Here is a 288,358-nt window from a genome sequence, read left to right as displayed (position 1 = left end):
TAACTCTCAACTGTGAGTTTTTCACCCAGTTCTGAGAAAAAAAAGTCAGGATTGCGTAAAAAAAGTCAGAACTGCGTGATATAAACTCGAGTTTTTACCTCGCAATTCTGACTTTATTTCTTACAATTGTGAATTTATATCATGCAATTCTTTAAAAAAAAAAGTGAGAATAGTGAGTTTATACCTCGCAATTCTGATTTTATAATTCGCAGTTGCAAGTTTATATCTCACAGTTTTGATTTTATAACTCACAATTGTGAGTCTGTCACCCAATTCTGACAAAAAAGTCAGAATTGCAAGATTTATACCTCACAATTCTGACTTTTTTTTCTCTGAACTGTGAAACAAACTCACAATTCTGACTTTTTTTCTCAGTTTATATCATGATTCTGAGCAAAAAAAGTCAGAATTACAGTTCTGAGAAAAAAGTTCAAATTGTGAGATAAAAAGTCACATTTTTTTTAAAGATATTTTTTATTCAGTGGTGGAAACAGGCTTCCGTATACAGATTTATACAAGAGCTACATTTTAATTTGCTAAATTTAACTATTATTTTTTTTTTAAAAAAGGTATTTTTTTACTTACCGGATCATGCTGTCCGAAAGGATCCTGAATTACAGAGACATTTACGTTCACCATGCCAATCTCTTCTCCATAGTATGTTGTGGGAGTTCCAGGCAGTGTTAACAACAGCATGTTTATAACACGTACATATTCCTTTCCAGCACTTGTGCCTATACGTGGCTTGTCATGGTTTCCCACCTGTACACGTACATGAACATATTTTATGCATGTGACAAACTCAACAAAATGTATTTTAAAGTTTAGATTTAAAGCTAAAGTGTGCAATCATTTACATTTTAAAATCAGTTTGACCATCTAAAAACAAACAAACAAACTTTGTTTGTCCATTTAGCAGTGCTAGTCTTGCTGAACTTCAGCTTTAAACGGATAGTTCACCCAAAAAAAAATTATGTCCACTGATGTCACATGGACTATTTTACTACCTTTCTGGGCTTTGAACATGTCAGTTGTGTTGCTGTCTATGCAGGGTCAGAAAGCTCTCAGATTTCATCAAAAATATTTTCATTTGTGTTCTGAAGATAAACAAAGGTCTTACGGGTTTGGAGCAACTTGAGCATGAGTAAATAATGACAGAATTTTCATTTTCGAGTGAACTATCCCTTTAAATATTTGAAGTGGTCTGATTCTTAACAAACTTACTCACCACCCAGTTTGGCCATTTTCCCTTTGGCATTTTCGACATCCATAAATTAACCAAGCGTTTCGCTTGATTTCCTGACAGATTGTCAGGAAGGTACAGGAGATAGAAGTTAAAGGGGAAGTCACTTTCAATGACATAGTTTGTGCCATAGTACCTCATGGTTTTTTCTATTTCTTCGTAGTCATAACACTCAATCACCATGAACCTGATTGGTAAGAGTAAAAAAAACACAAAAGCGCCATTTACAAGAGAGAAAACAAACGTATATTGAATAAGAAGTGGAAGAACTGAGGATACCTGTAGCGGCCAGGCTCTCTGCTGTAGATGTCCAGCTCTTTCCTCCACTGTGTCAGGATCTCATGTAAGCCCTGTTGTGTGTAGGTGTAGTCATGGTACAGCTCAAACTCTGTGTCCACAGTCGACTAAAGAACAAAAACAGAGAAAATAAAGAGAAGTTGTTACAAACTGAGGGATGAATGACAATGATTTTCAATGATATGTCAAAAATGATAGATTTTGACTTGTGTTGAACCCTAAACATTCCTCTAAGTTAATTCCAGTAAGTCCATGAGGACCAGAAAGCCAAATTACTGGAAAAAGAGGGCCATGACTATTGAGTCATTCAGCGACCTTCCCTAAATCTTCAATGGCTTTGAAATCATCTGGAATTAGGATAATGGGAATGACTTGCCAGTAAATCCTGAGAAATATGCACTAGTAATCCTTAAATGACATTGTGAGATCAGAGAACAGTAAAACAACTCCTGAATGAATTTAAAGAACATTTTTGACTCTGGCAAATAAAGTGCTTCGATAAATAATGTGTAAACTGAATGTGTGCATTTTCATATGGTTATATAAAATAGGTCAACGTTGGGCTTACTGGATCTTGGTTAGGGTCGACCTGGGGTTCATTTCTTAAATGTGTGGCCTCAAGCATGTGTTTCACAGCGTCCATGCGGAAGCCATCCACCCCCTTCTTCAGCCAGAAGTGGATTATGTCCTATTAGACAGAGGTGGAACAAAAATCAAAGAGAGTCTGTGTTTGTAGTGAAACATGATATGGTATGGTGAATCATAGATCTGCATAAAGAGCCTTTTTGTTAAAGTGTCTGAAGGTGAATATTACTCCTCCGCATTATTTAACAATATGAGGCCCTGATATAAATCTGAGCACAATTTACTTTTTCTAAAATGCATATATGCAGTTTTACTTATAACTGTGTAAATGCTGCTAACATTTACTGTGTAAATGAAATATAAAACAGTCTGTTACTTTCTGTAAACGCATAACTTGCTAGTTTTAGAGAGGTTACTCAATTACCAATTGTAGATTAAGACACTTTAACCAGCCAAGACACTTTGGACAGAGTTTTTTGTAGTGTTTAAATAGATGGTAATTTCATGCTTAGGTGGGCTAAAGCCCCCTTTCATAAGACATTCATTCAGACAAGGTCGCCTATTTCCTTAATACTTTTTTGCCTCACAATAAAAAATAAAAGGCAATTGCAAATTTTTATCTCACAATTCTGACTTTTTTTCTCACAATTGTGAGTTTACATCTCACATTTTTTTTCACTCTTTTTTTTATCAAAATTGTGCGATACAAACTTTTTTCTCAGAATTTAGATCTTAAATTTTAAATCTCACAATTGCGTGTTTATGTTTTACAATTCTCACTTTTTTTCCTCAGAACAGCGGGATATAAACTTGCGAGTAGATCAGAACTGCAAGATAAAAACTTGCAATTCTGACTTTTATCTTCTCAGAACAGCATGATATAAACACAATTGCGAGAAATAAGTCAGGATTGCAAGATAAAAATGTGCAATTCTGACTTTTTCTTGCAAATGCGAGTTTGTATCTTGCAATTCTGACTTTTGTTCTCGCAGTTGCGGATTTATGCCACGCAATACTGACTTTATAACTCGCAATTGTGAGTTTATATCAAAATTCTGATGGGAAAAAAGTCTGAGTTGTAGGGAAAAAGTCAGAATTGCATAATATTATAAAAACTCTCAATTGTGAAAAAAAAACTCTGAACTGCGTGATTTAAACCAGCATTTGTGAGATAAAAGTCAGAATTGTGAAAAAAAAACAAAAAAAAAAAAAACAGAATTTTGAGATATAAACCCGCAATTCTGTGAAAAAGTCGGTATTGAGAGATACAAACTTGCAATTGTGAGAAAAAAAAGTCAGAATTGCACATTTTAAACTTTCACATAATTGCAAGTTTACTTCCCACTATTCTGAGAAAATAAAATAATTGTGAATTTATATATTGCAATTCTGACTTCATAACTTTTGCGAGTTTTGTGATATAAACTCACAATTGCGAGAAAAACTCTGGATTGCAAGATTTAAACTCGCAATTCTGAGGAAATAAGGAATTTAGAGCTAAAAAGTAAGAATTGAGATATAAACCTGCAACTGTGAGAAAAAAGGTTGCAATTCTTACTTTATTTTTTGCAATTGGGACTTTATATCCCGCTATTCTGAGAAAAAAGAATTTATATCATGCAATTCTGACATTTTTTTTCTTGCAATTTGGACTTTTTTTCTTGCAATTCCTACTTTTTTCTTAGAATTGTAATATAAACTCAAAATTGCGAGTTATAAAGTCAGTATTACGTGATATAAACTCGTAATTGTGAGAAAAACTCTGGATTTCAAGATTTAAACTCAATTCTGAGGAAATAAAGTCAGAATTGAGATATAAACCCACAACTGTGAGAAAAAAGTTGCAGTTCTGACTTTATTTTTTGCAGTTGCGACTTTATATCCCGCTATTCTGAAAAAAAAGTCTGAATTCTGAGTTTATATCATGCAATTCTCACTTTTTTTCTTGCAATTTGGACCTTTTTTCTTGCAATTCCCTCTTTTTTTCAGAATTGTAAACTTTTCAGAAAACTCTGAATTGCAAAATTTAAACTGGCAATTCTGAGGAAATAAAGTCAGAATTGAGATAAAAACTCGCAACTGTAAGAAAAAAGTCAGAATTGTGTCTGTATCTGCAATTCTGACTTTATTTTTCGCAATTGCGACTTTATGTCCCGCTATTCTGAGAAAAAAAGTCTGAATTGCGAATTTACATCTTTACATCTTTTACAAGTTTATATCATGCAATTCTGACATTTTTTTCTTGCAATTCTGACTTTTTTTCTCAGAATTGTGATATAAACTCACAACTGTGAGTTACAAAGTCAATATTGCGTGATAAAAACTCGCAACTGCGAGAAAAAACTGAACTGCGAGATTTAAACTCACAATTCTAAGGAAATGAGAAAAAATTTTTATATGCAAACTCGCATTTGCAAGAAAATGGTTCTTGCAGTTCTGACTTATTTTTTCACAATTGTGAGTTTATATCCCGCTATTCTGAGAAAAAAAAGTGAGAATTGCAAATTATACCTTAAAATTCTGACTTTATAACTCGCAATTGCAAGTTTATATCTTGCAGATCCGAAAAAAAAAGTCAGAATACAAAGGAATTTAAAAATTTTGATTTCTAGGCCTGGAAAAGTCACGTAAATGAACAAAATCCTGATAGCATCACTTCGAAACCCCCTTTTGAATCCTGTAAGTTCGAGTCCTTTCCAGGACCAGTTTTCTGTGACACATTTTCTCATTGTGTTTACAGCAATGTCACAACACAATCACATCTAATCAAGCGAGCTTGCTTTGTCTTGTCGCACCGGTTAACACACAGTGTACATATCTGCATAACGCTTCTACAAGCTTCATAAGCTCCGTCTTACCGTCATCTCCTCTACGACTCGGGGGTTACGGTAGTTCAGGTCAGGCTGTTCCTTTAAGAACTGATGGAAATAGCACTGTTGTCGCATCTCGTCATACTCCCAGGTGGAATTCCCAAAGACACTCACCTGACAAATCAAACAATGTGACACTATAGTCAACCACATCTTACATGCAGCTGAGTTTCATTCAATCCCAATAGTAACAAATAAATAAAGCAGTGTATAACATACAGTATGGTATGGAATAGAACAGATGAGCATAGCACTTGTTGTTTAGGTTGAGCTATAAAATCGAAATGCAGCAGCTGTCACTATCCACTGATTTGTTTGCAGTGTGAGGATGGACATTCATACCCAGTTGTTAGGAGGTTTGTCTCGTGTGCAGTTAGTCCAGATGTAGTAGTCTTTATAGGGCTCTGTACCATTACGGCTAAGCTGGAACCAGATGTGTTTGTCGCTGGTGTGGTTCGGGATGTAGTCCATGATCAGCTTTAGACCTGGTGTAATCAAACACAGCATTTTATAGTGTATGTAATAATAGTGTTATACCATTGTAAGTTTAAAACCATTTAATAATTAACCATCATGTTACCTATCAGCTCATAACATGCCAAAAGGCAAACTACAGTCATAAACATGGCAAAAAATGATGACGGTACAGTCAATGTGTTACGTGTTGCTGGTTGACGACAGTGTTTAGTCACACATCACTGATCATTTATTAGAAAGCAGCAGGTCTACCTTTGTCATGCATGCTTGCCAGAAGGTCTTCAAATTCCTCCATGGTACCGAAAAGGGGATCGATCTGCCTGAAGTCCTCCACATCATATCCAAAGTCTCTCATGGGAGACTTGTAGAAAGGGCTGATCCAGACTGCTTTAATGTTCAGGTACGCAAAATGGCTCAGCTTTTCTTTGATTCCTGAAGTCAAAGAGTGATATAAAACTCTTATCTGCAAAGTTTGCACCTTTGATCTGTACTACAACATTCAACATACAGGTTTTTTTTTATCTTGATCAAACCACAACCTTTATAATCACTTCAGTCTTTTAATATCTAAACGTGAACACTTTGGAGGGTCAGTAAAGTTATATGTTTCTCATAGAAGATAAGCTGGTGTTTTGTCTTGTCCACAGTGTTTGCTCTGTGTGCACGTTTCAAAGTAAAATACTAATCACCCCCTAATGTACAGTCGTAAAATCCATTTTATGTACTTTATGGCATGTGTAAACGCAATTTTGCCCATTACATAAGAGCAATTAAATGACCTCTTCTTGCTTGAAACAGAATATGCTGCAATACAGAACCATTATGAAGGAAAAACATGGCTTTTGTGTGTCTGTCCAAGCCATCGATACACTCACTTCTCAAATGACGCTACAGCTGGAGGGAACTCTCAGCTACTGAAAAGGGAATTGTTTTCAAGGCAGCTTGATACGCTACTACTAACTTTTTCCTGTCTTTTTTGTTTTGTTTTCTGTTTAAGGCCAATGTTCTTACATAATGTCTCTAAATTATTAAAAAAAGTATCCAGATGAGCACATTATGCTCACTGGGATGTGTGTAGGTACATTAGAATCTCTCAAAATGACAAATATTCCGTAAGATTTATAGTTTACAGAGCAATTCACTTTCATTTTTACATAGATTGTATGCCAACATGAACAAATGAATGGCTAGTCCCAAATGTACATAGTGTTTTGAAATATGCAACAGGAAAAGGATATTTAATTAATTTAAAATTAAATGAAAAGAAAATGTATACATTTAATGTCTAATAATACATTTTTTGTCTAATAAAAGTTGATACCGAACGCATTAAAAATGGTTTTGGGCAACTTCTAATACAAAATAAATAACAAAAATATTGTAATAATCAGCATTATCAATAATAATTAAAACTCAAAAAATATTACATTTGTTTTTGGTCATTGAGGTAATTAAAATAAAGCTTGAATAAAATAAAATATTAACAAAAACTTGAAATGTAATGAAAATTAGTAATGTTAAATAACTGAAGTGAATAATTATGACAAATAACTACTAAATTGACTAAAAATAAAATAGAAAAAATACAATTTAAAATTTATTAGAAATATTAATACACTGATTAAAAATTTCAGAAGCAATAACTGAATGAAAGTTTAACTACAAAAATTACTAAAACAGAAATAAAAATAAATTAAAAAAGAAAAATAGAAATGATTTAAAAATTAATAGAAATATAAAAAAGATAATTACAAAAGCAATAAGTGAATAAATGTTTAAGTATTAAAATTACAAAAACAGAAACCAAAATAAATTCAAATAAAAAAAATACAAATAAATTTAATAGAAATATATTTTTTTAAAAATTATAAAAATTACAAAAGCAATAACTGAAAGTTTAACTACTAACATTACTAAAACAGAAATAAAAATAAATTAAAAATCAAAAAATTCTTTAATATTCTTTTAAAAGATTTGCTGCTCAAAAAAAATAGATTTTTCATTTATTATTATGTTCAAAACAGCTGTTTGAATTTATTTTATGTTCAAAACAGCTGTTGAATTTTTTTCAGGATTCTTTGATGAATAGAAAGTTCAGAAGAACAGCACTTATCTGAAATAGAAAACTTTAGTAACATTATAAATGTCTTTATCATCACTTTTGATACTTTTGATCAATTTAAAGCATCCTTGCTAAATAGACATTGTTTTCTTTCTATTCATCAAAGAATCCAGAAAAAACTGTTTTAAATATTAATAATAACAGTAATAATAATAAACGTTTCTTGAAAAGCAAATCAGCATATTAGAAATGACTTGTGAAAGATCATGTGACACTGAAGACTGGAGTAATGATGCTGAAAATTCAGATTTAATCACAGGAATTAATTAGATTTTAAAATATATTCAAATAGAAAACAGTTATTTTAAATAGTAAAAATATTTCACAATATTTTGCTGTATTTTTTAATTATTTATGTACCCTTTTAACCTCTAGTGTTTTACCTTAAGGATCAAAAATTACCTTTGAGGTCTCCAACGCCGTCACCGTTTGAGTCTTTGAATGACCGTGGATAAACCTGATAGACCGGAGACAGCTGCCACCAGCTCATGCATCGAGGTGACAGCGCCACAACCGTAATGGTCACGGCAATAAGCGCCAGGGTGCATGCGATGATCAGCCAGAAAAGAATCTCTCGAGGTATGCGGTAGCAGGCTTTGCTGGAGTACCTCATCAGGACCTCTTTTGGCATCCCAGCGTACGGCTTGATCTGAGTGTACTCGTTCTCCTCCGGCTCGTTGGCGGACATGCTGATGGCCTGTTGCTCTCGAAAGCTCGAGGCATCAGACGTATCATCACCGTTGTCTTGAAAGGCGGAATTCTGGATGCCTTCTTGCAGCTCCACCGCATCGATGTTGGTGATTTTGGTCAAACTCATCTTTCTTGCTTCATTCGGTCCCAAGGAACGACGCTTGTGAGAGCCGGCCCAGCAGGAGTCCTGTTAAATAGAGGCATTCACAAGTCCATAGTGCACAACGCTCATTCAGTCTCCATCCCTCTCAACACACAATAAAACCCCTCCCAGAGGAATGTGGTGGAGATTAGCAAGACCAATCACACGCTGCCTTAGCTACATATTATTGAAAAGTCAGGTAACTTGTCTTGGCACTGACTGTGCGACAGTGACACTTTACAATGTTTTAGTGTTGCTGACAACTGTCTACACAGGTTTCTCACACCCCTCTGAATAGAACCGCAATGTCCTAAACACTAACATAAAACACTTTAATTAGCAAACCAAAGTCGGGCAGTTAGCCAGCTATAGCTTTTTTTTTACTTAATGACAGATTGGCTGGCAAACCCTTTAGTTTCCCAGCTGACAGATTTCTCCTGTAATCAGATCTCTACAAGAATGAACAACCTGTAATCTAACGAGTATAAACTGCAACTGAAGTGTATAATTTCATTGATGTTTACGCATAATGTTGAGGCCAAATCACAAAATACATTTTAAGTCTAACAGTCATTACCAAAAATGTAAATTGTTTGCCTAGTTTGTATCGTTTTTTGGGCATATTTAAAAAAACAATAATCAGCACTTATCCAAAAAAAAATGAAAATATGTTTTAAAAATTGTAATTAAAAATAGTGTTGATTCCTGGAAATAATAAAATTAATTTAATTTAAAAAATAAAATAAATTTTAAAAACTCATAAATGTACTAAAATTTGTATATAATTATACAAATAAATAAAATCATATATAAAAACTACTATTTAAATTGAAAAGAAAACTGAAAATATAAAAATAAAAGCTACTTCAAAATAAGCATATATGAATAATAGCTAAATAAGACTGGTAATTAAAATAATAATAATAATAATCAAGGACACCTAGCTTTTTCACTACATGGCAAATTACCAAAAAATAAATAAATAAAAATATAAATTTTATATATATATATATATATATATATATATATATATATATAGATAGATAGATAGATAGATAGATAGATAGATAGATACATACATACATACATACATACATACATGTACACTTTGAGGTATTTATATGTGCCATTTAAAATAAGTAACAATATTTGCACACTACCAGTCAAAAGTTTTTGAACAGTAAGATTTTAATGTTTTTCTAAAGAAGTCTCTTTTGCTCACCAAGCCTGCTTTTATTTGATCCAAAGTACAGCAAAAACAGTAAAAATATTAAATATTTTTACAATTTAAAATAACTGTTTTCTATTTAATATATTTTTTTAAATGTTTTTATTCCTGTTATTTCATAGCTGAATTTGTAGTATTTTTTAGTCACATGATCCTTCAGGAATCATTCTAATATTCTGAGTTGCTGCTCAAAAATCATTTATTATTGCTGAAAACAGCCGAGTAGAATTTTTTTTCAGGTTTCTGTGATAAATATAGAAAGTTCAGAAGAACAGCATTTATCTGAAATAGAAATCTTTTGATCAATTTAAAGCATCCTTGCTAAATGAAAGTATTAATTTCTATAATTTCTTTTTATTATAAAATTCTTCCTATTATTATAATAATGTTATTACAATTTACTCCTGTTATTGCTGCTTGTCCAAACATAAATAGTCAACTATCAGAATATGAACTGCAACTTGATTATATAATTTTATTGATGTTTATGCAGACTGCCAAGGCATGATAACACCAAGAATGAACGGCTGTAAATGCAAATGATTTTTAAATTACACAATGCCTTCCTTATTGCAGGTACAGAACTTATATCTTCACCATACATCTGGAACGAAATAAAATCCAAAATACAACAAATAAACCAAAACTTGCTCTGTGATATTTAAAACAGGATTTCTTGATACCCTGTGGGCCATTCTACAGAAATGGTTCAAAGTCTAAGTTGGAAGCATCCTGAAAAAAAGTTTAGTTAATTCTCATATAAAGAATATTTGTCCTCTCCCCAAATTCGTCACTACCAAAACACAGTAATAATAATTTAATAAAAAGGGCTATATCGACCGGTTAAGATTTTGTTTACATAAACTTTGTAAATATATCTTTTGCTGTTTTATTAAAAAAAAAAACTTTCAGAGGTAAATTAATAACAATTACAATTTAAACAATATTTCAAGTGTGATTTATGACATTTGTTATATTCTTAATCCAATCTTTCTTTGTAAAAGACAAAAAAAAACTGATCATACTGATTTCAAACTTAAGGATTCATTAGTTTGAGCATACATTGAACCAAACACTATCATAACATCTTAGTTGATAATTCAATATTTTATTTTTGACAAAACATCTCATGTTGGTTGTAACAGTAATGCTTTGGTAGCGACACATCACATTACAGAATTTTAACTTGCAAACTAAAACACTACTATAACATACTAAAAATTTGCCTAACTGTACCAAAATTTAGTTTTTTCCTCCAAATTTAGGATTTGTTGTTGACAAGTTTCAGTTGTGAATGTTACGGTAATGACAGTTTTATATACTTTTAAGCTCAGCTCAAATATGTTAATCAGCACATGGTTAGCTAGCACAGTTCTGAATAGTTGTACACATATAAAAACTAAATGTTATGGAATAACTCCCAACAAAGTATGCTTAATTGCAGAAAAAAGGTGTTCGGTGGTGACGTTCCATAACCTCTGAACTGTCACCCATCCCCTCAGCGGGACACCTAAGTTTACTTATTTTACTAATCTAAGTTTACTAATCAAATCATGACAAACTACATACTGTCATGGTCAAAAATATCGGCACCCTTGCAATTCTGTCAGAAAATGAGAAAATGCAACACTTGTCTCAGAAAATTGCTCCAATTGCAAATGTTTGCACTGCAACAACACAAAAAAAAAAAAAAAAAAAAAAAAAAAACAGAAGAAAAGTCAAACTTGATAAAATTTCACACAGACCTCAAAAATGGACCGGACAAAATTGGCACCTTGTCAAAATTGTAAGAAAAAATTGCTTTTCAAGCATGTGATGCTCCTGTAATTTGTATTTAGACACACCTGTGGCAAGTAACAGGTGTGGGCAATACAGTAATCACACTTGCAAGTAATGCTGCACAATATACCGATACTTAAAAAGCATTGCGATACCCTGCTTTTTAACAGTACAATTTCACATTTTACTAGTACAGGTACTTTAAGAATGAATTTTAATAAGAGCCAAATTTCTGCGTGTCTGTGTTAGTGAATGGCACAGACGCGCAGTTTTGTTTACTACACACATACGCGTGACGCTCGCTGTATTTTCAGTCTTTACCACATGAACAATCTCTAGAACTGCTCTGAGATTCACTTAATGAGCATTTTATAGTCATATAATGTAGACCCTAAAGGTCATCACAGCAACCCGTCAAAATAAAAGTTTGGCTTAACAGTCAGAAATAAATTAATATATTACTGAATGTAAAGATACTACTACTACTACTAACAATAAAAATATTATTAAAAGAATGTTGAAGGAATATTTACCAAAAAAATATTTACCAGAATTTATTTATCAAAAAATTGTAAATACACAACACTAAACACTACACAACACTATTTTCTGAAAAAATAAATAAATAGCCTATAACATTAATTCTTTATCTAATCTAATTATCCTTTATAAATTTATTAAACATGCTTCTGACTATTAAAATGTAATGAAACGATAAAAAGAAAGTATCCAGAAAATTAATGGAAAAAAGCAGAGATTCACAAACAAAACTGAATTTGAGAAAGAAAATGTATTTCATAGGGCCTTAAAAACATATTTTTGTTCAGCTTTTAATAAATTGCTGTTAAATTCTGCAAGTTTCATGATTTCAATTAATTGGACATGCTTTTTGATAAATATTTTTAAACAGATTTCATAGGGCCCTCTTTATTTCATTTGTCTGTTTTATTGTAGTTGTCCTTTAGTTTGTTACTTGCATCTAAGTTATTATTATTAATAACAGATAAAATAAGAAAACATGACTATGTCATGATATAAATTGTAGTTGTGAAATAAAATAACTATATCATGAAATAAGATTTGGCTTTATCCTTTAAGCTAACTTACCAATAAAGCAAAGATCTCTACATACCTGTAGGCTCGGTAGTTGTTCACCATAATCCTGTGTAGTGGCACTGGCATGTGATTATTCTTTTATTATTATTATTATTTAAAGCATTTTATCCCCCTTTGTTTTAATAGATAAAATAACTATGATCTCCAATATGGATAATCTATTATTCAATTACTTTTCCTGTTGTTCTATGTTTCTTTCAGAGTATCGGTTCAGTAGTAGTATCGTGATATGTTAGTCAGGTTTCATATCGAAGTCAAAACTTTGGTATCGTGACACTACTTGCAACCAGTTAAAATGGCGAAAAACTGACTCATCTTTTGTGTTGTGTCTCACTGAGCATGGAGAAAAGAAAGAAGTGTAAAGAGTTGTCTGTGGATTTGAGAGAAAAAAATTGTGGAAAAACATGGACAATCTCAAGGCTACAAGTCCATCAAGAGCTTTACAGGCCATGGCACTGTAGCTAACCAAAATTAATGAAAAATTACAATTAAGGATTGTTCGAATGGTGGATAAAGAACCCTGATTAACTTCCAAACAAATTCAAGCTGATCTGCAGACACGGGGTTCAACAGTGTCAGCTCGAACCATCCGTCGCCATCTGAATGAAAAGGGACGCTGTGGTAGGACACCCAGGAGGACACCATTGCTGACACAAAGGCATAAAAAAGCAAGACTGGAGTTTGCCAAAACTTAAGTGACAAAACCACAATCCTTCTGGGAGAACGTACTATGGACAGATGAGACAAAAGTAGAGCTTTTTGGTAAAGGACATCATGGCACTGTTTACAGAAAAAGAAATGAGGCCTTCAAAGAAAAGAACACAGTCCCTACAGTCAAACATGGTGAAGGTTCAAAGATGTTTTGGGGTTGCTTCTGGCACTGGATGCCTTGACTGTGTGAAAACGTAAAATAATAAACAATGATATTGTTAAAAAAAGAAAGAAAAAAACAATGCTATTTTTAAAAACAACAATGGGATAAAATGCAAAAATTATTTTAATTTAATTTTCATAAGTTGAAATTTAGGAGTTAGGGTTTGGGACAGCCACCTCCGAATTAAAAGTACCAAATAAATGATGATTTTATATATATATTAAGCTTACTGATATTTTAAACATTATTGTTTCAATAGATAACAGAAGGATCTTAGTAAACATCTAAGATTTGAATAACTTTTTTAAAATGCTATTGCATTTTAAATTCTATAGAATGGTCCATATACTGTATGGCATAGCACTCGTTATTTGCCATACTGCATTTCAACCCTCGGCCTGTGGTGGCATTGCCACATACCGCACACAATCTGCTTACTGATCATCCAATGCCTATCGCACACAAAACTTGATAGCTTTCTCAATCTGATAAGCTCTAATCTAACCTTTTCAACACTTTTTTTTTATAATCGCTTGGCAAAAGTCATGTTTACAAGGTCTAAGGTTGATACAGTGAATGATTAAATAATCACTACATATGCCAACTTTTCATAGCACTAAATTATACATAAGTATATCACCACTGTATATTCAACTTTGTTTACTCAGATCTCAACATTTATTCATATTTGTTGTGTTTAATGGGCAAACTTTCACTGAGAATACCATTATTTGAAATCACTTTAGTCTATTATTGCACTGTCATCCCCTAAATTGCAAGCAAAAACAGTCAACCTGCAGCTGGTTGCTTTACATTCCGGTCAGAGAGTGTCTTCCTGTCCAAATGGGTGTCTCTTGGCAAGAACAAGCTATAATGTGTATACAATACACAAAACTCCTGCGGTCTCAAAATGTGTTTTCTTTCAGCAATTAGGCTTTTTCCAGTGCGATTAAAGATTGAACAGCAAGACTGCTTTTTTCTGTATCTTTATTGTTCTGCTCAATATCACCTTTCAGGTTCTGAGGCCATTGAGTACTGTAGTTCATGGACTGCTGAAAATATATCTGAGCAAAACCAACATTACACTTGCATGATGAATCAGAAAATAATCTGTGAATTCATCACAAAGCTAGTATTTTCATGATCAGCTAACCAAAACAAAAAAACACCACTTTACAATATACTCTGAAGGGAAAAAAGAAAAAAAGAAGAAGAAAGGCAGGTTGCTGCAAGTTCACATCTGCATTGTGAAAGTGAGGGCCGATAGGGAGAGAAGACCGAGAGATATAATACAAAGAGGAAGCTGAGAAAAGCTGCGTGGCTTTGGTGGGTACTTACAATCCCTTTTAGCCAACATCACCCACAGTTCTCAGGTGGCTGGGTTACACAAGTACATGAACAATCTCAGTGTGTCTAAAGGAATTCACACAACGTGGCACGCTCGTCGCTCGCCACCAACACAACTCTATTGCTTCACACGTTAAGCCACAAAGAACGTCAAACTTGGGAAAAATAAAAAATATATATATATGAATTTATATATATTTCTCTCTATATATTCTATATTCTCTGAAACAGCAGGATTAAAAAGCTTTTGACAACCAATCAAGTGATAACCTGCAAAACGAAGCCGAGTCGAGTCCGAGGTTCTACCTAAAGGTCAGTCAGCGCACATGAAGAGGGAGGGAAGGTGCAAAAAGCCAACAAGCTTCAATCCTTTCCACGCAGGTTATGTAGTAACGAAGCAATTCTTTAAAACATGATCCACACGCATTCGTCAGTCAAATATATCCTCGATTAAACCCAGTGATGATCCGTAACCCCGTACCGGGGCAGCAGTGGTCTCACTTATAGCCAGGTTTATCAACTTTATCCTGGGCTCAGGGCATCCGCCATTAGCAAACCTCACTCGAATTCGCAGCCGACTTGAAAAGGCACCACAGCACGTACATGGGTCCATCCCGCAAAACATCCTCGGGTTCAAAATGAACGACCACAGCCACCACAAAAAAAAAGTGAGAAAAACAGTTTTTTTTTTTTTTTTATTGTAAGATGTGTATTTTGTTATTTTTGTGTTTGAGTTTGTTTTTAAAACTGGAACTCTGTTCTTTCCCTCATATATATTAGAAAAAAAAGTGTTTGTAATGCTTTTGGTTGTACTGTGTTTCCACTGTGTTGTGACTCTTGAAAGACTGTCCGTTGAATCTCTTGGTTTCACTGGAACAAAAGAAACATGACTGATGTCTTGTGTAGATAAGGGTGCTCCTTCCTCTGGTGGGACGACTACCACGGGTCTTCCAGGTCAGCACCGCTCTGCAGAGAAAGACCACACAGAGACCATCAGCTGGCAAAGGCATAAATCCTTGAAACAAATTAAATCATTATATACACTACCAGTCAAATGTTTGTAGTTAGATGCATTTCTTTCTTCTTTTACCTATCTATCTATCTTAAAATTTAAAAGTCAAAAGTTTATGAACAGTAAAAGTACAGCAAAAACAGTAACACTTTGAAATTGTTTTACTGTTTAAAATAACTTATATTTGAAATACATTTTAAAATGTAATTTATTCCTGTGATTTCGAACTGAATTACCATCATTATTCCAGTCACATGATCCTTCAGAAATCATTCTAATATTCTGATTGAAACTTTTATTATAATGATGTTGAAAACAGCCAAGTAGATTTTTTTTTAGGTTTCTTTGATGAATAGAAAGTTCAGAAGAACAGCATTACCTGAAACACAAATCTTTTGTACCACTATAAATGTCTTTATCATCTTTTGATCAGTGTAAAGCATTCCTGCTAAATAAAAGTATTAATTTCTAATTTCTTTCTCAAACAAAAAAAAAAATTGAATGGTATAATGTTACAAAAGCTTTTTATTTCAGATAAATGCTTCATGTGACACTGAAGACTGGGGTAATGATGCTGAAAATTTAGATTTGATCACAGTAATAAATTACACTTTAAAATATATTCAAATAGAAATGTAAAAATATTTCATAATTTTACTGTTTTGCTGCACATTGAAATAAATGCAGGAGAAGAGAAAAATAAAATAAACATCTTAAAACTTTTGACTGGTAATCTGTATTTACTTATAAATGTATTTATTTATTAAGATGCACAATTGTTTTCTTTCCTGATAATAAATGTTTCTTGACCTGCAAATCAGCATATTAACATGATTTCTGAAGAATCATTGCATAAAGATGCACATTACACAAGAATCTAATTTAAATGTTAAATTAAAAATTCCCCCAACCTCCTGCATCCAAAGATCTGTAGACTAGCTACCAGTGACAGTTTAAGCTAAAATCTCTTAAGCTAAATTAACTTAAAAAAGGGGTAAAAAGTATAACAAAAAGCACTTGGACAGTGAGAAAACTTAATACAATTGCCCCTGGTCTCCCAAACTCCATTACAGCTAACTCTTACAGTGATTAGTGAACCTTAAAACCAGAATTGTGAAGTTCTTGTTTCTTTGTCTAATATTTTATTTGCAGAAGTAAAACTGTGATTTAATCATTTCTTCACCTTAGATCAAAAAATTAATTATTGTGTAAAGCATAGACACAATTCAGAGAAGGCAATGGAATAATCACATTCTGCATTTTTGATTTGATGTTTTTTCTTCTACCATTACATAATTTCCTACTCTTACTTCCCAGCAGCCAAAGTTACACATCTGCATCACAGAGGAAAAAAAAATGCATGTGCAAAGCATCAACATGAAATATTGTGGAAAAATTGATCCAGACCCTTGTAAAATGGCTGATTAGAGGTTAGCGAGTAATGTTTTTGGTCTCTGATATGATTACTTTTCAAGGACGCATCTAGCCATTTCTTGACACAGAACATCCAAGTGCAGGATTTGAAATGAAATACAAGTTAAACAAGTCATCTGAATTCATTGACAGGAACACTGTTGCTTTGGTAATGTAAAACACAAATAAAGAAGTGAATAATCTACAGTGCTTGAATGTTTAACAGGTATAGTATAATATAACTATACTTTGACAGTTTGGTCACAATGCAAACCGCATAAAGCAAACATGGAAAGCCACAAACCAGCAGTTAATAACAGAAAATTCCCTACTGACGCATCAGTGCATATGGGGTAGATTATGAGAGCTTCTGCTACAAATGTTTAAACAAACTTAAGCCACTCTTTCTGCAGAAAACATTAGTATCAATTATTAATCAACTTACCAAATAAAACAGCTGGGCTGCATTAATCAAAGGGTGAACACATACATCATTAGTTCTGTGAATGTGTAATATCCTCTTATTGTGCCTTTGTATGTTTGTTCTTGATATTGGTTTATACATTTTAATCAAGAATACTGTAGTCAATCAGAGCAGCTATATAACTGTTCCAGTAGTGAAAAACAGGTTATGGTACTTTAAAATGGAACTATTGACAAAAGGAGGAATGGATGGAGTATAAAGCTTACTACACATAATCACTAGCTATCACTGAGAAACAAGGATCTAGTCTACTCCTCACAACAAGCCAACAAAACACCACTCTCTGATGAGGGCTAGGGGTGTCAAAAGTACCAAGCTGATGTTTAAATGTATATAAATAATATAATAAATATAAATACATTTAAATAAAGCAAATCAAATTATTTGAAGTCAGTGCAAAGACATGAATAGACATGAACCGGGTGGCGCGTCTGCCGCAAATGCACGGTAATTGCATCAATCGCGTCTTCCACGCAAATTAAAAAAAATATTCAACTCGATCAGAAAACTCGCATGGCGCGGAAGTGTATCCAAAAATGTTTTTCGTTGTTTTATGAATTTATTTGTGCGAGTAATGCAACAAAACTTCCAAAGAGTATTCTAGAGCAAGTAACACAATACAAATATTCACTTCGCTTTTGGTGTCCACACACTAGGGGTCAACCAATGTTAAGTACACCGTTAACCGATATGTTGAGCTGATATGTATGCCTGGTGTAAAAAGTGAAAATGACGACAAAATAAACAATAACAAAGCTTTTAAATTTTATCAGCAAATCCGTTTTGAAAATGACCAATAACTAAAAAAAGCTTAATATTGGCGCCAATAATCGGTTGACCTTTACCACACACCATAACAGACTGGTATTAGGGTAATGAAACAGATCAAACCACAATACTGACAGGGAAAAAAGTTTTTTATTAGTTAAATTATGTTAACTTGAATAATTACTTGGAAAATCTAGACTTTCTTTGAGCTATACTTGAAAGTGACGATACTACTTAAAAGTTTGGGGTTGGTAAGACATCGTAATGTCTCATACTCACCAAAGCTGCAATTATTTGATGGAATTTTTTTTTTTTTTACAATTTAAATAAACTATTATAAAATATGATGTACTGCTGTGATGCAAACTCAATTTTTTCCAGCCAGAATTATTATGACTCCAGTCATATGATCCTTTAGAAATCAAACTAATATGCTGATTTTCCGCTCAATAAATGTTTTTAATGATTATCATTATTGCAAGTTTAATATTTTTGTGGAAACTATGATATATTTTCTCTGGATTTTTTGGAGAAAGCTCACATTTAAATGTACTTGAAAACTCTGAAAATTGTACTTTGTTGTAACATTGTAAATACACTACCAGTCAAAAGTTTTTGAACAGTACGATATTTAATGTTTTTTTTTTTTTTAAAGAAGTCTCTTCTGCTTACCAAGCCTGCGTTTATTTGATCTAAAGTACAGCAAAAACAATAAAATATAAAATATGTATAAAATATAAAATATATTTAATATTTAAAATAGCTGTTTTCTATTTGAATACATTTTAAAATGTAATTTATTCCTGTGATTTCAAAGCTGAATTTTTAGCATCATTACTCCAGTCTCATGATCCTTCAGAAATCATTCTAATATTTTTCAGGTTTCTTTGATGAATAGAAAGTTCAGAAGAACAGCATTTATCTGAAAGAGAAATATTTTGAAACATTATAAATGTCTTTATCATCACTTTTGATCAATTTAGAGCATCTTTGCTAAATAAAAATATTAATTTCTATAATGCCTTTAGCTAAATTTTGAGAATTTAGCTTTGATCACAGGAACACATTTAATTGTAAAATATATTCCTATAGAAAGCAGTTATAAAGCTTAAATAGTAAAAATATATAGATATTATAAATATAAAGACATTTTAAAGATATTTTCAAATTACAAAAGTACCATACAAGTAATGAAAGCACAAAAATAATTCTTACTGAGCTTTAAAAGCTAGTGCACTTTGTTTCAATTTAATCTGTTAATATATTAACTCAATATATTAAGTATTTTACTTAAATTAGTTTATGCTTTGGTATCAAAGTGGCATCAAGAATCCTAAAATGTCTCTGGCATTGTATCGATTACTGAGATTTTGGTATCGTGACAACCCTAATGACTAAAGAACACCATCTCTCTCTCCGAAGCACAAACACACACACAGACACACCAAGTATCTCTTGAACATCCAGTAGGGAAAAAGGGAACACTTGGATCAAAACTCCAGCTTTGTCCAACTGTTGTCCAGTCCAACACTTGAGAATGTGTCACACTAACTAAACATACAAAACTAACTGACACATTCTTCTGGGGTGTTTGCCTCACACACACACAAACATTTGTTTTCACAGGTACGATGACAGGACAGGTAACCAAATGCAGAATTTACATCATGCAAACCCTAATGCAGTTTCACCAGATTACATGTTGAGTACTGATATCATCATCATCATCATGAGACATGGCTGAAGAGTTCATAAAAAGCTAATGAAATAACATACTTGTGTGCTTACTAATCAAGTCTGATTGGGTCATGCTTACAGGCTGAGAGATCTCAGCTCATCTCGCTGATGGGATGTATTAGGAGTGTTTGTGATGTGGTGATCTCAACCGCTGTGCTTTGGAGCAAAGGATCATTTGAATGAGCTCATTACAGCTGTGATTTGAGCAGGATGTTTTACTCTCAGCAGTAAATAAATGAGCGAAGTAGGCGAGTGAGATGGAGAGAGCTAACACTCGGACTGAGAAAGTTGATGGATGTTAATACCAGGTATGGGTCAAGTGAGTGAGGTCCAGAACAAGGCAACGTCTCATGATGAGATGAGTCCAATAGGTCAAGGGGAAGTTAACATTTCTACATTTTCATGGAAAGACCAGGGGCTAAATCATACCAGAAGGTTCTAAACCTTTAAAAAAACAGACTCTATTCATACTCACACCATCCTCTTCTCTTTGGGGGTTCAATCGGTTGTACACTGCTTCAATAACACTGTGCCTGCGGAAAAAGACAACAACTGGAAAATTTGGAAAAAACAAATTCTGGGTGAACTGGTGTGTAGAGGTTATACATCAAGCTTCAAAGTCAAGATGGATTCTGGGTCAAGCGTAGTTGGGACTAAACCTGTAAACTTTGTGTTAGCATTCCAGATCTTTAAATATTACGTATGTTAACGTGTCTGTGCAGGTGTGAACCTCTGTGTGGTTTTTAACCATGATGTTTACGTACTTGCTGGCAAGGCCGCCCCCTGGTGGGAGATTGGGGATGCTTTCTTGGGACAGGCTGCTCATGACATGTGCCAGCTCAGGCACACCTTCTTCCCCTGCTTTCTCAATGAGCTCTGATTAGGAAACAAAAAGGATAAACCACAAGTTAAAGCCTGTTTGATTTCTCCATTTAATGGAACACTACAGAGTATGCAGGACAACTTGGTGTATACGTTAACTACTGTACATGTGTATGAAGAAATGAGCAATGCATTGCTGGTACTAGTGTACAGCATTGGTGTTAAATGGTAAGATATGAAATGGGAGATAAAGACAAAGAAAAAGACAACAGAGACACAGAGGCAAGAGTGAGACTCTAGAAGGAAAGCCTGTGGCCCAGTTGGGCTGCTCTGGGCCGCTCTGGGCCTGTTGCCAGTTAGATGTTCAGCCAGCACATTCCTCAACAGAGCAGCAGTGCCGACGACTCCCTCAGGCCCTCTCAGCACCCAGCCAAACATTACAACAACGTTAACCCAACCTTTGCCCAAAGCTCAAGGCCAAGAGTTTACATAACCCCCAAAACCCCACAAAACCAACAACCACTTGCCAGAATACGTCCAATGTACAATACAGCAAGGAAAGGCCAATAAAAAAAACTAGAAAGAAACAGTGTCAGGCTATCGGGAGATATTAAACTAGGAAAAGAAAAAGATTAAAAGGGGGTGGAGACAGGATAGCATGTTCAGAAGAAAAGAGGTGTGGGGGAAGGGGACATTTCTCTTGAACAAAATGACTATTTTTTGAAATGGATTCAATAATTCTTTTTAAATTACTTGTTTTTGAAACTGACTACACTGGTTGAACTATATGTTTGTTTCTTCCACAAACGCATGCAGCAAATCAAAAGAAAAGGGGTGTCATCGCTTAGATATGGATTGAGCACTGCTGCAGAAAAGTGGTGCAGGAAACATTGTTATAGGGCATCTTTTGATGATTTTTTTTTTAAAGAAAGGGCCCAAATTATGCAGCTGGGAGCACAATCAACTTCATTTTGTTGATTAAAGGGATAGTTCATCCAAAAATTAAAAATTACCCATGAGTTACCCACCCTCAAGCCATCCTAGATGTATATGACTTACTACTTTGAGACGAATACAATCAGAGTAAAAAATGTCCTGGTTCTTCCAAGCTATATAATGGCTGTTGAGATTATGAAGTCCAAAAAAAGTATGTCCATCCATCATTAAAAAAAAAGTGCTCCACATGGCTCTGGGGGGTCAATAAAGCTCTTCTGAAGTGAAATGACGTGTGTGTGTATGAAAAATCTCTCAATTATCATATTTAAAACTTTGTAATCTCTAGTTTCTGCTAACTGTTGTGTGTACGTTCGATGTAGTGTTGCACGATATACCAGTTTTAAAAAGTTATCGCGATACCCTGCTTTTAAAATTGGTACGATTTTGCATTTTACTAGTACAGACCACTTTAAGAATGTATTTTGATAAGAGACATAATTCCTCAGTAAATACACGGATAGAATCATGGGATCCAGTCATAAAAATGGAATTTTATAATGCAGAATATCACAGAATCCTGCAGGTTTTGCGTGTCTCTGTATGAATGAGTGTAGTTTTGTTTACTACACACACACTGAAGCGTGTTACACTGACTGTGTTTTCAGCCTCTGCCGCCTCAATATAGGAGTACAATAACACACGAAGATAATATTAAGGAATATTTACCAGAATAATTATTTACGAGAATTTATTTACCAGAAAATTGTAAACACACAACAGTGTTTCTAAATAAAATAAAAATAAATAAAATAATATATTAATTCTTTATAAAATCAAATTAATCTTCATAAAATAATTAGATATGCTTTTGATTATTAAAACTAATGAAATTATTTAAAAAGAATCCCCCACAAAAAAAGAATGGAAAACAGATTCATAGAATTTGATAAAAAATAAAAACTGAATTTGAGAAAAAAAATAAAACATTTCACAGGGCCTTAAAAATGTCATTTTTGTTCAACTTTTAATCCATTGCTGTTAAATTATGCAAGTTTCATGATTTCAATTAATTATAGATGCTTTCTGATTAATATATATATTTATTATAAACAAATAGAGTCTAGAAAAATTAAAACGGAAAAAAAAGAATTTGGAAAAATAAAACAGAATTTGGGAAGAAATAAAAAAAATAATAATAATTTGTGTCTTTGTTTTATTGTATTTGTCCTTTAGTTTGTTACTTGTATCTGTGTTCTTGTTATTAATAACAAAAATAAAACTTTTCCTGTTGTTCTGTTTTTGTTATACTATCGGTTCAGTAGTAGTGTCAAGATATTTCAGTCAGGTGTCGTATCGAAGTCAAAATTTTGGTATTGTGGCAACAGTAGTTCGATGACGTAGGAAGTAGGTGTAGCGTAAGCTCCGGTGAGGTGCAAAGAGACAAACGCAAAAGCGCAAAGAAAAAAAGCAAAACAAAACAACAGTCACGAATTAGAAGTACAATACAAGGATTTGTACAGAAAAATGTCTGTGGATTTCAAAATAGGCCAAGACTGGTAAACAAAACTTGGTTCTCGCAAGACTTTGTCATTATTTACCCCCCTGGAGCAATGTGAAGTACTTTTTCTGATGGATGGATGTGCTTTATTGGACTTCAAAATCTCAACACCCATTCCCTGTGATTAGCAAGGTTGGAAGAGCCAGGACATTTTTTAATTTAACTCTGATTGTATTCGTCTGAAAGAAGAAAGTCAAATACACCCAGGATGGCTTGAGGGTGAGTAAGTCATGGGGTAATTTACTATTTAATATAATAGAAACTAAAACAACTTTGAACACCATTTACTTTGTGTCTTCATTCAATTGTTTATTTGTTCTTTTGCATGCAAGAATGTTGAAATAATTTCGTCAGATGAATGAATGCTACCAAACCCGCGGTGCACAAACTAGGCATCATGTGGTGGGCCAGCAAGCTCTTCTATTTCTCACCTTCCACACGTGACTCAAGGAAATTGTCCAACTCAGCATCTCTCTTTACCGCCTCTTCTGACACCTGAGGTGCATTTGGCAAACAGACTAATACAATACTCATATTATCTCGACTTCCCTAAAGGAAAAAGAAAGAAGAAAAAAAGGAAATAATCTCATCCGAAGACAAAACATTCATTCTAGCATGTAAAAACCTGTGACAGAAGTGAGAATAAGGAACTGTACCTTATGTAGACAGGTATCCACAACCTCATTGCACACTCTCTCCAGGTCATCAGTCACCTCCAGCCTCGATCGCACAAAGGCACACAGCTCCTCGTTGCTCATCACATCCCAAATACCGTCACACGCCAGCACCACGAATTCATCCTCTGCATCTGACCGAGCGATTTCGAACACTTCAGGTTCCGGTGACACGAGCTGCTCTGTGGGCCCCTTGCCCTCTACACACTTGTAGTCATAGTCACCCAGCGCTCGGGACACAGCCAGCGATCCGTTAACCCTCTGGATCATCACAGAGCCACCTGCATTCTGTATGCGCTCCCTCTCCCGTGGGTCACAGGGCTTATGGTCCATCGTGGAGAAGCAGACGTGCGCGTTGCGGCACAGAAGGGCCCGCGAGTCCCCGCAGTTAATGAAGTACAGATGTTCTGGAGAGAGCAGCACAGCCACCGCGGTGGAGCCGCTGCGGTCCATGCCGTTTCGCAGGTCTGTGAAGCTGCGCATGTGCTCGTCGATCCTCAGGAATCCGGCGCGGATGCCCCTCTTCACAGCTTCTATGGCTGGCGTCTCAGGTGCCGGAGCTCCAGCCTTCCGCAGTTCATCTGCCGATCCCGCGGCGACGATATGTTCCAACAGGTGTTTGGAGCAGTAGTTTGCGACACGAGAGCCGGCGTGCCCGTCGTAGACGGCGAAGAAGGACCAGTCGTCCAGGCCGTGCGGCAGGCCTACGGCTGCAGTGTGCGCATCCTCCATCTCCACCCTCCATCCCTGCATGCTGCTGAGGCCAAAACGCAGGCCATTCCCTTCTCCGTGCGCATTGTATTTTTCCGTTTTGGGCTTATCTAAAAATGCGCCCATGGCTCAGCCCACAGTCTGCAGAGACAGAGAAACAACCATAGTTAATAGACAAGAAACATTAGACATGGAAAGTGGGTTTGCAACACAACACTGAAAAATCATTAAAAAGCTTCATTAAACCTAAAAATATATGATCTGCAGCTTAAATGCATAAGCTAACATTAAGCATCCCCTCACACTCCATCAACACTGTAAAGGCACACAAAGAGCAGCTTTAGACATGAAGTTTAAAATTCGAGGGGAAAAAACCCAGCACATACAGTCCAAAAACGCCCTCTCTGGAGTGAACACAAATGTGGAAGGTTTAGTCTTAGTGCTCAAAAGACGGATTTCTATTAACAACAAACTTAGAGTGAAATAAACAAGAAGAGATTCTTGGCCCTTAAGCCACAGAGTGGGCGTAGCTTCTGAAAATCAACAAACTGCAGCCTAGATAATCCAATTGCCTGTGTAGGGCTGCTTTACTGCTATAGCAGCATATCCTGCACTGCTATTCAAGTGTTAGCCACTGAAAAATAGATATTACATGGCTCTATGAGAGCAGTGTAGTGCTGCTTCATTGCTGAGGTGAATCAAAATATTTTTGTATATTGTGTTCTGTGCACGCCTCAAATGCTCCGCTCTCTACCCAAATTTAAAATGAATGATGATTTGATGGATAAACTCGTGGCTCGATTGGACTCGTCGTGTCAGAACAAGACATTTCGAGACTCACACCTGTAAGTAACTACGGTTGTCAATCCCAAAAGTGTGAACGTAGCCTATGGTCGGTTTTCCTTGGTCACTATTTACAAAGTCGGTAAGTGTATGATGCCTAGTGTTTTAAAAATCTGTTCAGATTTTAAAAGTCGTGTAGGCTTTAGGAAATGTGACCGATGTGATAAGCATGAGTTCTGGGACACCACGAGGCTGGTATAGAACTAAATATCAAAATCATGTTGAAAAGGTGAACTTCAGTGTTGTCCTCTTAATAAGTATAACAACTTTTTCGAAATAACCAAAAGTACATCAGCGCCGACGGCCTTGTGGGCAGCCTGCTGATGTGAGCCACAGTTGCACTTCCCGTGTCCCGTGTTTGATTCCCACCTCGTGGGCCTTTCCCGTTCCCACCTCCCTCTCCTCCCTCTCTCTCTCCCACTAGCTTCCTGTCAATCTTCACTGTGCTGTCTAGAAAAAAAAAAATGCAGAAAAATAATGAAATGTATCAAGAAAACAAATGTTTCTCATTAAATGATTAAAGAAAGTAAATTTGAACCAGTTGACAGAAAGAAGCTAAACAATTCAGATAATAAAATATCTAGAAATTTACAGTTATATTATTATACTATTTTTTTTTTTTTTGCCCTCATAGTTATAGATGTGAACCTGACTCATGATCACGGTTACATGTGATCTTCATCTCACCCATCTTTTCCTGTCTCTCTACGCGCAGGTATTTACTCTAGGTTTTTACTGGCCAATCACACAGAACATGTATTTGCATCTAAAATGCGAGACGCAACACTCAAGAATGGTTTTAAAAAAAGTGCAGCGCAGAATGCCTACTCCATGTTGCCACCAAATACAAAAGTTGCCAACCTGCTACTGTAAACAAAAGCTCACAACGCTTGCCCCGCCTCCGTGGTCTTCTGATTGGGCCACTGTTTTGAAACAGAGTAGCGCTGCATAAAAAAGGTTCTATTTATATTAACCTGACTCTGCTTATTACAACATACCACTCACATGCAAGGTCCTGCAGAAGATGCGAGCACAACGGTCATACAATTCCCATAGTACTGCAGTGTTAATTTCACTAAAACTAAGCTAAAATTAATATCGGATAATAAAAAGTATGACGAAATTTATGCCGCCTCTTCGTTAACAAGACGAGACGAGACGAGAATGTTATTTGAGGACTACCGGACATTGAAAATACATCCTATAGGCTAACTGTCCTCTTTCAAAATGTGCGCTTCCATCATTAGGTTGCAATTGGATAAGGGGCATTTGCATGTCTAGTTTCAGTATAGCAGCCGCAATGGAAAAATGGAAAGGCTACCAAAATGTGAACTTGCGATCTGAAACAATGGCCTCAGCACCTGAAGGGCTAGGGATAGAGTCACCAGATATCCAGTTTTCCCCGGTAGTCACAATTCACTGTCGATTAACTTAAAGTTAGCGAAGGCGGAATAGCACTGACAGACCAACACCAGAATTGTCCTTTCTTGTACAGGCTCCACTTCTTCTCAGTGCTCAGATGCATACACTGTAGTCCAAATGTCTATTATGTTGAGTATCTCACGTAAACTATGTAAGTTATGGCTTAAGTGAATGTAAACAGGTGGGTAAAAACTGAATGTGTCAATTTTACATGCATGTAAAATATATATATATTCGTTTATATATATATATTCGGCGCGTTTAGTCAATGAAGCCGGTACTTTGATTAGTAGTAAAGCTCCATCACATGCGTTCAGCTGGAGCGGCAAGTAATACACAAAGCCGTACATCACTGACAAGCTACGCCAAAAATCACGCTCAAAATCGAATTCGATTTAGCTTTACTACTAATCAAAGTACTGGCTTCATTGACTAAACGCGCCTCACGACATCGTGCGATTAATCGTTGCAGCCCTATATATATATATTAGGGCTGCAACGATTAATCGCACAATGTCGCACGATATATATATATATATATATAAAATTTATTCAAGTTTTCCCAAATTCAATCCTCGATTCAAATTTATCATAAGTATCTTTAATTTTTGTCTAAAGAATTAATTATTATTTTTGTTTGAAGATTAAAATAGCTATCAAAATAAATGCTGGTAACTTCAGTTTGACTAAAAGTAATGACTAAAAGCTGACAAAAATGTAATGACTTAAATGACTAAAATGTGACTAAGACTATTAAGCATTTTAGTCTCAAGATAAAGACTAAGACTAAATCCCTAGTGCTGTCATTCTTCTGTGACCGCTTATTCATTCACCACATTAGTAGTGTAACTGCAACTGAAGTGATTGCAGAGATTAAACTTCTCACCCAGCAGGAAGACAGGATTTGCTCTCCTCAGATGAACTGCCTGTTAAGACTCAAAGTCAAGCTGTGACATGTAGCTGTCTGGACTATTTCTACTTGCCAGATGAATCACACTAGACAGTGGACACACAAATCTAATCATATTTTTTAAATCAAAACAGAATTCTGTTTGGCTGTTGCTGAGATGAGGCACTCGGTTTCCGTGGTGAGAGTAACCGATACACGGAAGCTCCATTCACAACCTATGCAGCCATGCAAAAAACCACACACACGCTAAGAAACACGCCTGATTCAGTGAGGAAGAGATGCACCCAAGGATCTATTTACAGGATAGAGTGAAAGTGACCCTATTTACTCATGCTGTGGTGACCTCAGCATCACAGGTTTAATCCAACAGCGTTTGCAGAGTTCTGGAACTCGGAGCTCAGTCAGCCAACAGTGAAAGAAGGTCAGCCACGCTGCCAGAGCAGTCACACGACAGCTCTTTTTGTCCACAGGTTACAGCTTTGAGTCTCAGCAAACATTACATGAGTACACGAATGAATGTATAACAATTCGAGGTCCATTTGAAATGAGGACAGATAGCTTACTTGCACTGTGAAAATTTGACTACTGTTCTGCAAAGTAAGCAATTCAAGTACAAACTGAGCAAACTAACATGCAAGTATTGTTATTGCAGCAGAGCAAACAACCTTTTACAGTTTAAAACTTAAACAACATGCTGTTCTATGAATAAACACTCACTAATTTCATTGTTTTAAGCCTCACAAGCTTTTTAAACATTACACGGTAACAGCTCAAGCAAGCGTTCATTCAGTTCATGGAATTCAATCACTGATGCATAAGACTGATTCAGGCCAGTAATCCCCAAATATATGAGTTTTTTTTTTTATCAGTTCATTTAAAGAATCAGTCCTATTTTGTAATCAGACTACACTGGTGGCACTGCACGTTTGTATACAAGTAGTACTTCTCGCATTCAACTGAGTCTTTGGGCTTACAGCTAAAATATTTTATTTAGTTATGTAAAAATGTACATATGTGCACGGAACACCATCTGTATACATAGTAAACTGGCTACCCTGGTGAACTCTCACGGATTACAACTATCAGAGTAGATGTAAGCTGCTTTGGCCCCAGTAAGAACACTGCAAACACACATGAATAGATGCTGTTGTACAGTACAGCTCCATGTTAAAAATTAAAGTGTCAGTTGAAGTTAGGGATGATGTTTTGTTTTAAAGATTGCAATGTTAATGTGTCAATACAAAACATCAGGCAAAAGAGATTAACAATTACTACAACATTCAGATCTGTTAACTTTATTACCTTTTCTTTGGAGTAAGTGAAGTTAAATTTCAAGCTTAAGTTAAGCATTTAAGAAATGTCACAGGGGTTACGCAGAGATTAACAAAATAAGAAAAAAAAAAAAAATGGAACTTTATGTTGGAAAGGTTGCTGATCCCTGAAGCCTAAAGTATACTTCAGGTGTCTGTTTTACGATGATCCGCACAAGGTGAATGTTAAGATACAGAAGAGTTTCCTTGTGGTGGTAATGCATATATGTCGAACACGGTTGAATATACGTTGAAAGCTGTGCGGACATGAGCGTAAGATGGAGCATGGAAAATTAAGCATACCTGGACCTTGACAGACCACAAACTGAAAAAGTGCAGGTGCAAGGGCAAGTTTACAGTAGCAGAGCTCCAGAATGCGACCAAACCGGCATTTTTTCTGCCGGTGCAACTAAATTTTGTGAGCGGTCATACTGGTGTGACCACTGCATTGTTCAACTGATAAGCACTGCCATTTCTGTTGCGCATGAGAAACATCAAATGGCAAACAAAACAAAAGTGTAACAAAATGTATCATCTCGGACCGCAAAGCAATTTGTCTCAGCTCAGTTGATTTCGCGACACTGTTACTGTACAGTACTGCAAGACCCAGTGAGAAGCTTTTGAATTTGCCACAGAATGAATAAGGCTGCTGTGAGACCTAGTGAGAATCATTCAAATCCTGGCCAGAATTCTGTTATAAACAGCACTGACAGAAGACCAGTAGTAACTCCAACTGTAACCATGGTGTTTTGGCAGAAATAAGCTGTGTCCGAAATCGTTCACTCGTTCACTCATTCAATAATCCCTATATAGTGTATGCCAGTTAAGTAGACTATGTGAACGAAATGAAGTGAACGAATTCGGACTTGCAAAAAAACACATGCTTTTATATTACATGAACCTTATTTTAGAAAATAATATTAATAGCAATAACACTTAAAATGACTTTATATTGTAATTATACATACCTCTGCATATATTATTATTTTGTTTTGTAATGCTCATATGTTAATAATCATTTAATACTATTAAAATATTAACAAAAATAAATACACAGTAACACGTTCATGTGTATTTATTGTTTGTAGTATCTTGAAATTCTCCCGTGCAGCGTTTTGCACTCAGAAGATGCAAATGGTCAGAGCGCCCTCAGACAACCGTTAATTTTACATCAGAATGAAAACGCTACCAACTAACATTTTTAAATATCACCAAATTATCATCATTTTTGTAAATTAACAAAGATGCCACCTCAAATTAATTAGTAAAATATTAAACTCTTCGAGCTCGTCGGTTCTCCGCATTGTATTGTGGGAAGCAGTGCTTCACTTGAAATCAGAATGCATTGTGGGTAAAAAGTAGTGAATGACAGAATTCGGACAGCACTACAAAACGGCTGACACCCGATATAGTGCACTATATAGTGGATAGTGAGCAGTTTCAGACACAGCTATAGTCTAGAATGTTATTACATTATTTATTTCAGGATTTGTACAACCTTTTGAAAGAGAAATTGTAACTATTTCCAGCACTTTAAAGCCCCAAAATGATCCAATTTGTATGGTTTTTTTAATAGGATGACCAAAATATACTTTGTGGTAAACAAACGGCAACAGAAGAGCACTCATTGGCTTCTTAGTCATTCATTTCTATCTTTCCATTACATTATGAAATCATTATAAAAAAAATACCAAATGATCAAGAAAACATTTTGTCGGAGTTCTATAGTTTGTGTATGAAGTAAGAAAAGTCACAATGTGCCTTGAAAAACACAAACTTTTCTTAAGTTTGTGACTAAATCACAATCACTTAAGTTGTTGGTCAGTTCCATATAATGCCATAGAAGAATAATGGTACATTTAATAAGAGTAGAATAAATAAATTATCTATATAAAAATTGAATTTTGCACGTTACTGTTGTTAATAAAAGTACATTTTGTATGCTTCCCAACTGAAGCTTAGTGCTTAACTGTCAAATCTGTATAAACAAGAAATGAACATGTAATATTATTAGTAACTGCACTTACTAATGCAAAACAGTAGTTATTTTAGGATTAAATTATATTTTTAATACTCCCACACACCACCCCACGGCTGTACCAATTCTGCTCCTGGTGCACCATCTGTAGAACTTGGTCACACTGGTGCCACCACTCTCAAATGTCAGACTGGAGGGCTGAGTAATAAACTTTTACATGGTTTCTCTGTTGTACTGGGAGAATAGCAAATTTAGAAAAAAAAAATATATTAAAAAGTTTATAAGTTTGATCGGCTATCAGATGTTATTCTGTCAATTTTTAAAATGTAAAATCAGAAAACCAGTGAATTTGCCATCAACCCAGGCACAATTAAAAAAGACCTGCAAAAGTCCTACAGGTGCTAAAACAGACTTAAGTTAACTAACCACAAAAACACTTCTCACAGTTTCTGCCAAATATGTTCCGGGGAAATTTTCATATAACTACTGCTGTTGGTGATTCAAGGAAAATCCACTGAGTGATAGCAAAGTTGGAGAGTGTGTCCATGATTTTACATTTAAGGTGCTCGTGGGAACATTTTAATGACAAATTCTGCTATTCACCTTAATTTCTCAGTCTTGTGAAGTTAAACTATGGATCCGATCAGGAGTTTTATTACATGGTCTAGTTGACCTGACAAAAAGCAAAAGCGTCTGGATGACACATATATGGGATCCTGGTTTGTACCAGAGACCCCGCTATTGCTCAGCAAGCTGCAATCCAGTCATGTGGTATGCAATGATGTCACAGAACAGCATGTCTAAGCGTCTGAGCTGGCCACACCTCACGCCTACTGCACTATAAATAAACCCAGATAGGATTGCATGCAAACCCCCATCCACTTACCCAGATCCTGAGCCTTCAGCTAAGGCTCAACCTCTCAAGTTTTCATCAATGGGAAGCCAGGACCATGTTTACCATAAGAGCTCATATGTGTCTGAAGTATATACAGGTCATTCCATCCCAAAAAAAGGGAACTAAAAAGGGATGTTCTCACCCCCACTGAAATAAAAAAATATGAAGTGTTCTGCATACGCACTATACTTATAATACCTATATATTTATACCCCCTTAAAAAAAATAATCAGGGCTTAGACCTGAATCCTTCCCACTGTAAAATGTTTTTAACCCTTAAAGAATTAGTTCACTTCCAGAATAAAAATTTCCTGATAATTTACTCACCCCCATGCCATTCAAGACATTCATGTCTTTCTTTCTTCAGTCATAAAGAAATTAAGGTTTTTGAGGGAAAACAATCCAGGATTTTTCTCCATATAGTGGACTTCAATGGGAGCCAATGAGTTAAACGTCAAAATTGCATTTTCAATGCAGCATCAAAGGGCTCTACATGATTCCAGCTGAGGAATAAGGGTCTTATCTAGCGAAATGATCAGTCATTTTCTTAAAAGAATAAAAATGTATATATTTTTTTAACCCCAAATAGTCACTTGCACTAGTTAGACCTCACACGTTACATGGAAAGGTCATGTGTAATGTAGGTGAAAGTACTGACCAAGTGTTTACAAAGCGAATGCGCAAAGAAAGTCACACGCCCTTTACAAAAAGGGGTAAAACAACGATGTGGGACAAAGAACTAACCACACGTGACTTTTTTAATGTGATTGCGTGATGCATGAAGTCATAGACGCGCATTGCAGAGCTAGTGCAAGACAAGCATTAAAAAGGTTAAAAAGTACATACATTTGTATTTTTTTAAATAAAAAGATTGTTTTGCTAGCTAAGACCCTTATTCCTTGGCTGGGATCGTGTAGAGCCTTTTGAAGCTGCACTGAAACTGCAATTTGGACCTTCAACCTGCTGATCCCCACTGAAGGGCTCTATATGGAGAAGATCCTGGAATGTTTTCCTCAAAAGCTGTCATTTCTTTTCAACTGGAGAAAAAAAAAGACATGAACATCTTGGATTAAATTATCAGGAATTTTTTATTCTGGAAGTGAACTAAAGTACATACAAGAACATACAAAATGTTGTCTAAAGATCCGTTTTTGTTCCAAGGAGCCATGGATTTTCCTAAACTGAGATATTGAGGTTTTTGGACATTCCTGTATAGCCAAATTTGTTGTGGACCTTGAAACAAAGACAGCAGTTGTGGTTAAACCAAGTGAAATAAAACTACACTTGTAGTTTTGCAATACCAAAACATAAAAGTAATCACTCACAAAACAGGAAAATTAAAAACGGTCAAGTAACTTCTATTGGACCACTTGAGACAGATTAACCCATATAAAAGTACATTATAACTATATAATATACTTTCTTGAGCACTCTTATATAAACGATAGTGTTTCATTGGAAGCAGCTTGCAGCACCTGTGCCTTGACTCCAGATTAGCCATGCTTTGATCATGCGCTCTGTTTAGCATCACAGTAAATGAAAAAAGCCCAGATGATAATAACTCATTGCCTATGAATGTGCATTGAACCAGAGGGAACACTGTGCCAAAGCACTAAAACAAACAAATAAAACGCATCCTGTAGAGACAGGAAGTGGGCAAGACCTTTGAAGAGTGTTTCAATGTTGGGACCCAACAAAAGGAAAAGCAGCCTGGTCCTCATCAACTCTCCATTTCACACCACCTGCGCCCAACGGTGACTTTCATCCAACATCACCCACGTTCCTCATCATCATGAATCATGATATCTTCATTACAAACAGTAAAAAGGCATTGTGGCCAATGAATTTTAAAAGGTCAGCACTGACCAGGCCGTCACCCAGACAAGAGTGCATTTTCATAACAACTACCTCTTATCAAACAGGAATGAATCTAAAGCCTGACAACAGTCCTAGGCTGACTCCAGGAATTCTATTAATATCCCACATTAGCAGCTCGGTTCGCTAACATGGTGAGTCAGTTTGAGACCATAAAAATGATCCTTACCTGACCTAACGTTGGCCTGCATTCAAGAGTTACACATCCAGACGACAGGTTGCTCATACAAGATTTCCACATTCCAATGAAGTGAAGAGAGCAGTTCAACACACTCCTGAGATCTATGGCACTGCAATGATGTAACCATTGGACCACTGTCATATGTTCCGTTTCCATGCCTACAGTGCCTGGAGTGGCAGCTAAGAGTGGTTTCTATGGTAACAGAGAGCTTCAACAGGGCACTTCAGTGCATCTTTCCTGCGACCAGTCCCTTGGAATTGCAAGTACAGCGAGATACCTGACAAACAAAACTAACAGTGAATTTCATTCATTGAACTGAAACCAGGAGCAGCTGGCAAAGTGCAGCTTGGAGACGAAGAACATTGTGAGAGCATTACAATAACATGTGAACATATGCATTGCACGGCCCCATGCACACCATGTGCTTCTTGCATGTGAAATTTTAAAGGCTGGTGTATCAAATGTCACAGCCCCTAAACGGCCTGTGAGTTTTAAACTGCTGAACTGGCCTTGTGTTGTCTTGTTTATGGAGCCCTAAGGACAAACAAACTTATTACATCAATAAAAGAGCAGCTGCATCATTACCGCTGATTCACAGCTGAGCAAAACTTTGGATGTATTTTAAGACTCTGACAAGACCAGTGCCTCTAAACAATGACAAAATCTATTACCTAATAACAACAGAGAAGAACAGACCATTTCATGTACTTGGGTATCCTTAATTCGGTGGACAAAAGTAAAGAATGTTCCCCCAAAGATGTCCAAATGTAAAAAAAAACATTGTCAACTCCACAGAAACTTTAAAGGTCAAAGATTCTGTCAGTTGTCTATAAAAGTAAAGGCACTCCTCTGCTACCCGAAACACTCATTCACATTAAGGATGAGTACTATAAATAACCGTTCTAATTCCATGAGAATCGGGAAGTGCACTTCACATCTATGACAATAACGTCACAGAGGAATGATATAGCTGGAATCACTTTCAGAGCATTTTTTCCAGCTTATGAACAATAACAGCCAATCAGAATCCACTCAACTTCAAAAAGCTTGAGTATTTCAAGTGGCAGACAACACAACTGCATCACATGATCATAATAAAACATTATTGTATGTTGGTGTGTATGCTAATATAGTTATCGCTGCAGTTATCTTTATAGTAATTTTTTTTTTTGTGAACAGGCCTTAAAGGGATAGTTCACCCAAAAATAAAAATTCCCCAATGATTTACTTTTTTCAGACGAATACAGTCAGAGTTATATTAAAAAAAATATCCTGGCTTTTCCCAGCTTTATAATGGCAGTGAACGGTGGAGACTTTAAAGACCAAAAAAAGTGCCCATATTCATCGTAAAAAGTACTCCACATGGTGGGTTAATAAAGGCCTCCTGAAGAGAATCGATGCATTTGTCTAAGATAAATGGCTCTAGGAAAACAGCGAACAGTGAGCAATATGCATATTCAATATGAATATTGGCATGTAGATGTCTTCAAGCTAGGACTTCTATCAAACATATTAAGTTTGATGCAGATTGAACATGGTATGTTTGAGTTAGTGTAAAACATGAGATATCCTGTCTCCAAAAGATTATAACTGAATATTAGCCTTTAGATGTGTTTAGGACAGGACTCAAACGTGTTAAGTTTGGGGCAGATCGGACATTGTACAGCTGAGTTACAACAACAACTTTTCCCATGGCAAAACACTGAACTTTAACGAAAACTCAAGATCTTCACAATTTAATGTCACAAAGGGCTTTACATTACACTGATCAAATTTGGTGTTGATCTGACTAAATCTCTAGAAGGAGTTTGTTTAAATACAACGCATGAAAATGGCAAAAGCGGCACAAAACTTCACAAAACATGAGTTTTCAGACTTCCTACCAGGGTACTTTTTTTGTAGGTATTGGTGTGTTACGTGTGTCTACCAAATTTTGTACATGCATTTCAACATAGCTTGAGGGGCACTTAGTTGAAATTGTACAGGTGGCACTATCGAGCCATTTTGTCACACCCACTTCTGAACCCTATATTAGATGTAAATATTCACCACTTTCATGAGTTTCACGAGATTTCAAGCATGTTTAGGCCCTCAAAAATGTGATTAATTTTGTAGAAGAAGAAACTAAGCAATTCCAATAGGGTCCTCCCACCACCGGTGCTCAGGCCCTAAGTAGGATGGGCTTGAGGGTGAGTAAATCATGGAGTAACTTTCATTTTTGGGTGAACTATACCTTTAACTCACCATTTCAAAGAGAGTTTTCAATGCACCATGAGAATGCACTCACTTGTTCCACTGATTTTGATATTAACAAGCATGTTTTAAAAAAAGAAGAATTTTGACAAATATAGCATTTCTACAAAATACTATTCTAGGCTAACTTGATACTACAAATAAACACATCCAAAAATTTGTTCACAGACCTATAAATGTGATCCCACACTTAATTGAGGAGTCTTAGGTGAGGAATTAAAATTGATTAGGCAGCTCAGTTACCTACTGCCTTTCATTACCCAGCCAGGTCCCATCTCTCAAGCCTACAGGACTGCAACATTTCTACGGAGACCTTTTGCATTGGAATCAAAAAAGTAAATCAATTTGGCTTTTTGGTACAAGGTCATGTTAGATATGGATCCAAGAAGTACAACATGACTTTTAATGTAATCTTACTATCATTAATCAAAGAGTTTGCAAACATCAGCAGGTTCAGAGGGATTCAAGATAGTGGGGTTAACAAGTTAACTCAATTTGTTAATCCACTCATGAGACACATGCAGTACTTGATTAGCTACTGAGCAAAGGCTTTCAAGACAGATGGATCCAGCAAACAATGGTACTCCATCAAAGTCCATCTGATACAAGGTAAACCACAATCAAAGCTTAGCAACATTATATCTGTTGTTTTAAACACCTATAAAAGTTGAGTTCTCAAGTTTTATGAAGGAGTGCTCACATGTCAGTAGATGTGAATGAATTTTATCACATTCTGGGGGTGTGGCTTTAGGGTGGGGGGGAAACATATCCTGGTTACCACAGTCATTCACTGATTTCTATGACAAAATGAAAACAAACATTCCTATTAAAAAAAAAAAAATCTGAATGTTCATTTTGCGCTACATAAACATCTATTCGCTTTCAATATAGAATCACAAGGAAACATCATCAGTGGTAGTTATGTTCATACCCATTACTAGAAAAAAAGCAGACCAACTAAAGCCTCCCAATGACCAGCAAACCGCTCATAAACCATCCCTATTATCAGTGGCCAAGCACTCTATAAACTTTCCGGGTTATTTTAGGTCCTCACATCATCTGTGCCCTTGCCAATGTCTGTGTAAGGTGCTATTAGGGAATGAGGCAAGTGAAGACCTTTGCGTGATACATGGGTGGCAAGCTGCATAGCCTATTAACTAACGTGGAACACAAAGACCTACTCTAAAAGCCTTTTTGATGAAACCATCAGTTCACAGCAGGCAAAAGTCCAAAATCCTAGTGAAAAACAAACTTTACTGCTTGGGCAAACATGAAAGGAATTTTACTTTGACAAACATGGAGTGGCACTCATCAGTGGAAGTTTTATTCTACTACAGTTACGTGCAAAGACGACTGGCTAGAATCGCACTAGAAATTAAATCCCACTTATATTTTTTTTTTTTTCACTCAAACGGATAAAATTAAGCAAGACAATGTATTCAAAATCCTCCCAGAAAATGTCTGCTGGTTTCTATTTTGAGGCTGTGCATTCTTGATGACTGCAGCTCTGGCTAGAAGCTTGACAGTATTGCAATTATTAAGATATTAACCAGGTGTTGCACATCTTTAACATGCTTGAAGCCAAATAAAACACTGGCAATATTTAAATACTAGACTAATTTAATAAATCTAAAGGAGCTAATTTATCTTTATCTCTGAGATCAATCATTTATATCAAACTACACTGTTAGATTTGTTTTCCAGTTGCAGCCTACAACTGTTGGGGAGCCATGAAATGGAAAAATCCAGTAACTAAAAAAAGTAATTAATACAACCTCTTATTATTAAGCTATTGTTGGTGCTGTAGCCTGTTGACCTATTTAGCTTTTCCTATTATTTTGCAGACAGGTTATACTCCCCTTTTTGCCAACGTATACAGTCTTTCTCCCATACCACCAAATAAATTTATATCAGTTTTCAGTTTTTGCCAAAGTTGGCAAAAGTGCTGCATTTTTCAACTCCAACAGACCCTCATCCAGTGATCCTCTGACTGACAGATGGTCTATTAACTTCCACTGAGGAGAAACTTTATCATCATGCAGTCGCTGATCTCTGGAAGTCCATGTACAGTAGCTTCTGACTGTTTTTCACAAGTCAGCACTTGCTTACTAACATTCAGGCCCAAACAAATCAATCTAAGACTTAACAGTTAACAACACTATTCGTATATTTTCTAAATAACAAATGTCTCTATTTTATGTAAATGCATTTCCAAAAGTAAATGCAAACACTTAAATGAACTACTATTTAGGGTTGGACAATGTCTATCAAATTGGCATCGGACAATGTCTACAGTGAAACATCACGATGGACGACGACATCGTCGGGGGGGTTGGGTGTTTGGTGCCCGAAGCGTCAACCTATATTCAGAAAGGCATGGAAAATGCATTCTAACAAATAACGTGAGGTAATAAAGGAGGGTAAGCCACTAAAGATTGTCTGTTACATTACAGTAGCCTACATTAAATTTCACTTACTACATAAATAGAGTAAGAAGAGATGATGAGGATGATGGCGAATGATTTGCAGATCCTGAGCACCACTGACAAGCATCTAATCTTGTAAAATGTGTGGTAATAACTAACTGACGCTCTAGTTAACACAGAGCACGTTTGATCACGAATCTGGAAAGTGAAAGTAAAAAGCAATTGTGCATTTAGAAGCAGTTTCAATGCCCGCATATAAATAGCAGCTCCCAGATGCCCGCAATTGATAGTGCATTTACCCAACGATATAACTGCGAGAGAAAGTACAGAAATTACTCCCAGCTCGTATTTATTGTCTTTAGGGGTTTTCTTTCATTTTCTTTCTGAACACGTTGTTGGGATGCGGCGGGTCACGAGGGAGTTGGAATCACGATGCCGTCTCAACATCATGATGTCTATCAGCCATCGGCGACGGACGATAACATTGTCTATCGGCCCAACCCTACTACTACTGCTTGCTTATATATGTGATCAAGCCTTTGGTGATCTAAATTCATTCTATTTCAGTTGTATCATCACTTGCATAGCCAACTTTATATAGAGAGCTGTGTGAAAATTACGTTTACATTTTGTTACATCTTGTTACAATATAAACAATCAAGAACTTGAGATTTGCCATATAGTATACATTGCCTTATGTGTGTAAAATTTACACTACTAGTCAAAAGTCTTTTCTGCTCACCAAGCCTCCATTTATTTGATGCAAAGCACAGGCAACAGTATGATAAATATTTTTACTATTTAAAATAACTGTTTTCTATTTGCATATATTTTAAAATATAATTTATTCCTGTGATTATAAAACTGAATTTTTAGAAAATTTAAATTATATTATTATATTATTATTATCATTATGTTGAAAACACCCGAGTAGAATTTTTTCAGGTCTCTTTGATGAATGTAATGTTCAGAAAAAGAGCATTTATCTGAAATAGAAATCTTTTGCAACATTATAAATGATTAAGTTAAGGCACTCTTGCTAAATAAAAGTATTACTTTCTATAATTTCTTCGCAAAAAAAAAAAAAAAAAAAAAAAACAATTTACTGACCCCAAGCTTTTAAAACGTTTTTTTTATTCCAGATAAATGCTGATCTTTGGATCTTTCTATTCATCAAAGAATGTACTCAACCGTTTTAAAAATTGATAATAATGATAATAATAATAATAATAAAAATGCTGTTGTGGAACAACAAATCTGCATTTTAGAATGATTTCTTAAGGATCATATGACAGTGAAGACTGGAGTAATGATGAAAACTTAGCTTTGAACATAGGAAAAAATTAAACTTGAATATATATTTAAATAGAAAACAGTTATTTTAAATAGTAAAAATATTTCACAATATTACTGCTTTTGCTGTATTTTGGACCAAATAAATGCATGCTTAATGAACAGAAGAGAATTCTTTAAAAAACATTAAAAATCTTTACTACTCTGACTAGTAGTGTAAGTATGTGAGTAAAGTTGGATACTGAGAGCTGTGCGATAATAAAGTTTAAATTAACCCTTCGCCATAAGTAAAATCCACCGCTACAAACACACAGCACAAGAACAAGCACAGAACAAGCAGCTGGCTGTGTAATGTGAAAGTCTTATTCATTTTTATTTATCTGTTAATTCTTTGTACAGTAAATTACAACTACATAATGCTTAAAATGCACAACTTTGTCCAAATAATTTAGACATTTTAAAGTACCACAATTTCTAAATCCTGCTTTAACTAAAAAGGCTGACCTGGCAAATGTTGTTGATCTATATTTATTATAACAATCACCTCTAGATGCCTACACAGTCATCATAGTAACAGAAAGGGTTCTTTTTTTTTTTTTTTTTTATTTGTGCCATGAAGTTACCATCAGCTAATTTTAATCGCATTTATAACCACCAGGGTCAGAAATGAACCAGGGTTTGAAGCAAAAATCATAACAGCAACAAAAATGTCATTAAGAATCCAAGGCTTCAGTGGCTATTAATAATAATAACAACAACATGCACATTTTGCATGTGATATCTAATAATATATCCCATATATTAGGAGAAAATGTTCATTCAATTTATAATAACTAAATATTTGACCTGACATTATGTATATGTTTAGGATAAACGCTTCATTAAATTAAAAAGTTAATTTCTGACATTGATGACCAGCTAACATGGGCTTGTTTTATGCACTGACTGGGGGTAAACTGATTTATAGATCTGTATTTACATTTTATAAAAATAAAAACAACCAATATTACTCCCGAGTAATTAAATGTCAGGACTGTTGTTGTCTTTGGAAAGAGTGTTTACTGCAGGAATTAATGTGATTGGTATCAAAACCAATTAAGCTACCAACGTAGTCAGCATTAAAGGCACATCATAACGTTCAAATTCAACACCTATTATAGTCAAAATGCTACACAGACTGGCAGCTCGTTAGGTTTGGAGATACATCTATTAACAGGTCTGTTTCCTAGGGCAGGCAGTAGTACAGGCAAGCGGTACTGGCCCTGAGTGCAGCAGTTACAAAACACGTCCAGCCCGGTACACAACGCTAGCCTGCTAGTTAGTCTGACAAATGTGGTGTAACTTACATTTTTTAAGTCGAAATTTCCCTTCCAGTAGACGCCACGTTCCAGGCGGCCGTCAAATGTGCCTTTCTGACGAGAACCCACTCGCTAAACATCTAAATATTTGGACCGTTGGTGATATTAGCTCGTTTCGACTAGCGCAGCTAAAGGTAAGACCAGCTAGCTGGCTAGCTAATGCGGTTAAATTCACACGGTCAGGTCTGCCCTCAACGGCTCTCGTCTGGGATTACGAGCTGTAACAAACATCTTTGACATGCTGTTTCACTTCGGCTCAACGAAAAAATAAGTGCGACCTGACTGTTGGTCATCTGAGTTGAATTCCGAGCCGTGTTAGCGTTTCTAGCTACATGTTAGAGACAGGTGACGTGCACTACTCAGTGCCATTGACGGCCGCGCGCTTGGCTTCTGTGTGATGGGAGGGGCCATCGCCTCTATGATTGACATCATTGGCCGAGAACTGCGTGTGCTGAATAGCGGCTGAGAATAAAACTCATTTTTTATCCATCTATCCATCTATCTCGGTTATTAATATTTAAAATAAATCTAGTAAAGTCTCAAAAATAAAGTTACCCTACAATTTTGTGAAAAAGAATAAGCATACTCTTAAAAACAGTATTTATTTCGAAAATAATACACTTTAGAAGAATATACTTAAGTGTGAACAGAATATGACGTTCTCAGACACTTAATTGTATGTTATTTTAGTGAAATGAAAATGTATTATAGTTATACATATAAAGAGTGTTTTAATGAGTGTTTTAAGTGCATATTTATATGTTAATGCTATATGTCATTCTTTTATTGTCTTTGAAATATGGTTCAAGTTTAGAGCCAAATGTACTGACAAGCGTTTATGGTAAAATAAAATTATTAAGTTAAAGTTAAATTTTTACTGAAGCTTGCATGAGTTGCAATTTAACAAAAAGGTTAAATATTAGGGCTTTTAATCTAATTAATTACATGATGTTTTGATTATTTAATCTAATTAACTGCAAAATAAATTTGACTGAAAATACCCACAAGAGATTATTTAAAGCTATTTTTGTGTTAAATGAGAAAGTATCAAGTAGACATTACAAACTGTAGCTTTAGAAAGAAATATTTTATTTGATTCAACATAGAATTTATTACACATAAACATTTAGGCTGCAACAGCCTAACGTAAACTATGAAACATAAAAGAAGATCATTTGAGAAACATTTCAGAAGTTTATGTTCATATGATGAAAGTCAGTGATAACCAAAACAGCTTTGTCACCAACAGTCTTCAAAATACCTTCTTTTATGTTCCACAAAAGAAAGGTTTGAAACAGCATGAGAGTGAGTAAAAACAGAATTTTTGGTGAACTATCCCTTTATTTACTTATTTATTTATTTATTTTAATGAAGTTATACTCTAAATAAGACACTAAATCTGCCAACAGGTGGCGGGAAATGTCTTTATGAGTCATTGAATTAATTCGATTCATTCAAAAGAACTGATTCATTCACAAATTAAGTAAATGGCTTACTTTATGAATGGGCCTTTGAATCATTGATTCACACAATTCTTTCAAAATGGGGATTCATTCAGAAACTAAGCACTGTTGTGTTGCTCGGAAACGCGCAACAACTCTGCTATGGCTTCAAAGGTAATATGTTCTCTGCGAAATTGAGCAAAAACACATAATATTGTGTTGAAAAAATATAACACATTTAAGCTTTTGATAGATCGGGGAAAAATCAGCACTCGTGTCATATTGCTCTTGCTGCCAGTGTGATATCATGTGATATGTGATGTATATAAATATACAAAACATATACAGGGGCATTTTTTGCACCAATATCTTGAATTTTAGGGCATAACTGCATTTAGGGAGCTGTTGCCCTGCATCATATTTGTCAACAGTCAACTATATGAAATATAAGATGACGTACAGGTCTGGGGGCGGAGCCAGTGTGTTAACTGCGTTAAAATATTTAAATTTGCGTTATTTTTCATAACTATTTAATTAGGTTAACACCTTAAACTGACAGCCCTATTAAATATATAATCAGGTATTTCACATGTGTTTTGGTATGTTAGAAGGAGACATATTATGCCCCTTTTTTACAATATATAAGTCTCAGGTGTCCCCAGAATGTGTCTGTGAAGTTTCAGCTCAAAATACCCCACAAATCATTTATATCATTTTAAAAATGCTCAATTTGAGTGAAAGCAGAAACATGCCGATTTTGTGCATGCCTCTTTAAATGCAAAGGAACTGCTGCTCCCTGCCCCCCTGAGCTTGTACTCTGCCAAAATACATCTGTTTGGTTTTGATTATCATGTCTATTGTGCTGAAATCATGCGTTTTAAACCATACTAGTTTAAACTTCTGAGCACACACATCCGAAGAATGCACACAGAAAGTGGCTGTCACACGGCAGTCTTAAACAAATTAGTTCTCTTTCATGTCTTATTGCGCTTAAACTGCCAAACACACACAAGTTTATGTTAAAAACACAAATGAGTTACAAAAACAGTGGGTTATGTCTGTGAAGGTAAACAGCTGGGAAAGTAATTGCATGTTTATATTAGATCTGTGTAGCAGCAGCGTAATTTACAGTAAATAAATCAATAAATCCACTGCTCTCTTGTCTCCTCTGAGGCTGGGACTCTAAATTGTGTTCTGTGCTCGTCTGTGCAGCCAAAGACAAAACAGTTAGCATGATTTGCTCGAACTTTTGCCATGGCATTAGAACTGGTACAGTTGTGAAAACAAAATGACAGTGCAGTGGGGGGAAATGTGCAGATTAAGGGGTGGTAATATTCTTTAATATATAATATATTTGTAAAAAAAAATCTACGTCTAAGTCTACGTCATGGGGGGAGCGAAATCTGACGCACTTTTTTTACATGCTTACGTTAAAAGGCTTACCAAAACAAAGTTACTGGGTTGTCTTTTTCACGTTTTCTGGGTTGGTAGATGCACTGGGGACCTGATTATAGCATTTAAACACAGATTTAAACACAGTCAGATTTTCATGATTTCAAGATTCACCATTAAAGGAGAAGTCCACTTCCAGAACAACAGTTTACAAATAATTTACTCACCCCCTTGTCATCCAAGATGTTCATGTCTTTCTGTCTTCAGTTGTAAAGAAATTGTTTTTTGAGGAAAGCATTTCAAGATTTTTTTGCATATAATGGACATTGGTTCCCCGATTTTGAACTTCCAAAATGCAGTTTAAATACAGCTTCAAAGGGCTCTAAACGATCCCAGCCGACGAGGAAGGGTCTCATCTAGCGAAACGATCGGTCACTGTTTTCAAAAAATAAAACTTTGTATACTTTTTAAGCACAAAAGCTTGTGTAGCACAGGCTCTGGGATGCGCGTCCACGGGTCGTTCTTGAATGATTCGTTCATTCTGAATGAATCTTTAATGTGACTCAGGAAGAAAGAGTCGTGTCGGGGAGTGATTCGTTTAGTCGCACATGCGCAACATACTGTTAGGTTCTGTACTGGAATTAGTTCACCTGTTTCGAGTCTTCGGGTTTTTCGAGTCGTTCGTTCATCTTATGGGGCTGTCACGTGATGCTGATTTTGCTAAAATGAACGAAATGACTCAAAAAAAGATTTGTTCATTTTGCTGAACGAGACTCAAAGGTCAGAGTCGGTAAAATGATACAAACTTCCCATCACTACTACGAATCACGTCTTCGAATCAACACAGGTTCATCGTCTGTGTACTCCGGGTCAAAAAGGTAGAGTATGTCAAAAAGCTCCATGTTATTTTCTCCAACAACTTCTGAATCGTCCGACATCGTTGTACCTTTTTGTTTGTAAACAGTGTTTGACTTACTTGCACTTTCTTAGTTTTTGCACGTTCACTTTGTAAACACTGGGTCTGTAGTTCCGCCTACGTTCCGCGTGACCTTTCGACGTGATTCAACAGTATGTGAACGCGCATCCCAGAGCCTGTGCTACACGAGCTTTTGTGCTTAAAAAGTATTTTTATTTTCCGAAAAAATGACCGATCATTTCGCTAGATAAGACCCTTCTTCCTGGGCTGGGATCGTTTAGAGCCATTTGAAGCTGCATTTAAACTGCATTTTGGACGTTCAAAATTGGGGCACCAATGAAGTCCATTATATGGAAAAAACTCCTGAAATGCTTTCCTCAAAAAACTATTTCTTTACGACTGAAGACAGAAAGACATAAACATTTTGGATGACAAGGGGGTGAGTAAATTATTTGTAAACTGTTGTTCTGGAAGTGGAGTTCTCCTTTAAAGCATAACAAAATATTATTAAAGCATAATAATTTAAAATGTACTTTAAAATATTATTATTAAAAAGTGCACTTCAAAGTCAAAAAGCTGTAATAAAAGTTTACTGTCTTTAAAGACACATATTACAATACCTGCAAGTTTGGTTTTTAAGTACTTTTAAGATTAAAGTAACATTCAATATAATTAAGCACACTTCTTCACAAGGGTATTGGATGTATTTGAATCACTGATTTGTAGTTTTTGGAAAAATGTGTTTAAGCACTGTAAAGGGCATTTATAGACCGCTAATTCTGTTATTGGTTATGCTTTATTCTATAGATGAAAATGTAATGTAAAACTCATAGTTTACTTATAGCTGCAAAATCGATCTTTTACATAACTATTGACCTGTGGATTGCGTCACATTTCTACATCCTGCAGCTCTTCCCCAGCCGCTCCTGCAGATAATCTTTGCACCTCTTCTGTGAGCTTGTCAATTACCTCACAGGTATCTTCATCAATTATTGATTAGCGTTGGTAACGGAATCTGATTCCCACGGGTAATCTTACCTGGAAGATAGCTGGATACCTCTATGACAACTTTAGAATGGGTTAATCAGCATTTACATTTATAAAACGGTTTGTGCATTTTCACTACAGTAGCTAAACCTGTTTTTGGCACACTTGGCTTGAAGTTGAGTGAAAGATGTGTTGTGTGCTGGATAATACCTCTTCAGTGCACATACTTATTGCTCTTAGATGACATCACTGATTAGATCATAGCAGCACCATAGCAGACTGATTATTGGAGAGCCAGCTGATGAACTCCACATAAATGATCTCATCATGAGTTTATATATAGGATAGGCAGTGTGGTCAGATAGGCCTAACCCACTGACTTAACTAAAGTAAACAGTAGGCCAAGTACCAAACCTGCACCTAGTAAGTGCTGATGAAGCATCGCTATGGAGACTGCAGAGTGGTTTTTATCACCATGGAGACTAGGACTGTCTGAACATTACAATCTTGTTATTCAGAAATAGGATAAATGGTAGCTGTAGCCTAGTGGTTATTAAGGAAAACAGAAGATACAGCTTTAGTCTTTAATTTTAACCAAGTACACCTAGATGCCCAACCGCAGATGTGACTTTTAGGGAAGAAAAGTAACATCATAGATATTAATTTATGTTTTTATTAAGTTACTGTTACTGCTTTAGTTTATTCATTTGAAGAAATAGTGCAAAAGATTACAATTCTTGTATTACAGAAAAAATAAATTCATATTTTTTTTTGGAAAACACAATGGTGAGTAAATTATTATATACTGTAAATAAATAAAATGTGTGTTGGCACCGATAGCCTTGTGGGCAGCGGCGACATGTAGCGTCATTGCGCTCGGGACGTCCTGAGTTCGAGTCCTGGCTTGTGGACCTTTCCAATCCCACCCCCCTTTCTCTCTCCCACTTTGTTTCCTGTCATTGCTATACTGTCCTATCAAAAATAAATGTGAAAATGCCAAAAATAGATCTGTAAAGAAAATGACTTACATTTGGAAAATTAAGTACATTAAAACTAAATATATTATTTATTATACATTCTGGTTAACACCTCAAGACATTATCTTAATTATTTTGAAAAAAGTAAGACCACTCAAGCACAAATAAAGAATGATTCTATTTTATTTCACCTAATAGGTGACCACACTTGTATTGACTGTTTCATTTTCTCATACTAGTTGGTGCAAGTGCAGAATGTATTTTTTTTATTATTATTATATTGTTTTATTTATTTTATTTTTGTGTGTGTGTGTGTGTGGGGTGCTGGGGGGTCATTTGTGTATCTTTTTAGGGATAACTAATTGTGTTTTACTACTTAGAGATAACTGATTGTATCTTTGATTTTGATAGTTTCCTTTTTTCCTATTTTCCTCCCTTTTCTTTATATAAAGTCACATCTTAAAATGTTATTTAAACTGTATTTTTGACATTTTGAAAACGTTTGTAATATTTAAAAATTTACTAAATAAATAAATAATGCTAAAGGAATCAACCGGTCTTTAGGATATTTAAAATAACATTTTTCATTCTCTAAAGAATCATTGTGTGAATGAGCTATTTAAGATTTCTCTGAAAAACGCATTTAAATGTCATGACCTGAAGATCAAGAGGGGTAGATTGTAGGAAATTATCACAGAGTACCAGTAAAAGGTCGAGAAGCAAAAGCGGCAGGTGACTTGAGCACCTATACAAATTATGTCAGAGGTAAGTGCTCTTTTTGACAATTATTGTATAGAACTTGGATATATGGTAAATACTAAAATGTATGTGCAGTTTAACCTCTACAAGCTTAATTATATTTAACTCAAGACAACAGAATGGCAGAAGTGAGGTTTTTAACAAGAGGTAATTGTCCAGCAGGATGACAAAATACAAATATAAATGCTACAAATAACATAAAAAAATAAAAGAGGGACAGAGAGAGAAAATAAAACTCCACAGAATTTATTAATTATATTTAATGAATTTTGATGAATATATTATTATTGTCATTACCATTGCTGTTGTTGTTTTATATTTTAACAATTTGTATTTTTTTTACATTTATAAATGTCTCACCAATGGATCCAGTGAATGGGTGCCATCAGAATGAGAGTCCAAACATCTGATAAAAACATCACAATAATCCACATGCAAGTAATGTACACCACTCCAGTCCATCAATTAATGTCTTGTGAAGCTATTACTTGTCGATTTTTGTGATGTTTTTATCAGCTGTTTGGACTCTGATTCCGACGGCACCCATGCACTGCAGCGGATCCATTGGTGAGCAAGTAATGTAATGCTAAATTTCTCCAAACTTCCAAAATTTAAGCAAATTTTCATTATTGAAACTATTCCTTTAATGTTATTAATGAACGTTATTATGAAATGTTGCATTTTATAATAGGGGGTTGTGATTGAGAGGCTGCACAGATTGACTCGAAGGGAAATTTCTTAATTGTTTAACAATTAACTATACATTGTAGGCTTGCTGACTGCAAAAACACAAAATATGTATATCAAGAGTGTCACAAAAAGTTTTTAACACACTCATCACCTGGCCATTTGTGCCCAGCTATAAAGTTTTTTTTTAATTAACAAGTCTCACCATCTGCATCAGAAGAAAATGATTTTTTTACGAATCAAAATTCAGAAATTAACGCCTCCCTCAGTGCATCAGGCCAACACATCCTTCTTGCTTTTTCTGTATCCTGAAGGAATGAACTCATGTCTGTCTGGACATCCATTCTAATTCTAATACATTTACAAACCACAACAATAATTAAGGAACATATTTTTCTCTGTGCACTCATATGCAAATGCAAAACATGCCACACTGTCGCCCTCTGTAATTCTCTGTAATACTCTCATTAAACAGCTGTCTCTCAGAGGTCTGTTATTCTCTCACTGTCATTTAGGAATGTTAAGACCATTTCTGATCTGTGACAAACAGCACAGGATAAGAGCCAGGTGGGGAAGAGATAGTGGGAACCACCCCAGCTGCACAGAGACTGCCTGCCTGATCAAGACCAAACCACATATGGCCCTTCAAAACTCCACATATTACAATGCATGGCTTATAATCACATAAAAACAAGCACATTTTTGTATATTTATTTCATCATTACATTGCTATTGAAATTTATAATAGGTGACAGAACCGCAAAATGGGATTTATTTACAAATAAAACAACAATAATAACCTAGGACATTCTAAATGAATTTGCTGTACTTATTGTTCATGTTTTTGTACTTTATAATTGAAAGATACCGATAAACTAAACAGACAAAAACAACTGTAAAGATCTACACTGTTGTTGTTGGGGTTTTTCACATACAGTTGAAGTAAAAAGTTTATATACACCTTGCAGAATCTGCAAAATGTTAATTATTTTACCAAAACAAAAGGGATCATACAAAATGCATGTTAGTTATTATTTAGTACTGACCCAAATAAGATATTTCACATAACATAAGTTTGCATATAGTCCACAGGAGAAAATAATAGTTGAATTTATAAAAATGACCCTGTTCAAAAGTTTACGTACACTTGATTCTTAATACTGTGTTGTTAATTGAACGATCCATAGCCGTATGTTTTTTTTGCTTAGTGATAGTTGTTCATGAGTCTTAACTGTTGTTCAGAAAAATCCTTCAGGTCCCACAAATTCTTTGGTTTTTCAGCATTTTTGTTTATTTGAACCCTTTCCAACAATGACTGTATGATTCTGATGTCCATCTTTTCACATTGAGTCATAGGCAACTACTAGCTACAAAAGGTTCAAATGCTCACTGATGCTCCAGAGGAAAAAAGCGATGCATTAAGATCCAGGGGTGTAAACTTTTGAACAGAATGAAGATGTGTACATTTTTTTGCCTAAATATCATATTTTTTTTCCATTTAGTACTCCCCTTCAGAAGCAGCAGATACTTACATGTTTCCCAGAAGACAAAATAAGTTCAATTTAACCCGGTCTTAAAATTTTCAAAAGTTTTCACCCCCTGGCACTAAATGCATCATATTTTCTTCTGAAACATCAGTAAGCATTTGAACCTTCTGTAATAGTTGCATATGAGCTCCTCAGTTGTCCTCAGTGTGAAAAGATGGATGTCAGAATCATACAGTCATTGTTGGAAAGGGTTCAAATACACAAAAATACTGAAAAACCAAAGAATTTGTGGGACCTGAAGGATTTTTCTGAACAACAGCGGGCAGTTTAACAGTTCAGGATGAATGAGGGACTCATGAACAACTATCACTAAACAAAAAAAACACAGCTGTGGATCATTCAGGTAACAACACAGTATTAAAAATCAAGCGTATGTTCGAGAGGGGTCATTTTTATAAATTCAGCTATTACCTTCTCTTGTGGACTATATTAAATGTATTTATGTGAAATGTCTTACTTAGGTCAGTACTAAATAAAAAATAGCATGCATTTTGTATGATCCCTCTTATTTTGGTAAAATAATGAACATATTGCAGATTCTACAAAGTGTATGTAAACTTCTGACTTCAACTGTAGTTGATGGGAACTTCCTGAAAATATAGCCACTTGACAAAAACTGTTCACAGTGTCTTACTGAAAGTGACTCATCTTACCCAATTCTCTCCAGACATCATCAGGTATGTTGCTGTGGCTGCTGTTGTTTATTTCAGATCAGAAGCTTATAGCACCATCTAGTGGTTCTTAATAATCTAACCGGTATGAGACTCCTATACCTGCATAACACATTGTCTCAAATATCATTTTTTTGTTATGAAAACTGCCAGACAACTTAGATAAAATACTTTCTAACATAAAATTAGCCTGACATGAAATGTGACTACTTTAAAAACATCATATGTCTCACATCTCAACATCAAATTCCACAATTCAATTAATATAACGTTTAATTGATATTTAATAAACCGTAATTAGCTAAGTAGTTTATTAAAAAAAAAAAAACACTTTACACAAGCAACATCATTTTGATAAAATAAACTCATTCTGTTTTCTCTTCTCTTCTATACAACCCTATTTTGTATCTAAAGTGCCACTCAATTGTTCCTGAGGCATCTTTTTGTTTATAGATTTTCTAAGAGAAAGGTTAAACAAGCATTCTTCAGAAATAGCATTCCATGTGCGCAGTGAGTCATTGTTGTTCTTGGTTGATAACAAAAGTTTAGCAGTACAATATGCACTAGAGTGAGCTATGGTATGCTGCTACTTTCAAATCTCCAAACGAATGTATGTGCGCAACTCCATCAAAGTGACCCCCAGAAGAACATCATGAACCCTTCATCCTTGTATCACATTCCTCCGAGTGTTTCTCAGGAGCAGTTCATCCAGAAGAAATCATTTAATGATTGAATGCTGGCTCTTTCAGGAGCATCCACTAGGCTACTTCTGCCTCTGCTTGCCATTTAATGCTCATTGATTTCCAGAGGAGAACAAGCCAGATTTGTTTGCCGAATAAACACAGTTTTATTTGGAACTGCAGTGGGGAGTGTTGAGACTAGACTTTTTTTTAGTTTATACTGAATTTTTATTGTCATTGAACTGTGGTTTGTGTTCAGGAAGACTAGACCATGATTATTAAGATACAAATGAACTTATTTTTTAGTTGTCAGTTAAGTAGTTTAGCTTTATTTTGAGAGGGGGAAAAAAGGTCATGCTAATCCCCAGTCTTTTTGCATAGAATAAAATTTGTATAGTAAACATTTAGCTAATGAGGCAAACTAGGTTAACGAGGCTTAGCTTTAAATTAGTGATGCAAATCGCAGAATGACCTGCAAAATGTGTGTGTGAGCCTATATCGGTGTAGCACGGGACATAGCCTAGTTAAGATGTTCCCTCTTGTCCGTGCGGAGCTGTCACTGATATTTAGCGTTCATTATTGATAATGTCATTTAAATATGTAGCAGGACAAAAGAGCCTACCATGAATTATAAGAAGAGTGTCATTTTATCTCATTTATTGTTTCATTATGAAATTCTAACGTTAAAGTAGATCGGGATAATGCAAATTCTAAGTATTATGATAACTTCTTTAGAGTGCAGTCTAAAATTTGTCATACAGAGCAGTGATGGATGGTTGCTGTAATGGATAATGTAAATGTGGATAAATACAGTTGAGGTCAAAAGTTTATATACACCTTGCAGAATCTGCAAAATGTTAATTATTTGACCAAAATAAGAAGGATCATATAAAATGTGTGTTATTTTTTATTTAGTACTGACCTGAATAAGATACTTCACATAAAAGAAGATAACATATAGTCCACAAGAGAAAATAATAGTTGATAGTCCCTTGTTTGTCCCTGAACAGTTAAACTGCCCACTGTTCTTCAGGAAAATCCCTCAGGTCCCACAAATTCTGTTTTTTCAGCATTTTTGTTTATTTGAATCCTTTCCAACAATGACTGTATCATTCTGATGTCCATCTTTTCACACTGAGGACAACTGAGGGACTCATATGCAACTATTACAGAAGGTTCAAACGCTCACCGATGCTCCAGAAGGAAACATGATGCATTTAGTGCCAGGGGGTGAAAACTTTTGGAATTTGAAGACCAGGTTAAATTGTACATATTTTGTCTTCTGGGAAACATGTAAGTATCTTCTCTTGCTTCTGAAGTGGAGTACTAAATGGAAAAAAATATGATATTTAGGCAAAAAATGTACACATTTGTTAAAAAGTTTACACCCCTGGATCTTAATGCATCACTTTTTCCCTCTGGAGCAGCAGTGAGCATTTGAACCTTCTGTAGCTAGTAGTTGCCAATGAGTCCCTCAGTTGTCCTCAGTGTGAAAAGATGGACCTCAAAATCATACAGCCATTGTTGGAACCACTGTGGATCATTCAGGTAACAACACAGTATTAAGAATCAAGTGTATCTAAACTTTTGAATGGTGAATTTTTACAAATTCAACTATTATTAAATTCAATAGTTGAATTTATTTTTATAAATCCCCTCAGTCTCAACTTGTCAGCAAAACAACTGACAAGTTCAAGGACCAGAAAGGGGGAAAAAAAGGATTAAAAAAAGCCTGTGTGACATCACTGCTTCAAACATAATGTTATGAAGCCACAGGAATACTTTGTGTGTGCAAAGAAAACAAAAACAATGACTTTATTCAACAATTTCTTCTCTTCCATGTCAGTCTCACTGCGTGTTTAGGAGAGTACAACAAGGAAGGTCTTATCGGTTTGGAATGACATGAGGGTGACTAATTAATGACAGAATTTTTATTTTTGGGTGAACTATCCCTTTAAGTTTGCATATGTCATATAAAAAAATAAAAATAATAATATAATAATAAAAAAATAATAAAAAACATTGTTAGAATTACAGTGTTAACAATTGAGGAACACATCAGATAGCAGTGTGTGTGTGTGTTAGTGAGTGTGTGTGTTTGGGTTAGTGTGTGCACACTGTCTCAGTCTGTGACCATGGATGTGTGATCTAACAGTAGCTGACAGGGAGGTTGGAGGGCACTCTCTAGGGTCCTTAGTCTGGGAGCACTCTAGACCGCATACAGCAGAACTGTTCCCTGTCCCACTGAGCTAACAATTAGCACACACACCATAATGCAGGGCCCAAGCGGGCAAGTGTTTCATACAACCTTCATTCCTAAGTACATTTAATTGTGTATGCTGCTTTTGTCCTTGATCCATTTTGATTAGTGTTTAATAGAATTTAGTCATATATGTGGTGTATTTCAAACTATTCCTCTACCCATGTGTACACACACCTAAATGACTGAACCAGAGGCACACTGGTGAACCGGTGGCTCGATCTGTTAGCCCTTTTACATTTAACATGAGGCCGGTCTGCTTCTTCTTGACTTATTCATCTAGTTAGGAGCTCACTAGCACTAACGTGAGTGGACAGCTGTGCGTCTGGTGAAGACCTCTCCATCTCCCCTCAGTCTCGGAGGAATCCACCCCAGAATTCACAGCTTGCAGCCCACACACTTCACAACATGATCCACAAGCCTTTGCAAGTGTAATGCTTGTGAAAAACTGCCCATTTAAGTAGTATATTACTGCACACATTAAGCTGCAACACTGGATGGTGTCTGTGAAGTTTGAGGGGGGAAGAAGGAAGGTACGCAGGATGTAGAGTGTGTGTTTTTAAAGCCAAGGTCAAAGGGTGGTTGAGCGAGATCGATGCCATGATTGCTGGTGTGTGAGATGGATATTCACCAGTGACCCTCTGTCCCCAGACGTCTCATGCAAGGAAGTTGTCCGTCCCCGGAGACACTCAAACTGTCTGTATTGTGAGCATGACATGCTTTACTCAATCACTGTGTGTGTGTGTGTGTGTGTGTGTGTGTGTGTGTGCTTATGTGTAGTTTTAGTCAAAGCAGGTGAAAGACTATTCAGCAAACTCATTAGGGTTGGCAGGAATTCAGCTAAGCAGTATAAAGTTAAAAGTAAGCTGCCTTTTAAACATGCACTGTATACATTCTGAGTGTCATAATATGATAACAATGAAATATAATTTCATTATAAAATTGCAGTTTACAAATGCAAACTTACATACTCATTTTGTGTTTAAAGTCTTAACTAAGTTGGTTCAAGGAATCTTCTTTTTTAATCCAAAAATTTAAATTCTCTGAAACAAAATGATAGGTGGGTATGAGAAAAATACTAATATATGACCCTGGACCACAAAACCAGTCATAAGGGTCTATTTTTTGAATAAATAATTTTCTGAATAAAAAGTTTTCCATTTATGTATGGTTTGTTAGGCTAGGACAATGTTTGGTCAAGACACAACTATTTGAAAAACTGCAATCTGAAGGTGCAAAAAAATCTAAATATTGAGAAAATCGCCTTTAAAGTTGTCCAAATGAAGTTTTTAGCCATGCATGTTACTAATCAAAAATAGAGTTTTGATATATTTACGGTAGGACATTTACAAAATATCTTCATAGAACATGAGATGTAATTAACATCATAATGATTTTTGGCATAAAAGAAAAATCGATCATTGATCATTGTATTGTTGGCTACAACATTTGAAGTGGATCAAAAAAGTTTAAATTGTCCTAAGACAAGAACGGGTATTGTTTTTCATTTTAGGACAACTTTGATGAAATGTTTTGATCCACTTCAAATGTTGACGTGACTGGTTTTGTTGTCCAGGGTCACGGCCAAAAAAAAAAAAAAAAAAAAAAAAAGAAAGTGACAGTCCACATTACTTTTTGCACAAGTTTAAGTAAATTATTATAGTTACATAGAAACAATATATTTAAGTTCATTGCAAAATATTAATATATATATACATATAAAAGTATATATAAAAAATAAAGTATTTTTTCCTACATTGCTACACTATTGACAATAGATGATGGTACCGAGCCCCTATGGGGACATGCTGGTGGAAAAAAAAATATGGGAGATGATAGGAGAAAAAAAAAAGTACTTCAGTGTTCTCTTGCAAAATATTTGTGTTTCCATGAGAATCTTTCCATACACTTGCAAAAGCACTGAAATATTGTTTTTCCTCCCATTTCATATTATTTCCATCACAAAAGTTTTGTGAGCAAACATTGTATCATGTTGACACTGTATTATGTTGAACATCAATATTTTTAGTGAGGGATTTGTGGACAAATCAGTGTTTTTGTTGATTTGTGATTTGTTCTAGTTTTTAAAAAATGATAGTTTTTATGTTTTTAATAAAAAGATAAAAATGACATGTTGTTAGTGTATTGTATAATTAATAGGGTTATTATTTAATATTTCCCTGAATTAAATGTACATTTCCAACATCATCACTTTCGTTAAAATATACAGGTTAACTGAATGAAATCATTAAATTGGCATTCATAGTGTTGCTATTATGACATACTGTATGTTCGATTAAAATATTAATTAAAGATGTAAATATTCATATGAATGTTTATGAGCTGCAGAATAATAATCTTTTATTGAGATTTTGCTTTTGGAAGAAATTATGGAAATTAGTACTTTTATTTAGCAAGGATGCTTTAAATTGATCAAAAGTGATGATAAAGACATTTATAATGTTACTAAAGTTTTCTATTTTAAATAAATGCTGTTTTTCTGAATTTTTCTATTCTTCAAAGGAACCAGAAAAAAATCTACTCAGCTGTTTTCAACATAATAATAATAACACATTTCTGAGCAGCAAATCAGAATATTAAAATGATTTCTAAAGAATCATGTGCCTGGAGTAATGATTCTAAAAATTCAGCTTTGAAATCAAGAAATAAATTACATTTTAAAATACATTCAAATAGAAATCAGTTATTTCAAAAAATTACATTTTTGCTGTACTTTGGATCAAATAAATGCAGGCTTGGTGAGCAGAAGAGACTTCTTTAAAAAACATTACAATTTAAAAAAGTTTGACTGGTAGTGTATGTACATTTTATGTTTTGTACCTTTAAGGTACTTATATGCACTATTTAGGGGTATAATAAGGTATAAATGTATACCTTTTAAAAGTGTACTGCCCCAGTGGCAGGTTTTGTACCTTTTTTCTGAAAGTGAAGAAATTAAAATGGGTTTGGATCACCATAAGGCCACCACCACTTGGTTTTCTAAAGAGCTAGAGAATGAAAAGTTCTTTCATGTGGCCTCAGTCTGTGAAACCTTTTTTGATTTCAGCTGGAACTTTGAAGCATGTGCACATGTCAATGAGTAAAATCTCTCGAGCTGTCTGACAGAGCTGAAGATGCTCTTTAAAGAGTACTTGTATGTTTGGGAGCGTGTGACTGAAGGTTTTGCGTTGCTCAAGGGCAACGAGAAGGTGACACCCAGCATATGATCCTGAAAGCCCGTGACGGCTTCCGCATCACCCCTCCCTCCCCTGACTGACAACTGCCCGTCATAAACCCCGGCCCCACTCCTGCAAGTAGCCAGAGGCTACACAAACAGAGAATCCCGGCAACGGATGGATGGATGAGCGGACGGATGAACTGGAGGCCAGTGCACAGACAGATACAGAGACAGACAGAGCACCAAAGGGCAGGTGGCTTAGCAGACAGCTGTCCACTGTCGTGGCCAAGTCACTCAACTCAGGGGTCAAGAGATCTTTGTGACAAATATAAGAGTACGGATGGAAGGAATGAAAAAGATGAGGGCTGATAAGGTTTGAGACCTCCCTTAGGAGAGGTTGATGGAGTGTGGGGAGGCCGTGACAGATGAGCGAGGCAGTTTGGATCAACAAAGCCAGTCCAGGCCCTCAATCTAATGTGATTCTTGCCACGAGAGCGATATGAGGATGTGGAAACGAAGGGCTAAGGGAGAGATATAGTAGAGAGAGGGGGGGACAGGAAATGGGAGAGATGAGAAACTGAAGATGAGTACATGACTTCTGACATACAGGAGCAGACAGGAGTCAAGATGCCGAGATGAAAGCATCTGGAGAAACCGACCGTGACCTTGTTCACACTGCGCACAAGTATAATTTGGTTTTCAAATACCATATTTAGGACTGACTCATTTTACAAGTGATGAAATCAGATCCATTTGTTCTGACACCATAATATCTTTTGTATCTACATTCAGAGCTGAAATAGTGATGTAGATGTGCTGTATGTGAGTTTATATGAAGGATATCACTGAGTTAGATTTTCTGAAATATCAGATCTTTCGTGACTGCATTCTGTAAGGTTGTTTATTTAGCCAATCAGAAAACTTGGTGCTTTCTGTCTGACAATCATATTGTGACAACACAGTGGAGTTTGAGAGTTAATTAAAATTAAAGGAGAAGTCCACTTCCAGAACAAAAATTTACAGATAATGTACTCACCCCCTTGTCATCCAAGATGTTCATGTCTTTCTTTCTTCAGTTGTAAAGAAATTATGTTTTTTGAGGAAAACATTTCAGCATTTTTCTCCATATAATGTACTGATATGGTGCCCCGAGTTAACTTCCAAAATGCAGTTTAAATGCAGCTTTAAATGATCCCAAATGCGGTTATAAACGATCCCAACTGAGGAAGAAGTGTCTTATTTAGCGAAATGATCAGTTTTTTTTGTTTTTTTTTTAAATATAGTTTAAATACTTTTTAATGTCAAACGCTTGTCTTGTCTACTCTGCCTGAACTCTGTGTATTCTGGTTCAAGACAGTTAGGGTATGTCGAAAAACTCCAATCGTATTGTCAACTTCAAAAATAATTTCAGAATCATCCTACATCACTACAGAAGAACCGACCCAGTCTTTGCAAAAATGAACATGCAAAGAAGAAACAAAACATGTAAAACAGCGATATAGGATGATTTTGAAATTGAGGGAGAACATGAGATGGGAATTTTTCGACATACCCTAACTGTCATGAACCGGAAAAAAACATAATTCAGGCAGAGTAAGACAAGACAAGCCTTTGACATTAAAAAGTATATAAATTGTATTATCTTTATGAAAATAACCGATCGTTTTGCTAGATAAGACCCTTCTTCCTTGGCTGGGATCGTTTACAGCCACATTTGGGATCGTTTGAAGCTGCATTTAAACTACATTTTGGAAGTTCTCAGAGCACCATATCAGTCCATTATATGGAGAAAAATGCTGAAATGTTTTCATCAAAAAACACAATTTCTTTACAACTGAAGAAAGAAAGACATGAACATCTTGGATGACAAGGGGATGAGTACATTATCTGTAAATTTTTGTTCTGGAAGTGGACTTCTCCTTTAAGCACAAAAACTTGTGTAGCACTACCTCTGGGATGTGCATCCACGAGGCTACATACTATTGAATCACGTCGAAAGGTCACATGGAACGTAGGTGGAACTACAAGACCCAGTGTTTACTAAGTGAATACACAAAGACTATGGAAGTGCAAGTAAGTCAAACACTGTTTACAAACAAAAAGATACAACGCTGTCGGGCGATTCTGAAGTTGTAGAAGAAAATAAGATGGAGTTTGTCGCCATACTCTACCTTTTTGAGCCAGAGTACACAGACGATGAACCACGTTATTCGTAGTGTCGTGGACGTGCATCCCAGAGCTAGCGCTACACAAGCTTTTACCAAAATTACTGATCGTTTCACTAGATAAGACCCTTCTTCCTGGGCTGGGATTGTTTAGAGTCCTTTGAAGCTGCATTTAAACTGCACTTTAGAAGTTCAAAATCAGGGCACCAATGAAGTCCATTATATGGAGAAAAATCCTGAAATACTTTCCTCAAAAACCATAATTTCTTCACGACTGAAGAAAGAAAGACATGAACATCTTGGATGAAAAGGGGGTGAGTACATTATATGTAAATTGTTGTTCTAAAAAATTGGAGATCTCTACAGTTGTAAGTAAATTATACAAACACCAATATGTCATGCTGTAATAGATTTTTACAGTGAATTTCTGGCAATGACAAGTGCTGGTTTTGAACGTTTGAATTTAACATTTTTTTTGATAGCAAATGCCGTATAATTATGATTACAAATAATTTTAAATAAATATAATTTAATACTTATTTTAAATATTCATTGTGAAACCTGATCAGAAAATTCAATCTGAATAACACTTTAAAACTGATAAAAATGTTTTTGATTTTCAAGGTTTAGCAAGATACCATGTCTCCATTAAACCCTGCTGTTAGATGTATTCTCCAATACATGTACTGTATTCTGACCTTTCTTCCATCATATCCATCACTAATATTTAACTTTTGACAGCTTTTAAAAACATAGACCTATATTTTTCATGTTAACTTTCTGTCAATCACAGTTTTGTTTCAGTCAAGCAGTGATGTCATGATATCATTGAAATGAATGGGAAAAGGATAGCTTTCTCCAGGTATTATAGACCTCCTTTGTTCAAAGCATAAAAAACTGAACAGATCTGAGTTGGAAACACACACAACAACATATCAAACAAACAAAAGTTACTATCACTCATAGTTTCTAAGTTTCTAAGATGAATGAAGGTCTTAGGGGTTTGGAACAACATGAGGATGAATAATTTTTGGATGAACTAACTCTTTAAAATACCATTAAATAATGCAAGTTAAGAAATAAAAATCACAACAACAACAAAAAAAAAACAGATTCTCTCACACCCCAGTCAAAAGGCCCAGGGGATTGTGTTGGTGATGTGCAGGAAGGTAGCAGCATCATGACAGTAATCTCTCTCCCTCAGGACACACAGACTCTAACTGATAAGTGCCAGGGAGCAGGGGGAACCTATTCCGTTAGGGGTGTCTTCAGCAGAGCATGAGGCCATCCGGCATCCCCTCAGAGCTCAGCCCGGTAATCTGACACGACACAGCTGACATTACACACTGATGCCAGTGATGGAGAGCCTCTCAAACTAACTGCAAAAGAGGATGAGGAGGAGTTTTTTGGGTGCCCTGGCATCCTGCGATGAATTATAGTGTTTGGATTATGAAACTGAGATAGGAAAAGTTTCAACGACTTAAGCAGACAGCAGTAAGAAACATGAAACGTAGAACTGTTATAGCATTAACATTAACTGACAATGAGCAATTATTATTATCACAGTCTTGGATATGTCAATGATTAGCAACAATATTAATTCTGATGCTTTTTTTGGTACAGTGTCAGATTAAGATCCCTAAGATCCTGAGTGTAACTTTTTTTTTGAATGAGCACAAAAATCAATAATATCCCTTAATCTATCCCTTCAGTTTGTGTGAAATTACTTGCACTTGGGTAAATTGTAATTGACTATTCCGTGTAGCCTGCATTTATCTCATGAAAGGTGCGGACAGCAGACGAGGAAGTGATTAAATTGGAAAGGGCATCATTTTTAATGATTGAGGACAGAAGACATGTTACTTCAGGCTGTAAAGTAGAGAGGAAAAGGTCAGGTCAGATTGAAGTCTCCTCACCTACTCCTGGTGTTGTCATTACTGAGATGGAGGCAAGACGGATTTTCTAACCCCCCAACCCCCCTAAACACCATGCAAAAAAAGAGAGAGGAAATACAATGAGACATTTCCAAAATGTCATGTGGCTTAAGGCTGCTTGAGTCAAAAGGCAGAAGAGTTGGGCTAAACCTCTCAGGAACAGGCTTTGACGAGGTGGACAAGAAAAGAAGCATAGGTGATGAAGACCACGCAGCCACATGAAGAAGGTCAACACGTCTGTCTCAGTTTTCAGCACCTGGTGTCTAGTTCTTGGCAGCCAATGTCACCAGCGTGCAAGTCTGGTAACGCCACAGGGCACATGAGTGATTCAGCACAGACTCTTTCAAAGCACATAAATCGATGTCAATAACAACAGTTAGTGTTGCTAATTAAACATCTTGAAATGTATCTCAGATATATGTTCCTTAAACTTCTGTGGCTTTAAAAGGCAAAAAGTTTTGATAAGTCAGAAGCTGAGCCCAGCTGAGCCCAAACCTCCTTTACTATTTTGAAAACATCAGTTTAGAACTAGTAACTGAGGAATGTTGAGTTGCTTCATTGAAAGCTTATTGTAGTACTGTATTAAAAGCTCACTGTATTGTATAAAGTAGAGTCAGGGGTGTTTGCATGTTAGGATATGCAAACATCTGGGGCTAGTGGCAAAACATCAGGGGCTAGAAGTGGTGGACGGGAGCTCACATCATAATTACTTAAGAGTATTATCACAAAATTATAACTTTACAAAAATATATTGCACAAATAAAATAATACATTTAAAAATATATATATTTGCATGCAAAAATAGGGCCCCATTTTCATTTTTTTTTTTTTTTTTTTCTAAATTCAGTTTTTTCTGTTTTCATTTTTCTGGACTAAAATTTAATTTTATTAATCAAAAAACATGTCTAATTAATTAAAACGAGTCATATCACGATTTGATTAAAGTGTAATGACCGGCTTTTGATGAATTAATTCAAACTTTGACAAATTCAGTGAATTCCTCGGAAAGCATAGGGCGATAAAAAACATTCGGGGCTGGAGAAAAATCTTTCGGGGCTCGAGTCCCGAATGATTAGCCCTAACGACACCCCTGAATTAAGTATTATGATGGACTAAAGCGTGTGATTACCTGCATCTGACACAGCATTCATTCTTTAGCTCATCTCAATCTCATATTCACAATAAAACACTAGTTTAATACCTGCTGAGGAAAGCGATATCTTTGTCGCGCTATCCTTTTATCTGTTAAAGGAGAAGTCCACCTCCAGAACAAAAATTTACAGATAATGTACTCACCCCCTTGTCATCCAAGATGTTTGTGTCTTTCTTCGGTCGTATAGAAATTATGTTTTTCAAAGGAAAACATTTCAGGATTTTTCTCCATATAATGGACTGCTCTGGTGCCCCGAGTTTGAACTTCCAAAATGCAGCTTAAATGCAGCTTCAAATGATCCCAAATGCAATTGTAAACTATCCCAACCAAGGAAGAAGGGTCTTATCTAGCGAAATGATTGGTTATTTTCATTAAAAAAAAACAATTTAAATACTTTTTAATTTCAAGGGCTTGTCTTGTCTTACTCTGCCTGAACTCCGTGTATTCTGGTTCAAGACAGTTATGTCAAAAAACTCCAATTGTATTTTCTCCCTTAACTTCAAAAATCATTTTAAAATCATCCTACATCGCTGCAGAAGTACCGACCCAGTATTTGCTAAAGTGAACATGCAAAGAAGATCAAACACCCTTAATAAAAAAAGTAAAAATCGATATAGGACGATTTCGAAGTTGAGGGAGAACATGAGATGTCTTTCTCTGCCTAAACTCAAGCAGTTTCAAGACAGTTAGGGTATGTCAAAAAACTCCAATCGTATTTTCTCCATCATCTTAAAAAATCATTTTAAAATCTTCCTACATCCTTTCATGTTACTGAAAATGTAACCTTTTTATTAAAAAAAAAATACAATGGAACATGAATGTCCATCCCTAAACCTCACCCTCAATGGGCCATAACTAGATCACATATGAAAATGTGCAAAAGACGCACCGATTTGTTAAAACATAAAATAATTTCCATTAGAGTGTGTTGCATTTCTTCAAATGTTTGAATTCAGGATTTACAGTCCAAGTCAGTTAATTCTTATAATAGACATCTGCTGAAATCCCTTTTGAGGTGTTGCAGGTTGAAATGTCGATGTGACAATCGCATGATGACGACTCCATGAAGACATGCTAAAGGGCAGTTTAACATTTTGGGGAGGCGTCTTCTTCCTCTCTGCTTCATGTCGCTCTCAGGGTTTGCCTGGCTGTTGACACGCTGTTGCATATGCTTGACTGAGCACTTGCATCCTCCAATGCCTCGCTCATAATTGCTTCTTAGTAATCAACTCCATTACAGCATTATGTTAATTCAGGGTGTGAAATGTGAGGTGCTATGAGGACAGCTGAGGGATGTGATGGAGCTGAATGTTTGTTAAAATGCCTGGGAATTTGCCTCCACATTACATAAGATGCTGATAAATACACAGTAAAGGAGAGTGGGGTAAGATGTGTCATCTAATTTTCTAATTTTCCATTTTTATTTTAGTTTATAAAATAAATTTATATATGTTTTAGTTTATATATGTCTATATAGTTTGTTTCAGTTTTAGTTTTAATTAAATATTAGATATCATTTTCATAATATTTTACTTTATATTTTATCTAAATATTTAAAATTATTTTGAATAGTTCCTTAGAATAGCCACACATAAAAAGAGCTGTCTGTCAGTTTTTCACAAAAAACAAGAGTAAACTCTATATGTAACGCAACAAGCGTCATTTATTATCTTACAGTCTGCTTTTCTCAAAGCCATGTGCATCTCATTTAGAGTGACAGCCTGAAGTAAGGTCTGCACACTTCACTGCATCACATGGGATAGAGGTAAACACTAGGTATATGTACAGTATGTGTGTGTGTGCTGTCAAGTCGCCTACCCAATCAGAGGCCAAACACAGGAAACGCAGCAGAAATAGTCACTGATCACAGAGGCATGTGTAATTCTCAGGTGATTATTCTTCAGCCCGAGGCATCATTACAGTAGTGTATCACATCATTCCTGCTTGGCTCAGGCGCAGTTCTCCTACACCAAAGTCACAGGATCCCGGCCTGTCATGAGATCAGCCAGGCAGTCTCATGTGAGAGTGTGCAAATATATGATTTCTCCTTTACTGTCACGCTTGAACAGGTCAGTGGAGAGATGGAGCTGGCCGCCGCACGCTGAAACGGAGATGGAATCGGACAGGAATGGAGTCATGAGGAGCGGAGAGGGAAGTGATGATGCATGAAAGGCCCTGGATGACAATAACAACATAATGATATAAGTAATGATACATGGATGATGGCAAATGCCACAGTGCAGTCTTATCAGACAGATTACTATCACTGTTCTGTACACATAAGTACACTTGCACACAGAAAATAAAAGATGATGCAAGCTTATGAGTAATTTCCATTTGGAAGAATGCGAAGACAAAAATATTGCTGTAGTAGGCTCAAAAGGGGGCTTTTTTACAACATATTTATTATTTTATATGATTTATTTTTATATTCCTTACTAGGACAAATATGCTGTTATATATACAGAGATTAGGTGTGTGTGAATTAAGTTACCTGAATCTGTGTTTCTCTCAAGTGTTCGGCAGCAGTGTTTCTACTAATAGTGAAATTGCAAGTTCATCATCTTGAAGAACAGAGCCGTTATTAGTGAGAAATGATGTAGCTGATGTAGCTTTTAGGCCGTTTTTATCTTATTGTTTACTACATTTATTTGCTTGGACAGTGTTGTTGTGGGTTTCAGTTCTTTTGCTGTTGAAGGCTGGTAGGACCTTTGAAATAACCAAAATCATATGGCGAAGTGATATGGACATGTAATGCGGTCAAGATCTGCTGGAACTACATTTGCAGTGCAATCCAATCAGATTCAAGGATTCAACGGCGCCGTAGTATAATGTTAAAATAAAATGTATTTCAAATAAATGTTGTTCTGCATTTTCTATTCTGTTCATAAAGAATCCTGAATTTCATTTCCACAAAACATTAAGCAGCACAATTGTTTATAATACTGACAACAGAAATGTTTCTTGAGCGCCAAATCAGCATATTTAAAATGATTTCTAAAGGATCATGTGACCCCGAAGACTGGAGTAATGATGCTGAAAATTCAGCTTTGCATCACAGGAATAAATTATATTTTATATGTCAAAAATATATATATAATTTCTTTACAATATTATTTTTTACTGTATTTTGATCAAATAATTGCAGTCTTGATTAGAGACATCTTTCAAAATCGTTAAAAAAGCTTACCAATCCCACACTTTCGAATATGTGTACAGAATGTGAGACATGAAATTACATTAAAGGGATAAATTCTGTCATTAATTACTCATCGTTATATCGTTCCAAACCTGTAAGACCTTCGTTCATCTTCAGAACACAAATTAAGATTTTTTTTATTAACTTCAAGAGCTCTCTGACCCTTCATATACAGCAAGGGTCCTACCATGTTCAAGGTCCAGAAAGGTACCAAGAACATCAACAAAATAGGCCATGTGGCATCAGTGGTTCAGTCGTAATTTTATGAAGCTACGAGAATACTTTTGGTTGTGTAAAAAAACTGCTTTTTTGCTGTTGTGCAAAAAAGCTTGCTGTCTATGGAGGGTCAGAGAGCTCTCGGATTTCATTAAAAATATCTTAATTTGTACTGCAGACAAACAAAGGTCTTACAGGTTTGGAATGATATGAGGGTGAGTAATTAATAAGAGAATTTTCATTTTTGGGTGAACTATCTCTTTAAACTAAACAAATTTCCTTATGTCAGCAAATGTTATAGGACTTACTGCATTCTTTTTATTGAAACAGAGATGACTAAAAGCCATGACTGAGATTTTGGGTCAGCACTTACAATGTGAGAAAACATCAGCTCTGTGAGGCTGTGTGCTCATGTTCTACTGCCTGTACGTCTCTCAGCCCCTCGAGATTTCCATGTGTTTGCGGTGTCGTTTCCTGCCCACGGTTCTGCCTTCTATCCTCATGTGTGACATTCAAGTTCACGAGGATCTCAGAGAAACAGCACTCTTCACACCAGAGAGCCCTGCAACTGCCATCACATTCACACTCTCTGATCCACACAGAAATGGACAAATCCTCAGGGACGGCCTGTTTTCTCTCTTTCCTCAACACTTCAGCTTTCTCTCTGTTCTCTGTAGCTCAGCACAGTAGCACAGTCGAGTCTCTGAGGCTTTGAATTGCTAATTATTTACATTATTTTCACTTAATTTTTTTCAAAATAATATACTCTGAGATGTCCACAGTAATGGGAAATATTCTAGAGGCACTTTAATTTATGCTGTCATGAATATGGGTAAAGATTTTTGCATTTTTAAGGTAAAAAAAAACAAAAAGGTCAAAAGCCCATTAATATGTGCCCTTTTTATAAATTAACTGGTGAACTGATGATCTCGGGCTGCTTAATAGGTAAGTCAGGCAATGTGAAGTTACCTACATTCCTTTTGACAACATGTCTTCCTGTCATATTGAGAAATAAGAAATGGCAGAGGCCTCTGGATATAACCTACAGGTGACAAGATGCTGGTGCCCTGCCTTGTTAGGCCACCTGACAGACATTATTAAGTCATAAACAATCCAGTATTCTCTATTCCATGGTTTAAACTTCTCTCGATGGATCGAGAAGGATTTTGAAAAGGAAAATGAGAATGATATGTGGGGCATTGTTTTCAATTATGAGTAAGAAGAAGAAAGATCAGCAAAAATCTTTTGTAAAAGAGGGAAAATAATCAGTTAATAATTCATTGTTTTGATGAATAATAAATCACTAACACAGATGCATTCATGCTGCAGAAAAACAGAACAGACCCTTCTTGAGTTCATTCAGCAAACAGAAAGGGGGGAAGGAGCAGGCCTTTCCTCTCAGCTCACCTCATCTCTCCTCGTCTATAATTCAGTGACCTTGAGATATTTCTTCCCCTGAGCTCACCACTTTTAGCTCTCATGCCAACGAAAAGCAAGGGCTCCCTTTGGAATAAGAAGTAAACTGACGGTACGAGTCTTAGGGAGTGGCACGTGCTCGCTGACATTGCAGGTGAGGGTTGGCAATTAATAACAACTCAGTGACACAACAAACTTTAAGTTACATGGTCTTTGTGTTGTGCTTACCAGTTCACTAAAGAAGTTAAGTAATTTACTTTTTAGGCACAACTCTGACAGCTAATTTGTGTGTATTTGCTTAAAAATGAATAGAGTTCCTTCCAAATGAGTCCAAAAGCTGGACAGACTGAGTTGACCCTCAGTTGAGTTCTTGCGACCCTTAAAAATAATCATAGGAAACTCATAAGTCAGTAGTTTTGTTCCTGAGTGAATTAGTGGCTGCGTCAGAAAGCTTAAGCTGCTGACTTTTTGCCTCGTGCCTCAGGCAATGACTTTTCAGACAGTGTTTGTGCATGAAGGCACCTCATGACATTTAATAATATATATCACAAAAGAGAGTAAGCTTAGGCGATAACCAAGCAAATAATGAATTAATGCAATAGTAATTTCTTGTTAGAAATATCATCAAAAGTGGTTAATCAAAAATATATATTTACACAAACTTAACACCAATCAAGACTTTCAGATACCATTTATTTTTTTATAGCTCAACTGTCACGGAATGGAATGCACAGGATTGTGGGATATCAAAGGCAGCGAAGGATTCATCTGTGCTGCCTTCAAAAAACAACCAGATGAAGGTATCTTTGAAGACAGGAAGTAAAGCTGTCATTGGATTCGGATGTGCCTTGATGCTTTCCTACCTTGGAATGCATTCTCCAAAGGCAGTATTTTTTAGCTTTTGGATCTAGCCAGTGTTTTTGGATGAACTGGTTGAGTGAATAATTCAGTGACTTGCTCATTTGTTTACTCATCAGTTTTATGCTATATGTCACTTGGATTGTTTCTGAATTAATCTTTTGAGTGAATAATTCACTGGCCTCACTCATAAGTCATTTGTTTTGTTCCAGAATTAATTTGTGATTTTGGACAAATTGGTTATAATTTAATAACAGCCATAAATCACTTGGATTATTCCTGAATGAATCTGTTGAGTGAATGATTCAGTGGTCTCAATCATAAGTTACTTGTTTTGCTCCTGAATTAATCTGTTAAATGAATTATTCAGTTGCCTCACTCATGCGTCACTTGTTTTGTTCAAGTATGAATCACTGAATCAATGATTCAGTGGCCTCACTCTTACATAACTTGTTTTGTTTCAGAATGAATCTGTTGAGTGAATTATTCAGTGGCCTCACTCATACGTCACTTGTTTTGTTCAAGAATGAAATAGTTGAGTTAATGATTCAGTGGACTCACTCATAAGTCACTTATTTTGTTACTGAATGAATCTGTTGAGTGAATTATTCAGTGGCCTCACTTATAAGTCACTTGTTTTGTTCCAGAATAATTCTGTTGAGTAAATAATTCAGTGGCCTCACTCATAAGCCATGTGTTTTGTTCCTAAATGAATCTGTGATTTTAAATATATATTGGTTAAGTGAACAATTCAATGACTCATTCATAAGTCACCCATTTTGTTCCAGAATAAATCTGTTGAGTGAATGATTCAATGGCCTCACTTATAAATCACTTGTTTTGTTCCTAATTGAATCTGTGATTTTAAATATGCTGGTTAAGTGTACAATTAAATGACGCAGTCATAAGCCACTGGGTGTATTCCTGAATGAATCTGTTGAGAAAATTATTCAATAGCCTCGCTCATAAGCCACTTGTTTTGTTCCTACATGAATCTTTGCTTTTAAATATATTGGTTAAGTGAACAATTCAATGACTCAGCCATAAGTCTCTTGTTTTGTTCCTAAGTGAATCTGTTGAGTGAATGATTCAGTGGCCTCATTCATAAGTCACTTGTTTTGTTCCTAAATGAATCTGTGCTTTTAAATATATTGGTTAGTTAAACAATTCAATGACTCAGCCATAAGTCACTTGGTTTGGTGCTGAATGAATCTGTTGAATGAATGATTCAGTAGCCTCACTCATAAGTCACTTGTTTTGTTCCTGAATGAATCTGTGATTTTGAACAAATTGGTTAAGTGAATAATTCAATGACTCAGTAATAAGTTACTTGTTTTGTTCCTGAATGAATTAGTGTCCTAAAAACTTCAGTTGAGTAATTGATTCATTGACTTTTTTCAGAATGAATCGATTGACTCATTAACTCATATATTGATAGATTCATATGGGCAGTCACTCATCAACAGCTACTAGTGTATCAGTGTAGAATCCCCACCACTTATGCACAGACTGACAGTCTGTCTGGAACATGCAATCACAGACAAGTGGGGTGATACAAACAGTGAGAAGTCCCAGTGCTGTCAACTGCATTTTAGCATTGTAAGGGGCTTATTTAATAAATGATGAACACATTTATTCAAGGTATAGTGGAAATGTGTGTGTGCAAAAGCATGGGGAGGTTCAGAGTTGCTCTAACAGATAATAAGCAAGCTCTGCTCTTTAGTTTTTAACACACATTAATGCTATTCCTGCTGCTCACCATGCCTTGCCAAAGCAGCTCAGCATCCTCCCTACCCCAACATCACCCCACTGTGGGGGACTCGGCAGACAGGGACGGACTCTCAAATGGGTGAAACAACATGCCTGGCAGGCAATGCCTGTTCACTGTCACCTGTCAGCTGTGTAGTGTGTACTGCTGTGCGGGTGGCTTGCAGTGTGTGTCAGCCATGGAAATGAGTTTGGCCTGCCACACGTCTGACAAATTGGGGCCCCCTGGCCCCTGATGCCTGGCACGAGACAGAGTGGCCCAGTGGGCATTAGTCTGTGCTTGACAACACCCCACCTAGCTGACCTTTTCCAAAACTGACCTCAAGCTGCCACCAATCAGCTTCCAGCTCAAGTATGCTGGTAAACAGTGTGTCTCTCATCAAGCCAAAAACACAAGGCAAGATTAATCTAACACATACAGCTCTGAAGTTAAATTTTGATTTCTAGTGAAGACAATATAATTAGTGCAGCCATTACAGTCATTAAACAAGATCAGGAATATATTGAAAAAATGTGTTAAAATGACTATTGTGTTTATATGTGACACTTTTGGTTGTCACATATAAAATAATTTTCTGTCATGTTTACGTCGATATGTTGTTTAAGCAGGGTTGTTATTTTAAACTAAAACTGATGAAAATCATTTTCAGTATTTAAAATAAAGCTGAAATAAAATGTAAAAACTAGATGAAAAACTTTTTACTTTTTTTTATATGTTGCCTTATAAGTTGAAGTAATAAAATTAATAAAAATTAAAAAATAAAAATAAAATTAAAATGATATAGAGTTATATAGATATATATAGTTATATAATAAAAATCACAAAAGCATGTAACAAAATTACTAAAACTAAAAAATAAAGGTTGAAATATAAAAAATGCTATACATATATATAATAAATACTACTATAATATATAAATAATACTAAAATAGCACTGTTCAACATCCCCTCGACATAAAAAACAAACGAATTCATTATTTAGAATAATAAAATTAAATAATAATTCAAAAAGAGTAACATTTAAGTTTTATATCCAGTTAAAGTGTGCTAGAATATTTTGTGTATTTTGTATATGTTAATTTGTCATTATTTTAAATAGTGTTTTTTGATATATACTATTTTATTACAAGGTAAACTGATATTATTTTTGTTCAGATTATTTTAAGAATTATTTAGGGATATATTCATAAGACAAATACCAATTGTTTATACTTGCTTATTTGCGTATAGCCTACCGCTGTATATTTTTGCGTAAAATATAACGGACCGCATCCTGAGCAATTTGAAGAACATTGCACACGAGGGCACCGAACCCCCCTATGAATACAATGGTCTCGTCCGTTGCTCTCTGGCCTGTCACGTGGTGCGGATGTCCTTCGCTCTTCTCTTTCTGCAGGCTAAACATGGCTGCGCTCTTAAGATCAGCCCGGCTCCTTAAATGTTCACCGGCTTCGTTGCTTCAGGTCGTAGGAAAAAGCAGACATGCACCGGCAGCCGGTCGTCTTTACAGCGGAGCGGTCGGGACTACACGTGCAGGGTTATGTGTCCGCCAGACAGTCCCGGGACGGTTAAATGTAAACAGGTATAACGCAGCATGACTCTGTGCCATGCGTGTGTAGATCATGCAGTTGTCATTGAGAGGTGATCAACTCCTATAACAATACTGAGCGGTTACAACACATTGATCATGTGGTGTATGCAGGTTATTTAACCAAATATTAACAAACAGACCTAAATCTGTTCCTCTGGTTATATAATGGTGTTTTATGAGAGAGATATGGCTTTATTAGCTTATAACCTGCAGTATGTGTGACCCATGAACATCAAATGCTAAATATATGAATGTAACCATAACACTTTTCTTTCAGCTTCTTTGTAATACTTATAACATTTTTCAGTCAGATTATTTATCAGTCAGCCTTTTGGAAACAAAGTAGTAGTATTAAAGCCTTAGTCTAAATACATAGACATTTGTCCAACTAAAAAGTCTATGAGGATGAGAATAGATATATCCATATAATACAATAGTGCTTTATTGTATGTAGGTGTTTAGGCTAATATTAGTCAGTAAACTGTATGGTAACGTGCCAAAAGTCAAAGGTCAACATGCCAAGGTCATTTTGAGCCATCTCAGAATACTGAACATCCTGTTGGCCAACATTTAGTTTGTTTCTTGCATGCTGGTTACTCCGTGTTTTCCTCATATTTGTCATATTCTATGTGATGGTTAGTTCACAGCAGTGACAAAAACATGCGTTTTCATTAATAATGCTTGTCCCCCTTAAATTAATTTCCAGAGGCATTTTTACTATTATAAGGCCTTTTTTACTTAAATATGTGTCATCATGTCAAGTTCTTGTGTTTTGTGCTATAATGAAACACTGTAGGACTGTTACCAATCAAATGAAACAGTATCAACAAAATCCATTTTTGCAGATGTCCCACAGAAGCTGCATTTAAAGTGGCATTTAGGTACATTTAAATAGACTAGTTATTGCAGCTCAGAGGCAGCATGAATGTATTCACACTGTAATTACTATTGCATAAATAATACTGTTTCAAACTAACATTTTAAATATAGAAAAATTAACCTGTCAGAAGTTTTTGGACGGTAAGATTTTTTATGTTTTTTGAAGATCTCTTCTGTTCGCCAAGCCTTTTTTTGCTTTTATTTGATCCAAAATACAGCAAAAGCAGTAATATGGTTGCTAAAATAACTGCTTTTTGTTTGAATATATTTTAAAATGTAATTTATTCTTGTGATCAAAGCAACATTTTCAGCATCATTACTCCAGTCTTCAGTGTCACATCATCCTTCAGAAATCATACTAATATGCTGATTTGCAGCTCAAGAAACATTTATTATTATTATTATTATTATTATTATTAATATTTAAAACATCAGTGAGTATCAATTTAAAACATCACTTTTTTTTCAGGATTCTTTGATAAATAGAAAGATGAAATAAAAAAGCTTGTACATGTAACATTTTGTAGCAAATAATAATAATAATAATGTTTTTTTTTTTTTTTTTTTTTTAGAATATTAGAATGATTTATGAAGGATCATGTGACTGGAGTAATAATGCTAAAAATTCAGGTTTGAATTCACAGGAATAAATTACATTTCAAAACTTATTTAAATAGAAAGCAGTTATTTTAAATAGTAAAAATATTTAACAATTTTACTGTTTTTGCTGTTCTTTGGATCAAATAAATGCAGGCTTGGTGAGCAGAAGAGACTTCTTTAAAAACATTAAAAATCTCGAAAACTTTTGACCGGTAGTGTATAAAACTACAATCTCTAGTTGGCAGCAAGTCATTGAATCATTCATTTAAATTATTTGTTAAAAATCAGCCAGGAACAAAGCACTGTCTGTCTTGGACTCTCAAGGTGTGTTTTTGTTTTGCTTTTGCAAAGTGAAGAAATTAATGCAGTCATCTTGCACATTATTAAAACAATTATGATATTATCTTTGATGATACTGTAACACTTTAACACCAATTTTCACTATTAACTAGTTGCTTATTACCATGCATATTAGCTGTTCATTAGCACTTATAAAGCACATATTAATGTCTTATTTTGCATAGCCATATTTTAGATCCTGTAATCTTACCCCATACCTAAACTACCTTACTAACTATTAATAAGCAGGAAATTAAAAGTCTATTGAGGCAAAAGTCATAGTTAATGGTTAGTTAATAGTGAGAATTGGGCTCCAAAGTATGACCGACAGTTTACATACAAGAACCTAGGGGTCTACTGATTATCGGCCTGCCTGATTATTGGTGCTAATAAGCATTTTTATGGTTATCAGTATCAGTCATTTTTGATAAAAATAATTTAAAAGCATTTAAAGAAAGCTTTTGTCAGAGCCCTTATTATTCTTAATTTTGACATAAATTGTCATTTTCACACCAGACATATATATTGGTTCAAAATATTGGTTATCGGTCTACTTGATCTGTAATAATTGGCATCGTCATCGGCCCTGAAAAACTAAAAAGTCGACCCCTACAATAACCCATACTTATACATGAAACATGGGCATTTTATGTTCGATTTGATCCGTTTTTGTAAATGAGGCTTATTAATTTCGGAATTAGTTTTGAGGTGACCACATTGATATTGATACACTTTTGTTTTGCAGCCTGTCCTCATATAGATCGGCCCTGCCCTGTGTGAGTTGTCGTCAGTATGGTGTTGTCCCAGAGCAGAGGGGCCTGGTGAAGGATGAGCCCAATGTGGCGGTCCGCTCCAAGCAGGCTCAGCAGTTTGACTGGGCTCTGGCCAAACTAGACAGCTCAGTCCGAAGGACAGGCAGGGTCACCAAAACACTGCTGCTCCGTATCTTCCATGATATTTGCAGAACAGGTAGTTGTCTGTTTGTTTAAAGATCTTTTTTCCATCCATTTTCATAAATAAATCTCACACGTCATCTCTTTTCTGAAATCACTTCCAATAGGATATCCAAGTGGAAATCAAGCCCTGTTGTTGCTGAGAAGCTGTGGCTCTCTGCTTCCTGAGGTTCCCCTGACTGAGCGCATAGAGCTGTCACAACGGATCTGGGATAAACTTCAAGAACTTGGTATGCGTAGGGACCATTGAACAGTTACTCGTTGTACTTCTAAATCTGGTTTTAACTTTCATATTGCTGTTTGCTGCAGGCGCCACTTATGACGTGAGCCATTACAATGCCCTGCTCAAGACGTACCTGCAGAATGAGTTCAGATTCTCTCCAACCGACTTCCTTGCTAAAATGGAAGCTGCTAATGTTCAGCCAAACAGGGTGAGTATAATTGGGCCCTATGATTTCCGCAATGCAAAAAAAAAAACGGTGATGGCATTACGGAATTCAGTCATAAAAATTGAATGAATGCGGAATGTCACGGAATTAGCCAAATTTTGGATAAATAAATCAAAAGTAGGTGGGTACGCTTAAATCAGAATGCGATATGGACTAATGTTTGTGAACAGTAAGAGACAATAATACTTTTTATATAGAAATCCTCCATGTTCTGCATCTCTTTGTGAATAAATGACGCAGACATGTGGTTTCTAAAAGCACGTATTAAAGCACACTCAATGCTCGCAGTGTTTCCAGCCTCTGCCAATTCAATATAAGAGTACATGAACACATAAACATCATCTCTAGAACTGCTCTGAGAGTCATTTCAAACTTACAGCAGCCCTTCAAAATAAAAGTCCGCTTTAACTTGAACAAACTGTGACATAAATAGGAATGTTTTAAGGAATATTTACCAGAAAAATTATTTACCATAATTTGTTTACTAGAAAAATGTAAATGCTCAACACAATATTTCTGAAAAAAAATCATATTTTTTTATTAAATCAATTAATTAGAGAATTTAATTAAAATTTAATGAAACCATTCAAATAGAATCCAGAAAATTAATTGAAAACACAGAATTTGGTGAAATTAAAACTGATTTCATAGGCCTTAATTTTTCTTTTTAAATAAATTGCTGTTAAATTGTGTAAGTTTCATAATTTCAATTAATTAGACATGCTTTTTGATTAATATTTTTTAATTTAACAAATAAACAGAGTCTAGATAAATTAAAATGCAAATAAAAAAATGGAATCCAGGAAAATTAAAACTGGAAAAATGAAATTTAGAAAAAGGTAAACAGAACATAAGGTAATTGGTAATCAGAAATGTTAGAAGGGAATATGTATTTTCAACAACAGAAAAAAGGGAATATATATTTCAACAACAGAAAAAAAAAATGCTGAAAAAATGTTACTACAAAAAACTATCGATACCTTTTTAGTCTCTAAAACCGACACAAGGTGCAATAAACAATGAATGATGTTGTATAGATATTATGTCTTATCACTGATGATAGCTAGGAATTGGTATCATGTTTATTTACATTTATAATATATTGTGACCGTTTAGGTGACCTATCAGAGACTTATTGCAGCCTACTGTGAAGTTGGCGACATTGAAGGTGCAAGGTGAGTTCTGATTTTTGCCAAAAGTGTGAATTAAGTAAAAAAAGTTTTGCTTGGCTGTCACAAGAATAAAAATTCACAATTTTTGCAGTACAATCCTGGGCTTTATGAAGAGCAAAGACCTGCCCATCACAGAAGCTGTGTTCAACTCCCTAGTGACAGGCCATGCCCGCGCAGGGTAAGTGGACAGTGCTGTTGATCTGGTGCTGCTGCTTTGTGTTTGGTACCCATGTGTTGAGTAACTATGTGTGTTTGTGCAGAGACATGGACAGCTCTGAAGGCATCCTGTCAGTCATGAAAGGTGCAGGGATTGAGCCGGGCCCAGACACGTACCTGTCTCTCCTCAATGTGTATGCTGAGAAAGGAGATATTGCCAAAATTAAACAGGTCTGTGATTATGGGGGATAAAATGAACTGATTAAGAGAATGCTGTGTATAATGGTGCATTTTTTTTTATATTTCTGTACCAATTTTTGAATGGTTGTGTATACATCTTTTATTTTTATTTAAGAACCTTTTTATTTAACATAGTAGAGTTAAAAAATATCTCATTCGTATCTCATATTTTATTTTTTTTCCTCTAGACTCTAGAGACAGTGGAGAATGCGGATATCCATCTGATGGACCGAGATTTGATGCAGGTGGTTTTCAGTCTGACTAAGGCCGGCCATCAGCAGTATGTGCCTGAGATTGTGGAGCGTATGCGTCACGAGAGGGGATATGTGCCAGGTGTGTCATGTCATGGAAGATGAAGGAATATGGAACCATTAGCTTCGAATTTTGCCCTAAGCACTTACCACAGTGGTCCATACTGAGCCATAATGGTCCCATATGTATTCATAGCAGTGTTCTATTTTAAGTGTTTTAAATATGAACCCAGGCCAATTAGAGAAATGGTATACATACAATATTGATGCAGTGAGAAGTTGTTATGGGATTTTGGGAAAGTTATCAATAATTGATCTAGTTTTTTATTTTGATACTGACCCATCCATTTGTTTCTATTTCCTCAGATGCTATGAACCTCTGCTTGAGTCTGATTACTCACGGACATGAAGAGACTGCGTTTTCTGTGCTGAAGAGCTTCACCGGCCTGCTGGTAGAGTCGCAGACCAGTGACTCCCCAGACTTGGGCAACTTCTTTCTTCGCCACTGCGTCAATATGGACAAGGTAAAGAAAATCTAAACATTTTTACAAGTGATATTAAGTGTACATGTTTTCATATACATGAGTTCTTTTACGTTTACACTAGTGTTTTTTTTTTTTTTTTTTTTTTAAACGCATATTTTTTTGCTATGGTTATGCCTGTCATTTACACTACTTTGGTGTTTTCAGCCCTCGAAAACTAAGACTTTTGAAAATGCTGCAGAAAACGTTTTATTTGGAAAACTCTGGGGTTGTGTTTCAGTGTAAACAAACAAAAATGGAGACTTTTGAAACAGTGGCATGAAAACAGTAACATCATGCTCATTTGTTGGGTCTCATTTCGGAGGCTCATTAAAGAAAAGTAACCATTGAATTGCAAAGTAGTAAAATAAATGATAGTATTTTACAGTCAATTTTATTACATATGCAGCCTGAATGGTCATGTGACATGCGTTTTTGGTTGTGTGGTGTAGATGGAGATAGTTTCTGAAACACAGTGAAAACGCCAGTGTATATACGATGATAGTTTTCATTTTAAAACACCATTTTTAAAATTAAAATGCAGTAGTGTAAATGTGGCCTTAATGTTATTAGTGCTGTGTTAATTTGGATGTTTATGCCTTATAGTCTGTGGAGAACATAGTTGGGTTTTGCAGAGATCTAAAAGATTCAGGTCTGCACTCATCGCCACTGCAGTTCACCCTTCAGTGCGCCCTGGAAGCCAAAAAGACCGGTGAGTACAATGATGAAATCTTCAGTTTAATGTTATTGCTGTTAAAATAGCAATAACATTAAAATAGCCATGTTATAACAATACAATACATAATTCAAAGATAATAAGGGGATAATTCATCCAAAAATGAAAATTACGGCATGATTTACTTAACCACAAGCCATCCTAGGTGTATATAACTTTCTTCTTTCAGACAAATACAATCAAAGTTGTATTAAAAAATGTCCTTGCTCTTCCAAGCTTTATAAGGGTAGTATGGCTGTTTATATTCAATAGTCAAATAAAGTGCATCCATCATAAAAAGTACTCCACACTGCTCCGGGGGAGTTAATAAAGAACTTCTGAAGCAAATTGATGCATTTGTGTAAGAAAAATATCCATATTTAAAACTTCCGCTAACTGTTGTACACACATTTATGAGAGCGTGGCATAGGCAAATGCGAAAAAAAAAAACCAAGAGGAGACTGGTTTTCCTTTGCTGTGAACAAAACTTGGTTCTCACGAGAGTTAGCGGAAGCTTTAGATTATGGTTAGATGTATGGCTTTAAATATGTATATTTTTCTTACACAAATGCATTGATTCACTTCAGAAGGCCTATATTAACCCCCTGGAGCCTTGTGGAGTACTTTCTATGATGGATGGATGCACTTTATTGGACTTCAAAATCTCAACAGCCATTCACTGACATTATAAATCTTGGAAGAGCCAGGACTTTTTTTTTTTATGTAACTCCCAATTGTTTACGACTGAAAGTCATATACACCTAGGACCTTGAGACTGAGTAAATCATGGGGTATTTTCATTTTTTTTTTGTCCTTTTAGCCTAATAAGAAACATAACAAGTTTTTTTACATTTTTGAAAAATATTATAACTCAGGATTATTTTAACAGAATTAAAATGATCCTGTGTTAAACATTTCTGGGCCCAGTTTCAAGATCTTTTTCTTTTTTTTTTTGTTTTTTTTTGAGTTAATTTAATAATCATACAGCTCAGTTCTCAGTTTGTGTAAATATGCTGCATTATTTTAAGGTATGGCTGTTGAGCTTATGAGAAGGATGAAGGAGGACGGCTTGCCCCTCAGGCCTCACTACTTCTGGCCCCTGTTTACACATTACCTGAAAGAAAAGAACATTCCTGGTGAGTCCTGATCTTCCAGCTGAAACACTCATCTAAACAGTCATTATTGTGCATCTTGCAACCACTTTTAGTTCTATAATCTGATGTTTTTCCTATTGATATTCAGTCAATTTGATTTGATTCAATCAGTCAATTTGGTGTTGTCCATCTGGATTAAATTGACTGTGAAAAGTTAGAGTAGGTTATTCAGACTAACATTTAAGAGCAGTAGCAGCAGCGCCACTAAGTGCTACAGATGGTGGAGCAGATTTGGTAGAGCTGGGGAGTGTTGTGTGGGAGTATAAAAATATAGATAATTTAATTATAAAACTGCTATTGTTTTGCATTAATAAGTGCAGTTACTAATAATATTACATGTTCATTTGTTGTTTATTAAGTTTACAGATTGAGCAGTAAAGCACCAAGCTTGAGTTGGGAAACATACCATATTTACTTTTCACAGTAACTTGCAAAATCTAAGTTTTATATAGAAAATTAATATTCTGCTCAAATGATATATTCTATATTCTATTGATATATTCTACTCCAAATTTAAATGTACCATTATTCTTCTATAGTATACAGAAATGATTGACAACTTCAGTGATTGTGTGATTTAGTTGCAAATTGAAGAAAAGTTTGTTTTTTAAGGCACTTTTCTTCTTACACAAATGAAGTGTAAAACTGACAAAATCTGATTTCTTGATGATTTGATTTTTTTTTTATAATACTGATTTTATAATTTCAAAATATGAAGCAAAAAGTAGAAATGAATAACTAAGACAATAAGTACTCCTCGGCTGCCATTTACTGTTTTGATGTATTTTTTTAATTTTACAAGAATGTTTGAATAACATTCAAATTGGATCATTTTAGAGCTTTAAAGTGCTGGGAATAGTTGTATGAAATGCATTAAAATAAAAAATGTAGTAACATTCGGCTATTTCTGCCACACCATGGTTAAGTTGGCATTACTCCTGGTTTTCTGACATGCGCTGTTTATAACATTTTGGGCAGAATTTGAATGATTCTCAATCTTGCAGTAACCTTATTCATTCTGCGGCAAGTTCAAAAGCGTCTTACTGGATCTTGCAGTATTGTGCACTAACAGTGTCACGAAATCAACTTTGGTTCCTGAGTAAAGCTGTTCTGAGCTCTGACAAGTGTGTTTGCATTGCGATCCGAACTGATAAACGGTCCACACTGCGCAGCTCAAACATAGTATGCTTTTGTTACGTTTGCCGAATTTATTTATTTTTTATTTTTTTCCATATGAAACAGAAAAGGCAGCACTTAGGAGTTGAACAGCGTAATTGTTGTGCCAGTGAGACAGTTTACAAAATTTAGTCGCACCGTCTGGAGCTCTGTTATTTATTTAGTTTTGGAATAGGAAAAACTTACTCTCTCTTTGACGACTTAATACAGTTCTGTCAATTTAGATGTTGAATATACATTTTTCCTCCATAGTTCTTTGTTTGTCTATTCCAGACTAACAAATAAATGTTCTGACAAAAGAGCACGTCCAGATAAATCCTGCTGAAACTGCAACAGCGAGTATAAAAACATTTCATATTTAACCAATAACCTTCATGAAACATGCAGGATCGCTCTCACCTTTCTGTTCCTGTACGTTTTTTTTTCTGTTTGCTCAGTGTTGAAGTCTGCGCTACGTGAAGGTTACATGACAGAATTTGTAGTGACTGGGTCTCATGTAAATGCGAGCGCTCTGAGGGAATTCACTTTCAATTACGTGCGCCGCTGTGCACGGCCATGAAATATTTAGCGCCATGTCACATTCTGTCCACAGGTGTCACCAGCGGGCAGACGCCCATCCCCCCCTTCCACCCACCGCTCTTCCGTCCACCCGTTCACGAGTGCGGAGAGGGGGAAAAGTTTGCATTTTGATGAGGTGTGGATTTGGGCAGGCGAGTTTGAGAAAGCATATGCTAGCTTTGTCTCGGCAGCCGCGAGCGAGCGGCGCTTGTCAGATTCAAGAAGCAATGCAGCTCATTCCTTGTGACATGGCGCGAGAAGAATGCCTTAGTCCCTCACGTAGCACACAACAGGCTTCTGCATCTTAAACACTCTTCGCACTAGTCGCAATTTTTTTTTTTTCTCTTTTTGTCATCCACTTGCGATTATGGGTTCTTTTGAATCTCAGTAGCTGCAGAAAGCCACTTTAGGGCTTCCATCAACTTTAATATCCTTCTGAGAGGAAGCATCTCAAGGACTAAAGGTGGGAAGTGATCTTGCCGTTTAGTTCCTCTGTATTTGTTTACATCATCTTGTTTCTGGAGCATACTTGAACTTAAACTGGCATGTTTTTCTGACTCGTTTTGAACATTCATGTACAGTATATGTGCTTTCTTGTTTCAACAGACCCAAGTTTTGCTTGAAGCAAGATATACCTTTTGGCTTTTTAAAATTTTAAAATCCATTTCAATTTAAAATTGAGCTTGCTTGGAGATACAGTTTGAACTCTGACCTCTCTCCTTTAGTGCCCCTCTAGTAAGAGAGACCAGAGTTTTGCTTACTTCCCACACTTACGGTTCAATCATCAAACCCGGTGATGTAGCAAACAGAAACTTGGAGGTCGCCCGAGAATTCATTGAACCGGATTTGTTCCATAAAAGCCCTCTCACACACTTTCTGAATTGAGAAGTTTTGAATCGGTGGGTGATGTGACTGGATATCCATTTTCCTTTCCCCATTCACATGCTACCTATCAGCCAGCGCTGTCTGAGCCAACTTTTATGGCTGACAAATGGATCAATGGATTATTTAAGAGCAAAACAGGTGTGTTCCTCTCATAAAAATGAAAGAATGAATAGCCAGACGGCTCTCAGGCTCCATTGAGAAGAGTGTCTGGACGACTGTTTACGTTGCATGAAAGCAAAGAGCTACTGAGTTGCAAGAAAGGATGAATGGAGAAAGATGCACAGATGAGAATGAAATGGAGAGATGGGATGGATGGATGGAGACTTCAGGTGCTTTACCTGGCTAATGCTCTCGCGCACCGGTTGCCAGTCGCTCGTGGTGCCAGATGCAGGTTTAATGGCAGATAAAAGCCGCTCTTATCTTTTATTCAGGTGTGTAGGTGTCCCCTGAGCATTGCGATACTGAGTGCTAAGCACCAAGGTGAAGAGTAAACAGAACACAAATCGCTGGTTCACGTGTTCCCACACACAAACGTTTGCCCGAGTAGGTCGAGAGACTGTTCCATATGCATGTGGTGCTTTAGGCGGGAGTGAAGGGCCCTGCTGGAGAGCCGGGTACAGGCCTGAATCCTCAGCCTGAAGGAGGGGTTCCTCCAGGTCATGCCACTGGATGACTGATGTGATAATTCTAATTATCCGAGTATTTTATTTCGTTTGTTTATTAATGCTTTTGATTTAAGACCTGGTTCAGTGAATTGTAAATACCCTTGGGCTTTAGGCCTAAATCATGTTGCTCAGAAAAGAAAAAAAAATCTCAGAATCAGTACAGCATTAGTCTTGTGCTTGTGAAACCAAGTTGTGTTGTGTGTGTGTTTTTTTTTTTTTTTTTCTTTTTTTTTTTTCTTTTTTTTTAATATTTAAGTTATTGCTTGAATTGGGTACTTTGAATGAACTGGTATGATGGTGGGATGTTGTTTTTTATTTATTTTTTAATTTATTTATTGTTTTTACATCTACATTTTCCAACCTGAGGTTTTAAAGGAAATGCTGAATTTGCCAAATCTGAGACAAAACATGCTCATATCGTCTTCCCAGATTTATACTAAGAATCGTTCTTGAAACACTTGTCAGCAAAAGAGAAACTTTAAGTTTTTCATGTGGTTATTAAATGCTACTGTTTTTTTATTTTTTTTCCTTTTATTTTATGTATTTATTATTATTATTATTATTATTTTTTTTTTTTTTTTTTTTTTTTTTTACAATACAATAGTATTAGTGATAGTAATATTTGTTTATTTACATTTAATTTTTTTTACCTTTTAATTTTATATTGATGCAGTTTTTTCAAATTTAAATGGGTGAATTGAATCAACAAGCGTGATGGTGGGGTGTGTTTTTTTTATTTTTTATTTTTTTTATTTTTTTTTTCCATTTGTTGTTTTTGCATCTACATTTTTCAAACTGAGAAATATGACCATCATGTTTTGAAAAAATGCTGATTTTGCTGTATCTGGGACAATACACATTTAAATCATCTTCCCAAATTTAAACTAAGAATCGTTCTTGAAACTGTTGAAACAGTATTAGTAATAGTAATTTTTAATTTTTAATTTTATTTAAATTGTATTTGTCTTACTTTTTAGTTTTATATTGATTTTAATTTTTATATTCATTTAAATGTTAAAATATAAATTAGAAAATTTAATTTTATATTTATAAAATATGATTGCTATTATTATTACTACTACTACTACTACTAATAATAATAATAATAATAATTATTATTATTATAAATATATTCTTATTGTTGTTGTTGTTGTTGTTGTTGTTATTATTATAGCCATATTGAATAGGGTAAAAAGCAGGTTTTCCTCTTTTTATACTTTGCTTATCACATGTATGACAAGACCATAGAGTATCCTATTTGTCACATTTAAGGTTTCTTGAGAACTTGAAGGCCTTGTTTGGCTCCATAGACATCCAGTCCTCCATCTTTGAATTTTGGTGCAGCAGATGCAACTTTTGTATGTTATGAATTACATTTTAAGATGAACATATTTGAATAAAACATTTTTTGTTTCCTTTAGGTACTCTGCAAGCTCTGAAAGCCATGCAAGAACTGGGTGTCGCGTCAGATGTTGATACTTTTAGTATCTATATCCTGCCGTCTTTCCCATCAGTGGACAGTGCCCGCACTTCTCTTAAGGTAATTGTACTGGTTATGTGTGTGGCTTGTTGGTTTATGTGACCGTTCTGAAACACTGTCTAACTTGGGTTGATAATTGCAGGAGGCAGGTATTGACGTGGACGCCAATGTTTTGATTGCGGCGGAATTACGAACAGAAGCATCACGTGGAAACCTCGCAGAGCTGTTCTCTCTGAGTAAGCATTAGCTTTCATGAAAATTGACCTCTTTTCCTTTATCACAACCACTCTTTGCCCATATTTCTCATGTGTATATGTTATATATTATCACAGACACAACTCTGTGGATAGATTTTTTTTTTTTTTAGATGTACCCTGTATGATAGCGCTCATCACTTGGAGACTAATTGCCGTCCATCAGGACTTCACATACGTAGCACTCAAACATCCACTCTACCAAGCAGCTACATGCCCATTAGGCCTTTTAAGTGATTAGCAAGTGAATATCTATACATCTGTCTGTCTGTCTGTCTGTCTGTCTATATTTCTCTCTCTCTCTCTCTATAGGTTTATATATATATAGGCTTCCTATTTTATTATACTTTAAAATATAATTTATTTCTGTGATGCAGTGCTGAATTTTCAGCATAATTACTCCCGTCTTCAGTGTCACATGATTCTTAAGAAATCAACATAATATGCTGATTTATTATCAATGTTTATTTTTATGGAAGCTGTGATGAATATCTTTAATGAATAAAAAGTTGAAAAGAACAACATTTGTTTAAAATTGTAATCTTTTAAAACAATATAAGTCTGTACTATCACTTTTTTTTGCCATTTAACACAGTCTTGCTGACTAAAAGTATTAATTAAAAAAAAAAAAAAAAGAAAAGATTTACTAACCCCAAACTTTTAATTAGTAGTGTATATTATAACACAAAATTTATATTTGGAATAAACACTTTTCTTTTAAACATTTTATCAAAGAATCATGAAAAAAAGTATTACAGGTCCCAAAAATTAAGATGTTTTCAACATTGCTAATAAATCAGCATATTAAAATTATTTCTAAAGGATCATGTGACACTGAGAGTGACTACAGTAATGTGCGGACAGTTCAGCTTTACTTCACAGGAGTAAATTGTATTTAAAAGTATATGAAAGTAGAACATGTTATTTTTGTTATTTTCAATTGCAATAACATTTCACAACATTATTTTTTTTCTGTATTTTTGATCTAATAGATACAGCCTTGATGAGCATAAAAAATGTATTTAAAGGGGTCATCGGATGCTAAGTTGACTTTTACATGTTGTGTGAACGTTAATGTGTGTTGGCAGTGTAAATACAAATCTGCCCTATAATGATAAAAATCCATGCAGTGGTTTTTAATTAATCTGTAAAAATAATATTCCCTTCTTCAAATCGAGTCATTCTCAGATGAGTTGTGGTGTCACACCGACAGAGGCCGCTCCCACGATAGTTGACTGACATGAGCGTTTTACCTCAGATCAGCTGTAACAGTCCGCCCTGTTTGTTTTGATGCCGGAGCAGGGATGTAAGTTAGACAAGAATATCTCTGATTGAGCGATTGAGGTGTTGTGTTGCTGGATGTAATAATGAACATAGTGGTCGTCATTTACTCCCGACATCTGAGCCGCTGAAGATGCAGTGGATTACGTTTGTTTGTGAAGGGAATGCACCTCCTGATCTACATATATCCGTCTTTGTTCGCGCAAATCATTCATGATCCAGCTTCACTTACAGCAGAAGTGAGTATAAGGGTTTTTTAATGAATCTTTGCGATCGCCTTTACTAATAATGTGCTAGTTAGAAAGTTTAGTGGCTAAACGCGGCTAAATGCGGCTAAAGTAAACAGGCTCGTCACTCCACAGAGAGAAGAGAGGGGTGGGGTGAGCAGAGCTCATTTGCATTTAAAGCAACCTCGACCAGAATGAGATGATTTTTGCAGAGCTTATTTTGGCAACGTTGTTGTTGTTTTACACAACCATTGAGAATTTTTAACCAAAGTATATTATAGATTTTTCATTAAGACCCTAAAGAATCAAATCAACTTGTGGAAAATGGGCATCCAATGACCTCTTTAAAAAAACAATAACATTATATACTTGTATACATTTCTTTCTTGCTTTCTTGCTTTCTTTCATAATTTGTTTTTCAAAAACACTTTTCATTGATAAGAAGAACCGTTATTAATAATTGATGATTGAAGTGTTTTCTGAAAGATCATGTACTAAAAACATACACTGAGGAATGACTGTGGAAAATTCAGCTTTCAAATATAAAAAAAAGACATTTTAAAACATAAAATAGAATAGAAATTGTACGAATATGTAAAACTATTATTGTTTTTCTGTATTTTTGATCAAATAAATGCAGCCTTAGTCAGCATGTAGGAATTCAAAATGGGTTTTAAAACTGGAATTCTTTTTGTTTTAACCCAGAAAGTTGGCCAAAAGATCTAACGAGTCAACATGAGCTTTAGTAACAATGTTCAAAAAAGATAATAAATCAGCTGAAATGTTTGTTTTCATGACATTCATCACATTCGCACTCTTGCAGTGTCTTCACCTGCTCTTCCAAGCATTGACCTGAGTGCTTTCAGAGCCAGTCTGATCTCTGGATTCAGAGGGTAAGTAATGAAACAAACTATGTGTGTGTGCACTAGTAGAATTTTCTGCCTTTTGGCTAGACAGCCACTCATTCGTCACCTCATGCATATGGACGCAGTCATCTCTAGCCCAATTACAGCATGGGAAGAATGCAAATAGAGTTTGTCCTCTTTGTTGCTTTGCTTCTGACGCCTCGCTGTCCGATGCTGAAAGACTACTAACAATCCCGACTGCCACTGATGGTGAGATGCAAGGACTGGCATGGCCATTTGAGCCATCAGCTTGGCTGTCAGTGTTTATTTTGTGCCTAATTCCCCCCAGACGATCACCTCATTTCTCACACATACTCATAAACCTGTCATGGTATTTCATTTATCACATCATTTTCTTATGGTATCACTTAGTGCACTCAGTCAGCTTGGATCTCAAATCAATCCCATCATGCGCAATAGTTAAGGACCAGCTCTGTTTTTAACTCTGATTTGAGCGCAGAGGCCGTAGGGCAGCAGATGCTGCTGTCCTCTGTATTTAGCAAAGCATTTAGATGTGAAAGCCGAGCAGGGAGGTTGCCGGCAGCGATGGATGTCAGGTTTGTAATTGGGGTTGTCAGAAGGGTAGAGGGGGTTGTCGGGGCCCTGTCTCCTTAGCGACCTGCTCTTGTAATAATCAAGGTCAGGAGATAATTTAATCATTAAACAATGTTGAATCTTTTTTCCTTCCTCGTCTCCCTGCTGTCCGCCGTCAACACTCCCTACCAGCGCTGCATCTTGATTTCTCAGTGTGTTGTTGGACTGAAAATTTTTGTGTATATCTGTAACCACTGAGGCTCTAGAAAGAGTTTTTTAGATGTATTTCAAATAAATTGATGATATTGCATGATGAGCATAATATTATTTTTTTAAATGTATTCAAAACAGTATAATCATACAATATATATGCTGATTAAAACATTGTACAAATTTTAGATATTTTTATAGAATTATTTTCCAGTTATTCTCAGCTGTAACATATTTAATTTGCTTTTTGAGTGCAGTCTCTGTCATTATTTAAAAAATCATTAGGTATAGACTAGGTAAGGTAATAAACGAAAAATTATGGAAAGAAATCATGAAGATTCATTGGTCAAAAAGTGTGAGAAGCTGTATGCTCTGAGTGGACAAACAAAGCCTTGTCACACCAAATCTGTACTTGATCTTGAAATCACTCTCTGGCAGGTGTTATATAGAAATAGTTAGTTTGAAAGTTGCACTGCATTTTTTTTTTGTCCGTGTCTGTATGAAAATCATCTCTGGTCTTCTACTGCCCCCTACAGGTTTCACAATGTGGAGCTAATGGCAAAGGTAAGAGAGAAACTAAGTTATTTTAAGAAAGATGATGAGAAAACAAATGAAAAGGACCTTTTGTTAAAGTGACGTCTTCGTCTGCTGTTACAGATCACAGAGCTTCTCTATAAAGATCCTCGGTTCAATAGTGCTGACCCTGAAACTTCTGGTAAGTTGCTTGTTTGTACTGTTTTTCCTGCCTTTTAACGTTCTGTATTTGCCTGTTCATATTTATGTATTTAACTTGTTTTTTTTTTTTTGTTTTTTTTGTTTCAAATTTTGTAGAAGGGGAACCCTAGCCCCCATCCCCCCCCCTTTTTTTCATGAAATTATATTATTTAAAAAATGGTGTTTAAAAATAGGTTTTAATGAACTGCAGCATGGCATTATAATTTTTTTTTAAAAATGTACAATATATATATTTATAATAATATAGGGCCCTATGAAATCAGTTTTTTTTTCCCCTCAAATTCCATTTTTATGTTTTTCCAAATTAATTTTTTTCTGTTTTTAGTTCTCTGGATTTTTTTTTTTCCTGTTTTAATTTTTCTAAACTCTGTTTTAATGGTTAAAGTACATTTTATTAATCAAAAATCATCTCTGATTAATTGAATTCATGAAACTTACATAATTTAACAGCAATTTTGTAGAAGTTAAAAAAAATTATGCTTTTTTTTCTCAAAATTATTTTTATTTATACCTAAATCTGTGTTCCATTTAATTTTCTGAATTCCATTTTAATGGTTTCATTAAATAAAAAAAAAAGCATCTATAAATAATAGATTTTTATTAAAAATAATAATAATATGTTTTATTATTTTATTATTATTATTATTATTATTATTATTATTATTATTTTTAAATTCTTCTGGTACATAAGTTTTGATAAATAGCTTTTCTGGTCAATATTCCTTACAAATAGTGTTTCGATAATAATTTCATTACTAGTAGTAGTAGTAGTTTTATCTTTACATTAAGTAATATATTTCTGTTACAGTTTCTTCAAGTTAAGCCAAACTTTTATTTTGACTGGTCGCTGTGTAGACCTTTCAAATTTCTGTTTGTATATGATATGACGGTATTTTTGGTTTTTCTCACAACAAATGGTAAATGCTCATAAAGTGACTCAGAGCAGTTCTAGGGATTATGTGTCCATGTACTCATATATGACAACACGACAAGCGTCACGCATGCTTTAGTATGTGTGTAGTAAACTAAATCGCCAGTGTGCCATTCATTCACACAGAGACATGCAGAACATGCAGGATTCATATTTAAATAGCATTTTAAAGCTTAATATTTTTGATTTAAGTGTAGTGACCTGCTTTTGATTTGTTCATCCAAAATTTGGCAAATTCCATGAAATTCTGTGTTATACAATTAAATTCCATTTTTATGACTTGGTTCTCTGATTCCGTCCACGTTTTCTGCATCAAATCATAGGGCCCTAATAATCCTAGCTGATAGCCAGTATAATTTCTTGTGCATCAAATCATATGTTCTCTGAGCTGGTTTCACTGACAGTATTGTGTATGTGTATGTGTACGCAGAGGTCTGTAGGTCCACTGGCAGTGATGGAGTTTATCCTGACAGCCGTACTTTGCATTAAGTGTGTGTGTCTGATGCAGTCTGAATAGTAGTCGTGTGCATGTTTACATGAGTGCTGTGTGCTTGCTGACTCTGCGCTGAGTTAACAGAGCTTCTGCGAGTGTTTGTCGTCTCGCTGCACTGGAGCTGGCCTCGGCGCTGGTGTCCGAGCAGGTGGGAGCGATGGAGACGGTCTCTCTGTCTCATCCCATCACCGTGCACAACGCAAATGTGTGCGTGAGGCTGTCAGCTGCCAGCCACTTGTTAAAACAGACTTCAGTCAAGTCTGCAGCAAAGCTGACTGTGTCAGCATAACACACACACACGGTTTAAAAGCTTATTTGCTGGATTGCAATATTTTTGTTGTTCTGGTCCTGCTGAAGCACCCTTTGTGACTTTATAACGTATTTATAGAAAGCAGGAAGTGTCAAATTGGTTTTTCTCTCCTTTTTTCGCAGAAAATGTGGCCTACTTCCTTTACAACCTGACTGATTCCATGAATGAGACAGAGGTGCACTCCAAAGAAGAGCAGCTTAGAGAGTACTTCGGCCTGCTTAAGAACATGGTATGTTTGAAAACATTCAAGCAAAGTGTCACGAACAGTTCAGTTTGGGGTCAATGAGTTTTTTTTTTTTTTTTTTTTTTTAATTCAGCAAGTAAGCTTAAAATTGATCATAAGTGACAGTAAAGGACATTTATAAAATATAAAAGATCTCTTTTACATAAAGCTGTTGTTTTGAACATCAGTAAATCCAGAGAAAAAATATATTATGATTCACAAAAATATAAAGCAGCCAAAAAATAAATAAAACGACCATAATAGAGTAATTTTTCATGGTCATGTGACAATGAAGACTGAAGTAATGACTCAAGTAAAGGTGAAAATGTAACCTTTTTTCTATAACAGCAATGAATTTTAAAATGGAAAACTATTTTACGGTATTACTGTTATTTACTGTATTTTGGCTGTATGGATCAAATGTCGGTATGCTGAGCTAGTGCGCAGAATGTTTAGCAATTTAACAGCAATTTATTAAAAGTTTAACATAAATTACAGGCCCTATGAAATTTTTTACGTTTCTTAAATTTTGTTTCATTTTTACCAAATTCTGTGTTTTCCATTAATTTTCTGAACTCCATTTTTAATTAAAAAAAACAAACAAACAACTAATTTATTGTAATTTTTTGTGTATTTACATTTGTCTGGCAAATAAGTTTTGATAAATAATATTAAAAAAAAAAAAAAATCACAATATTAGGCAGCCAAAAAAACTAAACAAAACAACAAATAAGCGTATTAGATTGATTTTTGAGGATCATGTGACAATGAAGACTGAAGTAATAACTTGAAAAAAATAAAGCTAAAAATGTTTTGCTGTATTTTTGATCAAATATCAGTATGCTAGTGTGCTGAATTTTTAGCTTGCAAAAAGTAAAAACTACCTAAAAAAAAAAAAAAAACACAAAGAACAAGAAAAGTGTAATTCTGCATCTGTTTGCTGTTAAATGTAACATTCTTCAAAATACATTAGTGATCAAATTATAATTATACAAACGTACCTAAATACGGAAGCTGTGAAGCAAAGCTAGAGACCGTTTTGGAACAAATGAATGAGTGTGAATATATTTTTTATAATTTTTTTTTTTTTTTAAATTTTCTTGTTGAGTAGTTAGTTGGAGTTCATAATTTCTCTGCTTTCAGAATATCAGCATCTCGCCAAACATCTTTAGAGGAATCAGGAACATTTTGGAGTCTTACCAAGTTCCAGAGCTTGTTAAGGTATTTTATGATTAGTGGTGTTTGCAAAGGCAAATATTATTTGACTATACTTGGGGATATTATTTTGACACCGTTCCCACACCATTCAGCCTTCAGCTATGAATGATACCAAAATTCAACATTAGAGGTGTGCTGTTACTCTTCTAAGTAAAATAAATTTATTTGCAGACAGCAAAATGGCCAAAAACCCCATAGACTCCTATAAAGGAGAAACTTAATTAGCAGCGTCCTTGCAACCAAACCCTAGTAAATGCATAGCAACAACCTGGCATCATAGAGATTTTTGCATGGGCAAACACCACTAATATTATCTTCAGAAACTTTACAAATCTGTTTTTAATAATTTTATTTGGATCTGTAATAGTACAGTTAATAGAGCAGTTTATATTTTATCTTTCAGGATGTCCTTGCTCTTGTGGATAAAAAGGAAAACGGCTTGGATAATGATGCTACACTGCTTAGAGTAAGTGTTTGTTTGTTTATATATATATATATATATATATATATGTATATATATGTATATATATATATATATATATGTGTATATATATATATATATATATATATATATATATATATATATATATATATATATATATATATATATATATATATATATATATATATATATATATATATATATATATATATAATTATAATTATTTTTATTATTATTTTATTTTTATTTATTTATTTATTTTATTTATTTTTTTTTACCAAAAGTGCTCAGTCCATGCACTTTGTCAGTCAAATAACCTTATATTTTTGTCAGGGTTTGGAGGGCAAACTTTCATTCCTGGAGAAGTCCCTGGCAGAGCTAAAAGCTGAGGGCAAGCCAGCAAGTTCCACCCTCAAAAAAGTAATCACTGTCCTGTGTGCCGAGGAGGTGAGGTCTACTGCTCTCATAAATACAGTACAGTATATTTAGGGTTCTGATTGGTTTTAATAGTCATTGGTATAGTGGTCAACTGATTTGATTGAACCAGTTATGCACTTTATTTTAAACGCAAGAGAAGATTTTATTTTGAACGTAGAAGGCTTCCTGCATCAGCCGTTTCCAGTTATTTTAGCTGTTCACAAAAACTCCATTATGCTACTTGATGATGCAAATTGGTAGCGCAAATAATTGTATTATTCTACTTTATTACCTATAGTGGCTAATAAAGTCCTGCACATTTACAGAAAATATCATGGTTCCACATTGTAAAATAAGGTGGTTGTTGGTCTGTCACTAGTCATTATTCAAAACCATTTGCCAGTATTAGTGTATATACGTGTGTAGCTGATTTTACTCATAACTTTGTCTGTCATCAGAAACTGGAGCGAGCTCTGGAGCTTAAAACTCAGTATGAATCCGATATGACCCCTGCAGCGTATGCCATGCTCATCAACCTGTGCTGCCGCCATGACAATGCTGAGGAAGCCCTCAAGCTAAAGATAGAATTGTAAGTTGGATGTACACATCATCACCATCATGCAAACATCCTTGTTTTGCTGTAAAGTAATTAAAATGTCATCATTTGCTCACCATCATATCGTTCCATATTTGCAACACCTTTCCTTGTTACACATTCTAAAGAACATTCTGGTCACTTTTTCCAAACAATGAGTAAAGATGGAGTATTCAAGCTTCAAAAGGAAGCAAAACCAACATAAAAGTAGTCCGTACGGCTGTGTTCCACCTTCTGATAGCAACATCTCTTCACTGATGACGTGCAATATTCCAAAAAAAACAAACAAACAACAAAAAAAACATAATTTCAGTTTCACACTGACTTAAAGTTTCCTGATAATTTACTCAGCCCATGCCATCCAAGATGTTCATTTCTTTCTTTCTTTAGTCAAAAAGAAAGTAAGATTTTGAGGAAAACATTCCAGGATTTTTCTTATCTAGTGAAAGAATCTGTCATTTTCTTTAAAAAAAAAAAGCTATACTTTTTAACCACAAATGCTCATCTCGCACTAGCTCTGCGATGTACAACTTAATGCATTGTGTAGTCACGTTGGAAAGGTTGCACGTGACGTAGGCGGAAGTACCGACCCAGCAGTGTGCTTTACAAAGCGAACGTGCAAAGAAAATCAAACGCCCTTTACAAAAAAGGTAAAACAACGTCAGACAATTTTGAAGTTGGAGGAGCAAAAGGAGATGGAGTTTTTCGCCTTACACTACCTTTTTGAACCAAAGTGCACAGACAAAGAACTGTGTACGAGTTGTGACCTTTCCAAAATGATGTAATGCGTAAAGTCGTAGATGTGCATCACAGTGCTAGTGCAAGATGAGTATTTGTGGTTAAAAAGTATATACATTTTTATTTTTTTTTAGAAAATGACTGATTGTTTTGCTTGATAAGACCCTTATTCCTCAGCTGGGATCATGTAGAGCCCTTTGAAGCTGCGTTGAAACTGCAGTTTGGACCTTTAATTTGCTGATCGCCATTGAAGTCCACTGTATAGAGAAAAGAAAAGTTTTCCTCAAAAACCTTAATTTCTTTTTGAGTGAAGAAAAAAAAAAGACCAAAAAAAAAAATGAACGTTCAGAAGTGAATTAATCCTTTGAGATCTAGCTTCATAGAATGATACATTCACATCTATACTTTTCTTACGATCGCTCAATAACATGCCAAGTAGAGGAAATGTCAAAATGATCAGTGAATAATGATTTCAATTTTGTTTGGGTTTTTTTTGGTCAGACAAAATTGCTATCCTATAACAGTCATTTGAACCATTTTTGTGGTGCTCTTTGGTCAGTTTGCAGCTTGACAGTCCTTATTTACTTTAAAGTGGCAAGGATATTTGTTTAAAAAATGACTTTATTTCTTTCACAAATTAAATGATTTCAAATGGATTTGGAACAACCTGAGCAGGGTGAGCAAATAATGACAGTTTAATTTTCAAGTGAGCCATCCACATTCAGAGCACGAAGAATGTGACAAATGAAAAATTCATTTGTCAACCTGTGTTTACTGTTTCTTCATTCAGGGCTCGCAAGGACTCTGAGGTAGCGCTGGATGCTCAGAAGTATGTGGCCTTGGTCCGAGTCCTATCCAAACACGGCAAGCTGGAAGGTTAGTGGCCATGTGAAAACCTCAGACCCTTATCTGAAATAATTACAGATGCCCTCTTATTTTCACCATCCCGGATTAATGAAATAATTTAGTTTAGTTTGTCACAAATAAAGTGGGCCGTCACATTAGATGTGCCTTGCCTCACTTTTTAAACCACTTAGGACGTCAAGGTACCAATGAGCATTTCTATTACTTATCACGGCACTATCAAAAGCTTGCCACTCGCTTAATTAGTTTCTTAAAGGCGCAGTTCAGCGCGAGCGGCCGTGCGAGCCGTGTCTCCGTGCGAGAGTGAGGTCCGAGACACCTGTCTGTCCTCGCGGGGACATTAATCAGCCATTATCTGAATTCCACGGTGGATTTCTCCATGCTCATGTAAGACGCAATTACAATAAAAGTGTTTCCTCTTTGCTTTGTGCACACAGTGATGGTGAAAATACACGCTCCGTCTCTCTTTTCACGATGCGTGTCACTCTTTGGCTGCCCCCTCCCTCTCGCTCGGACTCATCCTGTCACCGAGCGAGGGAAAATTACAGGACCGGCTGCACTTTAACAGAATTACCGAAATCCGTCCTGATACTAATGGCATATCATGTCGGGGAAAGTGCTTGAGTATTTCACACACACACGCACATTTGCATGTGAATTCAGGCGAAAGTGTGTGATGAGGGAAGTGTGTGTGTATGTATATGTGTGTCCATCAGAGCGAGCCGGTGGCCATTAGCCCGCCGGTGTGCGCTTGGAGCTTGTCATTCACATTAACACACCTCAACGCCCCAGCCTGCCCGCATCACCGCCGCAACCCGATCCGCTGGAAGATCATGACTCGTGGCACCTCAGCGCACCGGCTGGCCTGGCTTTTAATGGCCTTGTTTTTGTTTGAAACCCTCTTGTTCCTTCCTCCGTCTGTTTTTTACCCCCCTCTTGTGTCCTTACATTTGTTACGGAGTTCGTAAAACGCTGTTGCCGGTTCACAGGCTGGCAGAAGGCCGTGGAATGAGCTGGAGGACTAATGGGCTGTGTGATATTTGTTTACCTCAGTGTGTGTGGTATCAGACAGTGGGCCGGGATGCTTCGCCGCTAGCCGTCCATTCGGGCCCATTTACCTCCAGCAGCTGATTGGGTGTGATTAGTGGTTCTGTCAGAAGGGAAGAATTTGAGCTGTCTGCCGTCACGGAGCTTTCTCATATGGTTGAAGTTCAGCTCGGTTGCTGTTTGTGGTCCAGCGATGTGTGAACCGTGCGCCGTATGACCAGAGAGTGGTCTGAGGGGCTTCATTTGGGACTCAGAAGTCTGTCTTGCTCGTTCATCCGTAACCTCAGGACATGTTCATCAGAAAGTCCTAGTGCTGTGCAAAAGTTTACACACCTCAGTGTCATGACACATTGTGCTGTGACGTTCCCGAACTATTCTGCTTATCATTTTTATACCATTTCTTATGGTGTGTTCTGAAACCTACACATCTTCCTTTGTGCTTATTGCCGAAAAATTCAGTGGATCAAAATATCTTGCTCTACAATGGCAGCAGCTTCATTTAAAGGAGAAGTTCACTTCCAGAACAAAAATTTACAGATGATTTACTCACCCTCTTGTCTTTCTTTCTTCAGTCGTAAAGATTGTTTTTTGAGGAAAACATTTCAGGATTTCTCTCCATATAGTGGACTTCTATGGTGCCCGTGAGTTTGAACTTCCAAAATGCGGTTTAAATGCAGCTTCAAAGGGCTCTAAACGATCCTTGCCGAAGTCTCATCTAGCAAAACGATTGGTTATTTTCTAAAAAAAAAAAAAAAAAGACAATTTACATACTTTTTAACCTCAAAAGCTCATCTAGTTTAGCTCTGAATGAACTCTGTGAATTCCATTTCATTACAGTTAGGGTATGTCGAAATCCCATCTTATTTTCTCCTCCAACTTCAAAATCGTCCTACATCGATTCAGAAGTACCAACCCAGTGTTTACAAAGTGAACATGCAAAGAAGATCAAACGCCCTTTAGATTTACTTCTGCAGCGATGTAGGACGATTTTGAAGTTGGAAGAGAAAATGAGATGGGAGTTTTTCAACATACCCTAACTGTCTAGAACACAAGACGAGCATTTGAGATTTAAAAAGTATATAAATTCTTTTTTTTTTCTTTTTTTTTTCTTTTTTTTTTTTTTTAGAAAATAACCAATCGTCGAAAACCTCCCATCTCATTTTCTCTTCCAACTTCAAAATCGCCCTACGTCGCTGCAGAAGTAAATGTAAAGGTGTAGGATGTAGGATGATTTTGAAGTTGGGAAAAAATAAGATGGGATTTTTTTCGACATACCCTAACTGTAATGAACCGGAATTCACAGAGTTCATTCAGAGCTAGACTAGATGAGCTTTTGAGGTTAAAAAGTATGTAAATTGTCAGGTTTTTTTTATAGAATAGACTATCGTTGTGCTAGATAAGACCCTTCTTCCTTGGCTGGGATTGTTTAGAGCCATTTGAAGATTTGGCTCAGACTACTTTTATGAAGATTTTGAAACATTTTGGAAGTTTAAACTTGAGGGCACCATAGAAGTCCACTATACTGAGAAAAATTCTGAAAGGTTTTCCTCAAGAAACATAATTTCTTTATGACTGAAGAAAGAAAGACATGAACATTTTGGATGACAAGGGGGTGAGTAAATTATCTGTGAATTTTTGTTCTGGAAGTGAACTTCTCCTTTAAAGGCTGCTTACTCACCATGTGTAATGATCTGAACTCAACGCTCACGATTTCTTCCACTGTTGTACAAAAGTGACTGATTACTTTCAGTTGAAATCTCATCATAAACTGTTTGTATGCAACTTTAAAGTGATAGTTCACCCAAAAATGAAAATTGTGTCATTAATTACTCATCCTTATGTCTTTCCAAACCCGTAAGACCTTCATTCATCTTCAGAACACAAATTAAGATATTTTTGATACAATCCAAAAGCTTTCTGACCCTGTATAGACAGCATTGCAACTGACACGTTCAAGGCCAAAAAAGGTAGTAAGGACATCATTAAAATAGTCCATGATACATCAGTGATTCAGTTGTAATTTTATGAAGGTACAAGAATACAAAAAATAAACGTCTTTAAACAAAAATACAAAAATAACGACTTTATTTAACAATTTCTTCTTTTCCTTGTCAGTCTTTGATACACGTTCACAAGAGTACCATGGCACAGCCCTGCCTTACATATTTGAACAAGAATATACAGATGATGAACTAAGAAAGATGGATGTTTTACATCAGAACGCTGGTTCCTGCGTTAGCAGCACCACACATATGGTGGTGGTACTCTTGTCAAAGTGTTGAAGACTGACATGGAAGAGTAATTGATTAATAAAGTTGTTATTTTTGTTTACTTTGTGCTTCATAAAATTAAGGTTGAACCACTGATGTCACATGGACTGTTCTGTTGATTTTCTTACTACCTTTCTGTGCCTTAAACGTGTCTGTTGCATTGCTGTCAATGCAGAGTCAGAAAGCTCTCGGATTTCTTCAAAAATATCCTAATCTGTGTTCCGATGATGAACGAAGGTCTTACGGTTTTGGAACGACATGAGGGTGAGTAATTACTGACAGAATTTTCATTTTTGGGTGAACTGTCCCTTTAACCTCTGTTTATGGTAGGTCTGTTTTGAATGTAAGAGCTGATTCCTCCACTGAGAAAATGAATAGGAGATCCAAGCAAGTGTTTTTTATTGGCAAGTACTTGAGTATAACACTTAGAGGTGCATTAAAGCAAATGCGTCCCTTTCGGCATGACTTTCATCCAGCTTTAGCGCATAACCTCATTTTATATGGCTTAAATGTTGTAATGCATCAGTGTGCTGTGTACAACAATGCTTGTAAAGCCCTGGGCTATAAGAAAAGTACATGGTTGAGTGCCTAGAGCGACGGCCTAAGAATCAAGAGGTTGTTAGTTCTAATCCCCTCGTGGGTATCGCTGTCACGACGCCCTCCGGCGATCCACTTAACCTCCATTGCTTCAATTCATATCCAGCTGTTAACACATAACATGTGGCACTTTTTAGACAAGAGCGCTTCTTAAATGACAAGCCTCTATTTAAATGGGCTGACTGCTGGGATCTTGATAAAACAATCCTCAAAAATTAAAAAAGCAGTAAAGGATGAGATCTGTGCCCGAATAACAGCGTGACTGAGTAGATAAGTGAACAGAGCTTTATCATACAAAAGCAGCCTCTTAAAAACTCAGCATGACCCTGCTGAACCTCCTGTTCCCCGCTTCACTGTTCCTTTTGGCTCATCACTTTTCCTGACAGTACGGAGCGCTGCGCTGGATTTGCATAACAACAGGACAAAAATTGCAGGGTGATGAAGTGACAGATTGGAATTTGTGGGCTAAAACAAGCTGGCTGTCTCTTTCTGAGTGTGTGTGTGGAGACTGAAGTGAACTGTGTTGCTGTAGGTCGGCCTACATTGTATATTTCCATAGGCATACCATTACTTTCCATACTTGAGGTCCTAGTTATTGTCAAAACACTGTAGGAAGGATTTTTTTTTCCCTACTTAAATTCACATTTTAAAGGTAGAGTTCATCCAAAAATGAAAATTTTGTCATTAATTACTCACCCTGGGGTCGTTCCAAACCAATAAGACCTTCATTCATCTTCGGAACACAGGTAAAGATAGTTTTGATGACGTTTGAGAGCTTTCTGACCTTGCATAGACAGCAACACACAGAATTTTAATTTTTGGGTGAACTATCTCTTTAATATGCAGTTGTAAGTTGCAATTGTAACTATACTGTGTAGTTACTGAGAGTTTGAAGGATTTTTAATGTCTCTTCTTCTCCTCACTAAGGCTGTACTTAATATAGATCAAAAATACAGTATAAAAAGCAATATTGATATTACAATTTAAAATAAATGTTTCTACAATATAATTTATTCCTGTAATGGCAAATCTGAATTTTCATCAGCTATTACTCTAAACTGCACTGTCACATGATCCTTCAGAAATGGTAATTTGCCTAAAATGTTCTAATATGCTGACTTGATGCTCAAGAAACGTTTCTTTTTATCAATGTTAAAAACAGTTGTGTTACTTAATGCTATGGAAACTATTTTTTTTTTCAGTTTTTGGTCAATTTTATTGTTAATAGGAAGTATTTGATTAATAAATGTACACACATTTATTTGAAATGGAAATATTTTGTAATATTATAAATGTCTTTACTGTCACTTTTGACCAATTTAATTTCTCTTAAAAACATCTTACAATGGCAGATGGGCAATGTTTAAGAAACTTGTATGAATTATTCAATATAATTGCAGTTGTGTTTGGTGACACTAATATGATAGAAATGACATATTTCACTTTTAAAATTTTCATTTAAAATGTTTAAAATAATGTTAATATGTTCTGCATATTAAAGTATTACATTTTAAAAATTTTAAAAAATAAAAACTAAGCATTCAGCATATTAATTATATTAAGATATATGTAATTAATTTTATCAATTACATTTTTATTTTGTTCTGTGATATTTTAGTGGCATTTGTGTACATGTGTTTTCTTGTCTTAAGGTGAAAGTGCTAAACTGTGTTTACGGAAACAAACTCATGTTTAAATCCAACTATGATATAATAAAGCAATAAGCCCCAAGAAGCCATGGTTTACAGTGAATTTATAACAGCTAAGGGACGTTATTGAAGCCGCTTCGTGTTGTGGCTAAAACCCCATTAGCAGTTATAAATTCGCAGTAAACCACGGTTTCACAGGGCTTATTGCTGTTATAAAACGGTTTTTCCATATACGTAGTACGTTTTCACAAAATAAAACAGAGCTAATAAAGTGTGATGAAATAAATAAAAACAATATTCTTCCACTAAACAATATAGTTCCTTAGAAACAGTTGTGGTTTCAACAAAGTGGTTGCAAAGCAACACACAAAAGTAAAACAAAGGTTTATGTTTGAAGAGTAATTTACAACAGCTTTGAATGCTGATCAACCAATCAGAATCAAGGACTATCCGTTTTATAATTCATACTTTCCAGGGAAAGTGTTATCAAAACATTGCTTTTTAAGTGTCCTGACACAGCAGCAATTGTTTAACCAATAAAGTGAGTTCTGGGTGGAACTGTTTATCAACCAATGGCAGACAATAAGTGTTGAAGAAATGGTAATTTTTGCAATTCGCTAATGGCACGAAAGCTAGCACTTTATCTACTTTAAGTACTGTGAAGAAACGGAGATGAACAGCAGTACCGCTGTGAGTCATGGGAATTTGGGAGTTTGCCTGACTGCCTGTGGCCAGCGCTGACTCCCACATGCACACAGCTGTGATGATGGTATCCTCATTCTCTCTCTCTGTCGCTCTCTCTCGGTTCTAGATGATTAGTATCGCCAGTGCAAACAGGCCCTATCGGTATCAGCCCATTAGCTAGCCTCTAAACAGCGCGTAAACACATCTTAATTATCTGGCTTGGTGACAGAGCAGCTGTGGAGGTGGACCCTCTCCCCTCTGCCAGATGGGAGCATCGCCCAGTAAAAAGCCTCCATTACGGTAGCAGAGCTGCGGCGTATCCACGACCAGAGCCCGCCGAGTTCACGCCGGGCACTCGCCGCACACCTATAATTTCCCGGCATGCTTTCGCAGGGAACCGTGAAAAAAAAGCCTACTATTGTGGGGGCCTCCGTAATTGTAGTCTCGTTTAGAAATGCAAGTAGTAATTAGCGGCGAATTGGCATTATACGGCAGCATTTGCATCCCCGCTGGGTGTAAAATGTTGTTTTAATAGCGGTTTGTTTTCCCCACATGAAATTATCTAAGGGGGCTTTTATCACCTCTTCCCCTCTCTCGCTCTCTCTCTCGCACTCTCTCGTCTGGCGCCGGCCCATCGGGGGACGGCTAAGCGCACAGATATACAAATAATCTCCACAAGTCTGTGGAACAGTCAACGAGACGCTTAAACCTTTGTATGCACTTGTGATTTATAAAACTGCGCCCTGAGTGCCAAGTAATCATTACATATATTTGTTACGTACCATGTAACTAGTTGCATTTAGAGAGTTCAAACAGTAATTTGTGTAACTTCAGTCTTTTATAATCAGTTATTCGATTATCAGTTATCAACCTACTCCAAAAAGTTCAAAAAGTCTATATAGTGAAGTTGAAGTATTGAGTGGTTTCTGGATAGCTAGTCAAAAGGCCTGACCACCTATTTTTCTGTCTTTCTCTCCTCTCTCTCTGGTATTGTCCTGCAGAGGCGATAGACATGCTGAAGGAGATGAAGGAGAAGGATGTGCAGTTAAGGGACAGCATGATCAGTTTGCTCACCCTTACGATGAACACTGCTGCGATGAAAGGAGATGCCAACACTATTCGACGCCTCCAGGAAACAATCTTCACTTTGGGCCTGGCCAAACCATCCAGTAACCTCTGCTCCCCCCTCATCACTTGCTATCTAGAGAGGTGAGTTGGTAAAACTTTGGAAACACGCCAAACTTTGTGTTGTTCCTGTCTGTATGTAGCACCTACAGCTCTGCACACTCTTCTTAAGGCCAGGACACACCAAGCCGAGGGACAGCCATCGGCCAGCGTCTGTCAGGCTTGTTTGATTGGTGTGTTCTACACGTCTGCTCTCGTTGGTGGCGGTTTGTCCAATTTGACATGTTGCATCTGTGTCAGGGTCGTTGGCGGGAGTGAGAACTCTGATTGGATGCTCAGTATAGCGAACAAGTCAGTGCTGGAGAAGGAACCTATTGGAATTGCTGAGTTTCTTCATCTTCTCCAAAATTAATCGCATTTTTGAGGGCCTAAACATGCTCAAAAACTCATGAAACTTTGCGCACACACCAAAAATGGTGAAAATTGACATCTGACATGGGTTTCAGAAGTGGGTGTGACAAAAATACTCAATAGCGCCACCTATAAAGTTTAAACGAAGTGCTTCTCAAGTCATGTTTCACATACATGTTCGAAATTCGGTAAACACATGTAACACACCAGTACCTACAAAAAAAAACCCCGGTATGAAGTGCGAATCCCAACAGGAAGTCACATATTTGGAAATTTAAAGGGCGTGTCCGTGACGGTTGTACAATATCTGATCTGCCCCAAACTTCACGTTTGATAAGAGTCCTGGCCTGAAGACATGTAAAGGTCAATTTTCAGTTATAATCATACCGCCACCTGTTGGCAACAGGATATTTCATGTTTTACACTAGCTTAAACATACTATGTTCAATCTGCGCCAGACATCTACATCCCAATATTTAGTTATAGTCATAGCGCCACCAGCTGGGAGCAGGAAGTTTGGTGCATATAAATGACTTCTACATATCCCTCCTGTATTTACCACTTTAAATGCATAGTGCTCACCATTCGCTGTTTTCCTAAAGCCACCAGGTGGTGTTGAGCCCGAGTGAGAGGACCTTTCAATGCTGCTTGCAGCTTTAATTAACAATGTTTCTGTTTAACCCTTTCGTTGCATTTGGGGAAGTTTTGAAGCAAAGAGGTACATAAGAGGAAAAGTGTCTTTCCTACACTTTACATGTACTTGCTATAGTAATAAAAGTAAGTTATGCATAATGACAAGCAACTAATCAGAGCACTCAAGGGCATCATAAAATAGTGTAGCCAAAATTTGAGGGGGAAAAAAAGTGAGGTTTTGGTGTAGAAGAAAACATCAATAATGTCTCAAGACTATAATTTCTTTTTAATTAACAAAACTGGTGGCGGAAGTATAAATCAGATACAATAAATCTAAATTATAAGTTGAAATATAAATTTAAGTAATAAATGTCTTATAAGCTGAAGTTCCACTGATTCAAAACTGAACTGGGAAGGTAAAAGGTATATGCAAATTTTGAAATAATTTGAAAGGTTAAGTTTAATCTTAAAGGGATCGTTCACCCAAAAATGAAAATTCTGTTGTTAATTACTCACCTTTATGTTTTTCCAAACCTGTGAGACCTTTGCTTATCTTCGGAACACAAATGAAGATATCTTTGAAATCCAAGAGCTTTCTGACACATTCAAGGCCTAGAAAGGTAGAAAGGGCATTGTTAAAATAGTCCATGTGACATCAGTGGTTCAACCTTAATTTTGTTTGGAAACAACATGTATATAATGTGAAGACTGATGTTAATAACAATGTCAGATTGTAAAGGGCAGAGTTGCACTCCTCCCTAAGCTTGTCGTCTCACTGTTCGTTTCATATAATCTGTCATTGCCTTATAGCAAAATGCAGCATGGTGGGAAAAGGAATTAACTTCCACAAGTTTGGCCCCTCTTTTTTGCCCCCCTCCCCATCCGTTCAGGTCTATTTGTAAGAACGGCTTTTAAGCAGATCAACTAATTTGCATGTTAATTATGCACCCTGTGCTAATTACTGGATTTGCCTGGGCCATGCGGTGCACTGCGTAAGTGCCTTTCCCCCTCCCCGCTGTGGGATATTGAGGTTGGCAATACACCTTCACTGATAGCGCTAAAGTCAACACACACATACACGTACGGGCTTCCTGGGTGCCCCTCTGAGACTGTTTGTTTTTCTGTCACTCGAGTGCCACAACCACACTGGCACGTGCAGGCTTTAATTGCTGCCTTGTGCGCGATAAGGTTTCCAATTTAGCTCAGGTTCATTAAGGAGCAGATACGGAGAGATCAGAGCGGCTCTCAGCAGAGACTCTGATAAACCGTGAACGTTTACATCACGTCACACACACACACTCTGTGACTGGCAGCCACACATTCCAGTGAAGGAGAGCCGTCTCGGAGCTCACAGCAGCCAGGCCTGTTTGGATACGGCCTCCGCTAGGAACTCTGTAATACCTGTCTGATTCGTCTATGATACTGTATGATATACTGTAGGCGTATTAGAAGTCATATTAAAATGCAAAGACTATATTGATTAGAGACAGAAAGAATGATAGCCCCATTATTTTTTTTTTTATACTTTTTTTTTTTTTTTTTTTTTTCTTTATTCATGCTTGTGATCCTGGGAAAATAGTTGAATATTACACAATGGATGTAAACATGGTAAAATGTTAGTCTGTGTCCATTGATTGTTGAAAGTGTAGACAAATAAGTTAAAATCTAAAAAAAACATGCAGAAGTTCTAAGGTTTATTTGATACTTTGAATTAGCATTTATTTTCAGTTTTCATTTTAATTCTAGTTTCAGTGTTTTTGTGCTTTTGTCATTTTTATTGGTTTTTGGGTGACACTTTACAATAAGGTTCATTAGTTAACATTAGTTATCTACATTAGTTAACATGAACTAAGAATGAACAATACTTAATGTCTTAATTAATGTTAATTTCAGAATTTACTAATGCATTAATAAAATCACAAGTTGTGTTTAACATTAGTTAATGCACTGTGAACTAACATGAACAAACAATGAATGTGTATTTTTATTAACTAACATTAAACCTTACAACAAAGATGAATAAGTAGTGTAATAAATGCATTGCTCATTGTTCATTCATGTTACAGTAAGGTGACGCCTTGTTGTAAAGTGTTACCAGTTTTATTGTTTTTAAATATTCCTATTTAGGTTTAATATATATATATTTTTTTTTCAGTTTTAGATTTTGTTAGCTTTTTTCAGTTAGTTCCCAAGGCAGCATTTCTAATTTTGTTTTTTTAGATGCTTTATTGTTTGATATTTGTTTTATTTCGTTTCAGCTTTACCTCAGATTTTAAAAACCATTTTAATAAATTTAGTTTTAACTTTTAGTTTACTTTTAACAGTAACAACTCTTGGATTGTTCTCTTGGCAGATAAACATATTAGATATACGGTAATAATTAATACTAATTAAGCGTTGTTGGAGTTCGACTTGGAAGCAAATTTTTAATTGGTGTTTTATTTATAGTTATTAATTAGATTTTTTTTTTTTTATTTTAATAATTATGTTTATTTATTTTTGGATTTTTTTTTTTTTAAATGTATTATTATTTTTTTTTTTTGGTAACACTTTACAATAAGGTGTCATTTATTAACTTTAGTTAATGTATTAACTAACAAACGAACAATGAACAATACATTTATTGCACTATTTTAGTTAGTTAATAAAAATACAGTCGTTCATTGTTTGTTAGTTCACAGTGCATAAACTGTCAAACAACTTGTGATTTTAATAATGCATTAGTAAATGCTGAAATTAACATTAGTTAACATTAAGATTATTAAATGCTGTAGTATTGTTCATTCTTAGTTCATATTAACTAATGTAGTTACCTAGTGTTAACTAATGAACTATTGAAAACTGTTACCATTTTTATTTATTGTTTTTACTTATTATTTTACTATTTATTATTATTAATAATATTTATTATTATTATTATTATTAATCATATTATTATTATTATTATTGTTATTGTTGTTATAATTTTTATTTTATTTATTATAATTATGTTTGAATTATTTTTAGTTCTTAATTATTTTCTGTGTTAAAATATAAACCATAAACTGTGTTATTGTTTGTTTAGGACTGCTTATTAAAATTTATTTATTTATTTATTATTATTATTATTGTTGTTGTCAGTAATTTTGTATTTCAGTGTAGTCAAAAGAATTAGTTAACGATATGTGGCCCTAGACCACAAAACCAGTCGCAAGTAGAATGGGTATATTTGTATCAATAACCAAAAGTATATTGTGTGGGTCAAAATTATCGATTTTTATGTCAAAAATCATTAGGATATTAAGTAAAGATCATGTTCCATGAAGATATTTTGTAAATTTCCTACTGTAAATATATCAAAACTTAATTTTTGATCAGTAATATGCATTGCTAAGATCTTTATTTGGACAACTTTAAAGGGGATTTTTCTCAATATTTTTTATTTTTTTTTTGCACCCTCAGATTTCAGATTTTCAAATAGTTGTATCTCCACCAAATATTGTCCTATCCTAACAAATCATACATCAATGGAAAATTTATTCAGCTATCAGATGATGTATAAATCTCAGTTTCAAAAAATTGACCCTTATGACTGATTTTGTGCTCCAGGGTCACATATTACTAGTAAATTTTTTTTTTTTTTTTGCCCAAAGCAGCATATAGTTGAATCAGGACTTAAACTGTGCATTTGCTGTGCATATACACACCAAGGATACACCATAAAAACCAAATAAGGTGATGTTTTGTCCAGTCCGGCCTTTCGACCTAAAATGAGCTTGGCACCGCTGCCATAAACGTCTTTTTTTATCTTCTCCAGCGTTCTCTCCGTTCTACCCTCATCCATCTCTCTCCACTCGTCTCTGTCTCCTCTTTGGTCCGGGCTGCGCTAAAGAGGACAAAGCGGTGTGTGTCAGTGTCTCGTCAGCGTGTCAACTGTAATGACTTAATGAACACTTCTCTATGGGATTAACTCTGACAGCCGTCAGCCCGTCTCCACGACAACAGCAGCCGCCGCTCCCGATCCGTATCCTCGGTCTCTAATGAGCCTAACAAAGGGAATTGCCAGAACTTTTTTGTGGAGGGGATTTTTGGAGAGACAGGAGCTCTAAAAAGGAGGGAGGGGATGTCGCAGGCTGTCAGATGTTTTGAACTGCGTCACTCGCATATAGAGAGGAAGGACGGTTTCTGGAAAGTTTAAAGCGGGACCGTTCACATTTAAAAATCATTGCTGTATTTGTAGTTTCGTGTTTGATAGATGTATTCGATTCCTTGGAGCATTAAGCCTACCAATACGCATGGACTTCAATGTGAAGGAAAAAAGAAATAAGCAGTCGTTCTCTTTTAAAAGTGGAAAGGGTGATAACATGGGTGCCAATCTCGGTAACAAAAGAGATGGGAGTCAGGGATGTAGGGAGAGTGTCACAAGAAGAGGAGGTTCAGAAGAGGGGTGGATGAAATTAGCTTTCTTGTCTAATCCTTCAGGTTCCTCGCGCAAAGCACTCGCATTGGCTTTTTTTATTCTCCTTCAACTTAATTGGCTGGAAAGTGCTTGACATGCAAAGTTAGTGACATTAAGAGGAACATGTTGCAGTAAGCCTGAGCGCCACTGACAGCTAAATTGTATCCGGGGAAATTATGAAGCCTTCAACATGGTTAATTCTTTTTTGGGGGGCTTAGTTAGGCGAGGGTGGAGAAGGGGGGTTGGGTTTTGAAGGAGGGGGTGGGGTAATTGCCGTCGTGGACGACTCGTCTCATATTGATGGGAATTGTGAAGAAGTCTTCTGGTTTTATGCTGGTTGTGCTCTGGGGGCTGGGAAGCGTAACATCTGTGGCACATCATATTCGAGTGGCATTCTGAATAAATGTAGTTCAAGGAGTTTCTGCTTCCATCAGGACTTGTCAGTAAAAACAACAGTTTAGAAGTTTGTTTGAGTTTGGGTTTGTTTTCAGTGCTGGCTTCTGTTTTTATAATCTGAGAATGCTCCAACGTCAGGTGAAGATTACAAATATTTCCTACCTTTTGTTTGCTGGATTGTGTTATTTTACAGTTCATGAAGGTATTTTTTGGAATCAGCAAGATATTAAAGGTGAGTCATGAAAATCTGACATTTTCCATGTTTAAGTGCTGTAATCTACCAAAAGGACAACCCAATAACTTTGTTTTGGTAAGCCTTTTGTGAAAAAACAGATTTGGCTCCCCCTCGTGACGTAGGAACGGGATATTATTATAATATTACCGCCCCTTAATCTGCACATTTCCACTCACAGCACCGTTATTTCGTTTTCCCAAGCGTCAACGGTGTGCCAGTTTTAACACCATGACAAAAGTTCAAGCAAAGCATGCACGGGCATCAAATATAGGCCCTAGCCCGGTCCTGGTCCGAGAGGCTCAGGCCCTAGCCCGCCCCTTGTCCAACATCTTATCAGAATTCTCGGCCCGAGTCCGACCCGACCCTGTCTTTTTTCCTCCTTCTCCCAAAACGGCTTATACTACTGTTTCAGCTATTAAAATAGTTATGTTTTGTATTTAATGGCAAAGTGATTATATTTAGTTTCAATGTTTTAGTAATTTAGAAAAACATTTGGAGCATTTTTTGTTCGTTAAATGTAAGTTTTTGTTTTTTAAAACGGCCAGCAAAGGACTGTTCAGCTTGATCAGTTTGCCTTCTCAAATCATCACGACTTGCATAAAATAAAATCTATAGCTATAAAACAGTTCAAGTATAAAACAATGTTAGTATAAATTATCCATCATTTTTGCTCACAAAGTTAAGAGCAATACATCATTCGGAACTGTAAAGGGTCTACTTTTATTTGTGTGCACTCACAATATCGACAAAACATTACAAACAGTGCTTTTATAAAATAAAGCAAATAAACGTGATGCGATTTCTGCCGTCTCGTTCTTGAACAGAAGCGCTTCACAAAAATGAACCCAAACTTAGCGAATACATGCCTCACGGACATGATAAATATGTGTATATGTGTGAATATAGAAAGCTGTAAATGATTAATTAAAGAAATAAAACAAATCGCAAACAAAAAACACAAAGATGCCCGGCCACTGAACTTTGACGTGAAAATTGACCCAAAGCCTGGCCCTAGGGGCCTAAAAAAGTCGGGGTAAAATGCAGGGCTCTAGTACAAAGCACTATTTAGAGTCCCAGCCTAAGAGGAGACAAGTGAGCGGTAGATTTACTGATTTATTTCCTGTGTATTACACTGCTGTCACACAGATCTAATATGAACATGCCATTTCTTTCCCAGCTGTTTACCTTCACAGACATGACCGACTGAGTTTTGTGTGTTTTTAACGTAAAATTGAATATATTTGAGAGTTTATAAACAATAAGACATGAAGGAGAGCTAGTTTAGTACTCACATCCCATTTGACAGCCGCTTTCTGTGTGTGTCCTTCAGATGTGTGTGCTCAGAAAACCCTAGATCAGAAGTTTAAACTGATATGGCTTTAAACGCATGATTTCAGCATGAGAGACGTGATAATTGAAACCAAATAGATGTTTTTTGGCAGAGTATCTGAGGTATGAGCTGTAAAGGTGCAGCCCTGTTGCGGGAAAAGGGGGCGGGGAGCAGTAGGTCATTTGCATTTAAAGAGACATGCACGAAAACAGTGTGTTTATGCTTCCACTCAAAGTGGACAGTTTCAAAATGATATAATAAATGATCTGTTGGGTATTTTGAGCTGAAACTCAACGGACACTTTCTGGGGACACCTGAGACTTCTATTAAATATTGTAAAAAGGAGCATAATAGGTTTTCTTAAAAATAGATATATTTTTAGCAAGCATGCATTAAAAAGGTCAAATGGGACAGTAAAAACTTCTACATTGTGACCAAAAAATCCTTTAAATCCTGTTTTATGCTAAAATGTTAGGATAAATGTTTTATGCTAAAATGTCAGCTGTTTTGAACTTTGATAATTAGAAATGTTTCTTGAGCAGCAAGTCAGCAAATCAGAATGATTTCTGAAGCATTATGTGACACTGAAGACTGAAGTAATTATGCTGAAAATTCAGCTTTGCCACCACATGAATAAATATTAAAATATTAAATATATTTTATAATATTTTTATATATTATAATATTAAAATAGAAAACAGTTCTTTTTAAATTGAAATAATATTTATATAATATATTTTTAGTTTTCTCTGGGATAGCAAGCATTCACAATCAAATACTGGAATAAGTGAATATATTAATTTTTACTTTATTACATTAATTAGGTAAACACTTTTCTTTTTTCTATGGCAAATATTTTAAATTTAATTAAATATTAAATTAAATTTTTTTTTTTTATGTTTTTTTATTATAAGTTATTATTTTACTTTTGAATTCAATTGGTTAAATTAGTTTATTTCTGTGGTAAATATTTTAAATAAAAATGAAATTATAATGTTTCTATAATTAATATTTCCAGTTTTCCCATGGGTAGCAAGTATTTACAGTCAAATACTGGAATAAGTGAGTGTTTTAAATTAAATTAATGTTTTTTTTTCTTATTTTACAATTGTTATTACATGTATTACATTCATTACTCTTGAATTAGATTGGTTAGACTGAGTAAACACTTCTTTCTGGGGTAATTTTTTTTTTTTTTTAATTAAATTAAATTGTAATAATATTTATATAATTCATATTTCCAGTTTTCCCCGAGGTAGCAAGCATTTACAGTCATATGCTGGAATAAGCAAATATTTAAAAAAAAAATTTTTTTCTTATTTTACTTTTGTATTACATGAATTAGGTTAAACACTTCTTTCTGTGATAAATATTTTAAATTAAATTAAAATCTAATAATATTAATAAAATCCATATTTTCAGTTTTCCCAGGGGTAGCAAGCATTTACAGTCAAATACTAGAATAAGTGAATATTTTAAATTATTATTATTTACTTATTTTACTTTTTTTATTACATTAATTGCTCTTGAATTGATATATTGGTTAGATTTCATTTCTTTCTGTGGTCAGCTGTATTTGTACCTTGTTTTTCAAGGTAACAGACTTCCTAATTTCTTGCCATGGCCACTTTTTAATGAAGTAAATTTACTTCAAATGTGCGTTTTATGTTATTTCTTATTTGATAAGTAGCCATGTAATACATGAGATAATGTACAGTCAGCTAGCCAATATGGAAAAATAAACCAGCTTTGCCATAAGCGACTCTGACTGTACATTATTCCAAAATATTCACTGTCACCAAAAAGCAACACTTTATGAATGTCTAAACAAAATATGAAACCAAGGCTTATTTCTTTTTAAAGCATAAGCCCACTTTAAAAGCAAAACATTTCACAGAAAAGTTTATTAGATTGTAAAGCAGTAGATATATTGTCTGTTTTGATTAAAAACAGTCAGTTCTGAGAAATTCTGTAGCATCATTTGTTTAGAGATGTCACTTGGTTTGTTTTCTCATACAGTTTTTTGGGGCCTGTATTTATTGAATAAGAAATTCTGCAACTAACAAGCCTGTGATTCACAATCAGTGATTTGTGACAAAAATCTCAAAACAAATTTGAAATTCCAAATTATAGAGTTGAATGACGAATGTCTCTGTTCTTTATCACTCTCTCCCCCTTTGCTTTTTTACACGGGCCTTAATCAAATGAAACACTGTCCAAATTCTCCCTCACTCTCACTCAAGTGCATTGCGCAATCATCCAGCGTGTGTTCGAATTGGCTCTTGACTCCCGCTTGATGAATAATATTGTCGCTCTTCATTCCAATTAAGTGCGATTGCCTAAGAGCTGGCGTCACGTTCCGGCTCAATCACTGGCCTGTTTTTTTGTCCATCTCCCTCACGCCCCCCTCCTCGCCTCCTCGCGTTCAACCCACCTTCCAAGGTCACCTCTCTCTAAAGCACATATCCCTTCTCTGACTGTATAATCTCCGGGGTTGAAAACACTAGTGAAATTACACCTGTTAAAACCCCACCGGTTCACTTTCCCTCCGCACCCGCCCCTCCTGCCGGTGCCCTATCTGCTTTGACCTCTGTGTGATTGGCGTGGTAATTACCCAATCACTCGATGGCTGCCACTGCAGTCACAATAGAGTGATTGGAGTGGTGTTTTTCTCGTCTATTCCTTTGCTTTATTCCTCTGTCAGGCCTCTGTCAGCCCCGGCACTGAGCTCTTTGTTAGAAAGGGGTAGAGAGAGGGAGGAAGAGAGGCAAGAAGATGTGAGAGAGGGGAGAGAGCAGATCTAATTTTGTTGCCATATTCTGCCAAGCGGCCCGGTTGGGGGTGAGGGCACTCGGGGGCTGTAGAGGAAGCCGGGAGCCACAGGAAGTTGCAAGAAGCTAAAGACCTTTGTTGCACATATTTATTTAATGCATTTTTTATTTACATATTTATTTGCTAGTTTTTTAATTATGCTTGGTTTTTTTAAAATTGTGTTCTTTTATTTAAAGTAAATTTAGTAAGTATAGTAAGTAAAGTAAGTATAAGTAACTGTAACTTGAAAATTAAGAACAACAAAGTAGTTTGTGACGAGTTAAAAATAAATATAAAGTTAACTTTATTTATATATTTGTTTTATATATTTATAATTTATATATTTGTTATATATTTATAACTTAATTTTATATTTAATTGCTATTTTTTGTTTATTTTTTCAAATTCTCTTCACTAATTTACAGATGTGACCATTTAACCTTATATATATATTTTAAAATAAATACATTTTAGTGTTCATTTTTTGTATGTATAAATTTTTATTTATTTATTTATTTTGATATTGTATTTATTTATTTTGTAATTTTATTCATTTACGATATTTAATATTTTTTATTTACTTTTTATCTATTCATTTTAAAAGGGCAATTTGATGTTAAAAAAGTGCTGTTTGTTTTAAATGTTTGTGCTTAAGATATAGTGACCATTTAACTTTATATATTTATTTTATTTTTATGTATTTTAAAATATTTCATTTTGTAGTGTTCATTTTTTGTATATATGTAAATGTTTTAGTTATTTTGATATTTTATTTGTTTATTTTTTATATTTTATTTATTTTTATTTTATTTATAATTTATCTAACGTAATTTTTTTTTAGTTTTTTATTTACTGTTCATTTTTTGTATATATGTAAATGTTTTATTTATTTTGATATTGTATTTTTATTTATTTATTTTGATATTTTGTTTATTTGTTTGTTTTGATATTTTATTTTGTATTTATTTATTTTATTATGTAATTTAATTTAATTTACTTTGTGGTCTATTAATTTTAAATAGTTTGGTGTTTAAAGAGTAGATTTTGATCAGTGCCATTTGTGGTTAAGACAAAGTGACCATTTAATTTTATATGTATTTTTAAATATTTCATTTTTTAGTGTTCATTTGTTTATATATATATATATATATATATATATATATATATATAAATGTTTATTTATTTCGATGTTTTATTTATTTATTTACTTTGTCAATTAATTTAATTTTGTTTTTTTTTTTTTTTTTTTTATTTACTTTTGGCTTTGATTTTGACCAGTGCTGTTTTGTTTTGGGGGTTTTTTTATTAGTTTTTTTAAAGTTTGTGTTTTTTTACACCATAGTCATCACTTTTTTTCATTATCTGTATACAATTCTTTTAATTTAATGTTTTAGATTTTTTTATTTGCATTTCAAAGTTCTTTTCTTTGATGATTTAATTTTAAAGTGTAGTTTGGTGTTTAAAAAAGTAAGAACAGCAAAATTGTAAACTTTAAGCCTGTTTTGTAGTGAAATACAATACCATAATAATACCACAATAAAAAATGCTTCAGCATGAATATTTGATACCAACACATGCTTGGTGCTGTTTTGGTGTAATATGTCATGTTTTTCTACAGTGGGAACTATGCTGGTGCATTCGATGCCACTGTGGAGGTCCATAAACAATACAACCAGATGCCCAAAATCCACGACCTCATCTGCGGCCTGGTGGAAAAAGGAGATGCCGAGCTATTACAGAAAGGTGTGTAACACCCACACACGCATACAGCACATTAATTACATTTCTGTGTGTCACTTGTTAGTCACAAGTAGTTTGTCAGTGCGTGTTCTGATCGGCTGTCATATGTAGAAATTGTGTGTTCGGTGTTTTCGAGAGTGCCACCCACTAAAGGGCAGGTTGGACAACCTAGATGATGGTGGTTTCAATAGTCTCTGTCTTTGTCAGGGTTAGTGGAGGGGTTAAGTGCGCTGTGTGTTGGGGGTGAGTGGATTTGAAGTGTTAAGGCAGTGAGACCTCTACGCTGGAGGGCCACTTTACGGCCCCGATGACCCAGCACTCTGAGAGACGCTGCATGTGCCACAGCAAACCCATTCATAGACGTAAACGTACATATACCTGCATGAGTTCATCCTCTTTGTGTTGCTGTGGCTTCCCTGGACTGTTCTGAAGTGGCACGCAAAGAGTCCAGATCTGTATGTCATTGAGTGCCAACGGAGAGAGGCAGTTTTTACAAGGCATCTGTTAAATCTGATAGCATTTAAGCAATACTGTTAAATAAAGAGATGTAGGAGTATGACTGGTGGCTATATGAACCAGATTAAATCTAAAAAGTAATTGATTCAAACATGTGACTCTTTCTTCACCTGGTCTCTCTTTTGTTTCACAGTCATGGAGTTTCTGAGTCAGGAGCGAGGTGAGATGATGATGCTCTACGACCTTTACTTTGCCTTCCTGCAAACGGGCCGCTACAAGGAGGCACGCAAAATCATCGAGGTGGGACTGCTGTTATTGTGTTCAAACCACACAGCTATTTAACAGCTTTAATTACTGCCACACTGATATTTCCACTTTTAAATTAGATTGCCTCCAAAGCCACACTAATGCCATTCATGCAAGACAATAGGTGCAATGATTTTTCAAAGGATGAGAGAGTGTGCGAGTGTGAGTGTGAGTGTGAGTGTGAAGGAGAAAATGACGGCTACAAAGACCACTCGTTTTTGAAACGCAGCTTACTGGGAAAATTGAAGTATTGTGATATTGTTTGTCACTATATTGAATCAATGCACTCACGCCAACTGCTATTATTATTAAATGTCATTACAAGGCTTTGGCTTGATAAAACCATTTTCATTTAAAAGAGAAAATGATGACAAAAGTTAACAACAAAGTAAGAATTAAGTGCCTCTTTCATATTCATTTTAGATTTTTTTATGAATTGATTTATTTAGTTTACAATTGTACATTTTTCTTTTTAAATGTGTTGTTTTGAGTTTTATTTATTTCTAAATGTGTTTTATATATATTTATATATATATAAAATCACATATTTACATATGTTTTCAGGAAATATATTAATGCAGAGATAGGAGTCTCATTTAGGCTATAGGAATGATCGTTACAGCTGTTTATAGAATATATTACTAAACTGGACTACCAAATATTTAATCTAAAAAAATATTGCCTAAAGTATTTTTTGATATTTGTAGGTTTTATTTTTTTTAAATATTTTTGAGGATGTTTTGCAGAGTTTTATATATTATTTTGCATCATAACTATTATAGTTTTTTATTTGGGAGGGAGGAAATTTTAAAAACTACAATGCCTAAAGTGTTTTTGGTCATAACTATATACATATGTTTTCAAGAAATGTTATGTTATATTAAATGTTAATATGTTATATTATATACTGACCAATTTTGCAAAAATAGCAGGAAAAGTATGAAATATATGCATAAAATAAAGCTTTTTTTTTTTTTACATTTTAGATTGTTTATAATTTTACATTTCTATTTTTAAATGTGTAGTTTTCAGTTTCATTTATTTTTAAATATTTTGTACACATATATACATGTTTTCAGGAAATATATTCATAGAGAGATTGTTGCTATAGAAATGATAATTATAGTTTATAGAATATACTGCATTGCTAAACAATATTGCCTAAAATATTGTCAGGTTTTTATAGGATTTTTTTTTAAATATTTTTGAGTGTGCATGCAGATTCTTTTGCATCATAATTTTATTATATTTATTATATTCAAATTTTTATTATAGTTATAGTTTTTGTTTAAGTATGATTTTGCAGGTTAACTTCTAGATTTTAATGGAAATCATTAAATTATTTGGGAGGAGAAAAATGAAAATCTATAATTTTGTATACATATATTGTATACATATATACTATATATTAAAAGTATTTATTTAAATATTTTTTAATGTGTTTTGCAGAGTCTTATACATTATTTTGCATCATATTTTTTTAAATATATTTATAGTTTTTGTTTCCGAAGCATAACTTTGCAATTTAATTTCTAGATTTTCATGGAAATCATATATTTATATATAAATATACTGTGTTTTCAGAAAATTATTATAGCCTTGTTTATTATTATTATTATTATTATTATTATAGTTTTTGTTTTTAAGTTGTATAACTTTTTGGGTTAGTTTCCAGATTTGAATAGAAATTTTATCATTATTTTTGAGGGGAAAAATCTACAAAGCCAAAAGTGTTTTTGGCCATAACTGTATACATATTCATAATGTTTTCAAGAAATTTTATATTTCATTTACTGACAAATTTTACAATAATAGCTGGAAAATTCTGGAGCATATGGTACATTTCAACCAGTTCTTTCTGATGTTACCAAGATCAGCACAAGAAATTTCATCAAAATTAATCAATGCCAGACAGCTAAATAATTTTATCTAGTAGACAGTTTAAAAAAAAAAAATTGAAATGCAGAATGCATGTACATTGGAGAAAAATCTGTTATAGAGCTCTTTATTGAATCTGTTGGAAGTATAACTGGCAGCAGGACTTTTTGTCCGTCTCAGCACTGTGAAGTTTTCAGACACATTTCAGATAGATTTTCGATGCGTGTGTAGACGTCTTTAATTGTCTGGAGAGATTGAGCATGTCTCTGTTCTCACATCAGGCCCTTCGGCGAGCGCTCTGTCCGGGAAGTAACTGATTTTGAGACGCTTGACGTGTTTGGAGCGCTTTGTCCAGAATGGGTCTTTCGGGGATATCTTTAGGCTGTGCTCTGTCTTGTTCTTTGAGAAGACGGCATCTCATGAGTCTACACTTCCACTGCGAAACAGCTCTGACAAAGCCATTTAGATGTTCAATTAGCCAGCTGCTCTAATACGACACCACTCAACTCCCTCAGTGCTGCCATGTGGGAGTACAGCAAAATGTCAGGACTAGTCAAACCACTTCTTGCTGGTTTATCATGCATAGTCTTTGTCTAAGGTTGTTTTACCTTTCTGTGCAGTTTTATTTTTGTGCAGCTTTCTTTTTTTCTTGTCTCTCTGCATTTGTCCTCCACAAACCCTCGTCTCTGCTAATTCTGTTGTATCGTTGTCAGTATGGATGAAAAATAAGCCTAAGCTTGGATATTGCAGATCCATCAGTCAGGGGCTTTTAGCCAAGAAAATATCCAGTGTCTGCAGATCTAGAGCATGCCATTTGGCTCCATTTTTCGTACATGCACCCGATCATTGCAATTTCTCTGGGACAGTACTTTAGCCGATAAGCTATCAGTGGTCACCTCAGGATACAGCGATCTCAAGCAGCTTTGACTTTCATTGTTTTGGGAGGTTAATTTGAGATGCAAGTTAAAATCCCTCTTAAAGTATTTGCTTGATTTTTCTGAAATCCGCTACTACTCTTATTCCATCTTAGGACATCCCCCAGTCTCATATGAGTTTAAAATCATTCACGTTGCATGACTAACACACAGGACAGTTTAGATGTTGTTAGACTGTTGTCCCTTGTTTTGAACCAAGGAAATACATAAAGAAATATTCAAAGAAAAGTCACTTGCGTTATGGGTAACATTAGAAATGTTCATTGTTAATTGGACTGATTTGTAGTATTGATAGACCAGTGTATTGTTCAGATGACTTATTAGCTGCTATTTGGAAGTCTTATTTTAGTATTATTTATGTGCAGTACTACTATGCTAGTTTTTATTCATATTTTGTTTATATTTTTTGTTTCATTTTAATTTTGGTTTTATGTACTGTACTAGTTTTTATTCATATTTTTATATTTTTTATTTTTTTATTTTTTACTTTTTATATAATTTTATTTTTATGTGCTATACTACTTTTTATTCATATTTTGAATTAGCTGTATTTTATATTTTTAGTTTTCATTTAAATTTTAGTTTTATGCCTTACACTAGTTTGTTTAATTGTGTGCTGTACTTGTACTTTTATTTGTATTTTAAATTGGCTATTTTTTTTTAGATTTTGTTTTCATTTAATTGTACATTTATGTGCTATAATAGTTAAATTAATTTTGTGCGCTTTATTAGTTTTTATTCATATGTTGAATAGCTATATTTCTTTTATATTTTTAGTTTAATTTTAGTTTTATCTGCTATACTAGTTTTTATTCATATTTTGAATTAGCTGCATTTTTTTGTACTTTTAAATTTTATTTTTATGTGGTATACTAGTTTTTATTCATATTTTGTTTTTATATTTTTTTCCAAAGATTTCAATTATGAATTACTCATTTTTAGTGGATTTAAATTTGCAATATAATAACAATAACAACACTGGTTTTTGGTCATTTTGACATTGATCATTAACCGTTATGACTTAGCATGTCTTCTGTAGGTATCTGATTTTTTTTTTTCTTTGACTCATTAAATATTACTATAAAAATAAAATAATGAATAATAATTAAAATAGCATCATTGCACTTTGTTAGTTTTAGTTTAAAATTAAAAAATAAACAAAACAGTAAAGTGTGATAATACTGTTATATTTTGCAATAATAAATGAGTATTAAATAAAAATAGTTATTTTACGGTACACTTAAAAATACAATACTAATATTTTTTACTTTTTTTCTATCATTTTCATACCTAAAAATCGGCAAGCTTTTATTTTGGTGGGTTGCTGCCAAGTAAGTACCGGTATATGTGCCGTATCAATAGCAATTAGCCGTTACTGGAAATGTATCGAATTTTAGTATGTTTTATTTTTATTTTAATTATTTGAAGTAAATATTGTATGCTATTTATACTATGTCATCCTGAAGTCTTGATTGTCAGGTGTGTATAATCAAAGCTGATTAGGTCTGCTTTAGATAGATGCTATTAGTCATTGAAAACAAAACCCTCAGTCATATCTTTCTACACCTGGTGTCGTTACAATATTTTAATACCTCTAAATCCCCCCCACTATAAACTCTCTAAAAGTTGGTGTTTAATGGTGGCTTGTTGAGCATCCTTGTGCTTGACAGGTCAGAAGCCCCACTCATTCTGTGGAGCGTTTTCCACGCGTCCTCTCTTCCATGCAGAGCCGGATAATTAAAAACACTGCTATCTAAGTAGCATTAGCAGACACAGAGCTCTACTCCACTTCTAATAGAAACTTTAAGTGCAGTGATGGAGTGCTGGTCAGGTGATTGTACTGCCTATAATTGTCAGATTATTAATAATGGTGGTAATTAAGTGAAATGCTGGTTAAGGTTTTGGTGTAATTAAAATGGTTGTCACATCGTGTGTGAGTGTTTCAGAGTGTGTGACCTGTGTTTGAGAGAATGATGGCATCTTCAGCGTGATGAGGGGTGTTTTTGCTCAAAGGTCTGAATGAATGGGGAGTTTTTGTTTACTGTAACATTGCGAAGGCCATACATACACCATTTTTGTTTGTTTTTCATGGTGAGAACGATTAGATGCTTTTTTTTTTTTTTTTTTTTTTTTTTTTTAAACTGTTATCCAACATTACATTACCTGAAAGTATTTTATGTATTTATTTATTTTGCTAGAAGTTTATATGGATGTATATTCTAAATTTTAATAACAGTGTTGAGAACCAAACAGAAAAAAAAAAAAAAACTTTTTAATTTTCGTTTCATTTCTGTAAGACTTTCGGGACATGTTTTCTACTCTCTTTAAAGAAACTTCTTACTACAGGACGTAAAAATGATCATATCACCAGAAATGAATGACAATTGCTTAAACAGGTCATTAGTTAATATTTTCTAGTGTTTTTATTGACTTTATAAGGCTATCTTGATAGAGATTAGAGTTTGCCAATTTTTAGTGTCCATGTGTCTGTGATGTGTCAAAAAAAAAATCTTTGCAGAGTCCAGATTTTCTTAATCATCCGACCTAAATGTTCTTTTGGGTATTGGCTGTGTAGTGAGCATTAGTGAGTGTGTGTTGATTCGTTCTCTTATATAGGAAGATTGGAGGGGTGGGGGTGCTCATCATCCTGGATTTACTTAAGGGAAGATTTGCCCCGCAGGGCTTTATGCATCAGGCCCCAGGAGCTGCTCCTACATTTATAGCAACACAAAAGAGACTGGGACTGTGTAGCAGTTCAATTTTGGTCTTATTTGCTAAGCAGATTAGGCTTGAGGAAGGCTGGAGTGATTTTGAACTTGGCCTGGAGGCTGATTTGCTGCAGAGTAATTCTGTTTGGATGCTGCTGATGCAATATCCTCCAAGAGGAGAGACAATGTGAATTTAGACATCTGTGTGTGTGTGTGTGTGTGTGTGCGCGCGTGTGTGTGTGTGTGTGTGCGCGCACACGCTTCTGTGTGTGTGAACATTCTCGTTTATTGTAGGTGGACGAGCACATCATGATTCAGTGCTCATATGAGTAATAATCATGTTCATATCAAATAATCAAATAGTCTGTTTATACTACCCCCAGTATTGTTTTATTTTGTGTAATTTTGTTACATTTGTTTGTTTTGGGTTTGGTTTGTTTGGCTTTGTTTTTAGTTTTTTAATTAGTTTTTGTTTGGCACTGTTTGTCTGTTCTCTTTTTTAATTTTTTGCTTGGTTTGTTTTTGTTTTGTTTTGTATTTTGGTTTTGTTTGTTTGTGTTTTTTTCCTGCTTGGTGTTTTGTTTGTTCTGTGTTTTGTAGATTTTGTTTTGTTTTGTTTTAATTTTGTTTGGCTTTGGGTTTTTTGTTGCTTGCTTTTTTGTTTGGTGTTTTGTTTGTTCTTTAATTTTGTTTTTGTAGTATTTTTTGTTTTGTGTTGTATTTTGGTTTTGTTTTGTTTTGGTTTTGTTTTAGCTTCCTTTTTTGGTTGGTGTTTTGTTTGTCCTTTTGTTTTTCGAGTTTTTTGTTTTTTGTTTGCATTTTTGTTTGTTTTGATTGATCTTTTTGTAGTTTTTTTTGTTTTTGTTTGCGTTTTTGTTTTTTCTGTTTGTTTTTTTGTGTTGTTTTGTAGTTTTTTTGTTTGTTTTTGTTTGCATTTCTGTTTGCCATTTTATTTGTTCTTTTTGTTTTTGTAGAGTTTTTTTTTGTTGTTTTTGATTTTTTTTTTTTTTTTTTTTTTGTTAATTTTGTAGATTTTTTTTTGTTTGTTTTTTGTCTGTTCTTATTTTTGTAGTGTTATTGTTTCATTTTTTGTTTTTGTTTGCTCTTTTTGTTTAGTGTTTTGTTTGTTCTTTGTTTTGTAGATTTGTTTGTTTTAGTTTTTTGTTTGCTTTTTTTGTTTGGTGTTTTGTTTGTGTTTTTTGTATTGTTTTTGTTTGTTTTGATTTTGTTTGTTTTGTTTGTTCTTTTTGTTTTTGTAGTGTTTTGTGTTTTGTGCTTTAGTTTGGTTTTGTCTAGATTTTTTTTGTATTGACTTTTTTGTTTGAAATTTATATTTTAACTTTGTATACTTTGTATTAACTAATAATTAATATTCCTTTTTTTCGTGATTGTTCATGTCCACTGTTTCCCTGCACATCAACCCTCTGATGCTATAAGTTCAGTGTTTGTGTCTGTTCAATTTGTTGAAATCTCATACATTTTCTTCACCCATGTGCAGACTCCTGGTCTAAGGGCGCGACCGACCCGTCTGCAGTGGTTTGCTGAGAAATGCATCGCAGCCCAACAGGTCAGTGTTTCTCTGCTGTTCTGTCTGAAAAACTGATTTTCTATAGATCAATATAGTTGTGTATCACTGTTTGAATCTCTCTTTCCCCAGATGGAACCCCTTGAGAACATGGTGGACATGACTGTCAAGCTGTTCGAGTGTGATCGAGATGACATGTACCACTATTTGTTCCGCCTCTGCAGTAAGTCTTGTTTGTTAAGCTGAGATTGCAAACAGCGGATGAATGTAATGACTTCACACTGACGACTACTTTTTTTTCTTTCAGAGGAGACCAATGACTGGCAAAAGGCTGAGGCAAACTGGATGAAAATGCAAGAAGAGAATCTGGCTCCAAGAGAAAGGACCCTGCGTTTGCTTGCTGATATTCTTAAAAACAATGACAAGGAGGTGCCTTTCGAGGTGCCTGAGGTAAAAGAGCCCTCTCAATGCCCAGATACATTCTTTGTTCAGATACATTCAGTCCTTGTTGTTCTGCTTCTCTAATAATATCTGTACAAGGTGAAAGCTTTGAATTAATAAACTTGAATTAATATCCAGAATTTAAGGAAGCATTACAGTGTATTGATGTCGCTGTTTTATGTGTAGGTGTGGTTTGAGGAGGTCAAAGGTCAGCCTGAAATGTTCTTGGAGCGAGAGATCAAACCGAGCCCAGTGGTTCAGGCTTCCCCTCGTAAAAGGGTTGTTGCTTCACCCCCTAAAGAGGCCACGGTTGAGGACTACAGACTTAAAGTCCTGTCTCTTTGTAAGAAGGGCAGGGCTGAAGGTTAGTTCTCCATGTAATTTTTTTTTAGTTTGAAGTCAAATAAGCGAGTACATCATGAAACTATCTTTACTTAAATCACTATGGTAAGCAATAGAGTTGTCAGGACAAATAGTTTAAGGAAACGGGCCACTTCCACCATGCATCTTTCCTCCAAATAACATGTAGTTTTATTTTTCAACCTCTAGACAGCAAAAAGCTTTAAATAAAATTAAATGTAAAATAAAAATAAACTAAAAGTTTAAATAATATGAAACCATCTAAATCAAATATATATAAAATGTTTATATAAAATAACATAAAAAATATATACAGATTAAAAATAAATAAATATATGTGTGTGTATATATATATATATATATATATATATATATATATATATATATATATATATGTTGCTGGGATGACTGTGGAAACAATGCTGTCAGTCAGGTTAAATTGCTTTAAAATTGCATTAAAGTAGCATTTTAATAAACGTTAAAGTGATTGTCTCAAGATTAATTTTCAGAATAGTTAAAGAATAGTCATATGCATTAGTATCTGTAGTGGTCTGAGTAGATTATGTTTGGTCTTTAACCCAGTTGTTTCTGTTCCTCAGAGGCCTATGACATCCTGAAGGAAGCAGATAGCAAGAGCATGGTCCTCGGCCCTGCTCCATATGATACCCTCATCAAAGCCCTGTTGGCCAAAGGCAACATTGAGGATGCCATGGCTGTCAAGAACATGTGAGTCTGTCTGTGGCGGTCTAATATGTCTACATTAGAATGGTTAAGATCTTCAAATGGCAGGTTGCTAAATTACAAGTTTTAAGGTCCGTAGCCATTGTACCCGATTTTGCAGTATCAGAAAATCTCCTTGAACTGAGACGGATGAATGCTGATAAGCTCCTTCTAGCTGAACGCACACACACGCATGTTTTATGGTTTAAGCCCTTTCAGAGTTACTAGATAATCTCTGAGTTCTCAGAAGAGCTTGACAAGATGCAAAAAGGACAGTCCTTTGCCGATTAGTAATATATCTTTGTGTTGTAATAGTATTTTGCTGATCTTTGATATATCCATTAAGCTCTGATGTTTTACTAGGTCGTATTATATGTCTGATGATATATCCTCTTGAACAAGAAAGCTGTCACCACTATAATCTTGTGCATGCTTTCAGGAAGCATTTAGAAACATTTATGTACCAGGCTATCATGCAATAGTCATTGCGGTGGGTGTTAACTGACCCTATTCATGGGCTTTTTGTGAATATTCCCACTTTATTACACTATGGGTTTTGTTGTTGCAAAGGTACCTTAAAAGTTCTATCTATATCTATATCTGTTTATATATGTGTATACAACAGGTTTTTTCTGGTCCTCGAGTCTGATTGGCTGAGAGCTGTGCAATATTCTAGTGATAACAGAACTTCAACAATTTGACTGTTTGTATCACTCCGCTTGCAGTATTTCTCACAGCGAGTGTCATGGCGGACACCCAAATCTACTAAAATACTATAAATTATCCTGTTTTTGTGTCACAGATTGTAGTGTTACATTTGTTTTAGGTGAGAATGTACTTGTTTAGACTTTAAATATGCGGTTTGTTAATAAGGATAAGGTCTGTTTGAAAAATTTGCTTCAGTGTTTCGGAGATGTGAGCTCCAGTGCGTCAGCAGCTGTTTAGCACTCGTAAACTTACCAAGAGCAGCCTTAAAGGCACAATATGTAATTTTCACCGCTGGAGGGCGCATATTCAAAACAAACAACGAACCAAAGGCGTAGTTTTACGACGCAGTGATTGAGTGTGGAATCGTGGGAGTTGTCATCTTCATCCCACAGCCAATTCATGGGACTCGGGACGGGACTCTGCAAGAAATCATGTTCATGGATGAGCTTGTATACTAAAGTTTTATTAACATCACTGTAGTATGAAGCAGAGTGGGACTGGAAGCTAAATGCGCTGAAGCTGGAGCGATTGCTAATGAAGGACGAGTGTGACACACGGCTCGAAAGCAGCAGAGCTTTTATTATGCCACAGTCGACCGCTTCCGTTTTTTGTGGTCATTTGTATGTGAGGTAAAGTGGTGCTGTTTTATCATACTAGACACTAGAGTTGTCAAAAGGTACTGGGTTTGGTACTTTCGGTACTGAAATTTTAAAAACATCCATTTCCCGCTCACATTTGAGCACTGTTGTGCCGATTTTTAAACATCGCTGATTGGCCATAGTGTTCATGCACTCAACAGACGTGGCTGTGATTGGCTACAATGATGTATCAGCGGATCCCTAATACATCTGCATATAGATGGATCCACTTACAGACACGGCTTTCATGCACTTCCGTTGTGCTTATGTGTGAGCGCTTAGTGAGGAGCGTGAAGCGCTTATCATTGTAGCCAATCACAGTCATGTCTGTTGAGCGCGTGAACACTATGGCCAATCAGCGATGTTTAAAAATCGGCTCAACAGCGCTCAAATGTGAGCGGGAAATGGATGTTTTTAAAATTTCAGTACCGAAAGTACCGAACCTGGTACCTTTTGACAACCCTACTAGACACATTTGAGTGTGTTGAAGTGTTGTTATACATGCTACTCTGAGCGTTCGACATTTATCTAACAAAATGCGTACATATTAAAAGCGGGTTTGGCGTTTCCAAACGCAATGCAATGACACAGCGCCCATTAAACTATTTAAATTATTTATTTCTCTGGATTTAAACATTCTTGGAAACATTTGGGATAATATAAGTACACAAGTCCACTTCTAGTGGTTTTTGGATATTTTCATCAAAAAATCGTACATATTGTGCCTTTAATCTAGATTCAGCGGCTGGCTCTGATGTCTCTTGCAGCGTCGAACTGTTGTATAAATGCAATATCACACTCATAGCCATGTGATCTGGCTGTATATAGGCATGCTGTGATTACCTACCCAATATATTGAAAACCATATGCCGTGTGTTTATTGCATATAATAGGGATGTAATGATATTATCAATATCGTGGTTTCGCGACAGCAAAACTGTCTCAATATTATCGTGGCCACATGATGATATGGAACGATATAGGTCTTCCTTCATCAAGTCTGTTTTCGCTGCGCGTTTCAAAGCCAAGCGCACACTTCGCTCAGACGATCAGCTCATGATCCGGTGTTTTCCGCACCTCAGAACAGCTCCATTCAGAGTGAATGCAATGAACTTGTTTATTATATGTGCTGTGAGTTTAGCGCATGTTTGGGAACGCAACGGCCACCAGTAATGCCTTATAGATTTGTAGTGAGACAAGTTTTTGTAAGCCTGTTTTCACCAAATTTGGAGTTTTCCTTCAAAATAAAAGCTCTACTGCTGTTTCCATGAAAATAAAAGCTGAAAAGTGCAGTATAAATTGCTGACAGCTAGTGGTTTAAATGGGTACTGAAGTCAATTCACTGACTTTTTTTCTGACTCAAGTTTTCTTAGCTAAGAACATGGATTGAAGCTCTTAATTTTGAACTCTCAAAGTGCATTAGATAGAAGAATTTAACTTTCAAATGTCTTTTTTTTTTTTTTTTTGTAATATCGCAATAAATATTGTTTCGTGGGCTTCATGTTGCGATAATATCGTATCGTGAGATTTTGATATCGCTACATCCCTAGCATATAAGGTATATGTGTGCGTGTGGACTTCACGCAGATGTTTGGCAGGACGTTGGTCTTGGCTAGCAGGGTGCTTTAAGGACAGATTAAGGGGATTGGGAATGGAAGAGAGAAGCGAGGGATGGGATTGTCCAGCACTTGGAGGACTAGACGAGAGTAAGGAGAAGGACACAAGGATTTTCTTAGGATTGATAAGAGTAACTCCGACTGGTCGCTGGGCCAATCTGGCATGTGAGCGTCTGTTGGCCAGTCGCAGTTGAGATAAGGAGCCGCGGCTGATGCTCAATTGGGCGGCCGGATTAATCTGGCCAGTGAGGGTAATAAAAAAAAAGAAGACTTTGATTGAGGTTTAAGTGACGAATGAGGGGAAAACGAATGTGGAGAGTAGATCCAGATTTGTTGGATTTGTTCAGTCTCTGCATGCACACAATTTTAAAATGACCACTGGAGAAATGGCACATTAAAAGAGTAGTTCACTTCCAGAACAAAAAATTTCAGATAATTTACTCACCCCCTTGTCATCCAAGATGTTCGTGTCTTTCTTCCTTTAGGCGTAAAGAAGTTGTTTTTTTGAGGAAAACATTTCTGGATTTCTCTTCATATAGTGGACTTCTATATCCTGCGAGTTTGAACTTCCAAAATGCAGTTTAAATGCAGCTTCGAAGGGCTCACATAGATCCCAGCCTAGGAAGAATGGTTATTTTCTATTTAAAAAAAAAAAAAAGACAATTTATATACTTTTTAACCTCAAATGCTCATCTTGCCTAGCTCTGCTTGTACTCTGTGTAGTCCGGGTCAATACAGTTAGGGTATGTCTAAAAACTCCCATCTCATTTTCTCCTCCAACTTCAAAATCGTCCTACATCACTGTTTTACCTTTTTTGTAAATGTCGTTTGATCATCTTGATCATTTACTTTGTAAACACTGGGTTGGTACTTCTGCAGCGATGTGGGACAATTTTGAAGTTTGAAGAGAAAATGAGATGGGAGTTTTTCGACATACCCTTTCTTGAAGATGAGCATTCGAGGTTAAAAAAAATATATAAATTGAATTTTTTTTTAGAATAATAATAACCAATAGTTTCGCTAGATAAGACCCTTCTTCCTTGGCTGGGATCATTTAGACCCTTTTGAAGCTGCATTTAAACTACATTTTAGACGTTCAGATTTACAGGCACTATAGAGGTCCACTATATGGAGAAAAATCCAGAAATGTTTTCCTCAAAAAACACAATTTCTTTACGATCTTGGATGACAAGGGGGTGAGTACATTATCTGGAAATTTTTGCTACGGAATTAAACTCCTTTAATACAGCTGATTCCACAACACAATTTGGTGTTTCGTAAACTACACTTGTGCTCAACCAAATACCCATCTTTTGTATTCTCAGTGCCACTGATCGTGTTTCTGGATTCAGTTTAAGTGACAATGCCAACAACCTCCTCATCATCTCTCAGGTGAAGAGATGCCAGATGAAAGGTGAGCACAAAAGTTGATCCATTGTCTGTTACTGTGGAACGCCCCAGTTTCTTCCAGGGCTTTGTTTTATTAAACCTCACCACGTGATCTCTCCCTGCTTACAGATGCCATGGGCACTCTTAAGGGCATGTTAAAGGCTGACCAGGTGCCCAGTCAGCTGGCCCTCACTCGACTGGTCCAGGGTCTCGCTAGTGAAGGAAACACACAGGGCATCCAGGAAGTCGAGGGCTTGGTAAAGACTCTAGGCTCCATCAACCTCTCCGGCATGCTATTTGTCAACAATACTGCTCTCTCTCATATTAAAAAGTAAGTTTTTTTTATTTTTTGTTAAGAGATTAGTTCACTTCCAAAGTAAAATTTCCTGATCATTTACTCACCCCCATGTCATCCAAGATGTTAATGTCTTTCTTTCTTCAGTCAAAAAGAAATTAAGGTTTTTGAGGAAAATATTCCAGGATTTTTCTCCATATAGTGGACTTCAATGGTGGCCAATGGGTTGAAGGTCCAAACTGCAGTTTCAGTGCAGATTCAAAGGGCTCTACACGATCCCTGCCGAGGAATAAGAGTCTCATCTAGCGAAACGATAATTTTCTAAAAAATATATAAATGTATATACTTTTTAACCACAATTGCTCGTCTTGCACTAGCTCTGCGATGCACGTCTGTGACTTCTTGAAATACATATTCATGTTGGAAAGGTCACACGTGGTTAGTTCTCTTTCAACTTCAAAATCATCTGAAATTATTGTTTTATGTTTTGTTTTTTTGTTTTTTTTTTAGTAAAGGGCGTTTGACTTTCTTTGCACGTTCGCTTTGTAAACACTGACCTGACTACGTAATGCGTGAAATCGAGCTAGTGCAAGACAAGCATTTGTGGTTAAAAAGTATATAAATTTGCATTTTTTTTTAAATGGCCGCTCGTTTCACTAGACAAGACCCTCATTCCTCGGCTGGGATCGTATAGTGCCCTTTGAAGCTGCATTTTGGACCTTCAACCCCTTGATCCCCACTGAAGTCCATTATATGGAGTATTTCTGGTATGTTTTCCTCATAAATCTCAATTTAATTTTGACTGAAGAAAGAAATGGTGCAGCTTGTTGATGAAAGATATTGCTTTTACATTTTCTGAATGATCTGAATTATAATTTATGCTTGATAGTAGATTAAATGGTCAAATCAGCTCTACTCTTCAAAAGTTTGGGGTCGATAAGATTTGTGCAGTGTTTTTTAAAGACTCTGGAGGCTCTGCTACAAAAGCGGCTCACAACACTTGAGATGAGCAGTCATTCAGATGTTTTTAAAGTGGATGCAGTTAAATTAAATGCAGCTAAAATTGGCACCACATACCTGGCAGCTGGAGGGAAGCAGATGACACAGAGGTTAAGACTGTGATTGACTATAACAAAGACTTGATTATAGATGTATTGTTATCTCGGAAACTCTGAACCACATGTTTAGTGTTTCTAACAAAGGGAGCAATAGCAGACTATCTGGCGAGTGAGATTAGATTCTACCCGCACAAACTTTTCATGGTTGTTTTTGTGAAAACAAATTCATGAAAAGAACAATAAAGCACCCTTGTTTCTGTAAATAACGTGAAATGTGACCTTTCAGTGGTTTGACCTTGACTAGAAATTGGTGTCATCAAAGGCTGACACCTTTTCTCACACCTCAATTTTATCTTCCTGTTCTTTCATCTTACCTTTCCTCCGTCCTCTTCACCCCTCTCCACCCATTATTATTAAAGGCTCAAATCTGCTGTGATGGCTATGACTATGTAGTCTGAATAATTCACAATGGGCCGCACTAATGTGGTGCCCGTGTTCCGGAGCCCCCATCTCGCCTCTTAACCAGTCAGTTTGGCTCAGCCGCACACAGAACACGTGTCACTGTTGTTTAGGTCCGCCTGGGGGGGTCAGAGTTCACCCCGACAGGACGAAGCTGTGCAAACGCGAAGCCGCCCAATCAGCCGTGAGGAACGCTTTGCTCCTCCGCTGTCCTACGTTGTCTCAAGACTTTGGGAATGGCGGGGAATGACAATCTGTGGCTGGGCCGGGAATATTAATGTGGTCGATTAAAGTTTTATGCACTTACTGTTCTGTAAATGAAGGTCGTGGGATGGAGGGGACACAGAAATGGAATGGAAATTTTCACTTGGCTTGCTTTCTTCTGCATGCCTTTCTTTAGTTATGCTCTTTGAACTAAAGTTATCTTATTGGGATGCAAAAAAGGGCGTCTGAATCTAATACTACAGTCCCTAAATATGGCTTTGGTCCCTCATTTAGTACAAGTCAAATTTTTGTATTTTGACTACCAAATAAATCCAAAGACTGATCACTTGGTAAATTGTCACACCGTAGCAAAGATTTGTGGTATGAGTTTAATGCTGAAGGTTAAGACAGTTTTCATCCAGACCTCATTTTGAAGGTGGGGAAAATTCATAATTCATAACAGAATTTCCCCTAATTTTTTTTTAAAGGCATAATTTTCTCGGCAAGTTTTGTGCTGTTTTTGCCATTTTCAGGCGCTGTATTTAAATTAACTAGTCCTAGATATTTAAACAGATCAACACCAAATTTAATCAGTGTAATCTAAAGCGTTAAATTGCGAAGATCTTGAGTTTTCGTTGGATGGCGTGTCTGTGGCGGCCTGACAAACTTCAGTGTTTCGCCATGAAACAGGAAGTTGTCATAATTCAGCGATTACAATGTCTGATCTGCCCCGAACTTTAACTGTTTGATACATTTTACTGTCTTGAATACATGCCTATGCCCATATATTTAGTTACAGTCTTAGCGCCACCTACTGGCAACAGGAGTGGCATGTTTTATGCTCTGGCGAACTCCTCCTAGAGATTTAATGACATCAACATCATATTTGGTCAGTCTACTCTAAAGGCCTTTGCAGTGTTAAATTGCAAAAATCTTGAGTTTTCGTTAAAGGGTATGTCCGTGATAGCCTGACAAAGTTTGATGTTTTGCCATGAAAAAGGAAGTTGTTATAATTCAGCCATACAATATCTGATCTGCCCAAACTTCACACATTCTATAAGAGTCCTGGCCTGAGCAAATATGAAGGCCAATATACTGTTATAATCATCGCGCCACCTGCTGGCAACAGGAAATGACTTGTTTTACACTTAAAATGCAATGTCCAATCTTAACTAGAAGGCATCTAAAGGCCAATATTCAGTTATAATCATTGCGCCAAACTTCATGTTTGATGAAAGTCCTGGCTTGAAGTCATCTACATGCCAATATTCAGTTAGTCATTCAATAGTCGTAGTGCCACCAGCTGGCAACAGGAAGTTTGGCACATATAAATGACTTTGACATTCCTTCTATATTTACCACTTTAAGTGCATATCGCTGACCATTCGCTATTTTCAAAAGGCCACCGGGTGGTGTTGAGCCCGAATGCGAGGGCCGTTTCAATGCTGCTTGCAGCTTTAATATTTATATTGGATCCCTAACAAAGTTAGTGGAGTGTTTCTGGCTCTATAAATTGGTTTGTTCAAATCACTAACACCAAATATGAACTCTCTTTTCTCCCTCTGCAGTGAGGACATTGACAGCGCAGTGGAGATGTTGGAGTCCTTTTACATTCAGAACCCAGAGAATCAGAAATCCAGTATTTCTTTTGTTTTCCGCAAAGTTATAGATGCCAACAATGATGCTGTGCTAGATAAATGTAAGACCCACACACCACCTCTTCATTAATATCAGTGGTTCTCAACCAGGGAGGCTCAGCAAACTTCCAACACCTCCAACAAAATGTGCAAAAGTTGTGCTTTTAGGGATACAACAACATGTACAATAACACCAATGAATGATTTACATTACAGGTGTGCGTTTTGGACTATGGGGGGCGCCATTATTTCGATGATTTAAATTGGTCACACTCGGTGAGCCATTGGCACTACCTGTTGCTATTTTTACCGCAACACAACTCTGAATATAAAATACTTATACAATGCCACATTGTGTGGCTTTTGGTTACAATTGTCAGTCGAAGGGCAACAAGAGAAGCTATGTAAGTATTCACTGCTTTTCCTAGCAATAAAATGAGAAAAGAATGGGAAGATACCTGTGGATGAATAAAACTCCATAAAGACCAACGTCTTTGTTCTCTCTACTTTAGCCCTAATGCCTTTGAGGCTTTTAGTAGACCACAGCTGCTGAAAGAGCTTACAAATGGCAGAGACAAGAAATGCTAGATGCCATCCTGGCAGGATGTAAACATGCCGATGCTTGTCATGACGCCGCAGCCACTAAAGGAGTTTCTCAGCGCGACTTCACTCAATATTCAGGGGCATTTAGACTCCATGTGGGGAAAAATCGATGGTACACAGCTCTTTCAGTAGCTGTGGTGATCGTATCAGTATTTTATTTTACAAATAGCAACAGTTAGTGCCTGTAGCTCACCAAGTGCAACCATTTTACATTGTTGAAATAATGGCACCCCCCCCCAGTCCAAAATATGTATAAAATAGTTTGCTGAAGTCGTACATAGAAATAGTACTTACATGGCTGAAGTCTTTGATTAGGATTCTTGAAGTGAAAAAGGTTGAGAGCCACTGATACACAGCTGTGCTTTCTGAGTACTTCTAACCTGACTTCTAGCCATTGTTTGTGAGTTTCTGGATAAAAGAGACATTACAGCACCCACTGATGTGTTGTAACATAGTAATCACCATCGAAGCATGTGATTGATTGACATCTCTCTCTATGTCCAGTGAGTGCCATGGCGGAAAGGCTCTGCAATCACTTTGCCTCCTACAGAGCCGCTACAGACCTCTTCCTGATTTACTTGGACACGGGCAGAACAGAAGAGGCCAAGTTCCTCCTGCAGGTACCGTCTCTTACAAACCAAGATATGCATGAGGACTCACTGACCTTGCTAAATTGCTGAATCTAATTCGACTTGGTATTGGAACTAGCTGACCCTGTCGCTAACTACAATTCCATCTCAAGCGATCGTTGCTCTTTTTGACCTCTCCCTGTCTCATATTTTAGTCATTCAGTCGTTTTTGCTCGCTTAGATACTCTTGTTCAAGTACGATCTTTCCTCTCCCTCTTTCAAAAAGCACTTTAGCGAGTTGAGGAACAAAATGGCTGCATTAAGGTACCACTAAACCCAGGAATGAGTAAAATCCTTTGAGATGTTGAAATAACAGGAAGCTTTGCTTCACAGTGTCCCTGAGATGGAATGCTAAATATCAGAGGATGATTTTACAGAAAGTCTTAGATCAGCATATTCGGCTTGGTGTTGTTCGCTGTCTTGTAGGTGTCGTGAATCGCATCAGAGAGTGACTCTCAAGAGTGAAGCTGCTGGGCTGCAGTTTTAATTGCTCTGATTGTCGTGAAGCCACTCTGTCCACCTCAGCCTCTGTTCATTTTAATATGCCAGTCTGTTAAAAGCCTCCTAGACCTCTCAGCTTTTAATTCAGCAGATGCAAGAGAACACACAGCTTTCACGACTGGCTTGTAATGTGACCTCATTGCCGCTGAACCCAGAGAAAGCGCAGGGCAGTCCAGCAGTTTCAGAAAACATGCGTATTAACACACACAAAACAGAATGATGTTTTCCTTCAGAAGTGATTCAGACTGTTTCATAACAACTCAAAGACAAAGTTTTATTAACAACAGAAAAAATTGTTAAAGTAAGGCACCTGCAATGGAAGGAAACAGTAGAGATCCTTTCATTGACAGTCCATGTTACCAAATCTTCCAAACGTAAAGAAGACATCACAAAAGTACTCCATACCAACTGAGTGATTTAAAAGGATACTGCACCCAAAAATGAAAATTCTGTCATTAATTTCTCATCCTCTTGTCATTCCAAACCCGTAAGACATTTGTTCTTTTTCAGAACACAAATTAAGATATTTTGGATGAAATCCAAGAGCTTTCTGACCCTGCATAGACAGTAACACAACTGACACGTTCAAGGCCCAGAAAGGTAGTAAGGAGATCATTAAAATAGTCACTGATGTCACATGGACTATTTTAACAATGTTCTTACTACCTTTCTTAGGCCTTGAACAGTTGTGTTGCTCTCTATGCAGGGTCAGAAAGCTCTCAGATTTCATCAAAAATATCTTAATTTGTGTTGTGAAAAAGAACAAAGGTCTTACGGGTTTGGAATGACATGAGGATGAGATATTAATGACAGAATTTTTATTTTTGGGTGAACCGTCTCTTGAAATGTTTTCAGTTATACTCAGCACAATTTATTGACTAGACATTGTTCTTTTTCAGTGCAATCTTTATAAAACGTTTTAAAAACCCTTGTTTAGTAGCAATAGAAATTAATTTAAAAAATCTGGAAATTTTTGAAAACGTTACACCTCAAATTACAAATGAAGCACAAGTGCTTTATAATAAAGCAATAAGCCTCAAGAAGCCGTGGTTTACAGTAAATTAATAACAGCAAAGGGGTGTTGTTAGGCACAATGCGAAGCGGAGCTGTTATAAATTCACTGTAAACCACGGCTTCATGGGGCTTATTGCTTTTATAAAACGGCCGTTCTATATACGTAGTAAGGTTTCACAAAATAAAAACACGCAAATTAAGTGTAATGATATAAATAAAAAACATCATTATAAAACCGATAGTTCTGGTCCTTGATTCTGATTGGTTGAGCAGCATTCGAAGCTGTTGTAAATTACTCTACAAACATACCCCTTTGTTTACTTTTGTGTGTTGCAACCAAAACTGTTTCTAAGGAACTTCATTCCCCCGTGAAGCCATGGTTTACAGTGAATTTATAACATATAATTTATAACTCCCCCTTCACTGTTATAAATTCACTGTAAACCATGTCTTCTTGGGGGTTATTGCTTTATTCTTCCGCCAAACAGTGTAGTTCCTCAGAAACTGTTGTGGATGCAACAAAGTGGTTGCCGAGCGACATAGATGTAAACAAAGGCTTATGTTTGTAGGGTCATTTACAATAGCTTCAAACATGGCTCAACCAATCAGAATCAAGGACCGGAACTATTCATTTTATAAATAAATTTATAATTGCTATGATACCACAAATGCAATCAACATAACTTGTGCTGCAAGAAGAAAGTTCAGTCCAAATCTGCTTTAAAGGTGCCTAGAATATTCATAAAAGCCTGATTTCTTCATAACTGCTAATATCTTTTTTCTGACAAAGCAAGGTTTTTAAATCTTCAAGACAGTATACAATACAGTTTCTGTACGGCACAGTTTACCCTTCCAGAATTCACCGTGCCTTCATTTAACTTGTGTTATATTGTCCTGATTAAAGAGTGTGAAAATTGCACACCGGCGCTTGAAAGCTCAGGATGCAATTCAAAGCCTTTATACGGCTAAGTGTAGATAATTGTACTTTAAATTGGGCGGACACTGTACATTTTAATTTTTTATAAAGAAATAAGTGGTTATTTGCCTGACTCCCTTATTAGCTGTATAATTAACCCTCAACTATAGAGCGTTGCACTGAGTGCTAAAGGATGTAATGGAAGATGGATACATTCAAAAACACGCTTCCATCATGCTGTTGCACACACCTCCATATGCTCCCCCCTGCCTTCTTTTAACTGCCTGCTGTGTGGATACAGGAAATACAAGTAATTGTTTTTATAGCAAGGGGTTATGTTTTGCTCAAGGGCAGATACTGTGCGTGCATGTGAACACACGCACACACACACACGTTATACACGTTATGATATGCGGTAAATGTTTGTGTTGAGAGTTTTAAAGTCTCTTGTGCTTCTTTGATTGCTTTAGCGCTGTGCGGCTGTCAACGAGCAGAAGGATGCAATGTTCACATACATGTTACGAACGACTCAGCAGCCAGGACAGGTAAACAAACCCAGTTGTTCTAGTCTTCATGCTCTAAACTAGACTAACAGTCAAAAGTTTTTGAACAGTAATTAAGATTTTTAATGATTTTTAAAGAAGTCTCTTCTGCTCACCAATCCTGCTTTTATTTGATCCTAAGTATAGCTAAAAAACAATAAAAAATGTGTAAATATTTTTAAAATATATTGAAATAGAAAACAGTTATTTTAAATAGTAAAAATATTTCACAATATTACTGCTTTTGCTGTATTTTGGATCAAAAAAATGCAGGGTTGTTGAGCAGACGGGACTTTTTTAAAAAATTAAAAATCTTACTGTTCATAAACTTTTGACTGGTGGTCTATGCGTAAGAATATTCACAGTTGCTCAAGAAGTATTTAAATAAAAACGCTGTTTTCCTTCCTGTACAGGCTGCTAAAATCAAGGCTCTGTCTGAGCTGATTCCTGACTTCACAGAGAAGGAGAATATCTATTCACATTTGGTGAAATGCTATGGTAAGAACACTGTTTGCATCAACACTGTTAGATATACACTAACACACTCGCCTGTTCGAGTCACCCACTGTTTTGGCACGTAGAAAAAATAGTCAGTTAATAGTCTGCCAATTAAAAATGCAACAAGCAGAGCGCATTGACTGACTCACAGGAGGCACGTTTGCTAATACAAACACATGTTTCCTAATGAGGGGCTACTTTAGCCAGCGTACCGTGAGAACTTTGACACGTTTCAGTACTTAGAGACCTCTACGCCATTATTATTTCATGAGGCCTGATATGTGCAGAATGAAATATGGCTTGTTTTTCTCCCTCGCTCTCAACAGGTTTAGACAAGGACTTCAGATCAGCGAAGGCTCTGTATGAACGCATGCAGGCTGAGGGGGTGAAGGCCGATGAGTTGACTCTCAAGAGACTGGCGCTGCTATACAAGGAAGCCGGGGAAGCCATTCCTTTCGAAGAGCCTCCGGTAATCATCAACATTCATTAACATTTAATACATATTGAATATGTGCTTGTATGTTTTTTTCTTAAATAAGTGGAATCATTTAAAGCAAAGTAGATGTTGAGAAGTAGATTGAAATGTTTATTCTAAGAACTAAAAAGTGGAGTTGATATATGTAGTCAGAAATAATACAAAAAAAAAATTAGTTAAAAATGTAATACAACCCCGTTTCCACCACTGAATAAAAAATAAAAGGTAAAATTGCGACTATTTATCTCACAGTTCTGACTTTCTTCTTAGAATTGGTGAGATATAAACTCACAATTGTAAGTTATAAAGTCCAGTTTTGAGGGGAAGAACTGATATTTTCTCTGAATTACGAGTTTGTATCTCACGATTCTGACGTAACTCGCAATTACGAGTTAGAATTGCGAGATATAAGCCATTTACACTAGTGTGTTTTAGTTTTAAAATGGTGTTTTTAAAATGAAAACGATCCTCGTCTATACTGGCATTTTCACTGCGTTTCAGAAATGATCTCAGTCCATCCTACACAACCGAAAACGCTTGTCACGTGACCATTCATAATGACCATGATGTTTACACAGTCGTCAAGGATACACAGAGCGAATGTATGGGCAGCCATGCCAATGTTTTCAAAAGTCTCTGTTTTGGTCCATTTACACAGAAACGCAACTCTGAGAATTGCAAGTTTTTTTTTTTTCGAGTTTTTATCCAGCAATTTCAACTTTTTTTCTCAGAATTGGTGAGATAAAAACTCACAATTATCCAGTTATCAAAGTCCATTTCTGAGGGAAAGAATTTGTTTTCTCAGAATTACAAGTTTATATCTCACAATTCTGACTTTTTTTCCTCAGAACTGCGAGTTTTTATCTTCCAGTTGTGACTTTTTTTTTTTTTTCTCAGAATTGTGAGTTTGTATCTCACAATTATGACTTTTTTTCTCAGAATTACAAGTTTGTATCTCGCAATTTGACTTTGCTCAGAATTGAGTTTATTTCTCACAATTTTTCCTCAGAGCTGTGAGTTTTTATCTTGCAATTGTGACTTTTATCCTCAGAATTGCAAGTTTATATCTCACAATTTGACTTTTTGCTCAGAATTGAGTTTATTTCCCCCAATTTTTCCTCAGAGCTGCGAGTTTTTATCTTGCAATTGTGACTTTTATCCTCAGAATTGCAAGTATATCTTGCAATTATGACTTTTTTTCCTCAAAATTATGAGTTTATATCTCGCAATTTGACTTTTTGCTCAGAATTGAGTTTATTTCCCCCAATTTTTCCTTAGAGTTGCGAGTTTATCTCGCAATTGTGACTTTTTTCTCAGAATTACGAGTTTATATCTCTTAATTATGACTTTTTTCTGAGAATTACGAGTTTATATCTTGCAGTTGTGACTTTTTTCCTCAGAAATGCGAGTTTATATCTCACAATTTGACTTTTTGCTCAGAATTGAGTTTATTTCCCCCAATTTTTCCTTAGAATTGTGAGTTTATCTCGCAATTGTGATTTATTTTTTATTTTTATTTTTTCCCTCAGAATTGCGAGTTTATATCTCACAATTATGACTTTTTCCTCAGAACTGAGTTTTTATCTTGCAATTTGATTTATTTCCCCCATTTTTTTCTCAGAATTACGAGTTAATATCTTGCAATTGACTTTTTTCTTAAAATTACGAGTTTATATCCTACAATTGTGACTTTTTTTCCTCAGAATTGTGAGTTTATATCTCACAATTGACTTTCTCAGAACTGAGTATATTTCTCACAGTTGTGACTTTTTTTTCCCTCAGAATTGCTAGTTTTTATCTTGCACTTGTGATTTTTTTTTTTTTTTTTTTTTTTTCTCAGAAATAGGTTGATTTCTTACAATTATGACTTTTCTCAGAATTGTGAATTTATATGTCGCAGAAACTTAATGGCCAGTTGTAAGTGCAATCAAATCTTTGCAATATTCATGATTTAATCTCCAGAAAAATCATCACAACTATAGTGTATATTTAATATGTTGTTCAGCTCCACTTACACATGAAATATATAGAGGGACTTGTTTCCTTCACTATCGCTCAAATGTTTTTTGTTTTTTTTTTAAATAAATACGTTTATTCAGCAAGAATGCATTAAGTTCAACAAAAGTAACAGTACAGATATTTATAGTGTTAAAAAAGGTTTCAAGTAAATGCTGTTCTTTTGGAACTTTTTATTCAACAAATAATCCTGAATAAAAAACAAGGTTATTGTAATATTTTTTTGTTTAATATTGTAATATTTCACAGTACTACATTTTTACTGTATATTTGATTAAATAAGTGCAGCCTTGAGGAGAATTTAAAAAAAAAAAAACATTGCTTTTGAACAGTATAATTATTATGCAACAAACTGGGCACTTTAAAACATTCAGTGTCTTTATGAACCGCAAGTGCTGTGTACACATTGTGTGGGCAGTTGTGATTGTTGAACAGTGATTAGATGTCAAGCTACTTTATATAATAACCATTTTTGAAGTTGGTCAAGCACTAGCTGATTAAGGTCCAGTTTCATGACACATTGGTCACCTGAAATAGCCCTACTTTTCCAGTACCGTTAGAGTCCACCTCACACTCTTGTGTATTATTTACTGTCCGTCAGAACCGTGCTCCGGTGTTTTTCACCAGTGTTCGAGGAGACTGCCAACCATCTACAAACCCTTCCCCCTCATGCACCGCTAAGCTCTCAGTGCACCTTTTAAGTTCTCACAAAGCAATCTCAGGTAGCACTCCATCCTGCGCTATTCAACTCTGCTTCTTCCTCCGGTCCCGCGGCCGCCGCTAATACCACAGTACAAAGAGTCTCCGGAGAGAGGCGATAAGGAGAGATTTGAGGTGCCGTTCACATCTGGCCTCATTTCTTGTACACAGCAGCTGTTATTTATCGACTTTAATTACCCCATTAATAAGGGAATATACATTGTTGGAGAAATAGTAATCTTTTAAAAGCACTCACCTTCCAAAAATAGAGAGCGAGTGCTGTTTACAGGCGCCTGTGCTTAATTACGGGATGGGGAATGAGTAAATATGTTATTTGTGAATTAATACGGTTTGTAAGATGAAACGAGAACGCAGGATTTGTTTGGACCGTGTGGTTATTAGTTTGCCCTAGAGGGCAGAGAAAACACAACTACACACAGCAACCACTGATTCTGAGAGAAAAACAACACAACACATGCAAAGTACAATTATATTAGAGAATTTTGTCTAGTTTAGTCTTTTTCTGGCTTAAAATGTATAAAAATGCTTTCTTTTGTTGTCCTACAGGAGTCGTTTCGTTTCTACGCAGACAAACTGAAGAAGCAGCGCTCAGAGTCCATGGAGCCGGCCGACAACTAAAATAACTTCCGTCATTCATTTGTTTTTTTTTTTTTACATGCAACAGATGTGCACAGCTTGTGTGTTATACTGTGATTGATTGTTTTTTTGCCCCTCATAATGATATCATGATATGGTTAATGTGTACATAGATATTTATGCAAATAAATGTAAACCCAAAACCTTAGTGGCTCTTTCTTAAGTTTCTTTTTAAACTTTTCTTTGTTCCTGAAATGAGTGTCACGCATTAAGAGATGTTTCCTTCAAATGCAAGTTTTGGCTTCTAAAAATAGAAATATGTTCATAGAAGAATTACATTACTCATGGATGATTTGTGATTATATTATGCTCATATAATCAATTTATGCTTAGTTGTGTAGTAATAAATAAACATCTCAATGGAATCATCTTGGAAGTCGACATTCATCTTGTTTTCATACATTTCATACATTTATCAAGATTTAGCACAAGTGCTAAAACGTATTATCTAGCTTTTAAAACAGAAATGCATTTTTGGTGTGATTAATAAAATGTTTTTAAAGGTTGTTTAAATGTACAGCCTTGTTCACCTTATTCTTCAACGATGAAATAAGCTTATGGGCCAGACTTCCAGTTCATTAGGGAAATAACGAGAAGAATAAACTCTAATAACGTGCAGTAAACGATAAAACTGTTTGCACTACAAACTAATGTCTTCATAATTAAGATAATACACTAAAATAACATGGTAAGACGTACCAATTTGCAGTATCAAACAGTAAAACGAGCTGTTTTGTATAGCTAAAATTAGGATTAGACGCCAGTGACCCTTAAAATTTACAAATGTGCGCCCACTCTATGGGAAAAGTAAGGTGGTTTGGCACACGCTTTGATAAGCAGTAAAATGGTATACATATTTAAGTAAATGAACATTTATACTGGAACAAAGTTTAACTGTTTATGGATATTTACCAAAGCAGAGCTTATATCACTTGCCAAATTGAGCAAATCTGTGAGGAAATGAACAGAACATCACTGCCATCCAGTGGCAGTCGACTGATCTGTCAAGCACACTATTAAAGAAAAAGTCCACTTCCAGAACAACAATTTACAGATAATGTGCTCACCACCTTGTCCTCCAAGATGTTCATGTCTTTCTTTCTTCAGCCGTAAAGAAATTGTGTTTTTTGAGGAAAACATTTTAGGATTTTTCTTCATATAATGAACTTGGTGAACTTCAAAAATCACTTCAAAATCACCCTACATCGATGCAGAAGTTCCAACCCAGTCTTTGCAAAGTGAACATGCAAAGAAGATCAAACACCCTTAACAAAAAAGGTATAGGACGATTTTGAAGTTAAGGGAGAAAATACGGTCTGAGTTTTTCGACATACCCTAACTGTCATGAGCTAGAACAGAGTTCAAGGAGAGTAAGACGAGACGAGCGTTTGACATTAAGAAATATATAAATTGTATTATTTTTATGAAAATTAGATAAGATCGTTAGATAAGATCCTTCTTCCTCGGCTGGGATCATTTGAAACCGCATTTAAATGCATTTTGGAAGTTCAAAATCGGGGCACCATATTAGTCCATTATATGGAGAAAAATGCTGAAATGTTTTCCTCAAAAAACACAATTTCTTTATGACTGAAGGAATAAAGACATGAACATCTTGGATGACAATGGGGTGAGTACATTATATGTGAATCTTTGTTTTGGAAGTGGACTTCTCCTTTAAATTAATCACCTTTGTCTGAAATAATATGAACAGCTGCTATACTAATCTTTCTCCTTTTGCTTTACTGTTTCTATCGCTGGATGCCCATCCCAAGGTTACTAGAGTTTACGCCAGTTCCAGATTGGACCCAGCCTCACTTGTGAAGACTTCAGATGATGACAACTGGACATACAAAACTGACAAATATTATCCTTATATTGCCTTTAGAGGTAAGTTTGATGATTTTCAACCTGCTTTGTATTATTGCAGTGTTTCTAATATCTGTAAATTAACAATATTTAATCTTTCTCTGAGTGATGTGTATCTATCCCCTTTTAAGCAACACTCTGCAGGATGACAAAATGGCAAAAACACACTCTTTGGATCATCAAAATGCTGAGTTTTGCTGACAAATAAACTGGGTATCTCTGAGAAAGATCAAACATTGTTCTTTTACATGTATTTCCAACATTGTAGCAATACAAATTGGATTGAAAATTGTTGAACTTACCCTTTAATAATCTTGAAGGATAGTGTGTGAGCACATGACTAGAGACTTTAGTAATATTAAAAAACAAACATTTTTAGAATTTGTATCATATAATTTCAAACATTTTAACTGCTGTAGTGTTTGCTTGGTTTTTATTTTGTTTATGTCGTTCTTGTATTATTGAAACTCAGTTTTTGCCATGAAGATAGTCTTAGATTCTAGTGTGGCAATAAAAATAGGTAATTACTAGTACTGAACACATGACATGTTTTATGTTTGAGCTGCTGTCATATGGACATTACTTTGTTGTCAAAAGATCTTCCCCAGTAGGTCTCAGTCACCTCTGGCTGATTAAAGAATATTTTTTTGATTGTAATACTGAAAAAATGCACTTTCTGCAAACCTACTTTGAAATAAGTATATGAAAAGTTGCTTGTACTTATACAACAGTTAACCATGGTTTTACTATAGTAAAACTGTAGCAACCATAAGTGTATTGACAGAGTTTAGTTTTTTGTTTTTTGGTTCATACCAAGGTTTTGATGCCATGGTTCTACTATAGTTATATTGTAGTAATACTACAGTAAAACTGTGGTAACCATGACTATAGTAACCAAAGTTTTTTAAATCATGGTAAAATTTGTAGTAACTATGGTTTTACTGCAACAGTCATAGTTAAACCATTGGTACTGTAGTAAAACTATGGTTGATTTTGTTTTTAGTATGGTTTTACTGCAAATGCTGTGGTAAAACCATGGTTAATGAGTATAAATTGAATGGAATCCTTCTCATTTGTATGTCACTTTTGATAAAAGCATCTGATAAATGTAAATGTATTTGTATGTTTAATATGTTTATTAAAATATTTAAAAATTTACAACTGTTATTCAGAGTGGTGTGTGTTGTTTTATTATAAATCAGCGGCTGCTGCCGCGAATGATCCTAATATAACGATGAGCAAAACACCAGTGAGCGCACACGCAGAGCAGCCGGGATTTCGGCCGAACATCGGCCGGAAGGCTTTTGCGATCAAATGCCGACGTCGCGGCGATATCTTGCCGATTAGCAAACGCTCCCTGAGCAACATCGTGCCGATGGAATTTTGTAAATCGGGTTGACGTCGGCCGTGTGTGTGCTGTTAGGAATATTAAGTTCACCAAGGCCACATTTGTTTGATCTAAAAAACAGTTAATGTCGTAAAATATTCCAATTTAAAATAACTGATACGAATAATTTGTCAGAAATCATTTCAATATGTTGATTTGGTGCTCAAGAAAATCTTTTATATGCTTTTTAGGATGTTTTAAAGAATATAAAGTGCAAAACTGAAACATTGTTTTGGACATTTATTAACAACAGCAAAATGTATTTTTTCCAATACCTTATGTAACACTGCTGCGCGTTTTAGTTGGTTTTTCTTAATGTGTAGTATTGCAGCGGAGCTCATTCTCCTGTAGTTGGCTGTCTCTAAGGGACATGGACGGCTGTTTTCTCCTGTCAGGAAGCTCAGGAGGCTGTCAGTCTGAGAGGCAGGGAAGACTAGAGGAATTGCGCATGCCAAATGCAGAGTAAAAGCTGATGAGGTGCCTTAGAGGGGTGACATTATCATTCAAGTGCTCTTAGCAAGCTCACTAGCGTCATTACATTTTAAAATGATATATAAATGATGATATCAAAGCAGTTTGGATACTGCTTTAAATGGATCTGCCATTTTTGTCTTTGCAGAAACTAAGCATATCCTTCATTTTGACAAGCATTGTTGCTTATACTGTTCCCTGTCAGATATTCTAAGAATACTTAAAATAACTTAACGTTATGTAACGTTACACTGAGGAAAATCATTAAAAAATCATTTTTTACATGTACCTACACACTAATGGTAATATGACAATTGTTTTGCTGTTAATTTGCTTGAGCTACAAGAATTTTCCACTCATTCGCTGTATTTTGGACCAAAGTAATGACTTTGAAAGCAAAAACTCATGAACATGGTACCAACCCTGGTGAAAAAAACAGCATATGCTGGTTAGGTAGGTTTTGATGCTGGTTTAAGCTGGTCCTTTGCTGGTTTATGCTGGTCCTTAGCTGGTTCATGACCAGCATAAACCAGCAAAGGACCAGCTTAAACCAACATCAAAACCTACCTAACCAGCATTCCAGCATCAGAACATACCTACCAGCATATGCTAGTTTTTTCACCAGGGAAGGGAGAAAAAAAAGTTGAGTTGGATCCATATCAAGTCATACAGTACATAACATTGCTATATATCTCAAGTTAGCACAGACCCTAACAAATCTGAAATATGTGTACATAAAGACTTTTAATATGACGAGATGTGACTTAATGAATAATTAGCTGCTATCCACCTTATTTTTTTCCCGTAAGTGGGCGCGGCCATTTGTACATTTTATGGTTTTGGCTTCCAGTCTTATCAGCGTCCTATTTTTAACTGTACAAAACTGCTCGTTTTGCTGATTGATAATGCAGATTGGTGTGTCTAACCATGTTATTTTTAAGTATTATCTTAAATATGAACACACAGGTTTGTAGTGCAAACAGTTTTATTGTTTACTGCATGTTGTTATTCTTCTGGTTATTATGAACCGGAAGTCTAGCCCATAGGCTTACTTCTACGTTAAAGAAGTTCTAAAAAAAAAGTTTAAATTGACAAAACAGTATGAGATGATTCTGAGATAATAAGTTAGTTACGTGGTAAGTCAAAGTCATGACAAAAAGTCTAAATTATGAGGTTTATGTATATATATATATATATATATATATATATATATATATATATATATATCATAATTTTGACTTGTCATTATTTCTCATGATTTCAATTTGCCATAATCACTCAGAATTTTGATACGTCATGGCATAATTAAGTATGTCATTATTGCAACATTTGTCATTCTTGTTTTTTTCTTAGTCTTTCATCTTATATCACAGTAATGCCTTTTTATCTCATAATTTTTTCATGATTTCAACTTCTCTCTCATAATTTTAATGTTTCATTCTTAGTATGTTATTGCAACTTATGTTATTCTTGTTTTTTTCTTAGTCTTTTATATAATTTATGACTTTTTATCTCATAATTTCGAATTGCATCATAATTATGTCATTCTTTCAGCTTATGTCATAATTATTGTTTTTATGTCTCAATTAAGATTTAAAGCATTTTTTAATGTGGCAGAAATGGACATACTTAAATATGGCGGATGAGCTATGTGACTTCAAGATGAAGTTAAAGAAAAATCTTGCTCCTAATTTTCCAGAAACAGTTGACAGAGACTAATGAGAGACCAACAAATAAATTTGTTCCTGAGTTATTTTATTCCTCAATACAAGTAATGTTTGAATCAGTTTCTAAAAAGTTTCTAAATCTGTAAAAGAAAAAAAGCTTTCAAAGCTCCTGTAGTAGTACACTGTTGAATAATAATATTATACATACAAAAATATGATTATACATGTAAATAAATCGGCATGTGACATGCTGCAGTAAATTTGTTGAAAACCTTCTACCAAACATGAGCTCTGCTGGTTTACCAGAACCAAAAAACAAGTAATTAAGTAAACTTAAAAGTGTATGGAAACATAGTACATTACTGCCATCCAGCGGCAGTTAGTGTTAGTACAATGTTACTTTGACTAGTATATATATGCACTCAACATATTTGACATAACATATTTGTTTTGGAGAGAGTCATATTTGGACTTGACAACTAGAGCTGGTTTAATAAGGTCTGTGGATGGACACTTTGTCCTCCTCACCAGTCCTGACTGGATTTCTGTTTAATGAATCTGAGCGACAGATAATAGAGCAGGATGAAAAACAAAACAACGGCAATAAGCACCAGGTAGCTGGCATACAGTGGATACTGGTTCATGTCCATCATCTCCACAACCTAAAAAACAAAGTTGAACATTTTAACTGAATGGTATCCATAATTATAAACCATATAGTAGGTGTGCGTTTTACATGTCAGTGTTCCTCACCTTAATACCATCGAATTCTACAGTAAGGTTTCCAATAGTGACTGGGATTCTGGTCCCATGAAACTGAACCTGCAGCATTCCGTCAAAACCCCAGCGCATGAAGGATATGTAAGAACACCAAGACGCCACTGTTGGTGTTAAAAACCAGTGTTAATTTAGGGAATCCTAGCAGATTTGTATTCACTGGAAATAAAGTGCTCAATGATGGTTTTACCCAGCCACATGTTTTCCAGACTAATGACAAAGCCAGCTGTCAGGTAGAAGACCGTGAAGAGTGCGTTGCCCATGAAAGACGAAGTCTGCAATGTTGGCAGGGCTGCCGCCGCAAATAGTGCCATGCAGCGGCTACAATACACCATCAGCCACGCCAACAGGAAGTTGAGCAGGAAGCGGTCAGGAGCGCTGTTGAGCCCAGCCAACCAGTAGATGGGCACACCGTATACCAGCGTAAAGACACAGTGCTCTGGCAGCTCTCCAAGAATCTGAAAGAGACACTGGAGCTTGAAGTGTCTCATTTAACATCAAGAGCTTAACATCAAGATTTAACATCACTGGCCAAACAGGAGCTAATATGCAACCCATGGTGTTTTCCCTGTCACGTCAACCACCTCTGTTATCAAATGTTCTATTTCTAAGGGTCTGATTAGAAACATTGGTCCCACTTTATATTTAGGTTGCCTTAACTACTATGTACTTACATCAGAAAATAAGTACAGTGTACTTTCTGTGTTGATATTGAATTGCAAAACACTTTTGCTGCTGTTGAGGTGGGGAACTGGTAAGGTTAGTGACAGGTTTGATGGTATGGGTAGGTTTAAGGGTGGGGGATTGGTCAACAGTGTAATTACGAATATTAATACAGAAATTAATTCAGATGTAAGTACATGCAGGTATTTTTAAAATGTAAGTACAGTGTAAAAACATGTATGTACACAATAAGTGCATTGTATCAAATGATTCATTTAAATGTAATTACATAGTAGTTAAGGCTACCTATATACTGTAAAGTGGGACCAAAACATTTGTTTATTAATAAATAGGATGGTAAAAGTCTTTAAAATTCAAAAGATTGGTAAATGACTTTATTAAATTGCTTTTATATATATTCAGACATTAAGATAACAGTAACATTTTGCTAGCAGTGTTTTGTTCTCCAGTGAATCAGTATGTTTTAAATGAATTCAGGGATTGATTCAATGACTCATTAATAAAAACAGTAATTTGTTAGCTGTCTTACTTCATTGTTTTCTTTTTATATTATAGTATTTATTAATATTTAGGATTAACTTGTACTTTTATTTTTAAATTATTTTAACTTTATTCTTAATTCAATTCACCCCAAATTATTAAAAAATGTCCTGGCTTTTCCAAGCTTTATAATGGCAGTGAATGGCTGTTGAGATTTTGAAGTCCAACAAAGTGCATCCATTCATCATAAAAAGTACTCCACATGGCTCCGGGGGGTTAATAAAGGCCGTCTGAGGTAGGGCTGCCCTCAACTAAAGATTTTTCTGGTTGACTAGTAGTCGTTGATTTTAAGCATTAGTCGACTATTAGTCACGCGTTTATTAATAAACCATATAAATCATAATAATGATAATTTAATTGCCTACATAGCCTAATAAGCACTCAAGTACACACAAAAAAAGCTTGCCACAGCTCACTGGCGGATATAATAATTATGAATGTGTCAGGGAAAAACAGCAACGTTTTAATAATTTATTGATAATCTAGGGCTTTCTTTATTTTCGGCTTATGCTGGCGATACTGACTCGTCATCTCCACAGTAGTGATGCGTCTGTAAGCATGTTTCATATGGATTACATAATCTGAGAATACTTATTTTCTATTTAAATTGGTTAATTTAAAAGTAGACATTTCACTCTCTATAGATATATTTTTCATATCTGTAAGGCAAGTATACACAGAGTTTTGAAGTTTCAAGCTCAAGTTTACAGAGGCAGAAACATCAGAAAGCGGATCCTGTTTGCTTTCATTATTTTACAAAAGCGCAACATTTTGCTGTTATTGTAAGTGCACACAAATAAACGTAGAGTCTTTACATATTCTAAAGATATATTACTTTTATCTGTTTGACCAAAAATGACAGAGTATTTTAAGATCAAGTGACTGCACCGGTGCATCCATCTGTCATGCAGTGAGCGAGCTACTATTCAGCTTCAACACTCCGCACAGACACTTCAGTAGTGCACATTTTTCTAGATTAAGATTGAGTGGCCATGTAAAGTTGCTACTTCTTACATATTTTAGATGAAAAGCCATATTTGAAGTTGATGAATCATAGGTGAGTGTTTGGATGTCCTGCCCGATGTACTATATTACCACATAGACCAGCTGTTAACGATCTGTCTGTCATAGACTGCGTGACTTTGCCACTTCCTTTGCTTGTTTGTTTTTTCTGCGACTAATCGACTTAATAAAATTTTGGTCGACCATCTCTCTTCTCGTCAACTAACGGTTAGTTGACTATTAGGGGGCAGCCCTATTCTGAAGTGAATTGATGTGGTTGTATAAGAAAAATATCCATAAAAACGAGGTTTTGTAAAGAAAAATGTTTAATAATTTCTGTGTAAGCCAAAAAAGAGCTGTAAACAAAACTTGGTTCTCGCGGTTAGAGAAAACTAGAGATTACGGTTTATACAGTTTTAAATATGGATATTTTTCTTACACAAATGCAATGATTCACTTCAGAAGGCCTTTATTAAGCCTCCGGAGCCACGTGGAGTACTTTTTATGATGAATGGATACACTTTATTGAACTTCAAAATCTCAACACCCATTCACTGCCATTATAAAGCTTGGAACAGCCAGGACATATACACCTAGGATGGCTTGAGGGTGAATAATTCATGGGATAATTTTCATTTTGGGGTAAAATATCTCTCTATACGCTCATGAAAAAAAGCAATTCTATTGTAATGTTTGCTATGTCCAAATTGTCTACATATTGACACTACTGTCAGCCCTGAAGCTCTTATGTAATGCAGTTTATTTACCTTGGCAAAAAAGTATGAGGTGACGGAGTACATGCCATCTTCCAATTCATGATAAAGCATGGCTCTTTCTGAATGACCTGCGGAAAACAACATATTACACCACTGGACTCAGAAGACAGCAAACACATAAATCTGTGAGTAAATCTGTAATTCACTCACACTTTGCAATGACGTCCAGCACCACAGCAAAGGGGGTCAGAGCTCCTATCATGTAGAGCAAAGCAACCGTATCTTGGACGGAAAGACCCTCATCCCCAGCCCCGAAGTAAAGAAAACCGATGAGCAGTGACATTAGCAAGGCTTCCAAACCATGAACCACCAATGTCACCAGGTTCCTGTAGTCATTAAATACCTGTCGTCTGAACAAAAAGACAAGGGTGTAATGGAAACAGCTTTCAGGAAACAATGTTGTAGAATAAAAAGTGTTTTCCAGTTTATTTACCTGATTAGGATTGCAAACTGTTGAAATTGTCCCGGCAGGCGATCCTTCTGTTTGGAAACTGTGATCACTGATTCCTTCTTTGAGATGGGAACACTGCTGGCGGCATCATCTGCTCTTGTGCTTTCATTTTAATTTAAACAATGTATGGGTTATTATAAATGATTTAAGAACGCTTCAGTGTGAAAGAAGAACAAATATGATTATTCAAATTTACCTCTGAGGGGCATCCAGTGTCGGAGAACTGCAATCTTCAGTTTTCCACATGAAATCCTCTGTGTTCCTCACCTTCTCTATGAACTGGGCTGCCAATATCCTGGCTTTCTCCAGACATTGTGCTTCTAGTTCAGGAGTGCGCCGATCAATGCTTATCAAGTCCACTGCATGAGAAATTCACAGTTCAGACACGACAACTGGACCATGTGCTTAATTATAGACATCAGTTCTCTGTTCCACTTACCGTAGTAGTCAGAAGGATTGCAGTATCGTGGACAGGGGTACCCGAGAGAAGTAAAGTAAGGTACCATGTCCTTGGCCTGACCGCAGTACACGGCTGAACCAGAAGACAAGAGCACTACCAGGTCAAAGAGCTGAAAGATATCTGAACGAGGCTGATGGACTGACAGCAACACCAGACGGTTGCCTCGAGCCAGACGGTACAATGTAATGACCAAATTATGGGCCGTGAAGCTGTCCAGACCTGAAGTAGGCTCATCTAGGATGAGAATACCTGAAAACACATATAAAACATAAGCAAAGGCATGGTTTTGACCAATACTATTTTAATATGATTAAGATAGTTTTGAGTAATATTTTGATTTTATTTTAAAATGTTCTGTTTTCATTAAAAGTTTAGTTACATTTTCGGTAACTGCATTATTGTTTTTTATAATTCATTTTATTGAGTTTATTTTTCTTTCTTTAGTTCATTTATTGGTAACACTTTACAATAAGGTGTCATTTGTTAACATTAGTTAATGTATTATCTAGCATGAACGAACAATGAACAATAAATTTATTACACTATTTATTAATATTTAATGTTAGTTAATAAAAACACAACAAACACAACCTGTGATTTTAATAATGCATTAGTAAATGCTGAAATTAACATTAACTAAGATGAATAAATGCTGTAGAAATATTGTTTATACTTAGTTCATGTTAACTAATGTAGTTAACTAATGTTAACTAATGAACTATATTGTAAATGATTACCCATTTATTTTCGTTTCGTAATGAAAATGTTTTTTAAGGGTTTAGAAATCTGCATGAAGTGGTGTTAACAACCCATTTTGCTTTTAGAATCTATTTCTATTTTCTATAGGGTAAAACATCTAATTGGAAACGAGTGCATCAAAAAAGTGAATTCAATGAAAAAGACATTTGTTTCGAAGTTGGAGGAAGTCATTACATCTTATTATTTCATTATTATCATTTTATTCGTTTAATATTATTTTATTTTTTATCATTTTTATTTAGCTCCTTAGTGTTTTATTGTGATTTTCAAATTCATTTACAAGGATTCGTTCAAAAGAGAGTCAGTTGAGTCATTTAATCAACCGACTGGTTCAAACACACTGATTCAGTGAGGAACGCAATTATCATGCTTTGTTTAGAAATGACACGCTTCTGCTTTGGCTGTATGACGGTTGAAAATAGACAAATGTTTTTTTTTTTTTTTTATTGAAATGTTACAAAAAATAATATCACACATGAATAGAATGTTTTCACCACACGTCATCAACCGGTCATATTGGCGGCACAGAACGTAAACAACGCATATTTTGCTGATTATTGCTGCTGAAAATGTTCAATATTGTAATGTTTTGGGCTGTACTAATCAGTCGGACCGGGAAGAACATTTGGAGTACTATAGACTGCCAGAATTTATAACAAATTAAGGAGAAGAGTGCAAAATCTGTCTACAAGGTGTTTGTGGTTGGCCAAACTGAACCAGGGCAAGAATCTTAACAACAACGTGCTTGTTCTTATCAATTCCGGTCAGGTAGGTGAAATATTAGGCTAATATCTTAATTAATACGGCTCGTTCATGTCTTAACCACTTATTAAGTTTAGTTTGTCAAAATATTGTGCCCTTTCCTGCTTACTTAGTCCTTCTCTATATGATTTAGCAGCTTCCACACGTTTTTTCCCGTGGTTTAGACAGCTGTTGTTTACATCTGAGTATCTCCAATATGGCCGCGCATCCGGGTAACTGACCAAACCCTGACGTACAAGTGCATCTCAATAAATTAGAATGTCGTGGAAAAGTTCTTTTATTTCAGTAATTCAACTAAGATTTTGAAACTCATGTATTAAATCAATTCAGTGCACACAGACTGAAGTAGTTTAAGTCTTTGGTTTTTTTAGTTGTTATGATTTTGCCTCATATTTAACAAAAACCCACCAATTCAATCTCAACAAATTAGAATACTTCATAAGTATTATAAACCAATAATAATTTTTTAGTGAATTGTTGGCCTTCTGGAAAGTATATTCATTTACTGTATATGTACTCAATACTTGGTAGGGGCTCCTTTTGCTTTAATTACTGCCTCAATTCGGCGTGGCATGGAGGTGATCAGTCTGTGGCACTGCTGAGGTGGTATGGAAGCCCAGGTTTCTGTGACAGTGGCCTTCAGCTCATCTGCATTTTTTGGTCTCTTGTTTCTTATTTTCCTCTTGACAATTCTCCATAGATTTTCCCTATGGGGTTCAGGCTGGTGAGTTTGCTGGCCAGTCAAGCACACCAACACCATGGTCATTTAACCAACTTTTGGTGCTTTTGGCAGTGTGGGCAGGTGCCAAATCCTGCTGGAAAATGAAATCAGCATCTTTAAAAAGCTGGTCAGCAGAAGGAAGCCTGAAGTGCTTTAAAATTTCTTGGTAAACGGGTGCAGTGACTTTGGTTTTCACAGTGGACCAACGCCAGCAGATGCCATTGCACCCCAAATCATCACAAACTGTGGAAACTTAACACTGGACTTCAAGCAACTTGGGCTATGAGCTTCTCCACCCTTCCTCCAGACTCTAGGACCTCGGTTTCCAAATGAAATACAAATCTTGCTCTCATCTGAAAAGAGGACTTTGGAGCACCGGGCAACAGTCCATTTCTTCTTCTCCTTATCCCAGGTAAGACGCCTCTGACGTTGTCTGTGGTTCAGGAGTGGCTTAACAAGAGGAATACGACAACTGTAGCCAAATTCCTTGACGCGTCTGTGTGTGGTGGCTCTTGATGCCTTGACCCCAGCCTCAGTCCATTCCTTGTGAAGTTCACCCAAATTCTTGAATCGATTTTTGCTTGACAAGCCTCTCAAGGCTGCGGTTCTCTCGGTTGGTTGTGCATCTTTTCTTCCACACTTTTTCCTTCCACTCAACTTTCTGTTAACATGCTTGGATGCAGCACTCTGTGAGCAGCCAGCTTCTTTGGCAATGAACGTTTGTGGTTTACCCTCCTTGTGAAGGGTGTCAATGATTGTCTTCTGGACAACTGTCAGATCAGCAGTCTTCCCCATGATTGTGTAGCCTAGTGAACCAAACTGAGCGAACATTTTGAAGGCTCCGGAAACCTTTGCAGGTGTTTTGAGTTGATTAGTTGATTGGCATGTCACCATATTCTAATTTGCTGAGATTTGTTGAGTTTTTGTTAAATGTGAGGCAAAATCATCACAATTAAAAGAACCAAAGACTTAAACTATTTCAATCTGTGTGCATTAAATTTATTTAATACACAAGTTTCACAATTTGAGTTGAATTACTGAAATAAATGAACATTTCCACAACATTCTAATTTATTGAGATGCACCTGTAAGTGCAAACCCTCTATAACGTGCAGTAAATGGTAAAACTGTTTGCACAACAAACCAGTGTGCTCATAATTAAGATAATACATTAAAATAACATGGTAAGACACACCAATTTCCAATATCAGTCAGCAAAACAAGCTGTTTTGTACAGCTGGATAGCTGAATGCAGATGAGACCGGAAGCCTGACACATAAAATGTACAAAATGTCCATGACCGCTGAAATTGAAATTGTGAAACTGCCTAATTATAAAGACACACGTTTTTTATTTATAATAATCTGCATGAATCCTCAACAGTAAGACCAAGGATGTTTTTGTATTAAGTAATAACATCCTGTAGACTTTATAATGTCACCTTTTAAGCACAAATCTTCATTTCATGCCTTTGTTGATGTGTAAAAGACTCACCTGGATTCCAGAGTAGCTGTACAGCGATGCTAACCCTCCTCCTCTCACCACCGGACACCCCCCTCACATAGTCGTTTCCCACACGCGTGTGCGCGCACTGCCTCAGACGCAGCTCTGCGATGACATCGTCCACCTGTGGTGGCCAAACGAACATATGAGATGAGATTTTCATTACATTTAACTGATTAATTATATAATCATACGTGATCTCAGGTGCTCACCCGCTGATCTCTCTGTTCTTGGGTGAAGTGCGCAGGTAGCCGTAGTTTGGCCACAAAAGCCAGCGTCTCTCGTACCGTGAGATGCGGTAACAAGCGGTCATCCTGCCGCACGTGAGCAATACATTTCTTCACCAGGGAACGTGTGGAAGTTTTCCCGTTGATCAAAATCTCTCCTGAATTCATGGTGCCACCCTCATCTCTACATGTTATGATGTCTAGTAAGGAGGTCTTCCCACAACCTGAAACCAAAACTTAGTTTCCTTCTGACTTTCTTGCCACTTTTATTCACTTAAAGTGCTTTTTATTTAATTCTGCACATAAAAAGTTTGACATACCTGAGCTGCCAATGACAGCAAGCATCTGGCCACTGTGAACACGTAGGTTTAGGTCCTTTATGACTGTTTGCTTGTTGCTGTGCATCTCCCAGGGCATCTTAAACTCTGACAGCCTCTCATACCAGGGGATCTGTGCTGCGATGTCCACCTGTGAGAAAATATGGATATCACATTGTACATCGGCCTCACAAAACATTTGGGCGCCTAAAAATGTTTGGAAGTCATTGCAAAAGATGTGACTGAGGTCTTCAGACTTTTTCAGACCAAGGATCACTTGATAATTGCAAAACACTGTAATTTGTTAGGGACAATTTAGTTGGACTTTAGCTTCTTATCTTTAGCTTTGGTTGTAAAATTGCTGTATTTGGTTGGTTGAAGTAAGAACTTAATATTGTACTTTGATTGTCAAAAGTTTTTGAACAGTAAGATTTTAATGTTTTTTAAAGAAGTCTCTTCTGCTCACCAAGCCTGCATTTGTTTAATCCAAAATACAGCAAAAGCAGCAATATTGTGAAATATTTTTACTATTTAAAATATATTTTAAAATGTAATTTTTTCCTGTGATCAAAGCTACAGTTTCAGCTTTAAAAAAAGCTAAATTACTCCAGTAACGTGATCCTTCAGAACTCATTCTAATATGCTGATTTGCTGTTCAAGAAACATTTTTTTTATTATCAATATTTAAAACAGTTGAGTAAATTTTTTCAGGATTTTTGATGAATAGAAAGATCCAAAGATCAGTATTTATCTGAAATAAAAAGCATTTGTAACATAACACACTACACTATGATCAAAAGTGATGATAAAGACATTTATAATGCTACAAAAGATTTCTGTTTCAGATAAATGCTGTTCTTCTGAACTTTCATAATCAAAGAAACCTGAATAAATTCTACTCAGCTGTTTTCAACATAATAATATTAAATGTTTAAATAGTCAAAATATTTAAAAACGTTACTGTTTTTACTGTACTTTGGATCAAATAAAAGCAGGCTTAGTGAGCAGAATAGACTTCTTTAAAGAACTTTAAAATCTTACTGTTCAAAAACTTGACTTGGTAGAGTACTTAAAAAGTTTCACAAAAAATGTTTTTAGATCAAACAATAGTTTTCAGACCCCCCCTTTTAGACACAAAAGTGACATCTGCAAACGAATTAGGTTAGAGCTTTTCTCAAAAATGTTCACTTTCTGAGTGTTTCTTCAGCTATGAAGAATATTGCTTTGAAAAAGTGTTTCTTTTTTCTAGGCCTGATGCATATGTTTTATTTTGTCTTTTTTTGTTGGACTGCTTCCTGAAAGATTTCTAAATAAATGAAGACCTTCTTTCAGTATCTAAAAAGTACTTAAAAGAAAAACAGGAAGAAAAATGTATTTTGAGGAGTAATTTATTGAAAAAGGAAAGAATACAGGGTAAAAACACTGACCTCATAGTTGAGATTGCGGACTTCCACTTCATTGCGACCTCCGCTGTAAGTAAAATACAGACTGCTGTCCTCCTCCGGAGATGAGAAAAGAATGTCTTGATCCTGTATTTGTTGAGACATAATAGAGAGCGAATGTCACATAATATCCATATGTTTGACAACACAATCATTTACATTCAATAAGATCTATGCAGTTACTGTTGGCGTTTTTAGTCAGTACTTTTAGTTTGAGGCTTATTAGGTTAATTAAGATTACGCTGCACATAAACTTACGGTCACAATTTATTTATCAGATTTATAAAATGTTAACAGATAAGAGAATTGGAGTCTTCTACATGGTTCAGGGTCCATTTTTGCAACAGAGACTTTTGTACAGCATCACCCTGAATGAACTCAACTAAAATCAATAGAATATAAATACTTTTGTTATGATGTGAAAATGAAGACGACAGTTATACACTAAAAGCAAAATAAATGTCCTCTGAGTATAGTATACATTTTAGTATTGATTTCTTGTGTAGGTCTTAGTTCATGGTTCAACTCACCCTGTTCTGTGTGTCATTTGTAGAGCCGAAGCTGTCTGCTGAATGGAAAATATGCTGGTGTGACATGGTGGAAGTGGTAGAAAGGGGTCTGTGCCCCTCTGGTCGGATGTCCCGCTTAGAGAAGTACCTGCTTCTCTTGTTGTCCTGGAAGAAACTGAGGAAAGGTGGCAAAGGGAAGCGACTATATAGCAAACGGAGCAAAGTTCCACTGATAAGAGTCAATGTTTATGGTTCCAGCCTCATCAGTGCAATAAGAGCTACAGTGTTTAGACGGCTGAAGACGTGGATCTGTCACATTGAGAATATTAGAGTTGGTGTGACCATCGACGAGAGACAATGAGTCAGTTATTTTCAATGCAGAATTTTTACCAGAATAATGGGCCAGATGGATCTTTCAAGATGGTATCAGAGATGGGAGCGTCCCAAACAAATCCAGACTTCGCCGATTCGTCGTGCAGCCTGAGCGTCAAAAATGTGTCATATACCGTGAGGTGAGAATACAACATTGACATGACATGGGTGATTGTCTTCAATCACAGTCTGTGAGAGTTAATGTTCATGCAAAATGTAGCACTGTATTATTGGTAAACCTGTTATTAAGTTCTTTTTGAACTGTCATTTTTTAAAATCATATGTTTATATTTCCGATTTCTTAATGTGCTCAGGATTTATATTAAAATACAACAGCTGTTGTACTTTAATATAAATGTCAATATTTTAAAACTTCAAGTTTTCTAATACTTATACTTTCAATATACAACTTGACACAGTTAGTTTCACAACTGTATTTTTAAACCCCTCCATTGTCCAGAATGTCAAAATCCAGCAATTTCAAATTAAAAATGTGTATTTATGTGCTGAAATATTGGTAGATTTCAAAATTTCACCAATTTTAATTTCTGGATTATGCGAAATTATTCTGTAGAATAACAATTTAGAGCATGTGTGCTTATTGACATCAACATCAACATCAGCTACATTACAGGTATCTATCTCATATGCAGTTTTATGCAAAAGTTTGGGAACCCCTTGCGGAATCTGTAAAAATGTGAATAATTTTAACAAAATAAGAGAGATCATACAAAATGCATGTTATTTTTTATTTAGTACTGTTCTGAGTAAGATATTTTACATAAAATGTGTTTACATATAGTCCACATGTCAAAAAAATAGCTGAAATTATTAAAATAACCCCCCTGCAAAAGTTTGGGGACTCTTGGTTCTTAATACTGTGTGTGGTTACCTGGATGATCTAGAACTGTTTTTTTGTTTGGTGATGGTTGTTCATGAGTCCCTTGTTTGTCCTAAACAGTTAAACTGATTACTGTTCTTCAGAAAAATCCTCCAGGTCCTGCAGATTCTTTAGTTTCTCAGCATCTTTTGCATATTTAAACCCTTTTCAGCAGTGACTGTAGGACTTTGAGATTTCACACTGAGGAAAATTGAGGGACTGAAACACAACTATTAAAAAAGGTTGAAACATTCACTGATGCTCCAGAGGGGAAAACGATGCATTAAGAGTAATCCAATTTTGTGAATTTGAAGATCAAGGTAAATTGTACTTAATTTCTCTCCTGGGAAACATGCAAGTATCTTCTGTTGCTTCCGAAGGGCAGTACTAAATTGAAAAAAAATATAAATAAAATATTTCAACAAAATAAGAAAAATATGGACATCTTCATCCTGTTCAAAAGTCCCTCAATTGTCCTCAGTGTGAAAAGATGGATCTCAAAATCATATTTTCACTGCTGGAAAGGGTTCAAATAGGCCAAAGATGCTGGAAAACTAAAGAATCTGCAGGACCTGGATGATTTTTCTGAAGAACAGTGCTCAGTTTAACTGTTCAGAACAAACAAGAGACTCATGAACAACCATCACAAAACAAAACAAAACAAAACAAAAAACAGTCGTAGATCATCCAGGTAACCACACACATTATTAAGAAACCAAGTGTTCCCAAACTTTTGCGGGGGATTAATTCAGTCATTTCAGCTATTTTTTGGTCTTGTGGACTGTATGTAAACATCTTTTATGTAAAATATCTTACTCAGAACAGTACTAAGTAAAAAGTAACATGTAACATGCATTTTGTATGATCCCACTTATTTTATTAAAATTATAAATATTTTCACAGATTCTGCAAGGGGTTCCCAAACTTTTGCCTTTTGCATAAAACTGTATGTGTGTATATATATATATATATATATATATATATATATACAGTGTCAAAATATATGTATCTAAAATCCAGTCAATCTAAGGCCAGATTTATAAAAGTTATCAGCATATTGTAAGCCTATTGCACAAAACTGAAATGATCAGAGAATAAAAGTTTGAATGCTGACTTTATTTTTGCCCATAATTGTACAACTGTTATGTTACTCATCGTTGTTATTTCATTGAAGTTTCATACAAAATACTGACAAACTGAAAACCATATCTTGTGGCCATTTCAAAAACATTTTTGTTTGTTAATGTGTGTTACAGTGAACGTGTAGGACCCTGGTGGGACCTTTCATCTTTCAGAAAAAGATGGACAAGGCAAATACTGAATCAAGTGTCATTTCATGTGGACAGTGGGCAGATAATGGGAATTCTGGGGAATTCTGGTAAGTGACTTAAAAGGCAGAATAGATGCTTAGAGTTTTAACACATTTTAGATCAGAGTCCACAGCATGCCATAGTGATACAGTCTAAATATTTACCTACAGTATAAGTTAATTTGTGTATTTCACAATAATATTGTAATAGTGAAAGGCGTGATTATTTACTTTGAGAGTTTGGGAGCATGACCACCTTCAAAAGAAGTGGTAACAAAACAAAAAAAATGTTATACATCATATTCTCACAAATCTTTCCACTGTTGTTCACTGCACATGCATTATTAAGACTCTGAAATGAATGAGCTGTAAGCATTAGAGTGAACAAGGCAACGTACTACGTAAAGCAACTTACTGTACATTACATAATCCTGAACATATCATTTTGTCAGTGTCATATCTTATCAAAAGGTTTCCATAATGAGTAATAAATCTTTGTCAAACTTCAAGAAGGACTTTATTATTTTTGGACAGAGAGTGCATTTTACTTATTAATATTAATAAGAAATGTACTTATTATATTAATTAATAAAAGCTATTTAGACAAAAAAACACAACAAAGAACAACAACAAGAAAAACACAACCAAATTACTAAAACTAAATAATTATATAAAATATAAATAAAATATAAAAATAAAAACTGATTTAAAATAATAATAAAACTATGTTAATGTCTCAATATTACAAAAATAACACTGGAACGAATGAGGCAATTTATTATGCAAAGCAACTTACGTAAGGCTGAAAATATAATTTCTTTAAATGTCAGTGTCGTATTATATGACATCATATGAAAAGGTTATTAAGCCTACTGATGTCTTTCTCACTTCGTTTTTACTGCACATGCATTATTAAGACTCTGAAACGAATAAGCAGTAAGCATTAGAAAAACAAGGAAATGTAATACGTAAAGAAATTTACACTACGTAATCCCGAACATATAATTTCTTTAAATGTCAATGTCATATCGCATGAAAAGGTTAGTATAATGAGTAATGAATTTTTCTCAAAGTTCAGGAAGGACCACTTTATTATTTTTGGACCGAGAGTACATTTTACTTAAGTAAAGTACAGAAGTACTTGGTTTTAATACAGTTAATTATTAAGTACATGATATGAAAGTTCTGATTGATGAACCATGTTTAGCAATAATTCTAGTCAGCTCTAGTCAGTAAGAGTGCAGACTAAAACTTTTATTAAAATTAAATTATAAAAATAAAAACTACATTAGTGTCTTGATGTTACTAAAACAACTCTGGAATTAATGAGGGAAATTGTTAGGTAAAGCAACTTAGGCTGAAAATATTATTTCCTTAAATGTCAGTGTCATATTATATGATATCATATTGAAAGGTTAATAAGCCTACTGGTGTCTTTCTCAAGGTTCAGAAAAAACACTCTGTTTTTTGATGAAGTTCACTTCAGTTTTATTTGAGTGAAAGTACAAAAGTACTTGGTTACTGATAATTCAAATGTGAAAAAAACACTGTTGTTCCACTGTACATACATTATTAAGACTTTTTAAAGAAATGAATAAGCAGTAAGCATTAGAATAAACAAGGCAGTGTGCTACATAAAGCAACTTACATTACGAAAGACTGAACATTAAAGTAACTTACATTACAAAAGACTGAACATATAATTTCTTTAAATGTCAATATTATAATATATCAAAAGGTTAACATAATAATAATAATAAATCTTTCTCAAAGTTCAGGAAGAACAAACATTTTATTATATTACCAAAATGTAATATACCACATATCAAAACTTCAATATACTAAATGAAATCAAATAAAATATTTAAAAAATTATTTCAGCTTGTTGCTAAGGCAACATTTCTTATTTTCATTTTAATTTAACTTGATGTTCTAAAATAAATAAAAATAAAGCTGAAGTAAAAATGAATAAAAAGCTATATAGACAATGAGAAAAACAACAATAAAATTACTAAAACTTTAACTAAAATTAAAATAAAAATTATAAACTGACTCAAAATATTAATAAAAACTTTGTCTCAATGTTACTAAAATAACACTGGAATGATAGAGGCCATTTATAATATAAAGCAACTTAAATCATGTAAGGCTGAAAATATAATTTCTTTAAATGTCAGTGTCAACTTTTATGATATCATAGCAGTAAAAATTAGAATAAACAAGGCAATATTCTACGTAATGAAACTTACATTACGTAAGGCTGAAATTTCTTTAAATGTCAGAGTCATATATGAAAAGGTTAATAATGAGTAATAATGATAAATCATAAGGTTAATACGATTGCAGACTACAGTAAGAATTCTGGGAAATTCAGGTAAGTGACGCAGAACTTGTGAGGCAGAATGTGATACTCAACGTCGGAGACCACAGAATACCATTGTGATATAAAGTTCATTTGTGTAATTCACAACTACATTGTAGCCTAATAGTAAATGGTGAAATTTTAGGGAGTGTTGTTTTTCTGTTTATTTATTAGGACTGGGTAAAAAATATTGATTTCTCGATTTTAACCATTTGTCATTTTTACAAAATGATATTGATTCTTAAATGTTTTCAGTTAACGAACGAAGCACTGTAGTGCACCTCCCATCCAATAAATCGCAATACAATTTTTGCTTAGTTACTTTTGATATGAAACAAAGTCTCAAATTTCAAATTCTAGTACCTTCTATTTTAGTAAAATGAATGCTGTTTTAGCACTGTTTAATGTGGAGTGACAGGTAACTGTAGTGCCCCAGTTCAAAGGAAGCGGCAATCTCTAGAGAGAAACATTTTGCTAAATATATGCACTGTAAAACATGTTCGTTGTATTTTTACTGTTCTTCAATATTTTATGTATGCTTTAATAAATCCATGAAGTTTTTGACACTCACCATTTAAATGTTTATATTATAAAAAAAAAATTGAAGTAGAAATGCAATTGCAGAGTTAGTATTACAACTTTATTATAATAAAAACTTGTGTAATTTAAGAGTTTGCATACAGATCAGTTAATTTAAACCTTCAATATTATAGTAATATAGTACCAACTGGCTGTCATGTATATTTTACAGCATTAGTTGAGACATTTTTTTTTCCTTAAGAAAAATTGCCATGTACTGTACCTGATATATAGCCAAAATAATTAATATTGAATCGGAATCTAATTGAACAGCAAGCTTGTGAATAGAAATCGAATAGAATCATGATTAAGAAATGAATAAGCAGTAAGCATTAGAATAAACAAGGAAGTGTGCTACGTAAAGCAACTCACATTACGAAAGACTGAACATATAATTTCTTTAAATGTCAATATTATAATATATCAAAAGGTTAACATAATAATAATAAATCTTTCTTAAAGTTCAAGAAGAGCTGCTTTATTATTTTGGATAGAGAGTACATTTTATTTGAGTAAAAGTTCGAAAGTATGTGGTTTTTAATGTAATTAAGTATTAAGTACATTATATGAAGGTTCTGATTGATAAACCATGTTTAGTAATTCTATCCATACTAAATGAAATACAATAAAATATTAGAAAAATTATTTCAGCTAGTTGCCAAGGCAACATTTCTCATTTTAATTTAATATAACTTGATGTTCTAAAATAACTAAAAATAAAGCTGAAATAAAAATGAATAAAAAGCTATATAGACAATGAAAAAAAACAACAATAAAATTACTAAAACTTTAACTAAAATTAAAATAAAAATTATTTATTCTCAATGTTGTCTCAATGTTACTAAAATAACACTGGAATGATAGAGGCCATTTATAATATAAAGCAACTTACAATATGTAAGTCTGAAAATATAATTTCTTTAAATGTCAGTGTCAAATTATATGATATCATAGCAGTAAAAATTAGAATAAACAAGGCAATATACTATGTAATGAAACTTACATCACGTAAGACTGAGTAAGGCTGAAATTTCTTTAAATGTCAGAGTCATATATGAAAAGGTTAATCATGAGTAATAATGATAAATCATAAGGTTAATACGATTACAGAGTACAGTAAGAATTCTGGGAAATTCAGGTAAGTGACGCAGAACTTGTGAGGCAGAATATGATACTCATCGCCCACAGCATACCATAGTGATATAGAGTTAATTTGTGTAATTCACAACTACATTGTAGCCTAAGAGTAATTGGCAAAATTTTAGGGAGTGTTGTTTTTCTGTTTATTTATTAGGACTGGGTAAAAAATATTGATTTCTCGATTTTAACCATTTGTCATTTTTACAAAATGATATTGATTCTTAAATGTTTTCAGTTAATGAACGGAGCATTGTAGTGCACCTCCCATTCAATTTTTGCTTAGTTACTTTTGATATGAAACAAAGTCTCAGATTTCAAATTCTAGTACATTCCCTTTTAGTAAAATTAATGCTGTTTTGGCGCTGTGTAATGTTGAGTGACAGGTAACTGTAGTGCCTCAGTTCAAGAGAAGCGGCAGCAGCATATTTGGTGTCCATAAACTCGTTAGTCAGCTAGAAAAATTATCTCTAGAGAGAAGCATTTTGCTAAATATATGCACTGTAAAAGAGTCCACAGAGAGAAGAGAGGGGCGGGGCGAGCAGAGCTCATTTGCATTTAAAGGAACAATCCCTCAGAATGGGATGATTTTTGCAGAGCTCGTTTTGACAAGGTAAAAAGGGTGTTGTTCTACACAACCATTGAGAATTTTTAACTAAAGTATATTTTAAAAAAAATTTTGTTAAGACCCTAAAGAATCATATCAACTTGTGGAAAATGAGCATCCGATGACCTGGTCATGCTCTCAAGAGTTTGAGAGCATGACCACTAACAAAAAAAGCAGAACAAAATAAAAATGTTATAAATCATATTCTCACAGATCTTTTGACTGTTATTCTTTGTACATTCATTATTAAGACAACGTAAACAAGGCAGTGTGTACTATATAAAGCAACTTACATTGCGTAAGGTTAAAATATATATTTTTTTTAAATGTCAGTGTCATATGATAATATATTCAAATTTTCAATTCAATTCAAAAGGTTAATAAGTTTACTGACGTCTCTCTCTCTCAAGGTTCTGGAAAAACCACTCTTTTAGATGCTATAGCAGGACGAATCGGGAATTCTGGTGAACTCCTTGGAGAGGTTTTTGTCAATGGAAGAAAGCTAAAAGCAGAGCAGTTTCAAGACTGTTTCTCTTATGTGCTTCAGGTGAGGTTTTTTCTTCTTTAAAAATATGAATATAAAAATCTAAAATAGTGTGATAATTAAAGATTAATGCAGATTTTTAATGTGTGTTGATCCACAAATAAGTTAATGTTTTATTATACCACTAAAAAAACATTCGACTTCAATATACTAAAATATCAGTTTAAAGTTACTGGTAATTCCAGTGTGCAAACAAGTGGAGAAAAAAAAGAACCATATAGTATTTAAAAAATGCATTGAAAACAGAACTCTATCCCCTCTTGAAATAAGCCATCCTGCATTCCCATCCCTGATTTTAAGTGATTTTCAAAGAAAATTGCACAATGGAATTTATAATACACTGAATGCACACTGTAAATGTGCATGCGTGTGTGCATGTCTAAATATCACAGGCCACATGTGAGTAAACTTTGGTCAGCTGTAGAAAGTATACAGGTGAAAAGCAGTTGACTAGGTAACTAAAGGTCAAGTCTGCCACAGCCAAACTTAAACAAACACAGTAAAGTTTGCAGAACAGTTCATTTGTAGAGCTAACTCTGAAATTAGCCGTTACACATGAGTTCACTACATTAATCTTGTAAGCTATTCATGTGTATCTTCTGGAAAATTAAATAAGCATGGAGAGACGGCTGTTATTGCAGGTCATTTTTACAGATTAAATTTAGATGCAAAGAAGCTATAAATCTAATCCAGTAATTAAATGTGTCTGAGCTGAAGATATGTGAAGTTAAGAAGAGTGTACTTTTCAGTTTTTCAACCTTTTCCCCCCACAAAAGTAGAGGTTGTAGTACTATTGTTTCTAATCCAATTTCAGCCGTGTGAATTTCACTGCACAACAATTACAGGTACAGACAGACATGACGCACAAACTCCACAACCTTCTGACTCATCTTAAAAAGAATAGATAAACATAAGACCTAAACTGAAGATAAAGATAAGAATTTAAAATCAGGAGCAAAGTTTACAAATTGTGTAGTGTTGTAAGTGTCGATAATGTCCACCATGATTCATTAACAACTTAAAGCACAGGTCCTCTACCTACTGATACATGCACTTGCCAATAATAACAGAAGTCAACTTTAACTGGATGAGCATGTAGCTTCTGTGATTTTTTTTACTCAATACAGTGCTTTTGTAAATATTCTGAATACTATTTAAAGAGACAGCTCACCCAAAAATGATAATTCTGCCATCATTTACTCATTCTTGTGTTTTTTCAAACCTATATAATATTCTTTCTTAGAAGGATCAGAAATTGAGATGTTTAGCAGAATGACCAAGCTGCTCTTTTCCGCACAATTTTGTGCTCCATATGGAAGAAAGAAAGTCACACAATTTAGAACAGCATGAGGGCAGAAATTAGGTCAGGGTGCATTTCCCAAAAGCACTGTTAGCCAACTATGAACACAAGTTTTGTTGTTTCCTGGCAATTTGACCATTTCCAGAAACCAACGTTTCCACAAGCATTCAACTCTCAACCTGTGGTTAGAAGCATATTTTTATTAGTATTGAGTTTTAACAAACCATCTAACGCACGCGGTGAGTTTGGCGGAGTTTTTTTTTTTAAGTCTCTTCCGCTCACCAAGCCTGCATTTATTTGATTCAAAGTACAGCAAAAACAGTACAATTTTGAAATATTTTTACTATTTAAAATAACTGTTTTCTATTTGAATATATTTTAAATTGTAATTTATTCCTGTGATTTCACTGAATTTTTAGCATCATTACTCCAGTCACGTGATCCTTCAAAAATCATTCTAATATTTTTAATTTGCTGCTCGAAAAGATTTATTATTATTATGTTGAAAACAGCTGAGTAGAATTTTTTTCAGGTCTCTTTGATTAATAGAAAGTTCAGAAGAACAGCTTTTATCTGAAAATAAATTACATTTACAGAAATAAATTACATTTTAAAATATATTCAGACAGAAAACAGTTTATTTAAATAGTAAAAATATTTCACAACATTACTGCTTTTGCTGTATTTTGGATCAAATAAATGCAGGCTTGGTGAGCAGAAGAGACTTCTTTAAAAAAAAGCTAAAAATGTTACTGTTTAAAAACTTTTGACTGGTAGTGTAAGTTCACAAATAAAATATATTGTTTAAATTGTTAGTGCCTTGAGTTTTTTTGGAATAAATGCAAAATGCTTAAAAACTAACTTGTTAAAATATATTTATATATTTATACTTGTTAAATACTTGGCTTTAATAAAATAAAAATGTAAATATATATGTAATTGTTTTTGTGAGTAATGTTTATTTAACAAAGAAAATGTGACTGGGACATACATTTACATTTGATAAAAAAAACAGAACTTTCAGAACACCACTGTGCACCTTTCAATCTATGTATTTTACACAATAAGCATAATTTAATAAATAAATGTGTAAGGAGACCCCTTGCATTGTTGTTTATGTGGAAATGCTTTATTTTGAATTCATACATAATATATTTTTCTCTCTCAGAGTGACAATCTCTTGAGCTATCTGACTGTGGAGGAGACTCTGACATACACTGCTCGGCTTTCTTTGAGAAAACACTCTTCCGAAGCCATATACAAGAAGGTGAGCTCAGCCCCTTCATACATATTTGCCAGATGACCACAGACATGGAAATGTGGACTTAAAAATGGTTAAAATGAAATGGAAACATTATGATAGAGACATCATTGATATTTTTATTAAGTCGATCTCTGTTTGATCCATCGTAGGTAGCTGCAGTCATGGCAGAGCTGAGTTTGGGACACGTGGCTCACAGCGTAATTGGAGGCCGCATTTTCCCAGGCATTTCTGGTGGAGAGAGAAGAAGGGTCTCCATTGCCAGCCAGCTGCTTCAGGACCCAAGTGAGCTGCCCTCTGACCTTCCTGAGACTTGTTAATAATAACCCATAATAGCATAATGTTTGTTTATGTATAGAGTACAAACACAGCGTAGTGTGTTTATGTCCTTGCTTGCACATAAGACAGACTATTAAATGCAGAGCGACCAGCACAGCGACCCAAAGCCCCTCGAAGGATTATTGAGGAATGGACAAATGAGTGAAGGGGACTGAAGTAGAATATTAAAAGTGGCAGACAGGGTTATCACATTTTTAATATTAAGACAAGGTCTATGAGGGTCCCTTCGGATCCTTTATCAGGGTCTCCTGGGACAGTGGACTGTGGATTAGCCGAGGCCACTCCAAACTCAACACAAACCAGCAATTATAAGTGGCTTTCATCTGCGGCCTTCACCAGTCATGCAGTAAATGAATTCATCAGCCAATTAATTTTGGCTCTAACTTTAGACAAAGGGAAATCTATTAATTGCTTTAATTACTTGAATTAAGAAGACACTCAAAGTTGTCTCTCAAAGGGCAGAAAGTGGACTTTGTAGAAAGTTTCTCATTTGTTTTATTTCTTCTCCTGTTTTGCCATTTCCGTTATGTCACGGCAGAGGTGATTCTCCTGGATGAGCCGACCACAGGACTGGACAGCATGACGGCTAATCAGATAGTGTTGCTGCTGGCTGAACTGGCTAGAAGAGATCGAATTGTCATAGTGACCATCCACCAGCCCCGTTCAGAGCTTTTCAGGGTGAGCAGTGGCTAATGTTCAGGGTTGGTAACCTGAAGGCCTGTAGTGCTAGAATAATGGAAATTTTCTTTAAATTAAAATTTAAAAATGTCTCTTCTGTGGAAAAGGGACCAAAAATGTTGATGATGATGATGTCCTTATAATAACGATAATATATATATATATATATATATATATATATATAATTTATTATTATATATTATCAATGTTGTAAACAGTTGTGCTGCTTAATTATATTTTTTAATTATATGAACCTGTGATACTTTTTTCAGAATAAAACGTTAAAAAGAACAGCATTTATTTAAAGTAGAAATCTTTTGTAACAATATACACTAACGTTTAAGGTTTTGGGACAGTATTTTTATTTTTTTTTTCTTAGTTTGAAAGAAATTAATACTTTTTTTTTCAGCAAGGATGTGTTAGATTACTAACACAAATTATAGTGAAGACTTATATTGTTTGAAAATATTTCTATTTTGAATAAATGCTGTTCTTTTGAACTTTGTATTAATCAAAGAATCCTGAACAAATATCACAGGTTCCAAAAACTATATTATTGAACAGCACAACTGTTTCCAACATTAATAATAAATCAGCTTATTAGAATGGATCATGTGACACTGAGCACTGGAGTAATGATGCTGAAAATTCAGCTTTGCGTCACAGAAATAAATTATATTTTTAAGTATATTAAAATAGCAATAATATTAATAAATTGCAATAATATTTCTTAATATAAATATTTTTCTGTATTTTTGATTAAATAAATGGAACTTTAATGAGCATAAGAGACTACTTTAAAAAACATAAAAAATCTTACTAGATCCCAAACTTTTGAATGTCAGTATAGTAATAATAATAATAATAATATTAATAATAATAATAATAATAATAATAATAATTGTATTTATGGCCTTTTATGCATAAAATGCAGCTCAAACTTCATAGGTCAGAATATTAACATTAATAAAAAAATAAACTTACTTAAAATAAATAAATAAATAAATATATAAATAAGATAAATAAAAACACAAGCAACAAGAACAAAATTATTAATAATAATAATAATAAATAAAAGCATGTAAAAATATAATAATAATAAAAGCATGTCTTCATCTGGTTTTTGCCTGCATTAAAAAGAAATAAAACAAGATAAAACTAACAAGCAACAGTACACAATAAAAAAGATTTATTATTTTTTTATTAACTATAGATTAATAAATACTGTAACAAATGTATTGCTCATTGTTAGTTAACAGAGGTTAATATAATATAATAACATAATAAGATTAACTAATTGGACATTATTGTAATGTGTTACCATAATAATAATTCATTACAATAATTTAAGGGACTTAAAGCTAAATAAAAAACGTGTGTCCTCACTATGGTGCATATGACAACATTACTATTTTACATTCAGCGCAGTGAATTATGAATTATATTCATTTAGCATGAATTGTGACAGCCCTGATGATATAAACTGAAAGATGTATAAATATCTGCAGATCTTCAACAGAATAGCAATTATGAGCCGAGGGGAACTGGTGTTCTGTGGGCAGCCTGATGAGATGGTGAATTTCTTCAGCAGCTCAGGATATGAGTGTCCTGAGTACTGCAACCCTTTTGATTTTTATGGTAGGACTTTTGAAGTTATCTGAGAACCACCTTGAATGAATTAGCCTGTTTTCATATCTAAAAATATACCTGCTTTTATTAAATGATCCTGATCCTTTTATTTGACAGTTGACCTGACCTCTGTGGACACACGCAGCAGTGAGAGGGAAGCTGCCACCTACAGCCGCATGCATGACATCACATCAGGCTACCAGAACTCAGAAATCTATGAAAACATGCTGGAGAGGATCGAGCAAAGCTGCCAGAGTGCACACAAACCCATGATACCATTCAAAAGCAAGGACTCCCCCAACTGCATATCCAAATTGAATGTCCTTCTTAGGTAAAACTGTAGCCGTGACACTGGCTAACAATTGTTAAGTCATATTTCCAGAAGATTTAATGACAGGACACTGTAAAGGATGAAAATATGCCTTATACAAGCTATTTCTACCTTACCTGAGCTTTAAAAGAAATAAAATCAAAGTAGTTTATTTAGATGTTACCACTTTTCATGCATTTTCTATTTTCTTGCACACACAGGCGGACCGTGCGTAATATGTCTCGTGACAGGATGGGCATTCTCATGCGCCTCTCTCAGAATCTCATCTACGGCCTCTTCATTGCTTTTTTTGTCATGAGACTGGATAAGGATGTGGCAAAAGGTGCTGTGCAGGACCGAATCGGCATCATCTACCAATCCATGGGTGCCTCACCTTATACCGGCATGCTGAATGCTGTGGCTTTATGTGAGTATCTCATCCACCGTTAAAATAACAAAAAAAGATGTAAAAAATTATATATATATATATATATATATATATATATAAGAAGTAATTATTAAAACTAAATAGCTAAACAAAAAATTATAAACCAATAAACATACATTTACAAAAATTAATAAAATGAACAAAAATGCAAAATTGCTAAAACTTAAACTTGAAAATGGATCATACTAAAACAACACTTGTTTCAAGAACTGTTTATGGTTTATCGAAATAATTTCTGTCCTTTATATATCGCATATCAGTTTCTGGCTGATAAGAGATTACATCTCACAAATTGCTCCAGCATGCCCATGATTGTTGCTTAACCTTGAACTTAGAGTTCTAGAGATAACACATAATTGGTAACACAAGTCATGTCTGCTACTGTATTTTCAGTGCGGTTTAAATAAATATATAGTACTTGATAAGCGTGGAAAATAGTTTTATGTCATTTTCTTCCTGATTAAAAAAATATGATCTTTTTTTAAAACAGTTCCTGCTTTAAGGGCCATCGCTGACCAGGAGAGTAAAGATGGCTTGTACCAAAAGTGGCAGATGTTTCTGGCTTACATCATCCATATTCTGCCCTTCAGTATTATCAGTGTGTTCATCTTCACCTCTTTCTTGTACTGGTAAGTATGGGTGTGTTCATGTAACCTACTTGAGTTTATCAGAGCTCCGGTTAGGGTAACTACAGTTCAAATCCGAGAGGGAATGTCATCAGAATCAAATAAAAGTTACTGGTTTTTGGATGTTGACCTCATGTTGTTTCTCTGTGTATGGTTTGGTTTTTCAGGACCGTTGGCATGAACCCGGATATTGTGCGCTTCTTGTGTTTTTCAGCTGTGGTTATGGTTCCTCACATCATAGGTGAACTTTTAACACTGGTCTTGTTGGGGGTCGTTCAAGACCCCAACATGGTGAACAGTGGGGTCGCTCTACTCAATGTAGCTGGAATCATGGTGGGATCTGGATTTCTAAGGTGAAGAAATGCCTTTTGATTTATTCAACATTGTCATAATGTGTAATAAAGACATTAGATTGGATAAAATTCCCATCAATTAGACAACATAATACTACAGTGCCCTCCACTAATATTGGCACCCTTGGTAAATATGAACAAAGGTGGCTGTGAAAATAATTCTGCATTGTTTATCCGTTTGATCTTTTATTTAAAAAAATGCACAAAATTCTAACCCATCACTGAAGTAAAACAACTGAAAGTTGGGGAGATAATCTCATGATGAAATAAATGTTTTTTCGCTAATGCATGTTGGCCACAATTATTGGCACCCTTAGAAATTCTTATGAGTAAAATATCTCTGAAGTATATTCCCATACATATTTACATTTTTAGCACACCAGGATGACTAGGAGCATGAAATTGTCCAGCCATGACTTCCTGTTCGACAGGATTATAAATATGAGGAACGCAAAGGTCACATTTCCTTAATTATCTATCACAAGGAGTAAAACCAAAGAATATAGTTCTGATGTGCAGAAGAAGATTGTTGAGCTTCACAAAATAGAAAGTGGCTGTAAGAAAAGAGCTAAAGCATTGAAAATCCCTATATCCAAGGGTGCCAATATTAGTGGAGAGCATAGTATTTCCATTTTTTATACCAATGCACAAAGTCAGTATATTAAATGGATGGTTCACGCAAAAAAGAAAAATTGCTGCCACCGTCTGGCCTCCCAAGATGTAGATGAGTTTGATTAATTATTGAAACAGATTTGGAAAAATGTAGCATTATATAAGTTGCTCACCATTGTATCTGCTGCTGTGAATGGGTGCCGTCAGAATGAGAATTCCAACAGCTGATAAAAACATCACAATGACTTGGCTTTAATCCATCAGTTAACATCTTGTGATGCAAAAAAGCATGTTTAAAATAAATCCATCGTGAGGTTTATGAAGAACTTCTGTTTCTGGCCAAAATATTTCTCCAGTTAAAAATTTTAGCTGAATCAGGAGAGAAATATGCACAGATAAAGCATTGTTTATAAGCACAAACAGTCCAAAACTGTTCTAAACAAATATGTTGGTGGATTTTGATGTGAGAGGACAACAGGGGATGGACTTTCTCACTGGACTATTACGGTATTTTGTCCAGAAGTGATGGTTTAAAGTTAAAAATGTCTTGATGGATTTGTTTATTACAAACATGCAGCTTTGATGGACTAGAGTTGTGTGGACTATTGTGATGTTTTTATCAGCTGTTTAAGGGTAATTCCATGCAAATGTTAACTGTTAAATGTTAAGTTTTTACCAAAGGTTTTTACTATACTGATAGCACAGATGTCAACATTTGGTCATTCAAATACCCATGTGATGTCTCTTAAAGTATTTAAAGCCTTTTTTTATTTTTAGTGCATTGTTTTCCATAGTCTAGTAAGTAAGTAGTAAATTTTCAGGCTTGTCACATACATAACAGAACATATTCCTCATAAATAGACACATCAAAATAATAAAATGAAGTAACAATTATATGTTCTGTGAAGAGCCATCACTTCTCTGTTTGTTGGGTATTATTGCGTCTGGTTTGTGCATTTTAATTTGCAGAAGACTATTGCATATACTATTTTTCTGACGTTTAGACTCTATCAACAAGGGTTTATTAAAATATAAACAGATGGTTCTGTATATTGGTAACATATTCTCTAAGCATTTATATGTCACATCCACAACGCATAATGTCACATCCATAACGCTGGATTCACCCTTAAACTCTCATTCTGACGGCACCCTTTCACTTCAGAGAATCCAATGGTGAGCAAGTGGTTTAATGATAAGATTCTCCAAATTTGTTAAGATCAAGAAACAAATTTAGAGTTTTGGATGGACTATTTCTTTAAGTATGACGTTTCATTAAAAAATGTTTTATCCTTTCAGGAGTTTTAAACAAATGCCTGTGGTGTTCCAATGGCTGAGTTATCTCACCTTCCAGAAGTACGGCTGCGAGCTCCTGATCGTCACTGAGTTCTATGGCCTGAACTTCACCTGCAGTAAGAAAAATCATCATCTTCCTCAATCTATTGCGTACTTCTAATAGACCCCATGAAATAGCTTCACAGATTTTCTGTTAATTTCTTTCTTACTGAAATAAAAACTTGAGGTGAGACATACTGAAGTAGTCATTCGTTTCTAGATTACACCATGTCAAATATCATCCATATTTTTGGACTCTTTTCCCAGAAGATGAAATGTGCACATTTCAAAAGTATATGTATCAGCTATTTTTTATTTATCTGAGTCAAATTGACATGGACTAAATTTACTTTTGATTTCATGGGGTCTTTAAAGGAGAAGTCCACTTCCAGAACAACAACTCACAAATAATTTACTCACCCCCTTGTCATCCAAGATGTTCATGTCTTTCTGTCGTCAGTCGTAAAGAAATTATGGTTTTTGAGGAAAACATTTCAGGACTTTTCTCCATATAATGGACTTCATTGGTGCCCCGATTTTGAACTTGAAGTTTAAATGCAGCTTCAAAGAGCTCTAAATGATCCCAGCCGAGGAAGAAGGGTCTTATCTATCTTTTTTCGGAAAATATAAATTTGTATACTTTTTAAGCACAAAAGCTCGTGCAGCACAGGCTCTGGGATGCGCGTTCATGACATTACATACTATTGAATCATGTTGAAAGGTCACGCGGAACGTAGGTGACTAAGAAAGTGCAAGTAAGTCAAATGCTATTTACAAACAAAAAGGTACAACGTGTTGTAGAAGAAAATAAGATGGAGTTTTTTGCCATTCTTTACCTTTTTGAGCCAGAGTACACAGACGATGAACTTGATCACACTACAAACAAGACAAAACTATAATGCTATAAGAAAAGATTCATTCGTTGTTTACCTGGGTCTTTAGTCTATGATTAGCTCATCTCACCTCTTATCTGACAAATTTTTGGGTTTGAGTTGTTCGTTCAACACGTGACAGCCCTTTAAACTTAACCAATGCAGTGTGAATCGGAAACAGAATTGATTAGTTCATCTCTCGAGTCTTCGAGTTCGAGTCGTTCGTTCAATACGTGACAGCCCCATAAGATGAACGAACGACTCGAAAAACTCGAAACAGGTGAACTAATTCCAGTACAGAACCTAATAGGATGTTGCGCATGCGCGACTGAACAAATCACTTCCCGAGTCACATTAAAGATTTGTTCAAAATGAACGAATCGTTCAAGAACGACCCATCATTAATCCGTAGCATTGTGGACGCGCATCCCAGAGCCTGTGCTACACGAGCTTTTGTGCTTAAAAAGTATACAAATTTTAATTTTTCAAAAAAAATGACTGATCGTTTCGCTAGATAAGACCCTTCTTCCTCAGCTGGGATCATTTAGAGCTCTTTGAAGCTGCATTTAAACTACATTTTAGAAGTTCAAAATTCGGGGCACCAGTGAAGTCCATTATATGGAGAAAAATCCTGAAATGTTTTCCTCCAAAAAAAATCATTTCTTTATGACTGAAGACAGAAAGACATGAACATAAGCTGTCCACAAGGATGTCCTCTGACTAACCATTCCTCTCACTCAGCTCCAAAAGCTGGTTTTCCAGAATCATGTCTGGTGGACAGTGGGAATATAATCATTGATGAGGGTTATCCTGGAGCTCTCTCACGTTACACAGAAGACTTCCTCCTGCTCTACGCCTTCCTGCCTGCGCTTGTGATATTGGGCATCATCAGCTTCAAGATACGCGACCACATCGTCAAACGTTAAGCTTCTGAGTGTGTGTTGGTGTGCCTGTGAATGTTATTGTATGTTCTATGTTCTTTATTTTGTATGTACAATATCTCTAAATCAAATATAGTAGACTATATCCAGAAAACCTCAATGTGAAAGCTAAATCAATCAACCTTTTCCATAGTTATTGATCCATTTTCTCCACAATGTTTTTCCACTAATGTGACTGTAAGTAATCTGTTATACACAGATTTAATAAAACATCTACCTGATGTTTTACAATTTATTCAGAATAAATGGCATTTACAGCATTTAAATAAAAAAGCCACTTCACACCAATGATTGCTTTGCATACATTTGTGAATTTGTCATGTGAATGCTTTTATTACTACAAATACACATGTACTGTCCCTGTCAGTTCTGACCAGTATTTTCATTTGAGGGAAGCCAAAGTTATTATTTGTGGTTATTTCATACAACAGCAAGATCATGCTGACAGTATCATGTTATTAGTTTTGTCTCTTACGAAAATTAACCTAGGTTTACTACAAATAAAACCCAAACCATTACCATATTTTAACCATGGCCTTTGTAGTAAGACAGTGCTTATACAAATGAGGTGATCATTCTGTCAAAAAATCATGGTTACTACACTGTTAATATAAAAAAAAAAACGTGTTACATTTCCGTAAAGGTTCTTTAGCCAATACTACTGAAACATTCTCAGTCCAAATTTATGTAGTTTGCCATTTTGATTTTTGATTTCACAACATATCATAATTAGTGTCCATACTCTGATCTATGTAATGTGACATATTTTAGAGTGAAACAGGTTTTAGAATGTGAAAAATTATAGGGCAAGACTTGACTTTATTCATCGATGTAGTAAATGTATAAATTCAAGGGTGGGGGTAAAGGAGTAGGTATCTTGGTGAATGGGACCTTAAGAGCAGAAAATGCACGTCTTTTATTTCGGATTGTGGCTGTGTGTGTTTTGGGTTGTATATGACTTTTTTTTTCTTGAATGAAAATGAGGTTGTGATGGATAAACCTAGTCTTTACAATGGTATACACTGTGTATAAAGCCCAACCTATACTTTCCATAAGTCACAGCAAACTCACACCTGTTTTATTTTTGAATGCCTTTATAGTTACATTAATTACAATAAATTGCATTATATAAGGAATAATTGATGATGGGCCATTTAATTATGTTATTGTAATGTAATTGTTTTATTATTATTTTAATTTTTTTTTTTTTTTTTTTTTTTTTTACAAAAACAACGAAAAATAAATAAATAATTGTAGGGAATGACAATTTAATTATCAGAAAATCATGCACACCCAAGGTGGTTTTGGACCCATAAAAACTGTTGCTGCAAAGATGTTAGAAAAATTATTTTTCTTTCAAGCTAGAAACTGCCACCATGTTTAAATAATAAGAATTTCAACACAGAAAAAACTAATCAACCAATGTAAGTAAAACATTCTCGAGCTCAAGGCAAGTAAACACTCCAAGTATTACTTACAAGCAAAAGTATTAATACATATATTGATCAAAAATACAAATGAAATAATATTTTTTCAAATAGAATTGTAGGGTTTTTTTTATGTAGGTCTATGTAAAGGCTATTACAGAAATAGACTACAGACATTTCATGAAGTAATAAATGTTAAAATAAAACACTGCACTGTACTTCCACGTTAAAAAAATAAGGTGGATAAATTCCGCGTGGAAAGAGTGAACGCGAGACAGAAAAGAAAATTAGTTGAAGAAATGAAGCCAAACTTCATTTCCCATAGTGCACTAGACGTATTACATCATCAAACAGTGACGTTGCCCCTCACAACGGTAATCAAGCGTCTCCTTCAGTCTACAAGCATCAGTAGAACAGAGGACTGAACTGAATCCAAACCCGTTTCTTCGATGAAACCAGGCGTAAACTATTTAACGTCAGGTTTTTTAAGAACAAAGAGTGATAATGCCTAAAATAAGGTAAGCTACTGGTTGACGTATTATACACAACATTGTTTTATCCGCATTTCACTTATGTAGCTTACCCAGAGAGAGGGAGAGAGTCGAGCTATTCTTTTGTAAACATGCAGATGCTGCTATTTAGATGATGTTGTTTCGTAGTTCGGATACTTTATGGGATATTGCTGAAGCGGAAGTGCGCAGTAGGGAGAGCAGGACAGATGAAGAGGAGGCTGAAGAGGACGCACACTTTCCCACACAGAGAACAGTCTTCTTCATGGGCAGTAAAGCAGGGGTATGTTTGCCTTCAATACATCACTCTAGGCCTACCTCAGGTCTTTTAGGTCTGGTAATGCTTAAAAATGTATGTGCTAAAACCAAACAATTAAAATATTTTAGCCAACACAATATTTTACACTGCATTTCTGTTTTAGGGTAAGACAACAATATTACTGCGGTTTCTAGATAGGTAAGTTAGAATGTCATACTGTACAGTACAAATTTTTAAGTACATTTTTAAGAGTTTTCCTGTCATCCTCACATGTGTATGTTTTACCCTTTAAACCAGAGATGAGGCAGCTAAACCTACTCTTGCACTGGAGTACACTTTTGGTAGACGTGCAAGAGGGCATAATACGGTATGAGTATTATCTTTAGTGTGTTATAGGGGAAAAAAAACAGAATTTCCTAATTGATATATACTCTAAATGTACCTTAATCTCCTCTCTGCAGCCTAAAGACATTGCTCATCTGTGGGAATTGGGAGGAGGAATTTCCTTATCAGACCTAGTGCAGATTCCCATCACGGCTGATAATGTCAGGTTAGACTTGCGAACACTGTGTACTCATTCAGGCAGGATTTGAATTTGATTCAAATTGAATTGCGGTAGTAAAAAAAAATAAAATAAAATAACAATAATAAATTATTGTGAGTTTTAATCTCACAATTTAGACTTTTTTCTCAGTATTGCTTGTAATTGTGAGTTAACTCGCAGTTTAGTTTTCTTTGAATTTGTTTATATCTTGCAATTCCGACTTTTTTTGTTTCCACCACAAAATAAAAATTTTAAAGTTAACTGCAGCTTTATATCTCACAATTCAGATCTTTTTTCTTCACAATTCTGAATTAATCAATTTTTTTTGCTTACAGTTGTTTATATCTCACAGCCTTTTCTTAGAATTCTGAGTTTATATCTCACAATTCAGATTTTTTTCTCAGATTTCTGAATTTATGTTGCGTAATTCATTTTTTTTGCCACTGAATAAATAAAAGATAATTGTGACTTTTTATCTCACAATTCAGACTTTTTTTTCAGTATTGCTCATAATTGTGAGTTAACATCTCACAGTTTAGATTGTTTTCTTTGAATTCTGAGTTTATATCTTGCATTTCCGACATTTTTTTCTCCAAATTTCCTGATTTTTTTTCTGTTTCCACCACAAAATAAAAATTAAAAAGGTAATTGCAGCTTTATATCTCACAATTCAAATATTTTTCCTCATAATTTTGAATTTATATCTCACAATTTTCTTTTCAGAATTGTGAGTTTACATCTTGCAATTCAGATTTTTTTTTAATCAGAATTCTCGATTTATATTTTACAATTCTTTTTTTCACCACCTAAATAAATATAAACTTCCAACTTTTTAAACATGTAATTGCAACTTTAACAATTCAGACTTTTCTTAGAATTCTGAGTTTATATCTCACAATTCAGATTTTTTTCTCAGATTTCTGAATTTACGCTGCGTAATTCAGTTTTTTCGCTACTGTATAAATAAAAGGCAATTGTGACTTTTTATCTCACAATTCAGATAATTTTTTTTGTATTGCTTGTAATTGTGAATTAACATCTCGCAATTTAGATCGTTTAGAATCTTTTATATCTATTTTATATCTATAATTTAGAATTTTCATGTCTTGCAATTCGACTTTTTTCTACAAATTTCCGGATTTTTTCGTTTCCACCACAAAATAAAAATTAAAAAGGTAATTTCAGCTTTATATCTCACAATTCAGATCTTTTTTCCTCACAGTTGTGAATTTATATCTCACAATTTTCTTTTCAAAATTGTGAGTTTACATCTTGCAATTTTGTTTTTGTTTTTTGTTTTTTTTTTTGGCATTTTGCCTTTATTACGGACAGGAGAGATCAGAAAGGACAGGAAGTGAAACGAAGAGATCTGGGCCGGGATCGGGAAAGGTCCTCGAGTCGGGACTCAAACACGGGATGCCCAGAGCACAACAGCGCTAAATGCAATTTAGATTTTTTTTTTATCAGAATTCTCAGTGTACATTTTACTATTCTTTTTTCACCACCTAAATAAATATAAACTTGCAACCTTTTAAAAAAGTAATAGCAACTTTTTAACAATTTAGACTTTTTTCTTTACAATTGTATTTATATCTCACAAATCAGTCTTTCTTCTTAGAATTCTGAATTTATATCTCAAAATTCTATGGTAATTTTCACTCAGATTTTTTCAGAATTCAGTTTTTACCACTGAATAAAAAAAGTAATTGTGACTTTTTATCTCACAATTCAGACTTTTTTCTCAGAAATATCTGAATTTTTATTCAGTGGTGGAAATGAACTTCCATACATGTTCCAAATGCAACAAATTCAGATCAGTTGTGCTTGTTTGTATAGTTCTTTGTCTGTAGTACTTGTTCTGGATCTGTCTAAACCCAATGCTCTGTGGGAGACCATGGAAAGACTTCTGGATTCAGCTCGAAGTCAGGTGGAAAAAGTGTGTGCTTCACTTCAGAAGACAGGAGAATCCAGATCTGGCAAACAACGAGTCCCACGAGTCCTCCACAAGGACTATCCGGTGTGAGAGAGTAACATAATTGCTGTAAATGAAGCTTGAAATTGAATGTTTCAGTCTATTACATGAAACATTCTCTTTTTAACAGGACCGAGAGCTCATCAACCCTTTCCCTGTTCCTCTTCTCATAGTTGGAAGCAAGTTTGACATCTTTCAGGTAAAATCTCATTGTGTTATATAGCTTTTGCTTTCTACAATATACACTTAATGCTGCTTTCTAGGTTTTTAATAGCATGCAGAACAATATAATATGCAACAGTTAACATGTCAAAGCATTACCTTTTTTTAGTTACATCTTAACTATAAAGTCAGCTCTAATCAAACAAACTTACCTGATATTACATTCATAATTTAAATTTTATCTATCCATCTTCTTCTAGGACTTTGATTCAGAGAAGAGAAAGGTGATTTGTAAGACTCTGCGCTTCATAGCCCACTTTTATGGAGCCTCATTAATCGTAAGGCTGACCTCATACTACAGAATTTCAGAATGTGGTTTTGAAAACTGATCATGGGTCATAACCTATAGAAATTTGTAGCTTCGGAGAGCAACTGAGAAACTATAAACTGACAGCCCTTTTATGGCATAACCAAGCTTTACTAAATCACACATTTAGCATTTGTTTTTCTCTCTGGTTAGTGTTATATTTGTGTGCACTTTGTCTGTCCGTAGCTCACCAGCAGCAAGTCAGAAGCTACGATGTCTAAAAGCAGGAGTTTTGTTAATCAGCTGGCATTTGGGACTGAAAGACCGTATGAACCTTTTGTTATTCTCTTGTGCTTCAGATGTAAGATATTTTTCATTATTAAAGTGACAATTAGTGACTATATTAACACAAAACATGGCTTTCCCTTATTCTTTTAGAAAGTCAGTCTCTACTGACACCAGCAAACCACTGGCTATTCCAGCAGGCTTTGACTCCCTTAGTCAGATTGGTAAAATATTGTACTACTGTTGTGGTTGTGATGTTAATGTTTATTGATAATAATAAATTATTTAATTGCAATTATAATTATCACAGATATATTGTTATACACTACCAGCCTGCATTTAGTTGATCAAAAATACAGCAAAACAGTATTGTGAACTATTTTAAAATTTTTAATAACTGCTTTTGATTTGAATATATTTTAAAATGTAATTTATTTCCGGTGATCAAAGCTAAATATTTAGCGTAATTATTCCAGTCTTCAGTGTCACATGATCCTTCAGAAATCATTCTAATATGCTGATTTGCTGTTCAAGAGACATTTTTTCTGATTATTATTATTAAAGTGTCAATATTTAAGTTAACAGTTGAGTAAATTTTGTTAGGATTCTCTGATGAATACAAAGATCCAAAGATCATTTTTTTTGTATAGAAATTAATATTTTTATTTAGCAAGGATTCTTTAATTGATCAAAATTGATGATAAAGACATTTATAATGTTACAAAAGATTTCTATTTCAGGTATATGCTGTTCTTATGAACTTTCTATTCATCAAAGAAACCTGGAAAAATTGTACTGTTTTTAACACAATAATAATAACAATAAATGTTTTTTGAGTAGCAAATCAGAATATTAGAATGATTTCTGAAGGATCAAGTGACTGGAGTAATGATGCTAAAATTCAGCTTTGGAATTACAGGAATAAAATATATTCAAATAGAAAGCAGTTATTTTAAATTTTGCAGTTTTGCTGTACTTTGGGTCAAACATATGCAGGCTTGGTGAGCAGAAGAGACTTCTTTTAAAAAAACGTTAAAAATCTTACTGTTCAAAAACTTTTGACTGGTAGTGTACGTTCAGTTTTTATTACCTCAAATTAAAAAGGTTTAAAAAAATTATAAACACAATTATAATGCACTTATATACATTAATTTGTCATGTACTCATATGTGGGTGTTCAAAATATTTTAATTCATTCATCTTCTAGGGCCGCCTGTAACTTCTGATGTTGATATCGGGACTCTTCATGCCAAAAACCCCTTAGATCTTTGGAAGAAGGTTTTTGAAAGGGTTTTCCCACCTGAGGTAAGTTTTTTTTGTTTTAAACAACAATAATAATGGTATAATAATGTCTGTCTGATCCTTGACCTTTGTGTCTTTAGAACACCAAGGAGCGTAAGGAGCTGAAAGATCCTGCCAAAGACCCTCAGTACAGTGAACCCCTTATAGACTCTATCAGAGCCCAGAAAGACCAGGTACAAGAAGCATGTTTACTGTCACTCTAAAATCACCCTTCAGCAAATATTTGTCCTTTAGTAACCTCTAGGCATGTTTGTGTATATATAACCCTGCAATAAAACTGAGAGTTATTACTGTGCTGTTATAGCCATTAACTGATTGTCCAGACTGTTTTACATTATTTGACCGAAAGTTACCCTGTACCTCACACTCACTGCCCTCCAGTAGCTTCTCACCTTTGATTTAAGCTGTTATTGCTGAGTGCTTAGTGATTGCAATCATCAGCCAATATGAGGCAGAGGGTTACTATTGCACAGATTCACCTGCTCAGAATGCAGTTTTTGTACAGAGTAAAAAATGTAAATTGTATTTTTAAATATAACTAAAAATATAAATAATATCATAATTGAATGATTTTCTACACAAGTTTGAAATACAAGTTCATAGCATGTTTTTAGTTTTTAAGAAGGTTTTAGGGAAGCCTCTTTCTGCCAGTAAATAAAAAATAAAGCAGGTTATTGCAACTTTTTCTCACAATTCAGAATTGTGTGATACAAACTCAGAGTTGTGAGAAATAGTCAAAACTGCAAAATAAAAACTCTGAAAAATAAATAAAAATTCTGACTTTTTTTCTCAGAATTGTGTGATAGAAACTCGCAATTGCGAGTTATAAGATCAGAATTGATATAAACTTTTTTTTCTTGATATAGAAATAGACTTTATATAGACTTATATAGAAATAGACTTGATATAGACTTTTTTTTTCAGAATTGCGTGACATAAACTCACAATTGCCAGTTGTAAAGTCAGAATTGCGTGATATAAACTCACAATTGTGAGAAAAAGTCAGAGTTATGAGAAAAAACCTTGCAATTCTGACTTTTTTCTCGTAAATGCAAGTTAGTATCTCACAAATTCAGACTTTTTCCCTCAGAATTTGCTTGATATAAACTCGTAATTGCAAGATATAAAGTCACAGTTCTGACTTTTTCTCTCAGAATTGCTTGGGTCATTCCATGAAATTTATGCCTTTTTCACTTGGAGAATTTGTTTTTTTTTTTTAAACATCCATGAAATTCTGACACCTGAAAATGACAAGAAATTGTATTGTGTAATCTCAGGCTATGTAATTTATTATTTTATGACTATTTTTCTACCTCATGTTTTGGTATTTTTGTCATCTGTCACCGACACAAGCGTTACCGAACACTTTAGTTTAATTAGAACTCATATGCCACTAAATGATATAGGCATTAGCTCAATAATATGCTGAAGGTGACCTTTAAAATGTTTACATTTGCACAGACAGTCTTTAAAAAAATAGTCAAACCTAATTAATTGCACACCCACATGTCAAGACCTGTTACTCTAAAAAGTAACAGGTTGACAGTGACAATTTCAAACAAATTTTCTAATTGCTAGCTAATAGTCAAGTTCACAAAAGCACATATTGTACACTTTGAAAGGATTTTACTTGTAGATACTGGTTATGTTACATGTACGAAATAATTTGAGAGATGATGTAGCCTCCTAGAAGTCATGTCACTTGGCTGTACGTTATTTTACAATAATTTTTAGATGAGGGTAACAGAGCTGACATGAAATCAGGGGACACCAATAAAATGATTTATATTTAATAGAAAAAATGCATACTTATGCCAAAAACATCACTTAACAATGAGACTGTATTTAGAACATTGTGCAAATGTGATTTTTATATTATTGTGCCTTCATTTTGCAAAATAAAAGTCCTGCTGAAAAAGAAAAAAGTATAGTGAGCGTCGAGCGACGGACCAAAAACCTTACCCTTACCAGCATATATGCTATTTAAATTATTTAAAATAATATTTCGTTATCTAATATTGATGAAAGCATACATAGTATTGTTATATTTGTAAATTGCATATTAATTTGCTATATTAAATCTATGTTTGATTATTTCTTAGGGATGCAAAAGGCACAGATTTTGTGGAATGACCCATAAACTAACAATTGTGAGTTATGAAGTCAGAATTGCGTGACAAACTCAAAATTCTGACTTTTTTCTCACAACTGCATGATACAAACTCGCAATTGTGTTATAAAGTCAGAATTGCATCATATAAAATCATGATTCTGACCTTTTTTTTTTTCAGAATTGCATGATATAAATTTAATTTTGAGAAATTTCTTGTTTATCTCTCAATTCTGACTTTTTTTCTCGCAAATGCGGGTTTGTCTCGCAATTCAGACTTTTTTTTTGTCAGAATTGCGTGATGTAAATGCACAGTTGTGAGTTATAAAATTGGAATTGCATGACAATTCTTGACATTTTTTTCTGAGAATTGTGTGATGTAAACTCAACTGCAAGTTATAAAGTCCAATTTTGAGGGGGGAAAAAAAGACTATGTTCCCAGAATTGCAAATTTATATCTCACAATTTTAATTCAATAACTTGCAGTTGCAAGTTATAAAGCCAGAATTGTGTGATATAAACTCAATATATATATATATATAAACTCAATATATGATATAAACAATTGCAAGATGTAAAGTCAGAATTGCTATAAAAGATAAAAACTTGCAATTGTGAGTTATAAAGTTGCAATTATGTGATATAAACTTAAAATATGGACTTTTTTTTCTGAAAATTGTGTGATTTGTCTTGCAATTCTGACTTTATAACTTGCAGTTGCTGGGAAGAAAGTCTGGACTTTTTAAAGGGAAAAAAGTCAGAATTGTGATAAAAATTTGCAATTATCTCTTTTTTTTACTTTTTTATTCACTGGCGGAAACAGACTTCCATACATTTAACTTTAACGTACTAAAGAAGAAACATTGCATTACAACTTTTCTTCGTTGTGTGTGTGTTTTTTCCTCAGGAGCTGGAGCAGTATAAGAGAGAACAAGCGAAGTCATGGAAAAGTTTGGCTCTGGATCCATAGTGTTAACGTATTGTACTTGACTTTCCATTATGTACCATAAAGAATGAAATGTCGTCTTGTATAAATATTTCTATAATATGTGTAATGGCAATATGGTTGCCTATGTTTTAGCCCGTGTTAGAATATTTTGTAAAAAAAGAATTACATGCATTATTTTATATATTTCCCTATCAAACCAACTGGACACGGGACACGACATACAACTCGAATTCAAAATTAAACAAAAACTTGTATTTAATATGCTGTTCCCCCCTTTATTGAGAATATGCAAAATTATATAAAAAAGAAAAAAAAGTGCCTTAACAATAAAACAAAAATAAATAAAACACATTAAAAACAATAAAAAGAAAAAAAAAACACTGATATGATACACAATGTGTAAACCACACAAGGGAAAAAAAAAAAAATCGATGTACCAAGCACTTTATCTGCCGTCCACCCTCTCATACACTGGCAGATTCACACAGGTTGTTTTGTCAGAGGGCGTCCCGCTGAAAAGGCATCTTGTAGTGAGTACAGCGGGATTTAGTGGTGACCTAATCATTTTAGTGCCCTGAATCGACTACTTCATTTCACATTACGCCTTTGATGTGCAAAATGAAACCGTATCACAATGAATCAAGTCCTTTAAGACCGAAAGACTAAGCTGAAAATACTGGGCACTTAGTGACATAATACATGTAGAACACACAGAAAAGCCCACTGGATGTATTCTGTCAGGTACCAGTCTGCACTATCGTCTAAGTCTACAATTACACTATATGTCAGAAATACTCTTCCTACAGGGCTTCTAAAGAAAGGCCAGGAAAGTGGTTCAGACTTCCGCCAACATCCTCCTAAAAATACAGCCAAGCAGCAGAAGGAAAGAAACGGGTAACAGTAAACGCACACAGAGAGGTGGAACACTTTCATGAGAAGAAGGCTAGTAGGTATCAGAGACGTCCGTCTATGCAGAATGTTAGTACACACGCGCTTACAGTCATAAGGCTGATTCAGCAGTGCTGATCGAGGGAGCATAAAATCGTTTTAGCCAGGGTGCGCTTGTGCGCAGTCCATTAGTGCATGCCATGCATTTGTCTGCAAGTTCCCTCTCTTTATGTTTTTGTAACTATAAAATGATGGATATTTCAGTTTCCGATGATACAAGTCATTACATTCCACAAAAAGAAGATGAAAAAAAAAAAAAAAAAAAAAAAAAAATCAAGACCCTTAAGCTAATTTATAATAGCTTGAACGCACAAAAATGTAACATCTAAAACTTTTTCCAAAAATGACAGTTATCTAAATAGACAAATTTCAAAATACATTTGCGCATAGTTTGCTGAATTCAGTTTGGTAAACTGCAGAACGTGATATCAAAGAAAAGTAAGCTCAGAGGAGAGCAGACAGGCACTGGAGTTGTTTTTTGTCCGTTCACTAAGGATCCATCTGGCAGTTCATTTGGGGCTTGGATGGCCACTTGCTTCCTGTCACATGCAGCTGTGTGTGTTTTGGTGTGGTTTTGCTTAGCCGTGCTAAGCGGTCAGTTCAGATACACAGGTGTGATCCTAAAGGTTACACGACTACAGGGTAAAACATAACATTTTACATACACATAAAAGATCCATTCAGGAACACGTTACAGTATGTAGTTTTATTAGTCCAGTTTACTAAAAGATAGTTTTTTTTTTTTTTTGCTAGCGATGGCACTTTCCTCTCCGGTGGGGTGTGTGCGGTTGAAGTTGAGTCCTACGCTGGGTTTGTCTGCGCCGGGGTTGATCGTTGTTGTTGTTGGTGGTGGCGGCTGAGGGGCTCCGTTACTGGGCAGAGGCCCCCATATGCTCTGAGAGCCAGGACTGCTTCTGGGTTTGGGGGTGGTTGGACTGGTCAGGCCGAGGCTTGTCAGAGCGTCAAGGGTTCCATCAGGGTCAACCATGACGTTTATAACTGCAGGGGTAGAGAAGTGTGAATGAGTGTGTATTTTGTTTTGCTACCACTTCAAATTAGAGCAAAAACATCAGAAGTTGACTGATGTAACAGTCAGAAGTTATTTAAAGAGATAGTTCACCCAAAAATGCAATTTCTGTCAATAATTACTCACACTCATGTTGTTTCAAACTCGTAAGATCTTTGTTCATCTTTGGAACACAAGCAACTTATTCAACAATTTCTTCTCTTCCGTGTTAGTTGTCGATGCTCACAGCTTCATAAAATTAAGGATGTCCCAAGGACTATTTTATCAATGTCCTTACTAGCTTTCTGGGCCTTGAACGTGTCTATGCAGGGTCAGAAAGCTCTTGGATTTCATCAAAAATATCTTCATTTGTGTTCCAAAGCTGAACGAAGGTCTTACGGGTTTGGAACGACATGAGGGTGAGTAATTAATGACAGAATTTTTATTTTTGGGTGAACTATCCCTTTAAAGATATATTAAATAATAAAAAATGATTATAAAGTTTTACAGCATATCAGAAATAGAAATGTGGACAGTTTAGATGATTATTAAGGCAAGCTAAATTTAGTTGCATTGTGCCGCTGTTGATGTAAGTCTTACCTTGAAGCTGTTTTTCTACCCTCTTCAGCTCTGTTAGTATAGATGAAATTTCCTAAATGGCATAAAGAATAGTTAGCAGAAGTACAAATCAATATCTATTACTGTAAGACATTTGACATTAAGGAACTTACCTTGTTTGTAGTTTTAGGAAGTGGAACTTCACTGTCCAAACTGAGTTTGCTCTCAATATCATCCCAGTTCCTGTCTTTGTCTTTGAACAATATCCTTTAAAATATGAAAAAAAAATGAAAAATTTACTATATTATTAAATTGTCTTTTAAATAGATTTAAAAACAAAACAAAACAAAAAGATTACATTTATCCATGAGATGTATCTATTAGCAGCCGTAAATTCCTATAGAAACCAATGTAATGTTTAAAACAGTGCTTCTCAAAATTCACTAAAATAGAAAAAACACTCAATAAAATTAAATCCACTGAAAATTCATGATTCCAGAAATTTCAAGAAATGTATGTCCTTGAAAAAATTCTAAAGGCCAAAAAAATTCCAGATTTCAGTGTTTCAGTTCAGTATTGATTTTGTATTTTCCTTAATGCATTTTAATTTTGTAATGGGTATATATACATATATATATATATATATATGGGTATATATATCTTAGCACATGAAAATACACTATTAGTCAAAAGATTTTTAATGTTTTAATGTTTGCATTTATTTGATCCAAAATACATCAAAAACAGTAATATTCTGAAATATTTGGGCTATTTAAAATATCTGTTTTCTGTTTTCATATGTAAAAAATGTAACAAATGTTATATATATATATATATGTATATATATATATATATATATATATATATATTTTTTTTTTTTTCAGACCTGAATTTTTAACGTCATTACTTCAGTTACGTGATCCTTCAGAAATCATTCTAATATTCTGATTTGCTGCTCAAAAAACATTTATTATTGTTGTGCTGAAAAGAGCTGAGTAGATTTTTTTCAGGTTTCTATGATAAATAGAAAATTCAGAAAAAACAGCATTTATCTGAAATAGAAACCTTTTGTAACATTATAAATGTCTTTATCATCACTTTCGTTCAATTTAAACCATCCTTGCTAAATAAAAGTATTATTTCTATAACTTCTTTCTAAACATTTCTAAACAAATGTTTAATTACTTTCTAAACATTTAGCTTTGACCAGGAATAAATTGCATTTTAAAATATTATACAATATATTCAAATAGAAAGCAGTAGTTTTAAATAGTAAAAATATCTCAAAATATTACTGCTTTTGCTGTATTTTGGAATAAACCAATGCAGGCTTGGTGAGCAGAAGAGACTTCTTTAAAAAACATTAAAAATCTTACTGTTCAAAAACTTTTTACTGGTATTGTTTTCATGTGCTCCATTAACTATATTTTAGTCCAAAATAATAAGTAGCAAAATGTTGTAAAATATAGTTCCTTTGACAAAATTAAGAAATAAAAAAGTTAAACATTTAATACCCTGGAGTTATTGGTTTCCATTAACATCAATGACATTTTACAATTATTCAGTGTGACTTTAATATTAAATAAAAAAATACGACAAATATAATATAGTATGTGTTGATATAATATATGGTTGGTTTAATGTAAGGTTGTTTGATTGCTGTAAATTTTTCAGCAATTATAGAATGCCCCTTTATGTAATTTGGCTTAATAAACAAAATAGTACACGTCTATGACTCTATGACTGACCTGATTTTGCCAGCAGTTTTATCTACAGACTGTCGGATTTTGGAAGACAGCTGGGAAACCGACGTCAGCAATAAACTGTCTAGCACCGCCTGCAAAGAAAAAACAATCATCAGGACCATGTCAATCAATAATTTACCAAACAAACAACATCCAGACGATAAAACACTGATCATATCGGTTTTCACATCACCACTCAGGCTATACTAAACAAGAAGTTCTCATCTGGTACCACAAACACACTTAAAAACAAACACCACACCCTAACATACATTCATAGCGACCCGAAAGATTAGGCAGATTTCATAAAATTAAGTGGTTCATACCGGTCTCACCTCATCCCGGTTCCAGGTACGTCTGCGCAGGGCCGCCTGAGGATCCAGGCTGTCCGGGGCCCGGGGACGAAGCTCCACCGGTCTGCCGTTGATCTCTGAGGCTTTGGTGTGAACTACAGGGGGAATCTTCCTGAAGTTTAGACTTTCGTCAAAAACTCTTTCAACCAGCTGCAAAAAAGGAGAATTAACAAGAAAAGTATTAAGAACAAGCACCATGCAAACTAATAAACATCTTGAAAGTGAGTAAGGTGTTAATGTACCTCCTCCCTCGTGTCGATGGCGGAGCCCGGTGTGGTGGCGGCCGTGCTGACCGTGGTGCTGGGCGCCGTGCCGGAGGAACTGACGGAGTCGATCTCGCCCGCCACGTCGTGGATCTCTCGTGCCAGGATGGCCAGATCCTTGGCCAGGTCCTGACTGATTCTGCGCACACAGGGAAATAACCTGTAAACATTCAGATGGGTGTCTAGACTAGGGGAGCACAAATACACACACATCATGCAAATGACATCACAGACTCACATTAGGTAGGCCCTACTTTATGCAAGCACATGCACATGCTTATACATAGCATGCAATTAACATATTGTATGGATGACATGCATAACATGCATCATTTATAAAAATCTAAAAATGTTGGGTTCAGTACAATTTTTTTGTTTTATGCAGCTATGATGCATTAAATTGATCTTAAGTGACAGTTAAGACTTTCAGATTGTTACAAAAGACTACTTTTTCAAAGAATCCTCAAGAAAATATATTAAGGTTTCCTCAAAAATATTAAGCAACTGTTTTCAACATTGATAATAAGAAGAAATATTTCTTGAGCAACAAATCAGCATATCAAAATGATTTCTGAAAGATCATGTGACACTGAAGACGCTGCTCAAAACTCAGATTTAACATCACAGCAACAAATTACAATTTAAAATATATTAAAATAGAACACAGTTATTTAATATTGTAATATTTCACAATTGTACTGTTTCTACTGTACTGATCCAATAAATGCGGTCTTTGTGAGCATAAGTGACTTCTTTCCAAAACAATCTTACCAAACCTAACCTTATCATTAGTGTATATAATATTATAACATGGTAAACACATCAAGAATGGCTCATTATATATAAATCACACTGTTGTGTATAGCTTTAGATTAATACTTAATTATTACAGTGTTTTAATGTTGAAAGGGTTTTTGAAATAACCACAAGGTGGCAGTATTGCTACATGAACAAGTTTTACAACAAATATATGAGGCATATATGGGTTGCTAAACATACGTGTCACCTTTGCGTAAAAAAATGGTATTTTATTCATCATTAAAAACACTAAAACATATTACACAAAGAAATTAAAGGATTAGTTCACTTTCAAAACAAAAATGTACAGATAATGTACTCGATTTTGATGATTTTAAAGTTGAAGGAGTAAATGAGATGGGAGTTTTTTTTTTTTTTTTTTATGTCCTAACTGTCATGACCGGAAAAAACAGAGTTCACTCAAAAGCTTTTTAACCTCAAAGTTTGAGGTTAAAAAGTATATAAATGATATTTTTTTGGAAAATAACCGATCGACCCTTATTCCTCGGCTGGGATCGTTTGAAGCTGCATTTAAGCTGCATTTAAGCTGCATTTAAGCTGCATTTAAACTGCATTTTGGAAGTTCAAATTTGGGGACACCATAGAAGTCCATTACATGAAGAGAAAATGTTTTCCTCAAAAACAATTTCTTTACGACTGAAAGACATGAACATCTTGGATGACAAGGGGGTGAGTACAGTAAATTTTTGTTCTGGAAGTGAACTAATCATTTGACTGTATGAATAGTGCTTTTGAAATATTTAACATGTCCACTCACATTAAGATAGACCCCAGTCATAAAAGTAGACTAATAAAAGCTATTTTTATATTTTATATTGAGTGGCCTCATGGGAGCTGACATGCTGTGATCACATGGGCAGATGAATTAAACTATAGTAACCCCACAGTTACTGTACACAGTCATTAACAGAGTAAATTAACCACGGCTAACCACAAACACCACATTTCTAAGGGCACTGGTAACTGAAAACTTTGTTTTGTTGTTTGAGTAGATTTAAGTAGATAAACCAGAACAGGAAAACAAGGGTTAATGAGAGATAAAGACTAAAACTAAGTGAGAGATAAAGACTAGAAATGTCAAAAACAATATGAAAAAGTAAGAGATAGAATAAGCATGTGATCCGCTTATATTAGTGTTTGCCCTACAGCAGTGGATTTGAAAACAGTCTCTCTTGTTGCTCTTCCAGCTGTAACTAATGCTACATGAGGACATTTCCTGAGATAACAGACTATATGCTGCATGTAACACCAGCACTGAGTGCCCACTTTTTCAGCAACCTTGGTTCTCAATGTACTATACCCATTCATTTTCTCCACAGGGATTTTAAAAGCCTGTTCATTAAAGAGGTCTAAACCTTGAACTACACCAACCAAGAGATGAATCACAGCCTAAGTATTTTCTGATTTTACTTCAAAAAAGATTTTACTTTTTACTTTACTGGGTTTACTTCAAATCAAAGGAATAACTGATGAAATAAGACATTATTGGCGGAATTATCTTCCCTACGTGGGTTGTGCATCGGCACGTCCTCAGCGCGGATGAATCTAATGTTTTGAGGTGTATGTGTATGGGCTGTCTGTCAGTCAACGCACGAGTGTACATATTCACTGTATTTCGGAATTAAAGATACTACATTTTGGAAATATGTCCAAAATAATATGTTTCAACCAAAAATGTCAAACGAACAAGTAAGTTTCATGTCTCTGTTTTGTTTTAACCAACTGAAAAAAAAAAGAAAAAAAAGTTTTACAGTAACGTTAAATCAATCGTGCTACCAATCGTGATTAAATTCAACTATGGCAAAGTTAGCTTAGATCACGTCAAACATTAAAATTGTTAATGTTAACAACATTGAGCAAGGAAACTCGCACATTTTGCTGATTATTGCTGCTGAAAATTGTCAATTATTGTCATGTTTTGGGCTGTACTAATCAGTCGGACCAGGAAAAACATTTGGAGAAACGAAAGGTGTTTGTGGTTGGCTAAATTGAACAAGGATGTCCAGGGCAAGAATCTTGGCAACATTTGTGTTTGTTCTTATCATTTCCGGTCAGGTAGGTGAAATATTAGGCTAATATCTTAATTAATACTGCTCCTACATAACTTTACCACGTATTAACCTTACTTTGTCAAAATATTGCGCCCTTTCCTGCTTCCTTCTCTATATGATTTAGCAGCTTCCACACATTTTTTCAGTGGTTTAGACAAAATAAATTAGTGAAACAACGCATTTAGTAGTACATTATCCATACAATCCATGCTGTTGTATACATCAGAGTATCGCCAATATGGCCGCGCATCCGGGTAACTGACCAAATCGTGACGAAGGTGCAAACCCTCTAATAGTGTTATCATTTCTGCATTTTTATTCATATAATGGACTGGTATGGTGCCCCGATTTTAAACTTCCAAAATGCAGTGTAAATGCGGCTTCAAACGATCCCAAATGCGGTTGTAAATGATCCCAGCCGAGGAAGAAGGGTCTTATCTAGCGAAATGATGTGTTATTTTCATTTAAAAAAATACAAATCAAATACTTTTTAATCTCAAATGCTCGTTTTGCCTTTCTCTCCCTGAACTCTGTGTATTCTGGCTCAAGACAGTTAAGGTATGTTGGAAAACTCCAATCGTATTTTCTCCCTCAACTTCAAAAATCATTTCAAAATCATCCTACATCACTGCAGAAGTTCCGACCCAGTCTTTGCAACGTGAACATGCAAAGATGATCAAACACCCTTAACAAAAACAATAAAACAGCGATATATGGTGATTTCGAAGTTGAGAGAGAACATGAGATGGGAGTTTTTCGACATACCCTAACTGTCACGAACCGGAACAAAAACAGTCCACGCAGAGTAAGAGAAGATGAGCGTTTGGCATTAAAAAGTATATAAATTGTATTCTTTTTATTAAAATATCCGATCGTTACGCTACATAAGACCCTTCTTTGGCTGGGATCGTCTACAACTGCATTTGGGATCGTTTGAAGCTGCATTTAAACTGCATATTGGAAGTTCAAAATCGGGGCACCATATCAGTCCATTATATAGGGAAAAATGCTGAAATGTTTTCCTCAAAAAACAATTTCTTTATGACTAAAGAAAAAAAGACATGAACATCTTGGATGACAAGGGGGTGAGTAAATTATTTGTAAATTGTTGTTCTGGAAGTGGACTTCTCCTTTAATCCCTCATTGTCAAACCATTTGAATATCATCAAAAGAAATTGTTACATCAAAAAACATTTACAAAAAAAGTAATGTTCTTTAGAACTCATTGTAAAATGACAAGTTTAATTATTTAGCTGTTCTAAGAAGTAACTACAAGTGATCTGTAGTTAGACCATTTGTATCTGTAGTTAAATCATTTGTATCTCCTTCTTTATGTATACAGACATGATGTAATGATGTAAAAACAAATGACCAATAATTTATTTAGGATAATTTTTAATTAAAAAAGTTACATAATGCTTCTTTAATAACGTCATAATGTGTTTGTGTGTACGATAAGGACAGAGTTGATGAGTACCTGGCGATCTCCTCACTGTGGGCTGTCCAATCTCGTATGTACTCCTCCTGCTCTCTCATCCTGTTTTTCAGGAGGAGACCCCCTGGGCTGGTTGTGACCGGAGTGGGACCACCCAGCCTGCTAGTGCGAAGGGTGGTGCCCGGTCGCAGGCGAATGTGTTTGGGAGAGTTCCGGTTAGAGCCAAACTCATCCTCAGAGGTAGAGGCATATTCAGGAGGCAGCCGTCTCCACCGGTTAGTGGCTGAAAAAAAATAGAGGTATGACTGAAATGTTTACAGAAATACAAATTAAAAATAAATAATAACACTCCATATGAATTGAGGGGGTGGTTACAGGTATGTATATTAAAAAAAACCTTTGGGAGCAGTTAATGTATGAGTATTTTTGTCAGTATTACACACAAACAGTTTCCAAACTCCTTGCATCTCTGTTACATGATGCAAAAATCTTCTTCCCCATTGGCTCAAGGTTTATAAACATGGCAACTAAAAACGTTATAATTATACTCAAAATTCAAGTATCACTGTACACTAATAGTGTTGTTTCAATTTAAATTTTGTATTTGTACTTCACACTCCATTCCTATGTACACTACAACCATAAAAACCTTGTTTCAAATGGGGATGGAGCAATTGTAGTTATCAAAATTATGTATAAAGAGTTTAAAACAAACCACTCGGCGCAAAAGAAGTTGAATATTGCATTTACCCCTGCAGAAATCAAACAACAAAGCTCTTTTGACCAACTATCTCTAAAATATGACACTAGCAAGTGATGAAAAGGACATTTGGGATGATGATTTTAATGATGGTTGTGGGTTTTATTTTAAATAAGTGTCCTCCATGTTTGCGTCTGAAATGTTTTCTTTTTGCCTGCAAAGCTGTTTGCTGTCATGTTGTTTTAACTTTGTGCCACCAGGGGGAATGCGTTTAACATCCACTGACCCTCATTTCTTATTGCTTAGTGCTTGCATCAGCATATGAGGCACAACTTTGCTCTGATTTTGACTGTGTGGCAGGACAAACATCTCAGAAGCTATCGTTGTAATATTAACATAATTCATTATTTACTTTAAAGACCAGATATCTCTCTGTAAATGTTTATTTAACAGTAAAGCAAATAAATGGAGATCCTTTTCATCACTGCTGAGTTTGATTTAAAAAATAGCATAAATTAAAAAATGAAATAACATAGCATGCTGAGTTTTAGTTTCTACACACACACACACAGCCCAGAGATATTACAGTACCCATGGGCTCCTCCTCTGCGAGAACACTTTCAGGCTCAAGTTGAGATTCTGTGTAAAATGGGATCTTTATAAATATCACAAGCATGCAGAGACAGACAATTACAGACAAATATGACTAATGACAGTGATCCAGTCTGCATGAAACATAACAAAAATGCACTGCTCAATTCTGCTGGATGCTAAAATTCTCATGATAAACTTAGTTAAAACAACTTTTTTTTTGGCTGCAGCACTTTCATACAATTGTTATTTTAATGACTTGGAATTGAAACTTGGAAATGCACCCTTTATGCTACCTGATTTCATGACGGAACTTTCTCGCAAGAGGTGAAATATGTACCAATAAGTACAAATTGAATCACTGCAGTCTCCAACAGAAATGAACACTAGAGGGGGTCAAACAGCGAGCACTTATAATCGTTTTCATATAGTTATGATTACAGCTCTATATCATTGGGTATGCGGAACCCTTTGGGTACGAATCCCGTGAAAAACATGACTCAGGATGAAACAGCTGAAATATGAGAGAAAAACAAGCTAAAACGGCATGCGTATGATTGCGTTTTTACGTCACATTCGCTTTTGTTCATACTACCGGGTAGGTTTAGGTGTAGTGCAGATAGTATGTTATTTTAAAACGTCATGGAGCATTAGAGTTACAGCGCCACTCAACGAACATTTCAAGTCAGAGCTGCGGTGACACATACAAAACGTACCATATGTACGTTCATCTGTTCCGGGGAACACTCTTTCAGCGCCACTCAGTGGACATTTCACATCAAATATGTCACAAACATACTTGGCAGTATGTATTCCGCATCTTGCGAAAAAGTTCCCACAGGTACATTTTCGTCATGAGATCAGGTTGGTTTTCTAAATAGATCTTAATGATCTTAGTGTTCATTTGCGTATTCTTAAATTTTTATTTTATTATTCTTTTTTTTTTTACTTTAGAATTCTGAAAAAGAATATCATAATTTAATTTCAAACAGTTGATGGTAGTAATCGACTAGTATTTTTTTCATACTATGGAAGTCAATGGCTACCCTGAACGTTTTGGTCACCAAAATTCGTCAAATATATTCTTTTGTGTTCAAAAGAAGAAAAAAAAAAAACTACAGGTTTGAAGCAATATGAGGGTGAGTAAACATTGGCAGAATTTTCATTTTTGTGCAAACTAACCTAAATTCTGTCATTAATTACTCACCCTCATATCGTTTCAAACCCATGAGACCTTCTTTCATCTTTGGAACACTAATTGATATTTCTGACCCTGCATAGACATTAATGCAACTACTACGTACAAGGCCCAAAAATAGTCCATTTGACATCAGTGGTTCAACCGTAATATTACGAAGCTACAAAAATACTTTTTGCGTGCAAAGAATACAAAAATAATGACTTTATTCAAAAATGTTATCAGTTACTACATAAACAGTGCTTAAATCTGTTTCTATAACTCAAATTGGCATTAAAACAAATCACCTTACTTCTGCTTTCGCCTTCTGCTAAGTAACATTTCCAATCATTCAGCAGCCACATGAGTATATTAATATCACCATTACATTCCTCCTCACCTGATGGGGTGCTGTTGACAGGTGCTGTCTTCGGTTTGGGGTCTGCTAGTTTGGAGACACTATTAGCCCTCATGCGTGCAGTGAGCTTGTTGTCCGGTGCTTGCTGATTAGGGCTTCTCAGTCCCAGACGAAGCGCTGTCTCTGCAGACACACGTGTCGCCGTGGTCCTACTGATCGTGGCCTCCGAATCACTCCGTGCTGAAAACGAGCCGAGTCTGGTGCGCCGTGGTTGTGCCAACATATCAATGCGTGACTGCGCCTTCCTCCCCGACGGCGGTTTGGAAGTGGAACTGGTGGTGGACACCTCAGACGCCACCGAGACCCTGTCTGCATCTGCCAAGTCTGTGTCTGACGTGTCTCCAAGCCGAGCCCTGCGCAACAGGGATGCTCTTGTAGGACGGGGTTGCGGAAGACCAGCCTGTTTCGCGAGGGCTGTGGTGCTAGCTTGCAGAGTCTTGCTGGGTTTTGCAGACCTTGCGGATTTGCTGGTATCAAGCTTGGACTGCAGAAGGTCATCGGTGGAGGTGAAGTGACCTTTGGTGTGTGAGCGACTGGAATACATCTCCTGGTCCGAGGACAGGATGTCTGAGATGGCTAATGAGGACGTCTGGTCATCATCAGTGAGATCTTGTGAGGGTTGGCGGCCACGGGAGGATGTTTGTACTGAACGACGAGTATCTGAGCGGCTTTCTGTGGTCTTGGTTTTTGTCTTTCTTTCTAGACGCTCCCTTGCGCTGGTTGTGGTTTTCGATGTGGTGCTTGCATTGCTTTTTTCTCTATAAAGGCTGCTGAGGGATCGACGTTTTTGAACCGCCTTACGATCGCCCTCGGCTGCCGCCTGGCTGACTGTGCTGGCTGTGTCGATATCAGATTCGGGGGATAAAGGGCAGACTGAGGGCGTTACCGGGTCCAACTTCTTCTCATCGCGGAGTTTAGCTTCAAGGAAAGCCATGACAGCTTCAGTGTCCTTGAGAAGAGTCGCCGTGTCCATGCTGCCCACCGAGTCGCTTCGCTCCCTTCCTCCATTCTGCCGGTTGATGCGAGGAATCAGTTCTATGGGGACGTTACCGCTGGGCTTCTCAATGGTGAAACTACCCTGCCTCACCAGTGGCTTCCCAGACCTCTCCCCGTCACTTCCTTTACTCTTGTCCTCGGATCGCCTCCTGCGACTCTCTTCTGATGCTCTCCTCTCTCCACTTCCCAGGGGGCGCACAGAGGACTGTTTTCCTGCCTTTCCATCCTGCTGGATGCTCTTGGATTGGCTAGACACAACGTCCTTGTTGTTCAGAGTGCCAATGCACTCGCCATCACCTTTATGGTCACTGTGGCTTTCTTTTTCCTGGGGTTCAGTGTCCTGCTTCTCACCAATCTCAGAGCGCTTGATCTTCTCCTCTGTGGGAAGCTGCGGAAGAGTCCTTCTTTTGCGCTCAGCTTGGCTGGAAGTGGTGGAGCCGGTGCTTTTGATAGAGACACCAGCTTCAAATGCATCTCCATCTGAAGTGAGAAAAGAAAATACGTATTATAGAAATACAACCATATTTACAGTACTGTTGAAAGAGAACCCTGGGTATTAAGACTTGTATGGCTTAATATAACAAATTATGTCTCTTACTGAAATGCAATAGTAGAAACCCCATGAAATATTTATGTTATTAAAAAAATTACAATACAATATTTCGATGATGTAAAATAGTTGAACTTGGTGAGCGGCTGGCACTACCTGTTGCTATTTTTACCACAACACAACTCGGAAAATAAAATACTGATACGATGCCACATTATGCCGCAGCTTTTGGTTGTAATTTTCAGTTGAAGGACAACAACGTAAATTGATGTGTCTTCACTGCTTTTCTAGTGATAGAATGGGAATGGGAAGATGCCTGTGGACGAATAAAACTTCCTAAAGACCTGCATCTTTGTTCTCTTCACTTTAGCCCTTATGTATTTGAGGCTTTTAGTAAACCACAGCTACTGAAAGAGCTTACAAACGGCAGAGACAAGAAACGCTAGATGCCATCCTGGCATGATGTAAACATACAGACGCTTGTCATGACGCCGCAGCTACTGAAGAAGTTTCTTAGCATGGATTTCACTCAATATCTGGAAGCGTTTAGACTCATTGATGGGAAAATCAATGGTACTGCATTTGGTTTAAGCCAACATTTATATTATTTGCCACCTATAAGCTTGTTCAGGAGCTGTGGTCATTGTATGAGTATTTTATCTTCTGAGTTGTGTCGCGGTAATAATAGCAACAGGTAGTGCCAGTAGCTCAACGAGTGCAACCATTTGATGTCATCGAAATAATAGCGCCCATAGTCCAAAATATGTTTAAAATGACGTTTTTTTAAATAACATTAATTTTTCATAGGTTTTCTACTACATATTTTAGTAAGAGATGTCATTTACATTATATTAAGCCATACAATAGTCTTAATACCTGGGGTTTCCTTTAAATAGAGCAAAAGTAAAGACATTTATAATGTTACAAAAAAATTCTATGACACTAAAGATTGAAGTAATAGGTGCTGATAATTCAGTTTTACCAAGTTACATTTTAAATTATAAAACAGATAGTTCCAGTCCTTGATTCTAAATGGTTTAGCCTCGTTCTGAGCTGTTGTAAATTACTCTACATACATACACCATTGTTTACATTTGTGTGTTGCTTGGCAACCACTTTGTTGCAACCACAACTGTTTCTGTGGAACTACATTGTTTGGTGGAAGAATATGTTTTTATTAATATCATTACACTTCATTTGCTCTGTTTTATTTTGTGAAACCTTACTACGTATATGGAATAACCGTTTTATAAAAGCGATAAGCCCTGCTTTGCGTCGTGCCTAACAACGCTCCTTACCTGTTATAAATTCACTGTAAACCATGGCTTTTTAGGGCCTGTTGCTTTAATATACAGTTATTCATAATTGCAGCAATATTTGAGAATAATTAAAGAGACTTCTTTTAAAAGTAAGTTACCTCGCTCTTGATGGACAAAAGCTGGTGGTTCAGCTCCAGAGCCCTCAGGGTCTGTCCGTGTTTGATTAGCAGCTAAACTGGCCCACTGTGAAACCCAGCGAGGGCTGCCGACTGCAACCGAATCCTCCACAAGTCTCTATAAATGAAGCAAACATGTTTCTCCAGTCAGTACTACTCACTTGAATTACCCCTGCAATTGTTATCTGTGATCCAGCACTGAGCTGACGGGTTGCATGCTACATTGGCTTTTTGCTATGATGCATAGTCTGCATTATATTTAGAATTTCTTTTCTAAACAAACTACACTTTTTTTGATTATGTTAGCTTTAGTAAGCACCACGAAAATAACAACAATAAATCAGAGTCGCTGCTCATTCTAGAGTGAAGACTGGATGTAAACTTGGCATGGATCCACAACAAGGATTCAAAACAAGGACACTTTTGTAGCCTTATTCTTGTGTGTTTGTAGATATTGCCTTAAGGCAGTAGACCACTACTTCTCATTCCCGAACTGGGTCAGTGAGCAAGTGGCCAGTTTTCAGCCTAACAAGGAAGTGGTCAGTGGCGGGGGGGGGTGACTGACAAAGCACTGTGTCAGTATTCCTGAAAGTCCTCTCCATGTAACATTAAACCCAATCATTCCAAATTAGAATGTGAAATGCAGTTTCAACTGGTGTAGTCATAGTCCACAACAAATTAGAAATTAGAAACACATTAAAAACAACCTGGTTTCTGTTACATGTGAATCTGCTCTTTGATATCAACAAACACTACGGCACAAATTATGAAAACCAGTTACTTTGACTAAAGACAGATGGCTGTAAATTACATAAACTCAAAATGATAAGATAATGAAATGATCATGCAGGATAGTTCATGCAACACCATTAATTTGAAAGATAGCTGCGTATAATGTATACGTTTGTTATAAAAGCACTTAAGTCTTTACCTCAGACAAAGTTGAGCTGAGCTTCTTGCCGTCCTTCACTTTTCCACTGGTTTCTCGTTGTTCAGGGCAACCAGGATCCTTAGAGTCCTCCACCCCAAACACCTACACATGACAAACACATGAAAAAACACATGCAGGAGAATCAAAAGCTGCTGCACTTATTGGTGAGATATGACACAATGGCAGCACCTATGTGGCAAAAAGAGTTTAAATAAACACAGCTGCACAGACTCTATAGCAACAGAGCCAGAACAACATCTTAGAAAGGTACAAACAGGAAGTAGTAATGTTAGTTCAATAGAAACACCTACACAACACAGGATGTGATAAAGTAATCATACGTCAGCTTTATTGACAGTCAGTCTGTATAAACCTAATACTTCTGTCTATCCACCTGACTATTTACTGATCCATCCATCACGGCTGGATGATATTAAATATTCACCATGTATTTTTAATTATTTTGAGATCAATTTAACCTCCATTTAATTTGGTTTTTAATTTAATTGTTAAGTTTCCTATAGACGTACACTACCTGTTCAAAAGTTTGGGGACAGTTAATACTTTTATTAAGAAATTAATACTTTTATTCAGCAAGTACACACTAAATTCAAAGATTTATAATGAAAGATTTATAATGTGATCAAATAAATAAATATGACATTTTCCACAAAAATATTAATCAGCACAACATTGATAATAATAAATGTTTTGTGAGCAGCAAATCAGCATATTAGAATGATTTCTGAAGGATCATGTGACACTGAGGACTGGAGTAATGATGCTGAAAAATCAGCTTTGCGTCACAGGAATAAATTACATTTAAAAATATATTGAAATAGAAAACAGTTATTTTAAATTGTAGCAATCATTCACAATATTACAGTTGTACTGTATTTTTGAACAAATAAGTTCAGCATCGGTGCACATAAGAGACTTTAAAAAAAATCTTAACAACCCTAAACTTTTAAACAGCAGCGTCAATATCAAAATATCTACGTAAAATCACCAGATGGCTGAAAACTGTTAAGCGTTTTTTCGTTCACCCATCATTTATGACTGAAAACAACCAAATGTGCAATATTCTGTTTTTCATTGTCTTTTCGAAACAAATGCATGAACATTCATAAACACTTTATAAGTAATAGCACACAGACGTGCATTAAAAGGCAAAGCTTTAAAACTCCCCGAAGATAAAATGAATAAAGAAGGAGTTGATTGGTTGGCCACATGAGAGCCATTATAAAGCCATTAGACAGAGAGCTTCACAGCAAGATGCACTCAAACTGCTTGATGTTCAGAGACACATTTCCAGGATAAACTCAACATTCACAATGCACTCGAGAGAGCATGTTGAGGATCATTACAGTGCTTGTAAGGCTGTATTGACATTCCTTAAACATTCTGACCTCTAGTTTTTAACCCTGAGTATTAAACGTACACATTTAATATAGCCCGACTCAACTCAGCCTGTTTGCAACCAATTTCAGCCTGTGCTATCTATTTTTATTTTTTCTTATTTCTTCCACTGCTCACAAAGGGAAGTGACTCCCATGTTAATCTGCAAGTCTTGTGATGAGTGATGAGGTTTGATGACAGTGAACCACCATCCTCCACAAACCAAGCCGGCAAGTGTTTAACAAATAGAAACATGTCATCTGTCAGGCTATATCTTAAAGGGATAGTTCGCCCAAAAATGAAAATTCTGTCATTAATTACTCACCCTAACGCCGTTCCAAACCTGTAAGACCTTTGTTCATCTTCAGAACACAAATTAAGGTATTTTTAATGAAATCTGAAAACTTTTAGTCCTTGCATTGACAGCAATGCAACTGACATGTTCAACACCCAGAGAGGTAGTAAGGACATTGTTAAAATAGTCCTTGTGACGTCAGTGGTTCAACCGTAATGTTACGAATCTATAAGAATGCTTTTAGTGCACAAAGAAAACAAAAATAACTCATTTATTCAACAATTTCTTTTCTTCCGTGTCAGTCTTTGATGCACGTTTAACAAGAGTACCACGACGTCGAACCACGTTGACTATTTTATTGATGTCTTTACTGCCTTTCTGGGTCTTGACTGTGTCAGTTGCATTGCTTTCTATGCAGGGTCAGAAAGCTCTCAGATTTCATCAAAAATATCTTTATTTGTGTTCTGAAGATGAACGAAGGTCTTATGGGTTTGGAGAGACATGAGGGTGAATAATTAATGACATTATTTTCATTTTTGGGTGAACTATCCTTACACTATGCAACAGCACAATCACAATATTTCACATGTATTATGATAATCTACCAGGGTTGTGCTTAGGTATCATACCTTATCAATCATTCGCCGTGCCTCCTCTTCCTCAGGGTTGCTTTTATCCAGCTCAATGGTGTAAGTTCCCTTGTCGCTCTGGTCGTCATCTTGTTTCTGAGCCTCATCTGTAGGACTGGGCTGACCAGTAGTGGCAGGGCTCTGCACCACCTTTGGCTCCTCAGATCTCTGCTTGAGCAGGAGTCGAGCAGCGGTGGGGGCGACCGCCGCTAGGGACGATGACATGCCCTTACTGCCGTCCGCTGCCGTGGCGACGACCTTAGGACGTGAGGGCGGTGCAGGGCAAAGTCCCTCCCCTGCCACGCCTCCGAGCAGTGGTGCGGTCTGTGAAAATGAGTAGGAGCGTCGTTTACGAGGGTTATCCTCGTCATAGAACTCGATCATAAAGGCTGTGCGGCTCACAGAAGACGACCCCTCTGTTTTGACCCGGCCCACTCCTGCGGCTCTCAGGCGCTCCTCCAATGCGGCGTGGCGTTTGCTGCCAAATCGCAATCCTAGGCCATTTTCAGAATCGCTCTGAGTGCCATCCTCGTGTTTACTGCCTGCAACGGAAGATCGTTTAGATGGGTTACGGCAAATTTGAACACAGAACAGGGCTGTGGTTTCAACCAAGCGTGCAACTTCAGACGCAAACCTAACCAGAGCTAACACAAAATCCCCCATACGGTGCACCCTGAGGCATTACAGTGGACTAGAAAACCGGTTAAGTCTCTGGACGCTAACTTTCAGCGAGAGAGCAGGAAAGAAAAGGCAAGGAAATAAGAGGTGGAGGAGGGGGTCGTCTATTCTTCAGCTTGGTCGGCTGAGGAAGCAGCATGCAGTCAGAAGTGACAGCCTCTGCTCTGGGAGACTGGGAGAAACAACTACACCACTTCGACTGTGGCCTTTCACGCACAAACCGTGAAACAAAGCAGCTCTTCTGTGTCGCACAGCATGTTCTTTGAATGAGGAGAGCTGGCCCCACCAGCCCTCTATGAGTCAGACTGCATTTACTCTAACTAGTCCGATAACACCAAGTAAACATGCGTACTAAATTATACAAATACTGGAATGAACTTGTAGTATTGTTTCACTGCCTCTAGTTCAAACTCTGTATAATGTGAACTACCGTTCAAAAGTTTGGGGTCAGTAGGATTTTTTCAACAGAATTTCACACTTTTATTCAGCAAGGACACATTAAATAGATAAAAGTGGCAGTAAATACTGTCGTGATGTAACAAAAACCTAAAAAAAGCTGCAAAATTGTATTCAAAAATTGATGAGAAATGTTTTTGGAGCACCAAATCAGCATTTTAAAATGATTTCTGAAGGATCATGTGACACTAAAGAAAAATCGGCTTTGCATCACAGGAATAAATTACTTTTTATATTAAAATAGAACAAAATCTAAAGCAAATTAGAGACATTTTCATAGTTTGAGTCAGTACTGCATGGTCTGATTTAATTAACCTCCCAGTACTGACTTCAGACTATGTATTTAATTAGACAGGAAGGGTCATCTGATCAATATGCAATACGACAATAGCTTTTTGTAAGTGACGTTTAAAGGCTGGCAAATCTGAAATCAATTACGCTACAATAATAGAAGTTTTTAGAAATAAAAGTGGTTACAACAAATAATGGTGCAGCTTGCACTTCAAAGAAAATGTAAAGAATATGCGTTCTCCAAATGGCCTCAAACAAAACTGAATTTAAAAAATAACTTGCACACCTAAATAAAATGTATAGTACAGTGCAATGAAAAACTATAATGATTATTAAACTGAATGACAATAATTTCAACTTCATTAAAAATAACTGAAATTGACAACACAATCACTGAATGAAAAACCACAACTCTGCTGAGATCATGAATTTCAATATTTCTCAGTTTCTCTTTCTAGTTCTCCAAATTCCAATACACTATTTTCCCACCTCACATGAGAAAACAAGCCCTCAAAGGGTCAAAATGAAAAATCCAACTCACCGATGAACAATCAAAACAACAATCCAACTCACCAGTTCTCAGATCTCGCCCCACAAAACAAACAGCACCAAAGCAGTTTCCAAAGGACAACCGCAAACACAAGCACTAAAAAAAAAAGAACCACGCCTGAGACTGGATAGACCGCATAGTCTACCATCTTTCACCAATTATCAGTCCTGCTTGGAGTTCACACGTGGATTTGCTGTCAGCGCTTCTTGGCTGCATAGCACACGCTCCTCATAAATTAGCACACATTTCATTACAGATCAACGCGAAGGCGAGCAGAGTGGGCTTTCCTCTCCCAAAGCGGCATGCGGCAGTTTTACAATGAATAGTCCTACCGGAGGGAAGCATCCTGGGTGATCCACAGAAGGAGATGTTTTAGTTTGTGGAATCAAATCTTGTACAAACATAATAAACCACCACACAGACTAATCAATAGAACAAAAATCGATGTAGTTCTGCTACAGTTAGAGAAATGGCTCCTTAAGGAGAGCGTAAGAAGAAAGTGGAGCGCTAACCGCATTCTTTGCTAAGCTCTGTCAGTGGCTGCAAGGAAAAAAGGGTTTTAAAAGTGCTAGGTGGCAGCTAATCCTCTGGAATGGGAAATTCAGCTGACGCTATATAACCGTCTACTGGCTGGTTGCAGAGTTCAGTAAAATTTGATGTCATCACTATTGAATCCTTTTAACAGCTGTGAGAAATTCAGAAAAATCTTAAGGGGAATGAAAGTGGATAGTCTAGAAAATGAAAAGAAGTGGATGGCTATGAGATGGTAGACGTTATGCCTTGACATGATGGGCATCTTTGGTTAGTCTATGATTCTGTCCATTTAACTGTGTCAAATGTTTAAGAAATACATCAATGACTCCAGAACTGCTCATTTACATTTTTTAAACTGCAGGGATGGCAGAAGTGAGGAATAGAGGCATTGAAGCTTTAAGCAGTGCCATTTTTTTTTTGCAATGTATTTTATTTCAACCATGGATAGACGTCAATACACACAATGTTTTAAGTTTAAGTCCACCGAAGTTAATCTACTCCCCTGTCTGATTTGTTTGTTGGACAAAATGGCAGATTTGGCGTTATGATTGGTCAGATCGCCTGTCAATCAAGCTGTTTGCGAAGTGTCAGTTGACGATTAAAAAAACTCCCTTGTGGTGTTGAGAGATCAAATTCACAAGGTAATTTCCTGCAAATGCCTAGTGGTGGAATTGGCGTGGTACAAGGTATCTTTCAAAATTATTTTACAAAAACTCCCAAACTTTATTCAAACACTGCTATAATCAAAAAGCATTTGAACACTTCTAAGATCACATGATTAAATGCTGTATCCAGCCTTGTTAAAAATAGTTTCCAAAAATGCATTATTTGCCCACAGTCATGTTGGTCCAAACCTCATGCTGCTATATTTTCTGTGAAACACAAAAGTAAATGTTTTGGAAGAGTCATTTTGTCACACAATGACTTGGGTCAATGTTCCGATTTAAAAATAATGTCTTAAGTCACTTATTTGTGGACAGAAATGTGGGCTAGCAGTGAATAATGTCTTAGCTTTGTTTGAGGACCAGACCAAAATTGATCACAGATCTTTAAAAGACAGAACTTTTTGTGTTCTTTTTTTAAAGCATTTTTTGCTTCTTATTTTAGACCTTAACAGGCCTGCTGTGTTGTTTCAACAAAAATGATACTTTTGTGTTTTTTCACAGGAAAATATGGGTTTGAAATAACACAAGGGTGAGAAAATATTTGTATCATTTTAAAGGGGTCATGAACTGAGAAACCAAAATTCCCTTGATATTTTGACATATAAGAGCTGTGTAGTATGTAGTATAAATAGTATGTAGTATATATAGTATAAAAACATCTTATAAATTTCAGAACTCAAAACTTCCTCTTTAGTCTAAAAACAGATTATATTGAAGCCAGTTTGCCAAAACGACAGATTGATATGTGCCACTCTATGATGTAATAGTGTGGCTAAACACTGCTTCTGCAGAAGATGATCCTGCCTGCGTCTACATCACTGCCCATTTAGCCCCGCCCACTGATTTGCACATGTAGCGTAAAGGCCGGGACACACCAAGACAACGGTCAACCTCGGGCCTTCGTCCAAACGTCTGTCTAACTAGTTTGTTTGGTGTGTTCCACATGTCGGCTCTCGCTGGGCTCACGCTGGCAAGAGTTTGCCTGATTCAACATGTGATTGGATGATTGGATGCTCAGTTTAGCAAACGAGTCAGTGTCTGAGAATTAAAGCAAAGGAGATGAAAACGAATAAGTAAATTAAGACAAAGACTTAAAAAGACTTCTAATGTTACGTGATCTTACCCAAGGATTCCAGTACGCAAATATTTTCATAAAAACATGAGCTGCTTAAAATGAATAAAGTTATTAACATAACTGATATTCAAAATGGTAAGCAAGCACTGCTTAGTTTATGTTTCGTATACAGTAGTCAACATCTGAAGTGGATCAAAACCTTTCATCAAAGTTGTCCTAAAATCAAAACAATACCCATTCTTGTCTTAGTACAACTTTAACTTTTTTGATCCACTTCAAATGTTGACTACTATATATCTGCATATAGCTTGTATATGCTTGTTTTGGTTTCTCCTTTCGAAATACGCATATATACTCTCGATAGATAGTTAATTCCTCTCATGCAGGCACAGAATGCACATGTTAGTTCGCAGTTGGCTGTAGTCTGTGCATTGTGTTCAAGCACAGCTTTTTGGTCTAGACCAGGGGTGTCAAATTCCGTTCCTGGAGGGACGCAGCCCTGCAGAGGTTTGTTGCAACCCTGCTCCAACACACATACTATCCAGTTTTCAATTAAACCTGAGGGATCTGAGTAGTTGGATCAGGTGTGTTTTATTAGGGTTGCATCTAAACTCTGCAGCCCTGCGGCCCTCAGGACCGGAGTTTGACACCCATGGTCTAGACACTGCTGACGAACTTCTAGTTCTTTGAAGTCGGCTTGGTGTCTCCTGTCCTTGACAGACGAACGCAGATCTATGCAGAAACCAAGCGATAAACATTGCTCCGAACACAACTTCGAAGACACTGTGCAGTGCCAAATTGTGAAAGAACAGTCTTTGCATTGCCTTTCTTCTGATCCCAGCGTTAGAAAAGAGTGGATGAACTTTATTTTTAATGAAGGTCCAAGACCGTGTCAGTGAGAACTTGGTCCTTTGTTCACTTCATTTTACCGTGCATTCGTTTACAAAAAAGGAACAATTTGACACAGGATTTTCAGAAAGATGATGTTGCACCACGCAAGTGTGTGTTTTTATTATGTGTCACTATTGCTTTGTCTGTTGTTGTTATAGATTGTAGATATACAGAGTATTTATGCGTTTTTAACCTAAATCACAGCAGCGTCCATCAATGAGCAATGTAGGCTGTCAAACATACACAACTGTTAGCCAATCACAGCAGGGGGCGTTTACTTCCGAGTCTACAATTCACCACGCCTATGATGAGGGGGGTCAAAACAGGACAGAAAATAGCCTATTAGTTTTAAATTGTGTTTTTTGATGTAAAAATCTGGATAACATTTTAAGTGGACCTCAGAGAACAGTTCAAAAATCATTAAAAAGGTACTTCATGACCTGTTCCTTTAAACCAGGAACAAACAAACTTTTTGCACTTAGGACTTCAGCTCTAGCTGAATTTGCTATAAAATTTGCTAGGGTAGCACTACATGTATTGCATTCTCCCTTGGGATTATTTCTCCTTGCATTATTCTTATTTAATAAGTTTCATGCTTTCACAAAAGCACCTGCTTAATGAATAAATGTATGTGTAATGGCGTACCTTTAAGTCTCTTGAGGTGAACAGGCACATCACTCTTGATGCTCTTACTGTCCTCTTCCGTGGACTCACGCCTCACTAAAGGAGGGTCATTCTGCGCAAGCCAGTCAGCCACCTTGCTTTCAGAGGCCATGATGGCTGCCTGCAGGGTGCTGAGGTCTTTACCGCCAACGTGAGGTGATTTTTTAGGTCGTGGACGAGACACATGATCCTTAATGGTGACCTTCCCTGGGGAAGTGTCGTCAAACTCAATGGTGAATGAGGTGTTGGCCTGTGCAGCAGCATTGCCGGTGGCTGATTTTGCAGCCCCAGTGCCCTCAGTGTCCTTGGTTGGGATCTCATGGATGCTGTTCTGTGCCATTTGTCCCTTCTTGCTGGGAATCTCAAAGTAGCTGGGCTCAGCGCCTACAGGCCCCAAACCATTTTCCTTTGATTTATCACCTCGCTTGGACTCTTTGCTCTCTGTGGGGCCACAAAAAAAGAGAAAAAAAAAAGGATCACCATTTATGAGCTTAAGGGTCATGGCCTTAAAATGAACAGAATCAGATCAGCTTGCTATAAATCAGGACTGTGGACTTAAATCATTGTAAGGACAAAGCAAATGTTTAATATCTGTCACATGACGAGAATTAATGGGACGGCTAATGGCACCTTAACAACTTAATGGGCTGAGGACACATGGTGCTAAATTTTGGAAATGACAAACTGTCTGACTAATGCTACGCTGAATTACGTTTTCATTCTGTTAGTTGGAATAAACAGAAATGTTTAATATGTGACCCTAGACCACAAAACCAGTCTTAAGTAGCACGGGTATATTTGTAACAATAGCCAAAAATACACTGTATGGGTTAAAATTATTGGTTTTTCTTTTATGCCAAAAATCATTAAGATATTAAGTAAAGATCATGTTCCATGAAAATATTATGTAACTTTCCTACCATAAGAATATGAAAACTTAAGTTTTAATTAGTAATATGCATTGCTAAGAACTTTAGACAACTTTAAATGCGGATTTCTTAAAATTTTTTGCACTCTCAGATTCCAGATTTTCAAATAGCTGTATCTCGGCCAAATATTGTCCTATCTTAACACAGATACAGATCAGAGGCTCTCAACCCTAGGGGTTGAATATCATGAATAAAATATTTTTGAGCTGTAGTTTAGAGTATACTACATTATAAAGTCACATTTGATCAATCTGATGCATTCTTGCAGAATACAAGGGCATGAGTGTGGGAAAGGTGTGAGCAAGGTAAATACACAAAAATACCATTAAAAACACAAGAATACCATTAAACTACATTAAAACCAAATCTCATAAACAAGGCGCCAATGTATACTCTGGAAAAAAAAAAGAATTAACTAATTACGAAATGTACTAAATAGTATGTGTAATGTGGGCAGAGCGAGGGTGTGCAAGAATTCTGTAACCTAAAAATGAGTCACGTCGCAAATAGTGAACCACTGAATTAGGTACTCCATATAAATTAATATAATTGTAGCACAACATTTCATTTATTTCATTGAGGTGTGACTTTAAAGCTATATTTAAATACATATTAGTAATTTAGTACTCTATTGTTAGCAACAGGTGCACATGGCATTTACAGGCACAGCAACATTTTCCAAATATGTCATCGTGACATCATTCACACATCTGAATCAAGTTCTACTTAATTGTTCCACTAAATTTAATGTACCAGAAGTCATGTCCTCTGCAAATCACAACCTATCAGAGTGCAGCTGAAACTTCCTATTTTTAAAAATACTTTTGCACTTCCTCTTTTAAGTTATTATATTAAAAGATACTTATAAGACAGGCAACAACGACTCTTTTAGTTCACGCTCGGCAACAAAATACAACAGAAAAGCACTAACTACTATTGTTTTTTCACTACTAAACAAATATCACATCTGCTTACCAAAACTTTTGACTTAAGTAACATCTTAAGTACGTTCATGTGAGGCACAAGGTCTTATACGTAAATCTGCACCTTTCCTAACAAGTTAACATAAGATAAACTGTTTAATAAAGTATGAAAACTTTAATACTTAAAATACTTACAAATCTAGCATGTGTGGCTGCCTCTGTGATGAGCGGCACTGGTGTCACAGAGGAGAAAGCAAACACGCCTCCGTGACAATGGAGATGGAGGGGGCTGGGCCTGTCTGCAAATCACCCTATTCACTTCTTAAGGGAGACGGTTCCCTTTACATTCTCTTCCTCTTTCTTTCCTACGCTGGCTTGTGAGTCCCTGCCTTCGAAAAACCAGCCTAAAATAGCTCTGGGAGGTGTTGGCACTTTGATGTGGTGGACTGTTGCATGAATGGTTTGCTCTCTCTCTCTCTCTCTGTGGCAGCACTGAGATTTATCAAGCCTGAAACAAATAATGCTGATTCATTTCGAGCTTCTGCCAACTCTGCTGTCTTCTGAACCTGGGTCTGTACTCATTGTTTGAGTAACACTGTAAGGTTTTGTCAAACAGTGCCAATCAGTGTGCCTGCACTACCCCTTCGAGATATATTTACCCAGCATTCCCTCAGAAAGAAACAAGGCATCTTCTGGGAGTAGATTTTGTGTCTTTGAACAGAGACGGAGCTGTTTTGAGTGAATTAAATTAAGTGTGCTCGAGCACGAGTAAGATCTCTGGGCTTTGATGGTCTATTCTGGGGTCAATGATGAAAGCAGCACACATTATAAAGAAAGAAATCTAAATAACTCATGTTTATGATTATTTTGGTCTAATAACTGTTACATATAGGGTACATGAACATAATCTAGAAATGTAGCATTGAGTACATTTACATGTGCAGTTATAATCAAGCAGTGGGTAAACTCTCTGTTCAAGTATGCATGACCCAATACATAACAGAATATTTGAAAAATAAAACACACAAAAAGCAAACCGGTATGATTTAGTTGGTCTAAAATTGCATCATAAATTAAATAAAAATGCCATACTAATGCAAAACATGCTTGTCTTGCTGTATAGAAAAACTATTTTAAGTACACTTGTCTGGTTTAGTGTCTGTAGCAAATGTGTGATGTCCTGCTGTGGTAAAGCCTTGGTAATCTACAATCCCATTACTTCTATACGGAGCAAGTTAATGGGATTCCAGACCCCTAGATCAAAGTGCACTGAATATGCCAGCTTCAATCGGAAGCATTATTTTTTTCCTGGTTTAAACAGCAAATAATTCAAATTCTTTTCCCATTCTCTTCACAACTGTTTTCTCTCTGGTGTAGATCTGCTCAAAAGGCGTTAAAGGGAAAGATAATTTTCAAAAATGAAAATTATCCCATGATTTACTCACCCTCAAGCCATTCTAGGTGTATATGACTTTTTTTTTCAGACGAATACATTTGGAATTAAAGTTCAGCAGTAATAAAATAACTTTTTACATCATATCTTTTTGAACTAAATAGTATTGATAACAGTATTGATAAGTACCGTTATCGATAAGCAGTATTGGTGTCAGTTTCAATAAAATGCAAACGATACCCATCCCTACACAGAAATTCATGTACGATAGTTAGCAGAAACTTGAGACTATGGTTTATAATGTTTTAAATATGGATATGTTTCTGTTGCATCAGTTTGCTTCAGAAGGCCTTTATTAACCCCCCCGGAGCCATGTGGAGCACTTTTTATGATGTATTTATGGACTTTTATTGGGCTTCATCCATCCAACTTTAACCCCATTCACTGCCAGTATAAAGCTTGGAAGCGCCAGGACATTTTTAATATAACTCCGATTATAATTTTCTGAAAGAAGAAAGTCATATACACCTAGGATGGCTTGAGGGTGAGTAATTTTCATTTTTGGGTAAACTATTCCTTAAATAAGGATCTCCCTGTGACTTTCTTATTAAAAAAAATGTTTAATCACTTTTGTGTGAGCAGAGTGTTTAAAAGAATTCTGGGATGTCTTACCTGCCCCGCTGTTCTCCTGCTTCTTTCCAGATGTTTTATTCTCTTGTTTAAAGGAATTCTCATCATCCGCATCCCCATCGCCCCACCAGGATGGCTGGCCATACAGTGGGGTTCCCCTGTGCAAGGCCGCTATATCACCTATTACAGAAATAAAAAATGTTACTTTGCATTTTGAGGACATGAGAGTTACACATACAGAGGCATAAAGTATACAAACTATTTAAAGCTATTTATATATAGCTATGTATGTATTTCACTACTGTCCTTTCCTCTGATATTATGTGCTGTTTACTCTTTGAACTCAAAGAAATAGATCATAAATCTAATTTGCTTTCATGTTTAAATTTGAATTCCACTTTTAACTGAAGTCTGTTCCTCAAAAAACTCTCATATGATTTCAAAAGACTTGGAATATAGTGCAGAGAACTCATATGGACTAGTTTTTTTTCTTAAATGAAGGTTTCTGGTGTGCTTTTTGAAGTTTGACAGCCGTGGTTGCTATGGCCTGCCAGCATATTGAAAATAAGAGTGTGTACATCCTTCAAAATCTCATTTTTTTCTGGAAAAAATAACAGCATATAAGCTTGGGACAACATGAAGATGAGTAAATGATGACAGATTTTAGCCTGTAGCCAATTGTAATTTCATTAGAAACACAGTATGCAAGATAAGCCTTATGGAGGAATGTTTTTGATGTAATAATATTGACCATATTCATAATATTGATTCAGTGATTTAATTTTGCAGTGGAGTTAATTCTCTCCTGAAATCAGTAGTTTCTTCATGTGCTGCAAACAGATGCATCATGTAACTTTAGCAGCTGGGGGGCCAGGGGATTTTTGGACAAGCCTGACAATTAGCAGGATGAAATAACCAGGTGGCAGTGAGATAAGAGTGCATGTTAAATGCTACCCGCCCTTGACACGCTGATGGCTGGAAAACAGAGGCATGGGCGTAGGGCTGTTCCCTTCCCTATTATTAAATACCCAGCACTTCACGACAGGGCTAAACCATAGTTCTAATTACGCAGGGTAACACATAAATACATGTGTTTAGATGGGTTAAAGTCTCAAATAAAGCAATAACCCCCATGAAGCTGTGGTTTACACTGATTTTAGAACAGCTAATAAGGGGCGTTGTTAGGTATGGCGCTACATTTTACTACATATACCTGGCAAGGTTTGATAAAATAAACACAAAGCAACAAAATATAATAGTCAACTCATAACGAATATAAAAGTATTTCACCAAGCAATGTAGTTCTTCAGAAATGTTTAGCAAAATGGCTGCAGATGTCACAGGTGTGTTTATACAGTAATTTATTTATAATTAAGGACCAAAACAATCCATTTTACAATAAATCTGACTCTGTCAATAGATGTCTGTGCAATTAAAATGAACAGAACACCTCTCCGATTTGAGGTATCATTTATGCCCATAGCACAAACGGTGCGACCATTAAATGTGAAATCAATGGAACTGTGCTAGCCATTAAGGGTTGGCAATGTCATCCTTAATTTTCCATTTGTGACAAGTTTTTTCCATTTTCCATAACAGGAAAATAATCAGATGCAATCTTCTCTTTAGCCAGAGGGTTGTTTTTCTCTTTCACAACTGTCACATGTTTGTGTCACACGTTGGTACAGTGTGAGGAGAGTTAATGGTTTTTTTGCATCCCGCCCTGGTGCTTGACATTAAATGAGATGACAGGAGGTCACTTACACCTGTCACTAGTCAGTGCTTTGATAAAAATAAACTATGATCATTTATGCCACCTTGCACTGCTGAAAAGGGACAATGGATTAGTCAGATGGGGCACAGCAGCGTCTAGTCCACTATTACGATGACACATTGTTTTGCATCACCTACAAAGTGGTTTGAAAGCTTCAGACACCAGTACACTTATTCATAACTTACACCCTGGCATCATCAAGGTGTTTTTTTTTTTACCTGGCATCTTGTCATCTCCTTTGTTAGGCTCTGCCGGTTTGGCTACTGGTTCAGCAATGGGTTCTGTGGGTTTGCTCACTTTGGCTTTGTCTGGGGAAGACTTGGGTTTTTTTAAAGGGCTCTGCACAGGTGGGCTTCTTGCCCAGCTGAAGTTGGCTGGTGAACTTTTCATGCTGATAGAAAGGAGGGAGAAGAACATAATAAGTGCCAGAAACCTGTCATCAAACTTTACTTCAGGAAGATAAATAAAAACTATAACATCAGCAAGTGATATTCTGATAATATAAGTGCAAACATCTTGATGAACCAGTACATTATCTATATTAACTGATTCAGAAATGTAGTGGATGTTTTACCTTCAAAGCCTCCTCTGGCACATGTAGCTCTCCTCGCACCACAGTGAACAGGTTGGTATGTGAGTCAGGTTAAGGAAGATAGTTTCATAATAGCCAAAACATACTAAACATGGAAGCACGTAACTAGTTCTACTTCTTCTTTTCTCTGTCATGCACATACACAATAATCTTTCAAATTAAGAGTGTACAAACAAATTAAATTCTAACAGATCACATAGGACAACAGATACAAACAGGGGCTTTGAAATACCAAATTAATACTAAATCTTAAAGGCTTTCAGATGACATCTATGCTTTGAAGGATATCATATCCAAACCGCAGTTTGTCATCAATCTTTAAAGTAATGTACATCTGTTCCTGGATCCTGACATCGTTCACAAATGTCTGAAAATAAAAAAGTTAAATTAAATTCACATTTTAGTGGGATCAACTTATACTGGTCCAAATATGTTTGTAAAATGTTCAAATATAAAGTTAAAATCACAGACAGAGAAGTTAATTTCTAGTTTACCATAAGTACTGTAGCTTACATGGGTCAAGTGTTTTGTGGAATGAATGGATATGTAAGTACTGGTTTATATATAGAATTTCTGTAGAATCCTGTAAATAAACTTGACAACTTCAGGGTTTTTGTATTGATATGTTTCCTATTAAAGCAGAATATTTGGCAAGACATATTAAAATGATCAAATGTGACCCTGGACCACAAAACTAGTCTTAAGTCGCTGGGGTATATTTGTAGCAATGGCCAAAAATACATTTTATGGGTCAAAATTATTGATTTTTGTTTTATGCCAAAAATCATTAGGATATTAAGTGAAGATCATGTTCCATGAAGATATTTTGTAAAATTCCTACTATAAATATATAAAAAAGTAATTTTTGATTAATAATATGCATTGTTAAGAACTGTATTTGGACAACTTTAAAGGTGATTTTCTCAGTATTTTGTTTTTTGGCACCCTCAAATTCTAGATATTCAAATAGCTGTATCTCGACCAAATATTGTCCTATCCTAACAAAAAGATTATTTATTCAGCTTTCAGATGATGTATAAATCTCAATTTGGAGACTTAAATTGACCCTTATGACTGGTTTTGTGGTCCGGGGTCACAAATGATCAGTCTTGAACAGTGATTTGTAGGGCCCTCTGAAATCAGTTTTATTTTTTCCCAAATTCTGTTTTTTTTTTCCCTATGTAATTTTTAGGAGTTCAGTTTTTTCCATTTAAAATATAGTAGACTCTGTTTTAATGGTTGAACGAAGAAATGGTAATCAAAAAGCTTGTCTAATTAATCGAAAGCCTGAAACGTAGACAACTTAACAGCAATTTATTAAAAGTTACACATGATATATGTTTTTTCCTCAAATTCAGTATTATTTTTTCTCAAATTGTCTGTTTTCCATTAATTTTTGCATTCCATTTTAATGGTTTCATAAAATTTCATTAATCAAAAGCATCTGTAATTATTTGAAAAGTGTTTGCATTTCTCTGGTAAATAAATTCTGGTAAATTATTTTTCTGGTATATATTCAACAATAAAAAAAAATGTTTTAATAATCTTATTAGCAGTAGTAGCAGTACTATCATTACATTAAGTAATATATATGTCACAGTTTCTTCAAGATAAACCAAACTTTTACTTTGACTGGTTGCTGTGAATACCTTTGAGTTTCTGTTTGTATATGATACGACAATAGTTTTAGCTGCTCTCGAGATTGTTTCTTGTGTTCATGTACTCATATATAGAGGCAGCAAACACAGCAAGTGTCATGTACACTTCAGTATGTATGTAGTACATGCAGAACATGCGGGATTCATATTTAAATATTATTTTTGTGGCTTAATATTCACAAACACTAATCCATATCGCATTTTGATTTAAATGTACTGACCTAGACCTAGTCATAATTTATCCAAAATTCAGCAAATTCCATGACATTCTGTGTTATACAGTAAATTCCATTTTTATGACTGGATTCCGCAAAGTTTGGAACTTCTTCAGAGAATTATATAAAAACACACACACACACACACACACACACACACACAAAACAAAACAAAAGGCTTTCCTTGAAGTATGAAAAGATTAGACAGATCTGCAAGTCAATAACCCTCTAAATCTGGGCTTTCTAAAAAAAATCCATTTAATCTTAGAAATTGAGTAATAACAACATGCTTATGGTATAATCTCAAAATCTCCTTGATTTCAAAAACTGTACCTACACCTGAGAAGCACCATACACACACTAGACTCCATTAGCCTCCATTCATTAAGGCAGCAAGACATCTGTGTGTTTAATGAGTTCAACCTCAAAAGTTCAGTGCACAAATGGTTTACAGATCCCTCTAAACATATCACTACAGGGAGAGCCACCTCACAAAGTCTGAAAACATTCAGGGTGATAATAATGTGCTGTAAGGTCTGCTCTGTCTCAAATATCAGCCACTTCCTGCAAAGCCCAACAAAGAAGGGGAGCAAATCATACTGACAAAGCACTTTCTAAAGCATTCAAGTTTAAAATTTCCCTTGAAAAGCTGAATCAATCTCCTCCTCTGTCCTTCCTACAATATCCAAAGACCTTAAGATATTTTGCTGGAATGTGGGGTCACAGCCGGGGAATTTGTACAGGCTCTTCATTGGCTGACTGCAAGTTATTTCCCTTTATTCAACATGTGCCAACTTTAACTAAAGGAATACGATAGTTTCATACAATGTCAGGACTTGCTGTGTAGAGTTCTGCTAAAAACTAATTGCTGGTCAACATGAGAACTGTAAACGGTACTGAAAAAAGAGGTGGATAATATGCTGCACACTATAATAGTAATTTCCTGCCAAAGCAGGACAGGAAGAGGAATTCTTAGGCATGACTCAACAGGAAGGGGTTGTAATTTGTGTGAGCAGCCCCATGAGTTCTCATTTAGTCATAGAGTTTCTTCTGACCACAAACAGACGGACATAATCTAACACAAACAGAATACGGAGTACAGACCTAGGAAAAGCAGCCTGTACCTCAGTACATTACTAAGGTTTAGAATTACCACATAGTAAAAGAACCAAGTATAAAGAAGGAGGTCCGTATTTAAAAGGAGCAAGGGCACATAAATCTGTGTCAAGATTAAATAAAAAGTTGAATATACATAAATGGAAATTTTAAAGAACCTAGCTTTTTTACAGTAATAACTGGCTGACTGTACATCATCTTTCATTTTACACAATAACAGACTAAATAAGTAAATTGACATATTGTTTGATAAATTTCCTACTTGCTGAAGGGCACAGCTAAATAATGGGTTTATGTGAAGACTGTTTTGAGTTCACTTAAATTCGAAGTTATTTTTTAAAGTCTAATAAATGTTACAAATGATAGCTCTTAACTGTACTGTAATGTTAAATAGCTAGAGTCAATGGTTAAATATTAGGAAAAAATAACATTTTCATAGAGACATCAGTAATATTGATATCAGTGATACTCACCTTCAGTCATAAAAAAAAAAAGAGTAGTCAAATCGATTAGTCGTGATTATTCGCATCCAAAATAAAAGTTTGTTTATAAAATATATTTGCGCGTGCTGTGTATATTTATATGCATATATAAATATTCACACATACACGTATATATTTAAGAAATAAATGTCATATATATTTATATTTATATATAATCTAATCTGCTGGACAACAATTAATCACGATTAATTGCATTCAAAATAAAAGTATTCTGTACATTATGTGTGTGTACTGTGTATATTTATTATGTATATATAAATACACACGCATGCATATTTTCAAGAAAAATGTTATGTTTATATATTAAATATATTTATGTATAATATAAATTACATTAATATAAATATATAAACGTAAATACATGTAAATATTTTTTTATATATACACTGTATGTGTGTCTTTATATATACATAATAAATGTACACAGCACACACACATATATTATCTACACAAAACACAAAAACTTTTATTTTGGATGTGATTAATCATGATTAATAGTTGCCCAGCACTATATAAATCATATATAAATATGAATACATATATATGTAAATATTTCTTAAATATATACATGTATGTTTGCGTATTTATACATGCATTCAAATATACACAGCACACACAAATGTATTATGTAAACACAAACTTTTATCTGGGATGCGATTAATCGCGATTAATCGATTTGACAGCTCTAAAAATTTGTGACAAATATTAAAAAATATACTGGCTTTACGTTGTTTCTACATTAATTTTAAGATTGAATGTGAAATTATTGCAATAAAAAGTATATTAATCGATTAATCATGATTAATTTCAGAAAAAATGTGTGATTATTTCAGTAATTTTTTTAATTGATTAAAAAAAGCATAGTTCTGTAGAAAAATGGCAGCCTGGTCAAATGTAAATGGCATTCATTTATCGAAATCATTTATCTCCATTATCTCCATCCCTATTACTCACCCCATTCAGGCTTCCCAAATCCTTCACTTTATGCTCATCACTGCTGGACTCATAGTTGATGACAGCGTGCTGCTTGTCTACACTGCGAGACTGCAATCACACACAGATAAAAGCAAGAGTTACGAACCAGAGACAGTTTTCGCTGAGCATTCATGTATTTGTTATTTTTGGAAGCTAGTTTATATGCAGACACAGAAGTATTTCACCTCGTAGCAATAACAGAATTTGAAGGTGACATATCTTACATGTGCAACATACCTAAACTGACAAACATCTGATGAGAAACAATCCCTTATACTAGTATTGAAGATTGGTTATGATCTCAAGTTGAAGTCACATTAGTGAAATTGTGAACAAAAAAGGTCCATTGTCTACTGTACTGTCAAAAGCAGTGATATACGAAACACAGCTCACACAGAAGTTACTATCAAACCAAACGGCTTTCTGTTGGACAACACAGTGAATCTGATTGATAAAGGCCAACCTACAACGTTTGCAGACATTGTAATGACAAGTTGTTCATGAAATAACAATTAAAATTAGCAAATGAATGCACATGCAGAAGTTTAAGGTGTAAAACATGCATGTGCTGATGATAAAACACCTAAAACAAGTGTACAAGAGCATGGTAGCTCTATTTTAAAAGTGGACTCATCCTCAGTTCAGTGATAAGGAATCTAATACATTACCAATCTATTTTGAGACTAACCATGTGACCACTAAACGTATTGTAACACAATCACATGACCACGCTGAGTTTGATTTATGCTTGACCCTGACATGGAAGGGTCAAAGAGGGAAATGGGGCCTTCCTAACTAAACAATGCCTATGTTTATGTCCACCAAAGACTAGTATTTGAACACTTGAAACCCCAGAGTTACTTTGTTCTCTACAGTTCAATACTCACCATTTTAAAGAGCATAGTAAAGCTAGTATTTGTTATGTCCCAGTAATTGGATTTCAGAACAGGGTTTTTATTATTGCTTTGAGATGCGTAGAATTCACTTCCATTAAAGACTTCTGAAGGAAATGTTAGTAGGCCATTTCAACTCAAAGCTGTGTAGCTACTAATGTGTCATTGTGAGAGGGTTTTAGCATGTTGTTATGTGGTTGCTATAATGTTTCGTGCTGTTGCTAATGATTCTATGAGATACACAGTACACAGCTTTTCTTCAAGTGGCTGATATTACATCTGTGTTTGTGTTGTGATATGTCAGGTTTGTTTTGGGGTTGGACCGAGTTACTCGGCTCTCTCTAATGACGTGACTGGCACTCTCTCTCCCTCAATATTTGCCAGTCTATGCTCACGTAGTTCAACACTGTAGTACATCTAAAAGTACCCCATGAGCCGTTCGCCCCACTTTCTATTAATAAAGTTGCATGACTAACACGTGTATACTGATGATGAGGTAGATAGTCATGCCACTTAGATGGAACACAGCTTTCCTCTTGGGCATGGTTTAATCTTTCTCCATCCTTACTATCATCATTACAGAAAACATCTTTCAAGTGTTTTACGCTTACCAAGGCTGCATTCAGAAATATAGTAAAATAAAAAATAGCTGTTTTTAAAATGTAATTTATGGTAGTGATGACAAAGCTGAATTTTCAGCACAATTACTCCAGTTTTCAGTGTCACATGATCCAGTTTTTTTTTTTATAATTGAGCTTGACACTCTACATTCTAGCACTGCCTTGCATGAAGGATATATGTGATGATTCCTTAGAATCTTTAAACACAGTAACACCGTCTACCAATATTTTAAGTTTGAGGCAGAACTACAAGTTTGAAAACAGTCATTCTTTTGTCATTTCATTAGGTGATGCTAATATTACAAAGAATGCTCAATTCACCTAAACAGAGACTTTTGATTTAACAACCTGTTCATAAAAGCAGTAGTATTATAGTATGTATTCATATATATGTATATATATGTGTAATATATATATATATATATATATATATATATATATATATAGCTTTCATTTATTTTTATTTCAGTTTTAGTAATTTTTGTATTAAAAATTGTATTTCAGCAAGTTGACATGGCAACACTTCAACAAGTTTTTTTTATCTCATATATATGTTTTTTTCCAATTCTGTTTATTTTTCCATTTTTTCTCTTTTAATTTTTCGAGACGCTGTTTTAATGGTTAAATTAAATTGTATATGATCAGAAAGCATGTCTAATAAATTAAAATCACAAAACTTACACAATTTAATAGCAAATATTAAAAGTTTAACAAAACTTAAATTTTTAAGGCCCTATTAAATGTTTTTTTTCTTTCTCAAATTTTGTTTCAATTTTTATCAAATTCTGTTTTTCATTAATATTATAGATTCGATTTATAAGTTTAAATAAATTTTAATCATCAAAAGTGATTAAATAAATAAAATAACTAAATAATTAATTATTAATAATAATTAGTAAATAATCATTAATAAATAATAATAATAATTATTAGTATTATTATTTTGCAGAAATACTGTGTTGCATATTTACATATTTCTGGTAAATAAATTCTGGTAAATATTTTTTCTGGTAAATATTCCTTAAAAATAATGTTTTTACAATTTTATTAGTAGTAGTAGTACTATCAAATGTTACATTAAATAATATATTTCTGTCATAATTTCTTCAAGTTAAACCGCACTTTTATTTTGACAGGTTGCTTTGAAAACCTTTTTGTAAAATATATCACAGTATTCTTCTCACAAGAAACAGTAAATTGCCCATGAAGTGACTCAGAACAGAGCAGTTCTAGAGATTATATGTTCATGTACTCATATATGAAAACACAGCAAGCGTCACGCGTGCTTCAGTATGTGTGTAGTGGACGAAACCGTGCGTCTGCGCCATTCATTCACACAGAGACATGCAGGATTCATGTTCAAATAGTATTTTGCCACTTTATATTCACAGACACTAGTCCAAATCACATTCTGATTTAAGTGGACTGACCTACTTTTGATTCATTCATCCAAAATTTGGCAAATTCCATGATTATACAGTAAATTCCATTTTTATGACTGGATTCTGTGATTCCATTTGTGATTTCGCCTAAATCATACTAATATTTATACTTTTTATTTATACTTCTTATTATTTTGTTTATTTTACCTTTATATCTAATAATGAATATGATTTTCCATAGTTTTAGTTTTAAAATTGAGAGACACCCTTCCTGACCTGTAGCATAAGCTCGCAGTCATCACGGCCCACAAAGATCATCTCACGGGGCAGCCGGTGCCGCGTACCCCCGCTGCTCACGAGGAACCAGGACGTGAGGCTCATCTCTGCACTCTCCTCCAGCCTCAGTCCCTACGTCATCCTGATGGACAGAAAAACAGAGACATTTATGAAAACTTTCTATCAGTGACATTCCATTCCGCACTCTACACTTTTTTTTACATAACGTATGTTTCATTAGAAAAAAACAAAACAAAAAAAAGGTAGACTTTTTATGAAGAGATCATGTCCGTCCCACTAAGATGTTTAAATTTGAACCGACAGTGGAATGTGGGTGGAGAGAGACAGAGAGGGAGATCCGTTAGACCGCGCCGAAATCTGCTGCATGCTGACTACACAGGCCCGGGACACTTCCCTCCTCCCTCGCTGCCTATGATCATTGCCAGATGCGGCAGGAAGTGATGTAGGCAACTTGGCTGCACACCCTACTGGGCTCTGGGATTTTTTTTTCCCTTTTTATGAAAAGGAGGTCACATTCAGCTGCTCTGAGCTACAGCTGCAAATGGTCTGGGAAGAGGAATTTAATGTATCCTCCTGACTTACAAACCCACATACCTTTTCTAGGTGACCCAGTGCAACTTCTGAACCTCTTTAAAAATACATGGTACTCCTAGGTGCATGGTACAGCATTGTATATTAAAAAAACATTGTATTTCAGCAGTATAAAATAATGGACGTTGTTGTTTTTGTAGTCTGTCAGGTATTTACAGCTATGCACAACCTCAAATTCAGACGGATAAATGAAAAACAGACATCTGACCTACAATAACAAGTCTCTATATAACTGTAATTATTGTAGAGAGCATGACTGTTTCTCCTGGAAGACCCTCATGACTAATATCACACAGCACTCACAAGCAGCTAGGGCTACTTCACATTGGATATTGTGAAAGCCCTTTTTATTAGCACATCGCTATGACAATCTTGACCAATAATGGGTGTCGTTTTGATATATGTGCCCCATATTTGCTGAGAGTGCACTATGATTATGCAGCTTGAGGAGCTGGAACACAATATCCACTCACTGAAATACAAAATAGCCGGCCTCCACTTAAAAAATCTAAAGGTCCACTTATGGATGGAAAGTAGATGCAAGAAATGCATTTATTATAATAGTAATACGACAGTATTAACTTACATAATTTTAAATACTTTCTATGAAAATCTAAATAATTATAATACTAGTCGAAAATAACTGTGTAGGATTTTTTGTAAGTCTGTAATTTTTTATTATTTTATAAAAATAATAATAATATTTAGGGGTTCAAGCACATGAAACCCTACTGTAATTGTTAGAGCAGTCATGGATCAGCAATCTCCACGTAAAACTGATCATGCAGACCAAACCGTAAAGGTCATTGCACACCGAGTCCGAAATTTTTTTGTATGCGTTTTTTCGTTTTTCCATATTCGTCATCCTTTCCTATCAAAATGCTTGCTACGGATGCGAAAGCGCAGAAAATTGAACCTGATCTGGATTTTTTTATGATGGACAAATGTTTCGGAGGCAGTGTGTAAATGTGATTAGCACAATGTGAGGTTGTATTTATTTTTTAATGTTCGAAAATCAGTGTGTTCTAACTCAGTGTGCAATGACCTTTTGTTGTAGAGACTTGAAATTTGGAGGGATGTTAGTACTCATACCGCCTACAACGTGACAAAGGCTCGTCCCAATCGGCCTGACGGGGCGCTACAGTGAACAAAAGTACGAAATCGCTCATAACTCCTAAACTGTCAGTCGCAGGCTCAACTGCCTTATGTCGTTGGAATCCTTGGATCACGCCAGACAAAATGCATATTTCAGGTTCGATCGTAAGCCTGGCGAAATTTTCAGGTATTTAACTATTTTTTTCGCCCGATCTGAACCAAACCAATGCAGGAGTACTCTCTGGAGAGTGAATATCAATAATTATCAAAAAAATTTCAACTTTCGACTCACCGTCCCAAAGGGGCACCAAAACGTTCGAAAGGGACAAGGCCACTTTTAGTAAAATGCCTATAACTCCTGAACGGAATATCTCCACCTAACTCAGAACAATTATGTAAGAGCTCAATCTGAGCTTGGTATCGCTAAAAACATAAAAATGGTTATAACTGTGCAATTGTGTCCTATCAACATGAAAATTGGTGTGCATGGTCTTGGTCCAAAGTGCAACAAGCATCTACAAGGACATTAGCGTATCTCAAAGAACATGGCCACAATTGGCTGACCAATTTTGAGCACCTGTTAGACAAGGTTAATGGAGGCCGATCGGAATGAAACTTGGTGGGCCTGTTCGACCCTGTTCGATATTCATATCGTATAATAGAACTCCTCATTCCAGACAACTCTGCCTCTAGAACCACTGCTGTCAATCAAATGGTTTGTTAAATGATTGAGAAAAAAAAAACTACTTTCGCGAACTAGTCCTACATTTTTTGCTCAATGTGGAAAAAAAAACACTGCAGTACAATTCTCTGGACTTTCTAGGCCAATATTTATCAAAAAAAAATCTAATTTACCCTTTGGGAAAAGGGGCCTCTCCAAATTTAACCAAAATCCTAAAGGAAAGCTCAAAACTTCACGAAACCTGCACATGCAAAAGGTGATTCAAAACAAGCATGCAAAGTTTTACAGGGATCGGATGTGTGTACAGCCTTGCTAAAAAATATGTAATGTCTCTTTCCTTATATGCTTAGATGCCTTATGCGCTTGATTTTATTTGGGCTTTATTTTATTTTATTTTTGTATTTTCTTTAAAAGTATTCTCGTAGATTCATAACATTATGGTTGAACCACTGATGTCACATGGACTATTTTATCGATTTCTGGACCTTGAATGTGTCAGTTGTGTTGCTGTCTATGCAGGGTTAGAAAGCGCTCTGATTTCATCAAAACATCTTAATTTGTGTTGCGAAGATGAACCCGTAAGAAGATCTTATGGGTTTGGAACGACACAAGGGTGAGTAACTCAGGACAGAATTTTCATTTTTGGGTGAACTATGCCTTTAAAGAAAGTTTTAAAACTCCTTCCTGTGAGAATTTTTTATTTAGCAACACAGTTGTGATATTGCCTGTAGGTTTGGGATAATGTGTCTTGATAAGAATAAGTTCTGAGAAGTCCTTCACAACCTAGATAGATTATATCTTGGGAGCAGCTTGCAAGGAATAGCTGAACACTAGCAGCTGGGGTTTTTTCTTTTCTGGAACACAGGCATTAGTCGAGCAACCACAGGAAAACCTTCATACCCGTCAACTACCCACGGAATTCAGGAATAAGCACAACGTGGCAGAGGCGCCCTGATGTGGTGCGATATAAACCTCTCTCTTAACAAGACATGAAAGAGCTTTGGAAGCTGGAGAATGTTGGTCGTCGGTACGTTCTAATGAACATATGCATGTCTGACAGACCTCAATCTTCAAACCCATCAAAATCCCTGTATGACCGCAGAGAAAATCTTGAGAAAAGAAATACTTTAAGACTTCATTTAAAAGCTTAAAGCGAGAGCCGACTTTACTCTTGGAGTGAGCTTCACCTTCTTAGAGGCACAAGCATGCTTAAGATATCATGAATAGACACATCACTTTCTACTAAAGCAGTTTTGTAGCCCCAAAAGCTCCCTCTCTTCTTTCAAACCAAATGACATATGGTGTTTTTAGTGGGTGAAAGGGTGATTTCACCATGCTGGCTGTGAGTGCATCCTCCCGCTTCAGTGTCTGAAGAGATGGATTGTTTTGGGTTGACTGAGTGTTTTTGCAAGGAACAGGAAGTGTGGCTAACGCTTCCTCCTGCTTCCCCCAACTCATTTCTGAATCTCTGTCATCTTATTTATCTCTGAGAGGAATAAGGCACTGATTCACTCTGGAACAGATAAGAAGTAAAACTGGAAAACCCCATTTTTGCTAAGCTTCAATCTTTATGCTACGTTGCAATAGGAACTAAAATGTGACAGATTGGAATGTTTTTCTGTTCTACACATAATAGTAAAACTTATTCATTTCAGACTGGTATTTCTCATATATGAAGCTCTCCCTTGACTATCTGCATGAAGTCTACACCCATCTAATGAGATCTCCAGCCAGAGGATGACACAACCCTGTAAGTGTCCTCCCTAATCCACATGACCTCATATCATGACCCATGAGTACTAGCCTAACCCAACATCCCAGTCTAGTAAACAGACAGTCTTAAAGGAGCAGTCAATCTCAAAATTAAAATTCTGCTTTTTATTGACCTTCATGTCAATTCAAACATGTATGACGTCTGAAATTAAACACTTTATTAGCTAAAGAACTTTCCATTTGCATTCACATTTTTTTAAACCGGCAAATACTTATCTAAATACATGTAAATTTCACTTAGTCAGTACCTGACACAAACTACTGTACAGCTTCATAAAACTTGAAATATAGTGCACAAGATGACTGGGCCTGTTTAATGTCAGCACTTGACAGCACACATCACATCCCCATTTTTATTACCATATTTGCTGGAATGCAAGTTACGTTTCTTGTCACCGGAAACATGCTAATGCAACATATTCCAAAGCAACTTTCAGAAAAATGTACAGAACAAAAGCTGTCACTGGGACAGTACGCTTTCAAAAAGTACTAATATGTACCACTGAGGTACTAATATGTATACAGTAGGCCATAATATGTACATTTAAGGTACTTCTTTTAGAGGTAAATATGGCACAAAGGTATAGTTATTGAAAAGGTACCACACAGTGACATTGATAAGACCTTTTTTTCTGATAATGCAATTAAAATGAAGCATGCAAAACACATTTGTATTCATCCCAAATGAGAGACGGAGCCCACATAGGCCCGAGTTTATGTGTATAGCTCATGTCCCACACACTAATAGTTCCATTACAAATAAATTTGTTTATGCTTAGCATTTTTTTTTAAATGTTCTGAATACTGTTACATTTAAAAAAATTGTTTTGTGGAGTGAGGAGAACTAAAATACATATTTATAGTGTCTATAATGTTTGTAAATGTTAATTTTATTGGCTGACAATCTGTATTTTTCTCAACAATGCAATTTTGACCTGATGCGACTTATAGTATGGTGGACGGATAAAAAGCATCTGAATATTTTGCACCTTTTGTGGTCCACAATATAAAAAAATAAAACAGATTTGGAGCTACATAAGCATGAGTAAACACCTATTTTCAATTTGGGGTGAACTATCACTTTCAAATTAACACTTCATGACAGACAGGGTTCACGTACAGCAGATGCAGTGTAACATGAACGTCGCTCTTTGACAAGATGCGACGTTCAACAATACAGTTAAGTCCTCCGGTCTATGAATGCCATGTAAAGGTCCTTGAAGGTAACATGACGTTCTGAGGCAAATAAACACTGTTAAAATAGTAAGTGATAAAGTCAACGTCAACCTCACTGCTATCTTCAGTATCTCGAGAGAGGTAAAATCACTGAAGCATCACACACTGTTAAATAATCAGTCTCGGTTCATTGCTTTTATCTAACTCATCTGTAGAAACCACGCTTAGAAATTAAATCTCCATTATTCTGTTCCTCTCACAAAGCACTTTGTTTGCATTATCAAAAAATTGATTCTTATTTCCAGAAACAGATGCTGCAACAATAAGCCCGAGGGCAACTGAGCCTTCTGTTTCAAACACGAAAAGGCATCTCACTACACTTCTGACTAGTCACCACCAGACAGTATATTTTAAGCACATCTCTATATGCTAATGCTAGGAGAGAAATCGATCCACAGACCATGGGAAGAATACAGTGGCTGGACTTTCATTCAGATTGATTTGAATTCAAGTTGATGCTTGCACTGGAAACAGATAAAGTTTCTTGTCTGCAAAATTTCTCAGAGCAACAGTACATGCGATTGCACATTAACAGCTAAAGCTGCACACGGTATTTGAAGGAACACTGCTAAAAATACTGAAACTAAAAAAACTAAAATCATAAGCTTTACTAATAAGATGTTGGACAATTGTGATACTTCACAATGGCAATATTATGACTACTGAATAAAAATATACAGAAGACAAACAGAGTTCAGTCTCTTTAAAAATCATGAAATGTAAAAAAATTCACTTTCATTCATATGTACGCCCTATCTATGTACATAAAATGAAGCCAATGCAGTAAAACAAGCTGAGAGAGCAAATTTGGGGATGCTGTAAAAGTACCATATGGTCATGAGAAGCAGACATCTCATTTACATCATCAGCATGTGGCAGCAGGAAGAAAGATCCATCATTAATCCAAATCTAATACACTTGTGACTAGACCTATCAGACACAACAAAATGTGCCCGTTGGGTGGTAATAAACATGCATAATGACATACTTGACCCAAAAGACCTACTTATGCAAATCAACAACCAGTAAATGTTTCTGACCAAAGGGAATTTCTGCTTGTTCGGATGCTCATAATTTTCAAAGACAGAATAAAAACAAGCTATTTATTAAATGAATTAAACTACTGCTCAAAAGTTTAGGGTCAGTCTATTTTTATATATTATTGTGATGGCAAAGCTGAATTTTCAGCATCAGTACTCCAGCCAGTGTCACATGAGCCTTTCTTATCATTATCAATGTTGAAAACACTCGTGCTGCTTAATTTTTGTGAAAGATGTTATATGTTTCAGGATTCTTTAATGAAACGCAAGTTCAAAAGTTTGAAATCTTCATAACATTGCGATGTTATGAACATGAATGAGGAGAACTGTGTTTTCAGTAGTATATTATCAATAATCGCTTACTCTGACTGCCATTATACACCTTTAGGCATCGATTGCATGCACTTCAATTACCAATCAGCACACCAGATATCAGCGGGGGGACAAATAATGGATCACAAATATAGGTCAGAACTAAAGAGCAGGATTAGGTTAGCCAGTAGGCATACAGAATCCAGACTGGCCTGAAATAACCCAATCGTCTGATCATCACAGACAGACAGACAGCCATTTATATGCTTTTGCAATACAGCGCTGACAGGAGAAGAGCCAAGAAAAAAACTGAAGCTATTATTAAACTTAAAAAAAATGCATATACATTTTTTTGTTGCTAACTTATATACTAATTCTCAGATAATAATGTTTTTGTAACTAATTCTCTGTGGCTTCTTTGTGAATCCAGATTCACTTGGTACTTCCGTTTAACAACAGGAAGCTCACTGGATTGGTCAGTGAACGTGATCCAACTAAGGAAGTGATGCTGACTTATAAATAATTAATGATTTGGGGCCCAGGGTTCACAAAAGAAAGATTTCTTGTAAAAGCCCCAGACTCAGTGTGGGATATGTTTTGGTCTGGATGTAGGATTGTTGCATTCTTTTTCTTTTTCTGTTTCTTTTTAGTAGATTTACTCGGGACCAGACATATGATGTCCCACAAGCCATAAAAGATGCAGAATAATATGAAATTAATTCCATTCAGTTATCTGTTTTTCTTTGTTTTTGTGCCAAGAGAAGAAACAATTAAAAGGCAGTTAAAAAATTAAAATTAAAAACAAAGACCTGCCACATACTACTGTCACTGTGACAATATAGTGACAATTTTGCATGATGGAACCCAACAAGATGCATTAAAAAGGATCTGGACACAACATGTATAAACAAACAGCTGGTTCATAAACCTAGAGAGAAAAGCACAGATTAGTCAATGAAAATACAAATGAAATGTGCAATGCAATAAGAGTTACACCCAAAAAAGACGACAAGGGAAAAAATAAACATGCCATGCCTGTTTTTTATTTTTTGTGCAATTTAGTCTGTCACTTTTTGACACTAACGTATTCGAGAAGTTCAGAAAAAGGAACATGTTTCAAATCAATTCATATTTAAAAAAGCAGGGTCAAACTGAAGCTATACAACTTCAGTCCTGAAGCTCTCCAGTGGAGTTCAAATAACAACTGATATGCTCACATTTAAAGATGCTGAATATGTCAACATGACACCCAAAAATGCTGTCTAGGTAGCAGCTGAACTCACTAGGTTTTAAGACACAGTCTCTATATGCAGTTTTAGGCAATAACGTGCCCTTTTCAACTAGTAATTAATTTAGTAACAAACCCTATTACACACAGGACAATTCACTGTCAAGACGATCGCCTATTTTGACACTATACTGTTTCTCCTCTGAAACTACAGATAACAAATATTTAATAACAGGGTATAAACAATTGCAGCGTTAAAATGTGTCATTAACACTGCAATCAAAACACATGTAGGCCAGATGTAGCAGAACAAAACAAGACCCTTTGTCAAAACAAAGGATTCTGCGCAGTGCCCTTCACAGTGTGCACTAGTACCCGGCAAATCATGCACATCATCGCATACACATCCGACTTACTGTACTGAAATATTGTCGTTTTTAATGGTTCGCCGCGATCGGAAGCTAAATTTACGATAATAAGCAAGATGCCATGCGTTCGGCCAAACCGGTGACCAGTGCTTGCGTCTCCTTAATGCATATAATCAAACTCACTATTATATGTATTACATAAATTAACATCTCTGTGTATTAGAGTATCATTGAAGTCAACGAAGGACGCACAGCGTTAATTCAAAACACACACATATAAAGACAGGCGATGTTCGTGCTAGTGTATTCATTCAATATGATCGAACTGGCTAGCTGTGTCCTGCTGTTACATTTACGGTATCCTGACCACACGATCAGATCAGATCACAGGAAAAGCGTGAATTCTTTACACCACAGGCTTATGGGAAAATACGATTAACACGAGCAAATGCATTAACGTTAATACGCTAGCGCTATTGTACATGCCTTATTGTTATGTGCATTAAATGTAATTTATATATGTATATGTATAAGAATATTCACTCACCCTTGCTCTTCTTTCCGCTGTCAGTTTTACCTCAGGCTTCAATGCAGCAGCTAAACGGTTTTCGTAGCCCAGCCCAGTGTGTATCCCCACGTCTCCTTTTTGCCTCAGTTGCTCAGCAGCAATTTCGTTATTCCTAACAAATAGCGGCGACATACGGCAGCCTGGAATCAGGCAAGTAGGACAGCGTTTGCAGTTCCAACACAGTCCGGTGGGCGTGTCCTCATACGTGACTGCTACTCAAAATAACAAGCGTAAAATATTTTATAGATGATTTCTTTTATTGACCTGTTTAGAATGAAATTTGAACGCAAGTATTATGTTTACAATAATAAGCGTTTTAAACAGTAAACGTTCAATAACGTTCGTGCGACGCTATTGTGAATAGCGGAAATGCCCGTCTTGTAGTTTTTTACTCGCAAAGACCTAGTCAATTTGACGCCGTAAAAACTACAAGTTCCAGTTGTCTTTGCGCGGTTTACGGAAGTGAGCTTCTGCCATGCAACCGTTGACGTCTATTTGGACGTCGTTCATTGATAAGATACAACAACACTTTCAGTAACAGTGAGCCTGAAAATTGTGCGGTATATTTACAAACATTTTGGTGTTATTACGTGTTTAAAGCAATAATGAAACCGTCTTTGGACTCTGACGAGGAGGAGGAATTAGGAGCACTGCAGAAGACATTGAGAGGTGATGTTTTTAAACAGAAAATATGATGCTGCATTTCAGTCCAGTGTTGCTGTCTACAAAACTGTAAGGTTGGCAACAATATTACAGAAAGCAAAGTATGGACCCGTTTACTCACACTTAAAATGAGCCATACTCATTGTGAACACTTGCTCTTGCAACACAGTTAGCAAATACTCAAACTTGTTACTGCATATGTGATGAGCTATAAGGTATCTTCATATTCCTATTTTGCATACTAAAATGTATCATTGCAATGTTTCAGAGCGAGCCAATCGTAGTATCCAGCATCTCTCCAGCATGCTGGCCAGCCACAGCTCTGACTCTGAGCATTCAGAACCAAAGCAGCAGCAGGAGAACCTCAGTCCTGTGCTGCAAAACCCTGCTATGCCAGTTCAACAGAGTGAAGCAGGTACAGATCATGCAGGAGGCGTGTTATTCTGACAAATTATTATAATGCAAGATTGAGTTGCATCTGAAAATTGTAGCTGTGTATTAATATTCAGTACATGCAAAGATCTTCTGGATGAGTAGCCTTATTTGTGAAATTTGTTTATTTATTTTTTTATTTTTTTGCAGTCAGTCAGCTGCGTTCTTTGCTTCAAAAGCAGTCCAAAGATGGAAATGTTGCATCGCCTTCTCCTTCCAAAAGGAAAATAACAGGAAAGGTACTCCAGTTATTCTTGGAACTAATGATCAGAAATGAAACGAATTAGCTTTTCATCAGCTTGCAACTCCCATTTTGGAAAGCCCTGAGTTAAGCAATTAAATCAGGGCTTCTTAGAATGGGGGTTTGCAATTTGATGAAAAGCTAATCATGTTTTTAATTTATCATAAAAATGAAATTTAAATTAAGTATAAAAAAATTAGTTCACTTGCATGTCATGTGAACATTAACTGACATCAGAAAACTTTCAACGTAAATGTATTTAAATTATATATATATTTAATTTAGTTTATATGTGATTATGTAATTTTAATTTATATTCTGTATTCTAATTAAACAAAATATTTAACGTTAAAATGATTTAGCTGGCTTACTTAACCACGGTGAAAGTTGTCATTACACTCCTTACACTCTTTTTTTAATTAGCATATTAATGCACTATACTTTATATTACAATATTTTAATTTATTATGGTAATATGTACTACCAGTACCACTATGTAATATGTAGACTACCAGTCTAAAGTTTTTAACAGTAAGATTTTTACTGTTTTTTGAGGAAGTCACTTATGCTCACCTAGCCTGCATTTATTTGATCCAAAATACAGCAAAAACAGTAACATTTTTGAAATATTAATAAAGTAACTGTTTTCTATTTGAATATATTTTAAAATGTAATTTATTCCTGTGATTTCAAAGCTGAATTTTTAGCATCGTTGCTCCAGACACATGACCTTTAGAAATCATTCTAATATTTGATTTGATGCTCAAAAACATTTATTATTATTACTATTATTATGTTGAAAACAGCTGAGTAGAATTTTTTTTTTTTTAAGTTTCTTTGATGAATAGAAAGTTCAGAAGAGCAGCTTTTATCTGAAATAGAAATCTTTTGTAACATGACAAATGTCCTCATCACTTTTGATCAATTTAAAGCATCCTTGCTAAATAGAAATTTCAATTAAAAAATTACACTGACTTCTAGCTTTTGAATGCTTTGGCTCTTTCTATTCATTAAATAATAAAATTGTACTCAATAATAATAATGAATGTTTCTTGAATCAGAAATTAGAATGATTTCTGAAGGATCATGTGACCCTGAAGACTGGAGTAATGATGCTGAAAATTTAGCTTTGATCACACAAATAAATTACATTCTAAAATATATTTAAATATAAAACAGTTATTTTAAATAGTAAAAATATTTAAAAATTGTACTGTTTTTGTTGTACTTTGAATCAAATAAATGCAGGCTTGGTGAGCAGAAGAGACTTCTTTAAAAACATTAAAAAAAATCTTTCTGTGCAAAAACTTTTTGACTATTTGCTCATTAGTTTGCTTTCATTTAAAGTTTTCACAATATTAATTGAAAGAATATTAATTGTGCTGTCTAGCAAAGAATCACAGACAAGGGCAATAGCAGTTTGCCTGGTGTTCATGACTTGGTTCCCATCATCCACAATCAGTCTGAATACATTCAGCACCTGGAGGCTGAGGTCAAGTTCTGCAAGGTCAGTCCTGTTAATTAACAAAAGATATTATCAGTGATTTTATTGTCTGAGGCATTCTGAGTTTTATAATGAGAGTTTCCCCAGATAAAGCCAGTAGTATACAACTGGTCATGCAATGGGAATTTTATAGAAATTGTTTATGTGTTTGTACTGTTTGTGTTGTTTCCTCTCTAAAAGGATGAACTTCTTGGAATGAAACAGAGAGTGAGAGTGGTCATAGTGGAGAATGAGAAACTACACGAGGAGCTGAAAGCAAAGGCAGTTGAAGAAACTCTTAAAGAATACACATTTGTAGATAGCACGGTACGTCTCCATGAGACCTTTAGTTTTTGCTGACAGAAATGGCAAATGTGGGACTGTAATGACCCAAATTTTATTGATCTTTTTCAGTTAAACATGGAGCGCACACCAGAAAAGACTTCAAAGCAACGACTTGACTCCATAAATCAAGCTGAGGACCACAAATGGAAGAAAGAAATGGTATCTGTGGTTAAACATTCATGTAGCTGAAAATGTGACTTCAATAAATGTGCACTAAAATTGTAATTTCCATCTCTTTGTCTAAGGAGCAGCTGAAATGTCTCTATCAAGCACAAACTGAGACCCTGGAGGCTCAAGTGGTCTCCCTGAAGTAAGTGGGCTTCAATCAGTGGCCAAGCCTAAAACATTTTTTCCTCACTGAATCCCGACCACATTAAAATACACTCCTACAATTTGAGTGGGTACAATGATTGAATTACACATTTTATTCATTTGCATTGCTAAAAGGAACCAAAATGTGACATAAAATATATTTTTATCATGCATTCTGCATGCTTATGGTGTTAGAACACTTCCCTGCTGAAGATGTAGATTGCCAGAGTGTTGGCCATTGTGATTTATAGTGCTTCTTTTGCTATTAGGAATAGTCAGTGTACTGATTGTGCATATGCAATATTTGCACTGCGGTTCAGTCCACCAATAGGATCAGTCGGTCATCACATATGCATACTATAACAAAGTGCCCTCTTACTGCACATGTCTGTGTAGGAAAGACTTGGTGAGCATTCAGAAGGAATATGAGGAAACGAAAGAACGACTGAGGCACAAAGAAGCAATGGCTGTGGCGGCGGGCAGTGGTCAGCGTGTGGGTGGTTTGTGTCTGAAGTGTGCCCAGCATGAAGCAGTCCTGGCAGAGACGCACTCCAATGTCCATGTGCAGAGCATTGAAAGACTCACTAAGTAAGTGTGTTTTTAGTGCTTTAATTTTCTTGATTCCAAGACCTAATAATAATGTAATTCTGTTAGATAAATTACAATAATTTCAAATAGAATATGTGGGCATTTTTTATTTCATATGTTTTTTATTATTTTTTTTTAATTTTACAGTTCAAAAGGTGTGGGTCAGTAAGATTTTAATGTTTCGAAAGGCATTTATTTGGTCAAAAATATAGTAAAACTGTGATATATTAAAAATAATATTAGAATGTAAAATATATGTTTTCTGTTTTAAAATATTTCTGTGATGACAAAGTTGAATTTTCAGCAACCATTCTAATATGCTAAGTTTGTGCTCAAGAAATATTTCTTTTTATTAATTTTCTCAAGGTTTCTTTTATAAATAGAAAGAACAGCATTTGTAACGTTATAAATGTATTTGATCCCAAACAGTAAAACAAAATATATTTTAATAAATAAGTATTTTAAATGATAAAGAAATTAAATTATAAAATATAAATTATAAATAAAAAAATAGATATTGATAAGATATTGATGTTGTGACTAACTTGGAGCCAGAGCTCTTGGTTAATTTACACTGATTATAAGTTATAAATATTATAATTTCTAAACAAATTAAATTTTAAATTATAAATTATACATACACATTTTTATAGATTTTGTTATATAGAAGTTATAGATTAAAATTAATTATTATTGATTACAAATTATACATATTTTGTTTAAAATTGTAACAATTATTTAAAAATGTGAATTGTTTTTAATCATACTAAATAACTTGACCTAAGAGATATTGATGTTGTGATTACCTTGGAGCCAGACCTCTTGGTTAATTTACACTAATTATAAATTATAAGTATTATAAATTATAAATTAATTAAATTAAAATAAAGAAAATATGTCTATAAAATTATATTTATAACATATAATTTATAAATATTTTTTAAAATAGATTTTATAGTTTTTTTTAATAGGTTACAGTTATTATAGATTACAAATTATAAGTCCATTCAGCCTAATATTTTTATAAGACTGATTTACTTTTTTTTTTTTTTTTTTTTTTTTTTTTTAATCCTGCTTACTAACTTCACATGAGAGATATTGATATTGTAACTACCTTGGAGCCAAACCTCTGGATTAATTAACACTGATAGGCTCCTTTGACCACCTTAGTTGATCTATGTGTGTATTCAGTCAATTATTGTTCCTCACAGCAAGGTTGAATGTTGAATGTCTTGACTGGTCATGAAGCTAATCAGCTGCTGTCCTGATTATGTGTCAGATCAATGGCTGCTTTCAGTAACCTGATGAGATGCTTGTGTTTGTGTCTTTGTCAGAGAGCGGGATGAGCTGATGACCGTGCTGTGCTCTCTGAGGGCCAGTCAGACTGAGGCCCAGCAGAGAGAGTGGGCCGCCTATCAGCAGGTCAAACAGGCGGTGGAGATGGCAGAAGAGGCAAACCTGGAGAAGACAAGAGTATGTGCTAACACCGCTGATTTGAATATGAATTTTACTGTTTTGCATGATCTTGAATGCTAAATGTGATTACGTGTACTCATTGATCTTGACCTCTGGTCTGTCCATGTGCACTTGCAGGCGTTGGTGCAGTGTGAGCACTTCCACAATGAGCTGACTAGACAGAGGGAGAGGCTGGAGAGAGAGCTGGCATCTGAACAGGAGAAGATTTCCCAGGCTAGAGAAGCAGCGCGTTTAGAGAGCAAAAAAGAGAAAGAAGAGCTCGCCCAGACTGTTAGTTGCTTACCATAATAAGAGCTGTTTGCTTAATTTACATGTAGGCTCCTATATTTTATTGAACTGAATATTATGGCTGTCTTTGTTCAAAAGGATTGGTTGGTTCGACAAAGCTAGTATATGCTGCCCTCTAGTGTCATTTTAATTATGGTACACAACTACAGTTTTGACAAATGTGACCATGGACCACAAAACCAGTCTTAAGTAGCAGGGGTATATTTGTAGCAATAGCCAAAAATACATTGTTTGGGTCAATTATTGATTTTTCTTTTATGCAAAAAATCATTAGGATATTAAGTAAAGATCATGTTCCATGAAAATATTATGTAAATTTCTTACCGTAAATATATAAAAACATAAGTTTTAATTAGTAATATGCATTGCTAAGAACTTTTTCAGCTTTCAGGTGATGTATAAATCTCAATTTTGAAAAACTGACCCTTATGACTGGTTTTGTGGTCCAGGGTCACAGATGATTTTAGATACAATGCAAAAAAAAAAGGTTCTGCACTGTTATTAACTAAATATCAGAATTGAACAAAAGCTTCAATTTTAAACCAAACTAAAAACAGGGTTCCCACAGGTCCTTGAAATCCTTGAAAGTTTGTAAATCTGAAAAAAAAAAAAATATTTCAAGGCCCTGGAAAGTTTTTGAAAATGAACAAAATAGATACAGGTCCTTGAAAGTGCTTGAATTTATTTTGTGCAAGAATTTTTCTGGAAAAAATTCCATATTATTCCCTCTGGTCCGCTAATGTTTTAGTTCACCAACTAAAACCTATGGCCTATGCATACTAGCTTGCTTAATTTACATTCATTATGCACATTTACCCGTTACACATACAAGTGTTTCCTGCGTGAGGTACTTTGTGTTGTATGTTGCCATGATGTTCATGCCCGCACAAAACTACTACGATCGTACCTCAATGTTTCACAGACACATCGTGAAACATTGCAAAAATAGGCTGTGAAGTTTGAATAAAATGCTTCTTTGCGTAGTTGTGTTTGACACATGAAAACTGTAACAATGTATCTTACAAGTTAACGCGATGTAACCTTGTTCTCACTTGAAATGTATCCCCACATTAAGTCCTTGAATTTGAGGGTATTGGACCTGGAAAGTCCTTGTAAAGTCCTTGAATTTGAAGTTAATCAAGGTGTGGGAACCCTGTAAAAAGAAGACATTAGGCGTTCTAGAGTCTAGTGGGATCTAAATTTCAGAGACTACTAGAGCTCCTGTTATACATTTTTATGTTTTCACATTTACCTTTTATTTATTTGGAAGATGCTTTCATCCAAAGTGACTTACAAGTAATGACCACAACCAGCCTACTTTCTTTTTTTTATATTTTAATACATTACTACATTACAGATTGTATTAACTGCATAAAATTTTGAACTTCAGTTGAAATTAGATTTCCAAATTATTAAGTCTGTGCACATTTTGCTTAAATTATTTAATTTACTAATTTGTTTAGTGACCTAGAAATAGTGCAGAATCTGAAATATTCCTTATTCATACTACTATGCAACTGTAAACACTGTTGCCACGGGTTGTTTATCATGTCTGCAGGTTGAAGCAACCCCAATAACTTAATCTTTAGCACGTTGGAGCCCCTCCAAAAAATGTGGATTTTACCCACCAGGACCCGATTTTGCATGTTTTGAGCTAGTTTTTGTAGCAGTTGGATGGGTTTTTGTTGTGAAAACCTGGCAACCCTGATTTATGTTATTTTTTTGTACCTCATTTTAAGTGTATAAACAGTCCTATACAGTGGTCCCAAAAAGTATTTGGACATTCAAGCCAGACTTAGAAGTTATATAGTGAAATCAGCTAATATTAATTAATATCACTAATATAATTGTAATGTTCTCCACTGTAAGGTGACCAGTCTGTCTCAGAAAGTGGCTGAATTGGAAGGTCTGCTGGAGAGGGCAGAGAGAGACCGGAACTCACTCAATGTTCAGCTGGAGGACGCTTATAAGAAGCTCACAGCACAGGAAACGGACAGCAGCAAGGTACAGCCCACTGAAAGCCTTCCCCAAAACAGTCAAAGATTGCTGATTTTTACTGTGCTTTTCCTAATGCTCTGTACGCTTAACCTGATATTAATCTGGTGATGAATTTCTCATGATTTTGTGGTTATCTCATATTTGTTTCCCCAGGTTCTGGAAATCAATAGAAAAAATTCATTATTCTTTTAAAGGGATAGTTCACCCAAAAATGAAAATTGTCATTAATTACACACCCTCATGTCGTTCCAAACCTGTAAGACCTTTGTTCATCTTCGAAACACAAATTAAGTTGATATTTTTGTTTTCTTTGTGCACAAAAAGTATTCTCATAGCTTTATAAAATTATGGTTGAACCGCTGATGTCACATGGACATTTTTATCAGTGTCCTTACTACCTTTCTGGGTCTTGAACGTGTCAATTGTGTTGCTATGCAGAGTCAGAAAGCTCTTGGATTTCATCAAAAATATCTTAATTTGTCTTCCGATAATGATAGAAGATGTTGTAGGCTTTGAATGACATGAGGGCGATTAATGACAGAATTTTCATTTTTGGGTGAACTATACTTTTAATGTTGCCTCAGTGATGTGTCTCATCTTTCTTTAACGTTGCCAAGTTATATCTCTCAAACTAGTGTATGGTTGGTCACTTTGGTCACTTTAAATGAAAAGTGAGTGATTCACCATATAAATTCCAATTTTATTTCACAATGGAAAAAAACATGCCTTTTTTTCTTTGGAATAACATGCACTGATAAATTCATAATATCATCCACAATATGCAATAAGAAAGCAATTTTGCTTTCAGGTTTAACATTCTTTGAATAGCAAATTTTACCTTTATATATAAATTAATTGGTTCAGTCATCTTTGTATGGAGAATGTTTAGGCACTAGATGGCAGTAGAACTATATTATTTGCTAAGCTGATGGAGTTGATGCCGCAACAGCTCTAGTAGAAGTTTATGGTGCTGATAGAAATGCGCAGCAAACATCTCATTAATGAATCAGTTTATAGTATGTGAATTAACAGTTCTCTCCTGAACAGCAGACAGAAGTACTGAAACCTGCCTTGGACTTTGAGCTGCTTTGAGCTGCATGTTTGCTTTTTGTCAGGTATGTGCGGAGCTGCGTTTTCTGTTGAGCCAGGCCCAGCTGAAGAAAGAGGAGTCAGAGAGAGAGGTGAGAGACATCAGCTCAAAACTGGGACGTCAACTAGAACTGGCTGAGCAGGTAAGAGAAACTTGATCGGCCACACTGAGAAAATCTGCCTTTTTTGTTATCTTTAAAATCAACAGCTATTTTTAACCAGTTTTGCGATTTACAGTGTTACTGATGCAAATTGGTAATTAGTTTCTGTATTCAAAAAATAAACAAATAAATAAAAAGGCCTTTTTTACAAAGTTTCACTGAACACTAAGGACATGTGTTAATGCAAAAATGAATTATTGCTTGGTCTCTCTCTCCCCTCTCATGGGGTTCAGGAAGTACAGAAGTTGGGTGTGGAGCTGAACGGTTGCCGGCAGCGTTTGGAGGAAGCCCAGAGGGCAGAGGGCCGAGCCCGGGCGGAGGCAGCCGGCCTGGCTGAGGGGCTAAGCCGCGCCCAGCGCCAACTGCACCTCACCAGGTAACCCCCTTAATCCTATTACATGCCACAACACTGCGCCCGTCCACTGGCCCCAGTGCAGTGCCAGCACACCGGCAGGAGGGCACCCGCACTTTATTAAATCGCCACTAGCCACCGGCTGCCACCGCCACAGTCCACCACGCACCAGGAGAACAGGGCCGGAGCGAGGGGCACATGCTGTCTCTCTCGATAACATCACTCAGTTTAGCGAGGAGTAAAGTTGAAATCAGTTAATACTTCTGACAGGAACTTTGTTACTCTGATTCACATTATTTGTGTAAATCAGTATGGAGTGAGTAGTGCATATGTGGCTTCTCATACATTTATACATTTTCCACATATGTGCACATTTCACTCGTAATTCGTAGCCATGATAATGAGCTGGCGTTAAACATAAATATAAATATATTTTGGTTGTTAAATTAAATTCACACCAGTTAATTAAATCAAAAGCAGACATTGAGCTATCACTGTTTTATTTTATCCGAAGATATTACAGCAAAGATGTTGTCTTATGAATCAGTGGCACCTTTTGTGTTGAATGCTTGTCTGTATGTGTTCAAGCTTTGGACAACTGATTTCGAATTTTCTATGCGTCTTGCGAAAATCTCTTCAAACTCTGATGAAAATGGGACCAGAATAGGTGATAAGCGAATAAACAGTGTTTTTCGGTAACATTTGTTCAACTAATCCCGTCTTATTAGAAAGCAAATAGATTATAGCTCCAGATTAGGAAGAATAGATCATATTTAACACCTCCCACCCTTATTATTATATATGAGAGATAGTGTTTTTGGCACAGTAAGACACTTACATGGCCGTTAAGTGCATCTTAACAGTTTACAGTTCATTACTATAAATTAGAGTTACTGCCAGCAAAGCCCAAAGGAACATTCTGTATCTTTTAAATATATATATATATATATATATATATATATATTTTTTTTTTTAGTACTACTAAATATATAGTGGCCCCCAAAAAGTAAATGGACGATTTCATTGCGTATATTTTAAAATATTAAACCATGTGTTCTGCAAATGATGCTAGACGCTTCTCTCAGAACTAACTTTGTTTAGTCATCTTTTGCAGTTACTTTTAATCAGGTGGTGTTGATAAGACTTTTAGTGGATTTGTGAAGTCTGTTCGCCTTAAGTTCACACAGGTGTCCAATCAAAGTAAACGCAGTTATTTTAATTCATCACATTAACTATGAAGCATGACAGTTTGAAAGCTTCAAAGAATACAAATATATTGTTTGTTTTCATTTTGAACAGTATATCTAAAAACCTCTTTTTGTGAAGTGTTTTACTTAAAAGTGTCTTTGTGCTCTCTAAATGCCATATAGTTTGAAATATAATGTACAGGAAGTTTGAAGCAATCAGGTCAAAAAGAATTTAGTGGTTACCTATTTTACAATAAGGAAAATTATACTGAAAATAACTGCATATAACTATGCATTTCATGCAGAGATTGGATAGCGCTCTAACTAAGTAATTTTAATACTCAAATATACACTACCATTCAAAAGTTTGATGGCAGGTTTTATTTTAAAGAAATGAATACTTTTATTCAGCATGTATGCATTAAATGAATAAAAAAAAGACACTTAGCATTTCTTTTTCAAATAAATGCTGTTCTTTTGAACTTTCTATTTATCAAAGAATCCACCAAAATATTAAGCAACAAACTGTTTTCAACATTTGTAGTAATATAAAATATTACTTGTGAAGGATCATGTGACACTGAAGACTGAAGTAATGATGCTGAAAATTCAAGCTTTGCCATCACAGGAATAAATTACATTTAAGTAGTTTAATATTTCAGAATATTACTACAGTATAAATAAAACAGTTTTACTATATTTTTGATCAAATCAATGTGAGACTTTTAATCTTAACAACCTCTAGCTTTGAACTGTGATGTATATTTTCATCCGCTTTAACTGGCATTTCTGACACATGCACAATAGTTTTATTTCTGAGTTTATATACATGAAGTAAATGAAAAGAAGTTTTAATCAAATTCTTGCTATATAATCCCTGGAGCATGGTGTATACGCGTGCCTATTTAGGAATCACTGCTCTAGATTTCCTGTTTGGGCTTTATGGCATTTCTGTGCCCATTGAATGATTGCCCACAATGAAGCCATCCATTTCCATGTCTCCGTGGATGTGTCCTACCCCAGCGGTAAGCGTACGCAGTGCTGAAGCCTCAGTGGGTTTGAATGGCACAGGGGTCTCCATTCCTCTGGAGGAAGTGGAGATTTTCCAGCATCTGCCACAGAGCTGCACAGCTGCAGAGGAGGGACAGCATCTGTTCGCAAGGGAATTCAGTACTTAAGTATTAAGACTCGGTCATGTATTGTTTATAAATTAGCATAAAGATGCATGCTGTTGCAGAAATATTAGTGAATAATTTGAGTCATTTGTTTACATTTGGAAAAGTACCACTGTGCATGAAAATGATCCAGATGGTTTTTGCGGAGTATCGATTATTTGCAACAGCAGGTCTAGACAAACTCTTGTATTTGACATTATTACACAGCGGAAGAATGTAGTCCTGCATTGTTAGTTCAGTACACCTGCTTTTTAATGTACATTTACTATACTGTAGACACCACTTTAGTTTGGTCTACACAGAAAAATGTGCAGAAAATATGCAGTTCATACCTCTACAACTATTTTGATATGTGAGACATACCTTCAGAAAAGTCAAAGTGAAACATCCTGTGATCATAGTGATGGCAGAAGACTGAAATTCTGACAAAGTAGATTGTATTATTGGTAACGCTTTACAATAAGGTTCATTAGTTAACTTTAGTTAACTACATTAACATTAACTAAGAATGGACAATGCTTCTACAGCATTTATTAATCTTACTTACTGTTAATTTCAGCATTTACTAATGCATCATTAAAATCACGTTGTGTTTGTTAACATTAGTTAATGCACTGTGAACTAACATTAACAAAGATTAATAGTGTAAAAACTGCATTGTTGTTGTTCCCATAAAATAATAAGTAAAAGTAGTAGCACATTGTATTAATTTATAAATATTAAATTAACAGATTATTAAGTTAATATATTTATATTTAATATAAATAAGTAAATTAAATGTTAAATGTTTATAAAATAAATGTATTTATTTATAATAAATAAAAAAAATAAATATTAACTGCATTATTTTGGCATAATAATGCAGTATTTAGAAAAACTTTGACCAGATTTTGTTCACTAAATCAGTTAGTGTGGTGTGACAAGAAATTCTTAAAACAGGAAATTATATAGGGCTTCTGTAGATCCCTAAGTCGGCAAGTCTTGCAAAATATCACAAATAACCTTTTTATTACATGGTTTCAAGAAAACCTGAATGCATTTCAAGAAAGCATGAGACAGTGTATACTGTAAATACATTTTAACTTATGCTTTAACTTAAATACATGTATACAACTTACGTTTGAAAATAATAGTATGAAGGTCATTTATAAGTACTTAGCACATGCGTTGTGAATTTTTGGACTTGTTATTGACTGTCATGGAGGCTGTTAGAGTAGAGCAAATAAGTTCCTGTTTTTTTTTTTGTAATGGCCATGTGTGGCTTATCCATTTATAGATTTTATTACCGGTGTCTTTTGACAACTTTTTGCTGTTAAATTATTGAAGAAAATTCTGTGTGAGTGTATTACGGCAGTCTGTAGTTCAGTTTTTTTTGATCAGGGCGTTATTGAAACGTAAGAGATTTTGCGGTGATTAAATGAGGTTGAATTAGCATTAAAAAGCTCGGGCAGGATGCTGGCCTTTAAATGCTCTCTGCTTCTTCTAGATGAGGCAACAAAATGGCCTGCTGAAGATCAGAGTGGTTAAGCCGCTGACAGGCCCTGCTTTTGGCAGCGGAGAGTCTTTTAGCCACTGTATGCATGGTGTGGACGTGGGCTGCCAGGGCAGGTTCTTTGGGCCAGCCGTAGTGCACAGATGCAGCAGACATCTGTGCATTCTTTCTCTCTTCCTTGAGGCTAATCCTTCTCTCTCCCATCTCCCTGTTGTCTTTACTTTACACCACCTTTACACGTTCATAAACGCACGCGTACCGACCTGCGGGGGACCCTGCGACTGAGCGGCCCAGGGGACGGTCACGCGGGGACCCTCTCTGTGTCACGTCCCCTTTGCTGGGTGCTCATTCAACCAGGCCCTCTGAAGCCAGACTTTGACTCTTTCCGTTCTCGTCTCACAGCTTGGATGATCACAGCTCCCACCAAACGGATGGGCAAAGCAGTTGTCTTTTGCTTTTTTCAGTTTTTTTCCTCTCGCTCTGGCCCCCAGGCCCCCCGTGCACATGCTGGGGAGGGCCGGCGGCTCCAGTATTGGATCATCAGCCAGCTGTGCGCTGGGCAGCAGAGGATCTATCATAATCCTGCCGCTCTGTTCTCTGCCTTCTGACGGCTTTGAGCCCAGGCTTTATTCGGTTTGTTTGTTTGCTTTTGTGCGCTCGTGCCTTTTTGTCATCCCTCCCCCACTCCTTCCTTCTCTTGCACCCACCCTCCCACCTCTCCCAACATTCGGCAGACCCCATAGGGTGTGAAAATAAAGAGAGAAAAATGTGCGACGATATAAAAAAAACAAAAAACACCAAGTTGCGTTGTTTTGCCGTGTCGCTTTACCAGCCGCAACAGATTTTCCCCTTTGCCTTTCTGTGTTTGCTGGAGTTCACTGTGGTTTGGAACGGGACACAGGGGCTCGCTTTGTTCCAAATTCCCTCTCTTCTTCAGCAACATGAAATTTTGCAAGCAAGCGGTGACGCTGGCAGCGGGGCTCGAAGTTTTGATCCAACAAGAAGCATGTTGCGGTTTGTAAAGGAGAACCTTCAGGCATAAGTATGGATCTGAAAGTAGGAAATATTCACAACTTCTCTGTCGAGAGCTTAGCAGAGAACCTGGCCCTCTGAGCGCAGTAAACCCTCATACTCCACCATATTGGCTACCGATTGGTTAATCGTGCTGTTGTGGGGGATGGAGAATTACAAGAAAAAAGCCTGCTAGAAGTTTTTGGGGATATGAAATGATCAGCCCCATCTCTCTTTGGCTTATTTTGGTATGTGAAGTGGAATTATTGGAGAAAAAGTCTCTCGTTCATGAGAGGCTTGATGGTGCTCGATTGTCCACATGAGTAAGGCTTCGCTGTGAGCTGTGAGAGAATCTGGCTTATATTGACATCTGTGCTGTTGCTGGACATGTTAAACATGTTAGCACAGATGAAGACTGGACATCAATTTTTTTAATCTGATTTTATGCCTGGGTGTCTTTCTATAGTGTAATGTGATTTATTTTGTGCATTATTTTGTAAGTGGGTCAATAAGTGGTTGATGCTTTTTTTTCTATTAATTCATTCAGAAACTTTAAAATGCAATTCATAAAAACAATGATTTGAATATATTTATCCTATCATAGATATCATAATTTTGAAAAGTTAAAAATGTGTAGGTTTCACAACTGTTGTGATATTATAATGAAGAAAAAAAGCCTCATTAAAAAAAAGTCTTAAAATAGCAGATAATTTGACCTTTATAGGGCAAGTTTAGTTCAGGTTGTAAAATGACACATTGTGCAACTGCTCAAAAATGTAATAATTGATCATGTTTGTAAAAAAACAAAACAAGAACAAAAAAAAAAAGGACAATCACATCTCCTTAATTTTTAAATTAATATAGAATTCCAAGCACCACAAAACGGCTTGTCTCCACTGCCATGTACAGAGGGAAAGTGCTTTATTTTAAGGTCAGAAATGTGCCGAATAAATATAAAAATATAAATATATATTTAATAAAAGTAGTGGTTCCCTGGAGTTGTGTCACTGGTGTAAAAATTGTTTATTTTGAAATAAAAATCACACCAGTGACATCACTTGACTTCCTTCTTCATATTTCCTAAAGATCTATGAAAAAAGGCCCATGTTAAGTCCGCTGTTTCTTTTAAGTTATCATACAGTAAATTTTCTTATTTATGTCATGATGTCATATGAAGCTAGGGGATTAAAAAACAAACAAAAAAAAAACTAAAATATAAAAATAATTTAATATAATGGTAATAATAATAATAATCCATGATTGACAAGATGTGGTTTGATACCTTGCAGCAGCCATGTTGTAAAATGCATTTTTCTTTAAATAACTAAAAACAGGATTAAAAAATTAATTAAGCTGTCATTTATATGTTTTCATAAAGTCAAAAGTCAAAAGCTAAATGTTAGAAAAATAAATAAATGCTAAAACATCATATATGTATGTGTGTGTATATATATATATATATATATAATTTATTTACACTTTTCCAGTCAGTTTTCCTGAACAAAATAAATATCTATAAATTTAATTTCTTTGTTTCTATATTAATTTCTATAAATTAACTATAAATGGTTTCTATGTATTGGTATGAAAAACTGTAGTATAAATACGTTTAGTGTAAATGCACAAACGCTGTAGCTTAATCACAAAAAGTACTATAATCATACTCCATTACTCCTTTAATACATTAAATACATGTCTACATTAATAATATAATAAAATTCAATATGAGTATCCCACAGTTCTGCCACAACACCATGATGCAGGTAGTGTTACCACAGTAAATCCATTGTAAATGATGGCGATTTGTAGATTAAAAAGCCTTCTGACTGTATCGTTGCACACAGTGTTTCTCCTGATTGTCAGCACTGTTTTATCCGGCTTTAAACTAGTTCAAATCAGCAAATCATTTGTGTTTTTCACCGAATTCAAGTGCGTCACACTGGATCTCACAAGGCTGTTCAGTGGTCAAGTGATCAAGACTTAATAGCGAATAAATGCATCTGCTCTAGCAGAGCGGAAAACGGTCCATGATGCGCTGTTTCGCTGCGCTTTTGGTGCATAAACATTGTGCTGAACATTTTTTGATCTCTTGTTATCGTTTTAGCGAGGAAAATTTATATCGCAATAATTATTGTTACCATTTTATCGGCCAGCCCTACTGGCATGTGTTTTAAACTAGATTTTTTAAACTTAGGGTAATTTTACTATGTCATTGACCCAATATTCAACACCACTTGTCTTTTGTCAGGGTGTGTCATTGACTCGTCCTCTCGCTAAGTTCTCGTACACTCGCTAAGTTCTTGTGACTGGCCGACGAGAACCGCGAGACCAACTGCAGCGTTGGCATTAAAAAGTTGTTCATCCCACCCCAGAATTCCATTAAACTTTGCACGCTTCTCTGGTTTCCCTCGTCCGCGCGTGAACGCGTGGAGGATGACAATCCCCTGAAAGGTGGAGAATCGGAAAATGAATAAAAGAGTGAGCAGATGCAGCCCCACGCCAGAGGGAGGCTGCCGCGGTGAGCAAAGTCTGCCGTGCCACCAAACTGCTGCAAACCAAGTCGGCGGGAAGCGCGTGTACCATCCGACAGCAAATAAAAGAGCGTAGCCCGCCGCCCCTTGTCAGAAGTAGTAGCGAACGAAACGGGGGCCGCCGCCAGCCACGAGAAGCCGTGTTAGCGCTTTGGGGTGAGTGCGGGCGCGGGCACTGGCAGGTAGCGGGGCGGTGTGCACGGTGCTGGGCGGCAGCCATCTTGTTGGGGGAGCAGATGGCGATGGGGCATGGAGGGGAGGGGCTGCTTAGCAGAACTAATCAGACAGTAACGGATGGGGCAGCTGGGACCGCTGCCGGCCAGGCGGGAGAGTGCCGGCGAGCCGCCCAGTGAGTGTCATGATGTTGACAGTGGTGTGCCCGTTGGCCTGGGATGAGACCTTGCCACGTCTTCACGCCTTGCCGGCAGGGCTGCTGGCCTCCGGCTCCTCCTCCACTTCACACGGCAGAGGGCAAGAAGAGGGCTTTTGTCTTGTGTTATTCTCAACGTCTTAGAGACGACATTGCAGACTTTGTGAACTCGGGTCACGCGGTATAGCGACGTTGCAAATTGATCCAGAAGAAGTTGGTCCAGTGATGCTTTAACTGCGTGTTTACAGCTGAAATCTGGTTATTGTAATTTGTCTTATAAACCTAATTATCTTTGCAATGGGAAAACAGAACTACTTTCCAATTTTCTAAACAAATTAATTAATCTCTCAGTGACAATCATATCATATTTTACTGCACCAGCCATGAAGTTAAAAGTTAAAGATTTACTCTAGAATAGAGGAATAGAATGAACCTGTACAGAACAGCATATAGAATATGAATATCAAGCTCGGTGTGTATGTGTAATGTTTGCATTGATCAGCAGTGATTCTTCCCCCCCTCCTCCCCTTCTTCTTGTCCATGCATTATGTTTCTCCACTGGCCTATAAGACCAGATGCAATGCCAGAGGCTATGCCCCTCAACCAAGCAAGCCCTCAACTCATTGCCAGCAGTTTGCTCCATTATTTAACAGTGTAACCAAGTTCAAGGCAATTACATATGTGTCATTTATTTACAGGCCCCTAAGAGGACAATGTAGTGTACACAAGAGAACACACAACTCTCGTTCTCAATACTGCCGCTACAGCTAGCGGCGTTTGCCAACAGAATGCATATGTTTGAAACATTGTGCAATTTGCACAGAGGGGAAAATATTTCCAAACATGGCACATACTTTCCTTTCAAACATGAGCAATGACAGACTGTAATACTGACATTGCTAAATTAATGAATTCTTCGTATTTAGTGGAAATGTTAGCAGCTATGGCATGTCACTACTACTGGTACTTGGTGTGTAATAATTCCTGTGATAAATTCAATGTGATTCTAAAATTTCGGTATCAATTATCAGTTAGTATCAATAATACCCAATACAGTATAATATGTGGACCACAAAAACCGTTAAAAGTAGCACAGGGTATATTTGTAGCAATAGCCAAAAATACATTGTATGGGTCAAAATTATTGATTTTTTTCTTTTATGCCAAAATCATCAGGATGTTAAGTAAAGATGATTTTCCAAGAAGATATTTTGTAAATTTACTACCGTAAATATATCAAAACTTAATTTTTTGTTAGTAATATGCATTGCTAAGAACTTAATTTGGACAACTTTAAAGGTGATTTTCTCAATATTTTAATTTTTTTAATTGTTGTATCTCTGGCAAATATTGTCCTATCCTAACAAACCATACATCAATGCAAAGCGTATTTATTCAGCTTCAGATTTATAAATCAATTTAAAAAAAATGTACCCTTATGACTATTTTTGTGGTCCAAGGTCACATATTTTCGAAGAAATTAATGCATAACTCAAGAACAATTTTATGTATAATAACAAAATTAAGAGTTACATTTCATGTTTTAAGCACTATTTTGAAAATGTTAATATGAATAGTGTACCATGAATCATTCATACTTTTTTTTTTTCCATTTTTTTTTAAATGTGTGTGTGTGTGTGTGTGTGTGTGTGTGTGTATATATATATATATATATATATATATATATATATATATATATATATACATACCCCACTGTTCAAAAGTTAGTAAAAAACATTTCACTTTCCTGTAAAACTATTAAGCAACACAGCTATTTTCACCAATAATAATAAGAGCACCAAGTCAGCCTATTAGAATAATTTTTGAAGGATCATGTGACTTTGAAGACTGGAGTAATGATCTTGAAAATTACATTTTAAAATATATTGCAATCAATTACACATTTACAACATTACTACTTTTTTATTTTATTTTTTAATAAAATAAATGGTTGTGAGCAGAAGAGATTTCTTTTAAAAACATGAAAAATCTTACAGATCACAGACTTTTAAATGGTAGTGTAAGTGATGCATTCTTCATCTTCTCTTTTAGTGAAGAATCATAATTAGCAAATAATACTTTTGTCAAAGCAAATATTTATAAGAGTGAAGTTTCAGTTTCAGTCCTTCATCATGAAGGAACTCTCTATCTTACTAAAACTATACGTCCATGTGTCTTGAGAAGTGCTCCAGTGCCGTGGCCCAGCTCTGTGTCATGATGGTACAGGACAGAATGTTGCCAGTCCCCAGGCAAAGTGGGAGCAAATCTGTCGGGTGCAACTGTTCTCACTTGGGCCAACTCTGCCCAGAGAAAGTGCCCTACTTACTGTTTCTGGAAGCTGGGTTGTTCTCCTTCTCCTCCTCTTTTTCGAAGTCTCCATGACACTTTTTTTTCTTGGTCACCACAAGTGCAATTTCAATAATAGACTTTTGTCTATTATTATTCCGATAGGTTCCATATTAGCAGTAGCTGGGGCCAGAGTGCTGATTTCTGATTAATGGTGTCCACATGTTTCTGGAGGTGTATTTTAGTGTGCTTGGCTCATCGGCTCAGCTGTATTTGATTTTTTTCTATTTTAGAGCTTCATTTAATCAAGCATCTTTGCTCTGTTTAGCCAAAATATAACTTTTTTAAAAAAAAGTAAATTTATATTTTAAGGCCCATATCATGGCTTTCTCTATACGTCTCCCCTCTTTTCTTTCTCCCCATCTACTCCACTCTCCAGATGGCATAAGGAGTCCATCACAAAGCGGGCATCCTCCCACAAAAACCTGCCATGAAACAGGAGCGGAAGAGATGGGCACAACCCTAAGACCCGGCAGCCCGACACCCCGTTGGGTTAAAAGCGCTGTTTGTTTAGCTCAGCGCCGACCATGCGCTTTTTGTGGCAGGTTTGATTTCTGAGCATGGGCACGTTGGGCTTTTGGAGAGCGTTTTTGGTGTGTGATGGAGGGATGATGAAGGCAGCGCAGTTTAGTCGGGCCTCCTGTGTGAGGTGACACGAGTGGGGGGTCTGGCACAAGCCCCTCCAGGTCAACCCAGGCTGTGGAAATGCGTCACGCGCTCAGAGCGCGAGCCTCAACAGCGCTGTCACAGGCTGTTTCACCCAGGGATAGCGCTCTGTCTTGTTCTCTTCCTCTCTTCCTCCTTCTCATCTTTCCGCTTTTATTTCTGTCCAGTTTGTGCACTTCGTCCCAGAATGCACATTACAGAAGCCTATCAAACATTACTAGGATGGTTTAAAGGAATAGTTCCCTCAATAATGGAACATCTATTCACTAAGAATCTTTCTTGACAGCTTTGGTCACCATTCACTTTCACTGTATGAAACAGAGCAGCTTGGATATTCTACTAAATGTCTCTTTTTGAGTTCCATGTGAGAAAGAATTAGATGAGAATGACATGAGGGTGAATTTTTGAATGAACTATCCTCAGCAGTTTTTTTTTTCACAAACCTATTCAAAAATCCATTTTCTGTATTTCTGTCAAAACAGAAATCCTTGTCTTTAACATAAACACAAATCAAAACTGTGCAATTTCTTGACCTAATCTGAAAATGTGGATATTTATACAGCATATGCGAACACATCTCGCCTTCCTCTGTGTGCGTTTTCAAATCACAACAGATTCTCTTCGGATACATAAGAAAAAAATGATTATCGTGATTAGTTGGTTTGTTGATAAGGGTGTCTTATAGAAAGGGAGGGGGTTGTTTGTAAATTGGTGGCGTCTGCAATTCGTTTTGCCTCTGACCTTGAGGGGGTTTTGCGCTTCTTGAAGAAGAAAGCAGAAGCTGGCGGTAAACAAAGTTCACTTCTGACAGATGGATTGAATGACAGAGAGGTTGCGAGTGCCAGAATAGCCCTGGCATCCGAGGAAATGTTCAATGCGGTCCAACAGGAGAGGAGGTGTGAACAGGTGCGGGGCTGCTGAAGGAAAGGGGACCAGATGGAGGGAGCCAGAGCCAGTTTAGTTAAAGGAAAAAGGGTGGGAGGGAGCAGCGAAGAGGGGGGGGAATAAACGAAGGGTGGAGGGGGGGGCGATACGGGGCGAGCGATGTAGAGGCTGACGTGTACGCTAATAGATATGGTTTGGATGTCGAGTAAATATAGGGTGTGTACGTTCCGCAGACGAGACTCGGGCGGCTCAGGTTGGGCTGTTTCATTCGCTCCTGGAGGGATGGGGGTGAGCCTGTCAGCGGGAGACAGGAAATAGGAGTGCGATTTACACTGACCGAGTGCAGCTGAATAAATGCTATAAAACATCTGAGGTTTGAGAGTGTGAACACTTACTTTGCTGTACTTCCTGTGTTAGCATGCCAGCCAAGTTTTTCGGTTCATTTTTACATGAAGTGTTTGTGCATAACTTCACATGCTTGTAAATGAAATTGTGCTCTTTCAACTGCTTGAAAGATGAGAATATCATCCTGAAGTGCGTCTAACTGTATCACAAAAGCAGGATGAATGTTAGAATGCCAGATTAGCGCCTTCTGTCCGTTTCCCTTCTTCCCCGCAGTGCAACCTGTACTTTTTTAAAACTTTTGAAAGTTTCGCTCGCACATATATTAACATACAAACGGTGGCAAGTGTCCTTGTGTACTGTTGAGTGCTCATGAAGCCAAACGGCTGACTCCAATTTGCGCACATTTTAGGAACGGTAGCATTTGGTCATTTTTGGCGTGGGATCACGGAGCACCACAGGGTGCTGCAAACTCTGCGCTCGAGCGGTCTGTGGTAGTCCAAATCAAATGGGCAACAGCTTGAATAGTACCCACTTAGGCAGCCCTCGGCCCTCGCGCTTCACCAGCACCCAGCTACGGAAACTGCTTTCCGCGGCTCGATGCTGCTCCCTACCAGGCAGACCGACCAACCCGGCTATGGCTCTTGACCGGAGGACATTAGGCCTCGCTCACATCATTACCAGCAGTGAGCAAACACACACTGACCTGCCATTGTGGAGTGGCTGGAGAGGGTGCGAGGTGAGTCAGAGCTGTCTGACCTGCCTTCACAATTGTTCATGCCAGTGCAAACACTCGAAACGGATGACATTTCAGGTTTTAATTAACACAAGTGAATTGATTGCAAAATGCATCGAGAAGTGTTGTTTATACGTAAACATAAAATATGACGTATATACAGTCAAGCCAAAATTTATTCAGACACCTTCAGCATTTAACAGTTTATTCACTAGAGTTTAGAAAATGGTAACAAAATATGACTTAATAAAGAACTTAGAGTTAAACTCTGTCAGAACAAATTCATCTTGATAATGTCAGATAACTTTGATAGGGTATGTACTGAATTAGGTTGAATAGCTGTCAGCTGTTAAATTTAAGTACACAATTAGATAATACCAATTTAGGTCAACCAGTTACCAAGCTTAATTTTGTTGTGTGTGGTGTAATAAGTTCGCATTAGCTATTAAAGAAAAAACACTTGAGCAAAACATGTTCAGGTCAGGTGTAATTTGAATAATAATTTCTATCAGTAGTTTACTGTATGAAGAATTTTTGGGTATAATATGTCAGTTGACTTTGTTTTGCTATCCTCACTTGCATAAATGAACTATAGTGTCCTGCACCCACTAGTAAAAAATATCAAAAATTATATCTGGTGTCTGAATAGTTTGGGGTCAGTGAGATATTTTTAGATATCAATATCAAATATAATATAAAATATATTAAAATAATTAACTTTTATAATAACAGTAGGAAATGTTTTGTGAGCATCTCTGATTTCTCAAGCATAATGTTACACTGAAGACTGAAGTAATGGCTGCTGAAAATTCTGCTTTTTTATCACAGAACTAAATTACATAAGTATATCTGTATTAACAATAAATGAGTTTGAAATTGTAATAATATTTTACAATATTGCTGTTGTTACTGTATTTTTGATCAAACAAGTGCAACCTTTGTAAGCATGTAAGACTTCTTAAAAAAAAAAAAAAAAAAAAGAAAAATCTTACTGACCCAACATTTTTTGGTAACGCTTTACAATATGGTACATTAGTTAGTTCAAGCCTCTATGATTTTCTTTTTTCAGTGGAACACGGAAGAAGATATTTTGAAAAATGTCTCAGTCAATGGTAACCAAAACCATTTGGTTACCAACATTCCTCCAAATATCTTGAGAGGTGCAAAAGTCATATGTTTGGAGCGACATAAGGGTTATTAAATAGCCCTTCAAGTGCTCAAAACTAACTGTTCTTGCTTCATTTTGACTGTACATGATTGACAGTAATGACCTGCAATTCACTAAGCGACCCAGGCTTGACTGATTCAGTTAGTTCATTCAGTGAATGTTCACCAAACTCAAAACGATTCAAAACGATTACTCAATCATGATCCATGAGACTTCTTGAGTGATTCATTGAAGAAACTAGCTCACAACTGTCATTGGATTGTGTTTTTTTAACTGCACTCTTTACAGTGTTTCTTATTCTGTGGTATACAGTATTCATTTCAGCACATTAAATTCCGCCAGCAAACTTTGTTTAAGCAACACTAAGTAACTTTTGGCACTCTAGCTGTTAATAAACAGAACTGCACGCATCTCTACATTCTAACCGGAGCTACTTCTCTAAGTTTATATCTATGGCAATGTCACGCGGGTATGTGTTACTCCGCAGCTGTGATGACCCGACCAGGCTACAATAGTCCAAATATAAGCACTTATTATTAGTGTACCGTAGTGATTCGGGATAAGACAAAAATGTGGTTTTGAAGATGAATTCACAATGTACTTGCTCATTATATACATTTTCAAATTTTAAACAGAAAGAATTACATAGTGCTGCTTTAAAATATAATTTCATCACTCCCACTGGATCCTAAATGAATACATTTAGCAATAGCAGTAGCTCTGTTTGATACTAGATACATATGTGTTTTCTAGTAAATCAGCAGTATGGTACATATGACATGTTACTGATATTCCATATTGGGCATTAATTGAATTGTTAAACCCTGAGTATATGAGAAGCAGGCTACGAAAATGTCAAATTATATTATTTAGCAATCAATGCATGATAACACCTCTGTTTTTCTGCTAGCCACACTACATGAAATATTCTTTTCATTTAGATACACAAAGTTTTGATTTGTTGGTGTCCACAGTATCTCGCTCGAAGGCCTCTCGCTTAGCCAACTTTTTCCCTAAAGTGCTCTCGGTAACTTTCTGGCGGTCTCTCTCATGCTAATTGGTCGACAAACACCCGACCCCCCCCCCCTCCACTCCATCCACACCCCCGCACCCCAGTGAGTGGCTGGGCCCCCTGGAAAGCCACAGTAACAAATGGCTGGCTGTGAGGCCTTTGTGAGCCCCTGCTGAGCGCTGGTGTGGATGGTGTTTTAGGCCGCTGTTCAAGCACAGCGGGGGCCGAGCGCTCTCCCCCTGCTCGCTCTCTCTCACACAGCTCTCGCAGGCGGAGCGCCTTCACACTCCAGACGACAGCAGGCCTGCAGAGACGGTCACTTCTCCAGCTACATTCCAAACCCAGTGTGCGAGAAAAGTTTTCAGGCTTCACTGTTAATTAACACACTTTGACTTGAGTTTTGTGGGTGTTTTTTTCCTTCTTGTCTTACTTCCTTTGGCCTGCATTATGTCTGCTCTTTTGTAGTGTAGACTAGTAATTTTATTTGTGCTGCTCAGTAACGTGATGCTCTTCAACCTGGCGGCTGAATAAAGAATATGTGCTTTTGTTTCCACCTTTGAGGTGCTTTAACGTAGATCTACTGATCGATGTCGTATCTCAGAAATCATTGTGTAGTATGTCGCACATTTCTCTCTCACTTTATGTCTGAGAGTCAACAAAGCTTTATTTGCATATCTGTAGAATGGATTACAATACTGCCGGAGCATTCCAGGAATTGCGTAGCACAGGTGAGTAAAATCAACAGTAAAATAAAGGAGGGTGCCATAAATGAAGTGATACATGGGGTGTGAAGACATGGTAGAGTGACAAGAGATGTGTTGATGTATGATGTATAGTCTATACGTTAGATTTAAAATAACCTTGTTGTCACACCTGCCAGTGCTGGGTGAATTGAGTGAATTTATCAGTCTTAAATGTTTCTTACCGACTGTACTTTGCATAAATTTTCATTTAAAAAAAAATATATTTTTGTTACCTTACATTTTTACGGCAATGACAAGTTAATTTTGATGCTAGCAGCATGATGTATTCCCCATATGCTGTATGTGAAATGCCACTTCTCAATAAAACATTTAGACGCATTTTGGTGGCTTAATATGAGGATTATTCCTTAAAGAGTTAGTTCAATCCTCAATTTCAATTTCTTCAATTGAAAAAAAAAGAAGGTTTTTGAGGAAAACATTCCAGGATTTTTTTCCATATAGTGGACTGCAATAGGGATCAGCGGGTTTTAGGTCCAAATTGCAGTTTCAGTGCAGCTTCAAATGGCTCTACACAATGAGGAATAAGAGTCTTATCTATCGAAACAATTGGTAATTTTAAAAAAAAATGCAAATTTATATACTTTTTACCACAAATGCTCGTCTTGCACTAGCTCTGCGACTTCACGCATTACGTAATCACGCTGTAAAGGTCACATGTTCTTCGTCTGTGTACTTTGGCTCAAAAAGGGAGGGTAGGGTATGTCACTTAACAGCCTTACGTACTTACTAGCAGGCAGTAGCTCCACATTTTGAAAGCTCAGAAAAGAGAAATATATTTTATACTAACAGAAACATTTTTATCATTATTAGACAGATTTTTGTTACCAGAGCATTATGTTACCATTCCTAACAGCCAAATGGCCAGTAGGCTAACATTTTATTTACTTGCCAACTTTTACTCTCATTTGGTGCTTGGCGAGTGTTAATTTTGGACCCTAGTAAGTTAGTTCTGGTCCTGGTTTTTGATTCGTCAGTCTAGCTATGACACAGAAAACAGAGTTTATCCTGAAATTAATGTTCTGTCATCTTTTGCTCAGTCTCATGTCGTTTTAAACTTGTATGCATTCATTCTTCTGCAGAACACAAAAGAAGATATTTTGAAGAATGTTGGTGAGAAGACGTTTTGGTGACTGGACAAAAACACTGAGACATTCTTTAAAATATCTTCTTTTATGTTCCACAGAAGAAACAAAGTCTTACAGATTTGACACAAAATTAAGGTGAGTAAAAGATGACAGAATTTTCATTTTTTGGTGAACCCACAGACTGTAAAAAACATGGACGTAGTGTCCGTGACGTCACCCGTAGATTTCTGAAGAGCATTTTTGAAGCTCTTGGTGGGCGGGAGTCAGCCGTCGCCATCTTGGAATCGCGTCATTGCACGTCACTCCCGGATAATCGAAAATAGGCAAATAGGCGGGACGTGGGTTGAGCTGGTTGCTAAAACCACGCCCGCCTAGTGCGACGGTGGTGACAGCTGCAGCAATCCACCTGTCACTTAAATGGCCACGCCCTAAATTATGCAGAACTTTAAAGCTTAATATAAATTAAACGGATGAGTTATAAAAAAATGCACCCCCCTCACAGTTAACATGAAGGGCAAAATTAGCTATATAGACCAAAATCACTTTTTGTACCAGGCTGTATACAAAAAATTTTTCTGCTGTGAAGTTGGCCATTTTAACATGGGGAGTCTATGGGATTGATTCCCTTATGCAGCCAGTCTCTAGCGGCCAGTTGATGAATTGCAGTTTTAGTCACTTCCGTGTTGGCTTCAAGAGGGAGATCGGGAGGTTGCCACTTGGGTGAACCGTGTTTTTACTTAACAGTTAGTTAAATTTTGTGTCCTTTGTGTTGTAACATTTTTATTGTCCTGATTTTGTCCATTGTTCTTTGTAGTAGAGTAGTTCAATTCCAATTGAATTATCTCCATATAATGGACTTCTATGGTGCCCCAGAGTTTGAACTTACAAAATACAGTTTCAGTGCAGCTTCAAAGGGCTCCAAATGATCCCAGCCGAGGAATAAGGCTCTTATCTAGTGAAAAGATGTTATCACTGTTATACTTTTTTCTTTTTTTTTTTTTTTTTTTAAAGGGCGTTTGACCTTCTTTGCACATTCTCTTTGTAAACACTAGGTCAGTCCTTCTGCAGCAATGTACAGTAGGACAATTTTGAGACTGGAGGAGAATCTAACTGTCTTGAACTGAGTGCACAGAGTATGCATGTGCATGGCAGAGCTAGACGAGATGAGCATTTGAGGTTAAAAAGTATATACATTTTTATTTTTTTTAGAAAATGCCAGATCGTTTTGCTAGATATGACCCTTCTACTCGTCTGGTATCGTTTAGAGACCTTTGAAGCTGCATTTTAACTGCATTTTGGATGTTAAAACTCACGGGCACCACAGAAGTCCACTATATGGAGAGAAATCCTGAAATGTTTTCCTCAAAAAATATAATTTCTTTACGACTGAAGAATGAAAGACATGAACATCTTTTGTATGAGCAACCTGATCAAGCCTGGCACAACAGCGCTGGCTCAACCAGTGCTGTAAATTTGGGGCGGAGCTATCTGATTGTCTGACCAGTCACAGAGGGGAGTGATCAGGAAACCTGTTTGAAAACATTCATTTTGCGGTTCCGTCTGGTGACGCTAGTGGCACAGAAATCTTCATGTATATCACTGATCTACATGTGTATCACTCTCATTTTTTGCTCTCTCTCACCCTGCAGGCAGGAGAAGGAGGCGGTAGAGCGCTGCTGTGGAGAGGACATGGCCGCTCTGACCTTCCAGGCACAGCGGCGCGAACGTGAGCTGACACAGACGCTCCAGCAAATGGAGGCGCAGCACGAGAGGAGTGGTGGGTGTTCGCCGGTGCGCTGCCCCTTGCCAGAACAACCGCCTCACCCGCCCTTCCGCCTGCCTCACCCCCACACGCTCCGGGCGTGAGCCACACTGTGCGGGACGGCATCAGGAACACCTGTAACCTTTGGCTGGCCGAAGGGAGCAGATGCTCGGCGCTCCAGAGCTTCGGCGCTACGTATTAGTTAGCGTTTAAAAATGGGGGGGAGGCGGGCAGCGCTGCCCACTGTCTGCTGATTTCAGAGTGCTGCTCTCACATCTGTTGCACCATCTGGATGGGCGAGTTTAGTTTATTTACCTGTGTTTCCAGAAACTTGAGGCATGCTGATTGCCAGAACAAAGCGCAGAGAAAACAAAGGGCTTCTTTCTGGCGCGGCTGCACGGCACACATGTTGTCTAAAGAGAAATGGCATCAGAGGCTCAGCAGGAAGCTCTCTGGGCTTATGGAATTAGTCCTTTAATACCGCAGACCACTTCCCTCTCTAAGCATATAATGGCCACTCTCGATAGCTAATTATTTTTGTCCCGCTTCCCCCCGTCCCTATCTCTCTTAACTCTAAACGGATTGATTTTGGTAGTTGAGACAGAATCGCCTCTAGATGATACCACATTTTTTTTAAACTCTGCCCCGTTTGTTTAGAGTCCAGTTTGTTTCTTTTATCCTGGTTTGTGTGTGGTGTTTTCTCTGTGGCCTGCACATGCCCAGCTAGTTTCAAAGCGCAGCGACGCAGTAGGATTGCTTTGGTGAACTTTTCAACAGCTTCTGAACTTTTTGAACTTAATGAAAACTAAATTTAATTAATACTACAATCCACGTTGCTCCTACTTTCTGTCTGCTTCTGCTTGACCCCTTTTTTTTGTTGTTTTTTTTGTTTTTTGTTTTTAAAAAAGAATAGCTCTATATATAGCCTATATGCACAAAATACAAAGTAGGGCTCTTTGATATCCGTTTTAGTTTTTTCCAAATACAGTTTTTTTTTTTCCATTTTATAATTTTTTTGGATTCCGTTTTTTTCTGTTTTAATTTGTATAGACTCTGTTTTAATAGTTACATTTAAAAAAAAAATAATAATAACCAAAAAGCATGTCTAATTATTTGAAGTCATGAAACTTACACAATTTAACAGCAATTTAATAAAAGTTTAACAAAAATTACATTTTTAAGGCCCTATGAAATTGTTCTCTTTTTTTTTCTCAAATTTTGTTTGTACCAAATTCAGTTTTCCATTAATTTTCTGGATTCCATTTTAACAGTTTAATTAAATTTTAATAATTAAAATCATCTTTAAATAATTGATTTTATAAAAACATATATATTATTTTATTTATTTCTTTTTTTCCCAGAAATACTGTTATTGTGTTGGGTATTTAGATTTTTCTTATCAATAAATTCTGGTAAATAATTTTTCTCATAGGTATTATGTAAAGAATAATGTTTTAATCATTACATTCAGTAATATATTTTTGTCACAGTTTCTTCAAGTTGAACTGAACTTTTATTTTGACAGGTTGCTACAAACAGGTTGCTTTTGTTTGTATTTGATATGATGATTGTTTTTCTCAAAAAAAAAACAAAACAAAACAGTAAAATGTTCATGAAGTAACTCTCAGAGCAGTTCTAGGGATTATGTTTATGTTTTCATATGCTCAAAAATTGAGAAGGCAGAGGCTGAAAATACCGCAAGCATCACATGCGGTTTAGTATGTGTGCAGTAAACAAAACTGTGTGTGTGCGCCATTTATTCACACAAAGACATGCAGGATTCACATTTAAATAGTATTTTTGTGGCTTAATATTTACAGACACTAGTCCATATCACATTTTAATTTAAGTGTACTGACCTCATTTTGATTTATAAAGTGGGGATCCCTGAACAAATCTGAGACCACACTGAAAATCTATAATTTAAAATCCCATTTAAATCTAGAAATAAACAATTTTATGTTTTTCAAAAACTTAATGTAAAGTGAATAACACATTTGTCTGATTCTGCATTATTTTTAAGTCACTAATAAAATAAGAAAATGTGTGACAGTGGTCATATGACTCTTTGTACAGATGGTCATTAAAGCACAAGATACTCTTTGGATCATCTCAATTCTCAGTTTCAGATTTTGACACATGACCTTAAACTTTGGGATCAGGAAGAGTATTATTTATTTGTTTGTTGCCTTGTTGCTGTACCTGTGTTCTGTGTTTTAGCACATCTGTGTGTTTACAATGTTAATGAGTCAATGCTTTATCTGTTCACAGTCAGAGAAACAGATGCTCTTCTGAGTGCTCAGAACAGCCTGATCGGAAAACTGAAAGAGGAGTGTCAGACGCTTGGGGCAAAGCTGGAAGAACTGTCCCAGAGCAGCAGGTATGAAGCACTTTCAGATCATGTATACCTTATTCAACCCAACAAGTTCTAGACCTATATGTATACTTGTGTTCAAGGATTCTATGGCTATGGAAAACCTGCAAATGGCAAATGTGCAATTTTAAAATTGTTAGTCTTACTTTTTGTTGTTTTGCTCAGCTGTGAAATATTAAATCAAGTATAAATTGCTGTTTTTGAGTCACGACTGACAGTTCACTGACGTATGAAGCAGTCATTACAAATTGGTAAATAAGTGGAAATTCATTAGTCAAAAGATATGGGAACCCCGGCTGTCTTGAGACCAGTATGTGCTGTTTCAAATATCTTCGGTCATGACGCGCCTAGCATATCTACAGCCGAACTAAACATAGTGCTCACTGTAACTGTGCCATTCCTTTCAGTGAGATGAGTGAAAATGAGTTTCCATGTTTGAAATGCAGATTGCTTGACATCGTCTTCTCAACTGTTTGATCTTGTTGATGCTTTGTGAATTGTGTATCTTCGCGGAGTCCGACATTCAGCGCGGAGCCACTCGCGGTGTGTTATCCAGAGCGTGGCATCCTTTCCGTGCCATACTGCTCTAGTCTGTGCCCCAGTAAGGGAGCTGTCACTGTACCCTGGCACACGCCAGCCTGTCCTCCGTGCAGGCTTTGCTCTCTGCCCATCACATGTGCCTCTCACCTCAGGCCTCTGGGGTAGTCAGCTGTTAAAACAGTGTAAAGCGCATTACTCACATCGCAGCTTGCAATCTGCCATGGTCAGTCAGCCCAGCTTGGGAAGGTACAGGCCACTGCTGCTCTCCCTCCCCCTTCCGCCCGCACGCTGAACTCAAGAAGACCTCTGAAGAAGATGGATGCGGTGAATCATCTCAACGTATTAGTGACCGTACTGTATTTACTGCATTTTTAGTATTGCTGTTGACTGATAAAAACACGCACATGGATCTTTGACAAACGCCAGGCAGTGTCTCTCACTGTGACATTAGGGGTGGGTGATGTGACCAAAATCTTTTATCACGATATAAGTCATTTTATTTCATGGCAGTGATATACAGTCGTACATGAAAATTTGGGAACCCCTTGCCGAATCTGTGAAAATGTTAAGAATTTTAACAAAATAAGAGAGATCATACAAAATGCGTGCTATTTTTTTATTTAGTACTGTCCTGAGTAAGATATTTTACATAAAAGATGTTTCCAAATAGTCCACAAGAAAAAAAAAATAGCTGAAATTATTAAAATAATCCCCTGCAAAAGTTTGGGAACCCTTGGTTCTTAATACTGTGTGTGGTTACCTGGATGATCTACGACTGTTTTTTTTTTTTTTTTTTTTTTTTTTTTTTGTGATAGTTGTTTATGAGTCCCAGTTAAACTGAGCACTTTTCTTCAGAAAAATATTCCAGGTCATGCAGCATGCAGATTCTTTAGTTTTCCAGCAACTTTTGCATATTTGAACCCTCTTCAGCGGTGACTGTATGTGATTTTTCACACTGAGGACAATTGAGGGACTCAAACACAACTATTAAAAAAAGATTCAAACACTCAGTGATGTTCCAGAAGGAAACATGATGCATTAAAAGAGCTGGGGGTGAAAACTTTTCAAATTTGAAGATCAAGGAATATTGTACTTAATTTGTCTTCCAAAAACATGCAAGTATCTTCTCTTGCTTCTGAAGGGCAGTACTAAATGGGCAAAAAAAAAAAGATATTTCAACAAAATAATAAAAATGTGGATATCTTCATCCTGTTCAAAAGTTTTCACCCCCGGCTCTTAATGCATCTTGTTTTCTTCTGGAGAATCAGTGAATGATTGAACCTTTTAATAGTTGTGTTTGAGTCCCTCAGTTGTCCTCAGTGTGAAAAGATGAATCTCAAAACCATACAGTCACTGCTGGAAGGGGTTAAAATATGCAAAAGATGCTGGAAAATTGAAGAATCTGCAGGACATGGAGGATTTTTCTGAAAAACAGGAACAGTGCTCAGTTTAACTGTTCAGAACAAACAAGGGACTCATGAACAGCCATTAAAAACAGTCAAAGATCATCCAGGTAAGCACACACAGTTTTAAGAACCAAGGGTTTCCAAACTTTTGTAGGACTATATGTACACATATTTTATGTAAAATATCTTACTCAGGACAGTACTAAATAAAAATTAATATGAATTTTGTATGTTCTCTCTTATTTTGTTAAAATTATTCACAATTTCACAGATTCCCAAACTTCCGCATGCCACTGTATATCACAATATAGTTATTTTTGCTATAAATAAGAAATTGTAATCATAATTCTTGTCACCAGTGTCAATATCACACACCTAATAGTAGCCTAAATAAAAAAACATTAAAAAAAATCTACACACTACAGTAGAACAAATAAGAAATGCTACACACATTGTATAAAGCAGTCAAATGTATAAAAACACTGCTGATTTCTCACTGTGTAAATTAAATATATATTTCTTCTACTAAAGTTACTAAAGTTATTCAGTCAAAAGCAGTGAGAGATGTTGTCACTTTTGTTCTTTAATTAACATGAATGACAGACAGCAGGAATATTAAACTGTTGTCACTTTAAGAGCTGCCCAGATCCAATATACTGTTACATGTGTTTTCTTTCTCAGCTGTTTGCATTCTCTTAAGACCTAAATTACTGTGTTTGTGAGGATACTTCCGGAGATGGGCATTTTGACACATACACGTGTGTGTACTTAACCGTTCAAGGCCTATAAAGCAGCAAAAATAACTTCTTCATATGTGCGCACCTCTCTAGCAGAGCTTTGAAAAAGTCTCTCAGACAACACATATAGCGAAATGAGTTCTCTTTCACTTCTGATTGCATTTCAACAGCTTAAAATGACTTTTTTAAATCGCAGTGCTTAAAATCGCATGCAAACGATAAGTTTTCGTGATCACGTAGCACAGCAACGTCACATGAGCGTGTAACCGTGATAGAGACAATAGTCCAAAATCTCTACTGCCTAATTGTGTATACCAGTATATTGCCCACCCCAATGTGACGTGCTTTACTTTATAATTTCTAATACTTTTATAACTATCATACAAGCAGGTTTTGTGACCTTTTATTCACTGGGATGGAATATTTGCATCTTTAAAAATTAATGTCATGCGACAGTACTATTTAAGTGAACCACAGTGAAGCACAAAAGGTGAAGAAAGCTGTATTTGCATAACTTTTGCAAACAGAGTGAATGAAATCAACATAAAAGCTTAAAGTAAACAATAATGGGTGATTGACATAAAATACATAACGTATAATGTTTACATTGCCTCCTGTCGGGGTTTCCACTACCCTCCAAATGTTTGGAAACACCCCTGGCAAAGTGTGTTTTGGACGATATTTGCATAAATCCTTATCATTTTTTGGTGCAAATACATTAAAGTAACTTGACATTATCATTGAAGACCAGCAATAATAATTTTCATTTTGATTACATAATAATGGCAATATATACATGTCAAAGTCAGACATGCCCCTTTGCCAGCTGTGATGCCTGGTTACTGGTTTAAACTTGGCCCAGGTTTTTAAAAGATTTTTGGGTCAGCACATCTTAATAGCTTCAACAATTGATTGCCAATTAAGTTTAGAATACAATAGGCCCTGATTATGCAGAGCTGTAATAGCTGCTAATGGTGGATACTTTGAATCAAAAATGTTTTTTTTCTATGTATGAACTATTTATGTAGTAAAATATGTTTTTGTAGTTTGTGTTGTCCCTGATCAGTGCAAAATTATCACAAATTAAAAAGGATTTATGCCAATATTGTCCAAAACCCCATTTTCTAGGGCGTTTCCAAACTTTTGGAGGGCAGTGTATTTTGTGATAATATTTTGTAACTATGCATTATTGCATTTATGTTTCATTTATTTTGTTATCTAAAAAGAAAGTAAGATTTTAAAATGGTAGAAAAAGAAACAGTGACTGGTCACAGCACCTAAAATGTGCACTTTCAACTTTACATGTTGTTAAAAAAATAATAAGTTCAGGTACATGTTAATTTATAACTACCAGCATTCTTGTATTATTTACGTGTTTACATGTACATGCAGGTTTGTGAAAGTTAAACTTTTATATATATATATAACCATGTTAACAATTTTAGGACCATTTTTAAGTATTTTATTTTTAGTGAAATTTCAGTTTTTACACTATTAGATTTTAAATTGTAACTTTTTTTGTTGATTTTCATTTTATTTCAGTGAATGAAAATATTTTTTTTTTTCTGTAACAATAGCTCCATTGAAACTGACTGATGTTTAAAACAGAGTCATGTAAACATCCATGAACTCACAGGAATGGTGTATGGACTGTGTATATACACTCACACACTTGATTTATTTCCCTCTACTGATCTCCTTGTCCTGTTGTTTTACATCCGGTGATGGTGTGGCCTTCTGTTCAGTGTTGTGTTTTAAACCTACAGGCAGATGAGCACGCAGCACGCTGGCGACAAGGTTCATTCTACATAAGACTCGGATGAAGGTTGCTCTCATGTCTGATGCAGTGCATACAAGCGAGTTGTGGTGGTGGATTTAATTGCATGTATCTTTAACAGTTTGATCAAACGCAACCCATTACGATATCTGTTAACGTATATGAGCACATTAAACAAGTTTACACATTAAATCAAAGATCCGTTTTTGGAAGATGATGTCTTCCGTGTAGACTCTTTAACTTTGGAGAGCAGGGTGTTTACGGTGCTAATGGAGTTGACTTGGCAGGGCTTTACCTGATGGCAGAGTGCTCAGGTGTTTCTGGTGCAATGTAGTCTTGTTAAGCAAAGTGCCACACATTCGTCTCTGCCTAAATAACTAGTGTTGGAGCCATGGCGTAGTACAAATTTGGCTGTGACCAATCCGATGATTCAAATCCCTGTTTCTTCCCTTTCTTCAAACAAACAAACTATGACAAAAAAAACAATGTTTTTCTGCTACTTCCTGATAGGCCCTCATACATGCTGCATTTAAATATGTGAGGAAATTTTGAATTTATCATTTAGTAAAATATGCTTTTTCCTATGCTGTGTAGGCTGCTTAAACATTGTGTGTATTTGTGGTCTGAATGATCTAATCTCAGACCAAGCATTATTAGAGTTAAAGCATCTTTATTTAACAGTATTGAAATGTGAATTATAAAACCTAAGCATCTGTTTGTGTGTGTGTAGAGCAGAGATCGAGCAGTTGTCTCTGGAGAAGGAGCACCTGCAGGAGAGCGCTGAGAAACTGCGAGGTCGTTGTGAAGAGATGGAAGAGCAGTGTGTGCAACATGGGAGGATGCACCAGCGCATGAAGCAGAGGTATGAACACCTGCAGCACTGACCTTAAGTCCTGCATCACATGTATACTCCCTGTAGGAGCTTGTTTAGTGTGTTTCGCATACCATGACATCAACACATTTGCATAATGGGAGACTTCAGTTGAAAGCAACATCAATTTGGGGTGCGCATGCACTTTTGGTGTGACAGTCAGTCAATTTCACATATGATTCACAGGTTTTCAACTAAGATTTGATCCAGAAGTGTTTTAAAATGCATTATAGAATTTAGGCTCTGTTCACATTGCACACAAATCTTATTTGGATTGGTAACTTTGCACATGGTGGAATGTGATCTGTTTTTTCAGGTTTGTAAAAACTTGAAAATCATATTTAACTTTTTTTGCTTACTAACTTAACTATTAACTACTGCTATTAACTTTTTTTTTTGTTTTTTTGCTTCCTTGATGAATCTTGAAAACATTCAGAAATGAATAAGAATGTCAAACTAGATCAAGGTCAATGAATAAGTGTACAAATAATTAACAGAACTTGAAAGTTTGGGCTCTGTAAGATTTTTTTTGTTTTTAAAATAAGTTGCTTATACACACACAGGCTATTTTTTTTTTTAAATTCAAAAATACAGTAAAATTATAATATGTGACCCTGGACCACAAAACCAGTCTTAAGTAGCATTGGTATATTGGCAGTGGCAGAAATACACTGTATGGGTCAAACTGATTGATTTTTATTTTATGCCAAAAATCATTAGGATGTTAAGTAAATATCATTATATTTTTAGATATTTTTGAGATATATTTTGTAAATGTATCAAAACTTAATTTCAAAGAGTTGTATCTTGGCCAAATATTGTCTTATCCTAACAAACCACACATCAGTGGAAACCTTATTTATTTAGCTTTCAGACGATGTATAAATCTCAGTTTAAAAAAATTGACCCCTATATTTTTCTCGTCACATTTATTGCATTCTTTTTGAATAAAAGCATTACTTTGTTTTAACAAAAAAAACCTTACTGACCTCAAACGTTTAAACGGTAGTGTAAAATACATTTGTCAGACTAAAATGCTTCTCAATTCAAGAAGCCATTGATTAGAGTTACAGGCTGCATCTTTGTAACCTCTCAATATGTCTGTAATATTATTTGGACTTAATTTCAAAGAGTTGTATCTTGGCCAAATATTGTCTTATCCTAACAAACCACACATCAGTGGAAACCTTATTTATTCAGCTTTCAGACGATGTATAAATCTCAGTTTAAAAAAATTGACCCTTGACTGGTTTTGTGGTCCAGGGTCACATATTGTGAAATATTATTACTATTTAAAATAACTGTTTTCTTAATTTGATATTTTTTAAGGTGTAATTTATTCCTGTGATGGTAAAGCTGAATTTTCTGTAGCCACTACTCCAGTCATCTGTGTCACATTATCATTCAGATATAATTTGAATATGCTCATTTGGGTAATTTTGTTTAAAATGACTATATGGCTGGCTTAAAATTGACCCAAAATAGGTGGCAAATTAAAAATCAGACACAGATACTAGAGGCATCATCAATAATTAAAAGGTGAACATTTATTAAAAATCAATTTAAAATGTTTATCATTTATTCATTATTTATTAAACTTATGAATAAATACATTTATTAAACATATTAATATATGTTAATTTTGGGTTCATTTTAAGCAAGAAATGTAATCATTTTTAAGCAATAGTAGAGTTAAATAAAACTACCCATATTGAGTTTGTCCATATTTCACCCAGCGCTGGGTTATTTTTATCTCAGCATTGTACTTTTATTAAAACTTTATTTTATAAAGTTCAATTTAATGAATGCACCTAATAAACTGTCAGTCTTTAGTGTCACATGATCATTCAGAAATCATTCTGATATGCTGTTTTGCTACTCAAGAAATGTATTATTATCAGTTATTTTTAGGATTATTTGATCAGTAGAAAAAAAAGAAAATATTTTTCTCGTCACATTTATTGCATTCTTTTTGAATAAAAGCATTACTTTGTTTTAACAAAAAAAACCTTACTGACCTCAAACGTTTAAACGGTAGTGTAAAATACATTTGTCAGACTAAAATGCTTCTCAATTCAAGAAGCCATTGATTAGAGTTACAGGCTGCATCTTTGTAACCTCTCAATATGTCTGTAATATTATTTGGACTCAGATACTGTTTTTTTTTTTTGTTGTTGTTTTTTTTTTTTTATATATCTGCTACATGTGAGCATTGCTCTCGTACCACTTCAGACCGCGTGTGTGTGCGTGTTTCAGGCAGGGGCACATGTGGCCACTGAGTGTAGGGTTGAGGGGCGTCTGGCACACCGCCCGAGCCAGCATGTGGGCGAGTGAGTGAGTGTGGGTGTATCCACAGTACCTCCAGCCTGAACTGAGCTTCTGCTGGGAGCACACCATCCTTCTGTTTCCTCCACAACTTTACATATTAGCGAATATCCACCTCCTCGAACCAGAAAGAAGCAGATACAAAGAAAAGTTACGTTTCCACTGCCGCCCCGTATAATGAAAAAGGATGTTGTTTTTAGATAGTTGTGCAGTGTGGGCATGTAAGTGAGCTTTCCTCACATAACTGGAGCTGTTAAAATGGTTCGTCACCTTTGCAATTACGCAACATTTCTCACAAGAGCTCACAGACCGAGCTCAGAGGTGAGATGGAGCGATTAGAGAGAATCTATATGTGTGAAATATTTATAGTTGCGTTTACCATAGAAGATACATAATCGCGGCATTTTTATTCGACGCTAGAGATGATTTTTGCGATTTAAATCTTTTTTGCTGTGCATCCGTAATGGATGTTCTAGCTAATCTTTTTAGAAGAATTCAGTATGAAGTGAAAGTTTCACGAGGGCAAATTTCATGTGCTGGCCAAAATAGAGAAAAATCAATTTGTGAGTTTACCGCATCGCACCGCCGTTCCTCTCTCTCGCTGTCTACATGCTTTGTTTATTGCGACGCTGACACACACATTTCTCCTGCTGTTGGTATGTAAGACAGAAGGTGGCGGAGCCAAACTTCAGCCCTCGGCTCTGAGTAAGAGACTGAGAGGTCTGGTCCCTCCCGCGTCTTCAGTGCCCCGGGTGTCTCTGCTCTGTAGGGCACTTCACCCCACCGCCCGTGGGTTAAGGTGTACGTGTTAATAAGTTGGTGCAAATGGCTCCGGCGTACATGCAAATAGCCGGGGCCCCACCTCAGATATTCTTGATCGGGCGCGCAATCTGTGCTGCGAAGAGCTGCAACAGCGTGGCACGCATGAAACATTTGGAAAATCAGCTTGATTTATTTTTACCATTCGAGCCAACGCCAAGCAACACAGGGGTTTTCGGCACACAATGTTTCACTCCTGCAAGTTATTTATTTATTTTCCACCTGGTATTCGCATATTTTCTGCCTAGAGATTAGGGCCAGTGATATATGAAAGGCTCGGAGTGTTGGCCAACGATTGTGCGTAATAGCCTCGGCTTTATAGAGAACATCAATAATACATATGCATATCAATCCTATTTTTATTTCGTAAATGCATTCTGGGCATCGTTTTACTGCTGTGTAAGATGCTTGATGTTAGCGTGGTAAAAGCCACTTTGGGATGTAGTATTCGGAGTTTTTTCATAGTGATTTCATTTTTTCAAAATTTCATATTGTCTCAGTAATGTACAGGTCAAAGAGCAAAGCCTCTTTAAGGTCAAGGAACAAAAGTATGTATATCTTTATTTTGGATTGTATTAATGATTAATGTAATTAGAGGTTTGTAAATAATGTAGGAATGTTGTCCTTGCCATTTCTAATATAGAAATGAATTACATTTTAATTGAAATAAGGATAGAATTTTGCTATTTGCACCAGACACCTTCACTATAAACTCTAAAAATGCTGGGTTAAATACAAAAAAAACAAAAAAAAACAAAGCAATAATAATAATAGACAAACCCAGTGACTGTGTTGTTTTGACCCAGTGGTTGGATTAAACGTTTAACCCAACCTTCTGGGTAGTTAAATTTAACTCAACTATTGTTTGAAATTACTATGTGGCTGGCTTAAAATGAACCCCAAATTGGTTGTGAAGTAAAAATTAGACACATAATTACTGGAGGCATCAGCAACAATCAAAAGGTGGACATTTGTGACCCTGGACCACAAAACTAGTCTTAAGTAGTACGGGTATATTTGTAGCAGTAGCCAAAAATACATTGTATGGGTCAAGATTATTGATTTTTCTTTTATGCCAAAATTCATTAGGATATTAAGTAAAGATCATGTTCCATTTAAGATATTTTGTAAATTTCATACTGAAAATATATCAAAACTTATTTTTTGGGAACTTCATTTGAACAACTTTAAAGGTGATTCTCGATATTTAGATTTGTTTTTTTTTTTGTTGTTGTTTTTTTTTTGCACCCTCAGATTCCAGATTTTCAAATAGTTGTATCTCAGCCAAATATTGTCCTAACAAACATGCATCAATGGAAAACTTATTTATTCAGCTTCAGTTTTAAACACATACAATTGTACTTTTTATATTAGGACTTAATTTTATAACTAATTAGTTTAATACATTATAACTAGTTTATAATATAATGAATGCACCTAGTAAGCTATTTGAACCAGGCTCTGGTGTGTTGTCAGTATTAAATCTAGTTTTAAGGCGAGACACTGCAGGTGAAAAGGGTAAAAAATTACCTTACAGTTATCGCCTTACTTACCCAGTTGATTGATTATATTGAAACATTTTTTGTGTTATAAGTTTTCTAAAATGTTAGGTCAGTTTCAAAATTCATTTCTTTTTTTTGACATTTAAGAGTCGAATGTTTTTACAGAGGGATTTTTTGTCACTCTATAATTAAGAAAATACAGACAGAAAACAATGTTTTTTCACATTTTCTGTGAGAATAAAATGTTGTATATAATCAAGCAAATTATATATGAACAAATCCCTCTGTAAAAACCTTCAGGATATAGACAGGAATAAAAATGTAAAATTTGGTGTGTGTAGGAGAAAAAACTTATTTTGAGAAAAAAAAAAAAATGAATTGTAATTGAACTCTATTGACACACATAGATAAAGTGCTATAAAAGAAACACTTAACACTGTTTTTTGGATGTTTTCTTTCCACTAGTCTGAAAAAACACTTTATGAAAAAGCAAAAAGCCCAAAATCACAAACTTGACAGGTGCATGAAAAAACAGTGTTTTTGCCTGCATTGTCTCCCCTTAATGTTAATATTATTATTCATATAGACTGCAACATGTATTACGATTTCTTATCATTGTAATTTCTCAACTGTCTGTTTTGAAAGCTGAAGCATTTGGGAGTGACAAAAAAATTTAAAAATAGGCAGGGTTCCCCTGGATATGCGAAAACTTGGAAATAGAAGGATTTTTGTTTTCTGAGCTTGGAAATTATAAGCATTTCTGTAATGGATACACTTTTTTCTAGTTATGCCGAGACAAAAAAAAAACATCATCAGCCAGAATATGCTCTTATACATAGTAAAACAGTCATAATGAAGTCCAATATGTGAGCGAATCATAATTTTGGCTCTTTTAAATGAATCAATCAGGCAGTCAGTCAGAATGACTCATTACCAAATTAGTCTGAATCAAAATACTTTTTAAAAATCTTAATCCATTGTTCACAAATTACTCTAACCTAAATTCATTGTGAATTTCATTGTGGGAAGACTGAATAGAGAAAAGCAAAATATAACGTCAGTTTGAATTTCAAAAAGCATTAATTGGTATTTAACATAAAAAGCTTTTTAGGAAAAATAACACGTCCTGCTATACTACGTCTATATGAACATTTTGCTAATTCTTTTATAATTATAATGCATGCTGCTTGTATTACTTAGGAGACATGCTTTTGTGCTTTAACAAAAGTATGTCACAAATACATTTTTCCTCATATAGGACCTAGTGAAGATAATTAAAGATAATTGAAGGTGATTTAAAAAAGCCACTTGTGCATTCAAATCAAAGACTCAATGTTGAACTAAAAATGTTGTTTGTCAGCTCCCCTCATAGAGAATAATTTTGGGCTGTCTAGAAACAGAACCCAGCTTGATATCTGATTATTTGTCCAAAATTTCACCTGCTCCGAGTCCCCGCTCGCACAAGCTCCTCAAACGTTCTCTCATCTCCGCTCAGCCCCGCAAACACACATCTGCCAATGAGCGTCTTTACCAATTATCACTCCCTCTCACCAACACACACAGAAGCAAACACGCTCCTGTTCCTTAAAGGAGTGTTGTAGCGTATACGCAGATGTGTGCCTAAATCTACAGGCTTCTGTCAGCCATATGGCGGCATAAAGAAAGATGGTAGCGGCGTGTGGATGTGCGCGGAGGGGAGCGTGGATGGAGAGCCATGTGTAGCGGTAGCTGGAGCGCTGCTGAAAAGGCTGGAGGAGATGGTGCAATGGAACAAATGTCCGCCTGCGCCGGGGCCGAGAACAGCCGCGCTGCTGCCGGGGAGATGGCTGGGCCTCGGGCGAGGGCTGCTTCATCTGGTTCCCTGCCACCCACCCCCGCTACACACCCCATCGTTCACTTACACACACAAACGTGCGTTTAAGACTGTGTTTGTGTGTGTGTGAGAAAAAAAGGCATGCCACTTTTCCCGAAAGCAAGAAAGCTTAGTAAACTTTTCACTTGCAAATGAAGTTGGCAAGGAGTGAAGGAGATGGTGTGCGTGATGTGGATGATGCTTGTCACTGTTTCTTTAGCATCCGTATGCTGATCGTTGTCTTTTCTGGGTCAGAGGTACCTTTTAGTGTTTTTTCAGTCTGCTTGCTTTTGAAAAGAGGTCAGAGTTATTTGGACTTCAAATCAAGCAAGCGTCTTGTTTATAATAATCGTGCTTCAAGTGGCGTGACATATTACAACTGTTCAATCTGAACTTTGCTGGCAAACCTAATAGTCCAATGATTGCAGTACGGACCATATTATATCTTTTCAGCATATGTTAAGTCGTTTATGGTTGATGTTTTTACTGTATATTCTAAAATGTAACTGGGGAAAAAAAGCTAAAATGTATGTATTAAAAAAAGCTAAAAAGTGTGTATACATGTAATGCAAACCTCAATTCTACAGACATGAATAATGTCTCAAAAAGAAACGCTTGTTGATAAGAGCTCTGCTATGCACCCAGTTCACATTTCTGTTTGGAAATTTAGCAGGGTGAACTTGAAGGTGCACGGGAGACTATAGCAAACATTATTTTTGCTTTCCCATTTGAAAGAGATGGATTATAGCAGTCAGAAGAGAAAAAGATGTCAAAGCATCTGAAGCAGCAATCGTCTCACAGAACAAGAAAATGTACATTTGCTAGAATTATTTTTAATCACCACTTACATTTATTTCAGATGATATAAAAGTCTAGTTAACATTTGTGATCTGATAAGTGTCAGAATCTGGTGATTGGGATAAAATGCTTTAAGAATATCAGAATATTATTTAATCTCTCTTTTCTTTCTTGCTAATCATGATCATCATCATACACTACCATTAAAAATTTGGGGTCGGTAACATTTTTTATGTTGTGGAAAGAGGTCTCTTATGCTCAATTATTTGATTAAAAATACAATAAAAACGTGAAATATTATTACAATGTAAAATAAGTGCTTTCTGTTTTTATATACTCTACCAGTTAAAGGCTTTTGGACAGTAAGATTTTTAATTTATTTGATCCAAAATACAGCAAAAACAGTAGTATTGTGAAACATTTTTACTATTTTAACCAACTGCTTTCTATTTGAGTATATTTTAAAATGTAATTCATTCCTGTGATCAAAGCTGAAATTATAGAAATTAATACTTTTATTTAGCAAGGATGCTTTAAATTGATCAAAACTGATAATGTTACAAAAGGTTTCTATTTCAGATAAATGCTGTTCTTCTGAACTTTCTATCCATCAAAGAAACCTGAAACAATTTTACTCAGCTGTTTTCAGCATAATAATAATAATAACAACAATAATAATAATAATAATAAATACTTTTTGAGCAGCAAATGAGAATATTAAAATGATTTCTGAAGGATCATGTGACTGGAGTAATGATGCTAAAAATTCAGTTTTGAAATCGTAGGAATAAATTACTTTTTAAAATGTATTCAAATAAAAAACAGTTATTTTAAATAGTTAAATTATTTCAGAATTTTACTGTTTTTGCTGTACTTTGGATCAAATAAATGAAGGCTTGGTGAGCAGAAGAGGCTTCTTTAAAAAAAAAAAAAAAAACATTAAAAATCTTACTTCAAAACCTTTTGACTGGTAATATATATTGAAATATATTATGTCAAATATATATGTAATTTGTTCCTCTGATGGCAAACCTGAATTTTACTCCGGGCCTCAATATTACATGATCCTTCAGAAATTTAAATACGCCAATTTGATGCTTTTTTCGATGAATTTTGACAAAAAATTATTATAAGCAATATTGTTAGTTGTGCCGCTTAATATTTTTATGGCTAATTTTTTTTCTACCAGTCTTTGATAAAAAGTTAAACAGAACAGCGTTCATTTAAAACAGATTTTTTTAATAACATAAAGGTTTATACTGTAATTTCTAATCAATTTAATGCATCCTTGGTGATAATAATAATAATAAAGTAGAAATAAACATCTTACGGGCCCCAAACTTATGATTAATAGTGTAGAGTAAAAACTTCAAACTAATTCTAGAGTGATTCACTGTAAGAAAATAAAATTAGTAGAAAAACATATAATGTTCTGGTAGTTCCTGTTAAGTTTACAGACATTTCCTTCAACACTAAAACACATCACTATGCATTATGCAGTAAGTGTATTTCAAAATACAAGTAAAACCAGTATAAAAAATTAAATACAAAATACATTTTGGTCCTTGCTTAGAGTGTGTTTACATAGCTTTCTGGGCTCAGTGATTATTGATTCATTGATTATCAGTAAGCGATTTCTCTGTCTGAAACAGTAACACCATGAACATTAAAAACCATGGTGTAACATCATACACACACACACACACACTCTTACTCTTCATTATGCAGCTAGGGGGCAGCAGGGAGCCTCTCCACCCTAATTTTCCTCTTTCCTCTACCCTTCGTGGGCCAGCTGGCCCACACTGCCGGGGGCAACAGCTCCGTGGCCTGCTGACAGAGCCTTGTGGAGCGGTGGCTCTACTGCTCCTGCTTACGCGGGTGCTGGGCACATCCCAAGGCATGCAAACTGTAAAACGCTACGTGGTGCATCCAAGCGCTCCCTATCCAGCGCTAAGACCTCATTTATAACATCAAATAGTGCTCACTTAGCTCCTTTCACAGGCTCTCTGTGTAGTTTCCGCAGTAAAAGCTGACGGTGGTAACAAACTTTATAGGGACCTGACATCACATATGTTGTATAGCCTAATGTAAATGTTTGTGTCATTTTAAAACAGATTGTTGTTTTAGCATGTAGTCTAGTAGATCAAAACTTTTTACTGATGTCTATAATATTGTGAGATGTTTGTAAGGACAAAGGCACATCTACATGTGGTCCAAACTCAGTCCAGTAAATAAAAAACACAGATAGATGAAGCAGTCTAGTCTAACAGGTTAAGGCTGTGAGATCCAAGGCCTGAGGTCAGTGGAGCTGTGTCTGGCCCTGGCGGAGCAGGACAGTTTAGGGAGGATGAGGGACTACGTCCTCGCTGCCGCTGGCAGGCCTGTTTTAGCTAGGCAAGCCAAGACAGATTGCATATATTCTATACCGCTGATCCTTTCTCCATGCCTCGCGTCCCCGTTCCCGCCACTATCCGCAGCATGCTGCTGATGGGAGCCTCGTAAATTCAGCGGATTTAGTGATTTGTCATTCCATTTGTTGAGATCTTTTTCTATTGGTTTGTTTGTGCGTGAAGGAACTAAACCTGCCTCATTTGTTCTGATATGCTGTACTAAGTAACTGCTATTGTTGCTGCTTTTGTGAGCCCTGTTCTCATTAGAATGGCCTAAAAAGATAAATGGATTTATTTGTGGCTGCACGGTTCAGAGACCATTTTCACACATGAAATTTAAATAAAATAATGATAATGGTTTGTAACGTAATTAATGCCAGGGCTTTTCTTAAAAATGCACTTTAATATAAAATTATTTTAAGATGTATTTTCATTGCTACACCACATTTTTCAGTTTGTATGTCAGATTTTTTTTTGGTAATTTTTGTCTATTCGCAAGAGCTGAGAGTGTATTCACTGCTTCTTGCCAATTCATTTGGCCAACGCTAAACAGATGCTAAGCACTGAACATCGCTCATAAAAATCACATACCCTGAGGCCACAGCAGGCCACATGAGCGGAGGAACTTCAGTCCAGTCCATCAGCATCAAGACTCGCTGTACAGGTGGCAGCACTGCAGGCCACTCGCGCTCTCGTACTGTTTATTATACTAACTCACAGAGCACCCTGTCACCTGCAGAAAATTCACAAAAACAAGTTTTTACACCATAAAAATATATTTTTATACTACTGTCATTTTTTTACTTACAAAATATCTATTGTAAGTCAAACTTTTTTTGTTTTCAAGGGCATCTGGCATAGTTTTGATTACAGCAGAAATTAATTTAGATTCATCCGTAGAGCTAAGTTAAAGCAAAGTAAAGTGTTTTCCTTTAAGGCAGTGTTTGAGGAGTGGAGTAAAGCAGAAATTGCTAAATATTACTCCCTGTCTTATTTGAGGGTCTAATTTAATGTCGTTTTTTACCAATCTTGAGTCTTGAGCTGCCAATCCATATTTTATTTTATTGGAATTAACTATATGTATAGATAGCAAGTGACACTTACACTACAAGTCAAAAGTTTTTGAACAGTAAGATTTTTAAAGACATCTCTTCTGCTCACCAAGCATGCATTTATTTGATCCAAAGTACAGCTAAAACAGTAAAAGTCTGAAATTTTTGAACTATTTAAAATAACTGCTTTCTATTTGAATGTATTTTAAAATGTAATTTATTTCTGTGATCAAAGCAAAATTTTCAGCATCATTACTCCGGTCTTCAGTGTCACATGAAATCAGAAATCATTCAAATATGCTAATTTGCTGTATAATAATTTATTATTATAATCGTCAATACTTAAAACAGTTGAGTACATTTTTTCAGGATTCTTCAATGAATAGAAATATCCAAAGATCTGCATTCATCTGAAAGAAAAAGCTTTTGTATTATTATGCACTAAACCATTCAAAAGATGGAGTCCTTTTTTATTTTATTAATTTGTTTATTTATTTTTATGAATAATAATAATAATAATAAATGTTTTTGAGCAGCTAATCTGAGTATTCGATTGATTTCTGAAGGATCGTGACTTCAGAGTAATGATGCTAAAAATCAGCTTTGAAATCACAGGAATAAATTAGATTTTAAAATATATTCAAAAATAAATAGTTGAACAATTTAAAAATGTTAAAAAAAATTAAATAGTAAAAATATTTTAAAATGTTACTATTTTTGCTGTACTTTGAATCAAATAAATGCAGGCTTGGTGAACAGAAGAGACTAACCCTAACCCTAACCCTAAACATTAAAAAATCCTACTGTTTAAAAATTTTTGACCAGTAGTGTACACACCACTGTGATTTATGTTTCTGACGTGAGACCGACACAAAAGCACTTCATAACAAAATTAACGGTATCATACACGGTTAAAATGCCCTGATTTAAAAGATTTTGTAATACTTTTATTCAGCAAGGATGTATTGAAGACATTTATAATGTTACAGAATATTTCTATTTCTGTTTTTCAGATAAATGCTGTTCTTTTGAACTTTGTTCATTCAAGAATTCTAAAAAAAAAAAATCAAATAAATGCCGGCTTGGTAAGCATAAGAGACTTTTTTTTTGTTTTTTTTTTCCCAAAAACATCAATCTTAGAAACCTTAAACTTCTCAATGATAGTGTATGTTTTTGGAATTTTTCAATGATATATATATATATATATATATATATATATATATATATATATATATTTCATTTTATTTTATTATTTTAAGTTAATTTTTTTATTTTGACCAATCAACTTCACCACTTGAAAAGGATCACCAGTGGTCCTCAGATTGAGAACCACATGATATTTTGGAATTTTTAGAACTATTAAAAAAAAAAAACATTCTTATTTGTCGTATTTGCATGACAGGACTGGTTATAAGGGTCATTCAGTGTCAGTTTTATTTATTTATTTTTTACCAATCCTGTCATGAGCTGCCAATCCATAACTAGACTGTTGTTTTAATTATTATTTCACTGGAATTAACTAAATGGCTTAACTAAATAGCTAGTGACACTTACACTTACACATAATTGTGATTTATGTTACTAAAGTGACACTGACACAAAATTAATGGTAACATGCAGTTAAAAGTGTGCTTTTTCGAAAGATTTTTTAACACTTTTATTCAGCAGGGATGGATATTGAAGATATTTATAATGTTACGAAAGATTTCTGTTTCTATTTTTCAAATAAATGCATTCTTTTGAACTTTCTGTTCATCTAAGAATCCTGAAAAACACATTGATGATAATATCACTGTTTCTTGAGCAGTAAATCAGAATATTATAATGATTTCTGAAGGATCGTGTGACACTGAAGACTGGAGTAATGATGCTGAAAATTCAGCTTTGCATCACAGGAATAAATTTCAAATTAAAATTTAATTCAAATATTCAAATACATTTTTTATTATAAATGCTGTATTTTTGATCAAATAAATGCAGCCTTGGTGAGCATAAGAGACTTTTTTGTTTGTTTTTTTAAAAACATATATCTGACCAACCTCAAACTTTTGAATGGTAGTGAATGTTTTAGTAATTTTTCATCTATAATTGTTTTATTTAAGTCCTTTTTTTAATTTAACAAATGAACTCACAGACCACTTGATATCCTTCATGGACCAACAGTGGTTCTCAGTTTAGGAACCAAATGATATTTTGTCATTTTTTCTTACTCGTTTTATTTGCAGGACTGGTTATAAATGTTACTTGTATACTATTTGTCATTTTTTCCCCCTGGTGAATCACTGAATGTGTAATAATGTGCTTTAAAAAAGTAAAGCTCAGTATTCTCTAATTGGCATTTTTTGTGTTTTCTAAACATGCAAATGTCCAGTACAGTTACCTGAGTGCTCATTTCTGTCATCGGCAGTCGGGGTAGCCGTGTATGCGTTTCAGTTAGCCTGGGAGCCAGCAGATGGTGTCCTTTCACCAGGGTCAGCGGGGAAGCTCTGCTCTCCCTTAAAACCCGTCTCCAGCTCTCTCAGTAGCGGGCAGAGGCAGCAGTGTCCAGGCCGGGCCAGCTCAGCCCAGCTCCATGCACTAAGCTGTATTAAAAACCTAATTAAGTTGCGTGCCAGTAAATGGAGGGAGGTTATTGGATTTGCAGCCTTAGCTGCTGGACAGCCTTCTAATTTAATCAGACTCCCGTTGTGAGTCCAGCTTCAGAGATGACTACGGGAGTTTTCTCTCTTTTTTTTATTTTTTTCTTCTTTGGGATGGTTTATGGGAGTCAAACACAAACTACCACAGCCCTGAACAAGGGCACGGGTCGCGCACGTTGGACGGGTTTGAGACTTCTCCCGGAGTGGCTGTAGAGCAGATAAATATGGGGGAGACTGAGAGCTGTTTGACATTTGCTGATTAAGGGCGGTGTGATTGTATAATAGGTTAATGCAGCATGTCTGTCTCCAGAGGTGCAAAGGTGCTGCAGATGGCTTGTGAGTGAGGTGAGGGAATTACACAACCTGCTTTAAGTGTTTCAGGATGCCTGACATTATACCGCCTGCCAGACTTTACTGAGGCCACAGAGCTGATCTTACTGGATGGGACAGGCTCATTCAACATGCTGACACTCTCAGCATAAAGACGAAACATTGTAATGAATTGGAATAGATAAGTAACATTATGTCAGGCTTATAATTTGATTTAGCTGAATTACGAAAAGTCATCCACATAATCATTCCATTAGTTCTCGTTTAATCCTGACAATATGTTTAATTGCTGACTGCTTGAAAAATACTCCAATATTATGAAACCCATACGGTATCACTGCAGTGAGTTTAATAACACTCATACTAACTTGGTTGGTATTTTTTTAAACATTTTTGAATGAAGTCTCCACAGCTGCATTTATTAGATCAAAATACAGTTTAAAAATACTGTTTTCTATTTGAATACATTATAAAATGTAATTTATTTCTGTGATGTTAAAGCTGAATTTTCAGCATCATTACTCCAGTCTTCAGTGTCACATGATCCCTCAGAACTCATTCTGATATACTGAACTGGTATTTGAAAACAGTTGTGCTTTTGTGGAAACTGATGCTTTTTTCAGAAGTCTTTGAAGAATAGAATTGTAAAATAGAATTTTTTTGTAACATTATAAATGTTTTGTAACATTATAAATGTTTTTACTTTCACTTTTGATCAATTTAATGCATGAAAAAGTATTAATGTTTTTAAAAAACTGCAATGTATGTAGTTTACAAACAGTTGTTTCATAGAATATGAATGTGATTATTTTGTACATAGTATAAATAATTATTTAATAAATTAAGTAAAAATTATAAATATAATTTATATAATAATATAAACTTATAATATATAATTTATTTTTTATGTTTTACAAAAGAATGTCATTTTAAATAAATAATTATTTAATAAATGAAGTAGTAGTAGGGGTAGTAGTATTACTGCTGTTGCTATTATGATGATTGTATTAAATTAACAATTAATTATAATAAATACTACAAATAATAATAATAATAATAATAATTTCATTTATTTACAGCATTTATTTAAAATGGAAATCTTTTGTAACATTATAAATGTCTTTACTTTTTAATATCTTTTATGCATGAAAATAGTATTCATATTTTTCAAAAAAAAACAACCTTTTGATTGCTAATGTATGTAGCTTACAAACAGTTGTTTTATAGCCTATGAATGTAATTACTTTTTGCATAGTATAAATATTTTTTTAATAAATGAAGTAAAAATGAAGTGTTATCATTACTGATGTTGCTATTATGATTGTTTTAAATTGAAAATTAATAATAATTATAACAATTAATAATAATAATTAAATTTTTACATTTTACAAAAGAACAGCATTTATTTAAAATAGAAACTTTTGTAACATTATGTCTTTACTTTTGATCAATTTAATGCATGAAAAAAGTATTAATTCTTGATTGGTAATGTATGTAGCTTACAAACAGTTGTTTTATAGCTTATAAATGTGATTATTTTGGACATAGTATAAATAATTATTTAATAAATGAAGTAAAAATGAACATTATTATTATTATTATTATTTATTATTACTGCTATTATTACTGCTGCTATTATATTGATTGTATTAAATTAACAATGAATAATACTAATAATAATTTCATTTTTACATTTTACAAAAGAACAGCATTGATTTAAAATAGAAATCTTTTGTAACAGAAATGTCTTAACTTTCACTTTTGAGTGAAGTATTCATGTTTTTCAAAAAACCCAACCTTTTGATCAGTAGTGTAGGTAGCCTACAAAGAGTTGTTTCATAACCTATAAATGAGATTATTTTGTACATAGTTTTAATAATTATTTTAAAAAACTAAAAATGAAGTATTCTTGTAAGTAGTAGTAGTAGTAGTAGTAGAAGTTACAGTATACTACTGCTGTTGCTGTTATGATGATTGTATTAATTTAACAATTGATAATAATAATAATTCCATTTGTACATGTAAACATTTGTACACATAAAATGGATTTTAATAATTTACTTTTGTGGTGAGAGGGCTGTAAATTCATGTATTTGAATCTATAAGCTCACTTTTTTGTTTCAGAAATCATTAGCAGAGTCATACTGTACTGATGTCAGTCACATACAATATACGACTCATGTATACAGTAACTCATCAGGCAAACTGTATGTCTGCACACAGTTTACACATTTATTACTTATCATTGAAGATTAAAGTATGTATTGCATATTAATGATTGCTTTTTACTAATACTAAATCAGCCTAAAGCAATAAAACCCCTGCATTTCAAGAAGAAACATAAACCCTGTGTGTAAAAAAAAAAAAAAAAAAAAAAAAAAAAAAAAAAAAGATGGCATACTAACAGAGCTTAAGTGGGTTTACAAATAATGGACATGTTCTTGCAGCTCTTACTTCTTAAGTTTCTCTTTACTTCTTTTATTTCCCTTTTGGTAAACAATAGCAGATGAATGGTGCTCTCTGAAAGACCTGAAGAACAGCAGAAATGGTAGATAAGGGTTTGGATGGATGCACTAATACAGAAGAACATTTGGAGCTAAGTAGTGTGTGGAGGAGGTTAGGGCCAGTGTCAAAGCGCTGCCAGACTCTGGAGGTGGGCGGCAGCAGTGGCGCCAGCTCCCTACACAGCAGGGCCCGAGCATGGGACAGGATGCCCACCACAGCCCTGTGATCAGCCCTGTCCAGCTCACACCAGGAAGGCCAGCAGAGAAATGAAAGGAAAGAAAGAGGACGAGGACGAGGGAGACAAAAGAACAACAGCGCTTAACTGAGGCCTCAGGACAGGAACAAGCTGTCTAGCGCACAGACAAACTATTCTGCTCACACTCCCAAATAAGACAGGATTTAAGGAATCAGAGGTGAATGACAGTTATTGTAAAAAGCAGAAACACGTCTACTGTCACACCAGACACGGAGAGAAAAGAAACACTTTAAAAATGGCTCTGGCTCTAGTGAACAGAAGCTAGAGGCCCATTTTTAACTCATGTATTCACTTCTAGAGTCCTGTACAAAAGTACATTGACTTTTCTGTTTAATGCTGTTTTAACATATTTTAACATACTACACTGTAAGTAATTTTTTAATATAAAAATCTATGTTAGTCAGGGTAGCACAATGTTTCATTTCTGACAGGAAAGAACATGTGGACTGTACTGTTGTTTAACAGCATACTGATTGGTTAGCTGACAAAAAAACTTCCATAGAAGTTATGAGTTCTAAAAATTATTGATTTATGACCATTGTAAAGACTTCTGTTGTCAAAACATCTCAGTTTGAACGCTTGACACTGGAACAGTGATTCAACCAATGGTGTGAGAGATGGGCGGGGCTATCTATTGGTCCAGCCACTGGTAGATAAAGGCAGAGTCTACTTTATGGTCCTTTAAGAAGATTAATAGCTCCAGTTCCTAGTTACTTTTTATGTACGGAAAAGAAGCTTAGACATTTTGATGAATGTTTTTATGTTTTAAAAGAAAAAAATCATGTTTTATGTGATAATGAACAATGACAGAATTGTCATTTTTGGGTGCGCTGTCCCTTTAAATGTTCACTTTGTGAAAATGAGCTCTTGATAGACAAAATATTTTGACAGATTTTCTGTGAAATCTCTGACCGATTCTGTCATCTCCACAAACACCCCAAAATTCAGAACATGCTGTTGAAAATCATCAAGGCCAAGCGAGCATTTATAAAACTCAGTCAGACCTCAGTCTGGTAGAGTAATAACTCAGATGGAAGTTTCTTTCAGCTGTCTGCTGTTTCTTTCATCTGCGTGTGTGTGTGTGTGTGTTTTGTCAGACTGCAGCAGCTGGACCAGCACTGTCAGGCCAGTTCCCAGCAGGTGCTGCAGCTCCTCAGCAGACAGAAGCAGCTAATGCAGGAGCGCCAGCAGCTCGCACACGACATGCACAACCTGCAAGCCCAGGTCAGTCTCTGTTATATACTCTACTCATACCTCAGCTTGCTCTTTAACTTCAAACCTGATGATTAGCTGAAGGTGTTTGAAAGTTTAAAGTGCTTTAACGGCTTCAAGGATGACAGCTTTACCGACAAAACTTATTTCCATTACTGATAAATAAATTATGATGAATATATTGGAATTATTATATTATTATCAGTGTTGGGGAAAGTTACTTTTAAAAGTAGTGCATTACAATATTGCGTTACGCCCTAAAAAACATTACTTTTGTGTAGGGCTGATGGGACGGTGTAGGAGTGACAACAGAGTTCGTACAAGGTGCTCAAAGTACTTGCATTTAACTTTTCGAAATTTAAGGCCTGGAAAACCCTTGAAAATAGCAATATTCCTGAAGAGGTACTTGAAAAGTGCTTGAATTATTGAAAGACAATGTATCTGTGAAATAAGGGTTTCATTTTGTCAGTAAGCACCAGGATACCTTTTTTGCTCATTTCAGTTAATGTCTGAAAACATCGAGCTAAGCAAGTAGTAGTACTGACAGTGTCATGTAAACATGGCTTAGGAACAGATGAACCAGATCAACTGAGTCATCTACACTGAACCTATTGATTCACATTTGTAACTCGTGAATCATTCATTTCAAGTGGTTCACTAGTAAAAACCAGATCAAATTAAAAGAGCCATTCATTTTCAAATTTCAACATCGCTTCTAACAATTTTTTATAAAGTTTTTCGAAACTCAGAATCAGTTAAACCATTGTGGCGCAAAGTGATTCACTGTTTCAAAGCACTCTGATCAGATTGCGTATCGCAAATCATTTGTTTCAGATTGGGACTTCAAAACGCGTGTCGCAAATTATTTGATTTACAGTGGAACTTTGAAGTCTTGATCTAAATCAAATGATTTGCGATATGCAAAGTTCCAGTCAAAGTCCAATAACTGACGATCTGCGATCTGAGTCCTGATCTGAAATGATAGTTTGTGAATCATTATTCAGATCGGGACTTCAGAGTGTGGATTGCAGATCATTTTATTCGGATCAGGACTTTGGTGCAGGTTCACCAATCATTTGTTTCATATTAGGTTTTCGAATCATTTTTTTGTTTTTTGTTTTTTTTTTGAGAGTAGAAAATATCAAACCATTAAGGCAGTACAGTTATAAAAACAAAACAAATCCCTTAAGAAAATTAACCATGGTATTACTATAGTAAAAGTGCAGTATGTATATGTATGTAGTATGTAATATTTGTAATACCATGTTGACCTGAATATAGGATGACCCTGATTATAAAACGACCCCCATGTACCTTTTGGAAAAAGGCTTTTTGAAAACCAAATCTTGTTATATTTTCCTGTTTTAATTTTTATTTTATGGTACAGACTGGTAAAATGTACCAACAATCACATTTAAAAATATGCACTTTTTGATATACCATAAAAATGAAAGCTAGCCCATCTGAATTATATAACAGTTAGGCTATCCATCTCATAGTAGCCTACCAAAATTTAATTAACAGTAGAAGGGAAATCTCATTATGGTCTTCAAATCTGGGTACTGTCTTACATTTTAAAATCACTTACAGATGAAGTTTGGTCCCATCAGGCTAACATGATTGTAAGCTTTTCTTTTTCTATTGTTTTCACTCGCGATGTACTTGCATTACAACACGTTACATTACGTAGGCACACTCGTTTTACGCATTTTTGGCATTGTGTGTTAAGAGTTATAGCTTCAAAACATGCAGTAAAACAAAGCTCAGTATCATTGAAGAGAGAATCGAAATGCATCATTTTTTTATATGCATAATCACCATTCAGAATAATGAAAAAGTAAAATAATCTGCATGTGTTGTGGTAATGAGAATTTGTGGGCAAAATGTGTTTAAATAGTCATTTAAGAATGCCTAACAGACATAGGGATGATTAAACAGGCTTTATTTTATTTATGCTGAATATCATTACTTCTGAATCTTTGGATTTTGGAGTGAAATGTGACCTGCATCCATAGAGAGAGAGAGAAAGAGCGCACAAGCAGCACAGCAGCTGGTAGCCATGGCTGCACATCACGCTAGACTAGGCACCCACAGATGCTCATCCAGATTGCTGCTAGAGGCACGTCAGCAACAGACAGCGAATCGCCGAATGCTGACATTCGTTGGAGATTATTGCAAATGGAGTGATGCTCCGCAAAGCGCCGCCGCTTTCGGCTCTGTTAATACTACCATGCTGTTGTTTTGTTATTAGAGCGAGTTAGTAATTCAGACTCTCCCTCTGAGCATTTGTCTAAGAACACCCACATGCTGACCGCTCAGACCGCTTCCTGCTCACGCTCACAGCTCATTATACAAGGCCAATTAGGAATTATGCTAGGCTGCTTGAAAGAAATGAAAGTGTCAGATGAAACCCAAGATTGCGGTTCATTCCTCTTCTTCTGTTGAGATGATTAGTGAATAGTTTGTGCGCTATTTGTTAACATGGATGTGCAGGGTTTCTTATTGAGTCTCCATTCTCTATGTGACTTTCTCCTCAGGTGCATGTTGAGAAGAGAATGGACACGCTGGCCGTGTGACTGGTGTCTTCATGAGGTCATGTGATCAGTCATAAAGTGAGAACCAATCATTATGTGACACATTCCTCATTGACACAATGAAAAGCAAAATTCTTTTTTATGTCTTTTATATTTTTAATAAGTTATGTATCTTTTTCTATTTATTTTATCATCAAAGATACCAGGATAACAAGTTATAGACGTCTGATTAAAACAACTCATGAAAATAAAACACTGTTTTCTCTCTCTCGCTCTCTCTCTATATATATATCCATGTCATATAAAACACAAAAATATAAATAATATAAAAATATAAAATGAGAACTATATCAATAGTGAGAATTGGTGTTCTGAAATGAGGAGACAAAGTCCTCAAAGTTTTTTTTTTTATTTTTTTTTTTTTTAATCAAATGTAAATTCATGTCCCAGTCACATTTGCTTGGTTAAATGAACATTACTTACACTATCAGAAAAAAATGAATAAAATATATAAATAATTTTATAAAGAAATAAAATTGTAAAAATATTAATAAAATTAGCCCATTATTTACTCACCCTCCAGGCATCCTAGGTGTATATGACTACTGTCTTTCAGACAAATCCAACTGGAGTTACATTAAAAATTATCCTGGCATTTCCAAGCATTAGAAAGGCATATGCAAGTGTTTCTCTTAATCAGTCCAAAACAAGTCCAATAAAGTGCATCCATCCATAATAAAAAGTGCCTCACAGCTCCGGAGGGTGAATAAAGGCCTCCTGTAGCGAATCAATGCTTTAATCTAGCTTGTGCCGACTGCTCGTACACATAAATGGCGGCAGATTTCGATATAAACCAAGAGAACACTAGTTTTCCTTTGCTAAAGTAAGAAAACTTGGTTTTCACGAGACTCACTGGTGCATGCGCAATGCCGGCGTCCCACGTTATCCGCCCGGAAGGGCTTCCGTGTACAACTTATGGTGCAAGCTAGATTAAAGTAATTATTACGTTTTAGATATGGATAATTTCTAACAAAAACACAACGTTTTGCTACAGGAGGCCCCTGATTTATTCAACCCCAGAGCTGTGTGAGCCACTTTTTATTATTGATAGATGCACTTTATTGGACTTGTTTTGAACTGATGAAAAGAAACACTCACCCATCACCATGACATAGCTTGTAAATGACTTTTTTTTTAATGTAACTCCACTTTCATTCATCTGAAAGAAGGAAGTCATATACACCTAGGATGCTTGGAGGGCGAGTAAATAATGGGCGAATTTTCTTTTTTGGGTGAACTAACCCTTTGAAGCCAAATATGAATCTCTAAATATGAATAGTCTTTTTAAGCATTTACATTTATTCCAAAATAATAAACCTATTATTTTTAACAGTTAACTAAATTTTAAATTTCTTGGATCATCAAAGCTTGGTAAATATTGGTCACAGACTTACAGATTTACTTTAAATTTCACCAAGCTGATTACTCACTAAAAACTCTCACAGATCACGTTAGTTTTATTTTGCTGTAAGAAATTGGTTAATATCTAAGTGTGTGAGTTTACTTACTTTTTAAAATTAGTCTTCCAATTAACACCATTATATTGTTCATTCAGACTGATTTGCAAACATGGAACGCACTCAAACACAAGATGCAGGATTTATCACACGAGCCAATCACATCCAGTCATATCGCGA

At 35.5% G+C, this 288,358-nt stretch overlaps 8 protein-coding genes across 9 annotated transcripts in view; 4 read left to right on the top strand and 4 right to left on the bottom strand.

The window, feature by feature from the left end:
* The window catches only part of slc3a1 (solute carrier family 3 member 1), an 11,703-nt gene extending 3,198 nt beyond the window's left edge, over window positions 1–8,505 (bottom strand). Inside the window, exons 1-8 of the mRNA XM_051126505.1 lie at window positions 7,997–8,505; window positions 5,725–5,904; window positions 5,338–5,480; window positions 4,984–5,109; window positions 2,109–2,228; window positions 1,523–1,647; window positions 1,229–1,430; window positions 586–762 (exon numbers count right to left, since the gene is read on the bottom strand). Coding sequence (XP_050982462.1) covers window positions 586–762; window positions 1,229–1,430; window positions 1,523–1,647; window positions 2,109–2,228; window positions 4,984–5,109; window positions 5,338–5,480; window positions 5,725–5,904; window positions 7,997–8,411 — 1,488 coding nt within the window. The 5' untranslated portion in view covers window positions 8,412–8,505. The remainder of the gene's footprint in view (window positions 1–585; window positions 763–1,228; window positions 1,431–1,522; window positions 1,648–2,108; window positions 2,229–4,983; window positions 5,110–5,337; window positions 5,481–5,724; window positions 5,905–7,996) is intronic.
* Window positions 8,506–14,393: 5,888 nt separating this feature from the next.
* ppm1ba (protein phosphatase, Mg2+/Mn2+ dependent, 1Ba) lies at window positions 14,394–42,020 on the bottom strand. 2 transcript variants are annotated; one of them, XM_051125909.1, is made up of 6 exons: window positions 41,618–42,020; window positions 24,157–25,026; window positions 23,932–24,049; window positions 20,949–21,060; window positions 20,660–20,717; window positions 14,394–15,736 (listed from the first exon to the last, which is right to left on the bottom strand). In XM_051125909.1, exons 2-6 carry the CDS (start codon window positions 25,009–25,011, stop codon window positions 15,707–15,709), a joined length of 1,173 nt encoding a protein of 390 aa, XP_050981866.1. In that variant the 5' UTR covers window positions 25,012–25,026; window positions 41,618–42,020; the 3' UTR covers window positions 14,394–15,706. The 2 variants fall into 2 exon arrangements, with proteins under 2 accessions (XP_050981866.1, XP_050981867.1); XM_051125910.1 differs by lacking the exon at window positions 41,618–42,020 and adding an exon at window positions 34,288–34,433.
* Window positions 42,021–71,197: 29,177 nt separating this feature from the next.
* lrpprc (leucine-rich pentatricopeptide repeat containing) lies at window positions 71,198–139,622 on the top strand. Its single transcript, XM_051126415.1, has 38 exons — window positions 71,198–71,416; window positions 73,989–74,212; window positions 74,304–74,426; window positions 74,506–74,627; window positions 75,762–75,820; window positions 75,909–75,995; window positions 76,078–76,204; window positions 76,402–76,546; window positions 76,831–76,988; window positions 77,592–77,697; window positions 78,729–78,836; window positions 83,560–83,678; window positions 83,761–83,854; window positions 86,204–86,273; window positions 87,566–87,593; window positions 87,687–87,744; window positions 89,621–89,727; window positions 90,865–90,942; window positions 91,343–91,405; window positions 91,715–91,828; window positions 92,257–92,387; window positions 93,922–94,007; window positions 101,244–101,451; window positions 113,240–113,364; window positions 114,011–114,117; window positions 121,143–121,211; window positions 121,302–121,392; window positions 121,477–121,619; window positions 121,797–121,974; window positions 122,570–122,696; window positions 126,978–127,066; window positions 127,171–127,372; window positions 130,626–130,756; window positions 131,802–131,917; window positions 134,828–134,902; window positions 135,313–135,397; window positions 135,724–135,866; window positions 139,155–139,622. The coding sequence occupies exons 1-38, from the start codon at window positions 71,238–71,240 to the stop codon at window positions 139,224–139,226; spliced, it is 4,347 nt and encodes a 1,448-aa protein (XP_050982372.1). The 5' UTR covers window positions 71,198–71,237; the 3' UTR covers window positions 139,227–139,622.
* A 5,105-nt stretch (window positions 139,623–144,727) lies between these two features.
* On the bottom strand, window positions 144,728–155,721 carry abcg8 (ATP-binding cassette, sub-family G (WHITE), member 8). The gene is made up of 13 exons (XM_051126969.1): window positions 155,590–155,721; window positions 155,045–155,146; window positions 153,621–153,768; window positions 153,286–153,524; window positions 153,065–153,197; window positions 149,308–149,577; window positions 149,065–149,227; window positions 148,851–148,970; window positions 148,568–148,767; window positions 148,409–148,485; window positions 145,606–145,873; window positions 145,392–145,519; window positions 144,728–145,300 (listed from the first exon to the last, which is right to left on the bottom strand). Exons 1-13 carry the CDS (start codon window positions 155,653–155,655, stop codon window positions 145,163–145,165), a joined length of 2,052 nt encoding a protein of 683 aa, XP_050982926.1. The 5' UTR covers window positions 155,656–155,721; the 3' UTR covers window positions 144,728–145,162.
* A 204-nt stretch (window positions 155,722–155,925) lies between these two features.
* abcg5 (ATP-binding cassette, sub-family G (WHITE), member 5) lies at window positions 155,926–174,334 on the top strand. The gene is made up of 13 exons (XM_051126971.1): window positions 155,926–156,080; window positions 158,077–158,198; window positions 163,225–163,361; window positions 165,827–165,925; window positions 166,072–166,204; window positions 166,797–166,936; window positions 168,445–168,574; window positions 168,683–168,896; window positions 169,097–169,302; window positions 169,814–169,952; window positions 170,117–170,302; window positions 172,214–172,326; window positions 173,863–174,334. The coding sequence occupies exons 1-13, from the start codon at window positions 155,926–155,928 to the stop codon at window positions 174,045–174,047; spliced, it is 1,959 nt and encodes a 652-aa protein (XP_050982928.1). The 3' UTR covers window positions 174,048–174,334.
* A 1,530-nt stretch (window positions 174,335–175,864) lies between these two features.
* On the top strand, window positions 175,865–184,028 carry dync2li1 (dynein, cytoplasmic 2, light intermediate chain 1). Its single transcript, XM_051126037.1, has 13 exons — window positions 175,865–176,007; window positions 176,149–176,281; window positions 176,421–176,455; window positions 176,555–176,624; window positions 176,719–176,807; window positions 178,638–178,818; window positions 178,904–178,972; window positions 179,196–179,273; window positions 179,489–179,568; window positions 179,681–179,751; window positions 180,735–180,832; window positions 180,910–181,002; window positions 183,847–184,028. Exons 1-13 carry the CDS (start codon window positions 175,994–175,996, stop codon window positions 183,907–183,909), a joined length of 1,074 nt encoding a protein of 357 aa, XP_050981994.1. The 5' UTR covers window positions 175,865–175,993; the 3' UTR covers window positions 183,910–184,028.
* A 109-nt stretch (window positions 184,029–184,137) lies between these two features.
* cep170aa (centrosomal protein 170Aa) lies at window positions 184,138–230,947 on the bottom strand. The gene is given in 21 exon segments (XM_051126036.1): window positions 184,138–185,835; window positions 186,443–186,494; window positions 186,574–186,667; window positions 188,149–188,237; window positions 188,481–188,648; window positions 188,741–188,900; window positions 193,109–193,349; window positions 194,358–194,405; window positions 195,935–197,428; window positions 198,916–199,051; window positions 199,865–199,966; window positions 202,187–202,728; window positions 207,972–208,430; window positions 211,907–212,044; window positions 213,857–213,972; window positions 213,974–214,029; window positions 214,213–214,271; window positions 214,519–214,597; window positions 218,677–218,766; window positions 221,869–222,010; window positions 230,762–230,947. Coding segments are annotated over 20 exon segments (4,518 nt in total). The 5' UTR covers window positions 221,974–222,010; window positions 230,762–230,947; the 3' UTR covers window positions 184,138–185,545.
* Window positions 230,948–231,255: 308 nt separating this feature from the next.
* On the top strand, window positions 231,256–286,928 carry sdccag8 (SHH signaling and ciliogenesis regulator sdccag8). Its single transcript, XM_051126365.1, has 18 exons — window positions 231,256–231,451; window positions 231,714–231,860; window positions 232,028–232,116; window positions 233,509–233,625; window positions 233,803–233,928; window positions 234,016–234,105; window positions 234,192–234,256; window positions 234,655–234,846; window positions 236,181–236,319; window positions 236,440–236,592; window positions 238,480–238,614; window positions 239,724–239,840; window positions 240,092–240,234; window positions 258,630–258,757; window positions 261,014–261,122; window positions 266,307–266,438; window positions 284,013–284,139; window positions 286,665–286,928. Exons 1-18 carry the CDS (start codon window positions 231,388–231,390, stop codon window positions 286,701–286,703), a joined length of 2,112 nt encoding a protein of 703 aa, XP_050982322.1. The 5' UTR covers window positions 231,256–231,387; the 3' UTR covers window positions 286,704–286,928.
* The last annotated feature ends 1,430 nt before the right edge of the window (window positions 286,929–288,358 follow it).

Source organism: Labeo rohita, chromosome 13, assembly GCF_022985175.1.
Source record: "Labeo rohita strain BAU-BD-2019 chromosome 13, IGBB_LRoh.1.0, whole genome shotgun sequence".
Taxonomy (NCBI): Eukaryota; Metazoa; Chordata; class Actinopteri; order Cypriniformes; family Cyprinidae; genus Labeo; species Labeo rohita.
The sequence above is the reverse complement of the archived record's forward strand: the minus strand, read 5'-3'. Positions and strand labels throughout refer to the sequence as shown.

Excerpts from the sequence above, each read along its gene's own strand:
- ppm1ba (XM_051125909.1), bottom strand. The coding sequence starts at position 25,011 with ATGGGCGCATTTTTAGATAAGCCCAAAACGGAAAAATACAATGCGCAC. Across the intron at positions 21,061-23,931 it reads CCTTGAGTCACGTGTGGAAG|AGCTCATTGAGAAAGCAGGG; the intron begins GTGAGAAATAGA and ends TTTCCTAATCAG. Across the intron at positions 20,718-20,948 it reads GGGGGCGGCCTTGCCAGCAA|GCACAGTGTTATTGAAGCAG; the intron begins GTACGTAAACAT and ends CTTTTTCCGCAG.
- lrpprc (XM_051126415.1), top strand. The coding sequence starts at position 71,238 with ATGGCTGCGCTCTTAAGATCAGCCCGGCTCCTTAAATGTTCACCGGCT. Across the intron at positions 74,628-75,761 it reads CTAATGTTCAGCCAAACAGG|GTGACCTATCAGAGACTTAT; the intron begins GTGAGTATAATT and ends GTGACCGTTTAG. Across the intron at positions 83,855-86,203 it reads CGCAGAGCTGTTCTCTCTGA|TGTCTTCACCTGCTCTTCCA; the intron begins GTAAGCATTAGC and ends GCACTCTTGCAG.
- abcg8 (XM_051126969.1), bottom strand. The coding sequence starts at position 155,655 with ATGTCACACCAGCATATTTTCCATTCAGCAGACAGCTTCGGCTCTACA. Across the intron at positions 153,198-153,285 it reads AAGAACAGAGAGATCAGCGG|GTGGACGATGTCATCGCAGA; the intron begins GTGAGCACCTGA and ends TGGCCACCACAG. Across the intron at positions 148,971-149,064 it reads ACACTGGATGCCCCTCAGAG|CACAAGAGCAGATGATGCCG; the intron begins GTAAATTTGAAT and ends TTAAAATGAAAG.
- abcg5 (XM_051126971.1), top strand. The coding sequence starts at position 155,926 with ATGAGTCAGTTATTTTCAATGCAGAATTTTTACCAGAATAATGGGCCA. Across the intron at positions 163,362-165,826 it reads GTTTCTCTTATGTGCTTCAG|AGTGACAATCTCTTGAGCTA; the intron begins GTGAGGTTTTTT and ends TTTCTCTCTCAG. Across the intron at positions 169,953-170,116 it reads TTCACCTCTTTCTTGTACTG|GACCGTTGGCATGAACCCGG; the intron begins GTAAGTATGGGT and ends TTGGTTTTTCAG.
- dync2li1 (XM_051126037.1), top strand. Across the intron at positions 176,282-176,420 it reads TCATGGGCAGTAAAGCAGGG|GGTAAGACAACAATATTACT; the intron begins GTATGTTTGCCT and ends TTTCTGTTTTAG. Across the intron at positions 179,752-180,734 it reads TGACTCCCTTAGTCAGATTG|GGCCGCCTGTAACTTCTGAT; the intron begins GTAAAATATTGT and ends TTCATCTTCTAG.
- sdccag8 (XM_051126365.1), top strand. The coding sequence starts at position 231,388 with ATGAAACCGTCTTTGGACTCTGACGAGGAGGAGGAATTAGGAGCACTG. Across the intron at positions 233,929-234,015 it reads ACACATTTGTAGATAGCACG|TTAAACATGGAGCGCACACC; the intron begins GTACGTCTCCAT and ends GATCTTTTTCAG. Across the intron at positions 234,257-234,654 it reads GCTCAAGTGGTCTCCCTGAA|GAAAGACTTGGTGAGCATTC; the intron begins GTAAGTGGGCTT and ends ATGTCTGTGTAG.